This window comes from Doryrhamphus excisus, linkage group LG16 (genome assembly GCF_037039965.1).
Source record: "Doryrhamphus excisus strain RoL-2023G ecotype Guam linkage group LG16, RoL_Dexc_Guam_v1.1, whole genome shotgun sequence".
NCBI classification, from domain to species: Eukaryota; Metazoa; Chordata; class Actinopteri; order Syngnathiformes; family Syngnathidae; genus Doryrhamphus; species Doryrhamphus excisus.
The window spans coordinates 16,082,140-16,370,497 of NC_136372.1; the positions used below are offsets into that span (position 1 = coordinate 16,082,140).

The 288,358-nt window shown below is 39.1% G+C and overlaps 2 protein-coding genes and 1 long non-coding RNA gene across 4 annotated transcripts; all 3 read left to right on the forward strand.

The window, feature by feature from the left end:
* Window positions 1–518: 518 nt before the first annotated feature.
* On the forward strand, window positions 519–21,826 carry pdgfbb (platelet derived growth factor subunit Bb). Of its 2 annotated transcripts, XM_058050232.2 has the most exons (8): window positions 519–1,555; window positions 11,797–11,893; window positions 13,344–13,400; window positions 15,756–15,949; window positions 17,443–17,631; window positions 17,711–18,413; window positions 19,941–20,091; window positions 21,221–21,826. In XM_058050232.2, exons 1-7 carry the CDS (start codon window positions 1,490–1,492, stop codon window positions 20,072–20,074), a joined length of 1,440 nt encoding a protein of 479 aa, XP_057906215.2. In that variant the 5' UTR covers window positions 519–1,489; the 3' UTR covers window positions 20,075–20,091; window positions 21,221–21,826. The 2 variants fall into 2 exon arrangements, with proteins under 2 accessions (XP_057906215.2, XP_057906216.2); XM_058050233.2 differs by lacking the exon at window positions 519–1,555 and having other exon boundaries at window positions 11,847–11,889; window positions 21,221–21,825.
* Window positions 21,827–25,114: 3,288 nt separating this feature from the next.
* Window positions 25,115–33,883, forward strand: LOC144901887 (uncharacterized). Its single transcript, XR_013630025.1, has 3 exons — window positions 25,115–25,300; window positions 25,898–26,087; window positions 33,826–33,883. It is a non-coding gene; the product is annotated as an uncharacterized LOC144901887 (long non-coding RNA).
* A 2,805-nt stretch (window positions 33,884–36,688) lies between these two features.
* On the forward strand, window positions 36,689–201,377 carry grin2aa (glutamate receptor, ionotropic, N-methyl D-aspartate 2A, a). Its single transcript, XM_078797181.1, has 15 exons — window positions 36,689–36,798; window positions 49,586–50,095; window positions 136,140–136,306; window positions 142,244–142,672; window positions 156,343–156,457; window positions 169,560–169,762; window positions 174,147–174,318; window positions 175,471–175,624; window positions 177,469–177,594; window positions 178,604–178,833; window positions 184,479–184,639; window positions 190,145–190,234; window positions 192,746–192,843; window positions 195,680–195,918; window positions 199,104–201,377. Exons 2-15 carry the CDS (start codon window positions 49,607–49,609, stop codon window positions 201,087–201,089), a joined length of 4,659 nt encoding a protein of 1,552 aa, XP_078653307.1. The 5' UTR covers window positions 36,689–36,798; window positions 49,586–49,606; the 3' UTR covers window positions 201,090–201,377.
* Window positions 201,378–288,358: the final 86,981 nt, after the last annotated feature.

The window sequence follows — 288,358 nt, forward strand, 5'->3', positions numbered from 1 at the left end:
AGTCTGGTGCTTGTGTGTCTCCCTCAACATTAGTGTAACAATACTGACACCTAGTGATAATGAGCTAAAATACCTCAATAAAATACAAATATGCGGCATTCAGAAGACGCATTTAATTATATGTAGTATTATACAATGGTCACTAGATGTCAGTCATATTGGGTGAGACACACAAGCACCAGAATTGATCGCCCGAAATCGACTTTTATCGTAGGTTTGAATGATCTCACAACAGCAACAATAATCCCTACATAAGCGACTGTTTGCTGTAAACCAGGCCAATCTAAAACTCAACTCTTAACCCTCAATGTCACTTCCTGTATGCCCCACCCACTCTGCTCCCCTGACACCGGAACACATTTATATTACATTATATATGTCTTAAATGGCTTATTTTCTCTTATTATGTCAACTATGTTGGGTAATATGAGTGAAAATGTGAATATAGGGGTGTTATTTCATGCCAAGAGGGCTCTAATAATGTATTTGGGTGAGGTTTTCTGTTCTATAACTAAGAAAATAGTTATAGAATAGAATTTTGGGTAATTTGAGTGTAATTTGAGTGTAAAGGTAACTATAGGGGTGTTATTTCATGTCTAGAGAGCTCTAATAATCTTAAGTTTTAAACAGGTTTTCATTGCTCTAACTATGAAAATAATAATTTCTATGCATTTTCAAGCTAAGATGCGGCTGTTTTGTTTCACGGAGGTTCCACTTGCCACACTCAGGACTATAGAGACCCCTCTTTCAGATGGTCTAGGTCACCCCTTTTTGGTCCTGGGCTGCATTCAAAGTAAACAGACCCCATAATTATGATTATGTTGTTATGATATTGCTAAAACAGAAGTAATATTTTTGCAAGGTGAGCCCAGTAATGATTGAGGAAGTACTGCACCAAGTACTCATTGTCAGGTCTTTGTACTATTGTGCATTATGATGAGCCATTCCCCAGGCAGGGGGCGGGAGAGAACAACCAACAGTAGTCTTGGAAAGTCAGCAGCACCACCTCCTTCTCTGCTGCCTCCTTAGGACGCTCCTGAAGTGAGCCGCACTGCTTGGGAAGAACCAGGACCCAAAAGGAACCGGGGCGGGGGGAGATACTGGATAACTATTAGGACACATTTGGTGTTGATGTTTTTAGAAGTATTACTTGGATTTTAAATTGTTTGCGCACGTTGGACTGTTTGGGTGACTTTATTGGACACGGTTTTTGCGCACCATTGTGACGCACAGCGCAGATTGAAGCTCATAACTGTGGATTTTTATTTTTATTTTATTTTTTATGAAAAACATCCAAAAACAGTATCTACTGCCTGATCACTTCTTCTCCGTCATTTCCATCGAGGACCGGACCGCTTGAGACGCGCACCGCGCTCCGCAACACCGTCCCCCCCACCCCCCTCCCGAGCGCACACCGCCGAGGACCGCGGGCCTCCGGAGCCTCCATAAATGCTCGGCCCGTCGCAGAGGCTCCAGGCTGGGCGGCAAGATGAGCTCCACCGTGCAGCTGCTGCTCGCATTACTGGCGACGTGTGTGCCGTTTGGCGTGGCCGAGGTGAGTTGGCGTCACGCAACTTTTAGGGGGTCTGCTCGCTGGTCAATTCATTAGGTACACCTGCACCGTTAGACCTTATCATATCTTTATCTCCAATATAATATTACAACAGGGCGGCACCAAAGCTACATTTTTGCCATAATACACATATAATACTTGAAAAATACTCTTTTCCAGGAAGGGTGTTTTCCAATTTTTACTGTTTTTAAAAAAATAAATGTCAGAATATTTAAATTTTCTTCTTAAAGGGGCCCGAAAAAGCTAATTTTTTGGCCGTTTGTATTGAGTCGTGGACTCCTGTAGAGCAGCTACACACAATAACCAGCACAGAAAGCACTCTAGTTCTTCCAGAATCTGCACCTATTCAGCTGTATTTCTTTAGATTTCATGGTTCCAGTCCAGGGTGTACCCTGCCTCTCGCCCGAAGACAGCTGGGATAGGCTCCAGCATAAAATGTCAGATCAATGCTACTAAAATTATGTTCGTTTTTTTTTTTTTGGTTAGAACGTGACTTTTTTTCTCACAGTATTCTCGTAAAATAATTTTTAAGTTTCAGTTTTTTTCTCGTAATTGAGCTTTAATTCCTGCGATATTTTGATTCGATGCTTATAATATTGTAACTTTTTATGCAACGTTATGTTCCAATAATTACAACTTTTTTTTGTCTATTTTCTTGACTATTTCACCTTTACTTTTCCTCATAATCTTATTTTGGTAAAATTATTATTATTTAAAATTATTATTAAAATTATTACTGTTTTGTTACATAACTTTTTTTCTTTTAATATTTTGACTTTATTCTTCAAAAAAATTAGCTTATTGCTCATTTTTACTGTTGTTTTTTTTTTGTTAAATGATATGTGCTTTGGGGGCGACACAAGGGTTGAGTGGTTAGCGCGCAGACCTCACAGCTAGGAGACCAGGGTTCAATTCCACCCTCGGCCATCTCTGTGTGGAGTTTGCATGTTCTCCCCGTGCATGCGTGGGTTTTCTCCGGGTACTCCGGTTTCCTCCCACATTCCAAAAAAAAAAAAAACATGCTAGGTTAATTAGCGACTTCAAATTGTCCATAGGTATGAATGTGAGTGTGAATGGTTGTTTGTCTATATGTGCCCTGTGATTGGCTGGCGACCGGTCTAGGGTTTACGCCGCCTCTCGCCCAAAAACAGCTGGGATAGGCTCCAGCACCCCCGCGACCCTCGTAAGGATAAGCGGTAGAAAATTAATGAATGAATGAGTTCTCCTATTTTGTGTGGAAGTGGTAACTTTTTGGCTTCTTATTTTGTCTTTCCCCACCCTCGGTCATCTCTGTGTGGAGTTTGCATGTTCTCCCCGTGCATGCGTGGGTTTTCTCCGGGTACTCCGGCTTCCTCCCACATTCCAAAAAAAAAAAACATGCCCATACCCTAACTGTTATGGGCAGTAAAGCTATATTTAATACTTAATAGATCAGCAGTGAACTGTATCTATAAGAATATTGCTCAAGGGTACTTCCTCTCTATAAGGCTCCTTCATGCTTCCATTGTGCACCTTCCAGATGTTCAACAGACCGTAACTTCATAGCAAAGTGTTTGTTCTGCAGCAAGAGGAAGTACAATATATCACCCTTAAGAGTATAAAAACTATAAACGGTACAGCAGATGACAAAGTACTGACCTGTGACTGCTGTGTCACTTGACGCTAAACGGTACGCGTACGTAGAATATGTCGGCGTAACATCACAAGGATGTCGGATCATGCTAAAATAAAACAAGCAGGATGCGTTGCGCTGAGGTCACACAGGAAGTGCTTTAAAAAGTTGAATAGCATTGACCCTGGTGTGTACATTGGAGGAAACATTGTAAACGACAATGGCGCCGTGCTACCATGCATGGAGTCCATATAATAATAATCGATAAGCCCCACCAGCGGTCCCGTGAAGACGTTTCACATTAATATGGGGGTACTATGTTTTTCCAATTAATCTTTTGGTAGCTCTGGTTGAAATTTGGGGATTGAACCTGGGGATTGAACCTGAAAAAGTTCTGCAATGTCAAACGACAACGCTGCAACCATGCTGCAGCACATTACCTGCGACAAAATGACCAATTTTCACCCATTTTTATGTCATTTTTTTCAGTAGTAGACTGGATGAGTTCCTGGCACGGTGGTTGAGTGTGTAGGCTACACAGTCAAGAGATTGGGAACACATGGGTTTGAGTCTCCGCTTGGGCATATCGGGTTCTCCCCGTGCATGCGTTGGTTTGCTCCGTCCCAAAACATGCATTACGCCCAAAAACAGCTGGGATAGGCTCCAGCATACCCGTGACCTGAGTGAGGATAAGCGGCATTGAAAATGGACGGCACCAAACATGAATAAGGACACTAACAGACCTGCTATCCTTGATGTATAGTAAAGTTTATGGTGGTTAATAAAATAAAATAAAATAAAATAAAATAAACTAAAATAAACTAAAATAAACTAAAATAAAATAAAATAAAATAAAATAAAATAAAATAAAATAAAATAAAATAAAATAAAATAAAATAAAATAAAATAAAATAAAATAAAATAAATGGTTGTTTGTCTATATGTGCTCTGTGATTGGCTGGCCACCAGTCCAGGGTGTACCCCGCCCGAAGACAGCTGGGATAGGCTCCAGCACCCCCGCGACCCTTGTGAGAAAAAGCGGTAGAAAATGAATGAATGAATGAATGAAAATAAAATAAAATAAAATAAAATAAAATAAAATAAAATAAAATAAAATAAAATAAAATAAAATAAAATAAAATAAAATAAAATAAAATAAAATAAAATTCCTTAAAGATTCCTTAAATATTTTGTAGTAAACCTACACTTTGTAACATTATTATTGGCTCTCTAGACATAAAAATAGCACCCCTATATGCACCGTTACGCTTGCAATACCCAATAATGCAGACATAAAAAGACTCGTCCCTGTGTGTGTTGCTGTAAATGTGAAGCGGTGACGCTGACAGGAAGTGACATCAGGCGTTTAAGGAGTTGAGTTGTAGATTGGCGCGGGTTCCAGCTCCGATAGTAGCTCATGTTAACGATTATTGTGGCTGTTTTGAGATCATTCAAACCTGCTATACTCACCAAACATTATTGTTTATTGTATTACTGACACCTAGTGACCAGTGTAGAATACTACATATCATCACAGTGTTTTTGAATGCATCCTCTGAATGCCTTATATTTGTATTTTAGTTAATTTTGGAATATTAAATGTGGGCATTAAACATTTAAATACATCACACACCGGATATTATTAGCTGTCATTTTTATTAAGAACAGTCAAGCAAAAGGGGAAATACTATAACCTTGGGGGAGTCAAGCAAAAGGGGAAATACTGAAACCTCAGGGCTAAAAATGACTTTATGACAACACCCGTGAACAAATAGCTCAATTGGCTTCCAGACTGACATGAAAGTGAAACATAACATATACTGTATGATGTATGACGAGCAAGCCCTGACACCCATCTTTCATTTTTTTATGTCTTCTGTAGGCAGCACATTTAAAAGGAAAACTCTGCTTTTGACGGTGCAGGCTGAGTGAAAGTTTAAAAAGGACTTTGATGTATACAAGCGGGAAATCCCGGAGTTGAACTTTTTGGAAGTTGGAATGAGACATCAAACGCTTTTATTATCGTGAAAAAACGGCTTTGAGTCACACACGGTGTTTGACTGCTGAATCTGAGCTCAAGAATGGAACTTCAACAAGGGAGCGCCACAGAACGAAAAGCGTGTAATCGGAAAAATAAAAGTTATTAAGTTAGTTAGTGGCGGCACGGCGGTCTAGTGGTTAGCGCGCAGACCTCACAGCTAGGAGACCAGGGTTCAATTCCCACCCTCGGCCATCTCTGTGTGGAGTTTGCATGTTCTCCCCGTGCATGCGTGGGTTCTCTCCGGGTACTCCGGTTTCCTCCCACATTCCAAAAACATGCTAGGTTAATTAGCGACTCCAAATTGTCCATAGGTATGAATGTGAGTGTGAATGGTTGTTTGTCTATATGTGCCCTGTGATTGGCTGGCCCTGAAGACAGCTGGGATAGGCTCCAGCACCCCCCCGCTACCCTAGTGAGGAAAAGAAAAAAAATGAATGAATTAATTGTCATTGAGTGTGAATGGTTGTTTGTCTATATGTGCCCTGTGATTGGCTGGCCACCAGTCCAGGGTGTACCCCGCCTCTCGCCCGAAGACAGCTGGGATAGGCTCCAGCACCCCCGCGACCCTCGTGAGGAAAAGCGGTAGAAAATGAATGAATGAATGAACCTTCTAAATTTGTTTTTTTTAACATTATTAGAGCTCTCTAGACATGAAGTAGCACCCCTATAGTCACTTATACACTTCTGTAATTCATTATTTATGACATTACACAACTCTTTTGCTGGAGACCTGAGTTCAATTCCACCCTCGGCCATCTCTGTGTGGAGTTTGCATGTTCTCCCCGTGCATGCGTGTGTTTTTTCCGGGTACTCCGGTTTCCTCCCACATTCCAAAAACATGCTAGGTTAATTAGCGACTCCAAATTGTCCATAGGTATGAATGTGAGTGTGAATGGTTGTTTGTCTATATGTGCCCTGTGATTGGCTGGCCACCAGTCCAGGGTGTACCCCGCCTCTCACCCCGAAGACAGCTGGGATAGGCTCCAGCACCCCCGCGCGCCCCAAGTGAGGATAAGCGGGAGAAATTAATTAATTGAGGAATATGTGTATTATTGTAGTTTAGAGTAGTGTAGAACTGCACATAAATACTACGTAATATTTCTTCTGGGGACGTTTAGTGTTGTTATTAGTGTATGTCCGATTATTAGCAGTGTGATATTAGCATAAAAATTGGTCGACATTGGTTAAAATGAAATGTTGGTATCGGCTGGTATCGGTATCGGCATATCAGTTCTCAGCAAAAAAGCCAATATCAGACATCCCTAATTACTATATATTATTATTATTATATATAGTATATACGTATACATATCACACCTTTAGATTCAGTCTAATAATTTAGTCTAATAGCTTCTCATAGACGGGCTGCGCGGTGGTCATGTGGTTAGCGTGTAGACCTCACAGCTAGGAGACCCGGGTTCAATTCCACCCTCGGCATGTTCTCCCCGTGCATGCTAGGTTAATTGGCGACTCCAAATTGTCCATAGGTATGAATGTGAGTGTGAATGGTTGTTTGTCAAAATGTGCCATGTGATTGGCTGGACTCCTGTGATTGGCTGATTGGCAGGGTGTACCCCGCCTTTCGCCCCGAAGACTGCTGGGATAGACTCCAGCTCCCACCCCCGCGATCCCTCGTGAGGATAAGCGGTAGAAAATAATCGAATGAGCTTCTCATAGAAGGCCTTTTTAGCACACTCACATAGCACAATCGCAGTTGTGCAACACTTACATAAGACTGATGTGGACTGAAAAATACTGGGACAAGAGGCATATGCACAAAAGATGACATACGCATGAATCTCATTCACTCACACAAGCTTAACTTTCACTTTCACTTTCACCCCAAAAAAAATAACAAGTACTGTAGTCAAATATATTGATCATACTTTTTATGTGACGTATTCTACAAAGGCATAAAGTATTCCACTTATGAAAAATCACTCCTGTTTTCCGGTGTTTTCGCCCCCCCCCCCCCTAATTATATACGATTAGATGTTCCCACTCCTCCCCTGCAGACGTACCTGGCATTCCTCAATGTGTCCAGTAGACAGTCTGGGGCGGCACGCTTGTTTCGGATAAGCGGCTGCTGGATTCTGTCACATTTGGGAACCGTTTACATTAGCCGTTCTGAACTGGTTCAGAACCAACATTGCCCCTCAATGAATAACTTCTCAAATGTCTTATATTTAAAGGAAAACTGCACTTTTTTGAGGGGGAAAAACATGTTTTTCTATTTCCTGTGTGTTTTAAAGATACTAAAACAGCTAAAATGAGGCACCTACAAAATCTCCAACAAGGTTTTATGGTCTTGTTTACATGCTGTGACCAAGTAAAATTCATGATCTTTTTTATTACTGACAATATTTTGCAATATTTTGATCATTTTAAGCGTTATCGTAACTTCCTGCGGATGATGGGCAAGAAAAAATTAGTTTTCAACACAACACACGAGCTGCAACGCTCATTATTATTAATATTAATATAATAATAATAATATAATATTAATTATAATGACGCCGTCGCTGTCTAAATGGCATGCACTACTCCAGCAGATATCTGCTACTTTGTGTAGCATGCAATGTGTGTTCTTTCCCTTACCGCTTTGGGTCATTACATTTTTTTAGACCCACTGAGCACCCAAAAGTGAGAATGACTGGTTTAAGCAAACATTTGGAAACTGGTTCCATTTCTATGGTTATCATCACATGACAATACAATAACTATGCATGGTTTAGCATGATATTTCAGTTCATTCATTCATTCATTCATTCATTTTCTACCCCTTTTTCCTCACAGGGCACATATAGACAAACAACCATTCACACTCACATTCATACCTATGGACAATTTGGAGTCGCTAATTAACCTAGCATGTTTTTAGAATGTGGGAGGAAACCGGAGTACCCGGAGAAAACCCACGCATGCACCGGGAGAACATGCAAACTCCACACAGAGATGACCGAGGGTGGGGAAAGACAAAACAAGAAGCCAAAAATGTACCACTTCCACACAAAATAGGAGGAGAACTCATTCATTCATTCATTTTCTGCCGCTTATCCTCACGAGGGTCACGGGGGGGGGGTGTTGGAGCCTATCCCAGCTGTCTTCGGGGCGAAAGGCGGGGTACACCCTGGACCGGTGGCTAGCCAATCACAGGGCACATATAGACAAACAACCATTCACACTCACATTCATACCTATGGACAATTTGGAGTCGCTAATTAACCTAGCATGTTTTTGGAATGTGGGAGGAAACCGGAGTACCCGGAGAAAACCCACGCATGCACAGGGAGAATTGAACCCTGGTCTCCTAGCTGTGAGGTCTGCGCGCAAACCACTCGACCACCGTGCCACCGATGTTTAAGTTGAAGTAATTTATTGTAGCATTCCATTATAACATAAAGAATAACAAGAAACAACCCTGGTGTTCCACTCTTTGTTTAGTTGTCGTAATGAAGTATATTTTTCTTTTTAGAATCTACCCAAAGTGTTTATTCAATAGTTCCTGCTTCGGAATCATTTCATGACAGGAGGCAGGGTTGTGAAAAGTAGGGCCCGTGTCCTATAATTAACATCACACACAATTATCCAAGCAGGCAGGTTTGCTCCGTTGGCAAGGAAAGGAAATAATGACCGCTCCTCAGGGGCATCTGCAGCTCCACAACACAGAGATGTGAGCGGAATTACAGCAGGCATTTCCCTTGCTGGACTGTTTGAGACTCGGAAAAGGCAAACAACAATGCAGGAAAAAGGCGTATAGTTTGTATGGGCTCGCTCGGAATACCTGCTCATGCATGCATGGATGGCTGCTTCCTTTGGCTGAAACCTCATTAAAGACGGCTGAATTTTGAATGGAGACATATACAGGATATTTAAAGTACACGTTCATACTCTAACCAAACCAACTTTGCCCCTAAGAAATAATCTATTAATCTAATTAATCCATTCCACAAAGCTCCTTTCATGTGCAGAAAAGACTACCGAACGCTAATGAATGATCAATGAAGGGGAGAAATGTACTTTTCATGTCACTTTTACTTTATTAAAGACTCGATTCTTGTAAAAAAAACAGCGACGTGGCAGCCAGGATCCACATGGACACCCCCTTCATGTTTTGCCATGAGTTAATTCTTGAATTCAGTAATGTTTCTCACTTTAAGTCTTTGCTTTTCTTTTGATCAAGGCTGCAAAATAACTCAAAATTGAGCCAAAATAAGTCGCAACACTATCAAATTCAAGAACTAACTCATGGCAAAACAGGAAGGTGGTGTCCGTGTTGATCTTGTTGCCACATGGTGTCTTTGTCAACAATCACATCTTCAATGAAGGTAAATCTAAACTCCTATTACGCTCATTTTTCCGCCGTTTGTATTGAGTTGTGGACTCCTATAGAGCAGCTACACACAATAACCACAAAGCAGTTCAGTGTGAAATGCCGTTGATAGTGGCATCGTCCAGAAAAGACTACCGAATGCATATGAATGATCACTGAAGGGCATAAATGTACTTTTCATTTCACTTTTACTTTATTGAAGACTCGATTCTTGTGGCAGTCACGATCCACATGGACACCCCCTTCATGTTTTGCCATGAGTTAATTCTTGAATTCAGTCATGTTTCCCACCTTAAGTCTTTGCTTTTTTTTGGTCAAAATAACCCACAATGGAGCCAAAATAAGCCACAACACTATCAAATTCAATTCAAGAAATAACTAATGGCAAAACAAGAAGGTGGTGTCCGTGTTTATCTTGTTGCCACATGGTGTCTTTGTCAACAATCACATCTTCAATGAAGGTAAATCTAAACTCCTATTATGCTCATTTTTCCGCCGTTTGTATTGAGTTGTGGACTCCTATAGAGCAGCTACACACAATAACCACGAAGCAGTCCAGTGTAAAAAAAAGACTACTGAATGCTAATGAATGATCACTGAAGGGGATAAATGTACTTTTCATGTCACTTTTACTTTATTGAAGACTCGATTCTTGTAAAAAACTGCAGTGTTGTCTACACGGACACCCCCTTCATGTTTTGCCATGAGTTAATTCTTGAATTCAGTAGTGTTTCTCACTTTAAGTCTTTGCTTTTCTTTTGATCAAGGCTGCAAAATAAACCAAACTGGAGCCAAAATAAGTTGCAAATGCGAGCATTTTGAATTCAAGAAATAACTCATGGCAAAACAGGAAGGTGGTGTCTGCGTTCTTGTCGCATTGTCGGCGTTGTCTTTGCTTTTCTTTTGATCAAGGCTGCAAAACAACCCAAAATGGAGCATTTTTCTGAAACATTGCACGTTTGCATTTGATTGTCTTCCAACTTAGTTCTTACTTTAACCAAACCAACTTTGCGAAATAATCTATTAATCTAATTAATCCATTCCACAAAGCTCATTTTATGTGCAGAAAAGACTACCAAACACTAATGAATGATCACTGAAGGGGATAAATGTACTTTTCATTTCACTTTTACTTTATTGAAGACTCGATTTTTGTAAAAAAACGGCAGTGTTGTCTACACGGACACCCCCTTCATGTTTTGCCATGAGTTAATTCTTGAATTCAGTAGTGTTTCTCACCTTAAGTCTTAAGGCTTTTCTTTTGATCAAGGCTGCAAAATAACCCACACTGGAGCCAAAATAAGTCGCAAATGCGAGCATTTTGAATTCAAGAAATAACTCATGGCAAAACAGGAAGGTGGTGTCTGCGTTCTTGTCGCATTGTCGGCGTTGTCTTTGCTTTTCTTTTGATCAAGGCTGCAAAATAACCCAAAATGGAGCATTTTTCTGAAACATTGCACGTTTGCATTTGATTGTCTTCCAACTTATCCACCCATCCATCGTCCCCCCCCACCCCCCCGAGATCATTTTCAAAGCGAATGAAGCGAATCCCTCGCATTTCAAGCAATGCGAGGAAGCGTCTCCACCCGTGTCTTATCCTTGTCCATTTGAACCCGTCTTTTATTCATCCATTATCCCTCCATTATTTGACATGTGCCTGCCTCCCTTCTCCTCTCCTTCTCCGTATCACTCCTTCCCCCACTTCCTGGCTCCTTCCTGACTCCTTTGACCCCTAAATGTTAGCAGATGAGAAGACACAACGCCAATAGTCATTCACCCCGCTCTTAGTGACCATTGTGTGTCCGCTTTGGTTAATACCCCCCCCCCCCCCCCTCCTCACCCGCCATCGCCACCCCTCTCGCCCATTAATGACTCCGGGGGGGTTAAACCCACAGTGGACCCGTCATTACAATGCGCAGAGTTTCTAACATTTTGTGGTTTAAGGATTAATTCAGTGTTGTTTTAACATTTACTCCGTAAAAACAAATCAGCAATCAATCAGCTCCTGCTGATTACTCCGTGCTAAAGGGCACGGAGTAAGAAGTTAAAGGAAAAATACACATTTATTTGAATATATTACAACTTTTTTTCCACTATGGACACTATTATGACATGTTTTGAAGTCTTGTGCAATGATTGTGTTGTGATCTGACAAATCTTAAGTAAGTTTGATCAAGTGTAATCTCACTCATGGGACTGTTTATAGATGCTTACATTTATCTGTATGTATTTTTCAGGGGGATCCGCTTCCTGCAGCCCTGGTGGAGCTGGTTAGAAACAGTCCCATCTCCTCCATTGAGGACCTTCAGCTGCTTCTACTCACTGATTCCGTAGGTAAAGAACGCCTCAGTTGAACTCCTCACGCACACATCTGAACTGAAGTTAAGTGGATTATTGTTGTCTTGACCGGCCCAAAATATTGGAATTTGGCGATTTATTTATTAGCATTTATGGGGTCTGCATGATGTCATGTGGATTTAAAAGGTACAGGGTGTCTAAAGTGGGACCCATGGCTCTTTTTTTATTGGCCCGCAGCACATTCTTAAAATAAAATTGAAGAAACTGAAGAAAAAGTTTTAAAAAAAAGAAATATAAAGTCAAAATATTAAGAGGAAAAAATCATGTAATTTTAGTAGCATAACATTTTTTTCAAAATGTTTTTATGTTATGTTAAGTTTTATGTTTTATGTTTATGTTAATTTGTGGGAAATTAGCTCCCCGTGAAAAGAAAATTGATAACGATTATTAATAAAAAAAAAAAGAAACTGAAGAAAAAGTAAAAAAAAAAGAAAAATAAAGTCCAAATATTAAGAGGAAAAATCATGTAATTTTAGTAGCATAACATTTTTTTCAAAATGTTTTTTTATGTTAATTTGTGGGAAATTAGCTCCCGGTGAAAAGAAAATTCATAACGATTATTAATAAATAAAAAAAAAGAAACTGAAGAAAAAGTAAAAAAAAAAGAAAAATAAAGTCCAAATATTAAGAGGAAAAATCATGTAATTTTAGTAGCATAACATTGAAATATTGAACAATATATATATTTTTAAAAATGTTTTTTATGTTAATTTGTGGAAAATTAGCTCACGGTAAAAAGAAAATTGATAATGATTATTAATAAGAAAATAAAAATATTTAAAAGGAAAACGCAAGCGGATTTAAAAGGTACATTCTTTTAAGCACATTCTTAAAATAAAATTGAAGAAATGAAACAAAAGAAAAAGTAAAAAAAAAGAAAAATAAAGTCAAAATATTAAGAGGAAAAATCATGTAATTTTAGTAGCATAACATTTTTTTCAAAAATGTTTTTATGTTAATTTGTGGGAAATTAGCCCCCGGTGAAAAGAAAATTGATAACAATTATTAATAATAATAAAAAAAAGAAACTGAAGAAAAAGTTTTAAAAAAAGAAAAATAAAGTCAAAATATTAAGAGGAAAAATCATGTAATTTTAGTAGTACAATATTGAAATATTGAATAAAATATATATTTTTCAAAATGTTTTTAAACTATTATTAATAAGAAAATAAAAAAAATTAAAAAGAAACCGCAAGTGGATTTAAAAGGCACATTCTTAAAATAAAATTGAAGAAATGAAAGAAAAGAAAAAGTAAAAAAAAAGCAAAATAAAGTCAAAATATTAAGAGAAAAAATCATGTAATTTTAGTAGCATAACATTGAAATATTGAATAAAATATATATTTTTAAAAATGTTTTTTATGTTAATTTTTGGAAAATTAGCTCACGATACAAGGAAAATGTATATGTTTATGCTTTGTCGCAGATGAGGAGGAGGGAAACTCGGCAACAAATGGGGGTCACAGACTACCAAGGAGCCTCGGTAAGCCCCCCCTCCCCAACACCCCTCCCCACCCCCGACCCCCACCCATTCTCATCCTTTTCAACATGTGTCACTTGCGTGAAAGATTATTGAGCTTTTGCCCCCCGCTATAGGAATATATTACACTGCTGAATTTTCTCATGTGCCGACCTGTCCCCCCCCCCTGAAAAAAAAGTAAGAAAATTCACAAGTGATAATGTGTGTACGTGCATGTCGTGATAAATATACACACGCATGATACTGCTACTAGGACGCCGGAGTGCTGGCATGGAGGATTCCTGATTTTCCTCATGAATGAAGACATCCTCCATCTTCATTAGGCCGCCTCTCCGGGTCTTGATTAATGTGACAAGTATGATCTTAGTGACATGCTGAAATCCTTCCCATTAACCCTTTTTTTTGGTTTGGCAATCAATAATAAAGCAGATGTCTGAAGGGGTCTCGGCATCGGTCTACAACAGCTGGAGCGACGTGAAGGATTCACACTAGCATAGGAATACAAACGGCCTCACATGAAACCACATGTTCAATACTAACGTCTTTTTAACACTTTGCAGTTTGAGATTTCATTCCCAATCAGTGCACCATCTTGTTATGTGTCCACAAGTACATGTTGCGCAACTCTGATTGTGCTACGTGAGTGTCAGGAAGGCTACCTTACAGTCTTTTTAACCCTTTTGCAGTTTGAGATTTCGTTCCCAGTCAATGCGCCATCTTGTTATGTGTCCACAAGTACATGTTGCGCAACTCTGATTATGCTACGTGAGTGTCAGGAAGACTAGCTTACAGTCTTTTTAACACTTTTGCAGTTTGAGATTTCGTTCCCAGTCAATGCGCCATCTTGTTATGTGTCCACAAGTACATGTTGCGCAACTCTGATTGTGCTACGTGAGTGTCAGGAAGACTAGCTTACAGTCTTTTTAACACTTTTGCAGTTTGAGATTTCATTCCCAATCAGTGCACCATCTTGTTATGTGTCCACAAGTACATGTTGCGCAACTCTGATTGTGCTACGTGAGTGTCAGGAAGACTAGCTTGCAGTCTTTTTAACACTTTTGCAGTTTGAGATTTCATTCCCAATCAGTGCACCATCTTGTTATGTGTCCACAAGTACATGTTGCGCAACTCTGATTGTGCTACGTGAGTGTCAGGAAGGCTACCTTACAGTCTTTTTAACCCTTTTGCAGTTTGAGATTTCGTTCCCAGTCAATGCGCCATCTTGTTATGTGTCCACAAGTACATGTTGCGCAACTCTGATTGTGCTACGTGAGTGTCAGGAAAGTTAGCTTACAGTCTTTTTAACACTTTTGCAGTTTGACATTTCATTCCCAGTCAGTGCACCATCTTGTTATGTGTCCACAAGTACATGTTGCGCAACTCTGATTGTGCTACGTGAGTGTCAGGAAGACTAGCTTACAGTCTTTTTAACACTTTTGCAGTTTGAGATTTCATTCCCAGGCAGTGCGCCATCTTGTTATGTGTCCGCAAGTACATGTTGCGCAACTCTGATTGTGCTACGTGAGTGTCAGGAAGACTAGCTTACAGTCTTTTTAACACTTTTGCAGTTTGACATTTCATTCCCAGTCAGTGCGCCATCTTGTTGTGTGTCCACAAGTACATGTTGCGCAACTCTGATTGTGCTACGTGAGTGTCAGGAAGACTAGCTTACAGTCTTTTTAACACTTTTGCAGTTTGAGATTTCATTCCCAGTCAGTGCGCCATCTTGTTATGTGTCCGCAAGTACATGTTGCGCAACTCTGATTGTGCTACGTGAGTGTCAGGAAAGTTAGCTTACAGTCTTTTTAACACTTTTGCAGTTTGACATTTCATTCCCAGTCAGTGCACCATCTTGTTATGTGTCCACAAGTACATGTTGCGCAACTCTGATTGTGCTACGTGAGTGTCAGGAAGACTAGCTTACAGTCTTTAACACTTTTGCAGTTTGAGATTTCATTCCCAGGCAGTGCGCCATCTTGTTATGTGTCCGCAAGTACATGTTGCGCAACTCTGATTGTGCTACGTGAGTGTCAGGAAGACTAGCTTACAGTCTTTTTAACACTTTTGCAGTTTGACATTTCATTCCCAGTCAGTGCGCCATCTTGTTGTGTGTCCACAAGTACATGTTGCGCAACTCTGATTGTGCTACGTGAGTGTCAGGAAGACTAGCTTACAGTCTTTTTAACACTTTTGCAGTTTGAGATTTCATTCCCAGTCAGTGCGCCATCTTGTTATGTGTCCGCAAGTACATGTTGCGCAACTCTGATTGTGCTACGTGAGTGTCAGGAAGACTAATAATGTGTAATAATAATAATAATAATATCTAACACTCACAATCTTGTCCCTGTCGTTTCTCAGTTGCCCAGCCAGCGCAGCAAGCTGTGTGTAAAGTTCGCACCGAGGTGGTGGAAGTCACCAGGGCCATGTTAGACCGGAGCAACGCTAACTTCCTGTTATGGCCGCCATGTGTTGAGGTGCAGCGCTGCTCTGGATGCTGCAACACCAAAAGCCTGCAGTGTGTCCCTGTTGTCACACACACACGATACCTGCAGGTGAGAAAGTACACACTACCAAGTACACATGGTAATGGTAATAGTTTAATTTCATTTGAACATGCATCAGATTACAATTGAATGCATCCCATAATAAGTTCACAGTTCCACATGTCCAAAAGGAGTAGGAAGAAGCAAAGCTTATTAAATCCTACCCCTCCATCTTGTACTTTTACAAAACTGTTAGATTTGTTCACTTCCTGCTTTCCTAGTATAATTTTGATTTAATTTAATTTAATTTAATTTAATTTAATTTAATTTAATTTAATTTAATTTAATTTAATTTAATTTAATTTAATTTATTTTTTTTATTTTTTGTCATGTACCTGTCTTTTTCATATAATTTAAATTATTATTTATAAATATTATATCATAAATTATAAATTGTATTTTTTTATTTATTTTTGTCATGTACCGAAGTACGAGGTGATATGACCATGCAATGACATAATGGGTGCCATAGTGCCATCATCTCCTAATATTTCATAAATGATCTCTTTAATTGTACAGTCAGTAACTGTTACATTTGTTCACCTCCTGCTTTCCTAATATAGTTTAAGTTTTTTTTTTTTTTTTTTTTTGTCATGTACCAAAGTACGAGGTGATATGACCGTACAATGACATAATGGGTACCATAGTAACTGAAATTAAAAAAAAATTAAAAAGTAACTAAAAATTAAAAAACTAAAATTGACTAAAAACTAAAAAAAATAAATGCTGATATTTTGCATTTTTCCTCAAAAGATTACAACAGTTTTTCCTCTTCATCTCCTAATATTTCATAAATGATCTTTTTTTGATTGTACAGTCAGTAACTGTTACATTTGTTCACTTCCTGCTTTCCTAATATAGTTTAAGTTTTTTTTTCTTTCTTTTTTTTCTTTTTTTGTCACGTACCAAAGTACGAAGTGATATGACCGTACAATGACATAATGGGTACCATAGTAACTGAAATTTAAAAAAAATTAAAAAGTAACTAAAAATTAAAAAACTAAAACTGACTAAAAACTACAAAAATAAATGCTTATATTTAGCATTTTTCCCTCAAAAGATTACAACTGTTTTTCCTCTTCATCTCCTAATATTTCCTAATATTATATAATATAAATGATCTCTTTTTGATTGTACAGTCAGTAACTGTTACATTTGTTCACTTCCTGCTTTCCTAATATACGTAGTTTAAGTTTTTTTTTTTTTTACATTTTTTGTCACGTATATATTTTGCATTTTCCTCAAGAGATTACAACTGTTTTTCCTCTTTGTCTTCTAATATTTCAAATATAAATAATATTTATAAATATATATAATATATTATATAATATATGTATATATATAATAATAATATTTATAAAAATATCAATAATATTTCTCTTTAATTGTATTCCAACATACAAAAGGCCAATAAATTAGCCCCGGGCCACACTTTGGACATCCCTGCCATATAGTGTATATACAACATTTCAACAATAGGATAACCGTGTTCGATCCCCTAGGTGATGAAGATCGAGTACATCAACAAAAGACCTATTTACGCCAAAGCGGTGGTGTCGGTTGTGGACCACGTTGAGTGTCGATGTCAGCCTGCTCCACGACCGCCGGTGCTGAAGAGAAAGTCCTCTCGCCGACATCACGGCCACAAGGACCAGCATCGAAACCAGACTCTAAGTCAAGGACAAGGACAGGTATGTTCCGCCATCGATTATTGTCCGTATTTGACGTCATCGAGTTCTCCACATCGTGATGTTGAATTCCACCATTCAGGTGAAGCTGCACTCCAAAGATGAGCTGCATCAGTGGGATGAGCTGAAGCAAAACCAGGGTTCTGTTCTGGTGGACCTCCTGGAGCAACACTGGAGCCCCAGAGGAGACACCTTCACTCAGCCTGGAGAAGGCTACAGCATCGCAGGAGGGGAAACATCTCCATCTGAAGAGGTTCTCTTTGCCCCGCGTTGGACGCATAACTCCACGGGGTTCATTGACACGAAGGAGACCAACGGAAGCAACAAGACTCTACCTTCTTCAGTGGATCACGTTGGTTTCAATAAAACATTAGACGGTGGTCATGGATTGGGGCTCAGCAGCAGCCATGATGGAACCGAGGGTGAAGGTACTCAAATCAAACACCCACACTCCAACCATGTTACTCAGAAACCTCAAGTTTCCAAGTGGAGTCCTCTTGAGGAAACCATCGCCAGGTTCGGGAGCAGGTCCGGACCCACCAAAGAACCCAACCCGGAGCCTCGGGAACAGGCCAGGCGAAGAAACAACAAGACACCGGAGGAGGTGAAAATATTGCAGATTGCGGAGAAAAGGTTAAAGGAGGAGAGAAAGGAGCTACTCCTCCTGCACAAGAGGTTGGACCAAGAGAAGGAGGTGCTGAAGCAACAGCAAAAGAAGCGAGAGGAGGAAGACGGGCACCTCCTCGGTAGGCATCGGCATCTGCCAACAACCCCCCCTCGGCCAGGTAAAATGCTGCATTATTTGTGTGAAAATTTATAATATTGGTAAATATGCATAGTGGACATGTTAGCATGTTAGCATGTTAGCATTGGGACAACTTTCCCAATGCTAACATCATTCATTCATTCTAGCGCTTATCCTCATGAGGGTGGCGGGGGTGCTGGAGCCTATCCCAGCTGTCTTCAGGGCAAGAGGCGGGGTACACCCTGGACTGGTGGCCAGCCAATCACAGGGCACAAAAAGACAAACAACCATTCACACTCACAATTTGGAGTGGCCAATTAAACCTGGGCTTAGCATAAACCTGGGTTAGAAATATGAGAATACATAGTCAGTGATTTTTATCCCTGACATAAGGATTTTATTTTTATATATTAATGTATATATATTAATATATATTTCATATATTAATTATATTAATTTTTATTATTTTATGTTTTTATTATTTTCTCACTTTTAATTTTTTATATATCTATTATATATATATATATATATTAATAAAAATAAAATTTATATATATATACATTTATTAAATTATTTAATTTATTTATTTTAAATTTTATATAAAACATTTTTTATGGGCCTGCAAGCAAAGCGCAGTTATTCCTCATACATTCATTTTCTACCGCTTATCCTCACGAGGGTCATGGGTATGCTGGAGCCTATCCCAGCTGTCTTCGGTGCGAGAGGCGGGGTACACCCTGGACTGGTGGCCAGCCAATCACAGGGCACAAAAAGACAAACAACCATTCACACTCACAATTTGGAGTGGCCAATTAAACCTGGGCTTAGCATAAACCTGGGTTAGAAATATGAGAATACATAGTCAGTGATTTTTATCCCTGACATAAGGATTTTATTTTTATATATTAATGTATATATATTAATATATATTTCATATATTAATTATATTAATTTTTATTATTTTATGTTTTTATTATTTTCTCACTTTTAGTTTTTTTATATATCTATTATATATATATATATTAATAAAAATAAAATTTATATATATATAAATTTATTAAATTATTGAATTTATTTATTTAATTTATTTATTTTAAATTTTATATAAAACATTTTTTATGGGCCTGCAAGCAAAGCGCAGTTATTCCTCATACATTCATTTTCTACCGCTTATCCTCACGAGGGTCCAATCACAGGGCACATATAGACAAACAACCATTCACACTCACATTCATACCTATGGACAATTTGGAGTCGCTAATTAACCTAGCATGTTTTTTGGAATGTGGGAGGAAACCGGAGTACCCGGAAGAACATGCAAACTCCACACAGAGATGACCGAGGGTGGAATTGAACTCGGTTCTCCTGCACGCTAACCACGCAGCCCCTATATTAGGTCTTAATTTCTCCCATTATGTTTACTACATTGTCTACTAACTGTACTGTAGGGGTGTTATTCCATGTCTTGAGGGCTCTAATAATGTTAAAACCCATATTTAGAAGGTCATGAAGAAGTAATAACGAATGGTCCGTCCCTCAGTAATCCATTATCCCTTCCATCCCACAGAGACAACACCGATGGCCATCAAACAGCATTCGCCGGCTCCAGCCGGGCCCAGACCTCCGGGGCATCCCAAGAAAAGGATGAGAAAGAATCGCAAACGGATAAGCAAGGCAGCTATGAGAGCGATGCTAATGTAACGGCTGGGAGGATCCAGGTGAGGGGACACCATTTTTTTTCAACTAACTACACATAAATAAGTCAAATATGTATGAGGAAAATGGCTGCACGGTGATCGAGTGGTTAGCGCGCAGACCTCACAGCGAGGATACCCGAGTTCAATTCCGGTTTCCTCCCACATTCCAAAAAACATGCTAGGTTAATTAGCGACTCCAAATTGTCCATAGGTATGAATGTGATGATGACTATATAGATGACTATAGGGGTGTTATGTCATGTCTAGAGGTCTTTAATAATGTTAAAACCGTATTTATAAGATTGTAAACGGGTTTTCTACGCTCTAACTATGAAAATATTTCATATATAATAAAGCAATCCTAATTCTGGAACCAATTAACCACCATAATTGAGGGATCAGTGCCCCGCCTCTTGCCCCCTGAAGACAGCTGGGATAGGCTCCAGCACCCCCTGCGACCCTCGTGAGGATAAGCGTACAAAATGAATGAATGAATGTCTACTATAGTGGGTAATAGGAGTGTAAAGATGACTATAGGGGTGTTATGTCATGTCGAGAGGTCTTTAATAATGTTAAAACCGTATTTATAAGGTTGTAAAATATTTAATATATAATAAAGGAATGCTAATTCTGGAACCGATTAACCGCCATAAATGAGGGATCAGTGCCCCGCCTCTTGCCCCTCGAAGACAGCTGGGATAGGCTCCAGCACCCCCTGCGACTCTTGTGAGGATAAGCGGTAGAAAATGAATGAATGAATGTCTACTATATTGGATACTAGTAGTGTAAAGGTGGCTATAGGGGTGTTATTTCATGTCTCGAGAGCTCTAATAATGTTTAAAAAAATTATTTATTTATTTTTTAGTTTTAATTAATTAATTTATGAATAAGGAATCCTACCTGATGGAAATTCACTTATCTTTTTTTATCTTTAAATTCACTTACCTTGTGAGGATAAGCGGTAGAAAATGAATGAATGAATGTATGTATGAGGAATAACTGTACTTTGCTTGCAGGCCCATAAAAAAAATTATATAAAAAAAAAACTAAAAGTGAGAAAATAATAAAAACATTAAAAAAAATAATAAAAGATGTCTTTTGTCAAGGATAAAAATCACTGACTATGTATTCTCATATTTTTCTAACCCAGGTTCCAATCTAAGTATTCATCCTCTGAGAAGCCATAACTACGCCAGGATGGAGTGAGAAGAAGGAAAAAAATGGAATATTAAGAAAAAGGACTACACTTCATTTTAGCAGAAGTTGCAAGCCGGCGCCCAAAGACTTTGGAAAGAATGTTTGCCGAACTTCCTGAAGTGGAGAAAACGGCGTAACTCCTCTCCACGGACCCTTGCAGACCTTGCACTTATACAGTATGTCCACACCCGTAAAGACTTGTAAATACTGCTGCATGGCGACGATACGAGAGAGGGGCCGAGCTAGCGTGTATATATTTAATTCCGTCTAACACTTTGCAAACACTGGAATTGAACCGACAAGTCAGAGCAAAGGTGAGCAGGTGACCGTGTCGGACCCCGTTTCTTATTTATTTACCTTTACTACGACTAAGCTCCCTTCATTGAAACCAATGTAACAACTGTTTTCTTTTGTTTATTGTTTATTTTTTCAATGTCGTGTCGTGTTGGGTTTGCATGTCAAGTGTGTGTTATATTGCAAACTGATGTCTTTTTGCTTGAACCAATCACATTCCTGATATAATATAAAAAAAAAAAAAACACCTGCCATTTTATGTTTTAAGTGTTGTTGATTAATTAGAAAATGAATCCGGATCAGCAACTTAAGTTATTGAAACGCATGTATGTCATTTTTAATGTCTCTTTATTATGAGTTTTAAGGTAAAAAAAGAGAATGATATTTTCTTAAGGTAAAAGAAAAAGGCTTACATGCTGAATATAGTGTTGTTTGTACTTTTTCACGACATAATCAATAATAATAGGACAACATTTATATCCACAAATCTCAATTTTGGGTCCTGAAAGTTTCATTGAAAAGCGTTTTAAAAATGCATTTTTACATTATTATTATTAACAGCCCTCTAAACATGAAATAACACTCATATAGTCATCAATTATCCTAAATTTATGACCTTTTAAAAATGCATTTTTACATTATTATTATTAACAGCCCTCTAAACATGAAATAACACTCATATAGTCATCAATTATCCTAAATTTATGACCTTTTAAAAATGCATTTTTACATTATTATTATTAACAGCCCTCTAAACATGAAATAACACCCATATAGTCATCAATTATCCTAAATTTATGACCTTTTAAAATGCATTTTTACATTATTATTATTAACAGCCCTCTAAACATGAAATAACACCCATATAGTCATCAATTATCCTAAATTTATGACCTTTTAAAAATGCATTTTTACATTATTATTATTAACAGCCCTCTAAACATGAAATAACACTCATATAGTCATCAATTATCCTAAGTTTATGACCTTTTAAAAATGCATTTTTACATTATTATTATTAACAGCCCTCTAAACATGAAATAACACTCATATAGTCATCAATTATCCTAAATTTATGACCTTTTAAAAATGCATTTTTACATTATTATTATTAACAGCCCTCTAAACATGAAATAACACCCATATAGTCATCAATTATCCTAAATTTATGACCTTTTAAAAATGCATTTTTACATTATTATTATTAACAGCCCTCTAAACATGAAATAACACTCATATAGTCATCAATTATCCTAAATTTATGACCTTTTAAAAATGCATTTTTACATTATTATTATTAACAGCCCTCTAAACATGAAATAACACCCATGTAGTTATTAATTATCCTAAATTTATGACCTTTTAAAAATGCATTTTTACATTATTATTATTAACAGCCCTCTAAACATGAAATAACATTCATATAGTCAGCAATTATCCTAAATTTATGACCTTTTAAAAATGCATTTTTACATTATTATTATTAACAGCCCTCTAAACATGAAATAACATTCATATAGTCATCAATTATCCTAAATTTATGACCTTTTAAAAATGCAGTTTTATATTATTATTATTATTATTATTATTATTATTATTATTAACAGCTCTCTAAACATGAAATAACACCCATGTAGTCATTAATTATCCTAAATTTATGACTTTTTAAAAATGCATTTTTACATTATTATTATTATTATTATTAACAGCCCTCTAAACATGAAATAACACCCATATAGTCAGCATTTATCCTAAATTTATAATGCATTTTTACATTATTATTATTATTACTATTATTATTATTATTAATATTACATATTTGAATGTGTCTGCTAAATGCCTTATAATTGTATTTTAGTTCATGTAGCCATTTTTATGCAGGAAAATGCTTAATTTAGGCCCAAAATACACGCAATTTGCTTAGGTATACTTATTTTTATGTACTAATTTTGAGTCAAATCGTGAAATTCAAGATGAGGGGGGGTCTGTATTATCATTCCCACACAAAATAATTATTGTTCGCCACTCATTAAAACCCACCCGTACACATGAAGCATATACGATTGCGCAATAAGTCAGCAGGTCAACGTGTAGGTGAACTCCGGCACACCCCCCCCGCCCCTTTCAGCTCCATTTTTCCCCACATTCCCCCCCCACTCAGCACCCACAAGCTATATCGTTTAACTGTCACCATTCGCTCCCATTTCGTTCAAAAACACATCATGCGTGGACCCGCTCACACGCGTGACCCTTTGACCTTCCCTTGTTGGTCCGTCCGTCCGTCCGTCCGTCTCACACGCACGCATCACTTCTAAACAGCACAACGTCTCCAAATTCATCACGGAGGTGGGATAAAGCGTGCACCCCCGCTAACTTCAAACAGGAGCAAGGGAGGAGGAGAATGGAGAGTCTCCTTGTTGACTGTGAGAAGATGTTCATGCAAGGGGGGGGGGGGGGTTCACGCTCTGTGACAATGTGGGCGTGTCCCCGAGGACTAACTGACCTGACTAACTGACCTGAAAGGATGATATGCTTTGTTAGGTCGCGACAACACTATTACCTAACCGCAGAACATCCGCTGGAAAAATATAATGAACCGTCATTATCGTCAACGTGGCTTAGCGGCCATCTTTATCACCGTGCTGTTGCTCGGGCCTGCGTTTCCCTTTACCATTCTCTACTTTGTGCACCACTGGTGCGTCTAATAACATTTCCGAGCTTCAACAGGCACACACTTGAAAGCAGAACCCCCAATTGCATATCTAAGAAGCATATTTCATGTATTTTTTTTGCCTCCATTAAGCATTTTCAAGCATAAAAATGACTAAATACAAATAAATAATACAAATAAAAATCATTTCGAATTTTCAATTCATTAATAAAAAATCCTTTAATAAAAATAATTAACAATAATTCCATTTTGGTGGTTAAACTATGGCTTACAAATACTAAAATTTAAGTTTAATATATTATTGTGGTCACGATGCATCAGCAATACCTTTTTCCGGCTTATTTCCGCTCTTTATTCCTCAGTTCCTGTTTACATGCTCTTATTTTGTAGCTGTTTCTTGTTTTGCCCTGTGGTTTGTTCCGTGTGCTTTACATTCATAGTTACACGCACCTGTCTCTAATTTCCCCTTACCTGAAATCGGTTTCTCTGAATCCTGTGGTCGAGCTACTACTCCAAAATGCCAAGACGTGACAGTTCCCTTATTGGTTCGTGTGGAAATGGTAAGTTTTTGTGTTTTTTGTACTTCTAAGTAAGTAACTAAGTAAGTAAATCGAATAGGCTAACGAGTTAGCTTGGTAGCTTGCTATGCTAGCGCCACCGTCCGTCTGTTATTGTCCCTGCAGTGTTTCCGTAGCCGGAACAATATGACGTAAACAAATAATTTGAGTGTTATTTTTATGTCTACATGGTTCTAATAATGTTAAAACCCGTGTTTATAAACGTTATAACCAAGTTTTGTGTACTTTAACAATGAAAATATTAAATTTATTGACTGGTATGTTGTGGTGATAAAGGTACTGTACGTCAGTACTGAGATGACACACTAAAATACATTCAAAACAAAAGTACATAAAAGGGATGCTCTTATTTTGTAGCTGTTTCCTGTTTTGCCCTGTGCTTTGTTCCGTTTCCGTTACAGTCATAGTTGCACGCACCTGTGTCTAATTTTCGGTCTCTCTGCATCCTGTGGTCGAGCTACAACTCCAACTATCGGTTCGTGTGAAAATGGTAAGTTTTTATATATTTTGAACTTCTTCCACACTATGTTGGAAACACTAGTAAGTAAATTGGAGAGGCTAACGAGTTAGCTTGGTAGCTTGCTATGCTAGCACTACCGGCCGTTTCTTTTTGTCCCTGCAGTGTTTCCGTAGCCTGAAAAATATGACGTAAACAAATAATTTGAGTATTATTTTTATGTATACAGGGTTCTCATAATGTTGAATCCCGTTTTTATAAACGTCATAATCAGGTTTTGTGTACTTTAACGATGAAAATATTCAATTTATTGACATTGACTTGTATGTTGTGGTGATAAATGAGGGATGACTCTACATCAGTACTGAGACACTCTAAAATAAATTCAAAACAAAAATACAAAATACATAAAATTGAACCGTTTTTTTTACAAAAAAATTACAAAAAATACAAAATGAAGCACTTTTTTTCCATTTAATATTTCCAATATTCCAATATATTATATTGGACGTATTTGGTGTGACAAAAACCCACCTTATCCCAAACTATTTGTGCATATATTATAGTAAAATTATTAATTTTCTTCTCTGATGCTTTCTTGTTTCCAAATATCCAAATAAACAACACCAGAATGGTATCGGAGACCCACAAGATCCATCTGGTCTATGAAGCCCCCTGATGTCGAGCAGGAAACGAGAGGCGTTTGCAACAGGACAAGCAACCATGTGACTCCACACGCTCCCTACACCTTGCGGTCTTTTATTTTCCTGTTGTTGTGTACCACGGCGGACGGGGACATGGTGTACACCTACGAGTGACGGTACGCAAAAACACACACACTCTCCTGAAGCACCCTCCTCTTCCCGGGAACAATAGCCTGCTGCTGCTGACTGGAAACTCAGGAATGTGGGGTGAAAAAGGATGGAATGCTTAAAAAAAAAAAAAAGAAAGCCCCTCATCAAATAAAAAAAGTTCCTTCTCTTCTATTATAATAGGCAAGGTCAAACGCGCCTTATTGTGCATGTGGTGTCAAACCACTACTCAACCTGACAGGAAGTGGTCTGGAAACACAGGAAGTTCAACATGCTGGGATATTTACTTAGAAATGTTGTATATAGTATTCTAAAATGGCCGCTAGGTGTCAGTAATGTTACTATAATATTCAGTGCATTCATTTTATTGCAGGGTTGAATTATCAGGCAGAATAATAATCCCAAATTACACCATCACTTCCTGTCCGCCCCCCCACAAGCATATTTACAGCAACACACACAAGCATCAGTGTTATTGATGTCTTAAATGTTTTTTATTTTGACCATATTGGCTAATATGAGTGGAACTATATGACTATAGGGGTGTTATTTCATGTCTGAAGGACTCTAATGTATTAGAATAGTTCTAAACAGGTTTTCTATGCTGAAAACAAAAAAAGTTTGGATGGAGGAGATTAAGACCGCAGTCAGGAATATTAGTAGCTTGTAAATAATTTTTATTATCCCTTGAGAAGATGTGAGGCCTTTTGTGGGTTCTTCACCTGGACACTGGATACACTGTGCATGTTTTCACACGGCGGACTGGTGCTGTTTCACACATCCGTTTGAGTATAATAATCATGATGTCGACAAGATATTTTATCTTCAGTCAGCGCCAGGTTTGGACAGTTTGACAACAAGCCCCCATAACACACACCTTAGTGCAAACATGGAAGTTGGCAAACATACATTTTTTTTTTTTACTCCCACCTTCTGCAGTAGACGCAAGTTGGGAAAAAAACAACTATAAGTTACTATTTTTTGGCATAAGTAGACACCTCAATAATGTGGCATTTGTACCAGACATGGGGGGGTCACAGCTGCATGGTACCCCCTTTACCACTTGTTGAAAATCAACACCTTGAAAAAGTAGATTTTTTTTTTGCCTTCTGTGTGCTCTGCTGGGACTCCCAATGGGGGGGGCTTGAAATCAAATAAAAAAATATAACAATAAATTGGCTTTTAAATTGACATTGACAGTAACAATATATTAAGCTGTACATTATAGTCGGCTAGCAGTGTAAACCGGTACAATTCCGCCACCTCGTGGACGCTTTGGTCATTGCTGAACTGGTAAGTTTATATCCTTAACCGCTAGATGGCGGCATTTGATCGTTAATTGAGGACCAAGTCTTTTATATAGTGTTTTGGTAAAAGTAGTCATGGAAAATCCTTTTTATTAACTTGTATTAAAATATGTATGTATTTATATTTTACTAAGGATGACATGACATATTTTATGAAATATATATATCGTCAGGATGCCCCCTTGGACGCCTCCTTGGGGTGGTGTTCAGGGCACCCAGGACATGTTGTAGAGATTATGGTGCTCATCTTGCATGGGAATGCCTCGGGATCCGCTGGGAAGAAGATAGTCCGGGCTTCCCTGCCTGGGCTCCTATCCCTAGATAAGTTTTTTTTAATGTATGTCCCAAAGTGCATGGATGCCGGCTGCCATTTTTGTTTTTATTAAGGTCACAATGAGAGAAATGTTGAGCTATAAATCTGCATACTACTCATTTTATCATATATTATACTTTAATTGCCATAGGCAAATATGACTCTCAATTCATAGTACACCGTGTATGTATATAGTAGTCTGGTCTTATTAAATGCAGCTCTTGTACACCAATGGTTGGCATTAGGCAGAGGCTGACATCAGCAGCGGCCATTAAAGAAGGCTCTCTCTTTTGGCTTAAGCTCTCTTTTGAAGTGTGACTTTAAAAAGATTGGCGCACACTCATCTCCATACCGCGCGTGTCCGCGTGCTTATCTAGTTCTCACACACGCCTTTCACCTCGTTCCGGCCTGCAGTCCAGTCCACCACCGTCGAGCAAAAAAAACTTGCATGACCTAATGGCATTCAAGGCAGGAGCTGTAATAAATGATACACGGCTTTGCAGGTGTTGTAACGCACTTTAGGTTGGCATTGGATTTACAGGATTGTGTTTATTATTATGACTGGAGTTTGCAGCTTCATCAAAGGCAAGATGTATTGATTTTTACTTTTTGCCGTGAGAGAGTAAACAGAGTCTTGGCTGAGCGTAAAACTCAAAATACGCTCAGACTAATTTGTTATTTAGGGAGGAGTGGATGCTGTGAGACTGTCTTGATTGACACGTCCCTTCAACATTGCGTGGAAGTCGTAGTCAGTATACGTCTGGATTGGTCCCACTTTTCAGGGAGGTAAACCAGAGTGTGATGCAACAGTAGTAAAGGACTTTTCCCAGCTGGTCCACATGTGGGATTTGACCGTGTCCCTCCAGGATTTGCGGCATGCTACTACAGTGGTATGAAAAAGTATCTGAACCTTTTGGAATTGCTCACATTTTTGCATAAAATCACCATCAAATGTGATCTGATCTTTGTCAAAATCACACAGATGAAAAAACAGTGTCTGCTTTAACTAAAACCGCCCAAACATTTATAGGTTTTCATATGTTAATGAGGATGGCATGCCAACAATGACAGAAGGGGGCAGAGGGTTCAGTTATTTATTCCAGCACCCCCCATGACCCTCGTGAGGATAAGCGGTAGAAAATGAATGAATGAATGTCTACTATATTGGCTGATAGTAGTGTAAAGCTGACTATAGGGGTGTTATGTCATGTCTAGAGGTCTTTAATAATGTTAAAACCATATTTATATGTTTGTAAAGTGGTTTTCTATGCTCCAACTATGAAAATATTTTATAATAAAGGAATCCTAATTCTGGAACCAATTAACCGCCATAAATGAGGGATTAGTGCCCCGCCAAATAAAACCGCCCAAACATTTATAGGTTTTCATATGTAAATGAGGATAGCATGCAAACAATGACAGAAAGGGGGCAGAGGGTTCAGTTATTTATTCCTCCCCCTTCTGTCATTGTTTGCATGCTATTCTCATTAAAAATATGAAAACCTAGAAATGTTTGGGCGGTTTTAGTTAAAGCAGACACTGTTTTGACAAAAGATCAGATCACATTTAAAATGTGAGAAATTCCAAAAGGTTCAAATACTTTTTCATACCACTGTATGTGCCATTCCGACCTTGTCCAACCAGAGTAGGACCCCGGTTCGCATTACCAGATGTAAGTCGAGCCTAACTTTTATGGACAGAATATCTAGGCCCATCCAAGGCATCGAGGGTGGCCGATTTCGGGACGACAACGTCTCTTCTATTTGTAGACGATGTCGTCCTGATGACCTTTTAGCGTTTACTGGGGCGGTTCGCAGCTGAGTGGGAAGCTTCTGGACTCGGCACTTCCAAATCCGAGGCCGTGGTTCTCAGTCAGAAAATCAGTCTTCCCCTAGGCGGAGGAGCGGTGAAGAGAGAACTGAGCTCAATTTACCGCTTGATCAATGTTACCACCCTCACCTATGGACATGAGCTTTGGGTCTCGACCAAAACAACAAGATCGCGGACACAAGGACCTGAAAGCTTGGTCGTAGATCCGCTGCTCCTTAGCTCGGGCATCTTGTCCGGATGCTGCCCGGACCCCTTCCTGGTTAGTTGTTCCCCGGACACTTTGGAGGGTTTATTGTATGTTTCACCTGAGACCACCTTGGTGTCTTCTCAGTGGAACTGGAAGAAACTGCTGCCCCAATGACTCAGACCTGGATAAATAGAATAAAATAGAATGGGAGTAGTGGCGACCATTGATATATTCCCTGAATGAAAAGCCGTGCCTGATAGCAAACCCCAAATGATTCATTAAAGGCAAATGAGAGCTGGAACTTTTCTTACTGTTCACTTGGGAAATCACAGATGAGGTCAAAGCAATGAATATACGTATATCATCACGTATCAAGCATATGTGCAGGAAACATCACACGCTTTGCTATCTAAGCTGCCGCTGTCATAGAATTAGAACAATGTATGTTTGGACCTGAATGCAACGTCAATTAATTACATCATTACTGAATTTGTGTGTATATATATATATCCAATCAAGTCAAATCAATCAATTATGTATTTAATAAAGGCTCCAGCATGCCCCTGTTGCCCGAGTAAGGATAAGCAGCATAGAGGATGGATGGATTTAATGTGTATTTATTTCATTTTATTAATTTTTTAGTAAATTAACTGTAATAGTATATGTGACTCGTAATTTTTTAATGTGTTTTTTATTAGGGTAAAAATTAAATAAATCATTTAATTTTAGATTTTTATATAAACACAAAAATAATATTTGTCAAAAAAAAATAGTGAAAATAAATAGTGGAAATTTCTGTTAACTTTGACACACACACACACACACATGTACAGTCATCGCCTGTTCCGGATACTAAAATTCCTCCTTTTATAAATTTGAATACTTTTGTGGTTAGAACATAGAAAACCTGTTTATGAGTGTCCAAATATTAATAATTAATAGAAATAAATAAATAGAAATTAAAATTAATAAAATAAGAATTATTAATAAAATTGATGAATAGAAATTTCTGTTTTGTGTTAACTTTGATGCAATAGAAATGAATAGAAATAAATAAATAGAAATAAAAATTAATAAAATAATAGTTATTAATAAATTAATAAATAGAAATTTCAGTTTTTGCGTTAACTTTGACACACACACACACACACACGTACAGTCATCGCTTGTTCCAGATACTAAAATTCTAAATTTAATTATTATTATTATTATTTAATTATAAAATTAATTAATAAATTTAAATACTTGTGGTTAGAGCATAGAAAACCTGTTTATAAGTATCTAAATATTTATTAGAGCTCTGTATACATGAAATAACACCCCTAGAGCCACCTTTAATCTTATATTACCTAATATATACGTGACTTACATACAACCACTAACCTGTGCGGACATTGCAACTTGCTCTGTGTCTTTTTTTTATTATCTTTTATTAATAGAAATAAATGGACGGGTATGAAGAAATGAATTGCCTAGAATGTGTACGACCTTTAAACCCAGGGACCACTAAACTTGTCGTGTGCCTGTTTTTTTTTTTTTTTTTCCCCTTGTGTCCCAAAGAGGGACATGAAATAGTAATTGATTTATCAGTTTAGTGCATTGGGAAACCCAGTGTGTGTGTGTGTGTTATTGTTTTACACCCCTTGCGGCCATTCTGTCTCGCAGACAGCTGTTTGGTGACCTGGTAACACCCACACTCTCACAGCCCCGGCATATTATAAACACACACATTTATGGACACTATGGACAGCTCCCAAGCATTGACACGCACACACTGGCGGACATTGAGGGACCCTTAGTGTGGTGCAATCCAGCTTTTACAAGCTAATCAGCTTATAAAAGTGCTCATAATGTTGACATAAAGCACGAGTAGTAGTAGAAGTAGTAGTAAATGTCCCAACATGGATTCCCATTGACTTTGTGTACACTCTGTCTTTTATATGGAGTATTGCACTTACTGCAATTATATTCATACAAGGCATGTAAGCGTGGAAAAATTTTGCCACTTGACTTGTATTCTTATTTCACCCGCTAGCTACATTCCAACTGTGTGTGTGTGTGTTTTTTTTTTTTATCGGCTATTTTAATAATCCATTTGCGATTGACTGACTGTACGCCGGCGGACCACTTATATTAAGATTATATGACCTTTTTTTATGGCACCTTCAACTGTGAACCTGTTTGCACGGGCGAGGCTTTAATATTAGCACGCTGACACGCTGTAATGTGTTTTGTGATCCTCCGTAATGAGCTCCCAGTGACCGGGTTGAACCGTGAGGTAATTTTAATGTCAGAATGCCGCTGTGACATTTTCAACACGGTGACGCTTTCACGCGTGCTTTTGTGTGTTTTTTTTTTGTTGGTTTGTGAGGTGAAAGTAACGACATGCAAAAATGCATCAGGTCCTGTTCGATATTTTTTTTTTTTCCACTTTTTTAGATTTACTCTATTAGCTCAGGGCATTTTCAGTCTTCTTATAGGCCTTATTGACACCTACACACTCACATAGCACAATCAGAGTTGAATTAACAGAGTATTGTATTATATTAACCAAAAGTGTTATGGTGTTGGTTTCCATGGCACGATGCTAAGTTTAGGGTGCACTGATGTAGTGTTCCCGGAGCACTAGAAAATTGTCCCGTGGAGAGACAAATCACACGTCTTTATCTGACAACTTGATGGACATGTCTGGGTCTCCGAAGAAATTGACCAAACCGACTGCACTTTGCCAGCCATTTGCAGGAAGAGGATGTACACACGGTCATTATCGTTGTGGAAGCGGCCCCCTATTATGTTTTTTTTAGAAGCTGCATTACTGGACGCTTTGGGCAATTTCATGCTGCTGATTTTGTTAGGTCTTGTTATAACTACAAAATCCCTGTCGGTAGGCCGATGCTATACTTTAGCACCAATAAGCGGCTCGTGGGCCACATCCAGCCTGTCAAACATCCGCCAAATACAGTCGTCCCTCATTTATTGTGGTTAATTGGCTCCAGGCCCACCCACTATAGGTGAGTATATTCATAGTTGGCTGCACGGTGGTCGAGTGGTCAGCGTGTAGACCTCATAGCTCGGAGAGTTCTAGGGTTCAATCCCACCCTCGGCCATCTCTGTCCCCCCGTGACCCTTGTGAGGATAAGCGCTAGAAAATGAATGAATGAATGAACCTTCTAAATGTGTGTTTTTTTTAAACATTATTAGAGCTCTCTAGACATGAAGTAGCACCCCTATAGTCACTTATACACTCCTATAATTCATTATTTATGACATTACACAACTCTTTTGCTGGAGACCCGAGTTCAATTCCACACTCAGCCATCTCTGTGTGGAGTTTGCATGTTCTTCCCGTGCATGTGTGGGTTTTCTCCGGGTACTCCGGTTTCCTCCCACATTCCGAAAACATGCTAGGTTCATTAGCAGACTCCAAATTGTCCATAGGTATGAATGTGAGTGTGAATGGTTGTTTGTCTATATGTGCCCTGTGATTGGCTGGCCACCAGTCCAGGGTGTGCCCCGCCTCTCACCCCGAAAACAGCTGGGATAGGCTCCAGCACCCCCGCGACCCTTGTGAGGATAAGTGGTAAAAAATGAATGAATATTCAAAACATGTTTTTTTTTTACTTGCATGAAGGCTATCCATTATTAACATTTCTTAAAGGGGAGACCTATTATGCTCCTATAGAGTAGCTACACACAATAACACAATAATAAGCTTTCGAGATCTTCCAGATTCTGCACCCCTTTCTGCAGTGTTTCCATGGACTTCCTGCTTGCGACCCACATGGTCTGTTTAATTTACTCCACCCCCGGGCCTCCTCTAGGTGCTGGAGCCTACCCCAGCTGTCTTCTGGGCAAGAGGCGGGGTCAACCCTGGACTGGTGGCCAGCCAATCACAGGGCACATATAGACAAACAACCATTCACACTCACATTCATACCTATGGACAATTAGGAGTCGCTAATTAACCTAGCATGTTTTTGGAATGTGGGAGGAAACTCCACACAGAGATGGCCGAGAATGGAATCGAACTGGGTCCCCAAACATCCCATAAAAATAATATTTGATAAAAAGTAGATATTACTATTTTAGTCCTCTCTTTTCTCCCACAGTGGATTATTATTGCACGCTACTGCACATGTGCAGAATGATTCAGGAAGACGCTAAACAAAGAAAATACGAAGCAGAATCGCCGTCGCAACAAACCGCTTGAGAGTGACTCTTTTCATCACAAAGACGTGAGTATTTAAACGGTAAACTGTACTCAATAATCCCCCCGCGGGGAGGATTTTAAGGACGCCCCCCTGACCCCATACCTCAATGGAACATGAGTGAAATGACACTGTCGACCTGAGCTGCTTGGTCGTTGTTTGTTCAGTCAGGTGTGAATTGGTGCCGTATATCCATTAACTTTATCTAGCAGCTCCCTCTGGTAGAAGTGAAAACCTATTTTATTCTTGGAGGCTCTCAGTCAGAGCTTATATCTGTTCCTTTTTGTTCCTGGAAAACCAATACGTGCTCATGTTGAGTAACCGCAGAGTAAAAATGTTCATATGGAGTGAGAGTGTGTGAACCGATGTTTGTTTTGTGATTGACAGGTGACCGGTCCAGGTTGGACTCCGCCTCTCGCCCATGCAGACTCCAGCTCACCCGAGATCCCGAAGAGGATAAGCAGCAAGTGGACTCATGGTAATGGTAATGGTTTAATTTCATTTGAACATGCATCAGATTACAATTGAGTGCCATCCCATAATCAGTTCACAGTTCCACATGTCCAAAAGGAGTAGGAAGAAGCAAAGCTTATTAAATCCTACCCCTCCATCTGGTACTTTTACAATCGGTAACTGTTACATTTGTTCACTTCCTGCTTTCCTAATAAATTTTGATTTATTTTAATTTTATTTAATTTTTAAAAAACTGAATTTAATGGTGGGCGGCACGGCGGTCTAGTGGTTAGCGCACAGACCTCACAGCTAGGAGGACCAGGGTTCAATTCCCACCCTCGGCCATCTCTGTGTAGAGTTTGCATGTTCTCCCTGTGCATGCGTGGGCTTTCTCCGGGTACTCCGGTTTCCTCCCACATTCCAAAAACATGTGCCCTGTGATTGGCTGGCGACCAGTGCAGGGTGTACCCCCCCTCTCGCCCGAAGACAGCTGGGATAGGCTCCAGCACCCCCGCGACCCTTGTGAGGAAAAAGCGGTAGAAAATGAATGAATGAATTTAATGGTTGAATTTCATTTACATTTGTTCACTTCCTGCTTTCCTAATATAATTTTGATTTATTTTAATTTTATTTAATTAAAAAAAAAAACTTAATTTAATGGTTGAATTTCATTTGAACATGCATCAGATTACAATTGAGTGCCATCCCATAATCAGTTCCCAGTTCCACATGTCCAAAAGGAGTAGGAAGAAGCAAAGCTTATTAAATCCTACCCCTCCATCTGGTACTTTCATAATCAGTGTTAACTGTTACATTTGTTCACTTCCTGCTTTCCTAATATAATTTTGATTTATTTTAATTTTATTTAATTTTTAAAAAACTTAATTTTATTTATTAATTTTTTTTGTCATGTACCAAAGTACGAGATGATATGCCCATACAATGGTATAATGGGTACCATAGTAACTGTCAATATAGTGACTAAAAAAAATGATATTTTGCAGTTTTCCTCAAAATATTTTTAAAAAAAATCTCTTTAATTGTATTCCAACGTACGAATGGCCAATAAATTAGCCCCGGGCCACACTTTGGACACCTCTGCCATATAGTGTATATACAACATTTCAACAATATGAGGCCATACGAGGATAACTGTGTCCGATCCCCTAGGTGATGAAGCTCAAGTACATAAATTCGAGTACATTGTGTTTTTTTTTTGGTTTTTTTTTGTCACGTACCGAAGTAGGAGGTGATATGAGTATCCAATGACATAATGGGTACCATAGTAAGTGTCAATATAGTGATATATATAGCACATCATGACTGGTTCAAGACTCTTCATCCTTGTATTTAGCAAACATCAACTGCTTGTATTGTTTCTTGAATTGGCTTTGATTTCCTTACTCGATCCGTTCCATAGTTTGATTCCACATACCAACCATCATTGGGTGGAGATGGTGGAGTTGACTTTCATCAAGCATTGATCCTTTTTTTTTTTTTCTTTGCACCATTGCTCGCTGCACCATTCATCAAGCGCTGCTGTTTTTCCACTTTTTCCAGGTGGGTTGACTCCACGCCGATTCCCCAAAGACACGTTAGGAGTAAAGCAGTCTCTTTCCTTCAACAAGATTGAGAGGGAAGGATGGAGGGGGGGCGAGGAGGAGAAGATTGTGTAAACGCTGTGTGATTTATCCCAACTCCTCTTCTCCTCCTCCTCCTGATGGAGCTTTAGCGCAGCGAGGAGAGACCCACCAAGAGTCCGTGCGTCCATCCATTCTTCTTTTCCTTCCTTCGTTCCAGCTGCCACCGTCTCTGCAGAGCGCGCGCATCACGGAGGAATAGACACACGCACACTCAGCGCACACTCAGTGCACAAACGTGCACGAGAGAGCGAGCGAGCGAGAGAGCGAGAGTGAGTGGGTCACATGCACTCTCTGCAGGATCTCGCTACCGGTCCATGAATGCGCGCGTCCATCCCGCCTCGTCCTTCTCCTAGCAGCCCCGGGACGGCGATGACGGGATACCGAGCGCCGTGATCTCACAGAGGCGGCTCGAGCCCCCCCCCCCCCCCCCCCCCCCCCAACCATGCGCGGCGGGGCCGGCGGAGATCGCAGTGCAGAATCAGCCGCAGGCGCACGCACAACGAAGACTGGATTACTATACAACATTGATGTTCTTTGCAGCCGCGCCGTCGCAAAGTGACACCAACGTGGGATTCCACTCAGTTTTTTTTTTTTTTTTTTTTGGGGGGGGAGAGAGGGGGGACACGGTGGAAAATTATCGCTGGTTTGTTTCTTCTCCTGCTGTGCAGTGTTTGAGAGTGAGCACCATCGGAGGCTGAATGGTTTCTCGGAGGGAAGAGGGGACTGTTGCAATGTCATCTCACGCCACTCTTTTGGAGCTCCGTGGAAGGGAGATGCTGTAAGTACATTTTTTTTTTTTTACCCCTCACTATTGTGCGTGGTGGTGGGGGGGGGATCCCACACCTATTTTTACCCCTCTTTTGCTGATGCTCTCTGCGGGTTCCCCACAGGCGTCCCCCAAACCAAAGTGCGGCACCCATGAAACACAAGAAATCTCACTCATAATAATAATAATAATAATAATAATAACAATAAAAACCAGCATGTCATCCCCTGCATGTTTTTTTTATCCGCTCTAATTAGCTTCTAATTCATCATCTTGGCGCAGTGAGAGCGCAGACTGGCTTTGAGGCGCATCAGCGTGTAGGTGTACCCCCTTTTTTTTTTTTTTGTCTACAAAACTGAAAAGATGACACAGTTAAGCAGACTCACCCCCCCCCTCTTACACATAATGTATCCAATTCCTTAAAATATGTTCAATTTCAGCAGTTACAATGTTACTCCTGGCACAACTTTTACTTTGGATCCATCCGTTGCCAGACGCGTCGTCAGGATATATATGTATTTTTTTTGCTTAGTTTCTGAACTAAAATCATATTTTTGGTCAAACCCCCGTTGGAACGTGATGTAACGCTGGCTTTGGGCTTGGTTTAAAAAAAAAAAAAAAAAAAAAAAAAAAAAAAGCGTCTTCAGAAAAAGAGTTGGCCGCGGGAGTCAGGTGCCACTCCCCCTCTTCACCGGTAGGGGTCGCGCTTGTATTGTCTTGTCTTCATTGAACCGGAGTGAACCTCCCTCCCTCCTCTCCTCCCCTGTTCTCAGGCGCCAGTCACGTTGTCGAAGCGCAGTTCTCTCCTCTTCTCCTCCTCCTCCACTCTGTAAAGGCGTCAGCTGCAGCCCAATGGAGGGGCCAATCCATATTTCTTTGACAGAAAAAGGAAATAAAGTATTAACCCACCTCCCTCCCATCCCTCCATTTAGATTGAGGCCAACTCCAAAGCCTCTTTAGCTGCCGGTTTTGCTGCTTACCTGTGAGCTTGAAAGGAATATGTCATGGAATGTCATCAAATCTTTATTTTCATATATCCCGCGGAGGCAAAATATTACTTTCATGTAAGCAAAATTCCAAGCCGAAAGAAACAACAGTTTAGGTTCCATGGTCATCAGTGTTATTGTTAAAAGCCGACTCAGAGCCTCCTGGCCCTCAGACAGCACTTTTAGAGAAACAATTGCTTTTTTTCTTTTGGCAAAGGAGCACTGCAATCCCGTTTATTGCCCACTACCACAAAATGAGTCCGTATAGACGCCAACAAAACACCTTATGGAGGTTAAAATGCAAAACGGCAGAGTAGCTATGCAATCGCCAAACACGCACAAGAGCGGAAAGCGCTTGATATCACCATTGCATCATGATGATACTTCTATTAATATGCATCATTGTTGAAAGCTAAGAGGCATAAATGGGTCAAAGTCTGACTGATGTGCTGAATACACCAGGGGTGTCCAAACTGTGCCACGTCGGTGTTTCCGAAAACAACACATACAGACATGCTTTGCGATATCAGTGGAAAAGCCCATTTTCTGTATGTTTGCTATTTTTTATGTTCAAATTATTTTAATTTATTCTTAAATAATCTTAAAATTTTCTTCTTCTAATATTATTAGACTTCAACAATAATAATAATATTATGACTTTAATTTTTTTAGAATTTTTTTTTTTTTACCTTAATATTTTGACTTTATTCCTCTAAAATTACAACTTTAAGCTTTAAGGCTGGCCCTTTAAGGCTGGCCCTTTAAGGTTCTATTTTTGCTTTTTTATTTTCCAATTTTTTCAAAATGTCATCTTGTCAAATATTATTCTTATTATTTCTTTATTCCCGTTATATTTTGACTTGAATTTTTTCCGCAACCTAATTTTGATATAGCATAATTTTTAAAATGTTTTTTTTTAATAATATTATGACAAACAAATTTTTTCTACAGTTGTTTAACTTTATGCTACCAAAATAGAATATTTTCTAAATTTTTTTCAAAAATTTTCTCTCAAATTTTTGCTATTATTTTAGTTTTTTATTAAATTATAATTCTATAATGGCCCCCCGGGCCGCACTTTGGACACCTCTGAGAATACCTCAAAGTCCAACAACACGTATGTTGGGTTAATTGATGACCTTAACCGGCTGGGTACACGCACCAGGACTTTCCCACCCGGCAAAGGCTGCACGTTAAGTACAAAATAATGCAACACACAGCTGCTCAAACGTTGGCTTTTAATGAAAATTTCAGCTCGCAATTAAAACAGCGAGGTGCTAAGTGACTGATTCAGCTGGAAAGGGTATACAGACGACTGCGCTCATTATTCCTGTGGTCCACAAATGCCACATTGTGTTAATTGTGTTAAACTAATAAGTTTTTAGTGGCTAATTAATCACTTGAAAACACCAACTGAAAACCATTTAGGAGGCAGTAACAACAGCTTCCTTTTAGCCATTTTTAATTGAACTACAGTCTCAAAACGGACGGATTGAAGTTTCTTCTGAAACTTGTCCGACCACATTTGATGATGGAACATTGGAATATTCACGAAAAAAACCGCTGTTGCAAAGTTTGATGTTCTACTGATTCAATGTCAATGGAGAATTCCATTCAGCAACTCAGCATTTATTTTAATGACACCAAACTGTACAGTCCCTCGTTTATCACGGTTAATTACTACCAGACCCGATAGTGATAAGTGAATTTCCATGAAGTAGGATTCTTATTTATAAATGGAACGCTTTTGTAGTTTGAGCACAGAAGACCTGTTTATGACCGAAATATTCTTGATTTAAAAACATTATTAGAGATCTCTAAACATGAAATAACACCCCTATAGTCACCTTTACACTCCCGTTATCCAATATAGTAGACATAATAAGACGGAACAGAGGTTTTGTTTAGTTTGATACGCTTAATACACACTAACATAGTAATAATACTGATGTACTTGTACATTTTAATTACAAGCACTAACCTGTGAAAATAGTTCAACTTGTTTGATGATGCTACTACGTACTAGATACCCGTACCTGTGCCTTTGTATTTGAATGGGTGAATATTTCGATTTTAGTTCATGCCGCCATTGTAAAATTGTAAATTCAGGCCATAAATTACATAAAATTTTCTTAAATATGCATAATTTTTTTACCGTTAAGTGGCAAGCGACCGAGCCCCTTACTGCCTCTCCTTTCCGCCATCTGCTCCGTGCGCGGTGCATTAGCGCTCCATGAGAAGCCCCAGTGGAAGTAATTGTATGTTACCGCTCAGCCTTCAACATATTGCCTGTGTAGAGATCTCTAAACATGAAATAGCACCCCTATAGTAACCTTTACACTCCTGTTATCCAATATAGTAGACATAATAAGCCGGAACGGACAGAGGTTTTGTTTAATTTGATACGCTTAATACACGCTAACATAGTAATAAGGCTAGTATATGGCTAGTTAGCCTCTTTGAATCGGACCTTTATTGCGATTGGAGCCGATATAGCGCTCCAACCACATCGAGATCATGTTCAAACCTACTGGAGAAAGCTTATCCCAGCTTGACAAGACCCCCCCTTCCCCCACCCCGATTATCGAACTGATTCACAAGGATCAGCTCTTGTCCGTTTTTGAGTGTACGCGTGTTAGACCACAGGAAGCTGAGTGCCGTACGATGGATTCCGTGGGACTAACACAGATTTGGAGTCCATCATTTGGGTGTTTCGAGGATCATATCGAGATAACCGATGGATTTATTTTACTGATACGGTGGCTTTACCGGTCCGTTACCGAGTCTGAAAAGACCGAGATCCTTCATCAGCTTTGAGGTCGTTAGGGCATCTGTTTTGGGTGAAGTCCTTGGGGCGCTTCCCGTTGGAGGCGTTCCAGAGACACATCCAGCTGGCGCTGACCCAGAGCAAGATGGACAAATTACCTCTGATATGACCTGAGAGAGTCTTCTTGGGGGGGTGGGGGCGCCCAGGAGAGAGAATATAGGGTTAAATCGGTCAACCCAACAAAAGAGTTCCAGATGAATAAATTGCACTGAAGATGGCCGATACCGTTTTTACAGAGGCATAATAATCCTCTGGGTGGTGGTAATGTGAGCAAAAATATTGCCCCCCAACACCCCCCCACCCCCACTAGGATGAACTGCAGCCCTCAACATCTTAACCAATTTCCTCAGGGTGAACATGAACTCAATTTATGAACTCAATTCAAGAAACAAGGGACATTTTTGTTACTTTTGGGGGTTTTGGGACCCCCAAATGCGTGTGGAATTATATTATAGAACGTGAACTCCATTTGTCCGAAAGACGTCAACTGAACCCGTGGGTTGGTAAATCCCTTCCAAAAGCCACACGATAAGTAACTTATGCTAATGCTAAACATCATTATTGTTATTGTTTAGCGCTCTGTTTAGCTGTTATCAGATAAACCAGTGGAACCTTCTTCGACCTTAAACTGCAGATGTCTTGCTGGGCGATTTCTCAATTCTCGACTGGAAGAAAAAAAAAATAATGCTAACTGTTTGTGTTTGGGTCATATTGATTTGGTCAGTGTAGGGCAGGGGTCGGCAACCTTTAGCATCAAAAGAGCCATCTGGGCCTGTTTTGCTCTAAATGAAAACCCACTTGGCGACCACTAAACTGAAGGTAATGCTCCATATGTGTGTGTGTATATACACACACACACTACCGTTCAAAAGTTTGGGATCACTTGGGAATTTTTTTGGCCAGTCTGAGATTTTTCTTGGCATTCCTGCCATGAAGTCCAGCATCCCGAAGTCTCCGCTTCTCTGTTGATAGTGAAACTGGTGTTTGACGGGTACTATTTAGTGGGTGATGACCTTAAACTACACACCTTCATATATTTGTCTTCTTGTACAGTTGTGCTGTTTTTATGTCCTTGTTAGACCCAGTTTGTGCTGCTCTCTGAAGGGAGTAGATTTTCACAGTTTAACAGTTTTAGATGGGATACCTTTTTCGTCTTTCTGTTGCCACCTGGTAATTAGTCCTTAGTCGTTATAATTTCCTAAGCCTTCTCAAATGATTTTGGCTCAACATTTCCAATAAAAATGTGGCGACACATCCGCTTGTTCTAGCTTTAGTTGCCATTGTTCATTCACGACAAAAAATGCTAACAAGCCGAATAGTGACCAGCGTCATCACGGTTTCTCCGCGTGTTGACTAACGGGAAAACACTACCCCTAAAACTTCGATGTAGTATCACACTGCACACGCTCAGTGTAGAGCAGGGGTCTCAAACTCAATTTACTTTGGGACCACTGGAGCCCGGGTCTGGGTGAGACTGGGCCGCATCACGAAAAACTTTTTTTTTTTAAAAAACTTCGCTTTGGTTCCAATTTTCTACAATAAAAGCTCTGATAAAACATTCCACTGTTCTCAAATATCTTACTTTTTATTTTTCTACACAAAATAAGATGAAAAATAAATAAACAAATCAAGTATAAAGAAAATCAATCAGTAATAAATAAATAAATATAATAATAATAATAATAAAAACTTAAGAAACCACATATAGTTGGTGGGTAGACAAATTATTTTTTTCCGATTAAAATGAACAAAGCATTATTAGAGCCCTGTAGACATGACAAAACACGACTATAGTCACATTTATGCTCTTTTTATTTACAACATATTGCGCAACTGCAGGGTCTTGAGACACATGCTAACTCGCAAACTAGAGAGCTAGTGACCTAAACGGTAGCCTTCAAGTTATTTCCTTGAAACTTAAATAGCCAAAAAATTACCACTTCCACACGTATAGGGAGGATAATTATTAACAGTTATGAACATTAATCAAACGTAATATTTTTTTCTGGGTACATACCACCATACAGCATCCATATCAAACTTTTCGCGGGTCGCACTAACATTTAAACTTTCATATCAAGGCGGGGGGCCTCAAACTAGTGTCCTGCGTGTTTGAGACCCCTGGTGTAGAGACTACACAGAAGCATAAAAATTCTCCATCAAAGCGTTTTGTTATTGTCTTGTTGAATAGACACGTACATAGTACAGTAATAAAATGCAAGGTTAGCGCTAGTTGAGGGGAAAGAACAGATCTAAGTAAACGGAATGCATTTGCTCGATAGAAGAAAAAGCCATAGAATATTAAACACAATCCTCCTCAAAGCAGAAAATATCTTTTTATTCTTGCACACGCGTACATCCGCTGGGTCAGAGCACAATAAAAAAAAAAAAAACACCACACACTTATCATAATACGTATCAAGCATTCCGGTTCCAGACTTTGTAAATAAATCATACACATAGAACATATACAGTATGTTAATGTAATTTTAATGCCATTTAGGAAGATAGAAAGGGAGAACTACCATGACTGCGGCGGTAAATGCAGTCCTATTAATCATCATATGAAGATAATGCAAGCTGAATTATTGATGCGTATAAAAGCTAGTTATGCGTGAACCGGAAAACATAGCCTCATGTGTGAATAGCGCCAATAGGAGCATATAGAAGATGTAAATATGATTTTTTTTTTTTTAAATAGTGTACATATAAACAAAGCTAGTGTGTCTTGTTTTTTGGTGGAAGAAGTATATGTGTGGATCCGTGAGTGCGTGACTGGTATCCATGATTACGGCTGTGCCTGCCAAACATCGTTCACTGTTGTGGTGCCAAAAGAGGGGTAGCCTTTGTGTGACGCCATACTGCTTCCATTCCATTTGGCATCGGGGGATGATTGCATGCTCACTCGACATTTTTTTTTTTTTTTTTCTCCTCTCTGAGCATCTCTTTTGCTTTAATGCATTGACTCAACTTCCTTCATGTGCCGTTTTTTTTTTTTTTTTTTTCCACCGACTCTTTTTCACTTTGGCTCCCTGGAATTCGGATGTAATGCCGCAGACTCGTTCCGCGCCAAATGCTGACACTCTTTATTGGAGTTTGATCCCCACACACATTTGAATGGGTCTGTGGACGGTGTTTTGAGCACCTCAGCCGACTGGCATTGCTGAGGAAGTTTCATTCATGGTCGCTTAAAGTGCAGCATTTCACTCCTAAAATAGGCAGCAGTCAGGAATACACTAGAACCTTGGTTAGTGTCGTTAAACCGTTACAGAAGGTCGGACTATAACCGAAACATACTGTAACGCTGGGGTGTCCAAACTTTTTCCACTAAAGGCCACATACTGAAAACTCAAAAACTCAAGCTTTAATATTTATATACTATATATTTTAATATAGTTAAAATATTTTAGTCAGAATTTTGTATTTAAAAAAATAAATACAAAAAATATTTAAAATGTATTTAAAAAAAACTTTTTGTAATTAAAAATGTAAAAAAGGTAGTTATTTTTTGGTAAAAATGTCATACGGAAGTACAGGAAGTAAAAAAAAAAAACATGTGTGAGTCGATGTTATGTTTTAATTTTTATTACTATCCCTATATTGGATAATATGAGTGTAAAGGTGACTATAGGGGTGTTATTTCATGTCAAGAGGGCTCTAATGTTGAACACATTTACAAGTTTGTAAACAGGTGTTTTATGCGGTAACTACAAAAATGTGAAAAAGTGTAAATGTGACTATAGGGGTGTTATTTCATGTCTGGAGGGCTCTAGTATTAAGCACATTATGTGTACATGTGACTATAGGGGTGTTATTTAATGTCTAGAGGGCTCTAATGTTAAACACATTACGTGTAAATGTGACTATAGGGGTGTTATTTCATGTCTAGAGGGCTCTAATGTTACACACATTATGTGTAAATGTGACCATAGGGGTGTTATTTCATGTCAAGAGGGCTCTAATGTTAAACACATTATGTGTAAATGTGACTATAGGGTTGTTATGTCATGTCTAGAGGGCTCTAATGTTGAGCATATTTACAAGTTTGTAAACAGGTGTTTTATGCTGCAACTACGAAAATGTGTAAATGTGACTATAGGGGTGTTATTTCATGTCGAGAGGGCTCTAATGTTAAACACATTATGTGTAAATGTGACTGTAGGGGTGTTATTTCATATCAAAAGGGCTCTAATGTTGAACATATTTACAAGTTTGTAAACAGGTGTTTTATGCTGCAACTACGAAAATGTGTAAATGTGACTATAGGGGTGTTATTTCATGTCGAGAGGGCTCTAATGTTAAACACATTATGTGTAAATGTGACTATAGGGGTGTTATTTCATGTCGAAAGGGCTCTAATGTTGAACATATTTACAAGTTTGTAAACAGGTGTTTTATGCTGCAACTACGAAAATGTGTAAATGTGACTATAGGGGTGTTATTTCATGTCTAGAGGGCTCTAATGTTAAACACATTATGTGTAAACGTGACTATAGGGTTGTTATTTAATGTCTAGAGGGCTCTAATGTTAAACACATTATGTGTAAATGTGACTATAGGGGTGCTGTTTCAGGTCTAGAAGGCTCTAATGTTAAACACATTATGTGTAAATGTGACTATAGGGTTGTTATTTCATGTCTAGAGGTGTCTAATGTTAAAACATATTTACAAGTTTGTAAACAGGTTTTTGTGCTGTAACTACAAAAATATTTCATTTGTAAATAAGGAATTGGACTTCCGGAAATACATTTATCACAGTCGGGTCTGGAAGTGATAAACGAGGGATGATTGTACGTATATGTTTTCATGGAATCAGCATTATATGACCATTGTCTCACGTGTGCACCAATATTTTATTTTATTATTATATTTAATTTTAAGTAGGTGATCCCGGGTTACCATGGCAATACTTGAATTTGAAATGTGGTGTTTCAAAAAAACAAGTAACAATTCCAGAGACCGGAATGACGAATCCAACAACTTTTAAAGTGGAAAAAGAACAACTTTTTTTTGAGTGATGTTCGGACTCCATTGGGCATCACGGCTCCCCCTCCAACAGAGAACGGGGGGGCCTAGATTTGGGTGATTCATGCTCAAGTCTTCTCTAACAATGTTTACGCTTTGCTCGGCACACGGGACAAGCTGTCTTTTTGCTTGTTTTATGAAACCCCCAATTACACCAAAAGCCGTAAAAGATGCAAAAGAAAACGACGGAGATTTGCTGACATGAGTTTTAAAATCCACCTCAAAAAAAAAAACATCTATTCTAACAATGTAAATAACAGCGGTTTATTATGAGCCCTTGAGCTCACCATCATCTTCTTCTCCAAATCTGCACCGATTCAACTCGGTCTCACCCAGAAAGTCTCAGCAGTGACACAACATGCGGGCCTGTCATCTGTCACCGCATCTATAAATGCTCAGCAGTGCACAACATATCATCCAGCCATATGTTTCATGTCTTTCTGACTTCTCCGTCTCTTTCTCTCTCTCGCTTTCCCACTCACACACACACTCAATCTTTCATGCTCTCTGAGCACTGGGTGTCCAGCGAGCCTCTCGAGGGAGATGAAGGTGTAAATTGTAGGGCATGTGAAGCAATGATGATGTCGCTGTACTTTTTTTCTGCCGCGGTTTGATACAAAGAAGCTGATATCAGCCTTCGTGTCTACGTGCCCTAAAATTAGAATTAAACAAGAAAATCATGTCCTGCAGGGGCGGCACGGCGGTCTAGTGGTTAGCGCGCAGACCTCACAGCTAGGAGACCAGGGTTCAATTCCACCCTCGGTTTTCTCCGGGTACTTCGGTTTCCTCCCACATTCCAAAAAAAAAACATGCTAGGTTAATTAGCGACTCCAAATTGTCCATAGGTATGAATGTGAGTGTGAATGGTTGTTTGTCTATATGTGCCCTGTGATTGGCTGGCCACCAGTCCAGGGTGTACCCCGCCTCTCGCCTTAAGAAGACAGCTGGGATAGGCTCCAGCACCCCCCGCGACCCTCGTAAGGATAAGCGGCAGAAAAAGAATGAATGAATGAGTTCTCCTATTTTGTGTGGAAGTGGTAACTTTTTGGCTTCTTATTTTGTCTTTCCCCACCCTCGGCCATCTCTGTGTGGAGTTTGCATGTTCTCCCCGTGCATGCGTGGGTTTTCTCCAGGTACTCCGGTTTCCTCCCACATTCCAAAAAAAGAAAACATGCTAGGTTAATTAGCGACTCCAAATTGTCCATAGGTATGAATGTTAGTGTGAATGGTTGTTTGTCTATATGTGCCCTGTGATTGGCTGGCCACCAGTCCAGGGTGTACCCCGCCTCTCGCCTTAAGAAGACAGCTGGGATAGGCTCCAGCACCCCCCGCGACCCTCGTAAGGATAAGTGGCAGAAAAAGAATGAATGAATGAGTTCTCCTCCTATTTTGTGTGGAAGTGGTAACTTTTTGGCTTCTTATTTTGTCTTTCCCCACCCTCGGCCATCTCTGTGTGGAGTTTGCATGTTCTCCCCGTGCATGCGTGGGTTTTCTCCGGGTACTCCGGTTTCCTCCCACATTCCAAAAAAAAAAAAACATGCTAGGTTAATTAGCGACTCCAAATTGTCCATAGGTATGAATGTGAGTGTGAATGGTTGTTTGTCTATATGTGCCCTGTGATTGGCTGGCCACCAGTCCAGGGTGTACCCCGCCTCTCGCCCGAAGACAGCTGGGATAGGCTCCAGCACCCCCGCGACCCTCATGAGGATAAGCGGTAGAAAATGAATGAATGAATGAACCTTCTAAATGTGTTTTTTTTTTTACATTATTAGAGCTCTCTAGACATGAAGTAGCACCCCTATAGTCACTTATACACTCCTAGAATTCATTATTTATGACATTACACAACTGTTTTGCAGGAGACCCGAGTTCAATTCCACCCTCGGCCATCTCTGTGTGGAGTTTGCATGTTCTCCCCGTGCATGCGTGGGTTTTCTCCAGGTACTGCGGTTTCCTCCCACATTCGGAAAACATGCTAGGTTAATTGGCGACTTCAAATTGTCCATAGGCCACCAGTCCAGGGTGTACCCCGCCTCTCGCCCAAAGACAGCTGGGAGGAAAAAGCGGTAGAAAATGAATGAATGAATGAATAATGTCCTGCAGTGGGTGGGGCTGCTTGTGTGTTTTTTTCCAGAGTGGAGACATCCCAGGTGGAGGTGATAAGCAATCAGGTGGAGGTGGAGGCAAACAGTTGCCACTCTTACCTCCATTATTGCTTTGTGCTCAGCCATTTTGGTTCATAATTGTGTTTTTTTTTTTTGGCCTGGGGTGCCGTGTTTGGTTTCGTAGAGCGGCGTATCATCCTGAGTGTTTTCTGGTGAGTTTTTTGTATTCTTGAGTATTTTTGCTTCATTGCCAGTTTTTGTCAAGTCAAGTCAATTTTATTTGTATAGCCCTTAATCATAAAAGAGCCTCAAAGGGCTTACCAAGCAAGCAACAGTAGATACAGTAGATGATAGACAATAGGCGACATCCCTGATCTGGACCCCCATCATTCATACCTATGGACAATTTGGAGTCGCCAATTAACCTAGCATGTTTTTGGAATGTGGGAGGAAACCCACGCATGCACGGGGAGAACATGCAAACTCCACACAGAGATGGCCGAGGGTGGAATTGAACTCAGGTCTCCTAGCTGTGAGGCCTGCGCGTTATCCACTGGGCCATGCAGCCTATTGTATCTTTCCACAAAATAAATTTGTGAAACTTTTTTTAGTTGGGAACTGATATTTTCCTCAAACTTACTTATGTTGTACTGCTGATTATTCAAGGACAGGAAAGCTAGGGTCTCGTAACTGTGTGGCCTGTGCGCTAACCACTCGGCCATGCAGCGTACTGAATTTTTCCACAAAATAAATGTGAAACTTTTTTAGTCGGGAACTGATATTTTCCTCAAACTTACTTATGTTGTGCTGCTGATTATTAAAGAACAGTAAAGCTAAGGTCTCTAGCTGTGAGGCCTGTGCGCTATCCACTCGGCCATGCAGCGTACTGAATTTTTCCACAAAATAAATTTGTGAAACTTTTTTAGTCGGGAACTGATATTTTCCTCAAACTTATGTTGTACTGCTGATTATTAAAGAACAGGAAAGCTAGGGTCTCTAGCTGTGAGGTGTGCGCGCTATCCACTCGGCCATGCAGCGTACTGAATTTTTCCACAAAATAAATTTGTGAAACGTTTTTTAGTCGGGAACTGATATTTTCCTCAAACTTACTTATGTTGTACTGCTGATTATTAAAGAACAGGAAAGCTAGGGTCTCTAGCTGTGAGGTGTGCGCGCTATCCACTCGGCCATGCAGCGTACTGAATTTTTTCACAAAATTGTGAAACTTTTTTAGTCGGGAACTGATATTTTCCTCAAACTTACTTATGTTGTACTGCTGATTACTAAAGAACAGGAAAGCTAGGGTCTCTAGCTGTGAGGTGTGCGCGCTATCCACTCGGCCATGCAGCGTACTGAATTTTTTTCACAAAATTGTGAAACTTTTTTAGTTGGGAACTGATATTTTCCTCAAACTTACTTATGTTGTACTGCTGATTACTAAAGAACAGGAAAGCTAGGGTCTCCTAGCTGTGATGCCTGCGTGCTAACCACTCGGCCATGCAGCCTACTGTTTTGTTCCACAAAATAAATTTGTGAAACTTTTTTTTTTTAGTCGGGAACTGATATTTTCCATTCCTTTGCAATGCCTCTTGACGCTCATTTTGCCTGTAAATAATTCTGGTTTGAGCGTTGCTTTCATACTTAAAGGCAGTTCAGACCTTCCACCTTTTAAAGCTTTATATATGTTGCAAAGAAGCCCGCGTTTGAGTCATCAAATCTGAATAGTCGTGACTAAAATTTGTTGTTAGTCATCTTGGATCTCTCACACTTCCTCTCAAGGGCATCTCCGTCTCGATTAGAACCTGCGAGCCTAACACCATTTGCTCTGACCGTGTCCTTTTTTTTTCTCCGTGCAGGGGCTGAAGCGGTTCGGAAGAATGTCCCTCAGCAGCAAAAGAATCAAGAGGAGGAGCAGAAGGTGCGGCGGCGGCGGCGGCGGCGGCGGTCACCACCACGCCGTGCTGTTTTCCTTAGCTCTATCGTTAGCGGTGGTGGTGACCTTCTTCACCGATCCAGTGGCGGCCCAAAAGCAGCGTGGAGGTGGCTCGGAAAAAGTCCCGGTGCTAAATATCGCCGTGATTCTGGGCCGCACGCGTTACATCTCCGACCGGGACATCCGGGCGCTGTGGAGCAAGGAGGAACCCGTCGATGTCAACGTGGTGTCGTTGCTCGTTAACGAGACGGACCCAAAGAGCATCATCACTAACATGTGCGACCTGATGTCCGGGACGAAGATCCACGGTGTGGTTTTTGGGGATGGCACGGACCAGGAGGCCATTGCCCAGATTTTGGATTTTATTTCCTCGCAGACGCTCATCCCCATCCTGGGCATCCATGGAGGCTCGTCCATGATCATGGCGGATAAGGTATGTTCATAGTTTTCTTCTGAAAGACCAGCTATTTAGAACATTGAATGCATCATTTCCATGTTTTTCTCCCTGCACCAAAATCGAGATCCAGTACACCAGAGAAAAAAGACAAGCCAATGCTCTCTTGTTAGTTTTTGCACGCTTAGCTGTTGGCGCTGCTGCCGGAATCTGAAAGTATATTGTAATAAGTTATTTTCCGGAGGGAAAGCAATGTCAGCTGCACTTTTCCAAAACAGCGGTGCATTTGCTGTCTTGTCTCTGTGCACCGCAGAGAACGTAGACAAAGAGAAGGGCGAGCGGGGAAAGGTAAGTAACTGTAGAGGAATCCGCTTCCCCCGGTTCAATGGCCATGAATTGCAGATGAGAAAATGTTATTTTTTTGTGTCATTTGAATGAATACACACACACACACACACACGGATTTCGGCGTTCCGGAATGGAATTTTAAGGTCCGGGGAACAATTTAGGTGACAATGTCACACTAACACCAACACCTGCTTCTGTTTGTTGTAAAAATCAGATGTCAGTTGGGTCTCCAAACTGAGGTACCGGTGTGCTATACTCCGTGCCTGTGAACATACCCGTTCATCTGGGTCGCTGTATTATCAGGGAATTGAACCCATCGCAACTGCGCTGTCCAGTTTATCCTGCAAGACATTTTGCCTCCCGTCATCAGTTCCTACTCAATGACCACTCGTAAGACGACTGTGCTTTTTGTGCTTTCACTCTTTCACTCGGTAGGACAGCCCTCGTCACACAGACTAGGGTTGTCCTACCTAGTCATTGCGTATCAGTTGCGTAACTGATAAAGTCTGACTATGTGGGACTCGCTAGGTCCAGTCCTACATAGTCAGACTTTATCATTTCATGCTCAATGACTAGGTAGGACAGTCACATAGACTTGGGGTACTAATAGGCAATGTGGTAGGTAGGACAGCTCCTGGTGTTACTGGATAAGATTAGGTGACTGTCTGTGTGACTAGGGCTGTCCTACCCAGTCATTGAGCATGGACTGATATAGTCTGACGAGACTCTCGTCCTGAGTCCCACATAGTCAGACTTTATCAGTTCATGCTCAATGACTCGGTGGGACACAAACCTGACTAGGTAGGACAGTCACATAGACTGGGGTACTAATAGGCAATGTGGTAGGTAAGGCAGCTCCTGGTGTTACTGGATAAGATTAGGTGACTGGGTAGGATAACCCTAGTCTGTGTGACTGGGGCTGTCCTACCTAGTCATTGAGCATGGACTGATAAAGTCTGACTAGACTCTCCTCCCGAGTCCCACATAGTCAGACTTTATCAGTTCATGCTCAATGGTTCGGTGGGACACAAACACAAGCCCGACTAGGTAGGACAGCTCTAGTCACACAGACTAGGGTTGTCTTACCCAGACTGGGGTACTAATCTGCAATTTGGTAGGTAGGGCAGCTCCTTACTGGGTAAGATTAGGTGACTAGGTGGACATCCCTAGTCTGTGTCCTATAAGTACCTACCTAGGACAGCCATAGGTGTGACAAGAACTGTCCTACCTAGTCACACAGACTAGGGACCTAATAGGGGAATGTTGTTGGTAGGACATCACCAGACTCGGCGGGACAAACACCGAGTCTATCGACAGAGCGCTGTCCTACCATGTTCCCTATTAGATCCCTAGTCTGTGTGACTAGGTAGGACAGCCCTTGGTGTTACATGTCCCAAAGAGTGTGTAACTCATGCTTTCCTATCTAGTCAGACTAGTGTCTCACCTGTCTACCTAGGACTGTACCACCGACAACATTGACCATCTATGGCTGTCCTATTAGTCTGCTTACCTACTACCTAGGACTAGACTACGAATGTCTACCATGTTCTCTGTTAGTATCCTTGTCTGTGTGACTGTCCTACCTAGTCATTGAGCATGAACTGCTGGTGTGCCTATGTTGGACTCGGTAGGACAGCTCTAGCCTGTTTGACTGGTGCTGTCCTACATAGTCAGAATTTAGCATCTCAGTCATTTGAACACAAGCCTTATGAGTGGTAATGATAGCAATATTCACTCATCACGCGTTGATTGGCAGCCGAAACGTATCGGTTCCAGTGCAAGCTAACAAATCCTGAGCCCGCCGGATCACCGATCACATCCTCCTCTCCGTTCCGCGCCATAAAACAACCTCCTGAGCTGATTTCCCCACAAAAGTCCGACCCCGGGTGGCCCACAATAAAACACGCAGTATAAGAAGGCTGTCAGGTCTGTAAGAACCTCTGGGCAATGACCTCGTTTGTTTACAGTAAATATACAAATGTCTTAAAGTTACCGTGCGCTAATGGGTTTATTGATTCTTCTGCGTTAAATATGTCACCTTTTAAAGATGGCTGAGAGGAGGAGGAGGAGGAGGAGGAGGAATGAGTTGGGGTGACGAAGCCAAGAAATAAGGGACTGAGGGGGATAATCCCTCCGTTTGACCAGAGGCGAGTCTGAAAGGAAGGGAATTACACAATGTTTTGATTGGCACCTGCCATACAGAACACCTATTTCATCCTCGCCGTTACAGATACGTCGGCTTTGAACAGCAATTCAGCTCCCGGACATTGCAGAGTGTTTTCTCCGCAGGCGCAGACGGGGGGAGGGAAATAATCCACTTTCATGCGCCTCGGTCCACTTTCTTGTCTGCTTTTACTTTTCCAATATGTCTTCTTCTTTGCTTCATAGCTCATCAATGAGCTTCAAATCCAAATGTCATGCTGTGTGGATGTTGTCGCTGCCATTTGGCCACGCACACACACACACACACACACACACACACACACACACACTTGTGCCTCCAGGTTGCACTTCCATTTATGTTCCCTGTATTATCTTATGAAAACCTTGTGAGTCACATCTGTGTTTCTGATGATTTCATCAGATGTGAGGCATCAACTTTTCAATGACCTTCTGAGACACATATAAGAAGTGTCGTGACGGCTTCCTGGCTTAAAAAAACAACTTCAGGAACTTTTAGTGATATAATCTCAACTGCATGTATTTGAAACATAATAATAATAATAATAACAATAATAGTAATAATAATAATAGGCTGCACGGCGGGCAAGTGGTTAGCTCGCAGGCCCTAGCTTTCCTGTTCTTTAGTAATCAGCAGTACAACATAGGTAAGTTTGAGGAAAATATCAGCTCCCGACTAAAAAGGTTTCACAAATTTTTGTGGAAAGATACAGAAGGCTGCATGGCCGAGTGGTTAGCCCACAGGCCTCACAGCTCAGAGACTGTAGCTTTCCTGTTCTTTAGTAATCAACATTACAACATAGGTAAGTTTGATGAAAATATCAGTTCCCGACTAAAAATGTTTCACAAATTTATTTTGTGGAAAAATTCAGTAGGCTGCATGGCCAAGTGGTTATGAGACCCTAGCTTTCCTGGTCTTTCATAATCAGCAGTACAACCTAGTAGGTAAGTTTGAGGAAAATATCAGTTCCCGACTAAAAAAAAGTTTCACAAATTTATTTTGTGGAAAAATTCAGTAGGCTGCATGGCCAAGTGGTTATGAGACCCTAGCTTTCCTGGTCTTTCATAATCAGCAGTACAACCTAGTAGGTAAGTTTGAGGAAAATATCAGTTCCCGACTAAAAAAAAGTTTCACAAATTTATTTTGTGGAAAAATTCAGTAGGCTGCATGGCCAAGTGGTTAGCGCACAGGCCACACAGCTAGGAGACCCTAGCTTTCCTGTTGTTTAGTAATCAACATTACAACGTAGGTAAGTTTGATGAAAATATCAGTTCCCGACTAAAAATGTTTCACAAATTTATTTTGTGGAAAAATTCAGTACGCTGCATGGCCAAGTGGTTAGCGCACAGGCCTCACAGTTAGGAGACCCTAGCTTTCCTGTTCTTTAGTAATCAACATTACAACGTAGGTAAGTTTGATGAAAATATCAGTTCCCGACTAAAAATGTTTCACAAATTTATTTTGTGGAAAAATTCAGTAGGCTGCATGGCCAAGTGGTTAGCGCACAGGCCACACAGCTAGGAGACCCTAGCTTTCCTGTTCTTTAGTAATCAACATTACAACGTAGGTAAGTTTGATGAAAATATCAGTTCCCGACTAAAAATGTTTCACAGATTTATTTTGTGGAAAAATTCAGTAAGCTGCATGGCCAAGTGGTTAGCGCACAGGCCTCACAGTTACGAGACCCTAGCTTTCCTGTTCTTTAGTAATCAGCAGTACAACATAGGTAAGTTTGAGGAAAATACCAGTTCACAACTAAAAAAGTTTCACATTTATTTTGTGGAAAAATTCAGTAGGCTGCATGGACGAGTGGTTAGCGCGTAGGGGAGATGCTAGCTTTCCTGTTCTTTAGTAATCAGCAGTACAACATAGGTAAGTTTGAGGAAAATATCAGTTCCCAACTAAAAAAAAAAAAGTTTCACAAATTTATTTTACAGTAGGCTGCATAGCCGAGTGGTTAGCGCACAGGCTACACAGCTCGGAGACCCGAGTTCGATTCCACCCTCGGGCTACTTTAGTTGGCTACTTTGCAGATTTCACTTATTGCGGGCTATTTTGGGAACCTATTCCCGTGATAAATGAAGGGAACGCTATCAACATTAACTGGAAAAAGGAATGTACCAACTCCCCAAAGATGATTGGGATTTGGTACAACCTTTTTGGGAGGTGTAATTGTAATTCGTTTAGCTTTTTGTTAACATGTTTGGCACTTCTCGGCCACCGTACTTTTGGACCAGATACTTGGAGGATGCATGCGGTCCATGTTGAGTGGATCAAGTATTTTGGATCCGCGGGATGAATCCCAGCTTCTCCAGTCCTCTGGCCTCCTTTTGAAACTTTATTTAACTTGTGTGCCGTAGGTGAAGGTTTATTCTTTTTTTCCTCTATGAAGTCTAAGTAGCCGAGTCTTTCTGCTGCCTTGTTCCATCCAGATTTTCGCTAATCCTCATGTGAAATACGGGGAGAGGCTCGCCTCCAATGATTACGCCTTGTAAGACCCCTCTGTGTGTTTGTCTATTCGTGATTACGCCTTCATGCTGCGTGTGTGAAATTTCCCCGTGTATGTGCTTTTTAATCTATTTCCCCGCACTACACTTCCGCGTTTCCCTTTTGCCCGTCACTTGGAGGATAAATCTCTCGGCGGTGATGACTCCCAGTCAAAACCATGGGAACCTCTAGAGAAAGAGAGTTCGATCCTCGGAATGTACCTCGTAAAGAAAAACAACATGTCATTCCCATCCCGACTGCTCCGTTTACCTTTCCTTCACATGTTCATCATGTCGACTCTCGCTTGTTCATGAGATAAACGGATCAGCATCTCTTTTGTGTTAGTACTTTCCCATGCATCTCTCACCCTTCTGTTGAATAATGCAGCATTTCCCTGTATTGAAAGGAATACATAATTGATTAAGGAAATATATGTGTCTTCCTTTGCAGTATTTTCAGTTCATCCGGCATAACGACTCGGGAAGAAAACACCAGTATTAGCATTTTAGCATTTTATTTCTAAAATCACAAATACTTAAACTTGCTGATTATAGTTCATCTTCAAACAGCTAAAATAATGCATAAGGCTAAAAATAACCAATTACCTAAAAATGTCATATTTTTGTCACCTCGTACTTTGGTTCATGACAAAAAATTAATAGAAATAAAAAATAAATCAATAAGTAAAATTAAGTAAAAAAAAAAAAAAAATTAAAATTATATTAAGAAAGCAGGAAGTGAACAAATGTAACAGAGGGGAGGGGTAGGAGGGGTAGGATTTAATAAGCTTTGCTTCTTCCTGCTCCTTTTGGACATGTGGAACTGTGAACTAATTATGGGATGGCACTCAATTGTAATCTAATGCATGTTCAAAATGAAATAAACCATTACGCTCAGAAATACACAGTGCGCTTGAACACCTAACCAGCGCATGGTACATTGCTTGACAGGACAAAAAATACATAAAATAAATTAATAAAAAAATTATAAAATTAAGTTTTAAAAAAAATTAAATAAAATTAAAATAAATGAAAATTATATTTGGAAAGCAGGAAGTGAACAAATATAACAGTTACTGATTGTAAAAGTACCAGTGGAGGGGTAGGATTTAATAAGCTTTGCTTCTTCCTACTCCTTTTGGACATGTGGAACTGTGAACTTATTATGGGATGGCACTCAATTGTAATCTGATGCATGTTCAAATTAAATGAAACCATTACCATTTTCATGCCATTGCTTTATTATTATTATTATTATTTTTTAGGGATTCTAGTAAAATTCTTCCCTGCATAAACCTTTTCATTCTTGCGCGCCTTTATCCCCTTCAGTGCTTTAATTTTGTGGGTAGATGTCTGGGCCGACTTGGTCATGGGCTTCATGCAATTCTCGCACTAAATGGTTATCGACTCACTGCGAGGTCAGTAATGCAGACTGGATCACGTTAGTCACGAACGCTCTTCATTCCGCATTTTATACGGCTTGGTGCCATGACTCCTAGCGATACCTACAGCCGCTTGTCCCTTCGCATTCTCAGTTGATGTCTTTTGTTGCTGTGGACACCGTCCTCAGAGCTGCGCAACGCTTGGGATAAGACTCGGGTAAAATGAGTGGTTAGTGCGCAAGCCTCACAGCTAGGAGACCCGAGTTTGATTCCACTCTGCAGTTTGCATGTTCTTTCCGTGCATGTGTGGGTTTTCATAGTCATCAGCAGTACAACATAGGTAAGTTTGAGGAAAATATCAGTTCCCGACTAAAAAAAAAAGTTTCACAAATTTATTATGTGGAAAGATACAGTAGGCTGCATGGAAGAGTGGTTAACGCACAGGCCACACAGCGAGGAGACCCGAGTTCGATTCCGCTCTGTGTGGAGTTTGCATGTTTTCCCCGGGTACTCTGGTTTCTTCCCACATTCCAAAAACATGCTAGGTTAATTAGCGACTCCAAATTGTCCATAGGTATGAATGTGAGTGTGAATGGTTGTTTGTCGATATGTGCCCTGTGATTGGCTGGCCACCAGTCCAGGGTGTACCCCGCCTCACGCCCGAAGACAGCTGGGATAGGCTCCAGCAACCCCCGCGACCCTCGTGAGGAAAAAGCGGTAGAAAATGAATGAATGAATGTCTACTATATTGGGTGATAGGAGTGTAAAGATGACTATAGGGGTGTTATGTCATGTCTAGAGGTCTTTAATAATGTTAAAACCGTATTTATGAGGTTGTAATCGGGTTTTCTAGGCTCTAACTATGAAAATATTTAATATATAATAAAGGAATCCTACTTCTGGAACCAATTAACCGCCATAAATGAGGGCAAAAATGCTTCGTAACTAACGGGTTAGTGGTTAGCATGTAGATATTTGCCATTAAACTACCAAACATGACGTTTGGTCATCAGTCTCTTTAATTGGAATGATTCCAGCCTCATAAGACAAACGACTCGACGTACGTTTCAGAACAGTCAGAAATCAAGACATTAAACCAGAAATAAATCACATTTTAAGGCAATAAATGTACGTCATGTGTGTTATATTTGCTGAATAAACTGCAAAAATAAAATAAAAAGAAATCCGCCCAATGCTAGTTTGCAGTTTTACTCGACAACATAAACCAAATGACCCGATAAGTTTAAAATATGCTAATTCCGCCACAACAAAATAAAAAAAGATGGAAAAACACTGTATATATATGTATATATCTTTTTAATCGTTCCTGCTTTTGCAAATTTAAAATGTTATTATAGACGCCCACAGAACTGCCTGCAACATTTTTGTTTTTATCTGCAATTTGTCTGCTTTTTTTGTATTTTCTCCGTGAATTACGGAACTAAAATGCGACTAATAAAGCATCGCATGACGCCGCTTGTGTGCTAAGAGAGCCCTTGCTTTGGAAGCGTATGTGTTTTAAGCCCTTTTATTATGATTAAGCACTTGCGACATTGATTATAACAGCAATAGTTGACAAGTTATCAACATTAATCCACAGTAGAGCAGATTTATTTGGCCATGAAGTGTGCAGAAATGCAAACACAACGAAGTAACGATCTCGGGGAAATAATAATTCTCTTTCCCGTTCTAATGATTGTGATGTATATTTATTCATATACTCATTGATGCCAGGATGATGCAGTGTTTTTCATCGGTCTTACGGTGGTTAACGTCATTAATGTGCTCCAAACATAAAAACGTATGGAAACTGAATACAATTTTCCCATAAGGAATAATACAAATCTAATGTATCAAATCTATTGATCTGCACAATAAAATGTGACTGGTTGAATATGTTTTTACCATTATTAGAGCCCTCTACACCAGAAATAACACCCCTATAGTTGCATGTGCAGGGTAGGGCTTCACTGTAGGGACACCGCTAGCATAGCAAGCTACCTAGCTCGATTTACTTCTAAATTCATTCATTCAGTTTCTTCCGCTTTTCCTCACGAGGACTGCGGGGGGTGCTGGAGCCTATCCCAGCTGTCTTCTTCGGGCAAGAGGCGGGGTATATACATATAGACAAACAACCATTCACCTCACATTCATACCTATGGACAATTTGGAGTCGCTAATCAACCTAGCATGTTTTCGGAATGCGTGAGGAAACCGGAGTACCCGGAGAAAACCCACGCATGCACGGGGAGAACGTGCAAACTCCACACAGAGATAGCCGAGGGTGGAATTGAACTCGGGTCTCCTCACTGTGATCTGCACATTAACGTTTATGACCTTCCAAATAGACTTTTTAACATTAGAGCCCTCTCAACATGAAATAGCATCCCTATAGTCGCCTTTGCGCTCCTATGCGCTCCACGCATGCACGGGGAGAACATGCAAACTCAACACAGACATAGCCGAGGGTGGAATTGAACCCTGGTCTCCCAGCTGTGAGGTCTGCTGGTTGAATATTTTTTTTTTACCATTATTAGAGCCCTCTACACCAGAAATAACACCCCTATAGTTGCATTGATATATATTCTTTCTTTGCAATATAAATATAATATATAAACTATAATGTGCAGGGTCGGGCTAGCATAGCAAGCTAACTAGCCCGATGTACTTGATTGTTTTTTTAAATTTACTTCTTAGTTCGAAAGAAATATTCAATGACATCACATTTTAGTGTATACTGTATAAAGTATAGTGCTGTACATTGCTGGTGCTAAAGGCTAAAATATTCTACGTTATACAGACGTTGTACGCAAACTGAGGCTACATTTTTGTGACAAGTTTATGACCTTCCAAATAGACTTTTTAACATTAGAGCCCTCTAGACATGAAATAGCATCCCTATAGTCGCCTTTTCGCTCCCACGCATGCACAGGGAGAACATGCAAACTCCACGCAGAGATAGCCGATGGTGGAATTGAACCCTGGTCTCCCAGCTGTGAGGTCTGCTGGTTGAATATTTTTTTTAACCATTATTAGAGCCCTCTACACCAGAAATAACACCCCTATAGTTGCATTGATATATATATATATATATATATATATATATATATATTCTTTGTTTGCAATGTAACGCTGAACTATAATGTGCAGGGTGGGGCTAGCATAACAAGCTAACTAGCCCGATGTACTTTATTATTTTTTGTAAATTTACTTCTTAATTCGAAAGAAATATTCAATGACATGACATTTTAGTGTATACTGTATAAAGTATAGTGCTGTACATTGCTGATGCTAAAGGCTAAAATATTCTACGCTATCCAGATGTTGTACGCAAACTGAGGCTACATTTTTGTGACAAGTGGCTGAAAAATTTGGTTTTGTTGGAGGTGGAAAAAAATACACAAGATGGAGTTCTCATATGAACGTATTATTTACGTCCAATTACTGTTTGTTTTCGTTCGCCTCAGCCCCCCCCCCCCCCCCCCATGCCGCCATGTTGCTAAAACATCCATGCCATGCAAATCGACAGCCCCCACTGTGCAGATGCTAATCAAGACGCCGTGTGTCCATGTGTGCATCAATATCTATGCGGTTGTAATTGGCTGCGTGTGTGTCGTCGTTTGCCATCATGACATCATGGAAGGAGGGGGGGGGGGGGCGGTTGACACGTCGCCTATTACCTTGCCGAGGCTCCTCGGAGTGAGCACTTCTCTTAATGGCTTCTTTTTGTATTCCGTGTTTGCGTGTGCGTTGCTGTAGGTTTTTGAAGGCCGGATGCTAGCATGTGTGCTCATGCATCTACTTTATGTCAGGATACAGTAGATGTCTGCAATTGAAAATAGGTTGCATTTACCCAATAGCAAATAAACACAAGTAATTGAATCAGCCATAAAAATGTACATGTCTAATGTATTGTTGTTGCCACTGTAATGGCTACTAGCCTTCCTTCCTGGTTCTTTGGACTTGGCTGCTGAGGCAGAAGCAGGGGAATGATCACACAATTTAAACTTAATCTTTAGGGCTGCACGGTGGTTTAGTGGTTAGCGCATATACCTCACAGCTAGGAGACCAAGGTTCAATTCCACCATCTCTGTGTGGAGTTTGCATGCGTGGGTTTTCTCCGGGTACTCCGGTTTCCTCCCACATTCCAAAAACATGCTAGGTTAATTAGCGACTCCAAATTGTCCATAGGTATGAATGTGAGTGTGAATGGTTGTTTGTCTATATGTGCTCTGTGATTGGCTGGCAACCAGTCCAGGGGTGTACCCCGCCTCTCGCCTGAAGACAGCTGGGATAGGCTCCAGCACCCCCCGCAGACCCTCGTAAGGATAAGCGGTAGAAAATGAATGAATTAATGAGTTCTCCTATTTTGTGTGGAAGTGGTAACTTTTTAGCTTCTTATTTTGTCTTTTCCCCACCCTCGGTCATATCTGTGTGGAGTTTGCATGTTCTCCCCGTGTATGCGTGTGTTTTTTTTTCCCCGGGTACTCCGGTTTCCTCCCACATTCCTCCCACAAACATGCTATCTTAATTAGCGACTCCAAATTGTCCATAGGTATGAATGTGAGTGTGAATGGTTGTTTGTCTATATGTGCCCTGTGATTGGCTGGCCACCAGTCCAGGGTGTACCCCGCCTCTCGCCTGAAGACAGCTGGGATAGGCTCCAGCACCCCAGCATTTTAGCATTTTAGCTAATTTACTCATGTCTAAAGGCAAATACACACATGGTGTGATGTGGGGACACTATGGGACTGCCTCAAACTGTTTGGGACCTGAGGCACTCTTTCTAGGTGCTAGCATGGTAGCCGTTAGCCTGTTAGCATTTAAGCTAATTTACTCACATCTAAAGGATAATACACACATGGCATGATGTAGGGAGGTTACAGTACAACCAAAGCACTTTCTAAACTTGAGGCTCTCTTGCTAGGTGTTAGCATGATGACTGTTAGCATGTTAGCATTGAGGTAATTTACTCATGTCTAAAGGCAAACACACACATGGCATGATGTTGGGATGTTATATGACTACTTTGGCACTTTCTAAACTTGCTAGCATGATGACTGTTAGCATGTTAGCATTATAGCTAATTTACTCATGTCTAGAGGCAAATACACACATGGTATGATGTGGGGACACTATGGGACTGCCTCAAACTTGTCTTGCTAGGTGCTAGCATGGTAGCCGTTAGCATGTTAGAATTTTGGCTAATATATTCTAATTTACTCAGAGTGTGAATGGTTGTTTGTCTATATGTGCCTTGTGATTGGCTGACCACCAGTCCAGGGTGTACCCCGCCTCTCGCACCGAAGACAGCTGGGATAGGCTCCAGCATTTCGGCATCAGGCTATTTCAACGTCCCCTATGGAACGCGTTAATAACAGCAGACACAGATAACGCTGTACTTCAAATCAAATGAAAAGGAATAGGTAGATGAAAAACCAACATGGAAGCTAATGTTCCCATCACACTACCGTATGTTAGCCGTTCCATCGCACTTCAAATACTACACAACGATTCTAGATTAAGATGGATTTGATGGAAATTGGTCATAACTTTTAATTCTTACCGTGTCGGGTCAAACCATTCAGTTGATTTCATTACAGGAGAAAGGCCTTTTATGGCTGCAGACCTGATGGGGACTATAGAACTTAGACAGGAAGATGGTGGAAAACGGACAGAGGCACTATTGAGTAACGGTCTGGTCTCCCGGCTGTGAGGCCCACACGCTAACCACTCGTCCACCGTGCAGCCATAGTTTGTATTTTAGGTGCAAAATTATTTGGAATCTATGGATATTTTATTGCAAGTTCATCGATTTTTGCATTTTTCCATCCATCCATCCAAACGACGAGTTGGCCGTGCAACCGGGTTTACGAGCTTGTATGCATTACGAGAATAAACAAACAGCAGTGAAGCTAACATGGCTCTAATCCTCTTGTCTGTTTGTCGGGTGTGATGTTTGACAAATGTTTACGTGTGTGTGTGTGTGTGTGTGTGTGTGTGCGTATATATGTGTGTGTGTGTGTATTATGAAGTCCTTGTTGATGAACCTCGACTTTCCCACCGCAGTAAATTGAATTCCTGATCTGCTTGACTGGACTCTTGTCAGTTGCCCGCAAAGCTTCCGATAAATATAAAGTCAGCTCAGCCGCAGAGAGACTGAAGATACGCCCCGAGGGGGGTGGTGGGGGGGGGTAATATTTTGACAACATGCACGCAGTTGTCGGGCCGTGAAAGCTGTTTTTATTTCGGCTTTTATCACCCGTGACTACTTTCGTTTGTACAGTGGAACCTTTGGTTAGCGTCATTTATCCGTTGACTTGTGGCATAACTGTGTTAGCAAGCAAAGAACTACATAGTCAACCGCTCATGATGTCATAACAGGGCGACAAGGCTGTTTTAGCAAGCTAATATGTTGCTAACAAGGATGTTTTGTGCTAAAACGCACCAAAAACACAGTTGTAGAAAATGAATGAATGTGCACTTGAGGGGGGGGGGGCACAACAATGAATTCCGCACACAATAAAACTAAAATAAAGTAAAATCATTCCAACAACATGCATGCTAGGTTAATTGGCGACTCCAAATTGTCCATAGGTATGAATGTGAGTGTGAATGGTTGTTTGTCTATATGTGCCCTGTGATTGGCTTGGCCACCAGTCCACGGTTTACCCCGCCTCTCGCCCAAAGACACCTGGGATAGGCTCCAGCACCCCGGCATTTTAGCATTTTAGCTAATTTACTCATGTCTAAAGGCAAAATACACATTGTATGATGTGGGGACACTATGGGACTGCCTCAAACTGTTCAGGACCTGAGACCCTCTTGCTAGGTGCTAGCATGATGACTGTTAGCATGTAAGCATTTAGGTAATTTACTCATGTCTAAAGGCAAAGACACATATGTCATGGAGTTGGGATGTTATATGACTACTTTGGCACTTTGTAAACGTGAGGCTTTTTTGCTAGGTGCTAGCATGATGACTGTTAGCATGTTAGCATTTTGGTAATTTACTCATGTCTAAAGGCAAATACACACATGGCATGATGTTGGGATGTTACATGACTACTTTGGCACTTTCTAAACTTGCTAGCATGATGACTGTTAGCATGTTAGCATTTTGGTAATTTACTCATGTCTAAAGGCAAATACACACATGGCATGATGTTGGGATGTTACATGACTACTTTGGCACTTTCTAAACTTGCTAGCATGATGACTGTTAGCATGTTAGCATTATAGCTAATTTGCTCATGTCTAAAGGCAAATACACATATTGTATGATGTGGGGACACTATGGGACTGCCTCACACTGTTCGGGACCTGAGACCCTCTTGCTAGGTGCTAGCATTGTAGCCGTTAGCATTTAAGCTAATTTACTCACGTCTAAAGGACAATACACACATGGCATGATGTAGGGAGGTTACAGTACAACCTAAGCACTTTCTAAACTTGAGGCTCTCTTGCTAGGTGCTAGCATGATGACTGTTAGCATGTTAGCATTTAGGTAATTTACTCATGTCTAAAGGCAAATACACACATGGCGTGATGTTGGTATGTTATATGACTACTTTGTAAACTTGAGGCTCTCTTGCTAGGTGCTAACAAGGATGTTTTGTGGTAAAATGCATCAAAAACACAGTTGCAGCCACAATATAGTATATAGTAAGCTAACCGGAAAATGTACGCAAACAGGCAAAATTTTGGTGAAAATTTTTTTTGCATCTGACGTTCTAACATGCATTAGTTCAACCCTGCAGGATGTTATTCCGATAGCCTGTCAACCCTTTCATCTGTATCGCGTTCAACTCTGCCTGATTGACGTTTCAGAGCGGATAGTTGACAAAGATTTTCCTGCTTGTGTAAACCCTGTACTTGCTAGCCTAACAGGCCTGCAGCGCTACCATTGATTCGTGACATCATGGGCTGTGTTGCACCATATTTACTGTTGTTGTGCAAACAATTTGAGATGCAAGCCCCCCACACATGAGTGTCTGGAATTACAACTATGCAATATACACGGATCCTTGGCTCGATTCCCCCTTCATCCTGCCTGCCTGAGCTGAAAGGTGCTTGTCATTGCCATCCTTCTATAGAGAGGAAAAGTTCAAATTCATTCATTTCATTCATTTTCTACCGCTTATCCTCACGCGAGGGTTGCTGGAGCCTATCCCAGCTGTCTTCGGACTGGTGGCCAGCCAATCACAGGGCACATATAGACAAACAACCATTCACACTCACATTCATACCTATGGACAATTTGGAGTTGCTAATTAACCTAGCATGTTTTTGGAATGTTGGAAGAAACCGGAGTACCCGGAGAAAACTCCTAGTGGTTAGCTTACATGCTAACCACTAATCCGTTAGTTATTTTGTGTTTTTGACGACACTGATCCCTCATTTATGGCGGTTAATTGGTTCCAGAAGTAGGATTCCTTTATTATATATTAAATATTTTCATAGTTTGAGCGTAGAAAACATGTTTACAACCTTATAAATATGGTTTTAACATTATTAAAGACCTCTAGACATGACATAACACCCCTATAGTCATCTTTACACTCCTATCACCCGATATAGTAGACATTCATTCATTCATTTTCTGCCGCTTATCCTCACGAGTCTCGGGGGGTGGTGCTGGAGCCTATCCCAGCTGTCTTTGGGGGCGAGAGGCGGGGTACACCCTTGGACTGATGGCCAGCCAATCACAGGGCACATATAGACAAACAACCATTCACACTCACATTCATACCTATGGACAATTTGGAGTCGCTAATTAACCTAGCATGTTTTTGGAATGTGGGAGGAAACCCGGAATACCCGGAAAAAAACCCACGCATGCACGGGGAGAACGTGCAAACGCAACACAGAGATGGCCGCGGGTGGAATTGAACTGTGAGGCCTGGACGTTAACGTTTATGACCTTCCAAATAGACTTTTTAACATTAGAGCCCTCTAGACATGAAATAGCATCCCTATAGTCGCCTTTGCGCTCCTATGACCAAATATAGTAACATTACCGACATCTTTACATTACCGAGAAAACCCACGCATGCACCGTGAGAACATGCAAACTCCACACAAAGACGGGCGAAGGTGGAATTGAACTCGGGTCTCCCAGCTGTGAGGCCTGTGCGCTAACCGCTCGTCCACCGTGCAGCCGGAAAAAGTTGAAACGTACAGTAAAAAGTGTCTTATGTAAACGCATGCATGCATTTTTTTTTTAAAGCCCTAACCACGCAAGCTGTAAATGAGAATGTATGATAAAGGAGGAGGTCTCCATGGAAACAACCACATCTTTATGACTTTTTACTCATTAATCACCACAGATGATGTCAGCAAGACTTCATAATATCGAACTGACATTTTTTTTTTTTTTTTTTTTGCTCTACCTAGCTTTGGAGTAGTGCAGACGCAGGCACTTTCATCCTCTCGGCTTTCTCCTTTCACTTGGTATTTCCTCGCCTCTTCATTCGTCATTTCTGCTCCAAAAGGCGCCGTTATGGATTCCTTCTTCTGCAACTATCGATGCAGTAAATTCTCCAGGCTTGTTAGTTACTTTTATAACGATGCAACATCTTACCGGTTCGGACGCTTTGGGATTTAAATACAAATCCGCCGTGCTCAGAGGTCAGGCAACACTCACTTGCTCCGAGTTTGATCTAATTAGACGAGCCGCAAGGAAGCAAATGGACCTACTGGCCCTCGGACTCTTACATGAAGGCTAGATGATGAAAGGATATGGGGGCCATTTTGTACATTAATAACAGCAACACAAAGGCTACTAGGCTATAAGGGCTATGTTAAGGTATCACCATAGAAGAAGAATAGGATGCTTGTCCAATCCGCTGTCATTGTAATCATTTAAGTCTCTTCATTGATCCTTCGCCCCTTTGCTTTATTGTTTCAAGATCGGAATGGGAGATTGGCCCTGGAATCAAAGCCGCGTCCAAAGGAGTTGGCAAACGCTACACATTCCCATCACACACACACTCTTATTTTTTTTTTTATCAACGACTACAGTACAGACACATTTTTCACATCACTTTGGCAGTTACAGCAATGCATTCATGATTAATCGCTTATCAAATTAATCTGCAACTATTTTGGTATTTGATTAATTACTTTTATTATTTTTTTCAGCCTCTAAAATGTGAATATGAATGAATTTCCTCATTCATGAAAGCATTTATTAACAATTATTCTCCTAGTCGATTAATCTCAAGCTTGGTTTGATTAATCGGGTTTTGTAGCATGCTAATTTTAGCATGTTTGTCCCACTCATTTTTCTTCAAGTCATATCCAAGTGACACATTTTTCACATAACTTTGGCAGTTACAGCAACGCATTCATGATTAATCGCTTATCAAATTAATCTGCAACTATTTTGGTATTTGATTAATTACTTTTATTATTTTTTTCAGCCTCTAAAATGTGAATATGAATGAATTTCCTCATTCACGAAAGCATTTATTAACAATTATTCTCTTAGTCGATTAATCTCAAGCTTGGTTTGATTAATCGGGTTTTGTAGCATGCTAATTTTAGCATGTTTGTCCCACTCATTTTTCTTCAAGTGACACATTTTTCACATAGCTTTGGCAGTTATAGCAATGCATTCATGATTAATCGCTTATCAAATTAATCTACAACTATTTCGGTATTTGATTAATTACTTTTATTTTTTTCAGCCTAACAAAAGTGAACATTATTGAATTTCCTCATTCATGAAAGCAATTATTAACAATTATTCTCTTAGTCGATTAATCTCAAGCTTGGTTTGATTAATTGGGTTTTATAAAAGGTCTGCTTTCACGAATGACTGACGGAAGTGAAAAATATTTTGTGAGGCAATATTTTGTGAACATTTGTGAGGCTAAAAATGATGAAATATGACAAAGATATTCACACACATCGGCTTGGACTCATATTGACCATATTAACTCATGATTCAATTAATCGAAACGGCAAGCTTCAGATTAATCGACTAGCAAAAATAATGAAATAGTTGAAGCCCTAATAACTTGCCTGCATCAAGTCGGGCTTGCTTATGTAAAGTTTACCGCGACACAATTCCATTAAAATTGTAAATGGTCTCCGACTGAAGCTTGGCTTTGCCCCCCCCCCCCCCCCAACCCCCCACGTGGAGGGGCAGTGAGCTGTGCTAAAAGACAGGACGGAGAGACGCGGGCAGCGAGAGCGACATGAATTAAATATCGCTAAGATGAGCCTCTTCCTTGTTTCACTCGCCTCTCCGTTATGATGGAAAGCTCCGTGGGGCGTGAAGTCAATCTTAATTGTTGTGATAGAGCGAGCCCGGACGGGGCGGCACGAACAAACCGGCGCCTGGGACAGACTTTTGTGAGAGCAATCCCCGTGTGACGAGCTGCGAACAAGCTGTGAGCGCAAGGAGGGCGGGCTCTCAGGAAAATGTTATTATTCATGTTTTATTGGATACACAATTTATTCAAGTCTCTCGGCCTCGGCTTTCTGTACTCGGGCAACGCGCATCCAGCAAAAAAAGAATGATGCACTATATCCATTAACATGAAAGACAACTTAAGAGGTCCTGTCGAGCCGAACAGGAAACTAGCGTCTGTGTGTCATGCGCTGAAAGCTACATGGACAAACTTAAAGTGGACGAATATGAATACATTTCCTTGTCTCTTGTCTTTTGTCGTCTTGTGTGTTTGATGAATTTACGTTGACATTTTATGTGTTCAACTATGAAGCATGTGGAAAATACCTGTTATTATAGTCAGTTTGACAGAGGCGCTGTTTGCGCTGTACCCGCTAGCACACTTGGCTATTCTTTCCCTGAGTTACTGATCACACAATTTGAAATATTATTCCAAACTCCAAGAGAAATTGCGTGAGCTGACGCCGGACTGAAATGCTTTAGTTAGCATGCCAAAAGTTCACATGCTAACACCTAGATGATTACAACGTGTCTATATAACTTTATACCTATAAAAATGGTTTAAAATGCTAACTTTAGCATACTAAAAATTGTATAAAATGCAAACTTTAGCATACTAATAATGCTAAAGCCTTGTCATGTAATCTCTGAAAAATGTAGCATGCTAATTTTAGCACGTTTGTCCCACAATTTTTTCCATGAGTCATATCCAAGTGTTGCAAAAGTCTGATTGTGCTACGTGAGTGTGTGTAACTTTAGCATAGTAATAATGCTAAAGCCTAAAATTAAAACACTGGCTATGTAAGTTTACATCTCTGAAAATTGACACAAAAATGTAGCATGCTAATTTTAGCACGTTTGTCCCACTAATTTTTCCATGAGTCATATCCAAGTGTTGCAAAAGTCTGATTGTGCTACGTGAGTGTGTGTGTAACTTTATCATAATAATAATGCTAAAGCCTAAAATTAAAACACTGGCTATGTAAGTTTACATCTCTGAATATTGCCACAAAAAAATGTAGCATGCTAATTTTAGCATGCTTGTCCCACTAATTTTTCTTCAAGTCATATCCAAGTGTTGCAAAAGTCTGATTGTGCTACGCGAGTGTGTGTGTGAGTGTAACTTTAGCATATTAATAATGCTAAAGCCTGAATTAAAACATTGGCTATGTAAGTTAACATCACTGAAAATTACCACAAAAAATGTAGCATGCTAATTTTAGCATATTTTTCCATGAGTCATATCCAAGTGTTGCCAAAGTCCGATTGTGCTATGCTAAAGCCTGAAATTAAAACACTGGCTATGTAAGTTCTCTGAAAATTGCCACAAAAAATGTAGCATGCTAATTTTAGCACACTTGTCCCACTAATTTTCCATGAGTCATATCCAAGTGTTGCAAAAGTCTGATTGTACTGTGTGAGTGTGTGTAACTTTAGCATACTAATCATGCTAAAACCTTAATTAAAACATTGGCTATGTAAGTTCGCATCTTTGAAAATTGCCACAAAAAAATGTAGCATGCTAATTTTAGCACGCTTGTCCCACTAATTTTGAGTCATATCCAAGTGTTGCAAAAGTCTGATTGTGCTACTTGAGTGTGTGTGTAACTTTAGCATACTAATCATGCTACAACAAATGTAGCATGCTAATTTTAGCATGCTTGTCCGACTAATTTTTCCATGAGTCATATCCAAGTGTTGCCAAAGTCCGATTGTGCTATGCTAAAGCCTGAAATTAAAACACTGTCTATGTAAGTTCTCTGAAAATTGCCACAAAAAATGTAGCATGCTAATTTTAGCACACTTGTCCCACTAATTTTTCCATGAGTCATATCCAAGTGTTGCAAAAGTCTGATTGTACTGTGTGAGTGTGTGTAACTTTAGCATACTAATCATGCTAAAACCTTAATTAAAACATTGGCTATGTAAGTTCACATCTTTGAAAATTGCCACAAAAAAATGTAGCATGCTAATTTTAGCACGCTTGTCCCACTAATTTTGAGTCATATCCAAGTGTTGCAAAAGTCTGATTGTGCTACTTGAGTGTGTGTGTGTGTAACTTTAGCATACTAATCATGCTACAACAAATGTAGCATGCTAATTTTAGCATGCTTGTCCGACTAATTTTTCCATGAGCCATATCCAAATGTTGCCAAAGTCTGATTGTGCTATGCTAAAGCCTGAAATTAAAACACTGTTTATGTAAGTTCTCTGAAAATTGCCACAAAAAATGTAGCATGCTAATTTTAGCACACTTGTCCCACTCATTTTTCATGAGTCATATCCAAGTGTTACAAAAGTCTGATTGTACTGTGTGAGTGTGTTTAACTTTAGCATACTAATAACGCTAAAACCTTAATTAAAACATTGGCTATGTAAGTTTACATCTTTGAAAATTGCCACAAAAAATGTAGCATGCTAATTTTAGCACACTTGTCCCACTAATAGTCATATCCAATTGTTGCAAAAGTCTGATTGTGCTACGTGAGTGTGTGTGTGTGTGTGTGTGTCAAGAAAGCCTTATATGAGGAAGCTATTGGACTCAATCTAAGTATAATATTAATATCCAACATTTGGTCTTCCCAGTTAAGCAAATGCTGCAGTGAACCACTTTTTCCCCAATGCAACTATTTTTAGTTATCAGGTCATTTGCAACTTGCCTCAGCACTCTTGCTTCCTTCAACTGCAGAGTCCTTTAGCATGTCGTCCTTCAAAGAGTCACATCATGTAAACTGACGCAGTTTGGTGAGCTTTTAGACTTCAGACTTCACACACATATCAAAAAGGAAGTACCAGAATGACCACAAGCGAGATGGCATGAGCGAGTCCTTCGGCGAGAGGAGCTAAGGAGCTTTAAACGGAAGCACTCATTTAATTAAGTCGATAGTGAATGGTTATTAGCGATAAGGTTTGTTGCTGTCCACAACCTTCTTCACTCTCCAACCTTGCATACCGTAAATTACCGTATGACCCTCACCTGACCTAAAGTGTTTATATGATTAATACGCTGAAATATTAAATGGCGGTAAACAACTTGTCCAAAGTCAAGTCCAACAAAACACATGCACTAATCCCTTGCCGTTTTTATGCCTATTTTTAGTCTATTTGTGTATATTATTATAAATATATTATGTATATTATATATGTATAAATATATATATATATGTATATTATAAATTAAGCATTTTCACGCATAAAAAGGCTAAATATACAACGTCTTTGATCTATCGTATCCTTTTGATCACTTCTGTCCTTTTGCCTTTGTTTCTTGCTTCAGCAAGCCTTTTGTTTTATTTATTTCCATATTTCTTAGTTTTTGTAGAGTTTTTGTGTTGGGGGGGTGTCGAAATCCTCCCCCCTGAGGGACTATAAGTGGGTTTCGAATAGAGGATAAGGGAATCTAGAATGAGAACCAGATTTTTTATTCCACAATACCTAATACAGACGTCCGGGCTTATCTGCAGTCCCTGTATACCTACAAGTAAGCGGGTCTTATTACAGCGCAGCTGCAAAAAAGCACCTTTTCTTTCCCTGCCCGGCCGTGTATTTTTATACACTCAAGATTGTGTAAGAGGCTGCAGTCCTGGACCAATCAGCTTTCACCACTACCCTTACTTGAACCGCTTCTTTCATTGTGGTTTTGCTTTCGTTTGTTAGCAGGGGCATCAAGGCGTCTGGAACGTTCTGCTTTTCCTTTGTTGCCGTCATATGCGGACCTGATGTTTCCACATTAGCTGTCAGTTGTCATGTTAGTTTTTTTTTTGTGTGGGTGCGTGTATAAGTATCTTTTGTCTGTATTTGTGAAACCGCGTGTTTGTTTTTAGCTAGCAAAATTGAGCAAATACCTTCAGGGGGAGGGTTTTAAAAATAGCCAGAGTACCAGAGTAGGTAGAATCAGACACAAGAGGAGACTTGTAGGGGTGCAGGGCGTGGAAAAGAACGGGGGTCAACGTTGACAAATGGGTCTGCAGAGTTAGCATGGGACTCCGGGGACCACATACAGTCAGGTCAATGAGGAAATGGGGAGGTTTTTACCTGCGGAATCAAACCGAGCACCGTGGACACTCAGTCGCTGTTGTTCAAAGATGTAAGGGCGGGGGCTGCAGACACTATGTTTTGTATATGTATGCTATGTTTTTGTATATATTCCTATTCAGAACCTTTTCCTTCCAGACTTTGCTGGCATGTTGTCAGATGAAAACACCGGTTGAATGGGCTTAAACACATCCAGTAGTTTTTCAAGGTTCTTTCACACTTACACAAGGTGTTTGTGTAAGCTGTCAGGCAGACCGGCGGTGAATCATCTTGTCTGCTTTGGAGGGGTCTCGGGCAGGTGCTTTCTTAGCAGGCTTTCCCCCTCCGGATACCTGTGTCCTTGTCTCACCGTGAAAGGAGACACATTTTCTTCTCAAAAACCCCATTACACCTTTTTGAGGTGAAATAAAATAATCTTGTATTATGACAAAAGAGAATATGTTATAGTTATAGAAGTTTTTTTGCTTAATGTTCAATAAGGTTTGCCTTTTTGTTGCGTTGTGAGTCCAACTGTGTTCATAATTTATTTTATTACCTAACATCCTTGTTAGCATCCCATTAGCTTGCCACTGCATGGAAACGGTTGTTTATGATGTTAACACTGTAGTTCTTTGCTAACAGTTAGTCTCAAAAATGTTAACAGAACACATTTTATACTTCATTCATTCATCCATTTTCTACCCTTTTCTACCACAACCTTATAAATACAGTTTTAACATTATTAAAGACCTCTAGACATGACATAACACCCCTATAGTCATCTTTACACTCCTATCACCCAATATAGTAGACATTCATTCATTCATTTTCTACCTTTTTCTACCACAACCTTATAAATACAGTTTTAACATAATATTAAAGACCTCTAGACATGACATAACACCCCTATAGTCATCTTTACACTCCTATCACCCAATATAGTAGACATTCATTCATTCATTTTCTACCTTTTTCTACCACAACCTTATAAATACAGTTTTAACATAATATTAAAGACCTCTAGACATGACATAACACCCCTATAGTCATCTTTACACTCCTATCACCCAATATAGTAGACATTCATTCATTCATTTTCTACCTTTTTCTACCACAACCTTATAAATACGGTTTTAACATTATTAAAGACCTCTAGACATGACATAACACCCCTATAGTCATCTTTACACTCCTATCACCCAATATAGTAGACATTCATTCATTCATTTTCTACCTTTTTCTACCACAACCTTATAAATACAGTTTTAACATAATATTAAAGACCTCTAGACATGACATAACACCCCTATAGTCATCTTTACACTCCTATCACCCAATATAGTAGACATTCATTCATTCATTTTCTACCTTTTTCTACCACAACCTTATAAATACAGTTTTAACATAATATTAAAGACCTCTAGACATGACATAACACCCCTATAGTCATCTTTACACTCCTATCACCCAATATAGTAGACATTCATTCATTCATTTTCTACCGCTTATCCTCACGAGGGTCGCAGGGGTTGCTGGAGCCTATCCCAGCTGTCTTCGGGCGAGAGGCGGGGTACACTGATTGACTACACTGATCCCTCATTTATGGCGGTTAATTGGTTCCAGAAGTAGAATTAATTTACTATATATTAAATATTTTCAGAGAGCGTAGAAAACCTGTCCACAACCTTATAAATACAGTTTTAACATTATTAAAGACCTTTAGACATGACATAACACCCCTATAGTCATCTTTACACTCCTATCACCCAATATAGTAGACATTCATTCATTCATTTTCTACCGCTTATCCTCACGAGGGTCGTGGCGGGGGGTGCTGGAGCCTATCCCCAGCTGTCTTCGGGGCGAGAGGCGGGATACACCCTGGACTGGTGGCCAGCCAATCACAGGGCACATATAGACAAACAACCATTCACACTCACATTCATACCTATGGACAATTTGGAGTCGCCAATTAACCTAGCATGTTTTTGGAATGTGGGAGGAAACCGGACTTCACGGGGAGTATGGAATTGAACTCGGGGCACCCAGCTGTGTGGCCTGCGTGCTAACCACTTGTCCACCGTGCAGGCTAATTTTTATAGTTTTACAATTAGAAACGCACTTAATCCATGTACAGTAATTTACTGTTACCTTCATGGAAAACCTGATTGTTGCGAGACACCCCCTTCATGTTTTGTCATGAGTTATTTCTTGAACTCAGTCGTGTTTCTCACCTCCTGTATCAAAATGCTAACACTTGCAACTTTCGTTGGCTCTGTTTTGGATTATTTTGCAGCCGTGATCAAAAGAAAAGTAGAGACTTGAGGTGAGAAACACTAGTTCAGAGTTCAGGAAATAACTCATGGCAAAACAGGAAGGTGGTGTCTGTGCCGTGTCTTCGGCAACAGTCACGTCTTTAATGACGGTAAAGTAACCCTAAATACTATGTTATGTCTTTCGTTAATAATTTAAATGTATTTAGAATTGTTGTCTGTAAAAGCGTGTTTTGTGTTTACATTCTTAGCTTTTATTAGTTCTTACGGGAAAAAATGGATTTGGTTAGAGTATGTTTTGGTTAAAGTCGGACCTTCTGGAATGAATTAATGACGCTAACCAAGGTTCCACAGTAGTTTTAAGCATTTGTGGAGTCAATCAATTATTCAGATTAGTACAGTATCTGGCCGCCATTGCTACAGCAATGCTAAAATGTTAACCAATAGCACAAAGACCTAGCCAAACGGATAACAGAATTAAAAAAAAAAAATGTGCAAAAGGTCAGTTAATTAGCTGAAATCCAAACTTTTAAACGTAACAAGTGAATTAAGACATTTCTCGTGACTGGCCGGCTGTACGGTGTCTCATCATTCTATGCTCCGCATCCCATACGCGCCAACACCGGCCCTGCTGACCGGCGGTTTGTAATTTCGTATTGTATAACAGTACCGCCGGGACAGGGATCAATTCCGCAGCATTGCTGGCAGAGAGGATAATGAGGCTTTTCCATTGATTAGAATTTAATTGAGAGGCAGTGATGGGCTGAAGGATGGCAGAAAGGCTATGGAAGTCTCTCTGTGCTATGACGCTCACGCTCGCCTTGTTCCTTTTTTTTTTTTTTTTTATTCCGTTTCTGACTCGCCATGGTCCCCGGCTACTGTCCCCGGGCCACCTCGCAAATCCTGCGCACTCGCTGGTATCGATGGCGTACGGACACAATAGAATAAGCCTCTGAGAATTGTGGCACTCGGGCCGCTGAGCTGATAATGCAGATGAATGATAAAGCGAGTCTCAGAGCGCCAGGTACAATTAGACTGGTACAATTTACAGCTTCATTCACCACACTCATCGCCACACAATGCTAGACTACCATCACAAACCTTTTGTAGTTTACATCTACATAATGCATGTTTATTATAATTAATCATTTAAACCAGGGGTCTCAAACTCAATTTACCCTGGGGGCCACTGGAGCTAGGGCAGGGGTGGGCAAACTACGGCCCGGGGGCCACATCCGGCCCGCCCAATCTTTCCAAAGTATTTCATTTAAACTCAACATACAACCTGGCATCATGGCCTGAGCCAACCTTTTGATGGTTTTATCAATTTCGTTTTTTCACATGGTCTGTTGTTTACAAAGTGTTCCTGAAAAAAGGGACACAAGCACATGATAATAATAATAATAATTATTAGATTGTTATAATTATTATTAGAACTACTATTATTATTATAATTATCATATTAATGCTAATTATTATATTAATTATATATAATATTATTGTTATATTTGCATATTTTACATAATAATAATATAATAATTATTTTTTTAATTTTATTGTAATTATTATAATTTATTATTTTTAAAATATTTAAATATAAATATAAAATAATAAATAATAATAGCAGATTGCATGACAATTTTACAGATACAATAATACCAGGTGGACGTGTAAAATATATAGTCTGCCCCCCCTGTAAATTTTGTCATATCAATGCGGCCCGCGAGTCAAAAAGTTTGCCCACCCCTGAGCTAGGGTCTCGGCAGGACTGGGCCGCATCAGGCTTTCCCCAAAAAAAAAACAAAAAAAAAAAAACGCATTTATTAAAAACATAAAAATATACAAACTTTTTCAGTGCTTTGGTTCTGATTTTCTACAATAAAAGCTCTGATAAAACATTCCACTGTTCTCAGATATCTTAATTTTTTATTTTTCTGCACAAAATAAGATGAAAAATAAATAAATCAAGAATAAAGAAAATCAATCAGTAATAAATAAATATAATAATAATAATAATAAAACAGCAAATAATAAAAAATGAAGAAACCACATATAGTTGGTGGGTAGACAAATTATTTTTTTCCGATTAAAATTAAAGCATTATTAGAGCCCTGTAGACATGACAAAACACGACTATAGTCACGTTTATACTTTTTTTTTTAAATTTACAACATATTGCGCAACTGCAGGGTCTTGAGACACATGCTAACTCGCAAACTAGAGAGCTAGCGACCTAAACGGTAGCCTTCAAGTTGTTTCCTTTAAACATAAAATAACAAAAAACTTACCACTTCCACACGGATAGGGAGGATAACTATTAAGTTATTTAACATTTAACATGAACATTAATCAAACGTGATATTTTTTTTCTGGGTACATGATACCATACAGCATCCATATCAAACTTGCGCGGGGCCGGCACTAACATTAAACTTTCATATCAAGGCGGGGGGGCCTCAAACTAGTGTCCTGCGGGCCACATTTGGCCCGCGGGCCGCGTGTTTGAGACCCCTGATTTAAACATTGTTATTGAGAGGCTGACCATGTTGGAATTAATGCAATACTGTGGGACATATTTTTGTGTACAGTAATGTTAGCATGATATCAGGGGGTAGATACGGTCACAACCAATATTTTAGTAGCGATTACATGGCGTTAGCATAGCGGTTTGTGCAGTCTTTCATTGAATTCCTGCCAGTCTGATAATTCTACTCGGGGATACTGCCTCTTCTTCCCAGCTTCCCAGTAACTTGTACTTCTTGTATGTAGGTTTATACATACATACAGCGTTTTATACAGTAACGTGTGATGGTGCTGAACAGGTAATTTGCCTCAAGTGGACAACGAGCGACTGAAATGTTCTCAAGGACAGATGTAATTGCATTTCATGTCCTGTAGTGGTGTGGACGCACACCCACACACACCCACACACACCCACACACACCCACACACACAGTGTCATTGCTGTTCATGCGTGTTTGCAGTTGCATGCGCACAAAAGGTCACTTTCACTTTAAATTAGGTAAAGGACAACTGAAGAGGCAAAGACGAGAGAAGGTGGGTAGCCAGGAGAAAAAGAGAGAGAGAGGGAGGATGGGGTGCATATTGTGTGTGTGTGTGGGGTGTGGGGGGGGGGACGCAATGTTAGGATTGAGGAGAATGTAAGCTAAGAAAGGCGTGTTTAGTTTACTTGTTTTTGTTGATTTCATTAGCCTGTAAACAAACACAACATATGTCCAGTCATATGAAGTTAATTTTGAGGTTCAGTTTTTAATAATAATAATAATACATTTTATTTGTATAGCACTTTTCACAGTACTCAAAGACGCTTTACAGTGGAGAAAAATAAATAAAAATCAAGTTTTTAAGGACCAGGGGTAATTGGATTGTAATTTTGGATGTAGTACCGTAAAGAATACTGTTGAAGTAGTCGATTCTGGATGTGATAAATTTGCAAATCAGGGATTCAGCGGCAGAGAAGAAGTGATGGACGGAGTCAGGCTACGTATGTTCTTAAGATGGAAAAAATGCTGTCCTGGTTAATTGTTTGACGTGGGGTTCGAACGAAAGGGTAGGGTCCAGGAGGTTGTGGATGAGCGGGGTTGGAATGAGGGTGGCACTTGGGAGTTTGAGACAGAAGTTATGGGTGGATGTTGTGATGTTTTTGGGACCAATGAATGTTTTGTGACTGTTAAGTTTGAGGAAATTGTGTTCCATCCAGGTGATGTCATTGATGTCAGTTAAGCAGTTGATGATGGTGGAGTAGATGTTGGAGTTGATGGAGGTGCAGGAGATGTAAATATGAATATCATCGTGGAAATTGAGGCCATGACGACGCATGATATTACCAAGTGGGAGGATATAGAGGATAAAGAGGAGAGGACCAAGCACCGAACCTTGCGGGACACCTTGAGGTAAAGGGGCTATTAAGGAGGAGCTGCTGATGATGTGCCCGAACTGTTGACGATCGGTGAGGTATGACTCTTTTTGGAAATGGTAATAGTTTAATTTAATTTAAACATGCATCAGATTACAATTGAGTGCCATCCCATAATCAGTTCCCAGTTCCACATGTCCAAAAGGAGTAGGAAGAAGCAAAGCTTATTAAATCCTACCCCTCCATCTGGTACTTTTACAATCAGTAACTGTTACATTTGTTCACTTCCTGCTTTCCCAATATAATTTTAATTTATTTTATTTTTATTTAATTTAAATTTATTTAAATTTTATTTAATTTTAATTTATTTTAATTTTATTAATTTTTTTTTTACTTAATTTTATACATTTTTATTATTTTTAAAATTTTTATTTGTCACGTACCAAAGTGCGAGGTGATATGACCATCCAATGCCATAATGGGTACCATAGTAAGTGTCAATATAGTGATATATATAGCACATCATGACTGGTTCAAGACTCTTCATCCTTGTATTTAGCAAACATCAACTGTTGTATTGTTTCTTGAATTGGCGTTTGTGGATTTGTGACATTCTTTTTTTGAACCAAATCATCTGGCTCGTCGGGTTACAATCAGTAACTGTTACTTTTGTTCACTTCCTGCTTTCTAAAATAATTTTAATTTATTTTAATTTTATTTAATTTTAATTTATTAATTTCTTAATTTTTTACATTTTAATTTTTTGTCACGTACCGAAGTACAAGGTGATATGAGTATCCAATGACATAATGTGTACCACAGTAAGTGTCAATATAGTGATATATATAGCACATCATGACTGGTTCAAGACTCTTCATCCTTGTATTTAGCAAACAAAAACTGCTTGTATTGTTTCTTGATTTGGCGTTTGTGGATTTGTGACATTCTTTTTTTTGAAACAAATCATCTGGCTCGTCGGGTTACAATCAGTAACTGTTACTTTTGTTCACTTCCTGCTTTCCTAATATAATTTTAATTTATTTTATTTTTATTTAATTTAAATGTATTTTAATTTTATTTAATTTTAATTTATTTTAATTTATTTTAAGTTTATTAAAAATTTTTTTACTTAATTTTATACATTTTTATTATTTTTTACATTTTTATTTTTTGTCACATACCGAAGTACAAGGTGATATGAGTATCCAATGACATAATGGGTACCATAGTAAGTGTCAATATAGTGATATATATAGCACATCATGACTGGTTCAAGACTCTTCATCCTTGTATTTAGCAAACAAAAACTGCTTGTATTGTTTCTTGAATTGGTATTTGTGGATTTGTGACAAATCATCTTGCTTGTCGGGTTATATCTCATCTTCCAGATCTTGTCTTTTTTTTTTTTTTTTAACAGTGATAAATGGCGCTACATTGAAAAGCACTTTACCAGCCTGTCAACCACGGCGTATTTATTCATGTTCACCGATATACACACACACACACACACACACGCACATGCATGTGCCGTTAAGAGTGACATTAAAAATTAAGTCTCCGCAGTTTCCTGCTCGATAACACCTCGGCACTACACGGCGAGAGGCATCAAACCGCAAAGTGTTGAACGTCTTGACGAACGCCTGCTACCTTCTTCAGCCAAAACACTCCCAAACGAAGCAGGCACATTGTGTGACACGACGAGACGGAGACGAAGATTAAAAGGGGTGAAGCGGCAGCGGGCCTTATTAATTTATCATCGCCAATTACATCACGCTGACCTGTGCATGTGTGCCACTCAAGAACGACTCGAGCATTTTGCCGTATTAGCGTCATTAACCCTCCTGAACCTGTTCTCGTTATCGTTATCGTTCCCACCTCCTTTGCGTATTCTCCCAGCCAGGAGTCAGTCGGTGTGTGTGTGTGTGTGTGTTGCGTGTCCATTTTTTTGACGGGTATTTATCTTAGTGGATCAACACTTTGAGTCAATTTAAAGAGATTGGTTCGAGACTTATAGCCGCATCTCCTGGACCTTTTTAATTGCATCTGGTGCCGCTTTTGCAACACCGCACATCGGGGGAAAAAAAAAAGGATGCTAACTCGCAAACTAGAGAGCTAGCGACCTAAACGGTAGCCTTCAAGTTATTTCCTTTAAACATAAAATAACCAAAAACTTACCACTTCCACACGGATAGTGAGGATAACTATTAACAGTTATTATAAAAACTAGTGGGAAAAAAAAAGGATGAAACAACACCATGGTTTCACTTTAACATGTTTCCGGTTTTGATGATGATTCCGGTGTTTCGTTGACGTTCCGTATGGCCTAGTTCTATTCCACGTTGCTCCCACATTAAACGCAACCGTTTGCCCAGCGGCAACAATCTCGCCTCTAAACAAATTAAACCGATTTGCCTGAAATGTAAGAAGATACTCCCGTCGTCTCCTTCATGAACAATACGCCGTGCTGCATTCAATGAAAGATTACAGATACATTTTGAAATGTAAATCGATTTTTTATTTATTTTTTTTCCGCAAGGATAATAATGCATCATGTTGGATGTTCCGATTTATGCTTCAAGTCTCACAAGTACATCTCCATTTTCTCTTAGAACTGGGTCACGCTTATCATGTCTATTTAAAAATAAACGATACGCTGTATGAATTGTTTAGGCGTCCACGGGGGGGGTACGACATCGCCGCGGCCCTCGCTCACAGTCTGGGGAATATGAATTACTCGGAGAAAATGAGGAGGCTGAGGCTGTAGTAACGACTCCTGAGTGTTAATATTTTTGGTGTCTGCCGCCTCATAACCTCACATGCCGGCTTAGACCGTTTTTGCTGACTCGACTTGCGCAATATAATAACTTGAAGAGGCTGGAAGTGTGCAATGTTGTCAGTGCCAGTGGGAATTAATACAACTTGGTGTATATGCAGTATGCGTATGTATACAGTCTTTTCCCCCATTGTCAATACCAGTGAGAATTAACAGAACTTGGGGTTCTTATGTGTTTATTTTTACTGTGTATGATGTATATGCAGTATGCGTATATATACAGTCTTTTCCCCCATTGTCAGTTCCAGTGGGAATTAATAGAACTTGGGGTTCTTATGTGTTTATTTTTACTGTGTATGATGTACATGCAGTATGCGTATATATAGTCTTTTCCCCCATTGTCAGTGCCAGTGGGAGTTAATACAACTTGGGGTTCTTATGTGTTTATTTTTACTGTGTGTATGATGTACATGCAGTATGCGTATATATACAGTCTTTTCCCCCATTGTCAGTGCCAGTGAGAGTTAATACAACTTGGGGTTCTTATGTGTTTATTTTTACTGTGTGTATGATGTACATGCAGTATACGTATATATACAGTCTTTTCCCCCATTGTCAGTGCCAGTGGGAGTTAATACAACTTGGGGTTCTTATGTGTTTATTTTTACTGTGTATGATGTATATGCAGTATGCGTATATATACAGTCTTTTCCCCCATTGTCAATACCAGTGGGAATTAATAGAACTTGGGGTTCTTATGTGTTTATTTTTACTGTGTGTACGGTGTATATGCAGTATGCGTATATATACAGTCTTTTCCCCCATTGTCAATACCAGTGGGAATTAATACAACTTGAGGTTCTTATGTGTTTATTTTTACTGTGTGTACGGTGTATATGCAGTATGTGTATATATACAGTCTTTTTCCCCCCATTGTCAGTACCAGTGGGAATTAATACAACTTGGGGTTCTTATGTGTTTATTTTTACTGTGTATGACGTATATGCAGTATGCGTATATATACAGTCTTTTCCCCCATTGTCAATACCAGTGGGAATTAATAGAACTTGGGGTTCTTATGTGTTTATTTTTACTCTGTATGATGTATATGCAGTATGCGTATATATACAGTCTTTTCCCCCATTGTCAGTGCCAGTGGGAATTAATAGAACTTGGGGTTCTTATGTGTTTATTTTTACTGTGTATGATGTACGTATATGCAGTATGCGTATATATACAGTCTTTTCCCCCATTGTCAATACCAGTGGGAATTAACAGAACTTGGGGTTCTTATGTGTTTATTTTTACTGTGTATGATGTATATGCAGTATGCGTATATATACAGTCTTTTCCCCCATTGTCAATACCAGTGGGAATTAATAGAACTTGGGGTTCTTATGTGTTTATTTTTACTGTGTATGATGTATATGCAGTATGCGTATATATACAGTCTTTTCCCCCATTGTCAGTGCCAGTGGGAATTAATACAACTTGGGGTTCTTATATGTTTATTTTTACTGTGTATGATGTATATGCAGTATGCGTATATATACAGTCTTTTCCCCCATTGTCAATACCAGTGGGAATTAATAGAACTTGGGGTTCTTATGTGTTTATTTTTACTGTGTGTACGGTGTATATGCAGTATGCGTATATATACAGTCTTTTCCCCCATTGTCAATACCAGTGGGAATTAATACAACTTGGGGTTCTTACGTTTATTTTTACTGTGTATGATGTATATGCAGTATGCGTATATATACAGTCTTTTCACCCATTGATTGCCCGAGTGCCCGAGTTCAATTCCACCCTCGGTCATCTCTGTGTGGAGTTTGCATGTTCTCCCCGTGCATGCGTGGGTTTTCCCAAGAGTGACTTGGGAGTTAATTTAGGTTCAGTTTAGGTATAAACAATCGAGGAATCGAACTCGTATGTTACCTGAGTACCATCCATGTGTATCCCCGTGTTATTAATCTGTTATACATGTTTCTCTTTAACTATTTTCAGCTCAGAAAAATCCCCCGGCAACATATGAACAAAATGATACTGTATGATGACGTGATAGCATGCTATATATATATATATATATTTTTTATTTTTTTTATCACACTGTGATTCAGAAACATAGGAAAGAAGTCACACTCACACCCCTTACAGTAGTCATCAGTTTGAGTCATCACGGTGACACATTAATCACTACTTTACCTCAGAGGCTGTATTATACACAGTGCAAGCATCCAAATGTAGGTTGCGTTACATCATCCCACCACCACAGCAGTGTATGCGCTATGACGAGAGAGAGCGAGCGAGCGAAACCCAAAACGGCAAATTGGTATTTCATTGTCGTTCTCCAAGCATCCTGCAACGGCGACACCAGGATCATGAACGAGTATTCTTGATGTTACATTTGCAGATGGATTAGTAAGAATTTGTGTTAATGGTAATGGTTTAATTTCATTTGAACATGCATCAGATTACAATTGAGTGCCATCCCATAATCAGTTCCCAGTTCCACATGTCCAAAAGGAGTAGGAAGAAGCAAAGCTTATTAAATCCTACCCCTCCATCTGGTACTTTTACAATCAGTAACTGTTACATTTGTTCACTTCCTGCTTTCCTAATATAATTTTGATTTATTTTAATTTTATTTAATAAAAAAATTATTTTACTTAATTTTTTAAATTTTTGTATTTTTTCATTTTTTGTCACGTCCATTCCATAGTTTGATTCCACATACTGAAATGCTATGGCTTTTTAACGTAGTCCTAGCATATAAGTGTTTCAAATGTACTTCTTCCCTGAGATCATATTTCAAGTATTGGATGACATTTTTTTGGTAATTGGTTATTTTTAGCATTATGCATTATTTTAACTGTTTGAAGATGAACTATATCAGCAAGTTGAAGTATTTGTGATTTTAGAAATAAGGAGTTAGTATGTTCTCTGTAGGCGCCATTATGAATTATCCTTACTGGCCTTTTTTGCAGTACATTTAGCGAGTGAAGGTTGCTTTTATAGTTATTAGCCCATATTTTTAGACACAATAAGTAAGATATGGTAGAACCAGAGAGCAATAAAGAGTGTGGAGTCATTTCTGATTGAGAACAAATTTTGCTTTGTTCAATACTGAAATATTTCTGTAAATAAATGCAATGCAGCCCGATGGTGGCACTGACTTTAACTATCTTTCACAAATTACGGAGACAAAGTATTACGTAAAACACTAGAAAGAGATCCATTTTATGTCTCGATTGTGTCGTCTTCCTGCACTCAAAACAATACAAATGAAACTCAGACACATCCGGTGGCGTCTCGGAGGTGGATTCTATTTTTAGAACTGTTTTTTAAGGCTCATTGTGCGCACATGAAAAGTGAGCCAAACCAAGCGAATACGGAAGGGATTCGCACATCTCCAAATCTCCGTCGGGCAAAATGCGACACACTTTACAGGAGCTGCCCCGTTTGTAGGTTCGGGCCAACGCGTCTCGGGGACCAATAAACAAGCAATCTGTCAGCGAACCCCCGCGGGAAGGATCGAAGGTGACGGATGACACTTTCAAACGTGTTGTCTCCCGAAGCTCTTCTTTCACTCGCAGTTCAGAGGTCACCGCTTTAACGACTTCAAGCTTCTGAGAGCAGCAAAGTATTTTCAAAAAGGTGATTTTATTAGGTCTGACCTCATTTCAAACACTTTTTACTGCTTTGCTTTTATTGCACCAAAACCAGGCTGCACGGTGGACGAGTGGTTAGAGCACAGGCCTCACAGCTTGGAGACCCAAGTTCAATTCCACCCTCGGCCATCTCTGTGTGGAGTTTGCATGTTCTCCCCGTTTTCTCCGGGTACTCCAGTTTCCTCCCACATTCCAAAAAACATGCTCAGACTCCAAATTGTCCCATAGGTAAAGATCGTATCCTTGAACATGTAAAAGGATCTGCTCCTTTAAAAGCGACAGTGATAACTAAGCAAAGTAGTCTTTGCATTATAGAGATTGAAAGGTTGCGGGCTGCACGGTGGTCGAGTGGTTAGCACACAGGCCTCACAGCTAAGAGACCCGAGTTCAAGTCAGCCATGGCATGTTCAACAGGATAGAGAAAAAAATTAAAAAAATCTCCTCCTATTAAGTGTGGAAGTGGTTAATTTTTTAACTTCTGAGAGCAGCAAAGTATTTTCAAAAAGGTGATTTTATTTAGGTCTGACCTCATTTCAAACACTTTTTACTGCTTTGCTTTTTATTTATGTTTTAAACTCGAGTGGTTAGCGCACAGACCTCACAGCTCGGAGACCAGGGTTCAATTCTCTGTGTGGAGTATCTGGTTTCCTCCCACATTCCAAAAAACATGCTCAGACTCCAAATTGTCCATAGGTAAAGATCGTATCCTTGAACATGTAAAAGGATCTGCTCCTATGAAAGCGACAGTGATAACTAAGCAAAGTAGTGTTTGCATTATAGAGATTGAAAGGTTGCGGGCTGCACGGTGGTCGAGTGGTTAGCACACAGTTCCGAGTTCAAGTCAGCCATGGCATGTTCGACAGGATAGAGACAAAAAAAAGCTCCTCCTATTAAGTGTGGAAGTGGTTAATTTTAGCTTCTAAAGTTTCAAAGAAATAAATTCAAGGCTAACTGCTTGGCTCGCTAGCTTGCTAGATAGGCACTGTTTCGAGTGCCGAGTTCAATTCCACCCTCGGCTATCTCTGTGTGGAGTTTGCACGTTTTCTCTCCGGGTACTCCGGTTTCCTCCCATATTCCAAAAACATGCTAGGTTAATTAGCGACTCCAAAATTGTCCATAGTTATGAATGTGAGTGTGAATGGTTGTTTGTCTATATGTGCCCTGTGATTGGCTGGCCACCAGTCCAGGGTGTACCCCGCCTCTCGCCCCAAAGACGGCTGGGATAGGCTCCAGCATACCGGCGACCCTCATGAGGTAAAGCAGTAGAAAATGAATGAATGAATGAACACAAAAACCACACCAGCTAACAGAAGCTATCGACGGTTAGCAGTAATGGCTGACCTGGACGAGGGTGGGATATACACGGTACACGGCGTCAAATACTATCAAATACTGCGTACCTCTAACCTGACCAAAGTACACGCACCCCCAATTAGGCCGCCATTCCGTGTCCTCCACACAAGAACACAAACGTGTTTATCGATGTACAGATGAGGGGCGCTTAATTTATTCATCAGCGCAGTCCAGCTAGAGGTCCTGGTGTCTTCCCATTTATTGGCATTAGGTGGATTTAAAGTACATTGGAGTCAGCACTCTTGGATTTATGCATGAACTTGCATAATGCTAAATCAACAGCTCTCTGCGAGGTCATTAACCTTGTGTCCGGACCCTGTTGGACGCCGTTTTCACTCACACGTACGAACGGGGCTCCATTTTGGCGTACAGTAATCCCTCGTTTACCGCGGTTAATTGATTCAAGACCCCACCACGACAAGTGAATTTCTTAAGTATATTTTCACAAGTTGAGTAAATATGTTTAACATAATTAAAGCTGGGCTGCACGGTGGACGAGTGGTTAGCTCGCAGACCTCACAGCTAGGAGATCCGAGTTCAATTCCACCCTCGGCCATCTCTGTGTGGAGTTTGCATGTTCATGCTCCCCGTTCATGCGTGGGGGGAATAAATGAAAACGGATTGTTTTGACAGGAAGTAAAGGCAATCAAAGGAATAGGTGCAGATTCTCGAAGATCTATATTTGGTTATTGTGTTTAGCTGCTCTATAGGAGACAACAACACCACAAAATTGGAACAGAGACGACTGTAAACGACTTTTGACATTTTTAATTTTTAAAAAATATAAATAATAGTAATGGTTTAATTTCATTTGAACATGCATCAGATTACAATTGAGTGCCATCCCATAATCAGTTCCCAGTTCCACATGTCCAAAAGGAGTAGGAAGAAGCAAAGCTTATTAAATCCTACCCCTCCATCTGGTACTTTTACAATCAGTAACTGTTACATTTGTTCACTTTCTACTTTCCTAATATAATTTTGATTTATTTTAATTTTATTTAATTTAAATTTTTTTGTACTTAATTTTTTAAATTTTTGTATTTTTGTATTTTTTTGTCACGTACCGAAGTACGAGGTGATATGACCATACAATGACATAATGGGTACCATAGTAACCGTTCATTTGTTCACTTCCTTCTTTCCTAATATAATTTTAATGTATTTTAATTTTATTTAATTGTATTTAATTTTATTTAATTTTATTTTTTTACTTAATTTTATTAATTTTTATTTTATTTTTAAAATTTTTAATTTTTTAATTTTTTGTCACGTACCGAAGTACGAGGTGATATGACCATCCAATGACATAATGGGTACCATAGTAACCGATCATTTGTTCACTTCCTGCTTTCCTAATATAATTTTAATTTATTTTAATTTTATTTGATTTAATTTTATTTAATTGTATTTAATTTTATTTTTTTTACTTAATTTTATTAATTTGTAATTAATTAATTTTATTTAATTGTATTTAAATTTTTTTTTACTTAATTTTATTAATTTGTATTTTATTTTTTAAAAAAATATATATTTTTTGTCACGTACCGAAGTACGAGGTGATATGACCATCCAATGACATAATGGGTACCATAATAACTGTCAATATAGTGATATATATATGTATATATATATATAGCACATCATGACATCAGTTTATTTGCCAAGCTTATGTTTTTACACTCACAAACACATGCACATAGAATTATGCAACATATTATCTATAGTAATGATGTCTCCGCTTCTTCTGATTCCAGCATAAATCCCAGACTGAATTGTCTTTCAGATGCATTATTGATACTCAAATCCAGACATCAAAGTTGAAAAACTGAAGCCTGCAAAAAAAAAAAAAAAAAAAAAAAAAAGTTTCCGAGCTCGTTTGATGCTTGACATTTAAGAATTAGTGAATAAGAAGACTCTTAAGTCCCACGAGTGCCACACTGACGCGATGCCTTTGGTCTAGACACTGGGTATGGTCCCTTTTGCCCCCAATAAAACAATAAAAGACATACGGCAATATAAGTATAAGATATTAAGGAAAACACTCAGGGGGGAGGATAAGATTCTTTATTTTTGGACAAGTGTTAGTTAGGGATGTTCCTAGGAAGTGGAGTGCTTTTTTTTTCTTTTTTTTTTCCCTTCGCTAATCCCTCTTTTTCTTCCCTCTGCCCCTCGTTGTTCACTTTTATCCCTTTTTAAAATTAGAGCAGGGAGAGCGAAGCCTCAGAGGCATGTCATGGTGCAGGGGCCTAATGGCTAATCATCACAGGATAAAACAATGATGGCCGAAGACTGTTTTGGGACCCGACTCGGCTTTCTGCTGGAATTTTCTTCAGGCAAACGGGGCGTACCATTATTGGGTAGGAAAACAGACAACAGTGACCGTTTCAATAAAGGCTACATATCTAGGAATCTCTATACTAATACTAATACTACTATACTAATCTATATTCTATGGACTATAATGTAAGTGGCATGTAATTACATCTGAAAAACGCCCCATTAATTCAAAACGCGGTACCCCCCCCCCCCCTTCTGCCATTTTGCTACGTTCATGTAAAATTAACTATTATGTTTTCACACGTAAGTATTCATAATTGCAGATTTTGCTGAAAGTACTGTTAGATGAGTCTAATAGCTCAGTGGAATGTCATTTTAATAACCTCAGCACACACACTCACATAGCACAATCGGAGTTGAGCAACACTGAGATAGGACTGTGACACAATACACAATACAGTTGTCCCTCGTTTATCGCTGCTAATTCCAACCCTGACCGCGATAAATTAATTTCCGTAATATAAGATTCAATTCAAAATTTCAGTTATATATATATATTTACATTAGAGACCTTTAGACAGTAAATAGCACCCCTATAGTCACCTTTACACTCCATTCATTCATTTTTTTTACAGCTTATCCTCACGACGGTTTCAAGGGGGTGCTGGAGCCAATCCCAGCTGTCTTAGGGCGAGACTGGTGGCCAGCCAATCACAGGGCACATATAGACAAACAACCATTCACACTCACATTCATACCTATGGACAATTCAGAGTTGCTAATTAACCTAGCATGTTTTTTGGAATGTGGGAGGAACCCGGAGAAAACTCCACACAGAGATGACCGAGGGTGGAATTGAACTCAGGCACTCGAAACGGCTGCTATCTAGCAAGCTAGCAAGCCAACCAGTTAGCCTTGAATTTATCTCTTCTAAAATTAACCACTTCCACACTTAATAGGAGGGGAATGATCTTTTTTTTTGTCTCTATCCTGTCAAACATGCCCATGGCTGACTCGAACTCGAGTCTCCTAGCTGTGAGGCCTGCGTGCTAACCACTCGAGCACCGTGCAGCCTGAAAGACTTTAGCCATAGTCAAAATGAAACCGATTGCGCATGTTTTGTCCCATCATGTGTGGCTAACCACTCGAAACGGCCGCTATCCAGCAAGCTAGCAAGCCTTGAATTTATTTCTTCGAAACTTAAGAAGCTAAAATTAACCACTTCCACACTTAACAGGAGGATAATGTTTTTTTTTCTCCACTCTATCCTGTCGAACACGCCATGGCTGACTCGAACTTGGGTCTCCTAGCTGTGAGGCCTGTGTGCTAACCACTTGAGTGCCGTGCAGCCCGATAGACTTTAGTCATAGTCAAAATGAAACCGATTGCACTCATGTTTGGCTAACCACTCGAAACGGCCGCTATCAAGCAAGCTAGCAAGCCAACCAAGTTAGCCTTGAATTTATTACTTCGAAACTTAAGAAGCTAAAATTAACCACTTCCACACTTAATAGGAGTGGAATGTTTTTTTTTTGTCTCAATCCTGTCGAGCATGTTATGGCTGACTCGAACTCGGGTCTCCTAGCTGTGAGGCCTGTGTGCTAACCACTTGAGTCCCGTGCAGCCCGATAGACTTTAGTCATAGTCAAAATGAAACCGATTGCACACATTTTGTCCCATCATGTTTGGCTAACCACTCGAAACGGCCGCTATCTAGCAAGCTAGCAAGCCAACCAAGTTAGCCTTGAATTTATTTCTTCGAAACTTAAGAAGCTAAAATTAACCACTTCCACACTTAATAGGAGTGGAATGTTTTTTTTTTGGTCTCAATCCTGTCGAGCATGTTATGGCTGACTCGAACTCGGGTCTCCTAGCCGTGAGGCCTGTGTGCTAACCATTTGAGTCCCGTGCAGCCCGATAGACTTTAGTCATAGTCAAAATGAAACCGATTGCACACATTTTGTCCCATCATGTTTGGCTAACCACTCGAAACGGCCGCTATCTAGCAAGCTAGCAAGCCAACCAAGTTAGCCTTGAATTTATTTCTTCGAAACTTAAGAAGCTAAAATTAACCACTTCCACACTTAATAGGAGTGGAATGTTTTTTTTTTTGTCTCAATCCTGTCGAGCATGTTATGGCTGACTCGAACTCGGGTCTCCTAGCTGTGAGGCCTGTGTGCTAACCACTTGAGTGCCGTGCAAGCTAGCAAGCCAACCAGTTAGCCTTGAATTTATTTATTGACGTTGATAAATCATATGGGATCATCTCGTCCCAATTGCAGCATCCAAATAAAGTATTCCATTGAATGCACAATGTTACCAGGAAGTAGTATTAGTGGGAATGGGTTCAAATCCGAGTCGCTTTGTGTAACGCAAACGACCGTGCGTCGCTACGGTCGTGAGTCTATTATTCATAGACGTATGCACTCTTCCCTTTTTGAAATATATCCATAATTGATAGTACCAATCCCAACCGTAGCGCTGGTTAGCGCTGGACTCCGGCTCTCCATGGCTACCGACTGAGCATGTGCGAGAGTCTGGGTGTGTAGCATGGTGCAGTGCAGTGTAAAGTGCACACTCTCTCTCGCTCTCTTTCTCTTTTTTTGGGGGGGCCAAATTCCTCCCTGATGGTTTTTCTGTGAGAAAACAAAGGAGCTTTATTCACCTCTCTGGCTAGCTCTCCTGTTTTTTCTTCTTTTTTTGCCGTCCTTTTTGTTTCTCCTCCCTTTTCTTCTGGGTCCTCGGTCCGTTTCTTTGGAGGCATCAAGCTGTTGCCAATGCCGCCGCACTCGTTTAATTTGATTCTTGTTCTTTATGCTTGATTACACAGCGCGAGAGGCTGCACAGAGCTGCTGTATAACGCCGTGGTGCATTTAGTGACTGGGCTTGCTAATGCCGCCGTGATGCAATATGTTATGCACACTGCACACTTTATTGGCCATGGAATGTGTTGGAGTGGGGAGTTATACCAGATAGAAGGTTAGGCTTTTAAAACTATTGGCAGTGGTGTCATTAGGCCTATTGAATAATTCGATATTTTTTATAGATTTTTTAAAATGAATTTAGAAAAAAATTTTACAAAAAAAATATCTGACAAATTTCATATAATAGGGTAAAATAAAATGTTCTTAAGTCCCCCTGAATTATTTGATATTTTTTATAGATTTGTTAAAATTTTTTTATTGTTTTTTTTACAAAAAAAATCTCTGACAAATTTCATATAATAGGGTAAAATTAAATGTTTTTAAGCCCCCCTAAATAATTTGATAGTTTTTATTGGTTTGTTTAAATTTTTTTATTGATTTTTAAAAATATTTTTACAAAAAAAATATCTGACAAATTTCATTTAATAGGGTAAAATAAATGTTCTTAAGCCTCCTTAAATAATTTGATATTTTTTTATTAGTTTGTTTAAATTTTTTTTAATTGATTTCTTAAAATATTTTTACAAAAAAATCTGGCAAATTTCATATAATAGGGTAAAATAAAATGTTCTTAAGCCCCCCTAAATAATTTGATATTTTTTATTGGTTTGTTTAAAATTTTTTATTGATTTTTAAAAATATTTTTACAAAAAAAATATCTGACAAATTTCATTTAATAGGGTAAAATAAATGTTCTTAAGCCTCCTTAAATAATTTGATATTTTTTTATTGGTTTGTTTAAATTTTTTTTAATTGATTTCTTAAAATATTTTTACAAAAAAATCTGACGAATTTCATATAATAGGGTAAAATGAAATGTTAAGTCCCCCTAAATAATTTGATATTTTTTATTGATTTCTTTAAAATTGTTATAGATTTTTAAAATATTTTTGACAAATTTCATATAATAGGGTAAAATTTTCAAATTTTAAAATGTTCTTAAGTCCCCCTAAATAATTAGATATTTTTTTATTGATTTCTTAAAATTTTTTAAATGATTTTTTTTATATCTCAGACAAATTTCATATAATAGGGTAAAATAAAATGTTCTTAAGTCCCCCTAAATAATTTGATATTTTTTATAGATTTGTTTACATTTTTTTATTGCTTTTTAAAAATGATCTCTGACAAATTTCATATATTAGGGTAAAATAAAATGTTCTTACGTTCCCTTAAATAATTTGATATTTTTTATAGATTTTTTTTGTAATATATTTTTTTACCAAAAAAAATCTGTTATGTTTTTTGGATTTTTTTTGAATGTTGTCTACTACTATATGTTGTCTATAATTGTCTACTACATCCATTCATATCCTGTGCATCTCCAGGGTGCTAAGCCCCCCCCCCCCATCCTCAGAACCTAGTGACACCCCTGACTATTACTTACTAACCATTCCTTCCTGGGTGCATGGAAAGGAACGCACCACCTAGCGTCGGTACCAACCCCATTATAACAAACATGTGTTGAAACGAGCCCCTAGCCGACGGTCCCTTAAGGTAACCCCAGAGAGGTCATGTGATGAGTCAAGGTCAATGAAAAGGTAACATCGGGGTGAGTTTTGAGTGTACATCACAGGCCATGTATGATTGAGAAGGATAGCGAAACTGGGCCGGTGGCCCGGGAATCTAACGACTCCATCTGCTGCACTCACACACACACACGCTCATTAAAAGCACAGCTGGAGACGTACCTATTGCCTGTCTGCGTTACGGTTGCGTTACTCCAAAGTGTCCACGATACGTAGCGTTCGATACCGCATCTTATCATTCGTAAATACAAACAACAATCTGTTTTTTTTTTCCGTAAATCTGTCTCTTCCACCGAACATCTCGTCGTCGTTGTCTATTTCTCCGGTACTCCATAAGCGTCGTTGAAGCCACTGCAAGGCGCTGAACGTGTTCCAAATGAAATTGCTACAGCAGCCGCGTAAAATATCTATCAAGGCGCACAAAGGGGCGACGGCTGCAGTAAAGAGCGCTTCTTATTAAATCACATTAGGCCCATCCATTGCCATGTTGGCTCGCTCGGGTTTTTGTCTCTTTCACCGGATGAGCTTTTAACTCCTGACTTGCCTGCTGACACCTTTTTCATCAGGCTTTTAACTCATATGTTTTCAACTTTTCTTATGTTTTTATCGTTTTTAGTCCTATTTTATCAGCTCTTAGTCTTCAGCTTTTAACTCCGGTTGTTATGTTTTTATCTTTTTAGTCCTAAGCTTTTAACTCCAGCGTTATGTTTTTATCTTTTTAGTCCTATTTTATGCTCTTAGTCTTCAGCTTTTAACTCCAGTGTTATGTTTTTATCTTTTTAGTCCGAAGCTTTTAACTCCAGTGTTTTTTTTTATCTTTTTAGTCCTATTTTATGCTCTTAGTCTTCAGCTTTTAACTCCGGTTGTTATGTTTTTATCTTTTTAGTCCTAAGCTTTTAACTCCAGCGTTATGTTTTTATCTTTTTAGTCCTATTTTATGCTCTTAGTCTTCAGCTTTTAACTCCAGTGTTATGTTTTATCTTTTTAGTCCTAAGCTTTTAACTCCAGTGTTTTTTTTTTATCTTTTTAGTCCTATTTTATGCTCTTAGTCTTCAGCTTTTAACTCTGGTTGTTATGTTTTTATCTTTTTAGTCCTAAGCTTTTAACTCCAGTGTTAGGTTTTTATCTTTTTAGTCCTAAGCTTTTAACTCCAGTGTTAGGTTTTTATCTTTTTAGTCCTAAGCTTTTAACTCCAGTGTTAGGTTTTTATCTTTTTAGTCCTAAGCTTTTAACTCCAGTGTTACGTTTTTATCTTTTTAGTCCTATTTTATGCTCTTTGTCTTCAGCTTTTAACTCCAGTGTTATGTTTTTATCTTTTTAGTCCTATTTTATGCTCTTAGTCTTCAGCTTTTAACTCCAGTGTTATGTTTTTATCTTTTTAGTCCTAAGCTTTTAACTCCAGTGTTATGTTTTTATCTTTTTAGTCCTAAACTTTTAACTCCAGCGTTATGTTTTTATCTTTTTAGTCCTAAGTTTTTAACTCCAGCGTTATGTTTTTATCTTTTTAGTCCTAAACTTTTAACTCCAGTGTTATGTTTTTATCTTTTTAGTCCTAAGCTTTTAACTCCAGTGTTATGTTTTTATCTTTTTAGTCCTAAGCTTTTAACTCCAGTGTTATGTTTTTATCTTTTTAGTCCTAAGCTTTTAACTCCAGCGTTATGTTTTTATCTTTTTAGTCCTAAACTTTTAACTCCAGTGTTATGTTTTTATCTTTTTAGTCCTAAGCTTTTAACTCCTGTGTTATGTTTTTATCTTTTTAGTCCTAAGCTTTTAACTCCAGTGTTATGTTTTTATCTTTTTAGTCCTAAGCTTTTAACTCCAGTGTTATGTTTTTATCTTTTTAGTCCTAAATTTTTAACTCCAGCGTTATGTTTTTATCTTTTTAGTCCTAAGCTTTTAACTCCAGTGTTATGTTTTTATCTTTTTAGTCCTAAGCTTTTAACTCCAGTGTTAGGTTTTTATCTTTTTAGTCCTAAGCTTTTAACTCCAGCGTTGTTTTTATCTTTTTAGTCCTAAGCTTTTAACTCCAGCGTTATGTTTTTATCTTTTTAGTCCTAAGCTTTTAACTCCAGCGTTATGTTTTTATCTTTTTAGTCCTAAACTTTTAACTCCAGCGTTATGTTTTTATCTTTTTAGTCTTAAGCTTTTAACTCCAGTGTTATGTTTTTCTTATTAGTCCTATTTTATGCTCTGTCTTCAGCTTTTAACTCCAGTGTTATGTTTTTATCTTTTTAGTCCTAAGCTTTTAACTCCAGTGTTATGTTTTTTATCTTTTTAGTCCTATTTTATGTTCTTAGTCTTCAGCTTTTAACTCCAGTGTTATGTTTTTATCTTATTAGTCCTATTTTATGCTCTAAGTCTTCAGCTTTTAACTCCAGTGTTATGTTTTTATCTTTTTAGTCCTAAGCTTTTAACTCCAGTGTTATGTTTTTTATCTTTTTAGTCCTATTTTATGCTCTTAGTGTTCAGCTTTTAACTCCAGCGTTTTGTTTTTATCTTTTTTAGTCCTATTTTATGCTCTTAGTCTTCAGCTTTTAACTCCAGTGTTATGTTTTTATCTTTTTAAGTCGGAGTAGGGATCGGGAATCTTCATCATTTGTATGTTTTTTTTTTTTTATTATTCTCTCTTATTTGAGAGTCTTTTAAACCTGAGTTTTACAATGTGGTTATGTCGAGATGATTTCATGGTGCTTTTATTGAACGCATCACATAAAATCTTATTTACAGTAACCCCCGTTCGCATCTAATCAAATACACACAAGTTGCCATGTGTTGTGTTTTTATTACGGGTAAAGCTCGTATGCATGGATGTTTTTAAACGCATCACGGAATGACAGATGTCCGATTCTTGTTGTATTGTCAAGTGCATCACCGAGCAAACCTGTGTGCACCACTCTCGATGATGAGGAAATCAATGGCAGTGTAATCAATAGGCGCTCTATATTGACGAACGAGCCTGGCCAGCAGCGTTCGGCCGATCCTTTGACCTTTGATCCTTTGAGACGGAATATTCACATGTGAATGCGGCTCTTATTAACAATGCAAGGCGGGAAATAAAAGGGACTACCATGCCAAGCACCAGTTTCAGTGGTAATGGTTTAAATGGTAAACTAAGACTGATATTATCGGTTTATATCGGTGTAAACGTTGGTATGATAGCGTAGTACGGAATTGTTTGCAAAAGTTCTACAGCTTGTGTGATGTCTTGAATAATTTTAATTTTGTGGTTGTTTCCCAGCTCGATGGTTGCTGGTTCTGTCCCGTCGTAATTATTCATACATGTCAACATTCAGTTTCTGCATTTTTTAAAAATCTATACAACATTTTAGATTTCACCTTTTTCAGTCTGCTCATTTATCTAGCTATTTCCATCGTTATTTTTTTATTTAATTTTTAAGTTGATTTTTAAAAATGTGTTTTAAAAAGTTATATTTATTATGATTAAAAATGTATTTTTATTATTTATACTATATTTATATTTACTGCTATTGGTGAAAATTATTTTTTTTAAAAGTTATGCAATTTATTATTATAAAAAATATATTAGGATTATTTATATTATACATATTTATTCCTATTATAATCCTACTATAATTTATTTTAATTTAAAGTATTTTTTTATTTTTACGTTAATTTTAAAAAATATTTGAAAAAAGTTATGCAATTTATTATTATAAAAATAAATATTTGTATTATGTATATTATATATATTTATTCCTATTGGTGAACATTAATTTACCATTTAATGTTGTGGTTGTTTCCCAACTCAATGGTTGCTGGTTCTGTCCCGTCGTAATTATTTATACACGTCAACATTCAGTGTCTGCATTTTTTTTAATCGATACATTTCAGATTTCACCTTTTTTTAGGTGATATATATGGCTATTTCATAATTATTTTTTAATTACAATTTTAAGTTCATTTTTTAAAATTATTTTTAAAAAGTTATCATTATTATTATAAAAATATATTTGGATTATTTATATTATATATATTTATTCCTATTATAATCCTATTATAATTTCCATCATTAGTATTTTTTTATTTTTACGTTAATTTTAAAAAATTACTTGAAAAAGCAATGCAATTTATTATTATAAAAAATTATTTGCATTATTTATTTTATATATATTTATTCCTATTGGAGAGAATTAATTTACCATTTAATGTTGTGTTGATGTCTCCCAACTCAATGGTTGCTGGTTCTGTCCCGTCTTATTTATATACATCAACATTCAGTGTCTGCATTTTATAAAATCTATACAACATTTCAGATTTCACTTTTTTAGGTGATCTATCTAGCTTTTTCCATAATTATATATATTTTAATTTTTACGTTAATTTAAAAAAAAAATTGAAAAAATTATGCAATTTATTATTATAAAAATATATTTGTATTATTTATATTATATATATTTATTCCTATTGGTCAAAATTTATTTACCATTTAATGTTGTGGTTGTTTCCCCACCTGACTGGTTGCTGGTTCGATCCTCGGTGGGTGAATATATTTCAAGGCGTTTCTAAGCTATTTCACCATTCATTCTAAATCTCCATTAGCATTAGCATTCACATACATACATTTCCCCTGTTGCCACAGTCCGAGCATCCTGATAGGGTACATTATTTATCCTCGCCATACACTTAATTTAAGATGACTTGATTCTTCTCTCCCTTTGCATCTCAGCTTGTCGTAGCCTTGGTGTCATGTGATAAACGTAGGAGAGTGACGGGGAAAGTACTTGCACCCGTGACTCATTGTTTCTTTTTATTGCTAGGAAAACAAATCATTGTAGTCTGGGTTTGATTTAATAGGTTATGACAAAAGGAAACCATAAAATCGGCTCTTACACAAATGAGCAGTGAGAAGGAGTACGAAAGCTGGCAAAAGAATCCGTGCAAAAGCTACGGCGTCGCGTTCATGCGATCCCTTTTCTGTACTCATTCCCGATTCGTTAACTCCGAGTCTCACCTTACTGGACCTGACCCGCCATCTGTTTCTCGCTGTGGGAGCCAGGCAATGTGAATGGGTGGTTGGGTGAGGGGGGGGCAGGTTTAAAAGAAAGTAGCGGAGGAAGAAAATGTAGGTCTCAGCATATGTCCTCATTAATTATGCTCTCGTCATACAATGTCAAGGGGGAGTGAACCAGAATTTTTTTTTTTTTTTTGCTGATGGTTGGCCGCTTTGTTTCTAATTGTGTGCTTCTCGGCGTTCATTTTGTTTATATCGGAAAAAAAACTCGGCAAAAATGTATCAAGTGTCTGACAGAACAGGGTCGAATTCTGTTAGAAGAAGCGCTTTTTGTTAAGCCGTACTTCTTTAAGAAAAAAATAAAAAATAATAATTAAAATAATAATTAAAACACTCAATACATCATCAGAAACGCAAGTTCCTGTGAGTCATCTGAAAATATTCCTGGAAAAAATTCTAGGAAAATCATATTCTTATCATAAGGTGCCAAAATGACTTAAAAGGATGAAAAAACAGTGTCTGCTTTAATTAAAACCGCCCAAACATTTGTAGGTTTTCATATTTTTAACGAAGATACCATCATAAGGTGCCAAAATGACTTAAAAGAACTGTTTGCACCCACCCAAAAAAATCCAAGAAACAATGTTAGATCTTAAAAAGGTTCTACAGTAGTATGAAAAAGTATCTGAACCTGTCGGAATTTCTCACATTTCTGCATAAAATCAGTATCAACCATCACAATGATGAAAAAAACAGTGTCTGCTTTAATTAAAACCGCCCAAACATTTGTAGGTTTTCATATTTTTAACGAGGATACCATCATAAGGTGCCAAAATGACTTAAAAGGACTGTTTGCACCCACACAAAAAAATCCAAGAAGCAATGTTAGATCTTAAAAAGGTTCTACAGTGGTATGAAAAAGTATCTGAACCTGTTGGAATTTCTCACATTTCTGCATAAAATCACCATCAACCGTCACAATGATGAAAAAAACAGTGTGCTTTAATTAAAACCGCCCAAACATTTGTAGGTTTTCATATTTTTAACGAAGATACCATCATAAGGCGCCAAAATGACTTAAAAGGACTGTTTGCACCCACCCAAAAAAATCCAAGAAGCAATGTTAGATCTTAAAAAAGTTCTACAGTAGTATGAAAAAGTATTTGAACCTTTCGGAATTTCTCACATTTCTGCATAAAATCACCATCAACCATCACAATGATGAAAAAAACAGTGTCTGCTTTAACTAAAACCGCCCAAACATTTGTAGGTTTTCATATTTTTAACGAGGATACTATTCAAACAATGACAGAAGCGGGAGGAATACATTAGTATCGACTCTGTACTTCTTTTCTAACTCACGGCTGCAATATCGACTTAAAGTTCCGCTCATAGCATTAGCATTAGCATATGTAACTGTACACAATGCATAAAAACAAAACACACAAAAAAAGCTTTGAGTGAATTTGAGTGACAGATTGTAAAGAACTTGCATGATTATGAGTCTTATTACGAACTGACACGGTTATGCAGATTGACAAGCTAATCAACTGTACCAACCCCCCCTCCCCCCCCCCCCCCCCTTGACTCGTATAATGATGATGTACAGCTGTGCAAAGCTATTATGCGTATGATATTTTAGCATCGTTTTTTTTTTTTCTCAGCCGAATACTTTTTAGATCCCTGATGTATTTTCAGGTGTGGAGTAATTAAAGAGAAAGAGGTGACCTAGTTAGTTCGTCGTTCTCTCTAGAACAGTAACACCCCACCCACAGCACTTCTGCTCCAATTTAGACTTTATTCACTTTAACACACACACACATTGTGTACATTTTCTATTGTAGTGGAACTCATCGGGAAAAAAAAGCTATTCCTGGGCAGCACCTTTTTTCCGTTTTATTTGTGGACAGGAAAACTAGATGGAACCTTCTGCGCCACTTCAAAGCTTATTGTTTTTGAAAGAGCCCACTTTGGGTGGCACGGCCATCAGTGTGAAAAATGGCCTCGCGCCTTCCATGCTACAAGTTGGACAGAACGGATTGATTGGGGCAATGTCTGTGGGGGGAAGTCCATGTCTGTCACTGTCTGCAACCGGGGTTTCCGCCGAGTGTGGCTGCTGTGGATGTGTGGAAGTCCTGGAGAAATAATAGATCTCAGCCAAGAACGTGGAAATTTGTCATTTTTGGGTGTTGAATGGGACTGAATTTGGATTACAGTGAAACCTTGGTTAGCATACGCCATGTTTTTTTGGTTTACATTGAAAACTTATGCCATAATTTTGCCTCTGTTCACGTACATTCTTTGGTTAGTGTAAATTATGGTGCACGTCTTCGTTTTTTTAAATTAATGTATTTATTTCTTTTTTTAATGAATTTTTTAATTAATAACCGTGTGATGTAAGTTTGTTCTTAATATATTTTTTTCTGACAAAACATCCTTGTCAGCAGCCAATTAGCTTGTTTTTTGGGGGTGGGGGTTGACGTCTTGGTTAGCATATGCCTCGGTTAGCATGTTTTTTTGGTTAACATTGAAAATTTGTGCCAAAATTTTGCCTCTGTTTATGTACATTCTTTGGTTAGTGTAAATTATGGTGCACGTCTTTGTTATTTATTTATTGATTATTATTTTCTTTATTATTTTTTTTATTCATAACCGTGTGATGTAAGTTTGTTCTTAATATATTTTTTTCTCACAAAACATCCTTGTCAGCAGCCAATTAGCTTGTTTTTTGGGGGTGGGGGTTGACGCCGGTTAGCATATGCCTCGGTTAGCATGTTTTTTGGTTAACATTGAAAATTTGTGCCAAAATTTTGCCTCTGTTTATGTACATTCTTTGGTTAGTGTAAATTATGCCACACGTCTTGTTTTGTTATTAATAACCGTGTGACGGAAGTTTGTTCTTAATATATTTTTTTCTCACAAAACATCCTTGTCAGCAGCCAATTAGCTTGTTTTTTTTGGGGTGGGGTTACGCCACTGGCAATAGTTTAAAAGCATAACCTTCTATCTGGTGTAACTTCACACGACACACGTTACGGTTAGCTTGCTAACAAAATCAGCTCCATTGGCCATCTGTGATGTCATCAGCGGTTGACCAGTCTAATGTCATCTAAATGATGAATGACTGAATTCAATCGCTTGTGTATTAAAATATACTGGCACTCGCAACTTTTATTGGCCAAATTCAAAAGATAACTCATGGCAAAACAAGAAGGTGGCATACGTGTTAATTGTGTCTTTGGCTTTTTACAATGGATTAATTGAATTTACATTATCTCATAGGAAATATTTATTTGGTTAGAGTCCGTTTTGATTAAAGTCGGACCTTCTGGAAGGGGCTAAGGATGCTAAGCAAGGCTCCATTGTATTCATGTAACCTCATTTCCTTCCTATGCCAAATATATACCAACATATACCAACATCTACAGAGTCTGCTTGTCTGGTTTCCTGGCGTGGAGCAAATGGAGCTCTAAAATGAATGTGCGGTGACCTTTGACTCCACCTGTCTGGCTCTTAAAAGGAGAGTGGCTACTCATGTGGATGCAGTCACCTGAGCATCACTTTTGTTTGCTGACCCTTTTTTTTTTTTTTTATCCGAACTGGTGGCCAGCCAATCACAGAGCACATATAGACAAACAACCATTCACACTCACATTCATACCTATGGACAATTTGGAGTCGCTAATTAACCTAGCATGTTTTTGGAATGTGGGACTCCACTCAGAGATGACCGAGGGTGGAATTGAACTCTGCACTCGAAAACAGCCGCTATCTAGCAAGCTAGCGAGCCAAGCGATTAGCCTTGAATTTATTTCTTTGAAACTTTTAGGAGCTAAAATTAACCACTTCCACACTTAATAGGAGGAGAATGTTCTTTTTTTTTTGTCTCTATCCTGCGTGCTAACCACATGAGGGTTATTTGGTTAGAGTCCGGCTGTGGAGATAATGCACTCCACACTTGAAGGTTTGTGTGAGCGTGTTTTTTTTTTTTTTACGAGCTAAAATATTTGATGCTTATGTATGTGTGTGTGTGTGTGTGTGTGTGTGTGAGTGTGTGAGTATGCGTGGCTGTGGAAATGTGTTTAGTGTGTGTGCGCGAGCGAGAGCAAGAGATTGCGGTTGTGCTGCGTTTGTTGCGCTGCTTTCCGCCACTGTGTTCGGAATGCTGATGTGTCACACTGCAGCACTGCTCCACTTAGCCAGCTAACCTCTCTCTCTCGCTCTCTTTTTCTCTCGCTCTCGCTCTCGATCCTTCCCCGGTAGTGCTTTGCTTTCCCTCATCATTTCTTCTTTCATCTACTCTCCCCTTCTTCTCGTTCACAATCAACTTCCTGTGCATCACTCGTGCACAAATGTGGCAATGACTGATGTCAACGTTCTATAGAGCGATTGACGGACAGCTTGCAGGTAGGCAAACAGGCCTCTCAGACAGATGGATAAACAGGCAGGCAGTCAAGCAAACAGACCTGCAACCGTAGCCCACCGACAGGCAGACAGACAGGTCCTCAGACGTACGGGTAGGTCCTCAAAGCAGATAGACAGATACAGGAAGACACACACACACACATACACACATACACACACACACACCAAAACCAAAGCGTTGCGTTCTTATCAACCAATCACATTGACCCCCATCCGCTCGCATCAGCTAACTCGGTGAAGAGCTACAGCCTGTGACAGCCGCAGCCCCCCCCCCGGCAACCCACATATGTCCATGCCAGAAAGTGGAGGCTAGCGCTGCAAAGCTGTCTCCGTGTTGGCAGCAGCTGTCCCTCCGCTGAGCTTAGAAGCAGGTCCCGAATAATGCAATCCGACCACTGTACCGCCGTGGAAACATCCACAAAATAACATATTGATGGAGCGTTTGCCCCCCCTCCCCTCGCAATAACGGAGTGGTGGCGAGATGGTTTCAGACGCCCGGTCATGCGGAGTCACGGTTTTGCTAATATGAATTTGTTGATGATGATCGTAGGATCTTACGTGTGATATTCCTCGGCCAACTTGATTGGTTAGGATCTAAAAAGATTAAGCGAGAAATTAGTACAAATGATGAAATGAAATGATCTTAAATAAAACTACAGAAACCAAAAGTATTATTTTTCGAAAGGTACATATAATTCCATTCTATTTCATTCATTCATTCATTCATTTTCTACCGCTTTTCCTCACAAGGGTCGCAGGGGGTGCTGGAGCCTATCCCAGCTGTCTTCGGTGCGAGAGGCGGGGGTACACCCTGGACTGGTGGCCAGCCAATCACAGGGCACATATAGACAAACAACCATTCACACTCACATTCATACCTATGGACAATTTGGAGTCGCTAATTAGCCTAGCATGCATGTTGTTGGAATAATTTTACTTTATTTTAGTTTTATTGTGTGTGAGATTCATTGTTGTACGCCCCCCCCCAAGTGCACATTCATTCATTCATTTTCTAGCGCTTATCCTCACGAGGGTCATGGGTATGCTGGAACCTATCCCAGCTGTCTACGGTACACCCTGGACTGGTGGCCAGCCAATCACAGGGCACATATAGGCAAACAACCATTCACACTCACATTCATACCTATGGACAATTTGGAGTTGCCAATTAACCTAGCATGTTGTTGGAATAATTTTACTTTATTTTAGTTTTATTGTGTGCGAGATTCATTGTTGTACACCCCCCCCCAAGTGCACATTCATTCATTCATTTTCTACTGCTTTTCCTCACGAGGGTCGCGGGGGGGGCTGGAGCCTATCCCAGCTGTCTTCGGTGCGAGAGGCGGGGGTACACCCTGGACTGGTGGCCAGCCAATCACAGGGCACATATAGACAAACAACCATTCACACTCACATTCATACCTATGGACAATTTGGAGTCGCTAATTAACCTAGCATGGATGTTGTTGGAATAATTTTACTTTATTTTAGTTTTATTGTGTGCGAGACTCATTGTTGTACTTTGTATAGAAAATGTTGAAATAGAATATTTCTGTTTTGCCCCCCCCCCTCTCCCTTTATCCCAGCTGTCTTCTAAGGGCGAGAGGCGGGGTACACCCTGGACTGGTGGTCCAGCCAATCACAGGGCACATATAGACAAACAACCATTCACACTCACATTCATATCTATGGACAATTTGGAGTCGCCAATTAACCTAGCATGCATGTTGTTGGAATAATTTTACTTTATTTTAGTTTTATCGAAAAGTTTTATATGAAAAAAAGTGCGACTCATAACTCTTCTCTGTGAAAAACAAACTCCAGAACTCCAGGCTTGTACTGGTGGATGAGGGTTCTGTATTCATTTTAGTCTTTGCAATATATGTTGTTTCAGTCATACGTAGTACATAATACTTTGAAAATCCGCTTGAGATTTTGGGTCCAAAAAGGTTTTCTGAAATCCAGAGTCCTCCCCCATCAGATCAGCGAGTGTCAATACAAGGTGTGAAATATCATTTTTATGGAGCATCTGACCCCCCCCCCCCCCTTTTACTTGTCGGAGTGTGCTTATCTATGTTGGACAACAGACCATGTAATGCCCTGATTTTAGCTGTGACGACACTGTGGTGCTGCGGGGTGTTTTTTTTTATTTTTTATTTTTTATTTTTTTTTAAAGATTTTCAAGCAGAAGTTCATACAATGTGAAATTTCATATTTAGTCACTATGTGCTCCTCAGCTTTTAGTTATAGTGTTATAGGAAGTGTAGTGCGAGTAGGAATAAGCACAGCGTGGTCTATAAATGATAAACAATTATGAAAAATGTATGAATTATACTCCGGAAAATACGCTATCTCGTCACTTCACTGCTGGATTAAAAGACTATCTTCAAGGTCGGTTGTTCAGATGTTCCTCAACACCCTTTTTCCATTCCATTCATGCAGGATGATGCATGTGGTCTGTCATATAACAAAGTATGTTTTATCTCAAAAAAAAAAAAAAGCATTTCCACGAGGCTGCTACAAGAGTCCAAATGTTCCCCCTGCATGCTACGAGGCTGCATTACTTAGCACTGGAGATAAGTGTGTTAGATACGCCTGAGAGTGTACGTGACTTCAAAGCACGCGTCCGCGTGTGTGTGGTACATCCCGAGTTGAAAGAAGGAAAGCTTCTTCCATCGTTGGTCCGCACGCACTCGCACTGTTTCTCGCTTGTGTTGCTTTCAGGTTGGGGGGGGGGGGGGGGGTCGTGACGTCATTGGAGATGACCTCAGAGAAGTGACATCCATTCCTTGCAAGCGTGTATTAATCCTGGATACATGTACTGTGCAGTATATAGCTTTGTATATAACATTGGTTTGCCACAATGTATTATTATTGGATTATATAACATGCAATAGATTACAATTGAGTGCCATCCCATAATCAGTTCACAGTTCCACATGTCCAAAAGGAGTAGGAAGAAGCAAAGCTTATTAAATCCTACTCCTCCCTCTGGTACTTTTACAATCAGTAACTGTTACATTTGTTCACTTCCTGCTTTCCTAATATAATTTTTTCATTTATTTTAATTTTATTTAATTTTTAAAAAACTTTATTTAATGGTTGAATTTCATTTGAACATGCATCAGATTACAATTGAGTGCCATCCCATAATCAGTTCACAGTTCCACATGTCCAAAAGGAGTAGGAAGAAGCAAAGCTTATTAAATCCGACCCCTCCATCTGGTACTTTTACAATCAGTAACTGTTACATTTGTTCACTTCCTGCTTTCCTAATATAATTTTAATTTATTTTAATTTATTTTAATTTATTTTAATTTATTTTAATTTTATTACATTTTATTACATTTTAATTTAATTTCATTTTTTTAAACTTAATTTTATAAATATTTATTAATTTTTATTTTTGTCATATACCGAAGTACAAGGTGATACAATATACAATATAGTGATATATAAGTATTGGATGACATTTTTAGGTAATTGGTTATTTTTAGCCTTATGCATTATTTTAGCTGTTTGAAGATTAACTACTATATCAGCAAGTTGAAGTATTTGTGATTTTAGAAATAAGGAGTTAGTATGTTCTCTGTAGGCGGCATTATTAATTATCCTTACTGGCCTTTTTTTGCAGTACATTTAGCGAGTGAAGATTGCTTTTATAGTTATTGCAAATGAGTGCAAATACTTGAAATGAGGTAGTTCAACTTCAGGTACTTCAAGTACTCTTATTAATGCTCAAAAGTTCTCACATGCAAGAGGGGGGGGGGTGGTAAGGAGTCCTCCCTCCCTCTGCTGTGAATTTGCATGATAACACACAGCGCCCTGGTTTATGCAGGTGATGATAGCGACTGATAACCAAAACAATGAGACCCGGACGTTCCCGGCTGAGATAGAAGAGGAAAGGGAAATTGATCTCCTAAGCAGCAAATGTTTCATCTCATCTTTGGAATTTTTTTTTTGTATGTATTTATTTATGCAGCATAAATAGAGTGCCTCAGGACACTTGAACGCTGCATCAAAACGGCCACACAGAGCTTGCATCCCTTGCACAAGCACTCGCTGATGCAACAGTAATCTCTCAAAAATTCCAAAATATATTAGTGAATATGAAAAATCATGCTGTTTTCACGATTGAATGAAACATTTTCAAGCATGAAGACCGGTCGCTAGGTGTCGTAATGTTACTGTAATGTTGGGTAAGACACAAGCTTGACAGCAGACTTGGTCCCTTGTGGTAGGTTGGTATGCTCTCACAACATGGCTACTGTTACGGCCGTAACCCACGTCAACCTAAAACGTCACTTCCTGTCCACCCCCCACTCAGCTCCCCTAGCAATGAAACACATTTATATCAACACAAGTCTTATTTATGTCCTATTTTATCTTATGTCGACTTTATTGGGTAATAGGAATGTAAAGGTGACTACTATGGGGGTGTTATTTCATTTCTAGAGGGCTCTAATTTAAAAACAATGATTTAGAAGCTTGTTAAATGGTTTTCTGTGCTCGAGGACAGAGATCCCCAAGGTGTGGGCTGCGGCCCCCTGGTGGGCCGTGGTGGTCATTAAAAATATGATTCATTTTTGCAAATATTATTTTTTAAATATTGTAAAACATTTATTGCATGATTAAAAAAATATTTCTAGGCCTAAGTAATTACTTATTGAGTGTTATTGATCTGTCATAATAATAATAATTATTAATTAATATTATTATTTATATAATTATATTATATATTATATAATAATAATTACAATTAATAATTAATAATATTATATTGATATTATTAATATTAATAATATTATTATATTATTATATAATATATTATTATTATATTATTAATAATATTATTAATATTAATAAATAATAATAATTATAATTAATTAAATAATAATAATTCTAATTAATTTAATAAATAATAATTTATTTAATTATTAATATATAATAATAATAATTATTATTATTATTATTGTTATTGTTAATTATTGGATTTAAATTACTCCGGTTTCGATTCCCGATTCTATTCTCTTGTTGCACGGTGGTGGAGTGGTTCCATCTAACACCTTCTAAATATGGGTTTTAACATTATTAGAAACCTCTCCATATCAACTAACACCCCTACAGTCACCTTTACACTTCTATAGTTGACATAATACGACTAAGACATGAATATAACTTGTGTGAAGGCCCGTCAGGATAATCAATCAATCAATTACCACGTGCATGCATTGTTGGTTTCATGTCCCTTATTTCCACTTCCTTTGGTTTTAACATCGTCTTTTTAAGAGTAGACCAGAACTGCAACAAAAGGCAAAGAGTGTTTAGGGAGGGGGAAGGCCATAGCAGCAGCAAGTGGGAGTAACTCATTAGTGGAAGAGTTTAAGTGGAATGACGAGAAGAAGCTGGGGGGGGGGGGGGACGGAATGTGATAAGACGGGATTTAGGGTGGGAGAGCGAGCGAGAGACAACGACGGAGGGATTTTGAAAAAGGGGAGACGTATCACTTTAAACTTTCTTCACGTCAGATAGGAATATCATCCCGGCTTTAATCCTGGTTATATATAGAAAAATGGAATGGCGAGTGTCTTGTGTGCGGTGGAGTTTTGTAACGGAACGCTTTGGAACCAAGATGGTTCTTTGCAAACTGGGTGGTCTGAATCTCCGTGCATGCGTGGGTTTTCTCCGGCACATTAAAAAAAACATGCTAGGTTAATTGGCGACTCCAAATTGTCCATATTGTGATTGGCTGGCTCGCATGTTTGACAGGATAGAGAACATTCTCCTCCTATTAAGTGTGGAAGTGGTTAATTTTAGCTCCTAAAGTTTCAAAGAAATAAATTCAAGGCTAATTGCTTGGCTTGCTAGCTTGCTAGATAGCGGCTGTTTCCGAGTGCCGAGTTCAATTCCACCCTCGGTCATCTCTGAGTGGAGTCCCACATTCCAAAAACATGCTAGGTTAATTAGCGACTCCAAATTGTCCATAGGTATGAATGTGAGTGTGAATGGTTGTTTGTCTATATGTGCCCTGTGATTGGCTGACCACCAGTCCATGGTCAGCCTCTTGCTTGAAGACAGCTGGGATAGGCTCCAGCACCCCCCTTGTGTGTGGGTTATTATGTGTAGTTTTATGTGAGTGTGAATGGTTGTTTGTCTATATGTGCCCTGTGATTGGCTGGCCACCAGTCAAGGGTGTGCCCCGCCTCTCGGCTGAAGACAGCTGGGATAGGCTCCAGCATACCCCCCGTGACCCTAGTGAGGATAAGCGGTTGTCTATACATATCTTCCCTGTGATTGGCTGGCCACCAGTCAAGGGTGTGGCCCGCCTCTCACCCCAAAGACAGCTGGGATAGGCTCCAGCACCCCCGTGTGGGGGTTATTGTGTGTAGTGTTATGTGAGTGAGAATGCTTATTTGTCTATATGTGTCCTGTGATTGGCTGGCCACCAGTCCAGTGTGTACAATGCCTCTAGCCCGAAGACAGCTGGGATAGGCTCCAGCATACCCCCTGTGACCCTAGTGAGGATAAGCGGTTGTCTATACATATCTGCCCTGTGATTGGCTGGCCACCAGTCCAGTGTGTACAATGCCTCTAGCCCGAAGACAGCTGGGATAGGCTCCAGCATCCCGTGTGTGGGTTATTGTGTGCAGTGTCATGTGAACGCTTATTTGTTTATATGTGCCCTGTGATTGGCTGGCCACCAGTCCAGGGTGTACCCCGCCTCTCGCCTGAAGACAGCTGGGATAGGCTCCAGCACCCCCTGCGACCCTAGTGAGAATAAGCGGTAGAAAATGAATGAATGAATGTATAATTAACATCTACTTACTACACTAATCCCTCATTTATTGCGCTTAATTTTCTCCAGACTCGACTAATTGGAATATTTTCACATGTTTTTTTTAACATTAGAGCCCTCTCGTCACAAAATAACACCCCTATAGTCACCAATACATTCATATTCCTCAATATAGTAGACAGGATAAGAGGAAATAATGTATAAATAATAAGGGCAAGATGTAAAATAAAGTGGCTAAATCGTCTTAAGGTGTCAAACGTGGTGCGTTTGAGTGTCTGCCATGTTCCTGGTACGCCGTTTTCTCTCAGACCAAAAATAATTGATATCACACAACGCAATGTCAATCTCTGGAGCTTACCTGTTAAGTTAGCTAAAGACTACAACGCATTCACATTCCCACGTCTCACTCAGAGCTTCCTTTACCCTTCCGGCATCAGCTCGACAACTGATGTATGTTTTCCATCTGAAAAGGCTCCCCCTCCTCCTCGGAAAAAACATTGTTTGAGATTAACAGCAGTCATATCATTGCTAGGCTACGCCTAGGGGGTTTGTTTGTCAAGTAGCAATGTAATCAAAACCTGACTTTCCTGAACACACACACACACACACACACACACACACACTCTCTCCCACACACACAATGCTCTCACTTGCCGAGGAATTCATTTACGACTTGATGGGTTAACTTGATAGAGCACCGAGTCGCTATTGTTTTTATTGGTTGGAAGCCTATCAAAAAAACCCAAAACTTTAGAGCTCTTCAGACATGAAATAACACCCCTAGTAGTAATATTTACGGTCATATTACCCAATATAGTAGTATATATATATGTATATATAAGACAAAATAAGGCATAGAAGACTCGCGTTGCTATAAATGTGTTCCGGTGCGGACAGGAAGTGACGTTGAGTGTTAGGGATTACCTGAATCTGGTGCTTGTGTATCTCATGGACAGTAATATTGCTGACACCTAGCTAACACAAAGTTCTTAAATGTGTTTTACGAATGCCTTATATTGTTATTATTTATTTATTAATTGATTTATTATTATTATTTTTTTATTATTATTATTTTTATTATTATGATGCTCAATTTGGGCAAAAACATACCAATTTGCATCATACATTCTTAAATGCCTTATATTGTTATTGTTGTTATTATTATTATTATTATTCATTTATTCATTTTCTACCGCTTCTTCCTCACGAGGGTCGCGGGGGTTGCTGGAGCCTATCCCAGCTGTCTTCGGGCAAGAGGCGGTGTACACCCTGGACTGGTGGCCAGCCAATCACAGGGCACATATAGACAAACAACCATTCACACTCACATTCGTACCTATGGACAATTTGGAGTCGCTAATTAACCTAGCATGTTTTTGGAACGTGGGAGGAAACCGGAGAGAAACCCGGGGAGAAAGCGTGCAAACTCCACTCAGAGATGACCGAGGGTGGATTTTAACTCTGCACTCGAAAACAGCCGCTATCTAGCAAGCTAGCGAGCCAAGCAATTAGCCTTGAATTTATTTCTTTGGAACTTTAGGAGCTAAAATTAACCACTTCCACGCTTAATAGGAGGAGAATGTTTTTTTTTTTTTGGAGTGGCCAATTAACCTAGCATGTTTTTGGAATGTGGGAGGAAACCGGAGTACCCGGAGAAAACCCACGCATGCACGGGGAGAACATGCAAACTCCACACAGAGATGGCCGAGGGTGGGAATTGAACCCTGGTCTCCTAGCTGTGAGGTCTGCGCGCTAACCACTAGACCGCCGTGCCGCCCTATTATTATTATTATTATTATTATTATTATTATTATTATTATTATTATTATTATTATTATTATTATTATTATTATTATTATTATTATTATTATTATTATTATTATGCTCAGTTTGGGCAAAAGCATACATGCAATTTGCTATATATATGCATTTTTGTATTTTTCACAAACAATAGGGTACATTTATCCATGAAGCAGCAATTATTTATTAATTATGATATTTCGTAATTAATATATTCTCCAACCATGAAAGCGAGAGCATCAATAAGGTGTTGAGTCATAATGGACTATAAGTAGCATCGCATTTATTTAGAAATTTATTTCACAAAATTCAAGGCTAAGACCAGACATTTAATCTGGTTATTGAACTACTAATTATTCAACTACTAATTATTCAACTACTAATTATTCAACTACTAATTATTCAACTACACAATAGCATAAAGAGCATACCTGGGAGGCTAAATTAAGGCTGTGAGTCCAACAAGCAAGTTCACCAAGTTCTCGATCTCATCACTGAATCCACTCAATCAATATATATATATATATATATATATATATATATATATAATAACATTCTGGACTTTCTAGAAGAGCACATTTTGTTCAGAGTCAGACCTTCTGGAATAGATTCATGACGGCTCACCAAGGTTCCACTTCTATGTTTTAAATACCCTTATGTTTTTTTTTTTATCTTATCCATGAAAATGTAGCGATACAAGGAAGTCTGCTGGCTTTATTGATGCCACGCGTCAACTTTTTTGCTGTTCTAAGCTTTAGATGTTGTGGTTTCAAGATGCAGCCCAGCCTCCGTGCGAAGAACTGTCATCCATATTATTTATTATCTGCCAACTCCAAGAGAGCAAGAGAGAAGAATAGCTGGCTGCGGCGGGAAAGAAAAAAAAAAAAAATGAGAGTGACCATTGGCAGGCAGCACTAACACACACACACACACACACACACACACACACACACACACAAATCCAGACACGCAGTATCCCAGCCAGGGTGATTCCGTGTAATTATTTTGAGCCGTTGCCCAAATACGTATTGATTGCCACTGAGCCTAACTGGCCATCACATACACACACTCACTCCCGTGTACTGCTGAGTGGAGAAGGGGAACAAGTGGGTATTGTGAGCATCATGGAGGACAGGAGATGGAGAAGCCAGGAGGTAGGGCGGGGGGTCGGTGAAGAGATACTTGAATTCAAAGAAACATCATGAAATGGTGTTTTATAGTATATTTTTGGAGTTGGAGCCTAGAAATCCTGTACATTAGAGCTCTCCAGACATGAAATAACAACCCTAGTAGTCACCTTTACGGTCATATTATAGTGGCCAATATAGTGGTATACATAAGACAAAATATGGCATAGAAGACTCGTGTTGCTATAAATGTGTTCCGGTGCTGAGTGGGGGGGGGGCGGACAGGAAGTGACGTTGAGTGTTAGGGATGACCTAAATCTGGTGCTTGTGTATCTCATGGAACATTAAAGTAACATTGCTGACACCTAGCTGACACAAAGTTCTTAAATGCCTTTTATTATTATTATTATTATTATTATTATTATTATTATTATTATTATTATTATTATTATTATTATTATTATTATTATTATTATTATTTATTATTATTATTTATTATGATGATCAATTTGGGCAAAAACATACCTGCATTTTGCTATTTGCTAAAGTTCTTAAATGTGTTTTTCGAATGCCTTATATTATTATTATTATTATTATTAATATAATTATTAATATTATTATTATTATTATTAATAATAATATTTATTTTTATTTATGGTTTATTTATTATTATTATTATTACTATTGTTTATTTATTATGTCTTATTTCTTTATTATTTATTATTAATAACAATATTATTTATTTATTTATATATGGTTTATTATTATTATTACACGTATTTATTTATGATGTATGATTTTATTATTATTATTCATTATTATTATTTGTATTATTATTATTATTATTATTATTTATTATAATGCTCAATTTGGGCAAAAACATACCTGCAATTTGCTATTTGCTAATGTTCTTAAATGTGTTTTCCGAATGCCTTTTATTATTATTGTTATTATTAATATTATTAATTTATTCATGATTTATTATTATTTTTATTATTTTTAATATTCATTTATGATTTGTGGTTTATTTTTTTTATTATGATCATTTTTTATGTATTATTATTATTATTTATTATTATGCTCAATTTGGGCAGTTAACAGTTACTGATTATAAAAGTACCAGATGGAGGGGTAAGATTTAATAAGCTTTGCTTCTTCCTACTCCTTTTTGGACATGTGGAACTGTGAACTTATTATGGGATGGCACTTAATTGTAATGTGATGCATGTTCAAATGAAATTAAACCATTACCATTACCAAATAAACTCACTATGGATGGGGAAGCCGGCAAAAAACAAAAGGCAAAAAAACAAAAAAAAAAAAACAAACCAAGAGCGAGGGGAAGCAAGGGTGGGAGGTAGAACCCGAGCGGAATGTGCCAAGTAATGTATCCTGCCAGTTTTCATTGTGTCGACAAGCAAAAGTGCTCCACAGAAGCAAGGAGGCTGTAATAGGATAAAGACTGTACCGCAGTGGGAGGATGAGGAAGGGAGGAAGGAAGGTGGAAAAGTGTCGGAAGCAAAACCAGGAAGAGAGAGAGCGAGCGAGAGAGAGAGAGAGAGAGAGAGAGAGAGAGAGAGAGAGAGAGAGAACAAACTGGGACTGACACACATGTTGTCGGCACCGTCACTGTTTTTAATCGCTAAATGTCAGGTTAGCCAGTTTAGCTTTGCCGTATCCAAGCTGCCCGGTCTGATTTCCAGTGACGGGTACGAACCCGGATTAGGTGTTCGAGTCTCAGTGCCGTCCGGAAGTAACGGAAAAGAGTCGATTGGATGGTTCTTAACCAGCTGGAATTTTTTTTTCCAGCTCTCAATTTATCGGTTAAGCTACGTTTCTACGTTCCTTACCTCTGATTAACCGATTAACTCTGATTAATTCAAATTAATTTTCCCGACCTCGGGGAAGATGGGAAGACCCAGTACACAATGGAGAAATCTTAAGATATTAAGATCTAAATAGGTGTATAAAGTGACTATAGGGGTGCTATTTCATGCCTACAGGACTCTAATTGTGTTAAAACCTGTATATGTTAACTCAAACATATTTTCTACGGGGACGACTGCATACATGATACAAACAAGACCGAGTACACATCGGAGAAACTATCTTAAGATCGGAACATATAAAGTGACTATAGGGGTGTTATTTCATGCCTACAGGACTCTAATTGTGTTAAAACCTGTATATGTTAACTCATAAACAGGTTTTCTATGGGAACGAGTGCATACATGATACAAACAATCACTAAAAGAGAAGACCCAGTACTATCTTGGGATTGGAATAGATGTATAAAGTGACTATAGGGGTGTTATTTCATGCCTACAGGACTCTAATTGTGTTAAAACCTGTATCTGTTAACTCATAAACGGGTTTTCTATGGGAACGACTGCATAGAGAGAAGACCCAGTACTATCTTGGGATCGGAATAGATGTGTAAAGTGACTATAGGGGTGTTATTTCATGCCTACAGGACTCTAATTGCGTTAACACCTGTATCTGTTAACTCATAAACGGGTTTTCTATGGGGACGACTGCATAGAGAGAAGACCCAGTACTATCTTGGGATCGGAATAGATGTGTAAAGTGACTATAGGGGTGCTATTTCATGCCTACAGGACTCTAATTGTGTTAAAACCTGTATCTGTTAACTCATAAACGGGTTTTCTATGGGGACGACTGCATAGAGAGAAGACGCAGTACTATCTTGGGATCGGAATAGATGTGTAAAGTGACTATAGGGGTGTTATTTCATGCCTACAGGACTCTAATTGCGTTAACACCTGTATCTGTTAACTCATAAACAGGTTTTCTATGGGGACGACTGCATAGAGAGAAGACCCAGTACTATCTTGGGATCGGAATAGATGTGTAAAGTGACTATAGGGGTGTTATTTCATGCCTACAGGACTCTAATTGTGTTAAAACCTGTATCTGTTAACTCATAAACAGGTTTTCTATGGGAACGACTGCATAGAGAGAAGACCCAGTACTATCTTGGGATGGGAATAGATGTGTAAAGTGACTATAGGGGTGTTATTTCATGCCTACAGGACTCTAATTGTGTTAAAACCTGTATCTGTTAACTCATAAACAGGTTTTTATGGGAACGACTGCATACGTGATGCAAACATAATTACTAAAAGAGAAGACCCAGTACACATCGGGAAAACTATCTTGGGATCGGAATAGATGTATAAAGTGACTATAGGGGTGTTATTTCATGCCTACAGGACTCTAATTGTGTTAAAACCTGTATCTGTTAACGCAAACATATTTTTCTATGGGGATCACTAAAAGAGAAGACCCAGTACACATCGGAGAAACTCTCTATAGTGACTATAGGGGTGTTATTTCATGCCTACAGGACTCTAATTGTGTTAAAACCTGTATCTGTTAACTCAAACATATTTTCTATGGGAACGACTGCATACATGATACAAAATTAATCACTAAAATAGAATAAAGTGAATATTATCAGCGGGAACAGATGTCAGACATATCCATGTTGATAAAACTTCAATACGCATGATCGATATTGGGGACACAGTTAATCGCACAGTTTTAGCTGAAACGCCCAAAGCTGACTCGGATTCCGAGAATCCATCATAACAAGATGATATCCCAGCAGGGATCCACGGAGTCCAGGCCTTTTCTTTTTTTCTCGCACACAAACATGGAAAAAGTCACTTCAAAGCAGGATAATAATCATAATCGGCGGAGTATAATTGACGATGCATGACAATATTTTGTGGTTTTTTTTTTTTTTTTTTTGCAGTGTTGTCTCTAGCATGTGAGAATCATTTCTCTCGTTGCATGCTGGGATGTGATTGCGTGTGTGGTGTTTTCAGCCTGAGGACATAGTGATGGTGGTGGTGGGGGGGTGGATGTTGCTCTCGGTTCTGGTGTAGTCATGTTAAAATTGAGATATTAACTTTTGCTTTCATAATTGGCAGGAATGTGCAACGTAACGCGTTGTTTTTGTTTGTGTAGCGTAGTGAAGACGCAAGCTGTTTACTTCCTTTTCACCTGCGCTTTACCCCGACTTCACCCCCCCCCCCATTTTTATTGTCAAGATAACTATAAACATGCCTGTATAATCCTTCCCATGTTTGTTTTTGCCCCTCTTTGATTTCAAGCAGCTCCACTACAAAGAAGAAAATTCATATTTTTATATTTTACATAACAGTTTAATTTCTTTTCACATTAGTCAATAAATGGAGCATACATGGTACAAAAACAGTCAAAATATTAAGAAAAAAAAGTAATCTCAGAATAATTTTTAAAATTAATTTTATTATTTATTTTATTTTATATTTTATTAATTTAAAATTTTTAATTTTTACAAGAATAAATTCTCAATATTATGATGAATTATATATAATAATGTCAGTCATACTTTTTGGGAAGTAAGGTTGGGAAAAACTTCCACAAAAAAGTCAAAAAATCATGAGCGAATAATTGCAGTGAGATCTTTCAAATCTGCAAACAAACCTGTTGTTCTGGTGCTTGTGTGTCACTGAACATCTTCTTGTTTCATATTAGTTCACAGAGCCAATTTTAGCCTTGAAAATCCTTCATTTAAGTAAAAAAATAGGTCAAACCTGCTTATATTTATGCATATTTTTATGTATATGCCGTATTCAACCAGAATAATTTATTAATTAGCAGACTTATTTTGAAAAAAAAAAACATTTTTTGTAAGATAAAATCTGCTGAAATATGCATATTTTTATGTATGTGCCATATTCAACCAGAATAATTTATTAATTAGTAGACTTATTTTGAAAAAAAAATTTTTTTGTAAGATAAAATCTGCTGAAATATGCATATTTTTATGTATATGCCATATTCAACCAGAATAATTTATTAATTAGCAGACTTATTTTGAAAAAAAAAACATTTTTTTGTAATATAAAATCTGCTGAAATATGCATATTTTTATGTATGTGCCATATTCAACCAGAATAATTTATTTAGTAGACTTATTTTGAAAAAAAAATTAATTATCAAATCTGCTTAAATATGCATATTTTAATGTATATGGTGTATTCAACCAGAAGAATTTATTAATTAGTAGACTTATTTTGAAAAATTTTTTAATTATCAAATCTGCTTAAATATGCATATTTTAATGTATATGGTGTATTCAACCAGAAGAATGTATTAATTAGCAGACTTATTTTGAAAAAAAAAACATTTTTTGTAATATAAAATCTGCTGAAATATGCATATTTTTATGTATGTGCCATATTCAACCAGAATAATTTGATAATTAGTAGACTTATTTTGAAGAAAAAAAATTAATTATCAAATCTGCTTAAATATGCATATTTTAATGTATATGGTGTATTCAACCAGAAGAATTTATTAATTAGTAAACTTATTTTGGAGAAAAAAAAAATCAAATTCAACCAGAATAATTTATTAATTCGTAGACTTATTTCGAAAAATAAATATTTTTAAATTTTAAGAAATAAAATTAAAATTAAAATAAAATTCCACAGCTTGCAAAAAAGCTCCAAATGCCTCGGTTTACATATTTAATGTTACCAAACAATAGAATTCAAACTAGTCCAAGGTTGGCGTCAGAAGTAGTGCACACTACCCGTGCTTGTGGAGGTGCCCTGCATGTCTGACAGCAAATACTTCTCTTTTTGGACTATTTTATATATTATGCATGACGTAAGAAACACCTCCTGTTTTTCCACTTCTTAATACATGTACCGCTTGGGAATTCGAACCGCCACCTAGTAGGGACTAACACTGTATTTGTGGCGGTCCCATTTTCCAGAGTATGGGAGACGCTGTTCCCAAGTGTGGGAAGGAAGCAACGCACATTAAAAGACGGATGTTGTTTCATTTTAAGAACAAGCAAGGTGACGCAGATGCGTACTTAACAAAAAGCTGGAAAATGAAATGCGGAATATGGAATATGGAATATGGAATATGGAATGTGGAGGCAAGGATGTGCGATTCCCCCTTTGGCTTATTGGCCTATAAATTTATGACTCATAATCTCTTTGATTTGCTTTTTCATTGTCTCTCTCCCATTTGTTTTTTCCGTCTATATGTGTGCTTGCATATTAATATATAATATATAATATATAATATGAATATTACAGCCCGTCCACAAGGGGTTTGGGGAATGAGAAAGCTACCCAAACACATCACACTTCTTATCTCATATCTGGCCCAGCCAATTGAGCTGATCACATCAACAAAAGGAGAAGCGCCGCACCAGAGGAACAGGGAGAGGGTGGAATCAAAGTCAGAGACAATGGAAGCGAGGAAGAGGCTTTCGCACGACCAAAAATAGACCAAAACAAAACGAGAAAACTAACAAACCGTGTCGAGCGAGACCACGAGTGTGTGTGTTTTTTTTTAGGATGGGTCAGCGCTGCCATCATTAGGTGATGTAAATGACTTCATTATTGGTGCCTTAGCCTTGGCTCTCTTTTTCGCTTTAAAGACCATTTGAAACTACAGAGGAGACACAAAATGGCCGATAAAGCCGCCCACAACCCAGGAAATAGTCTAGTCCATTTCGTCGTAAAATTTTTTAGACAAATTAGAAATATGTTTCATTTGTAACTGGGCTGTTTTTATGAACGGGTTTTATTGCACGATTATTTTCTTAGTCGATTAATCCGAAGCTTGTTTTGATCGAGTGAGCGATTAGGTGACCAAAGTGCCACCCGGGGGCCATTTTCTGCCCGCGACATATTCTAAAATGATCATTCAAAACAGCAACAAGAAAATTTGAAAAAATCAGCAATAATTTTTTTTTTCAAGAAAAAAGTCAAAATATTAAGAAAAAAAGTAATCAAAGTAGAAAAAAAGACAATATTATGATGAATTAGAAATAATGTCGTACTTTTTGGAAAGTAAGGTTGAGGAAAAACTAAAATTCCAAACTTATTATGATTATGAAAATCAGCAATCATTTTCCAAGAACAAAGTCAAAATATTAAGAAAAAAAAGTCATCTACAGACAAAAAAAGACGTCATTTTACATGAATAAATTCTGAACATGTTGATGAATTATAAATTAAAAAACTAAAATTCCAAAAGTCAAAAAAATTGGGAATGAAAATAAAAAAATAAAAATAACAACATAATTGCATGAGGAAATTCATATTTTTATGACATAACTGTTTAATTACATAATACAACATTTGCATTTCAAAATGTAACCCTGACTGTTGAGTCAATAAATGGAGCGTACGTGGTACAAAAACAGTCAAAATATTAAGAAAAAGAATTCTAAGGAGGAAAAAAAAGACGTAATTTTACATGAATAAATTCTGAATATTATGATGAATTATAGATAATAATGTCATACTTTTTGGAAAGTAAGTTTGGAAAAAAATTATGGGCATAAAGTCCACAAATCGGGAGTGAAAATTAAACAAACAGTAGAAATGTAAAAAAAAAAAAAAAACATAATTGCATGACAAAATTAAAATAATAATAATAATTTTAATTTTATGACAATTGGTAATATCATGATGAAAAATTACATTCCAGCGGCATAATGTTGAAATGTTAAAGACATTATTTTTGTAAAGTTGTATTATTATGAGAACCAAAACAAAATAAAGTTGAATTAGTAAAGTTATGAAAATAAGCAATAATTTTCCAAAAACAAAGTCAAAATATTAAGAAAAAAAGTAATCTAAGGAGAAAAAAGATGTTATTTTACATGAATAAATTCTGAATATTATGATGAATTATAGATAATAATATCATACATTTTGGAAAGTAAGGTTGGGAAAAAACTTATGAGAATAAAGTCCAAATAATAAGGGGAAAAAGTTGCAATCTCAGTTGTAAAAAAAGTTGTAATTTTACAAGACTAAATTGGTAGTAAAAATTAATTAAAATAAAAATAAAATATCAAATAAAATATAGAATAAAAATGTTAAAGACAAAAGACATTATTTTTGTCAAAGGAGTGAAAATTAAACAGTAGAAATGTAAAAAAAAATAAAGAAAGAATAAAAGAATAAAATCCAAATAATAAGGGGAAAAAGTTGCAATTTGAGTAAAAATAATTTTAATTTTATGACACTTAATTGGTAATATCATGAGGAAAAATGTTAACATTAACGTAACATTATTGTTGTAAAATTGTAATATTATGAGAACCAAAATAAAGTTGAGTTGGTGAAGTTATGAGTATGAAAATCAGCAATAATTTTCCAAGAACAAAGTCAAAATATTAAGAAAAAAAGGTAATCTAAGGAGATCATTTTACATGAATAAATTCTGATTATTATGATGAAGTTTAGTATTTAATTTTAGCATTTAGTATTTAATAAGCTTAATAACCATAATATTATGATAATGAAGTGAAAATATTATTAGTAGTAATAAGATAATAATAGTAATAAGAATTTACAAGAGGAAAATTGAAATGATTGGTTAAAAAAACAGCAAAAATTAGGATTTTTTTTTTTAATTTGTGATAAAAAAATCCGTTACCACACACAGTGTATTAATCACACAAGAAATGTTTTGAAATAGTTGCAGCTTTAATAAAATAATTGTGACTTATTGTGTGTAAAATATGACAAATAGTCAGAGGTTTCAAGCCCCGGACGTTCCAGCGCCCCCCCCCCCCCTTTTCACTGTCAGAAGTGAAATTGCGGGGACCGGTTGTTGACTTAGCGTCTCCATTGCACATAGATTGTGGTCTGCGGGCCACCATGCGATCCGTGTTGATCATACTTGGCCGTACCGACGTGTTTGTGACCCAGTTGAGTCGCTGAAAGAGCAAAGAGCCACAGATGCTCGTGTCCGCTCACGACTCAAGTCAGATAGCATTACCGTCCGCCGTCCTCCAGCGAGGCTGCGTGAGGACGACCCCCGATCCTCCAAGATGTTTGTTTGCCTCCGACCGCCGTCATCGCTGACTCATTTTTGGTTTCCGTCACAGTCGCTCGTCGACTCCGTGACCGTTTGCACTTTGGCTATGTTCTCTGCAGTCACTCGTGTCCTTGTACGGGCGGGCCGCGTTCATGCTCGGGAAAAAAGGACTTCATATCATGACCAAATATGACATTCCAGTAGCGGAATGTTGGAATATTAAAGATAAATGACATTATTTTTGGAAAGTTGGAATATTATGAAAACCAAATTATGAAAATCAGCAATAATTTTCCAAAAATTTTCCGAGTAAAAGTTGTAATTTTATGAGACTAAATTGGGAATATCATGAGTAAAAATGAATAAAAATTAAAATTAAATACAAAATAAAAAATATTTAAATATAAAAACTAAAATAAAATATAGAATAAAAATGTTAAAGACAAAAAAAAAGTTGTAATATTATGGGAACCAAAACAAAATAAAGTTGAGTTGGGAAACTTATTATGATTATGAAAATCAGCAATCATTTTCCAATAATTTTCTGAGTAAAAGTTGTAATTTTATGAGACTAAATTGGGAATATCATGAGTAAAAATGAATAAAAATAAAAATAAAATAAAATATAGAATAAAAATGTTAAAGACAAAAAAAAGTTGTAATATTATGGGAACCAAAACAAAATAAAGTTGAGTTGGGAAACTTATTATGATTATGAAAATCAGCAATCATTTTCCAAGAACAAAGTCAAAATATTAAGAAAAAAAAGTCATCTACAAACAAAAAAAAGACGTAATTTTACATGAATAAATTCTGAACATGTTGATGAATTATAAATAATAAATAAAAGTTGTAATTTTACGAGACTAAATTGGTAAGATCATGAATAAAAATGAATAAAAATAAAATATACAAACAATGAATCTCGCACACAATAAAACTAAAATAAAGTAAAATTATTCCAACAACATGCATGCTAGGTTAATTAGCGACTCCAAATTGTCCATAGGTATGAATGTGAGTGTGAATGGTTGTTTGTCTATATGTGCCCTGTGATTGGCTGGCCACCAGTCCAGGGTGTACCCCGCCTCTCGCTGGGATAGGCTCCAGCAGGATAAGGTTAGAAAATGAATTGATGAACTTTTGCGGCTCCTGCCATTCAGTTATTTGGAATTAGATTGGGAGTTCGGTGAACTCAAGTTGCTTGTTGGACTAGTCAACATTTATTTCCAGCCAATTAACAGAATCCATTTGGGTGTATGGCATGGGTATGCTAGAGCCTACTACAGGGCACATATAGACAAACAACCATTCACACTCACATTCATACCTATGGACAATTTGGAGTCTCCAATTAAAAACAAGCTGAACCAGTTTGTTGCAGTCTGAGTTCTTTGTACCCAATACCGCCGCATGGTACGGGTGCACCAAATAAAGTGGTCCAGGAAGTGTGTGAAACAAACCAAATAGACAGAGTTAGTTCCCTCCACGTTGAACTATCCCCGTTTTAGTCCCCAAGGCAACACTCGCTGACACTGCTCTTTGCTCTTCTCCGCATCCATCTTCCTGCCACTTGTTTCATACATCCCCATTTCACCCCCCCCCCCCCCCCCACCACCCTCATTCTACGTCTGCGTCCCCTTTCGGTGGCGGCGCTCATGATTCACTGATACTGTCGGCGTAGTTAGCGACGGCCATAACAGCTGACTGATGCATCCGTGCTATCAGCAAATGATGCCTTATTGATTTAACCCCACGTGGTCGTCTGTCAAAAGTGGGAGAAGTGGGCTGGCGTGATGGGGGGTGGCGTGTCCTTTATCGTGGATATACTGCACACACTGATATCATATTAGGAAATCCATATTATTACCATATCATTTGACCTTTTGCTGGAATGTGTGGCATCCCTCGTGGCTGCTGCGTTTCGATGACGCACACACGGTGCATAAATCCCTTTTAGTGCGAGCGGAGACTGCAGGTTTTGGAGTGTGACCGTGTAAACATGCTTTTAGCTTTGTGACGTTTGTTTATATATATATGTGTGTGTTTTTTTTTGTGTGTGTGTGTGACTGCACCGTGACTCATTGAAATGCCGAGTTTAGTGTGATTATCACCTGACTCTGACGCTGTTATTCATTCGTTTTCTACCGCTTATCCTCAAGAGGGTCGCGGAAGGTGCTGGAGCCTATCCCAGCTATCACCAGTCCAGGGTGTACCCCGCCTCTCGCCCGGTAAGCGGTAGAAAATGAATGAATGAGTGAATATTTTTGTCCTTGTAAAACTATAACCATAACGGCGTAACTGTGTTAGTAAAAAAATAACTACAGAGTCAACAGCTGATGACATCATAGACAGGAGACAGAGTGGTTTCTGTTTCCATGTACTGTATTAGCTACATATATTGTCTATATATATATACAGCTATATATAGCTGTATTGTCTGCACATACTGTTGACTAGTTCGACAAGCAAGTTCACCGAACTCCCGATCTAATTCCAAATAACTGAATGGCAGGAGCAGCTAAAGTTCATTCATTCATTCATTTTCTACCCTTATCCTGCTGGAGCCTATCTCAGCTGTCTTCAGGGCGAGAGGCGGGGTACACCCTGGACTGGTGGCCAGCCAATCACAGGGCACATATAGACAAACAACCATTCACACTCACATTCATACCTATGGACAATTTGGAGTCGCTAATTAACCTAGCATGTTTTGGGGAGGAAACTGGAGTTCACAGGGAGAACATGCAAACTCCACACAGAGACGGCTGAGAGTGGAATTGAACCCGGGTCTCCTAACTGTGAGGCCTGCACGTTAACGTTTATGACCTTCCAAATATACTTTTTAACATTAGAGCCCTCTAGACATGAAATAGCATCCCTATAGTCACTATTATTATTATTATTATTATTATTATTATTCACACTTCACACAGAGATGGCCGAGGGTGGAATTGAACCCAGGTCTCCTAGCTGTGAGGCCTGCACGTTAATGTTTATGACCTCCCAAATGGACTTTTTAACATTAGAGCCCTTTAGACATGAAATAGCATCCCTATAGTCACCTTTATTATTATTATTATTATTATTATTATTATTCACACTTCACACAGAGATGGCCGAGGGTGGAATTGAACCCAGATCTCCTAGCTGTGAGGCCTGCACGTTAATGTTTATGACCTCCCAAATGGACTTTTTAACATTAGAGCCCTCTAGACATGAAATAGCATCCCTATAGTCACCTTTATTATTATTATTATTATTATTATTATTATTATTATTATTATTATTATTATTATTATTATTATTATTCACACTTCACACAGAGATGGCCGAGGGTGGAATTGAACCCAGGTCTCCTAGCTGTGAGGCCTGCATGTTAATGTTTATGACCTCCCAAATGGACTTTTTGACATTAGAGCCCTCTAGACATGAAATAGCATCCCTATAGTCACCTTTATTATTATTATTATTATTATTATTATTATTATTCACACTCCACACAGAGATGGCCGAGGGTGGAATTTAACTCGGGTCTCCTAGCTGTGAGGCCTGCACGCTAACCACTTGACCACCGCGCAGCCCGACTCGCCGTTAATTGAAGTGATTTATTTCTCTTTCTATCCTTTAAATGCATACCAAAGTTATATGGGAGAGACACGTACATTTACACAAGTAGAAGATGCTAAGTCGCAAGCAAGGAATTGATAATTGGGTACAAAGCAAAAAGTAGGACGTGAAACCTTCAAAAAAAAAAAAAAAAGTCAGTGCAGGAATAAGATGCAAGCAAAAAGGAGGCCATGCTGGAGGATGAGATTAGGAGAGCTAAGACAGCCGAGATGAAGACAATAATTATGATGGTTGGGGCTTCTGCTGCTAGCAACTTGACAACTTTTGGAATCAATGACCCTGGAATCATCATAACAAGGCCTCACAGCATGGATTCCACCGGAAATGCAACAAAACGGGAATTCCGTCACATTGTCCGTGCATGCTGGGAAAAGGTTAATTATTTTGGCGTGTGTAAAACATACAATTCACTCCGATTTGTGGTGTTCTAAAGTCTGGAATCAAAAACTCACCATTCACTTAAACTGCTCATATTTCTGCAATTATTTTATTATTATTATTTTATTATTATCCCAAGATTATTCGTATATTTGGGTGTGAATTTGGTGTTATTGCTATCACACTTTCCCATATTGGTCACTGGGAGTTCAACATGGCACCTCAGGAACTCTCGAAGGACCTGCTCTACATAAAGAGTCCTTTTTTTGGGTGGCCCGCAGCTTATTCTAAAAATAGAATTTCACAAAAAAAAAAATAGAAAATATGAAAATATTTTGAGAAAAAAGCTATCATGAGAATGTCATAACATTATAAAAAAGGTGCAAATCAGCATTAATTTTACAAGAAAAATATGAAAATATTTTGAGAAAAAAGCTATAATGAGAATGTCATAATATTATACCAAAAAAGGTGCAAATCAGCATTGATTTTACAAGAAAAATATAAAAATATTTTGGAAAAAAGCTATGAGAATGTCATAATATTATATTTTTAAAAAGGTGCAAATCTGCATTGATTTTACAAGAAAAATATGAAAATATTTTGAGGAAAAAAAGCTGTAATAAGAATGTCATAATATTATACAAAAAAGGTGAAAATCTGCATTGATTTTGCAAGAAAAATATGAAAATATTTTTTGGAAAAAAGCTATCATGAGAATGTCATAATAGTATCCAAAAAAAGGTGCAGATCAGCATTGATTTTACAAGAAAAATATGAGAATATTTTGAGAAAAAAGCTGTAATAAGAATGTCATAATATTATACAAAAAGGTGCAAATCAGCATCAATTTTCCAAGAAAAATATGAAAATATTTTGAGAAAAAAGCTATGAGAATGTCATGTTATACAAAAAAAGGTGCAAATCAGCATTCATCTTACAAGAAAAATATAAAAATATTTTGAGAAAAAAGCTATGAGAATGTCATAATATTATATTTAAAAAAAGGTGCAAATCTGCATTGATTTTACAAAAAAATATGAAAATATTTTGAGAAAAAAGCTGTAATAAGAATGTCATAATATTATACAAAAAAGGTGCAAATGTGCATCAATTTTCCAAGAAAAATATAAAAATATTTTGAGAAAAAAGCTATGAGAATGTCATAATATTATATTTTAAAAAAAAGGTGCAAATCTGCATTGATTTTACAAGAAAAATATGAAAATATTTTGAGGAAAAAAAGCTGTAATAAGAATGTCATAATATTATACAAAAAAGGTGAAAATCTGCATTGATTTTGCAAGAAACATATGAAAATATTTTTTGGAAAAAAGCTATAATGAGAATGTCATAATAGTATCCAAAAAAAGGTGCAGATCAGCATTTATTTTACAAGAAAAATATGAGAATATTTTGAGAAAAAAGCTGTAATAAGAATGTCATAATATTATACAAAAAAGGTGCAAATCAGCATCAATTTTCCAAGAAAAATATGAAAATATTTTGAGAAAAAAGCTATGAGAATGTCATGTTATACAAAAAAAGGTGCAAATCAGCATTCATCTTACAAGAAAAATATAAAAATATTTTGAGAAAAAAGCTATGAGAATGTCATAATATTATATTTAAAAAAAGGTGCAAATCTGCATTGATTTTACAAAAAAATATGAAAATATTTTGAGAAAAAAGCTGTAATAAGAATGTCATAATATTATACAAAAAAGGTGCAAATGTGCATCAATTTTCCAAGAAAAATATAAAAATATTTTGAGAAAAAAGCTATGAGAATGTCATAATATTATATTTTTAAAAAGGTGCAAATCTGCATTGATTTTACAAGAAAAATATGAAAATATTTTGAGGAAAAAAAGCTGTAATAAGAATGTCATAATATTATACAAAAAAGGTGAAAATCTGCATTGATTTTGCAAGAAAAATATGAAAATACTTTTTGGAAAAAAGCTATCATGAGAATGTCATAATAGTATCCCAAAAAAAGGTGCAAATCAGCATTAATTTTACAAGAAAAATATGAGAATATTTTGAGAAAAAAGCTGTAATAAGAATGTCATAACATTATAAAAAAGGTGCAAATCAGCATCAATTTTCCAAGAAAAATATGAAAATATTTTGAGAAAAAAGCTATGAGAATGTCATGTTATACAAAAAAAGGTGCAAATCAGCATTCATCTTACAAGAAAAATATAAAAATATTTTGAGAAAAAAGCTATGAGAATGTCATAATATTATATTTAAAAAAAGGTGCAAATCTGCATTGATTTTACAAAAAATATGAAAATATTTTGAGAAAAAAGCTGTAATAAGAATGTCATAATATTATACAAAAAAGGTGCAAATGTGCATCAATTTTCCAAGAAAAATATAAAAATATTTTGAGAAAAAAGCTATGAGAATGTCATAATATTATATTTAAAAAAAAAAGGTGCAAATCTGCATTGATTTTACAAGAAAAATATGAAAATATTTTGAGGAAAAAAAGCTGTAATAAGAATGTCATAATATTATACAAAAAAGGTGAAAATCTGCATTGATTTTGCAAGAAACATATGAAAATATTTTTTGGAAAAAAGCTATAATGAGAATGTCATAATAGTATCCAAAAAAAGGTGCAGATCAGCATTTATTTTACAAGAAAAATATGAGAATATTTTGAGAAAAAAGCTGTAATAAGAATGTCATAATATTATACAAAAAAGGTGCAAATCAGCATCAATTTTCCAAGAAAAATATGAAAATATTTTGAGAAAAAAGCTATGAGAATGTCATGTTATACAAAAAAAGGTGCAAATCAGCATTCATCTTACAAGAAAAATATAAAAATATTTTGAGAAAAAAGCTATGAGAATGTCATAATATTATATTTAAAAAAAGGTGCAAATCTGCATTGATTTTACAAAAAAATATGAAAATATTTTGAGAAAAAAGCTGTAATAAGAATGTCATAATATTATACAAAAAAGGTGCAAATGTGCATCAATTTTCCAAGAAAAATATAAAAATATTTTGAGAAAAAAGCTATGAGAATGTCATAATATTATATTTAAAAAAAGGTGCAAATCTGCATTGATTTTACAAGAAAAATATGAAAATATTTTGAGGAAAAAAAGCTGTAATAAGAATGTCATAATATTATACAAAAAAGGTGAAAATCTGCATTGATTTTGCAAGAAAAATATGAAAATATTTTTTGGAAAAAAGCCATAATGAGAATGTCATAATAGTATCCAAAAAAAGGTGCAGATCAGCATTAATTTTACAAGAAAAATATGAGAATATTTTGAGAAAAAAGCTGTAATAAGAATGTCATAATATTATACAAAAAAGGTGCAAATCAGCATCAATTTTCCAAGAAAAATATGAAAATATTTTGAGAAAAAAGCAATGAGAATGTCATGTTATACAAAAAAAGTTGCAAATCAGCATTAATTTTACAAGAAAATATAAAAATATTTTGAGAAAAAAACACTATAATGAGAATGTCATAATATTATACAAAAAAGTTACATTTAACTCCCATAATGTTGAAATATTAAAGAATAATAAAAAAAATTAAAAAGTCAAAATTTGACAAATAAACAATAATGCGAACATTGTGGAAAAAGTTTTTTTTAGGACAGTAAAGTCAATAAAGTATTTTATTGTAGTTACATAATAAGGAGAACAACTGCAGATATTACCTTAATAAAGTCAAAATATAAAAGAAATAAAGTCATACTTAAACAAGAAAAAAGTCACAATGCTACAAGGATAAATTTGTAATATTATGAGAATAATAATGTCATAAAATCATAAAAATTCATATTAAAAAAAATTGCAAATTTATGAAAATTACATTGATAAAAAGTTAATATATGGGAATAAGTTCAAAATATACCAGTCATAATATTGTGCAAAAATTAAGACAAAAGTTGAAATAAACAGCAAAAATTAGATGAAAAAAAGAAAAATGAATGTCGATACTAATAATAGTCTTTTTCACCGACTAACAAATCTGATATGCAGTTGAAATATTGACATGAATATGTCATTTCTCACCATATCCATCATCCCCTTGGCTATAAATAGATTGTCCTTATTCCAAACTCTTGAAACCAAGCCACCAATGAAACGTCTTTGACCCTCTAATCCCACTCTGAACGTGTGAAAAGGTGTTGCTTTCCCCAAAGGAGAGTGCGGCAGAGTCGAAAAGATTGGGAGTGGGCGGGCGGGCGAGGGCGGCATGGGGGGGGCGGAGAAGACAGACCTCCTGGTAGTGAGTTAACCAAAGCAAAGGAAGACACTGAGAGGAAGCTATTGTACTTATTAGAGTGGGAGAGCAAGACAAACATGGAGACTAGCATGGAGGCTGGGAGCGAGCGAGCGAGCGAGCGAGCGAGAAAGAGAGATGATGTTATTTTGTCAGTGTATCCCCCGTGGGGGGGCTCCTTCGCTTGTTAAAAAGTCCTGACAGAAAAACCACAGTAATAGCATACACACACTATATATAGATATATATATATATATATACAGTATATACTTACAGTCTCTTCCTACTAAAATACTAGTTTGTACCAACATGCGTGTTAATAACTGGGTTCTTGAAGGCAACACTTGCCACAACATGAACACGGAAAGCCGAGATAATGAGATCTGATTACTCCTCCGCTGATTTTTGCCGTCCACGACATTCCAAAAACATTTTATATTCACGGGATGTGCTTGTTGCGTCGACGGTTGTTAACTCAAGCGCTAACCCGATGCCAAACGCGGAGAACGTGTGACACATTGAGTCGTGAAGCGCTCGTTTTTCCTGTCAGCCGCTATGCACGCCACTTACCGATTTAAAGGAAACCTCGCGAAGTTTGCCGTGTTTTTCGGTTAACGTCGGAAATTTACGGCAAAATGTTGCGTCTGTTTGCGTATGTTTTCTGGTTAGTGTACGGTATGATGCGCGTCTTGTTGTGTTATTAGCATTAAAAAAATGTTAGCATCCTATTAGCATGTGGCTAATAGCGGTACACTTTTGGCTTCTTACCACATCCGCTGTTTCAAGTCATTTCTCGCTGTTAAAAAACATAAATTGGAGGCTAACTAGTTAGCTTTGTAACTTGACAATGCTTTTTTGTGTACATGTTGCGATCCCGCAGCCTTCGCATAAAAGTTGCGAAATTTGGTGTAAACAAAGATATCCATAGTAAGTACCTTTCCCAATGCTAGCGTGTATGCCTGATCACTTATCATGTCTGCTATATTGAGTAATATGACTATAAAGGTAACTATAGGGGTGTTATATCTTGTCTACAGGGCTCTAATCATGTCTAAAAATGTTTTTTGGTCTTTGTTTTATGTAGTATATTCTATATTGTCTGGAACACTGCATGAAGTCATTAAGTCATGTACGAGATGATAGAGTAAAAAAAAGTGATCCTCACATTTTGTGTGGAAGTGGTAAGATGTTTGCTTTAGTTTAAAAGAAATATTGTATTTTTTGGATTATAAGTCGCTCCGGAGTATAAGTCGCAATGCTAGCGTGTATACCTGATCACTTATCATGTCTGCTATATTAGGCAATAGGACTATAAAGGTAACTATAGGGGTGTTATGTCTTGTCTACAGGGCTCTACAGGGCTCTAATCATGTCTAAAAGTGTAGTATATTATGTAGTATATTCTATATTGTCTGGAACACTGCATTAAGTAATGTACGAGATGATAGAGTAAAAAAAAGTGATCCTCACATTTTGTGTGGAAGTGGTAAGATGATTATAAGTCGCTCCGGAGTATACGTCGCAATTCTAGCGTGTATACCTGATCACTTATCATGATACTAGGTACTAGGTATACTCGGTAATAGGACTATGAAGGTAACTATAGGGGTGTTATGTCTTGTCTACAGGGCTCTAATCATGTCTAAAAGTGTAGTATATTATGTAGTATATTCTATATTGTCTGGAACACTGCATTAAGTAATGTACGAGATGATAGAGTAAAAAAAAGTGATCCTCACATTTTGTGTGGAAGTGGTAAGATGATTATAAGTCGCTCCGGAGTATACGTCGCAATGCTAGCGTGTATACCTGATCACTTATCATGATACTAGGTACTAGGTATACTAGGTAATAGGACTATGAAGGTAACTATAGGGGTGTTATGTCTTGTCTACAGGGCTCTAATCATGTCTAAAAAATGTTTCGGTCTTAAACCTGTTCTATATCGTCGGGAACACTGCATGAAGTCATCAGGTCATGTACGATATTGATGGAGTAAAAAAAAAAAAAGTGATCCTCACATTTCGTGTGGAAGTGGTAAGATGTTTGCTTTAGTTTAAAAGAAATATTGTGTTTTCTGGATTATAAGTCGCTCCGGAGTATAAGTCGTAATGCTAGCGTGTATACCTGATCACTTATCATGTCTGCTATATTAGGAAATAGGACTATGAAGGTAACTATAGGGGTGTTATGTCTTGTCTACAGGGCTCTAATCATGTCTAAAAAATGTTTTTCGGTCTTAAACCTGTTCTATATCGTCGGGAACACTGCATGAAGTCATCAGGTCATGTACGATATTGATAGAGTAAAAAAAAAAAGTGATCCTCACATTTCATGTGGAAGTGGTAAGATGTTTGCTTTAGTTTAAAAGAAATACCGTATTTTTGTAAGTCACAGGAACAGCCAACTTATGAAAAAAAGTGGGACTTATAGTCCGGAAAATACGGTAATTTCAAGGCTAACTAGCTTGCTAGCTAGCTAGCAACCGTCTCGAGTCCCTGCAGCATAAGAGTTGTGATGTAAACAATGAATAATACAAGCATAAAAGTGTATTTATAAAGTTTTCTATGCTCTAACTACAAAAATATTTCCTTGAAAACCGTCACAGTTGGGTGTGAGAACGCTATAAACGAGCTAAATAGGAGGAGCTACGTCCACGACCCACCGAGACCCCCCCCCCCCATATTACTGTAGCGGTGCTGACTATGAGCATTGTCCGCTTGGCATTTTAACTCCCCCTGCAACCCCCTCACTGAAATTTCCATTCCTTTTGTTTTGCTGCAGCTATTCCTATTCGGGCTATTTTTAGTAACTTGCCACAGAGGATTTGTTGTTGTTGTTGTTGTTGTTGTTGTCATATCAGTGAGTCTGAATCAGTGATTTTTTTTAAAAGTAAATTTTTATGAATAAATTTTTTTATATTTATATTTTTTATATTTAAATTATGCTGAAAATGTCATTTAATTAACATTCATAACAAATACATATGTATTTGTGAATTTTCAAACATTGGATTAATTTTCCCAGGATTGTTTTTTTGCATTGAATTTTAAAAAAGTATATTTTTATGAACAATTTTTTTATATTTATATTTTCATATTTAAATTATGCTGAAAATGCAATTTAATTAACATTTATAACAAATATATACATTTAAAAATGTTGTCTCTCAAAATATTGTGTCTTTTTGCTTTAAATTTTTAAAAAGTACATTTTTATGAAATTGTTTTTATATTTATATTTTTCATATTTAAATTATGCTGAAAATGCCATTTAATTGACATTCATAACAAATATTGCATTTAAAAATGCTGTCTCTCAAAATATGATGTTTTAAAAATCAGTTTAGAAAAATTCAGTATAAAAAAAACATTCAGTGCAAAAAATATTGATGTTTCAAAAGCCACATTTTTGGTTTAGTTTGGTTTACTACACTCTATCCTTGATTGGCTGGCTCTGGGACGGTATTAATTGATTCATTATTAATTTCAATTGAAATGTGTTTTTTTTGCACTGAACTTTTTTTTGCACTGAACTTTTTTTGCACTGAACTTAATTTTTTAAATTAAAAAATACAGTTAAAAAAATTCTAATGCAAAACAAAATGTACACATTTTCCTATTAACCTTCACTTTTTTTGCACTGAACTTAAATTTTTTTTAATTAATACATATATAAAATAAAAAAGTATATATATTTAGGGTCAAGTTTCCCCAAAAACCAGAAATCATTTAGTAAATTGCTGGTAAAATGAGGTTATTATAAAATGTTTATTCTCCCTTAGACGCCTTCAAACCCCCACATATTACGTATGCGTTATATAATTACCATGACTTAATCCTCTTGTTAGCCCTGCTGGTCACACTTGGCTCTACATTGCAGCAAAGTGTGAGACTGTCGACTGGCGCGGTGACGAAGACAGGGAGTGACGTGTCTTACAGCGTGACCTCCTTGCTATCCCACCATGCTCCGGCAATGCTTCACTTTCTACCCCATTAGAACACATAAACACACACGCACGCACACACATGCACGCACACATGCGTAACACCCAGGGAGGAAGGCACGAGTCTTGCCACGGAGCCGACTGAGAAAGATGTGCAATGGTATATACTGGTATGCAATGGAATTGAACTTTTTGCCCTCCAAACTCCAAACCAGCACCTACCCTGAACGTAGCCTTGGGCAGACTGTCGCTCACTGGAAGTAGGTAAAGTGTGGCAAATGGGTCGTCGCCTGGAGGGCTTTTTACCGCAGCTTGGACACACACGTAGTACAAAATATGAACAGTACATGGTTTTACCCACACCGTCTGTGGTAAATGATGATAGGCCATTTAAACCATGAACGTGTCAATTATTCAATACCAAAGACGCCAATAAACCTCGCATGTTTTTGGAATGTGGGAGGAAACCGGAGTACCAGGAGAAAACCCACTCATGCACGGGGAAAATGTGCAAAATCTACACAGAGATGGCCGAGGGTGGAATCGAACTTGGGTCTCCTAGCTATGTGGCCTGTGCGCTAACCACTCATCTATGCAGCCTACTGTATGTTTCCACAAAATAAATTTGTGAAACTTTTTTTTTAGTCGGGAACTGATATTTTCCTCAAACTTATCTATGTTTTTTTTTTTGCTTTGAATTTTAAAAAAAGTAAATTTTTATGAACAATTTTTTAAAATATTTTTCATATTTAAATTGTGCTGAAAATGCCATTTAATTAACATTCATGACAAATATATGCGTTTAAAAATGTTGTCTCTCAAAATATGGTGTTTTAAAAATCAGTTTAGAAAAATTTAGTATAAAAAAACATTCAGTGCAAAAAAATATTGATGTTTCAAAACTCACATTTTTGGTTTAGTTTGGTTTACTACACTCTATCCTTGATTGGCTGGCTCTGAGACGGTATTAATTGATTCAATATTAATTTCAATTGAAATTTACTTTTTTTGCACTGAACTTAATTTTTTTCATTAAAATAAATACAGTTGACAAAATTCTCCTGCAAAATAAAATAGACACATTTTCCTATTGACCTTCATGTACTAAAAAAAATTACTTTTTTTGCACTGAACTTAATTTTTTTAAATTAAAAAATGCATTTCAAAAAATTCTAACGCAAAATAAAATGTACACATTTTCCTATTAACCTTCATGTACTAAAAAAATATTTACTTTTTTTGCACTGAACTTATTTTTTTTATTAAAAAATGCAGTTCAAAAAATTCTAATGCAAAATACAATGTACACATTTTCCTATTAACCTTCATGTACTAAAAAAATCTTTACTTTTTTTGCACTGAACTTAATTTTTTTTAATTGAATAAATGCAGTTAAAAAAATTCTAATGCAAAATAAAATGTACACATTTTCTTATTAACCTTCATGTACTAAAAAAATATTAACTTTTTTTGCACTGAACGTAATTTTTTTTAAATTGAAAAAATGCAGTTCAAAAAATTCTAATGCAAAATACAATGTACATATTTTCCTATTAACCTTCATGTACTAAAACAATATTTGGCATCAAGTTTCCCCAAAAACATGTTGTTCTGCTGATTATTAAAAAACAGGAAAGACAAAAACAATTTTTTTTCTGGTGAAAGCCACTTCTAATCTCTCCTTTGATAGTTTCCATGTTCCGATAGCCATAGAACACAGTATTGAGTGTCCCTAACAAGATGACTCCAAATCACCCAAAATGGCCACGACTGAAGGGGTCGCTGGCTATTTGTTGTGTGCCTTATTAGGACGGTACACAAGCAGACAGTAAATCAGACATTTAACAACCAAAGCTAGGCTAACACTTTGTCCGCCCACGTGCTCCTTTCTCATTACTTTTGTCCCATTTCACCTCATGTAATCGCCCTCACGCAAATGAGTCATTTGGAATGGATCCGCCAACATGAATGGAGTTAATTTGTTCACCTGCAGTCGTGCTTGTCAGCTCCGTCCAATCAAATGTTTGAATAAATTAAGTAGGGGAAACAATCCCCGGTTGGGTGTAATGGAGTGGATTTGAGCAAGTCAGCGTGAACGTAACCCTCGTTCCCCGTCAACCCCTGCAGTCCGCCTGCACTGCATCAATCCAATTTGGGCTTAATTGAATTATTCAGCGTCCCTCACCCATAGGGTATATGGACCTGCACACTGTACAGTATATGGTCTTTATGTGTGTGTGTTTATGAGGTATATTATGGTAATGCCACAGGAGTGTTAAATAATTCTAATGATAAAAACCCTAAGCAAAACGCATGTGTTTCTGGTGTTAGTGTTGTGGTGTTTTTTTTTTTTTTTGACAAATTCAGTGTCAAAAAAATTCAGTGCAAAAAAAGTTGATGTTTCAAAACTCACAAATACATTTTCTGTTTTTATAAGACAACACACAATCCTTTGATTCAGTCTTCATTTCTCGGAAGTGTATTTGTGAATTTTCAAACATTGGATTAATTTGCACTGAATTTTTTTTTTGCTTTGAATTTTTAAAGTAAATTTTTATGAACAATTTTTTTACATTTATATATTTTATATTTAAATTATGCTGAAAATGCCATTTAATTAACATTCGTAACAAATACATGCATATTTGTGAATTTTCAAACATTGGATTAATTTGCCCAGAATTGTTTTTTTTGCTTTGAATTTTAAAATTAAATTTTTATGAACAAATTTTTGCTGAAAATGCCATTTAATTAACATTCATATTCATATTAACATTTCCTGTTTTTATAAGACCCAATCACATACAATCCATTGATTCAGTCTGTATTTGTGTATTTGTATTTTCAAACATTGGATTAATTTGCACAGAATTTTTTTTTTGCTTTGAATTTAAAAATTTTTTTTTTTTTAATATTTATGTTTTTATATTTAAATTATGCTGAAAATGCAATTTAATTAACATTCATAACAAATATATGCGTTTAAAAATGTTGTGTCTCAAAATATGGTGTTTTAAAAATCAGTTTAGAAGAATTCAGTATAAAAAAAAATGTTCGGTGCAAAAAATATTGATGTTTCAAAACTCACACTTTTGGTTTAGTTTGGTTTACTACACTCTATCCTTGATTGGCTGGCTCTGAGATGGCATTAAATAAGTCATTATTAATTCCAATTGAATTTTTTTTTGCACTGAACTTTTTTTGCGCTGAACTTAATTTTTTTAAATTAAAAAATACAGTTAAAAAAATAAACATGGTATATTATGGTATATTATGGTATTGCCAAGCTAGATTTCTTCTTGATTGATATTTTGAAACGCTAAATCTTCTCCTTTATTTTCTTCCTGTTTTCCCCAGGACGTAAAATCCACATTCTTCCAGTTTGGTGCGTCCATCCAGCAGGAGGCTCTGCTGATGCTGAACATCATGGAGGAATACGACTGGCACATTTTCTCCATCGTGACGTCAAAGTTCCCCGGCTACCAGGAGTTTATCAACATTCTGAAAACCACGGTAGACAACAGGTACGATATCCACTTCCACTTGGGTTCTGTCTATATTTTATAAAATAAAATATTTATATTTTAATATTAATATTAAAATATTAATATTGTAAAATATTAATATTACAAAATATTAATATATTTGAAAATGTATAATAATAATTTAAATAATATTAAATATGAAATATTTACAATTTAATTTAATATTTTATTATATACGCCGGACCACATTTTGGACACCCCGATTTGTTTCACAGTTTGCGAATGTGTTTTCTGAAATGTTAATTATTTTTTCCTTTTGTTAATGTCTTTTCTGAAATGCTAATTTATTTAGCGTTTGGTTCATTTGTATTCTGAAATGTTAATTTGACTAAGTTACTGTTTGAATGTAAAATTTATTTTGCCTTTTGTTAATATGTTTTCTGAAATGTTAATGTGTTTCTTGTTTTGTTAATATGTCTTCTGTTTGTTTGTTTGTTTGTGACACTACACATTATATATATTTTTTGTACCATATATATTACTATTCAAATAATCAGTGTATGTTTCACGAACTCCTACACGAGATCAGTAAGAGTATGTATTTCCAGTGATATTACCCCCCCCCCCCACACCCCCCACACCCTGGTGTTGTACCTCATGTCGGCGTATACCAAAAAACATCCGCGGCCAGCTCAGCCTTGACTCACTGAGCTGACTGGCCTATTTTATTTCCACTTCACATGATAGAAACCCTTTTGCTATTAAAGCCGTCTGCCCATGACCGAGTCCCGGTGAGGAGGTTGAACAGCGACACAGGAAATCGACACATAATTAAAAGCTACTCAAGCTAATTATTCCGTCTTTATGAAATGATCCGCTTTAATTAGGATATAAATATTGACATTTTTTAGGCTAAATTTAATTACATGTGAACTCTCAGCTGAAAATAGTTCAATGTATGAACAGAACTGTGAGTATCGTTTACAGTTAGCCTTAAGGCACTAACTGAATTACTTTTTTACTTTATTATTATGAATAGTATTACTAGGTACTGTAGAGTAGTACCTGAAATATTGCGGAATTTAATAATTATTATGTCTCATACATTTTTTTCTTAGTCAATTAATCTGAAGCTTGTTGTTTTGATTAATGTACTAATCACTATACCATAGACCAGGGGTCTCCAAAGTGTGGCCCAGGGGTCATTTGCGGCCGACGACTGTTATGTTATTGGCCTGCATCATGTTCTAAAAAATATTCATTCATTCATTTTCTACCGCTTTTTCCTCACAAGGGTCATGGGTATGCTGGAGCCTATCCCAGCTGTCTTCTTCGGGCAAGAGGCGGGGTACACCCCTGGACTGGTCGCCAGCCAATCACAAGGCACATATAGACAAACAACCATTCACACTCACAGTTCTAAAAATATTATTTAACAAAAAAAATTAAAAATCCCAGCAATAAAATTTTAGAAAAAAAATATGCAGTAATTTAACATAAATCAAAATATTCAGGAAATTCAAATCTAACGAGAAAACTGCATTATTTTAGGAGAACAATTAAATATTATGCTAATTTTCCCTAATTGTATTGAGTTGTGGTCTCCTACAGAGCATCTACACACAATAACCAGCACGGAAAACGTTTTAGATCTTCCAGAATCTACACCTATTCCAGCTGTATTTCCTTTCATATGTGCTTCCTGTCAAAATGCTCTGTTTTCATTTATTTCATGTGTGGGTTTTCTCCGGGTACTCCGGTTTCCTCCCACATTCCAAAAACATGCTAGGTTAATTAGCGACTCCAAATTGTCCATAGGTATGAATGTGAGTGTGAATGGTTGTTTGTCTATATGTGCCCTGTGATTGGCTGGCGACCTGAAGACAGCTGGGATAGGCTCCAGCATACCCATGACCCTCGTGAGGATAAGCGGTAGAAAATGAATGAATGAATGTGCACTTGGGGGGGGGGGGCGTACAACAATGAATCTCACACACAATAAAACTAAAATAAAGTAAAATTATTCCAACAACATGCATGCTAGGTTAATTAGCGACTCCAAATTGTCCATAGGTATGAATGTGAGTGTGAATGGTTGTTTGTCTATATGTGCCCTGTGATTGGCTGGCCACCAGTCCAGGGTGTAACCCCGCCTCTCGCCCAAAGACAGCTGGGATAGGCTCCAGCATACCCATGACCGTCATGAGGATAAGCATTAGAAAATGAATGAATTAATTAAAAGTGTAAAGACAGCTATAGGGGTGCTATTTTATGTCGAGGAAGCTCTAATAATGTTAAAAAACTCAAAAAAGGAATCCAACTTTTGGGTCTGAGATCAAAGTAATAAACACAAAATAGACAAAATAACACCAAAGAGAGCTTTTTTTTAATCCATAGACCACCCACTCATTCATTTGACTTTTGGCTAAATATTATGGGCTGCTGAGCGGTTAAGCGTTTGACGACAGCATCAGTCAAAATGACCTCGAGGTGTACGAAGAAGACGGCAAAAAACTGCAGTACTACTAAAGCAAACTGTCATCCGCATTCATTTCAAGACTGCCGCCTAAATCCTTAAGGGCTGCTGTGTTTGAAAGCAATACGGGTGTTGGATTGGGGGGGTAAACACATTCAAGGCTAAACACTGAGAGCAGTAAGTCGGCAAGACTGTAAACAACCTCATTCACCAGGGACATCGGCTGTGATGATGGATGAAATTAGAAAAATGGAGGATTATATAAAAAAAAAAAATAAGATACTACCGAAAAAAAAGTTTTTTCGGGTAGTGAAGTGAGTAATTTGAGGAACACCTAATAGGGAGTCCTATTCACGTGTCCTCCTCACCATATAGGTGCCGCATGAGCGAGGATGCAGCGGTGATGGTGACGGATGTCAATGCAGCACTTAGACATTCCTATGCATAGAAAGCCCCCCCCCCCCCCCCGTGTTGCTGCAGGCACAAAAGCCGGCGTCAAGGACTTGATGCCGCTTTCCTCGGGCGCTTGTCTAATTTGCTCTTCCTCCATGCCGTAATTTTCCTGCCTTGCACGTGATTTTGAGCAAATGTGATGCAGGAGAGGGAATGTTTATGCTGATGAGGTGGAAAAAAGATGAATTTTGGTGTTCAAACCTGCTCTGGGGATTATTTTTACGGTCGTGTGAATAAACCATAACGACTTGTGTTTAGTGATTTTTGTGAATTATATGCTTATTAAAAGGAATTCAGTTCAAATTAACAAACGAGTTAATTGATCTCAGACCCAAAAGTTGGATTCCTTTTTTGAGGTTTTAATATTATTAGAGCTCCCTTGACAATAAATAGCACCCCTATAGTCGCCTTTACACTTTCATTCATTCATTTACTACTGCTTTTTCCTCACAAAGGGTGACATGGGTGCTGGAGCCTATCCCAGCTGTCTTCTTTCGGGCGAGAGGCGGGGTCCAAAAAGCAAGTTCAACGAACTCCCAATCTAATTCCAAATAACTGAATGGCAGAGCAGATAAAGTTCATTACCCATATCCTGCTGGAGCCTATCCCAGCTGTCTTCTGGACGAGAGGCGGGGTACACCCTGGACTGGTGGCCAGCCAATCACAGGGCACATATAGACAAACAACCATTCACACTCACATTCATACCTATGGACAATTTGGAGTCGCCGATTAACCTAGCATGTTTTTGGAATGTGGGAGGAAACCGGAGTACCCGGAGAAAACCCACGCATGCACGGGGGGGTGGGGGGGGGACATGCAAACTCCACACAGAGATAGCCGAAGGTGGAATTGAACTCGGGTCTCCAGCAAAAGAGTTGTGTAATGTTATAAACAATGAATTATAGGAGTGTATAAGTGACTATAGGGGTGCTACTCCATGTCTAGAGCTCTAATAATGATAAAAAAACATATTTAGAAGCTTCATTGATTCATTCATTCACTTTTAGCGTTTATCCTCTTGAGGGTCGAGGGCGTGCTGGAGCCTATCCCAGCTGTCTTGGGGCGAGAGACGGGGTACACCCTGGACTGGTGGCCAGCCAATCACAGGGCACATATACCAAACAACCATTCACACTCACATTCATACCTTCAAACTCCACATGGAGATGGCCGAGGGTGGGATTGAACTCGTTTTTTCTAGTGTTCAGTGTGAGGTCTGCGCGCTAACCACTCGTCCACCGTGCAGCCCCGTAACAAAAAGATAAAATATATTGACAGGATAAAGACACAAGTTAGAAAACAAGGCAGATGAAAATGAGGACTTGCATTGGTGGTGCTATCCATGGTGCTGAAACCTCAAGTTCCCATCTAATAAAATAGGGAATCTTCTTTTTTAATGTTTTTTTTTCATAGAAAATATATAAAATAGGAAATCTTTTTTTATAGATATTGTTGCCAAAAAAGTAGCACCCTTTTCTTACTTTTATCTCACATCTTCTCGTCTGTAGGCTAAAATGTGTCCCTGTAATTCCACGGTTTGCCACTCATTTGTTACACTTTGTGTTCTTTAATTAGAAAAATAATACTCATTTTCCTCCAATTTGCTTTTGGTGAATATTATCAGCCTGGACATTTTTTTTTTAAGAGCCCAACGATGAGATAAGAAAGATAAATGATAGTATCGCTCTTATCTAGCGGAACTTTTAATGAACACTTGTTAACCTCTCGCTTGAACTAAGTTGCTGGAGAGATGGATTTAAAAAGTGATTTTCCGTGATACGAGCTGATGCCGTGTCCTTGTTTTGAAGGAATGGCGTTGAGGAACAAAGCAGACCTCATTTAAACCCGATTCGGTTGGAACCTGGTCAGCCTCATTCAGGACGGATCTCATTCAGGATCTTAGATTTATTTATTATTAGGATATTACTTATTAATACTAGAAAATTCCCACGGGAATTTTGATGGGCTTGCCACCTGTGCTGTGAACCTCGGGCCCATTGTGCCAATGGCTACCATGCTAGCACCTAGCAAGAAAGCCTCAAGTACCGAAAAGGTTGATGCAGTCCCATAGTGTCCCCACATCTTGGCATGTGTCTATTTGCATTTAGACATGAGTAAATTAGCTTAAATGCTAACATGCTAACGGCTACCATGCTAGCACCTTGCAAGACAGCCTCAGGTCCCGAAAAGTTTGGGGCAGTCTCACAGTGTCCCCACATCATGCCATGTGTGTATTTTGCCTTTAGACATGAGTAAATTAGCTAAAATGCTAACATGCTAACAATCACCATGCTAACACCTTGCAAGACAGCCTCAAGTCCAAAAAGTGTCCAGGCAGTCCGATAGTGTCCCCACATCATACCATGTGTGTATTTGCCTTTATATATGAGTAAATTAGCTAAAATGCTAACATGCTAACAGTTATCATGCTCGCACCTAGCAAGAGGGCCTCAAGTTTAGAAAGTGCCAAGGTTGTCCTATAACCTCCCCACATCTTGGCATGTGTCTATTTGCATTTAGACATTAGTAAATTAGCTTAAATGCTAACGGCTACCATGCTAGCACCTTGCAAGGCAGCCTCAGGTCCCGAAAAGTTTGGGGCAGTCTCACAGTGTCCCCACATCATGCCATGTGTGTATTTTGCCTTTAGACATGAGTAAATTAGCTAAAATGCTAACATGCTAACAATCACCATGCTAACACCTTGCAAGACAGCCTCAAGTCCAAAAAGTGTCCAGGCAGTCCGATAGTGTCCCCACATCATACCATGTGTGTATTTGCCTTTATATATGAGTAAATTAGCTAAAATGCTAACATGCTAACAGTCATCATGCTCGCACCTAGCAAGAGGGCCTCATGTTTAGAAAGTGCCAAGGTTGTCCTATAACCTCCCTACATCATGCCATGTGTGTATTTGCCTTTAGACATGAGTAAGTTAGCTTAAATGCTAACATGCTAGCAATTAGCATTTAGCCACAGAGAGAGTTGAGAAGTTTATCAGCTGTCTATGGGGAAATAACATTTCAATGTCGTCCTCTTTTCAGTTTTGTGGGCTGGGACCTGCAGAATATCATCACTCTGGATGCCGTGGAGGAAGACAGCAGGTCCCAGATCATGCTGAAGAAGGTCCAGTCACCCGTGGTGGTGCTCTACTGCTCCAAGGACGAGGCCGTCTACATCCTGGAGGAGGCTCGATCCCTGGGTCTCACCGGTTTCGGTTACATCTGGATCGTACCGTCTCTGACCACGGGCAACCCGGAAATAACACCCGAAGAGTTCCCGTCAGGAATGATATCGGTGTCGTATGATGACTGGGATTATCCGTTGGAAGCGCGCGTGCGCGACGGTCTGGGGATCATCACGTCGGCGGCCGCCGCCATGTTGGATGAGTACGGCGACATCCCCGAAGCCAGGACGTCTTGTTACGGTCAGATGGAAAAGACCAGCAAGCTGCCACCCAGTGCGCTACATAAGTAAGTGAAGGCCTAATAAGTCTGAATTCGGTTTTTTGTATTGTCTGTTCTCGTTTGTGGGTTTCATTGTTTGTCTTCCAACCTGATAGTTGCTGGTTCGATCCTCAGTCCTCGTGTAAATTACTCCACTTATTTATTAGTACATTTCCACAATCACTCTCCATTTTTATAGGCTTCCTACTCTCACATCTATCCATATGTAGGCCATCTGGACTTTTGTAACATTTTCCATAATTTAATTTCTCATAATTTATTTTTTTCTGCCAAATTTGTCTTATTAAAAATAAATAGAAATGGGTGAAAATTAGTTTTATATTTATGTAATATTTTTATTGCGGGCACGGTGACACGGCCCAGATCATAGAGCAGTCATCACCCAAAACGGTCATTGCTGGTTCGATCCTCAGTCCTTATGTAAATCACTTATACAGTACATTTCAATAATCATCAAACCATTTTTGTAGGCTAAGTACTCCCACATTTATCCATATGTAGGCCATCTGGACTTTTGTAACATTTTCCAGAATTTAATTTCCCATAATTTAATATTTTCTGCCAAATTTGTCGTATTAAAAATAAACAAAAATTGGTGGAAATTAGTTTTATATTTATGTAATATTTTTATTGCGGGCACGGTGACACGGCCCAGATCATAGAGCGGTCATCACCCAAAATGGTCGTTGCTGGTTCGATCCTCAGTCCTTGTGTAAATCATTTATACAGTACATTTCAATAATCTGGACATTTTACATAATTTAATTTCCAATGATTCAATATTTTTGCCAAATTTGTCCTATTAAAAATAGATAAAAATTGGTGGAAATTCATTTAATATTTATGTAATATTTTTATTGCGGGCACGGTGACACGGCCCAAGTCATAGAGCAGTCATCACCCAAAACGGTCCTTGCTGGTTCGATCCTCAGTCCAAATAGAAATTGGTGGAAATTCATTTAATATTTGTGTAATATTCTTATTGCGGGCACAGTGACATGGCCCAGGTCATAGAGCGTTCATCACCCAACACGGTTGTTGCTGGTTCTATTCTCAGTCCTTGTAAATCACTTATACAGTTCATTTCAATAATCAACTACTACCACATTTATCCAAATGCTGATCTGGACATTTTCCATAATTTAATTTCCCATAATTTAATATTTTCTGCCAAATTTGTCCTATTAAAAATGAATAGAAATTGGTGGAAATTAATTTTATATTTAGGTAATATTTTTATTGCGTCATAGAGCGGTCATCCCCCAACATGGTCCTTGCTGGTTCGATCCTCAGTCCTTGCGTAAATCACTTATACAGTACATTTCAATAATCATCAATCCATTTTCGTAGGCTAACTACTCCCACATTTATCCAAATGTAGCCCATCTGGACATTTTCCATAATTTAATTTCCCATAATTCAATATTTTCTGCCACATTTTCCTATTAAAAATTCATAGAAGTTGGCGTGAATTAATATTTATATATATTTTATATTGAGCCACGACGGCAGGGCTCGGGTCTTAGAGCGGTCGTCACCTAAGCTGCTGGTTGCTGGTTCGATCCTCAGTGTTTGTGAAATCGCTCCATATATTTGAAGAATTGACCTGATTGACACGATGTCATACCTTGTGGTGCCCCTAGAGGGCATATTTGCTATAAGTTACAATAATGTACATGCAGTAGATTAGTACTATGTAGTGTGTAGTACTTTTTTTTTTTTTTCATTAAGTTGTTAGGTCCGCCTTACTCCCACAACAGTGTACTTCTTTTTACCTTTGACCTCTTTGCTAATTATAGAAGTTTTTACCGAGTTGAAATGGCATGCAGGAAGACGCAATAAGAGGACAGAGGAGCAAGAACCGGAGCTTAGAGCGAAGGAGGGAGAGTGGGAGTCGTAGACAGAAAAGAGGCCAATGAAAGAGGTGAATGAAAGTTGAGGAGGGAGTTTTTGTTTTTCAGCATTGGAGGCAAGGGAAAGCGGAGAAATGGAGACGGAAATGGGGGGGGGAGGGGGGTTATGGGGAGTTGCAGTGGGATGCTGCGCTCCAAAAGTGAAGAGCTCCTTGATGAGTCCTTCTGTTCCTCCTCTCGTCTCACATCCACATTCGTCTGTGCCTCCTTCTCACCTTGTTCTCGCTCTGCAGCAGCCAGTGGGGGGGGGGGGGGGGGGGGATATTGTAGGTCTATTGCCAGCTCTGTCTGGCTTGCAATCTGGCATGGTACACATAAACACACACACATATACACACACACATATACACACACCTGGGACACCTCCTAATATTGCATTTTAAAGAGTCACACTTTTTTATTGCGGATAAATGGGAGAACATTCAAACTCAATCACAACACAAGCCGGTATTGTAAATGACTTTATTCCCAGCATGCTTTGCTGCCTCGGCTCGTGTGTCCCAGGTGATGGGGGGGCCACAGATGGCTTCGTCTGGGTGAGAGAACTCAACCAATGAGCCTTCACGGTCTGGACTTGAGAGACATGATTGGTCGAACCGAGGTCAGCATCGCCCACCATTAAAGGTTGTTAGACCTTCAATGGCTTGTGGGAGAAATATGCAAACATTACCAGTATTACCAGTATTACCAGTATTACCTTACACTACTGCAATAGTCCGAAATAATCATACTGATAAACATACTAACCACATTTAACCTTAATTTAAGAATGTAATGATCATATAAGTATTGAATATTTAATGCATTGTCCTATTACAGATGGTTGCTGGTTCGATCCATAAGAAAAAAATTCATTGTTTCCCCCAGTTGGTGGAAATGTAATTTTACATTTAATGCTATATCTAATATTCTGTCTCCCAACCTGATGGTTGCTGGTTCGATCCATAAGAAAAAAAAATCATTGTTGCCCCCTATTGGTGGAGAAGTAGTTTAACATTTAACGTTGTTTCTAATATTCTGTCTCCCAACCTGATGGTTGCTGGTTCGATCCATAAGAAAAAAATTCATTGTTGCCCCCTATTGGTGGAGAAGTAGTTTAACATTTAACATTGTTTCTAATATTCTGTCTCCCAACCTGATGGTTGCTGGTTCGATCCATAAAAAAATTTAATTGTTTCCCCCAGTTGGTGGAAATGTAATTTTACATTTAATGCTATATCTAATATTCTGTCTCCCAACCTGATGGTTGCTGGTTCGATCCATTAAAAAAATTTCATTGTTTCCCCCAGTTGGTGGAAATGTAATTTTACATTTAATGCTATATCTAATATTCTGTCTCCCAACCTGATGGTTGCTGGTTCGATCCATAAGGAAAAAATTTAATTGTTGCCCCCTATTGGTGGAAAAGTAGTTTAACATTTAACATTGTTTCTAATATTCTGTCTCCCAACCTGATGGTTGCTGGTTCGATCCATAAGAAAAAATTTCACTGTTGCCCCCTATTGGTGGAAAAGTAGTTTAACATTTAACATTGTTTCTAATATTCTGTCTCCCAACCTGATGGTTGCTGGTTCGATCCATAAAAAAATTTCATTGTTTCCCCCAGTTGGTGGAAATGTAATTTTACATTTAATGCTATATCTAATATTCTGTCTCCCAACCTGATGGTTGCTGGTTCGATCCATAAGAAAAAAAAATCATTGTTGCCCCCTATTGGTGGAAAAGTAGTTTAACATTTAACATTGTTTCTAATATTCTGTCTCCCAACCTGATGGTTGCTGGTTCGATCCATAAAAAAAATTTCACTGTTGCCCCCTATTGGTGGAAAAGTAGTTTAACATTTAACATTATATCTAATATTCTGTCTCCCAATGGTGATGGTTGGTTATATTTGAGTAGAACCTTGGTTTGCCTCGTTAATTTGTTCTAAAAGATCCCAAAATTACTCCAATCAAATTATATAATCACTCAAATAATTCAAATCTAATTAATGCGTTCCAGGAAACACGAAACAAACCCATTTTTATAGTTTTGCATGCATAAAACAATACAAAATTGAAGCAGGATCAACACGGACACCACCTTCTTGTTTTGCCATGAGTTACTTCTTGAATTCAGTAGTGTTTCTCAACTCAAATCTGTGCTTTTCTTTTAATCACGGCTGCAAAATAAACCAAAACGTAGCCAAATAAACGCTCCAGCATTTTGATAAAGAAAGTGAGAAACACGATGAAATTCAGGAAATAACTCATGGCAAAACTGGAAGGTGGTGTCTGTGTTAATCTTGCTGCCACAATCACATTTCCAGTGAAGGTAAAATGGTTAAATGTTCATTTATTTCTGATTTAAAATAGTTTCATGACTATATACTATAATAATATATAATAATAATTATAATAAATAAATTACTATAATAATAATAATTATTATTAATAATTCATTTATTCATTATCTACCGCTTATCCTATTTTCTATGACATATATTTATGTTTATGATGTATATTGTGCACGGTTGGACAGTGGTCGTCTGGTCGTCTGATGGTTGCTGGTTCGATCCTCAGTCTTAGATTTCAACATGGCTTTCAGCATCCACATACAATTTCTATGCTTGATCTAAATATAGACGTCATTATTGCTTATTGCTTTCTTGAAAAAAGTTTTTTTTGGAGGGGGGGGGGGGGGCAGCAGCCCTAATTTAACTTCCACTTCCAATCATACTACCCCCCCCCCCCCCCCCCCGAAGTGAAAATTACACTTCAGTTAATACTTGAAGACAAATGTCCATGCAGCAAAGAGCGAATGGTCACTGAAGCAATCATAGCGAATGACAAGTAGCGCTCGGGATAAAATATTCCGTGTGCATGGAAGAGGAGGGGGGGGGGGGGGGGGCGCTGTGTGCTTGCATGCTTAAAAACAAGAGAAATGTCCCCTACCCCCTGAAGAGAATGTGCTGTCATGACAGATTTACAGTGGTCGGCTCACCTTGCTGGGGAGAACAATCTGCTTTCAAATACTTCAACACTTACTTGTCAGTGTGTGCACGTGATTGGGGGTGGGGGGGTGGGAGGGGGGGGGGGGGGGGGTTAGGTGTGGTGCCGGCTGCGTTCTGACAGGTAATTTCAGTCTGTAGCCCTGATCTATGAGGGTCCGACCTCACAGAGCGTACACACACACACACACACTGACAGTTATGTTTGACGTAGTGTAGCATAATCATACACACTCGACTTTTGGGGGGGGGGTAAAAAAATATGCTATCAAATTTGATCAGGTAACATCAAGGTTGAAGAGGCTTTGTCAGCAGAAGTAGTAATTGCACTAAAACTATACAAAATATATATTTTTACTGAGTAGCTTGTATTATTGAATCTAACACTAGCATCGTTTTTATGTCCTTGTTAGACCCAGTTTGCAAAAATGTAGATCCTTTCTTGAAAATCATGTGATTCATTACACAAAAATGTGTTTTTCTTTCCAGGCTTTAGTTGTACGATATACACTACCGCTCAAAAATTTGGGATCACTTCGGAATTTTTTTTTTTTAGCTAGTCTGAGATATGGCTTTTTCTTGGCAGTCCAACATCCCGAAGTCGCCGCTTCACTGTTGATACCGACACTGGCGTTTGACGGGTACTATTTAGTGCAGTTGCCAGGTAGCGGACCTTAAAGTACACACTCGCAGATATTTGTCTTCTTGCACAGTTGTACCGTTTTTATGTCCTTGTTAGACCCAGTTTGTGCTGCTCTCTGAAGTGAGTGGTTAACAGCATGGTATTATTTTTAGTTTTAGTTTAGACTTTTAGATTGGTTTTTGATTAATCTATATTAGCCTTATAAAATGATTAGCTTGGATTAGCAGCCATACCAGGAGATTGATGCCGAGGACTGACAGTTGTTGATAGTAGGCCTCTATGCAAAAATGTTAATCGTTCTTTGAAAATTCAATCATTCATTCATTTTGTACCGCTTATCCTCCTCGCTGGAGCCTATCCCAGCTGTCTTCTGGCGAGAGGCAGAGTACACCCTGGACTGGTCCATAGGTATGAATGTGAGTGTGAATGGTTGTTTGTCTATATGTGCGCTGCGATTGGCTGGCCACCAGTCCAGGGTGTACCCCCCCCCCGCCTCTCACCCCGAAGACAGCTGGGATAGGCTCCAGCACCCCCTGCAACTCTGGTGTGGATATGGGTTAGAAAATGAATGAATGAAAAGTGTAAAGGCGGCTATAGGGGTGCTATTTCACGTCTAGGGGGCTCTAACAATCCATATATGAATAAGGAATCCAACTTTGGGTCTGAGATCAATTAACTAATTTGTTAATTTGAACCAAATTCATTTTAATAGAGGAAATATTAAATAGGAAATACACCTACAAATCAATCTTTGTCAGTTTCTCAAAAATAGAGCTTTCTCTCCCCTTTATTGTGTGTGACTGTGACTTATTTTATTGCTGCTTAACTTGCCTTGCAGGTAACAGAGTCTGAGAGAAAGGAAGAGAGGGGGGGGTACTGAATCCGTCTTAAATCAATAAATCATGAACAGCACGCCTGCGACCGTGTGCGAGTACGCAAAGGCTCATTATGGAGGAAAAGCAGACACTTCTGTTTTCACTTGAAAGTAATGAGCTTGTTCTTAAGGGAATGAAGCATTGTGGTGATTTCGTTTTTTTTTTTTTTTACGAAAAAAAAATGTTGTTTAATTCACGTTGAGCGGTAAGCTTCATTTTTGTTATTCATGCCAAAATATTGTGTTTTTTTTTTCCACACGCGGCGTGTGGACGTGCAAGACAGCGTACGGTGGCTGCGCACGGCAATTAATTCATGCAGTTACTTGTCCCCGTGCATAACCTGAAGTGTCCTTGCCGGGTTGTTGGGTGCGCATCGCAATACGACGCAGCGGCGCGGTTGTAGGCTAAGCTGGAGGATGGAGCTTATTTATGGAAAAACATAAGACCGCATCCAAGACCGCCGGGCTGTCCGCAGCAGCCATCAGCTTATAGGATTAATAAGAACTGTTGTGTTGTTTAACTCTCTGGTATATTTGAGTGGAACCTTGGTTTGCCTCGTTAATTTGTTCTAAAAGGTCCCAAAATTACTCCAAATTTATAAGAAATAATTCAAATCCAATTAATCAGTTCCAGAAATCCCCCCCAAAACACCAAACAAAACCCATTTCTATAGTTTTGCGTGCATAAAACAATACAAAATTAACATTTTTGACACAATATTGAAGCAAGATCAACACGGACACCACCTTCCTGTTTTGCCATGAGTTATTTCTCGAATTCAATAGTGTTTCTCAACTCGAATCTGTGCTTTTCTTTTAATCACGGCTGCAAAATAAACCAAAACGGAGCCAAAGAAAGCTCCAGCATTTTGATAAAGAAAGTGAGGAACTGTATGAAATTCAGGAAATAACTCATGGCAAAACCGGAAGGTGGTGTCTGTGTTAATCTTGCTGCCACAATCACATATCCAGTGAAGGTAAAATGGTTAAATGTTCATTTATTTCTGATTTAAAATAGTTTTATGACTATATACTATAATAATATATAATAATTATTATAATAAATAAATAATAATAATAATAATAATTCATTCATTCATTATCTACGGCTTATCCTCACAAGGGGCGGGGGTGCTGGATCCTATCCCAGCTGTTTGGGCAAGAGGCGGGGTACACCCTGGACTGGTAATAATAATAATAATAATAATAATAATAATAATAATAATAATAATAATAATAATAATAATAATAATTAATAAATTATTATTGTTATTATTACAATACAACAATATTACAATATAATCATAATTATATTATTATAATAATATAATAATAATTCATAATAATAACAATAACAATTATTATTAATAATAAAATTAATAATCATAATAATGATTATGACTATTATGATGATGGTGATTATGATTATGATTATGACAATTATTATTATTTTGATGATAATAATAATAGTATTAATAATAATAATAATTATTATTATTATTAATACTATTAATAATAATAATTATTACTATTATAATAATACTAATAATAATAATAATAATAATAATAATTATTATTATTATTATTAATACTATTATTAATAATAATAATAATAATAATTATTATTATTAATATTATTATTATTATTATTATTTGCTCGTGTCCCTTTTATCAGGGGCACTTTGTAAACAACAACAACAAATGACGAAATTGCAGCTAACCATTAAACCATAAAAAATGTTGGCTCAGTTCAAATGAAATACTTGGCGGGCCGGATGTGGCCCCCGGGCCGTAGTTTGCCCACCCCTGCTGTACGCTGACAATGGTATCTAACTGGCAGCTGTGAAGCTTTCTTCCAGATAAAAGACCCGTCGGGTTAGCGAAGACGAAATAACGTCTGACATATTTTTTGGAGTTCAATCATCAGAAAAATGAGAACGACCGCAATTCCCTACGTACGCCACGTTAAATAATCCCTCATTAAACGAAGTGTATTTAACAAAGGTGCTCCGGTGTCCTTAAAAAAAAAAAAAAAATCATTTCCATCCCGGAGAATGACATTGACTCTCAGCTGCAGTGACACGAACACGCCAGGGACAGCGGGGAGGTGCGACCCCGCTACGCTTTCAATGTCTTCACCTTGTGCAGTCGCTTCCTGTCACATTCGCCGCATGCCACCTGCAGCGCCACTCGTGTCAAATGACTCTCCCCCCTCAGGGTCCTTTTTTAAAGGACCTCAATCGGTTGTGATTGCGGAGCTGTCATTGTTAGGACCATGCAACCATCTTGTCTGTGGAGCCTTGCTAAGCCATGCACCATAATAAGGAGTATTATGGAGAGTTTTATGCATGTTCTTCTATGTGCTGCAGTGCAATCGTGACGTTGGATAAGTGTGTAGCACCCCGACCCCTTTTAAAAAAAAGAGGACACAACAAAACAGAGGATATTTTTATCCTAACTCAGCCAAGTTGTCATACTTTTGCTTCCTCCCGTTCCGTCTTCCTGACTTAATTTGTCCTCTCAATTCTTAGGGAGCCCATTCCCTACCTCTACCCCCCCCCCCTCCCCCTCCCTCGTCTTCATTACCGTCTAATGAATACAGAGTTGATGGTGCTAATGGAGACCAGAAAGTGGTAAAAAAAAAAATGTGAAGAAACGTTGCATTGCAAATTGATGAGGTGGGCAAAGTTCATTTATGTCTGTATGCGTAGGGGTCTACAGTTCACTTTAAGGTCATTTTCAGGCCTCCACGTGTCCGTATCCTAGCAACACCCAGGAACGGGTCCACCTGTTCAATGGGCGGTCGACCAAACTGCACCGACAAGCTGCCACAAAAACACACTGACACCAAATTCACTGTGATGGATGTACAGTAGATGTAGCTACTTTTATGTTTGTTTGGATTTTAATGAGGGGCAGCACGGTGGTCGAGTGGTTAGCACACGGACCTCACAGCTAGGGTCGCGGGGGGGGTGCTGGTGCTGGAGCCTATCCCAGCTGTCTTCAGGCGGGAGGCGGGGTACACCCTGGACTGGTGGCCAGCCAATCACAGGGCACATATAGACAAACAACCATTCACACTCACATTCATACCTATGGATAATTTGCAGTCGCTAATTAACCTAGCATGTTTTTGGAATGTGGGAAGAAACCGGAGTACCCGGAGAAAACCCACGCATGCACGGGGAGAATGTGCAAACTCCACATAGAGACGGCCGAGGGTGGAATTGAACTTGGGTCTTCTAGCTGTGAGGCGTTTATGAGCTTCCAAATAGACTTTTTAACATTAGAGCCCTCTAGACATGAAATAGCATCCCTATAGTCACCTTTACACTCCTATGACCAAATATAGTAAGATTACCGACACCTTTACATTACCGAGAAAACCCACGCAAACTCCACACAGAGATGGCCGAGGGTGGAATTGAACTCAGGTCTCTTAGCTGTGAGCTCTGCGTGCTAACCACTTCTCCACCGTGCAGCCCGCAACCTTTCAATCTCTATAATGCATATAGAGCTCTATAATACTTTGCTTAGTTATCACTGTCGCTTTCATAGGAGCAGATCCTTTTACATGTTCAAGGATACGATCTTTACCTATGGACAATTTGGAGTCGCTAATTAACCTAGCATGTTTTTGGAATGTGGGAAGAAACCGGAGTACCCGGAGAAAACCCACGCATGCACGGGGAGAACATGCATGCAAACTCCGCCGACAGTGGCATCGAACTCGGGTCTCCTAGCTGTGAGGTCTGCGCGCTAACCACTCGACCACCGTGCAGCTTTGTTTTTAATATAAAAATGAAAAATTCTTGTCGAAGATTACACGAGCGACCGACTATCGAACCAGCAGCCATCAGATTGGGAGACAATCTGGCACCTGAGCCAGATCATCCTTCAGAATGATTTTCCACCAATGGTTGAGGGGCACGATTTAGCTCGTTCTTAGCAGACAAACAATGTGAAATGTTGGAAAGCAAACATTCAGACTGTTAAACTACAGCGGGATTGAGACTCGAACATAACAGTATGTACAGTTTTTGACAGTGGAGTTTGCTGATGTTGTTGATGGACCGCCTACTGGAAGTTCCTAGAACTTACTATATGTGACATGTGAACTCAAAACCCTTTTGGGTAGTCCTGAACCATGAATACAAAGGACTGATTTAATCATCTACCCAGCAGCATATATTGTAAATATGGAGAAATGACAGGACAGGGACTATGTGTGTGTGTGTGTGTGTTTACATGTGATTGATGGTGCCGCTGCTGATAAGTGCAGAACAGGCTGTCACCTGAAAGAGCGTCCCGGGTGCTGATATTGATTTCGGCAGCGCTCTTTCTGCTTCTGTCGCACATCATTTGATTCTACGCGTCTGGAGTCCAATCAGACAGCTTAATGATGCTCGCAAGGGTTGCTGGAATTATTTTATTTTCATCCGGAACCCTTCCCTTAACCCCTTCAATCTCCTTTGAGCCAGTTGGCACATGCATTAAGATGTTTTTTTGGTTTTTATTGAATCCAGGTGCACCGTAATGGCAAGATTTACACGCTTTTGTTTTGAATATGCATCACAGTACCCTGCCTAAACAGAAAGTCGTCCTTATTTAATAAAATACATTCAGCAGTCCGCTGTGACTTTCCAAAGACTGTTCACATGTCCTGAACAGGCGCACCGTAATGGCAAGATTTACACGCTTTTGTTAGAATATGCATCACGGCACCCTTCATAACGACAGAAAGTCGTCTTTATTTAATAAAATGCTTTCAGCAGTCCTCTGTGACTTTCCAAAGACTGTTTACATGTCCTGAAGAGGCGCACCGTAATGGCAAGATTTTCACGCTTTTGTTAGAATATACATCACGGAACCCTTCCTAAACAGAAAGTTGTCCTTATTTAATCAAATGCATTCAGCTTTCCTCTGTGACTTTCCAAAGACTGTTTACATGTCCTGAACTGGCGCACCGTAATAGCAAGATTTCCACGCTTTTGTTAGAATATGCATCACGGCACCCTTCCTAATGACAGAAAGTCGTCTTTATTTAATAAAATGCATTCAGCAGTCCTCTGTGACTTTCCAAAGACTGTTTACATGTCCTGAACAGGCGCACCATAATGGCAAGATTTACACGCTTTTGTTAGAATATGCATCACAGAACCCTTCCTAAACAGAAAGTTGTCCTTATTTAATAAAATGCATTCAGCAGTCCTCTGTGACTTTCCAAAGACTGTTTATATGTCCTGAACAGGCGCACCGTAATGGCAAGATTTCCACGCTTTTGTTAGAATATGCATCACGGCACCCTTCCTAATGACAGAAAGTCGTCTTTATTTAATAAAATGCATTCAGCAGTCCTCTGTGACTTTCCAAAGACTGTTTACATGTCCTGAACAGGCGCACCATAATGGCAAGATTTACACGCTTTTGTTAGAATATGCATCACAGAACCCTTCCTAAACAGAAAGTTGTCCTTATTTAATAAAATGCATTCAGCAGTCCTCTGTGACTTTCCAAAGACTGTTTATATGTCCTGAACAGGCGCACCGTAATGGCAAGATTTCCACGCTTTTGTTAGAATATGCATCACGGCACCCTTCATAACGACAGAAAGTTGTCTTTATTTAATAAAATGCATTCAGCAGTCCTCTGTGACTTTCCAAAAACTGTTTACATGTCCTGAACAGGCGCACCGTAATGGCAAGATTTCCATGCTTTTGTTAGAAAATACATCACGGCACCCTTCCTAATGACAGAAAGTCGTCTTTATTTAATGAAATGCATTCAGCAGTTTTCTGTGACTTTCCAAAGACTGGTTACATGTCCTGAACAGGCGCACCGTAATGGCAAGATTTACACGCTTTTGTTAGAAAATACATCACGGCACCCTTCCTAATGACAGAAAGTCGTCTTTATTTAATAAAATGCATTCAGCAGTTTTCTGTGACTTTCCAAAGACTGGTTACATGTCCTGAACAGGCGCACCGTAATGGCAAGATTTCCACACTTTTGTTAGAATATGCATCACGGCACCCTTCATAACGACAGAAAGTCGTCTTTATTTAATAAAATACATTCAGCAGTCCTCTGTGACTTTCCAAAGACTGTTTACATGTCCTGAACAGGCGCACCGTAATGGCAAGATTTCCACGCTTTTGTTAGAATATGCATCACGGCACCCTTCCCAAACAGAAAGTCGTTCTTATTTAATAAAATACATCCATTCAGCACTTCTCTGTGACTTTCCAAAGACTGTTTACATGTCCTGAACAGAAGCAGGAGAACAGGGGGGGTTGGGGGGGCAGGGTGTCTCTTTGCCATGGTACATGACCACGGACAGATGAGACCAAGTGAGGAAGGACTAGCGTGATTAATGTGGAGGCTATGTACGTCCAAGAATATCTTCCCATCGCCTTCCGTCTTAGCTAATGTAACCTGCCATGTGGGTCACTCATTAACAGCCGCTGTGGGTTTGTGTGGTGTCGCGGTGCCACATCACTTCTGCCTCGCGTAGAAATTTCCGTACATTTTTTTTTAAAACCTCCAACATGGAAGCTGGAGCCAGGAATAGGATTTGTATTGCTATTTTTAAAATGGCCGTAAGTCATGGGCTATCAAAATTACTCGAATGGTTTCTAGTGATAGCTAGGAGACCCGGGTTCGATTCCCCGCTCGGGCATCTCTGTGTGGAGTTTGCATGTTCTCCCTGTGCATGCGTGGGTTTTCTCCGGTTTCCTCCCACATTCCAAAAACATGCTAGGTTAATTGGCGACTCCATATTGTCCATAGGTATGAATGTGAGTGTGAATGGTTGTTTGTCTATATGTGCCTTGTGATTGGCTGGCCACCAGTCCAGGGTGTACCCCGCCTCTCGCCCCGAAGAAGACAGCTGGGATAGGCTCCAGCAACCCCCACAACCCTGGTGAGAATAAGGGGTAGAAAATGAATGAATAAAAAGTGTAAAGACGGCTATAGGGGTGCTATTTCATGTCTAGGGGGCTCTAACAATGTTATATAGGAATAAGGAATCCAAAACGAAACACAAGTCGTTATCGTATCGGAGAGAACATGCAAACTCCACACAGATAGCCGAGGGTGGGATTGAACTCGGGTCTCCTAGCTGTGAGGCCTGCGCGCTAACCACTCGACCACCGTGCAGCCTTGTTTTGAATATAAAAATGAAAAATTCTTGTAATTTCATTTTAAACATGAGCTTTACCTCCATTATTTGCTAAAGTATGCTAACATCTGTCGTAGGTACATGATGAATGTGACATGGGAAGGCAGAGACTTGTCCTTCACAGAAGATGGATACCAAGAGCATCCCAAGCTGGTGGTGATTGTTCTCAACAAGGAGAGAGAGTGGGAGAAGGTAGGACTTGAATTTTATTTATGTAATACCACTAATATTCGTAGTTATCAGATTTTTTTTTTCCCTCGATTTCCTCGATTTCTCGTCATGTTTCACTTGTCATTGTTTCTCTTCATCATTGCTGTGTTTCTTGTATAAGCAGATACCATCTCCTTCTATCAGCCACCTTCAGAAAGCGCATGGAAAAAGGCAACGCATCGGCCATGTTTGATTGACAAGTAATCTCAAAGCGATTGCAGGAGAAAAGAAACGCAACAAAAACGCCAAAAGCGTTCACAATTGAAAGGGCTACCATTGTTATTTAGCCGCAGTTAGCCGGTCAAAGAGCTAGTTTGCCATCAAGCCTATGGATTTTGTTTAACTCGTTAAGGTGAGAGAGACGCCCCAATCAATGGCCGCTGAGTATTCCCGACTTTGACTTCCATGTATCTTCATACCTTTCTTGCATGTCTTAGATGCTTCATATTTAAAGAATACTCTCGAGAGATGTGGCCTCCGGAAAATTGGGATCAATCCAAATCGGGAATCGATAGTTGTGTCTTGTTGAACTTGATTGGCTTTACATTTTCTTCTTTTCCGTTCTTCTTTCCTCCTTTCTGGACGGTAACCTTCTGGTTCATTCGTTTTTTTTTTTTCAGCTGTCCGTCTTATGCCGTCCATTGTAGCCTTCCGTCGTCTTTAATGATGTTTTACTTCCTGCAGCTTTCCTTCCCTTCCTCGGACAGATAACGTGTCCCATGTCAGTCTTTAGCTGTGATTGGAGTTGTGACGCTTTAATTAGGTCCGCAAGGGTTGACTGCTCATACATGTGTGGATGGATATTCACCCCCCCGGCCCCCCTCCCCCACTTGCCCCCGCATCCTTTTTAGCGCTTTAATCAGGTCGAATCTGTACTATACGTCTCTGTGTTCGGACTCTCTGCTCAGTCTCTAAACCAAAACTGGACTTTTTTCCCAATCATCCATGATCCTTATGTTGGATAAGAACGTTTATTTAGTTTAAGGTCACCTTATTGGCCAATAAAGCCCTTTAAACATGCTATTATTATGCTAATGTGGAAGCTAACACAGAGGACTATGTTTTTGACTACAAGTCCGACGGTATTTGTTCGGACTTTTTTTGGACATAATAGCTGGACTGGATGAAGGTTTATTTCGGTGAACCAAACAGAAAAGCTCTCAATTTACCGCTCGATCAACCCTCAACCTACGGTCATGGCCTTTGGGTTGTGACCGAAAGGACAAGATTGCGGGTACGGTTTTCTCGGTAGAAGGGGTTGGCTTTCCCTTAGAGATAAGGTGAGAAGCTCGGTCATCCGGGAGAAGCTCCTCCACATTCATGAGGAGCCACATTGAGGTGGTGAGGATGCCTCCCTGGGGGAGGGCACGTTCAGGGCACGTTCGACCGGTAGGAGGCCTCGGGGGTCGTTGAGGAACTGGAGGAAGTAGTCGGAAAGTGGGAAGTGGATGGATACCAACAAATAATTCATTCTATAATTTAGAGTTTGGAACATTTTCAACCCTGGGCGGCACGGCGGACGAGTGGTTAGCGCGCAGACCTCACAGCTAGGAGACCAGGGTTCAATTCCACCCTCGGCCATCTCTGTGTGGAGTTTGCATGTTCTCCCCGTGGTTTTCTCCGGGTACTCCGGTTTCTTCCCACATTCCAAAAACATGCTAGGTTAATTAGCGACTCCAAATCGTCCATAGGTATGAATGTGAGTGTGAATGGTTGTTTGTCTATATGTGCCCTGTGATTGGCTGGCTGGCCACCAGTCCGCCTCTCGCCCTAAGACAGCTGGGATAGGCTCCAGCACCACCCGCAACCCACATAAGGATAAGCGGTAGAAAATGAATGAATGTGCCCTATGGGGCGGGGGCCGTACAACAATGAATCTTGCACACAATAAAACTAAAATAAAGTAAAATTATTCCAACAACATGCATGCTAGGTTAATTAGCGGCTCCAAATTGTCCATAGGTATGAATGTGAGTGTGAATGCTAGCTAACCCTAACCCTAACCCAGGGTGCACCCCGCCTCTCGCCAAGAGACAGCTGGGATAGGCTCCAGCATATCCACGACCACAGCTGGGATAGGCTCCAGCATACCCACAACCCTTGTGAGGATAATTGGTAGAAAATTAATGAACGTGCACTTGGGAGGACGTACAATAACAATGAATCTCACACACAATAAAACTAAAATAAAGTAAAATTATTCCAACAACATGCATGCTAGGTTAATTAGCGACTCCAAATTGTCCATAGGTATGAATGTGAGTGTGAATGCTAGTTTGTCTATATGTGCCCTGTGATTGGCTGGCCACCAGTCCAGGGTGTACCCCGCCTAAAAGACAGCTGGGATAGGCTCCAGCACCCCCCCCCCCACTTGTGAGGAAAAAGCGGTAGAAAATGAATGAACATTTTCAACCCTGGATAAGCTTCTGGATTCTCATGTGTCCCAAACCGACTTTGTTGACGGAGGTAGCATTAGCATTAGCGTTAGCGTTGCTATGAAATCAATAAAGCTGAAGAACCTGAAGATGTCATGTGACTACATGGTTACAGCCAGTATATAAAACACTGTTAAAGGTTTTTAAATGTTGTTTAGAAAGCTTTAGAGGGCTTTAGACTCGGAAAAGGTGAATCATTACCTGCACTGTTAGTCAAAAACTGCCAGCAGTAGTTTTTTTTTCATGTTCTTGTTTCGCATAGAGATTGTGGATGATGAAAATTCCCCCCTAAAAATGCAGTTTTCCTTTCATATTTCATATGGACACGCTTCCACACTCCAAGAATTCTCTGCTTCTGCTGCTGTGCTGGGAGGAGACGCGTTGTGTTGCTGGCCTGTGAAATTGATCAGCACCACTCCATCGTGTTGCAGAGAGAAGAGGCGACCGAAACAAGAGGCTCAAAGAGGAAACATAATTGGGTGCTGATTTCGCTCTTTTCCGCGCCTCCGTCCCACCCCGTGCATCGGGGGAGTCAGCGGCACACGGAACGAGCAGATTTTTTTTTTTTTTTTTTATGATGATCAAGACATAGAAATTCATAAAGTGCACCAAAATATGGTTCTGCACTAAAAATATCACAGGTGTTCCCCTCGGGCCACAGGCAGAACAGGCAGGGAGAGAAGAGTAATGAGGGATGAGCGAGTGATGGAGGCAGATGGGCAAGGGTAGAAAATGGCTTGGAGAGGAAGAAGTGAAAGAGTGATAATGGGAAGAAATGAAGGAAGTGGAAGATGGAGCCTAGCCCAGTCTAAGATGCGGCAGGTGTGCCCCTTGATTGGCTGCCCACCAGTCCAGGGTGTACCCCGCCTCTCGGCCCGAAGACAGCTGGGATAGGCTCCAGCATACCCATGACCCTCATGAGGATAAGCGGTAGAAAATGAACGAATGAATGTGCACTTGGGGGGGCCGTACAACAATGAATCTCGCACACAATAAAACTAAAATAAAGTAAAATTATTCCAACAACATGCATGCTAGGTTAATTAGCGACTCCAAATTGTCCATAGGTATGAATGTGAGTGTGAATGGTTGTTTGTCTATATGTGCCCTGTGATTGGCTGGCCACCAGTTCATGGTGTACCCCGCCTCTCGGCCCGAAGACAGCTGGGATAGGCTCCAGCATACCCATGACCCTTGTGGGGATAAGCGGTAGAAAATGAATGAATGAATGTGCACTTGGTGGGGGACGTACAACAATGAATATTGCACACAATAAAACTAAAATAAAGTAAAATTATTCCAACAACATGCATGCTAGGTTAATTAGCGACTCCAAATTGTCCATAGGTATGAATGTGAGTGTGAATGGTTGTTTGCTCGCACACAATAAAACTAAAATAAAGTAAAATTATTCCAACAACATGCATGCTAGGTTAATTAGCGACTCCAAATTGTCCATAGGTATGAATGTGAGTGTGAATGGTTGTTTGTCTATATGTGCCCTGTGATTGGCTGGCCACCAGTCCAGGGTGTACCCCGCCTCACACACCGAAGACAGCTGGGATAGGCTCCAGCACCCCCCCGCAACCATTGTGAGGATAAGCGGTAGAAAATGAATGAATGAATGTTATTAGCGGCTGCACAGCGGACAAGTGGTTAGCACACAAGCGTCACAGCTCGGAGACCCGAGTTCAATTCCACCCTCGGCCATCTCTGTGTGGAGTTTACATGTTCTCCCCGTGCATGCGTGTTTTTTTTTTTTGGGGTACTCCGGTTTCCTCCCACATTCCAAAAACATGCTAGGTTAATTGGCGACTCCAAATAGAATAGAATTCTGTTTAAAATATTTGCACATTACTTACAGACACATCGTTGTATTAGAAGGTATTCCGTCAAAAGGACCATTCGATTATTGTGCCAAAAAGATGTCACAGATAAGCTAAACTATTTAAAAAATAGTCATAAAAATCCAGCATTGTGTCAGATTATATCCTACTGTATGCTTGTTAGCTTAGTATAGCATTCTTAGTACCATGCAATGCAAACCACCGCCACCGAATACCTCTCTTTATGCTAGCTTTTTTCTCCTTTAAACAGCATCATAAACAAAACGCAAGATGCCTGATGGGATGCAACGTGCGACCACGCGTTTCTACTGATTCCAGCTAATGCAACTTGACTAAGCTAACTATATTTACTGATTACAACCAGGACGTGATGCTTTATTCCTGCTGAGTAGATGGGAGTGTGGAAATTGCTTAAGGAAGTGCTGCAGTGTTCCGAGCCGGTTTGCGAAATAATTATTTCAGACAGCATGGGATTTGTGCTTGAAAAAAAAAAAAAAAAAATCACAGTGTAGCGATGCACACGCATGCAAGAACACACATGCGTGTGCACGGCATGAAGTGTTTATGCATTAGAGTATACAAAATAAAAATAAAAAAATCGATATTAACGGGTTGAATTTTCTCTTAGTGCTCTTTTTTGTCATTTGCATTTTTTTTTTTGGCTTCATTTTGACGTACGCTTTGCACACAGGCATGGATGCTTTCACTCACACACACACACATGCATATACACACATACACACACATACACACAAACAGAGCAAGTGCAGAAGAGAGAGAGAGCAAGCTCTATTTTCCCGACATAATTTTGTCTGACAGAAGTGACAGATACTGTTTTATGACTGAACGCTTTTCTCCACGCTATTAGGGACTCATTCTCCCATAATGCAAATTGCCACAGCGATAACTCTCCCAGTGAGAGCGCCGTACAGAAGGTGCACAGCTAAAAAAGCGGCCCTGACTTCCTGTTTTCTTTATTCTTATAATGTGTACGTATAGCTTAGATCAGGGGTGCGCAAACTTTTTGACTCGCGGGCCGCATTAATATGACAAAATTTACGGGGGGTGGGGGGGGCAGACTATATATTTTACACGTAACAGTCCACTTGGTATTATTGTATCTGTAAAATTGTCATGCAATCTGCTATTATTATTTATTATTTTATATTTAAATATTTTAAAAATAATAAAATATTATAATAATTACAATAAAATTAAAATAATAATTATTATATTATTATTATTTAAAATATGCAAATATAACAATAATATTATATATAATTAATATAATAATTAGCATTAATATAATAATTATAATAATCATAATAGTTTGAATAATAATTATAATAATCTAATAATAATAATAATTATTATTATTATTATTATTATGTGCTTGTGTCCCTTTTTTCAGGAGCACTTTGTAAACAACAGACCATGTCAAAAAACGGAATTGATAAAACCATCAAAAGGTTGGCTCAGGCCATGATGCCAGGTTGTATGTTGAGTTTAAATGAAATACTTTGGAAAGATTGGGTGGGCCGTATTCAAACACTTGGCGGGCCGGATGTGGCCCCCGGGCCGTAGTTTGCCCACCCCTGGCTTTGATCAATGTACCTTGAGAAACCGTCAGGTGTGCCGTGATTAATTATCCAATATCACTTTTTATGGTCGCCAGCCAATCACAGGGCACATATAGACAAACAACCATTCACACTCACATTCATACCTATGGACAATTTGGAGTCGCTAATTAACCTAGCATGTTTTTGGAATGTGGGAGGAAACCGGAGTACCCGGAGAAAACCCATGCATGCACAGGGAGAACATGCAAACTCCACACAGAGATGGCCGAGGGTGGAATTGAACCCTGGTCTCCTAGCTGTGAGGTCTGCGCGCTAACCACTAGACCGCCGTGCCGCCTCATTAATCATCATTTGAAAAAAAAATAATAATAAAAATAAAATGGCCGCACATGAAATAATGACTTTTGATGAGTCGTTCCGGGGGGCCAAGCGTGAAGTCATCGGGAAGAACCTTGGAATGATGATGCACTATGATATTATAATGCATGAATCCGTCGGGTCTCGTCATCATTACTTCCTGGTGGCGATGCTCTCGAAGAACACGCTGTTCGGAAAATATCCGGAGATTCAGCATTCCGTGGCGTACACGGTCAATTTATGCGACTCCTCCTCGTTAATTTATTACTCTCTTTGTCTAATTAGAGAGGAGTAGAGGAAGGCAGGGGAGCAGCGGGACAGGAAGCCGGAGAAGTTGCTGAATTCAGCGTCCCGTCACTCGTTTACACTTCCGAGTTTCTATCGCACAAGTACAACAATGAATCTTGCACACAATAAAACTAAAATAAAGTAAAATTATTCCAACAACATGCATGCTAGGTTCATTGGCGAATAGGTATGAATGTGAGTGTGAATGGTTGTTTGTCTATATGTGCCCTGTGATTGGCTGGCTGGCCACCAGTCCAGGGTGTACCCCGCCTCTCGCCCGAAGACAGCTGGGATAGGCTCCAGCATACCCATGAAGTAAGGATAAGCGGTAGAAAATGAATGAATGAATGAATGTCCACTTGGGGGGGGTGTACAACAATGAATCTCGGACACAATAAAACTAAAATAAAGTAAAATTATTCCAACAACATGCATGCTAGGTTAATTGCCGAATAGGTATGAATGTGAGTGTGAATGGTTGTTTGTCTATATGTGCCCTGTGATTGGCTGGCTGGCCACCAGTCAGCAGGGTGTACCCCGCCTCTCGCCCAAAGACAGCTGGGATAGGCTCCAGCACCCCCCCGCGACCCTTGTGAGGAAAAGCGGCAGAAAATGAATGAATGAAAATTAAATAAAATTAAAATAAATCAAAATTATATTCGGAAAGCAGGAAGTGAACAAATGTAACAGTTACTGATTGTAAAAGTACCAGATGGAGGGGTAGGATTTAATAAGCTTTGCTTCTTCCTACTCCTTTTGGACATGTGGAACTGTGAACTTATTATGGGATGGCACTCAATTGTAATCTGATGCATGTTCAAATGAAATTAAACCATTACCATGACTGCCATACTCCGCTTATCCAAGGCTGGGGTCACTGGGCAGCAGCCTCTCCCCTAGCTGCTTCTTAAGGTCTTCCAAAGGTCTTCCTAGGCCAATTGAGATACATACAGTAGACCCTACAATCTGTCCTGGGTCTTCTCCGAGGCCTCCTAATGATCGGACGTGCCCTGAACACATCCCCAGATGCTGCTTCATCTGGCTCCTTTCAATATGGAGGAGCAGAGGCGCCACTCCAAGTTCCTCCCAGTGCTTCTCACCTTATCTCTAAGGGAGCTTCCAGTCAGTCAGTTTTAGAGAATCATCAAAGATCCGCCTTGGGCCCCTTTATGTTTGCTATGGTGATGGACAAATTGGACAGTGATAGAATGAGGAAGATGGCGGGGTTGAAGTACTTATGGTCAAAAAGAAAACATGGAAGAGCGGTGAAGAAGGATTCAAGTATGCTGTAGGATTCAAGGAAGGTTTCTAAGGCGTGAAGGTGGTAGGAGGACTGGCACTGACTTTTGGAAGGCTAAGCAGCTGTAGTGAGACGGTTAGACAAATGTGGCCCCTTCCCTAGAGAGAGAAGGTGACGTACAAGAAACGGTACACATGCCACCTTGGTGTACTTTATCGGAACCACCCCCCCCCCCCCCCCCCCCACACACACACACTGAAGCACCGTCTACAACAGCTGACTGAAGCGTTGACAGTGTGTAGCAAAATGTCTCTAATCCCCGTCAAAGGATAGAAAAGCACTCAAAGCAAAACAATTAAAATGCTAATTTCACTTCCTACATCGGGCTTAGCAGGCAGGTGAAGCAACGACCTTCGTGCGTATGTGCAAGGACCACTCCAAGATGGCCGATACATATCGCTACTTCGCTCACTCTATCGCGTCATTAATAAATGATCCTGTTTTGTGGGTTGACTACAGCCTATTATTAGTCTAAATAAATACATATTAAAAATTATTTTAGGTATTTCAAATACACATATAAGGCATTCATATGACGCATTGACGGACGTAGCATTCTACACAAGGTGTCAGTAATGTTTCTATAATGTCCGGTGACATCGATGACACACAAGCACCAGACCTGTTCGCCGAAACCAGACTTTTTGTCGCAGCTTTGAATTATCTCACAGGCTACCGTAACCCACGGCAAGATGAAAATGTCTGCTATATTGGTTAATATGAATGTAAAAGTAAATATAGGGGTGTTATTTCATGACCCGAGAGCTCTAATAATTAAGCATAAATAAGCATATTTAGAAGGTTGTAAAATGGGGTTTGTCTGCTCTAACTATGAAAATGTTTCTATTTAGGTAATAAATAATCCTCCTTTACTGAAATTGACTCATCACAGTCGGTGTAAAAGTAACTATAGGGGTGTTATTTCATGACTTGAGAGCTCTAATAATTTTAAACATTTAGAAGGTTTTAAAATTGGGTTTTCTCTGCTGTAACTATGAAAATATTCCCATTTAGGGAATAAATAATCCTCCTTTACTGAAATTGACTTGTCACGGTTGGTGTAAAACTAACTATAGGGGTATTATTTCATGACCCAAGAGCTCTAATAATGTTAAACATATTTAGAAGGTTGTTAAAGGGGTTTTCTCTGCTCTAACTATGAAAATATTTATATTTAGATAATAAGAAATCTTCCTTTACTAAAATTGACTTGTCCCAGTCGATGTAAAAGTAACTATAGGGGTGTTATTTCATGACCCGAGAGCTCTAATAATGTTGAACTTATTTAGAAGATTGTAAAAGGGGTTTTCTGTGCTCTAATGATGAAAATATTCCCATTTATGAGTAAGGAATCCTCCTTTGCTGAAATGAACTTGTCATGGTTGGTGTAAAAGTAACTATAGGGGTGTTATTTCATGACCCGAGAGCTCTAATGATGTTAAACATATTTAGAAGGTTGTTAAAGGGGTTTTCTCTGCTCTAACTATGAAAATATTTATATTTAGATAATAAGAAATCTTCCTTTACTAAAATTGACTTGTCCCAGTCGATGTAAAAGTAACTATAGGGGTGTTATTTCATGACCCGAGAGCTCTAATAATGTTGAACTTATTTAGAAGATTGTAAAAGGGGTTTTCTGTGCTCTAATGATGAAAATATTCCCATTTATGAGTAAGGAATCCTCCTTTGCTGAAATGAACTTGTCATGGTTGGTGTAAAAGTAACTATAGGGGTGTTATTTCATGACCCGAGAGCTCTAATGATGTTAAACATATTTAGAAGGTTGTTAAAGGGGTTTTCTCTGCTCTAACTATGAAAATATTTATATTTAGATAATAAGAAATCTTCCTTTACTAAAATTGACTTGTCACGGTCGATGTAAAAGTAACTATAGGGGTGTTATTTCATGACCTGAGAGCTCTAATAATGTTAAACTTATTTAGAAGATTGTAAAAGGGGGTTTCTCTGCTCTAATGATGAAAATATTCCCATTTATGAGTAAGGAATCCTCCTTTGCTGAAATGAACTTGTCATGGTTGGTGTAAAAGTAACTATAGGGGTGTTATTTCATGACCCGAGAGCTCTAATGATGTTAAACATATTTAGAAGGTTGTAAAATTGTGTTTTCTCTGCTCTAATAATGAAAATATTCCCATTTATGAGTAAGGAATCCTCCTTTGCTGCAATTGACTTGTCACGGTCTGTCCTGGAACCAATTAACCGACATAAACAAGGGATTACTGTGTTTATTTTGGATGAGAATGCAAGCGGAGATAGATTTGCTTGAAATGTCTCAATCAAAACCAAAAGGAAAATGTTTACTAAGCTTTCACAGCCGTGCTAAAAACATTTACTGCCAAATCAGCATATTTATGCAACATTGTACACCAACGTGTACACACTAAAGAACTTCATACAGCAAATCAGCCCGTACATGTTAGACATGTCGACATGCAGAAGAGAGCGTTTGTAAATGGAAGGAACGGGGGGGGGGGAAGCAAGGTTTGCCTTTTTCTGCCTCCTGTTGTATTAATAATTAAGAGCGGAGCAACGACACAAACATAAACACCGCAGGCACACGCACACTCACTGCATATACTGTATAGAACAGGTGTGGATGGGGAGAGGGCATCCATAAGGGAATCTGTGACATCGCAGCTCTGAAAACTTTCTAAATTATTGACATGTCATGCAGTCACACATGCACGCTTTACATACCGCAAAAACAACATACACAATGCAGCTCTATTCATGTGGGGGAAACTATCTTTTTGCTTAAAAATAGAAACAAGAGAGTGGAGACCTCCGCTAAGCACTATAAAATAATAATCATAGTCTTTGATTTTTTTCAGAACCTATATATTTTTTCTTCACATGCTTTGACCTTTTTGGGGGTAATATATGTGTACAAAAGACTCCTTGTTATTCCCAGTTCTGTTCTGGTTTAATTAGGCTGACGTGTGCGGGTGTTACTCGAAAGTACTACGCTGCTCGGGTACCTGAACGCGCCGCGGTAGCCGCTAGCTTAGAGAGTTGATGTCACTCTAACTGTTAGCCCAGGGTGTCGATGTGTCCACACGGTGAATGCTATATAAATATATATATATATAGCTGTGTGCGTCTATAAACGTGAGTAACGTTTATTATCACTCATTTAATGTCAGACGCCGTCGATTTATATCCCTATTGTAGTGTTTTGTGCCGTTATTTACAGCCACCCGGCTGGTTGCTAACTGCCTGTTAGTTAGCCTCGTTAGCAATCGCTACTGTGTTGTGTTGTGTTCAGATGTGAACGCATTGCTAACTAGCATTGTTTTATGTGCTTGTTCCCACGCACACTACACTAACATGCCACTATGCGCACCCACATACCTTACAAATAAATAAAGCAGCCAGAATATGTGGCTTGTCTGGAATGACTGGTTGTCTTAAAGCAACAGAAGATGAATGGGGTGCAATACTTGGCTGCAACCAGCAGAGGCGCTCTTCATGATTAGAGTCTGTTTGCAGTCCAAAGAAAACCTCAGCAACGGGAAATTGATGCCACAACTCCTCCATGCCGCATTAAAACAATTTCCGCTGCAGATAACAGGGACGGTGAGAAAGCGTCTGCAAACGTTTGGCTGGTTCTGTACATCTGGAGGGGTACGGATCTGTTTTTTAGCAGGGTCATGTGACTTTCCTCACATAGGTTTAGGTGTGGATCCGGACGGAGGTGAGGTTACAGGAATTGTGTCAAATGGAAAAAACGGTCTTGTGAGAATGAAATTGACTTTTTCCTTGAATTCTCAGCGAGTCATGCATGCATCATTGTCACAATTCAGGTAAGTATGGATGAAGTAGGGGTGCAAAGATTGACAGAATTCATAATACCGTTTGACATTTTTACTCTTTTTAATTTTGTATTTTATTAAAATTAACTAAAGTTTTTAAAAGTAGTAATAGCAAGCTAAATAAATAGATACTTACACATATTTAGACTAAGTAGCGTTCATGACTTCCAAAGGCCATGGTTTGCTTTCACAATAATAAAATAAATAAAAACAATTATCAAAATAACAATACAGCTGAAGTCAAGACAACACATAAACAAACATAAGCCAAAGAAGATATTTCATTAATCATAAAAATAATTGCAATAGTAACCAAGCAAGTGTAAAAAAACAAATTTTTGCAATGGAGTTCTGTACATGCATGGCGCGATTGACTTTTTTGTAGGTTTTACATGAAACTAATTGGTGTAAATTAAATTAAACTTTTAAATTTTGTATTTTATTAAAATTAACTGAAGTTTTTAAAAGTCGTAATAGCAAGCTAAATAAATAGATACTTACACATATTTAGACTAAGTAGCATTCATAACTTCCAAAGGCCATGTGACTAAGGGACTAAAAATAATATAAAATAAATGAAAACAATTATCAAAATAACAGTACAGCCGAAGTCAAGACAACACGTAAACAAACATAAGCCAAAAAAGATATTTCATTAATCATAAAAATAATTGCAACAGTAACCAAGCAAGTGTAAAAAAACACATTTTTGCAATGGAGTTCTGCACATGCATGGCGCGATTGACTCTTTTGAAGGTTTTACATGAAACTAATTGGTGTAAATTAAACTTTTAAATTTTGTATTTTATTAAAATTAACTGAAGTTTTTAAAAGTAGTAATAGCAAGCTAAATAAATAGATACTTACACATATTTAGACTAAGTAGCATTCATAATTTCCAAAGGCCATGTGACTAAGTGACTAAAAATAATATAAAATAAATGAAAACAATTGTCAAAATAACAATACAGCCGAAGTCAAGACAACACGTAAACATAAGTTAAAGAAGATATTTCAATTAATCATAAAAATAATAGCAACAATAACCAAGCAAGTGTAAAAAACCCATTTTTGCAATGGAGTTCAGCGCATGCATTGCGCGATTGACTCTTTTGAAGGTTTTACATGAAACTAATTGGTGTAAATTAAATAAATCTTTTTAATTTTGTATTTTATAGCGTTTTTTTTAGCGTTGTTAGTCATGCGGCCACCCTTGTGTGCCTTTTATAGCGCATTTCTTCTCAAACAAGGGCGGCGACCCGTTGCCCTTCACAAACTGCCCTTGATGGCGAGACTGTAAAACACTAACTGACTTTAAACCTCACTTGACCGTGCTGAAAAGCGCCATCGGTAAAAAAAAAAACACCCACCATTCCAGTTCTCCAATGTCGGGTGACTAACGTTAACCCCGTTTCTGTGCTGCACTGCTTCGCCCCCGCAGATGGGGAGGCTGGACAACGGCAGCCTGACACTGAAGTACCCAGTGTGGCCGCGATTCAACTCTTTCGGCGACGCAGAGCTCGACGACAACCACCTGTCCATCGTCACGTTAGAGGAGAAGCCGTTTGTCATCGTGGAGGACGTGGAGAGACTGACCGGTACCTGCATGAGGAACTCTGTGCCCTGCAGGAAACATATCAAAGAGTATGTATGCCACTTCATATTAGACGTTCTTTAATTACCAGTATGCAGACACAAAAAAATCACCCATTTTTATCTATTGCTTTTGTCTGGAAGTGCATAGCAGCCGAAAATGGAGGCAGCTGCTGAACTCAGCAATTTACTTGCTTCTTTCCAATTTTCTTTGTCGCGCCCCGATATTGCCTGCGTCTTGCTATCCTCTCTGTTCTTGTCGCCGACACGCCGAGTGTGACGGCGAATGCGTGTAGCCCACAGTGGCAATCGGAAGATGCGTCATCAAAGCCTGTCTTTCATGGCACTGCGCTATTAATTCTTGCCATTTCAACACACACAAACACACACACACACATACACACACACCGAAACCTATCCATGTGTATACAACATCAGCGTCTCGATCTGCACACATGAATTCTCACACACACACACACACACAAACACAGCTGATTAAGTTGTAATGGGGACCCAGGGAAGAGACCGAGGGAGATTTTCATCCAGAATCACTGTGAACTAGGGCGGAGGATAATGCATCTCCAAGGATCTTCACACACATACACACACACAGTCACATACACACAAACACACACTCACACACACACAGGCCAGTGCAGTGGATTTGTCCTTCCCATAGCACAATTCCCACTCGAGCATCCACAGTGTCCATTTGTAGGAAGAAGGGATGGACGCAGGGAAGTACATCGTACAAGAGAGGGGTGTAGGACGGGATCTCAGGGGGGGGAGTGAGGGATGGTGGAGGGCATCATTCATGCATGCAGAACCACAAATTCACTCATCCAGGCCCGGGTCTATACACATAACTACACTGCCCTCCCCAGAGACCCCCCCACCCCTACCCCACCCCAAGGCCTTTAGTGGTTCTATATCAAGTTGGCCTGGCAACTTCACAGAGAGCCTCCATAGCGTCACATGCTCTCCACCGGCTCAAAGTGATCATGAGTGGAGCTCTTCTACCACTCTTCTCAACGATATGTATATCTTCTGTGCCTGGCCTTTTATTGGAGCCATCCTAAGACAAGGGGATGTGCTCACTAATGCAGATTTGTGACCAATATATGAGCGAGCTAGCCCGTTTTTATGAATAGAAATGTTTTTTTTCCTCCTAATGATGGTTCCTTCGCAAATCAAACGACTCTTTGACGTGAACGAGTCTTTTTTTTTTCCTCTCTCAGCACTCATGACTGTGTTGTCACTAAGCTAGCATTAGTGTTTTGTAGCATATGAATAAAACATTTTATATTATTGTTCTTAGATAATTAAAATATTATTAATATTCATATTAATATTATTATAAATAAAATATTATTCATTCATTCATTCATTTTTCTACCGCTTTTTCCTCACAAGGGTCGCGGAGGGTGCTGGAGCCTATCCCAGCTGTCTGCGGGCGAGAAGCGGGGTACACCCTGGACTGGTCGCCAGCCAATCACAGGGCACATATAGACAAACAACCATTCACACTCACATTCATACCTATGGACAATTTGGAGTCGCTAATTAACCTAGCATGTTTTTGGAACGTGGGAGGAAACCGGAGTACCCGGAGAAAACCCACGCATGCACGTGGAGAACATGCAAACTCCACACAGAGATGGCCGAGGGTGGAATTGAACCCTGGTCTCCTAGCTGTGAGGTCTGCGCGCTAACCACTAGACCACCGTGCCGCCCCATAAAATATTATTATTATATTTATTATTATTATTATTATTATACTCATTGATTCAAGTGCCTTGTCAGTCTAAACGCTTCTCAGAGCAGCCTTCACAATGCACACACTCACGTAGCACAATCAGAGTTGCACAAGATATAATACTTTGGATTGGCCTTTTATTGTAGCCATCCTAAGACAAGGGGAAGTGCTCACTAATTATTATACTTACTGATTCAAGTGCCTTGTCAGTCTAAACGCTTTTCATAGCAGCCTTCACAATGCACACACTCGCGTAGCACAATCAGAGTTGCACAAGACATATTACTTTGGATTGGCCTTTTATTGGAGCCATCCTAAGACAAGGGGAAGTGCTCACTAATTATTATACTCATTGATTCAAGTGCCTTGTCAGTCTAAACACTTTTCATAGCAGCCTTCACAATGCACACACTCACGTAGCACAATCAGAGTTGCACAAGACATATTACTTTGGATTGGCCTTTTATTGGAGCCATCCTAAGACAAGGGGAAGTGCTCACTAATGCAGATTTGTGACCAATAGAAATGTTTTTTTCTCGTATTGATGGGCCCATCGCAAATCAAACGACTCTTTGACGTGAACGAGTCGTCTTTTTTTTTTCTGAAACTACTCTGTGTGTGTCGACACTAAGCTAGTATTAGTGTTTTGTAGAACTCGATATCAATAAAACATTTTATATAGTAATTGTTCTTACATAATATTATTATTATACTTATTGCTTCAAGTGCCTTGTCAGTCTAAACGCTTCTCATAGCAGCCTTCACAATGCACACACTCACGTAGCACAATCAGAGTTGCACAAGACATAATACGACTGCTTTGTTCTTTACGTTTGTGTGACAGTGAGTGACAGTCAAGCTGGGTATGAATAACGCATCCATTGTGTGTCTGACACGAGTCTTATACGGTATATATAACTCTGATTGTGCTATGTGAGTGTGTGGCTACTAGAATGAAAAAGTGTAATAATAATAATATCCAGCAACTTATGCAATTAAAACATTCTGAGGAGACATTTGTTAGCCAAAGTCTGCACAAAGACTCAGAGGTAATTATTACTAAACCAAATATTAGTTCCAGTATTTGAAAAGGGCCCAGCTTTGTCTGGAAAAATAGTCCATTTTCCGACTACTTCTTGAAACATCATGACAAAAATAAGACCAGGCAAGAATTCAGTTGTGGTTGGGATTATTTATGACACATTGACAGCTAGTGATTGTAACAACTGAGTTTGCAGCCGAAGCAATGCTGGCTAGTGGTGTTTTCTCCCCCCCCCATTTTCCTCTCCAACACAACACAAATCCTCCAAAGTGACAGTGTTCCATTTCGGAAGGTAACTGCAGAGTCACGACTGAATGTGCAATGTGACTTTTTCCCCACCTCGCACTCCTTTAAGTTTTTGTTCAGGTTGCAAAACTTATCGACGGGGTTGTCTTGTCCTAATTAGCACACATCTAAAAGTGAAATGAGAGTCCCAGGTGGCTAACAGTTGATGTGCGGTGTGCAGATGGTACAAGGCTGGAGGATACAGTGCCATCCCAAAACTCTCCCTTTAGTGAGAACAGATTTCCATTAATATGACAAGTTGACGTTAAGGGGAGACGGCAACAGGAGGATTGGGTAGATTAGCATGCATGCATGGAAACTGAAACTCAACTAGAAAAGATGCTATGCTAGGCAGCGCAACTTGATTTGTTTCAGTAATATTGCATTAGCATGATTAATATTAAAATATGATTTAGCACTTCCAGTCGGACCAAATCAACACAAAACACGTTTTTATAGGTTTACAATTGCAATTTAAAAAACATAAAAATTTAATAAGCAACACCAATCCCGCCTTCTTGTTTTGGCATGAGTTATTTTTCAAAATTCAGTTGTTTTTCTCACATCAAAGGTCTGCTTTTCTTTTGATCGTGACTGCAAAATACGCTACAAAGGAGCCGAAGGAAGTTGCAAGCGCCAGCATTGTGATAAAGAAGGTGTGAATAAAGCACTGTTTGATTCAAGAAATAACTCATGGCAAAACAAGAAGGTGGTTTCTGTGTTCATCTCGCTGACACATTGTGTGAAAAATTAACCCTGGAGCCGAAGGAAGTTGCAAGCGCCAGCATTGTGATAAAGACGGTGTCAATAAAACACTGTTTAATTCAAGAAATGACTCATGACAAAACAGGAAGGTGGTTTCTGTGTTGATCTCCCTGCCACATTGTGTCAACAATTAACCTCGGAGCCGAAGGAAGTTGCAAGCGCCAGCATTGTGATAAAGAAGGTGTGAATAAAACACTGTTTGATTCAAGAAATGACTCATGGCAAAACAGGGAGGTGGTTTCTGTGTTGATCTCCCTGCCACATTGTGTCAACAATTAACCTCGGAGCCGAAGGAAGTTGCAAGCGCCAGCATTGTGATAAAGAAGGTGTGAATAAAACACTGTTTGATTCAAGAAATAACTCATGGCAAAACAAGAAGGTGGTTTTTGTGTTCATCTCGCCGCCACATTGTGTCAACAATTAAACTCAAATGCTCATTTTGTGCCTTCTATTCCTCATTGATGTGCATTTACTATGAAACTATGAAAGTGTTTTTTACTAATAAATGCATACTTCTGCAGGTACTCGGCTCAAAAGTGGTCGTGGTCATCACTAATGTCGTGTATTTGCATTTTGTGTTTCCATAGCAACACGACTGAGGCTGGTGGGACATACATCAAAAAGTGCTGTAAAGGCTTCTGCATTGACATTTTGAAGAAGATAGCCAAGTACGTCAAGTTCACCTATGACCTGTACCTAGTAACCAATGGCAAACACGGAAAGAAGATAAACAATGTCTGGAATGGGATGGTGGGAGAGGTAAGAGGCCGGACTTTGTATTATGGGAAGAACATGTACATTGAGAATGTTGTAAGAGTTGGAAAATATGGATAAAAACAGCTTTAACTTGACAAGAATAAAGTCAAAATATTACGCAAAAAATCTAGTAATCTCACAAGAATTTTTAGAATGTTGTAATACCAGGAAAAATTACATAGAATTAAAATATTAAGGGAAATTGGGATTTTTTTTTTCAAAAGTGGTAGTATTACAAAAGATTTTTGGAAAATTAGTTTGCTGCAAAAGTACATTGAGAATGTTGTAAGAGTTGGAAAATTTGGATAAAAACAACAGCAGAAAAAGAATAAAGAGCTTTAACTTGACAAGAATAAAGTCAAAATATTACGTAAAAAAATTGTAAGAATTTTTTAGAATGTTGTAATACCAGGAAACATTATATAGAATTGCATTAAGGGAAAAACTGGGATTTTTTTTTTCCAAAAGTCATAATATTACAAAACATTTTTGGGAAATTAGGTTTGGGCAAAGTCAAAATATTATAGGGCTCAAGTCCTAACAATAATGCTGAAGAAAATTAGATCATATAAGAAGAAAGTTGAGATTAAAAAAAAAACGTGAGGAAAAAAGCGCAAAGCTTATACTAATAGTACACTTTTTCAGTTCTTAGCATATCCATATGTGGTTTACAAATTATCACCATGTACTTTGCATGCCTTCATTTTTCAGTATGCGGCCTTGTAATTATCTTTAAAGAGCATTTTTAATCTGAAGGTGACGTCCCAGAGGTCGTTTTTATTGCCGTCTATATCTTTAATGGCAGACATTACTGAGTCATTTTGATGCTATCCAACGTTAATTGTATGTTCCGACTTGCTTAATGATTTTGTGCATGGTGAAGAACGTTCAGTTATTATTTTCTGAGTTGCTCCATTGATGAAATGTACATTTCTTCCTCTGCCTTTTTCATTTTCCTCCACATAACCCTTCCCCCGTCCCTTACATTCCACTTATCTCCTAAAATATCTGATTTCCCATCATCCCTTCTACCTTGCCCGCCTCGCTTTGCGCTCATCATTTGTCCCTTTCCTCTCGCCTTCTCTGGTCTTCTCCTCCCAATCATCCACCTCCTCCATCCATCCATCCATCCCGCCTCTCCTCCCCACCCCCAAGGTGGTCTATAAGAAAGCCGTCATGGCCGTCGGATCTCTGACGATCAATGAGGAGCGTTCTGAGGTCATCGATTTCTCCGTCCCGTTCGTGGAAACTGGTATCAGCGTCATGGTGTCCCGTAGTAACGGAACCGTGTCCCCGTCAGCCTTTCTCGGTAAGCGTCCTTATGTGTTGGTAGAATAGATGTCATGAATGGCTGTTTTTTTGGCTTCCTGGAGCTAGTATTTAGCCTTTTTTGATCCTTGAGCGCCACTGGAATTCTTGGCTTGGGTTTAGAAATGCTGAAGGAAGCCAAACTAGTCTAATTGCACATCATTGTTTCAGAGGGCATGTTAGCGTGGGAAACAGAAGACATGCAAGCGCCTTGAAGGCTCCTTGTCTTGCAGTTCTCTCCCAAAACGCTAGGGGCAGTGTTCTTCCCAGGAGTGAGCCGCCACAACTGTCCTTGTGGAGCTATTGAGCTTCCTGTGTGGCGGTACTAGTGAACAATGGTGACATTTATTGTACTTTTATGTTGATCCAAAACCACATCATGTTTCGTCCTTGAAACACGGAATAAACACATTAATTAAAATGTTAATTACCATTAAAAAATGTTTAAAAATGTTAATCTTAATTACAAAAAGTACATTTTTTTGGTTGAATATGATCTATTAGTCAAAAAATATATTCATATCCAAGCAAATAATATGTATAAATGCAGTATCCATGGCCTAAATTAAGCATTTCCAAGCATTAAAATGGCTTAATGGTGACTTTAGCTAGCAGCAGGTTTAGCAGTGTACAAAATGGCTGACAGCCATTAATTAAAACACATTAATTAAAATGTTAATTACTGTTTAAAAATGTTAATCTTAATTACAAAAATGTATTCTTTTGGTTGAATATGATCTATTAATAAAAAATATATTCATATCCAAGCAAATAATATGTATAAATGCAGTATCCATGGCCTAAATTAAGCATTTCCAAGCATTAAAATGGCTTAATGGTGACTTTAGCTAGCAGCAAGTTTAGCAGTGTACAAAATGGCCGACAGCAAATAATTAAAACACATTAATTAAAATGTTAATTACTGTTAAAAAATGTTTAAAAATGTTAAATATTTTTTTTTTGGTTGAATATGATCTATTAATACAAAATGTATTCATATCCAAGCAAATAATAGCTAACGTGTTGGTCCAGCTAGCTGTAGCATGTGCTTCCCATGTACTTAAGTGACATAACAATATATCCAATAATTGTCTTTATTTTTTTGCTAATTTTTGTAAGTAATCTTGCGCCTCTCGAACGCCACGGTCACAAGTTGTAGCGCCACCTGCCGTTTCGACACACGCTTGGCAGGTCGCGATAGCGTTAGTCATGTCAGCTCCGGGGGCAAGGCATGACACCACAGGCCCGGTACACGCTGCCAGCCGACTGGCATGGCGGAGGCTGGCGGAGGGCTCACGGCTGCTCACGCAAGCATGGAGACGGCGTACGCAGGGCGCTGCTGTGAAAGTGGCAATTAGAAGGGCTTTGCTGGAACGCCCCATCATGGCTCCTCGCCAACGCGCTCTTGCGCACAAGCGCCGCGCCCCCCCCCCTCTCTCTCTCTCTCCGCCATACGTTACAGGCTTTAATCTCTGCAGTGGTGTTGTTGGCTCAGAGGGAGGACAGGACTGCTGACACCGGAGCTTCCTACGCCTCTTCACACTGTCAAACCGGAGCTCGGAGAGTGTGCACACATTCACAAGTTCAGGGTTTAGATGTGGGGGGGGGGTGTTGCGAACATGCATGAATCTGCTTCTTTAATGCAGCACTTTGCTGAACGCGTCCCCGCGTGTGCGTGTGCGTAATTGATTTCCTCATTCGGTTCAAGGAAGGGCAGAGCGAGACGGATCATGAATCACGAGAAGTGACGTGTAATGTTTGAAATTGTGACTCAGCATGTCTTATTAATACTAAATTCCTGTCATCTTATGTCTTTTTTTTTTTTTCTTCTTCCTCCTCTCGCAGAGCCATTCAGTGCATCAGTGTGGGTGATGATGTTTGTGATGCTCCTACTGGTGACTGCAATGGCTGTTTTCATGTTCGAATACATCAGTCCTCTTGGCTTCAACAGAAACCTGGCACAGGGAAAAGGTAGGCATGCACTTTAATGTATAGAATACATGTATATGTTGCAGTGCACATACACTACGTACCAGAGCGAGAGCAAGGGTTCCCAAACTTTACCAACTCAGGGCCCACTTGAAAATCTAAAAAATGTCCACGGCCCACCTTTATTCTATAAACAGTACATAGACGAAATGCTGCGTTCTCAGAGCACTTAATATTATTATTATTACTATTTTTTAAATTTATTATTATTAATAATAGTATTATTAGAATGTTTGCAATTATTTTTAAAATTATTTTTATTGTAAAATATTTATTCCACGATTAAAAAATATTTATAGGCCAAAGTAATAACCTATTGAGAATATTATTATTATTATTGCTATTTTTTGTTTGAATTTCATTTATTATTATTAATAATATTACGATGATATTTTTTTCAATTATTTGTACAATTATTTTTATTGTAAAATATTTATTCCACGTAAAAAAAAATTATAGGCCAAAGTAATAACCTATTGAGAATATTATTATTATTACATTTTTTTTATTTATTACATTTTATTTATTATTATTAATAATTTTATTATTATAATTTTTGCAATTATTTTTACAATTATTTTTATTGTAAAATATTTATTCCACAATATTTATAGGCCAAAATAATAAACTATTGAGAATATTATTATTAGTAGTAGTAGTATTATTAATAAATTAATATATTATTATATTAGTATTATTAATAAAAATAAAACAAATTAAAAAAATTAATAATAATATTAATGATGATGACGACGATAATATTCTCAATAGGTTTTTACTTCGCCTATAAATATATTTTTTTATTGTGCAATAAATATATTACAATAAAAATAATTGCAAAAATGAATCATATTTTGAATGACCTCTCATGGCCCACCCTGCAGTACCACCAGGCCACCATAGAAATACGCTAAGCTTTCACCACACTGCGTTTAGAATCAATTATTTATTACATAGCATGTTTTCTAAATCCACCCCTCCTCTCCCTCAGACCCTCACGGTCCCTCCTTCACCATGGGCAAGGCTGTTTGGCTGCTCTGGGGTCTGGTTTTCAACAACTCCGTTCCGGTCCAAAACCCAAAGGGAACCACCAGCAAGTTCATCGTGTCCGTGTGGGCCTTCTTCGCCGTCATCTTCCTGGCTTCCTACACTGCCAACCTGGCCGCTTTCATGATCCAGGAAGAGTTTGTTGACCAAGTCACTGGACTTTCTGACAATAAGGTAAATGGTGATGGGATGGGAGTATTGTTTATTGTACTATAAAGTAGATGCTGTGGGCGGAGCCATACAGTGAAATCACATTGACAGTTTTTACCTAGAAGCTTCGAACAGTTATAGCCTGTTATATTCATTTAACTCATTCATCCTAATTAAACTACATTTGAGTCAAAAATAGCACTGGTGTCATAACATTATAGTTTGCACATTACTTACAGACACAGAAGCTTTTAAGAACTTTGTCAATTGTGTCAAAATATTAACACATAAAGTAGGAGTAAAAGTGGAAAATGAGACTTGTAGACGCAAACTAAGAGCGTTGGAAGCTGTAGACGTCATTCAAGGAAGAAGTGCGGCATGGGGGTTGGGGGGGGTGGCAGAGACTGGCAGGTAGGCGACTGAGGAATTGTCAAAGGCCGAGACACACAAGAGGGTACAAGACAACAGGCGGACAGATATGGGCCATGTTGACGGCTGAGGTAAGGAGAAAGGAAAGGCATATGGAGGAAGAAAGTAAACAAGATGGAGACCGACAGAGGGTCAACCAAAGAGGCAGCCAAAATAAAAAAAACGTCCGTTTAAGACACATTTGCGGAGTAGACTGGACAAGAAACTATTTGACCTGCAATATGACGATGAAAATTCACCTTGGAGATGCTGCTTCGTGTTTTTTTTTTTGTTTTTTTTCTCTTAAAACTGCTTTAAGCGTCAACCACAGGGGGGGATGAAAGGTCACAAATCCACTCACCGGAGAAGAAGCCTTACAAAGGGCACACCTGAATGGAGTCATGTCTCCTATCGTCTTTAACCTCCGTCTGTGCAGCCGAGCAAAACAGTTCCGACCACTGAAGGAAGCAAAGGATGCAAGGGCGCCACACGAACGCCACACATGGAGATGTGCTATGAAGTTTGTTTTAGTTTTCCAAATATTTCAACTTCTAAGATAATATTTGCAAATATACTTCTTGTAGTATCGTGACTTTATTCCCATATTTTGACTTTAATCCCAGATTATAATTTTTTACACAACCTAATTTTCCCATACAATTTTTTTTTCCTTTTTTAAATTTAGGGAAAAAAATACATTTTTTCCCCCCATTTCTGCTTTAAAATAAAAAACAATTTATTTCATACTACTTCTGTAGATGTTTTTTCATTTAGTCCCATAATATTTTGCCTTTATTCTTCTAAAATAATTTTTTCCACACCCTAATTATCCAAAAGTCACATTTATTTATTGTTTACTTTTCACATTATTAAATCTAAATAAAACAAGTTTCTTTAATATGTCAACTTTATGCTACTAAAATTACGGTATTTTTTTCTTATAATATTATAATATTTTTCTTGTAAAATTACAACTTTTTTTCTTTTTTTAAAAATATTTTTACTTTCTTTTTTTTCAGTTTTCCTGTTAAATTCTATTCTATATATGGCCGACAAATAAAAAGCAACGAGCCGCCAATGGCCCCCGGGCTGCACTTTGGACACCCTAGTTTAGCCCGTCATGCACATATGTTTACAAACCCAACACACACAATTACGTTATTTTGTCTTATAATATTATAATATTTTTCTTGTAAAATTATGACTTTTTTCTCTTAATATTTTGACTTTATTTTTTCAGTTTTCATGTTAAATTATATTCTTAGAAGGCCTCGGCCACCAAATAAAAAGCCACGGGCCGCCAATGGCCCCCAGGCTGCACTTTGGACACCCTAGTTTAGCCCGTCATGCACATATGTTTACAAACCTAACACACACAATTACGTTATTTTGTCTTATAATATTATAATATTTTTCTTGTAAAATTATGACTTTTTTCTCGTAATATTTTGACTTTATTTTTTCAGTTTTCATGTTAAATTCTATTCTTAGAAGGCCTCGGCCACCAAATAAAAAGCCACGGGCCGCCAATGGCCCCCGGGCTGCACTTTGGACACCCTAGTTTAGCCCGTCATGCACATATGTTTACAAACTGAACACACACAATTACGTTATTTTGTCTTATAATATTATAATACTTTTCTTGTAAAATTATGACTTTTTTCTCTTAATATTTTGACTTTATTTTTTCAGTTTTCATGCTAAATTCTATTCTTAGAAGGCCTCGGCCACCAAATAAAAAGCCACGGGCCGCCAATGGCCCCCGGGCTGCACTTTGGACACCCTAGTTTAGCCCGTCATGCACATATGTTTACAAACTGAACACACACAATTACGTTATTTTGTCTTATAATATTATAATACTTTTCTTGTAAAATTATGACTTTTTTCTCTTAATATTTTGACTTTATTTTTTCAGTTTTCATGCTAAATTCTATTCTTAGAAGGCCTCGGCCACCAAATAAAAAGCCACGGGCCGCCAATGGCCCCCGGGCTGCACTTTGGACACCCTAGTTTAGCCCATCATGCACATATGTTTACAAACTGAACACACACTAATGTTATTTTAATGTCTTCCATAGCTGCATTACAACATTTGAACTAATTATTATCCACAATATAAATCAATAATGAAATATTTCTGCCAAATGCACATCTGGAAAATATTTGACAATGTTGTTTTACTTATGATATTTGCTTCCCCAGACTGTAGGATTTTGCAGAGGGAGGAATTGGTGTTTACTTTGCCGCTGGTGTCGTCTGTCGTACGCATGCGTCCCCTCCAGAAATGCTAAAAGTGATCTGATGATGTTCCCTCCATGCTGCATGCACCCAGGGATCATGAAAGCTAACTAGAGCATCGCTTTCTTTGCTAATGTAGCTTTTCCCCACACACGCTTCCTGTAAATAACAACCAATCTGGCTGCATGAATATCCACAAAGTAGGATTCATTATTTATAAATGGAATATTTTCACATTGAGAGCATAGAAACCTGATTACGAACTAAAAACATTTAACATTATTAGAGCCCTCTCGGCATGAATTAACACCCCTATAGTCGCTTTTACACTCCAATTCCCCAATATAGTAGACATAATAAGAGAAAATAAGCTTTAGGTGTTTTGCTGTAGCTGTGTGGTGGTGCGAGGGAAGGTTAACGGAAAGGAAGTGAGGTCAGGGTTTTAAAGTTAAGTGCTAGCTTGCCGTTGGTTTACGGCAATGTTAATGGAATGTTCCTTGAGACCTGGTCTTCCGCCTGAACATATTGCTGGCTTTAATTATCTCACAAGATACACAGAACAGGCAAAAACTCAACTCTGAACCCCCTACGTCACTTCCTGTCCACCCCCCTACTCAATTCCCCTGGCACCACAAACAAGCATGAGTCTAATTTACATGAGTCTAATATAAATATCTAATTTTATTGCACACTACAAATGTAAATGTGACTATAGGGGTGCTATTTCATGTCTGCAGGGCTCTAATAGATTTTTATTCTTTCGTAATCTGAAGATAAAAGATTTGACATATTTAAGAAAAAATAAATTTCAGTCCTAATAATTTTCTGCAAATAAAGTCATAATATTCTAAGAAATATTTATAAAGATTGCGAATAAAGTTGAAATATTTGGGAAATTACAAAAAAAAATTAAAAAAAAAGCAACAACAAGAAAATAATGTACTTTTTCACCTATATCATCTGGAGGGCTCTAATAATGTTAAAACTGTATTTAGAAGGCAGCTTTTCTATGCTCAAATATGAAAATAGTTGATTTATAAATAAGGAATTCACTTATCACAGTGTATATAATAGATATATTCAGCCATAACAATTAATATAATGAAGTATTAACATTGTACAGTAATAAAGAAGTCCAAGATATATATATGATAAACAATACTGTACCTTAAAATAATAAAAATGATATAGAAGGAGGAGTAAAACGGACAAACATTATACACTGAATAGACACATTGATAGCGTATTTTGGACTGGAATCCAAAGTACTGTAAAAGTACATAGGTATGCAGTACAAGACATGGCCTGAACATCGACAAAGGCGCTGTCGACACCCCGACTGGGAGTTGCGTGCTTATATAACAGCTCAACTTGCATAATAAGGTGGCAGGAGGAGAGTGGAGCGAGACAAAATGAAAAAGCCATTAAAGAAATGTTGTGTAAAATGAGAGCGAAGAGGCAATATCCATTACAATAGCAAAATGGTCATGTCTGATTTCCTTAATTGTCAGGGCAGGATTACTTTTGGATCCTTTGACAAATAGAAAGGCGGGACTATAAAAACCCTCTTATCACATCCTGGCCGAAAGATGAACCTACTTCTGCTGCTGCTTCTTTCCCATCATCTTCTCATCCAGCTTCCATTAGCCGTGGAAGCTACAGGTTCCTTAGGTGAGCCCTAAATCTGATGCTGATGCCCTTTGACCCCAGAGATTCCACAAAGACGCACAAGATGAGGCGGGCTAGGGAAACGCGTGAGACCACGGCGTCTCTTGAGGGTTGTTGACGCACACGATGCCGTGACATCACCATTAACACACACACACACAAGCAAGTAGAGGTGACAACACATGCTCGCTTGGACCTGATTACGCAATTTATACAGGCAGATACGGTGTATGAACAGCGTCATTATTCTGCCCTGGTTACTAGGGTCGGTAATGTTACATTGATGAGACACTAGCCACCTCAGGTAGTATGCTAATGTATTTATGATTGTATTTATGTCTAAGATGGCTTACTTTGCCTTATGTCCACTATATTGGACAAAATACAAGTGTAAAGCTGACTATAGGGGTGTTATTTCATGTCTGCAGGGCTCTAATAATGCCTTTTTTTGTAATCCGAAGATAAAATATTTGACATATTTAAGAAAAAATACATTTTAGTCATAATAATTGTCTACAAATAAAGTCATAATATTCTAAGAAATATTTATAAAGATTGTGAAAAAAGTTGAAATATTTGGGAAATTGCAAAAAAAATTAAAAAAGCAAATAATGCACTTTTTCACTTATATCATAATAGTTATAGTGAGTTATAATAATATAATTCACCTATACAACAGTTACTAAGGTCGGTAATGTTACATTGATGAGACACTAGCCACCTCAGGTAGTATGCTAATGTATTTATGATTGTATTTATGTCTAAGATGGCATACTTTGCCTTATGTCCACTGTCCACTATCTTGGGTAATACAAGTGTAAATGTGACTATAGGGGAGTTATTTCATGTCTGCAGAGCTCTAATAATGCCTTATTTTGTAATCCGAAGATAAAATATTTGACATATTTAAGAAAAAATACATTTCAGTCATAATAATTTTCTGCAAATAAAGTCATAATATTCTAAGAAATATTTATAAAGATTGTGAATAAAGTTGAAATATTTGGGAAATTACAAAAAAATTAAAAAAAGCAACAACAAGAAAATAATGCACATTTTCACTTATATCATAATAGTTATAGTGAGTTATAATAATATAATTCATCTATACAACAAAGCTGAGATGCCGTTTTTTCTTGAAATATCCAGTAGATAACTTCTTAGCATGTTTCGCTATGTGGCCCCTTGGTGGAAGAAGTATGGCCATCCCTGGTCTACATGACAAATAAAGGGATTGACCTCACCGTTCCGGTACTTCTGGAGGCCACTCTACCTTCTGTTGAACCGATTTCATAACCTCCACCTTTCCCCCTTCTACTGATGCAATCCTGTTGTCCTTCTCTCTTGTACAGTTTCAGAACCCGTACGCTTACTCGCCTCCTTTCCGCTTCGGCACCGTTCCAAATGGATCCACTGAAAGGAACATCAGGAAGAACTACCCGTCCATGCACCAGTACATGGTCAAGTATCACCAAACAGGAGTTCAGGATGCACTTGTCAGCCTCAAATCTGGGTATGGAGATGCGTGTGTGTGTGTGTGTGTGTGTGTGTGTGTATGCAAAGTGATCTCACATCTTCACATTTTCAAATTGTATTCTACGATAAAATGCGATACAGTAATCCCTCGACACGTCCCGCTTTTTGAATTTCTTCCTTCTATAAAGGTTTTTCCAAATTATATCACCATAATGAATAAACCATGCTGTTTTATGGTTGATTATGGCCTATTATTACTAAAAAAAATAATAATTCAAATCATTTTCAAGCATAAAAATGACTAAATTAACCAAAATACAAATACAAGGCATTCAGAAGATGCGTTCAAACACGCTGGCCTTCTACACCGGTCACTAGGTGTCAGTAATGTTACTGTAATGTTCCGTGAGACACACAAGCACCAGACTTGATAGCCGGAACTTATTTCAGGTCTGAACGATCTGGCTGGAATTCAACTCTGATGCCCTGACGCCACTTCCTGTCCACCCACCACTCAGCTCCCTGAGCACAGGAACACATTTATAGCAACACACACAAGTACAAGTCTTATTTATATGTCTACTATATTAGGTTATAGCAATGTAAAGCTGACTATAGGGGTGCTAGTTCACGTCTGGAGGGCTTTCATGCTATTTAAAAACCAAATTTAGAAAGTCATAAACAGGTTTTTTATGCTGTAGCTACGCAAATATTTGATTAATAAATAAGGAATTCACTTATCAATTAACAGTGATAAACGAGGGGTTACTGTTTTTTAGAATAACTATAAATAATTTTCATTTAGTTGTTGCCAATTCAGGAAAAAAAAATGTGTAGAAAGTGTGATTAAACGATTGGTTTGTGGGAGTAAACACACATCTCTCACAAATACAAAAGGTGTGTGTGTAATTGCATGTCTGATTGTGTGTGTGTGTGTGTGTGTGTGTGTGCGCCGTGACGTGTGTGACAGCTCCTGTGAGACTGGGGATGAATGAGACTCCTCACTGGGAACAGCAGCATCTATTTTTAGTGGCCGGTCTCTATAATGGGACTGGCTGGGGTGTGTGTGTGTGTGTGTGTGTGTGTGTGTGTGTGTGTGAGTGAGTCGGGGATGGGGGGTGTTTAAGGGATATAACACAGCGAACCAAGGACATATTGGAAAAGTGGAATTGTTGAATAGAAGTAAAGACGGTGAGAGCAGAAAAATGGAGGAGATGGAGCGGTGAACTCATCCCACCATCACATGGGAAAAGGAAGAAGATGTGTGTATGTGTGTGGGGGGGGGTTATTGGGGGGCAGTGTAGCCAAGGGCAAATGGTGTGATTGGAAGAATTGAAGGATCGGAGAAGAGCTGCAGGTTAAGGCCATTAAAGTGGAGAAAAAGAAAGCGGTAATGGATTGAGTAAAGAGTGCCAACAAAAGAAGAGGAGAAGGGGGAATTAAAAGTGAGAAGATTCGAGCTGTAGAAGGAAATTGCGGTCGCCATGATGTGGTTTCATCCTCCCATCATCCATGAGTCATAAAACATGAATCGCATCTCCGGTCATGTACACGATGTAAACATGCAAAGCTAGCAAGCCAAAGCCCGAACGGAGTAAACACGTACGCTGGTGTGTACATCTGCACTCCAAACAGCTAACTGGCGGCTCTCGCGCACGCAGTAATTCCCTCATTGATAATTCTATTTGGCGGCATTAGCAGATGAGCAATGCTGCGGCATTCAGCTGTTTAAGGCTCGATGGCTGGATTAGCTCTGATCACACATAATGCTGACAGGCTTTTACACGCGCAATCTGCTACAGCCACAAGAACCAAAACTATGCACGGGGCGGGGAAATCGTATCAGCACTTCTGAGACGGAAATCGGACAAGATTCAGGCTAGTTTGGGTTTTGGGGGGGGGGGGGGGGGGGGGCGTTCAAAGCAAAAACAGATGACATTCTTGTTTGATTTTAGAACTGCAACAGTTCATCCATGATTAATCCTTTTCATCAACTATTTTGGTATTCGATTAATCTTTTTTTTTTAATGCATGTGGTTCATTGATGACTCTGATGCAAACCAAACTACGAACTGTTTGTGTTTGGTTCAGAATGATTTAGTCCATTTAGCGGAAGGGTGTCCAAACTGCGGCCCGGTGGCCATTTATGTCTCCCCGTGCATGCGTGTTTTTTTTTTCCGGGTACTCCGGTTTCCTCCCACATTCCAAAAACATGCTAGGTTAATTAGCGACTCCAAATTGTCCATAGGTATGAATGTGAGTGTGAATGGTTGTTTGTCTAAATGTGCCCTGTGATTGGCTGGCAACCAACAGTCCAGGGTCTGGTCACCCCAAGTCAGCTGGGATAGGCTCCAGCCTGCCCATGCGACCCTCTTGAGGATAAGCGGCATAGAAAATGAATGAATGGAAGAAAGTCATAGTATAAAACGTGAAAAGCCATCATTTTCTAGCTAGCTAGCGACATACTGTACATAGTTACCATGTCCAAACTGTCGGAGCATCATTATTATCTAGCATGGAATTCACCACAGCTGCACGGGTTGTTACCGCAATCCTCTCCATCTCTCCGTGATGACATCACAGAACTGATGGACAGCCCCCCTGCATAGCCTAACTACTCTAAAAATATATCCACATATTGGCCCCAATGAGATGATATCCAAAAATAACCAAAATGGCTGCTCAAATGTCAAGAGGTGCGATCCGCCGTACGGATCTCTCACCAGAAATGACTAGAACCTGCAACCCCCCCCCCATCTGAGAAGAATGTACAATATGTGTTCTTTAACTATGCACGGGCGTCCTTGGAGTCGACATCCTCTTGATGGCGGCATATGTTGTTCCAAACGGCCGTGCATTAATTGCGGCGTCAACAGACGCGCTGCTTACCTTCCCCAAGGGCGCTGACACAATCTGAGTCCTCGACACCATCATAGCGGTCTGGATGGTCCGCGTGGTCTTGACCTGAGATTGTGACGGCTCTGAAGCACGGTGCCACGTAATTACGCTGCGTCCCTGATGCCTCTAAACCGAAACATATATAAGCGGTTATATCAGCAACATTATCTGTTATTTTTTAACAATATGGAACATAGAAAACCGATCTGTAGTTTTTGTAAATTCTTCATTTTCATGTCACTACTTCATTTCATGTCACTACCCATACTTTCCATTTTTTTTTTATTAATTTTCACATCTCAGATGTACTTATTTTTCTTCAAATCAAAGCAATCACATGCTAGCCGCCCCCGTTTTCATTTGGAGTTCCCCAGGGCTCTATCTTTAGCCCCCTCTTCTTCATCCCCTACCTCATTCCTCTCAATCAGATATTCCATAAATCAGTGGCGTGCAGTTATGAAATCAATATTTGTCCACTGAACCGTGTTATAAATGTCCTTCCTGTATGATTCAAATCAGTTTTAATATTTTCTTGAAGGAAAACTGCACTTTTTGGGGGAATTCACAACCACACGGGGGGCTGCACGGCGGTCGTGTGGTTAGCGCGCAGCTAGGAGACCAGAGTTCAATTCCACTCTCGGCCATCTCTGTGGAGTTTGCATGTTCTCCCCGTGTATGCGTGGGTTTTCTCCGGGTACTCCGGTTTCCTCCCGCATTCCAAAAACATGCTAGGTTAATTAGCGACTCCAAATTGTCCATAGGTATGAATGTGAGTGTGAATGGTTGTTTGTCTATGTGTGCCCTGTGATTGACTGGCCACCAGTCCAGGGTGTACCCCGCGCCTCTCGCCCGAAGACAGCTGGGATAGGCTCCAGCACCCCCGTGACCCTCATGAGGAAAAGTAGAAAATGAATGAATGAAGTAAATACACCAAAATGCTATGAAAATATTCCTCATAATATTACATTATACTTGTAAAATTATAACATTTCTATTAATATTTACTTTAATCTTGTTAAATTACGGCTGATTTTTCAATTGCCAGGACATAAATGGCCACTGGGCCGCAGTTTGGACACCCTTTTGCTAAATGGACCAAATCAATATGAACCAAACACAAACAGTTCCTAGTTTGGTGTGGATCAGAGTCGCCAATGAACCACATAAATTAAAAAAAAAAAGATTAATCGAATACCAAAATAGTTGGGATAGGCTCCAGCACTTTTGGGAAGTCGTCCGCGGGATTGACGTTGCTAAACGTGCTTTAAGTGTTGGCTAAATGAAATAAAATACAAACATAAGATGCATTCAAAGACATGCGATGATATGTAGTATTCTACACTGACCAGTAGGTGTCGGTAATGTCACTATATTTGGTCATAGGAGTGTAAAGGTGACTATAGGGATGCTATTTCATGTCTAGAGGGCTCTAATGTTAAAAAGCTTATTTGGAAGGTCATAAACGTTAATGTGCAGGCCTCACAGTTCAATTCAACCCGAGTTCAATTCCACCCTCGGCCATCTCTGTGTGAAGTATGCATGTTTTCCTTGTGCATGGGTTTTTTCCGGGTACTCCGGTTTCCTCACACATTCCAAAAACATGCTAGGTTAATTAGCGACTCCAAATTGTCCATAGGTATGAATGTGAGTGTGAATGGTTGTTTGTCTAGGGAGTTTTTTTTTATAGGCGAGTCCACATTACCTGCATTGGTAGGGAAGAACTGCCCGTACGAGGTGGCATTCACTGGCACTCGTACGCACAGAAAGTGGAAAGACATGGATTCCGGCGTCTCTTCACGGCTTCACACATGGACCCCCGCCTACAAACCGAGTTGGATCATTTCTTTCTGTCATATAGTTGTGACATCATACAGAGAAAAGTCGCTTGCAGTGCTCGCTTCATCCTGAAGGGGCGACGTTCTGCATGACCCGGAAGGTGCTTGTCACTGCTGTCCTTCCGCTATGAATCATGCCGCACGTCCCTGCCATAAATATGACATCCAATTCCACCGCTCTCAGCTTTACCCGCTTCGTAGCGCTCGGGTTTCTACTCGCCGACTCGATTCTGGATGCTTAAGCAAATGACCGAGTTAAACGATGGCCTGTGAGGCTTTTGTTAAAGGGCTAGATCTGACAATCAGTAAATGCCAGGCGGTCACCACTAGCAGAGCTCTGTGTGTGTGTGTGTCTTTGTTCATGACAGTATCAGTTACACCGAAAATGTCAAATCTGGAATGTGTGTGTGTGTGTGTGTGTGAGCAGTAGGTCAAAGGCAAAGAGAGAGAAAAAAGATGGCGTAAATGTTTGTGTTTGTCTAAACTTTGTTGTCCCGAGTGCCTCCGAGGCCCCTATTATCAGTGAAGTGTGAGTATTGAACCGCCGCCCCTCCCCCGTTGCGTCCTCCGTGTGTTGGCTAACGCTGGGATTGAAGTCCTATCGGAGATGATTTAACACGGAATCGAGCCCCACATAAACACAACACATTCCGGGGGGCATCGATGTGTCTTCTGCTCTCCCGCCTGCCTGGTCGGCAGACTTGTCATTCTCACGCTTTAAACGATTTGACTCACCCCAAATACCGTCTTTTATCCCCACCCCCTCCACTTCCCCCCACCCTGTTTTGTCTGATGCTCTTTTTTTGCAGTAAACTGGATGCCTTCATCTATGATGCGGCGGTGTTGAACTACATGGCCGGCAGGGATGAGGGATGTAAGCTGGTGACCATTGGCAGCGGGTAACTGTTTCTCCTCAGTCCTACGTTTACACATCACAGACACGCATCGCCAACTTTATTCGTTTATTTAAGCGTTGCCGTCATTCGTTTTGGACATTCAATAGTGGACCAACAAGCTCCCCTTTTTGCCTTTCTTGTTGTGGTTTTGGTTGGGGAATCCTGACGAGACCACACCCGTCTAAACACCACATACAGTACTCCATTTTTATAATGACGAATTGGTTCCAGATCCGACCGCCATAAGGGAATTTAGTCTTTGTTTTTTTTTATGAATGAAATATTTCCATAGTTGGAGCAACCTCTAAATAAGTGTCCTTATTGGAGAAGGCTGCACGGTGCACGAGTGGTTAGCGTGAAGACCTCACAGCTAGGAGACCCGAGTTCAATCCCAGCCTCGGCCATCTCTGTGTGGAGTTTGCATGTTCTCCCCGTGCATGTGTGGGTTTTCTCCGGGACTTTTGGGAAGTCATCCGCGGGATTGACGTTGCTAAACGTGCTTTAAGTGTTGGCTAAATGACATAAAATACAAACATAAGATGCATTCAAAGACATGCGATGATATGTAGTATTCTACACTGACCAGTAGGTGTCGGTAATGTCACTATATTTGGTCATAGGAGTGTAAAGGTGACTATAGGGATGCTATTTCACGTCTAGAGGGCTCTAATGTTAAAAAGCTTATTTAGAAGGTCATAAACGTTAACGTGCCGGCCTCACAGCTGGGAAACCCGAGTTCAATTCCACCCTCGGCCATCTCTGTGTGGAGTATGCATGTTCTCCCTGTGCATGTGTGGGTTTTCTCCGGGTACTCCGATTTTCCTCCCACATTCCAAAAACATGCTAGGTTAATTAGCGACTCCAAATTGTCCATAGGTATGAATGTGAGTGTGAATGGTTGTTTGTCTATATGTGCCCTGTGATTGGCTGGCCACCAGTCCAGGGTGTACCCTGCCTCCCGCCCGAAGAAGACAGCTGGGATAGGCTCCAGCAACCCCCCGCGGCCCTCGTGAGGATAAGCGGTCGAAAATGAATGAATGAATGAGTTCTCCTCATATTTTGTGTGGAAGTGGTAACTTTTTGGCTTCTTATTTTGTCTTTCCCCACCCTCGGTCATCTCTGTGTGGAGTTTGCATGTTCTCCCTGTGCATGCACGGGTTTTCTCCGGGTAGTCCGGTTTCCTCCCACATTGCAAAAACATGCTAGGTTAATTAGCGACTCCAAATTGTCCATAGGTATGAATGTGAGTGTGAATGGTTGTTTGTCTATATGTGCCCTGTGATTGGCTGGCCACCAGTCCAGGGTGTACCCCGCCTCCCGCCCGAAGAAGACAGCTGGGATAGGCTCCAGCATGACGATAAGCGGTAGAAAATGAATGAATCACCGTTACACTACTATTAGCCAATAAATAGCCATAAATAACACTTGTGCTTGTGTGTGTCGCTGTAAATACGTTTGGGGCTGGTGGGGGCCGGACAGGAAGTGACAAAAGTTGAGTTTTAGCTTTAACAGTAGCCTGTGTTTGAGATTATTGTGCCGGTTGTGAGCTCATTCAAGCCTGCAATAACGGCCTGTTGGTCTGGTGCTTGTGTATTTAGGCACAGGCACAATAATCTCAAACACAGGCTACTGTTAAAGCTAAAACTCAACTTTTGTCACTTCCTGTCTGGCCCCCACCGGACAGGAAGTGACTCCCTTAGCACCTGAACGTATTTACAGCGACACACACGAGCACAAGTGTTATTTATGTCTTATTATGTCTACCATATTGAGTAATAGGAGTGTAAAGGTGACTATAGGGGTGTTATTTCATGTCTGGAGAGCTCTCATCATGTCAAAACCTGTATTTAGGCACATGCACAATAATCTCAAACACAGGCTTTTGTTAAAGCTGAAACTAAACTTTAATTCAAAGATAAGTTCAGGTACTAGGGGAGTCACTTCCTGTCTGGTGGGGGCCAGACAGGAAGTGACTCCCCTGAACGTATTTACAGCGACACACACGAGTGTTATTTATGTCTTATTATGTCTACCATATTGAGTAATAGGAGTGTAAAGGTGACTATAGGGGTGTTATTTTATGTCTGGGGAGCTCTCATCATGTTAAAACCCATATTTAAGAGGTTTTAAACAGGTTTTCTATGCTGAAACTACGAAAATATTCCATTTATGAGAAAGCGAGCACTATTTGAGGGAAATTCACTTATCACGGTTGGCTTTGGAACAATCAATCAACAGTCTTTAAACTTTTCTGACACACCTTGTATAATAATCTGACCTATCGAGCTTAAGTTTTAGCACACACACATATATTCATTTTCATCACCGTGTCTCATAAATGTAAGTTCGGCTTCCCAACTGTAGGGGGAGCCCTGGAGCAAAGCAGTATTGGACCTTGAGTTTCCAACGCATGTCCATTCCCCGCTGTTGGAAACCATTGTTTCAAGGCTGAGGCGTTCCATTCCGGCGTACTTGCGAGTGTGTGTCTGTTTATGTGGACCTTGCTTCATTCAGGTACATCTTTGCCACCACCGGCTACGGCATCGCTCTGCAAAAAGGCTCCTACTGGAAGCGACAGGTGGACCTGGCCATCCTAGCCATCATTGGAGATGGTGAGAACCGCACACAGGCATTACGGTCTTAAGGAAGCGGATTGCGCTGTTCCTTTGCCGGCATTGTAATTCTTACACACACACACACACAGCGATGCCTAGTCTGCTGACGACACAAAAGCCAAACAGTGAAGTATAAATAGTTGTTTGATGTTATTCTGGACACAAAAGGCTTCTTTAAAGAGAGCAAAGTAGGCAATAGATTCATTCCTACACTGCAAATCTGCGTGTATGTTGCATTAGCAGAATGCCTTTCCTTTATTGCCTTGGCCTTTAACCCGCATTGTCAACATTTTTCTCCGACAAAGCAAAGAATAGTCAGATTCATGGCTTCAGTGTTTCATTCACATTCATACATAAAGCACATTGTTGTGTACATAAGCACGCAAACCTTACCCGAGCTGTACTTCACGGGTGTGAATCAAAATAGTGTTTCATCTCGCAGGGTTCACACGCGTCATGGAAATCCGGGAAAATTAATTTTAAATTTTCCAGTCATGGAAAATATATGGAAAATTAAATTTAATAGTAATGGTAATGGTTTAATTTCATTTGAACATGCATCAGATTACAATTGAGTGCCATCCCATAATCAGTTCCCAGTTCCACATGTCCAAAAAGGAGTAGGAAGAAGCAAAGCTAATTAAATCTTACCCCTCCATCTGGTACTTTTACAATCAGTAACTGTTACATTTGTTCACTTCCTGCTTTCCTAATATAATTTTGATTTTATTTTTGTGTGTCACTGCTTTCTATAATACAGTTTAGGGTATTTTTATTTTTTTTAATAATGCACCTCGTACCGAAGTACAAGGTGATATGACCATCCAATGACATAATGTGTACCATAGTAACTATCAATATAGTGATATATATAGCACATCATGACTGGTTCAAGACTCTTCATCCTTGTATTTAGCAAACATCAACTGCTTGTATTGTTTCTTGAATTGGCTCATCGTTGTGCATTGTTTGATTTCCTTACTCAATCCATCCCATAGTTTGATTCCACATACTGAAATGCTATGGCTTTTTAACGTAGTCCTAGAATATAAGTGTTTCAAATGTAGTTCTTCCCTGAGATCATATTTCTCCTCTCTTGTATAGAAGTATTGGATGACATTTTTAGGTAATTGGTTATTTTTAGCCTCATGCATTATTTTAGCTGTTTGAAGATGAACTATATCAGCAAGTTTTTAGAAATAAGGAAATTAGTATGTTCTCTGTTTGCATTATGAATTATCATTAAGACTTATGATTTCTTTGTCTTACTTTGTTACAAAACAATTCATTCCTCTCTGATAAGATGAACAATAAAATGCAAGACATAAAACGAGTGGGACACCACTTTGAAAAATGTTTGATGCAAGTTTGAAGACTCGAGGATTTTGGGGAGGGGGAAAAAAAAAAAAGACAACAACAGGGAATCATTTAATCAAAGAAAGTGCTTTTATGATTGCATTATGATAAAAGGGCTAGGACATTTATTTAATGCTTGCCTGGGATGCCGAGCCGCTTGGCTTGCTTCTCAAAAGGAGCAGAGGCAGTTGATGTGATTTATAGGCATTTACTTCGCTTCTCTTTACTTTGTAGCTTTGATGAATGGCTGAAAGTATTACAAGGTAGCGCATAAAGTGCAGGATGCAATCATTGTTTAGCCAGAAAATATGAAGTACGTAATTATCATTTATATTATACAGTAAACCCCCACTTTGACAGGGGGTTCACTTCCAAGGGCCTGCCAACGACGGCTATAAAAATGTCTATTTTTGAAAATAAAATCCGACAAGCTTCACGTTTTCCGACAATTTGCCCAGAACAGTCCTGCTTCTCTCTTTAATTGCCATTGTTCACTCATGACGCAATCAATGTGTGAGCCTTAAAAATGCCTGACACACATTGTATAGATTAACCACTAATGGATGATAATGGATAATAAAGGCATACCTTTAGTCACCCCCCCCCCGGGACATTTAATCCAAAAGCATAAAAAAATGCCTCAAAATAATCCATAAAGGGTCATACTTGTTCAATTTGATACTAATAATTTGGATTAAATAGTTTCAAACTGCTTTTTCTGAGGAGTCCTTTATGTCGGTATGCAGACAGCAATGGTGCCCCCCCCCCCAACTCGGCAAAGGTCTGCACTCTGTAATCCAAACATTAAAAAAAGAGTCTCAGCGGGAAGCTTGACGCTGTTGTTGTTTTCCATGTAAGCCAGTTGTATGACAACAATGTACATTTAGCGCATCGCTACTCTGACCTACATATGTCAACGTTTAAACCCGCACATGTGCAGTTAAAAGGAATTAAAAATGAAAGCTGCTGGTGTATATCAGATCGCAATAGATGTACGGTAAATGCAGCGGTTTTTTTTTTCAGAATACTTTTAACCTGTTTGCATTCCTTCGGGTGTTTTTTTTTTTAAAACATGATGTATATATATCACTATATTGACACTTACTATGGTACTCATTATGTCATTGGATGCTCATATCACCTCGTACTTCGGTACATGACAAAAAATAAAAATTAATAAAATTACGTTTAAAAAATAAAATAAAATTAAAATAAATCAAAATGATATTGGGAAAGCAGGAAGTGAACAAATGTAACAGTTACTGATTGTAAAAGTACCAGATGGAGGGGTAGGATTTAATAAGCTTTGCTTCTTCCTACTCCTCTTGGACATGTGGAACTGTGAACTTATTATGGGATGCATTCAATTGTAATCTGATGCATGTTCAAATGAAATAAAACCATTACCATTACCAAATAGTTTGTACTGGTATTCCATTCCACTGGTCGAGAGTTGACATTCTGCTTCCCTTCTCAGGTGAAATGGAGGAATTAGAGGCTCAGTGGTTGACGGGTATTTGCCACAACGAGAAAAACGAAGTGATGTCCAGCCAGCTAGACGTGGACAACATGGCGGGGGTCTTCTACATGCTGGCCACCGCCATGGGACTCTCCCTCATCACCTTTGTCTCTGAGCATCTCTTCTACTGGAGGCTCAGATACTGCTTCACCGGGGTCTGCTCGGGCCGGCCCGGTCTTCTCTTCACCATCAGTCGGGTAAGGGCGGGTTGGGACTTCTATCCACGTAGCGGTACTGTTATAAGTCTGGCATTCCCATTCACTCATTCATTGGTGCAGTACTTCCTCTGCTCTGCAGGGGGCGACAAATATGTAATTTAATTATACAGTTTTGTGTTATTTTTTTTACTAAACAAGAATCCGACTTGCAAGTCATGTTGCCAGTTTGTATGTTAAAAGTTGAAATATTTAGTAAACAACTGGCGGGCCGGATTCAAACGCTTGGTGGGCCGCATTTGGCCCCCGGGCTGTAGTTTGCCCACCCCTGAGCAAATTGATAGCACGTCATGTTGCCAGTTTGTATGATAAAAGGTGAAATACTTAGAAAGCAACTGGTAGGCCGGATTCAAACGCTTGGTGGGCCGCATTTGGCCCCCGGGCTGTAGTTTGCCCACCCCTGAGCACATTGATAGCACGTCATGTTGCCAGTTTGTATGATAAAAGGTGAAATACTTAGAAAGCAACTGGTAGGCCGGATTCAAACGCTTGGTGGGCCGCATTTGGCCCCCGGGCCGCATTTGGCCCCCGGGCCGTAGTTTGCTCACCCCTGAGCTAGTTGCTACCAAGTCATGTTGCCAGTTTGTATGTTAAAAGTTGAAATACTTGGAAAGCAACTGGCGGGCCGGATTCAAACGCTTGGTGGGCCGCATTTGGCCCCCGGGTCGTAGTTTGATCACCCATGAGCTAGTTGATAGCAAGTCATGTTGCCATTTTGGATGTTAAAAGTTGAAATACTTGGAAAGCTACTGGCGGGCCGGATTCAAACGCTTTTTGGGCCGCATGTGGCCCTCGGACTGTAGTTTGCCCACCCCTGAGCTAGTCGATAGCACCGCCAGCGAGAGAGAAAGAACTCCTGCTGCTGCAGAGGATGTCGTCTTACAATAATTACAATCATTTTTGGGTCAAAAAAGGGCTCCTATATAAAAAAGGTAAAAAAATAAAAATATAAATAAATAAAAAGAAAAAAAAATAAAAATATAAATAAATAAAATATAAATAAATAAATAGAAATATAAATAAATAAAAATGTGAATAAATAATAAAAAAAAAAAAAAAATAAAATAAAAGAGGATTTTGGTCGGGCAATACAAGGAACAACAACCAAATGGTCAAACAGCAAACACAAAAAATCAACAATTAACAAGCTTTCAGTGACTGAGTAAGTCATACTGATAGATGCTGAATCCTTGTGTTCGCTCTCGTTTAGCAAAAAGGTCAGCGCTCCCCTTTCGTTGCGCCTGCGAGCAGAGGACGTGGACGTGCATCCATAAAAGCACTGCAGTGTCTGAACTCCAGTTCTGCCTGTCTGCGACTTATTATGGTTATTGGAAAAATAGACAAGATAAGACAAGTTCCTTGAGAATAATGAGGGGGTTACGTTTCATCAAACTTGCATGCCAGGAAAACAAATCAATACAACCTGAACAGACGACTGCTGGGGAAATGCTGGAATGTTAGTTCATATAAGAGGGAGACGATGAAGGTCAGACTCACATGCCGAGACACCCACAGACATTTGAATCAGGTGATTAGCATGTGTAGAACAACATGTATCTGCATAGAAATATCATACATCACAGGGAATTGATTCCAGATCCCGACTGTGATAAGTGAATTTTCGGGAAGTAAAGTTCCTTATTTAAAAATGGAGTATATTTGTCTTAGAGCATAGAAAACCTGCTTACTACCTTCCAAATATGTTTTTTTAACATTGTTAGAGCTCTCCGGACTTAAACTAACACCCCTATGGTCACCTTTACACTCTCACCCAATTCAGTAAACATTATACGAGTACTCTCAATAAGCCATATAGACATAAATAATATGATCAAGTCTGGTGCTTGTGTATTTCACTCATAAAACAGCCTGATTAATTTTTTTTTTAGTGTGAGTGAAATTCGAACCTTAAAGTGACGAGTGACTGCGTATGTTTGTGCATAGTTCTAACAAATACAGACATGGTGCGGATATCACTTCTTCACTTATAATAATAATTAATAAAAATAATTAACAATAATTACAAATACTTGAAAGTGTTTTAATCTGGCAAGAAGGACAAAGAAGTAGGAAAATTACCACTTCCAAACAGAATGAGAGGAGAACTTTTTTGCCATTTTTTATTATTAAATTATTAATAACAAAAATAAATTTAAATTAATTTTAATTATTATAATTTTTATTAATTAATTTAAAAATTAATTAAAAAATCGATTTTAATAACCAATTTAAATTTAAAATATTTTTTAATTAATAATTTAAAAATTTAAAAAAATGAAAAAAAGTTCTCCTCTCATTCTGTGTGGAAGTGGTAATTTTCCTATTTTGTTGTCCTTCTTGCCCGATTGAAAATTTATTCCAATTATGGAATAAATAAATCGGAGAGGCTAGCCAATTAGCTTGCTATGCTAGCAGTGGCTCTTTATGTCCTTGCATTGATTCCCAAGCCTCCACAATGTAATGTACACAAAGAATAATAAGAGGTTAAAGGGACTATAGGGGTGTTATTTCATGTCTAGAGGGCTCTAATGTTGAAACATGAATATAGAAAAGGCGAGCACAGGTTTTCTATGTTCTGATTATTAATGTTGAATTAAATTTGTGTCTGGAAGCAATTAACTGTGAAAAAAATATTACTATTATGATTGAAAATTAGCGTGTTAGTAAAAATCAAATGGAATAATTGGCACAAAACATCTTTTCTCGACAGATGGGATTTTTTTTATAAATCCTTTCACCAAAGTCCTAATGGACTGGATCATATTCGGTCTATGGAAATGGTCATTATGTTCATAACAGATCATTATCTCACGATGCAAGGTTGTGTTTTCCCGGCTGTTTAAGCATGATTTCCCATGAAAGACGAGCAAAGTAGTTAGACGGAAAGATGAAAGTCCTTTGTGAAGATCCGAAGTCTGCATCGGTTTAATACTCTCTGACTTGCCGAGTCACTGCCAGTTGAATGATTTGCACCCGCACATGTTTGGCACCCAGAAGATAAGTAATAATGTTTCTTCTCATCTCTCCTCATTTTTGTTTGAATCCTTTTTATGTTCGATTCATGCTTGTTTCATTTCATGTTATCTGTTGATCTCTTTTTTTTTTTTCCTTTTTCGCTCTGTACTCTACCATGCCTGCTACTTATTCATCAACGTGTCGCCATGCAGGGTATCTGGAGTTGCATCCACGGAGTCCACATTGACATGAAGAAAAAGACAGATCTGGATTTCAGTCCGCAAGACAAGATGCTGAAGCTCATCAAGTCGGCCAAGCACATGACAAACATGTCCAACCTGGGTGGCTCCCACATGAATTCGCCCAAACGTGAATTCATGCACTCAGCCGGGCCCATGATCATGGACATGATGGCGGAGAAGGGCAACTTCATTTACGCCGACAACCGAAGCTACGCTCCCAAAGATATGATGTACGGCGACACGGGCGACTTGCAGTCCTATCTAGCTAACCGCCATAAGGACCATCTGAATAACTACATCTTCCAGGGGGGCCAGCATCCTCTGACTTTGAACGATGCCAACCCTAATTCGGTTGAGGTCGCGGTTAGCGCAGATGCGGTGCAGACAAACGCTAAACCGACGAGAACCCTGTGGAAGAAGTCGATAGACACGCTTCGTTCCGCGCCACCCGGACCCTCGCCCATGCCTGACATGCTAATGCCGGACCCACGAATGTCAATGAAGACACAACGCTACCTCCCCGAAGATACGGCGCACTCGGATATCTCCGACTGTTCCAGCAGAGCGGCTTCGTACAAGGACCCGGAAAACAACAAGCACCTGAAAGGAAAGGACAACTTAAAAAAAAGACCCGTGACTTCAAAATACCCGAGAGACTGTAGCGAGGTTGAGCTGTCCTACTTAAAAACCAAACAGGTCAGCGGCGGAACCAACCAACTCGGTCGAGGAACCGGAGAGAAAATCTACACCATCGACTCGGATCGAGAAATGAGCTTGCACTCGGATCCCATCCACTACCGCGAGAGTCGCGGTCTCGCGGCCGATGATTTGGAATACCCGGAAATCTACTCGGACCACAGCGATAACTACCGAAAATGTGAGCAGCCAATTATTCATCTGAACTCGTCGCCGCTTCATCACACGGATTCGGATCTTCTACCGGACCCGACTTATGCGAAACACTACAACCTAAAAGAGAAAAACCTGTCCCCGCACGAGTCCATCGACCGCTACAAACAAACGCACTGCCGTTCCTGCTTGTCAAAAGTACCCGCTAGCTACCCTCCGACCGGGGCTTACACCCCGACGGGATCTGCATCGGCATCGGCGACGACCCGCTCACCTTATAATCGATGTGAAGCGTGTCTCCACACGGCAAACCTGTACGACATTAGCGAGGACCAGCTCCTCGCGGATCCGTTGGTGAGCCCCACAATGCTCCACCAGCAGCCGCAGCAACCAGACGACATGTTCGGTCTGTACTGGCCTCAAACAGACGGTCCGCACGTCCAGAAGAGGAACCGCTTGAGGCTGAACCGTCAGCACTCCTTTGACAACATATTACTAGAAAAACCCAAGGACTTGGACCTGGGTCGGCCGGCACGCAGCGTCAGCCTCAAGGAGAAAGACCGCTTTCTGGACTCTGCGTCCGACTCGCATTACGCAAACCTCTTCAACATGCGTCCGTACTCCGGAAAACTCTTCGGCACCACGTCCAAATCCATGATGTTTAACCACAACTTGGAAGAAAGCAAGAGGAGCAAGTCCCTGTACCCGGCCCATGGCTCGGAAAACCCTTTCCTGAGCCACTCGCTCAGAGACGACACCAGCAGCAGACTGGTCCACGGGCGGAGCTCCTCGGATATTTACAAACAGCTAGCGGCGGCTTCGCCGGCGGCGATCCTCGGAGCGGCACCCATCAAAACGCGCAACGATGCGAACAATCTCCGAGGCTCCTCGGTGAAATCCACCACATCGTACTGCTCACGGGACGGGCGCTTAGCGAACGACATGTACAATAAGGAGCATGTAATGCCTTACTCTGCCAATAAGACTTGTGCGTACCCAGCCTCGCGCGGCGGCGGCGGCGGCGGCACCGGCGTAAACGTAAACTCCGCCCAATTCAGCAATAGACGAGTGTATAAAAAAATCCCGAGTCTGGAGTCGGACGTTTAGTCATGTTTTCAGCTCTCTCTGGGTTTGTATTTATTCTCATTTGTTATCCACGAAGGGATGCCATAGCCACACTTTTCTTCTCTTGACATCGTCGTCGAAAAAGAACCTTCGCCGTTTCTTTGGTTTGAGACCGTCACCGCGGATGATGTCACATCTCCGCTATGGGACTCGTCACTTTAGGCTGCTTTAGATAGTACTTTGTCATTTTGTGTCTTGCCCGCACTCGGGAGATTAGTTATTGGCTCCCTCGGTTTTTTTTCGTAGGAGGCGCGGTTCCAGAAGAACATCTTGTTGAGTTGCGATCAGAATGAATGAAAAAAAAAAAACATGGCGGAGGTTGGCAAGTCATTAGAATCCATCGTCTTCATGCATATATTCCCAGTCTTTTTGTGTCCCACGTGGTTGAACAGGCGGACCAGATGGGCACACCGGGTTGCTTCGGGCCAAACGTAGGGCGACTTCTCCACGGGAGATGACTTCCTGGTCAAAGAGTCTACTGCTTGTTAGGCCCACGTCGGAAATGAAACATGAGATGGTTACACGGAACTGCTTCCGTAAAGTGGCTTCGGAGTAAAGTGGAGAAGATACGGCAAGTAGGTAATAATGTTTACAGACTGAAAAAAACTGAGGCAAAGTACTGCTTTTTTTTTTTTTTTTATTCTAGAAACTTTAAGATTTCTTCCTGATTCCGCCACCGGAATCACACCTACGTAGGCTTTGAGTGTTTGCTTAATAGTTAGCACAATAGCCATTAGTTTTTCAAACCTCTTTCCTACAATCGCTTTAAAAAAAAAAAAACAAAGACAAGGTTCTTTTTGCACGCGCGGATCTTTTTCCTGTTGTAGATTAGATAAAAAAAAAAAAAACACATATTCTGAAGTATATTTTCCATCTTTTTGAAAAAAAAGGGATGGACCTTTGTACAATCGAAACGTTGACCTTAGTAAATCAGTTCCAAGGTAAAGGTGGTGAACGGGAAGAGCCAAGAGTCGACTGGGAAAATGGGAAAAATAACCAAACATTTTCTTTTCTTTCTTGAACCACCTTGCCAATGATAAACAGGGTATTCGTTCATAAAAGAAATGACATGACACGTCACTGGGTGTAGCGTTGCATCCCTAATCTTGTTTTTTTTTTTGGTTTACATACAGTAACGTACACTATCCAAAGCCAGGGGTGTCCAAAGTCTAACCCAGGAGCCTTTTGAGGCCCAGTGTTGTTTTTTAATTGGTCAGAAGAACTTTCTAAACATAAAATATAACAAGAAAATGAAAAAAAAAAAAAAGTGGAAAGATCAGCAGTACTTTTTAAATTTTTTTGTTCAAGCAAAATCTAACAAAAAATGTATGAAAATTAGGTTGCGGTAATAATTCTAATCTGAGAACAATAAAGGGAAAACATGGGAATAAAGAAGAAAGGAAAATAAATAAACAGCTGCATGACAAAAATCTAATGTATTTTTACAATAACATAATATTATGAGGAAAAATGTAACAAAGATTATTCGATATAACACATTATTTAGTCATATAATAAAGTCATAACATAAAAACACAAAATGACGATTAAAGTTGTAATTTTCAAAGCGGCAATGTTACGAGAGTAAAGCCACAATATGGGAATTATTATAATAGTCATAATTATAAAAAATTTGCTGTTACAAAAATAAATAAATTAATTTTAAAAATGTTTAATGGTAAAAACAGCGTTTTTTTTTAGAATTAATTAATATAATTAAGAAAACAAGGTGTTCTAATGGGAAAAATTGTCACAATTTTTTGTGACATTAATTTTCAAACATAATATTATGAGGAAATGTGTCTTTTTTGTTGTTATATCAAAAAAAACTAACAAAACAAAATAAATGTATGCTTTTAAGTTGGGGAAAAGTCCTTTAAAAAATGTAAGAAAATTACTTAAAGGGCAACTGCACTTTTTTTTTTTTTAATTTTGCTCATCTTTCACAATCCTTATGTGAAACATGAACACATTTCTTTCCCTTTTCTGTGCCTTTGAGCGCGAGAAAACAAGTTAATATCATCTTGTTAGGGAACGGTCATGGGAAATACCTATTTTGACGCAAAAACCCTAAAAAAAAAAAAAAAAAAAATCCAAAAAACACCAACAGTGTTCCACTTACAGACCTGACTTGTACACTAACCAAGGTACAGCCGTATTATTATAATTATTGCAGCAGCTAACATGAAAACTATTTTTATCTCACGGACTCACACCACGCCTGCTAGTCGCTCGATGGAAGAGTGGATACCTAGCTTACCATTTGGCTGCAAAGACTCAATTTCAAGATGCCGTCAGCACTTTTTACCCGAGGACTGGAAGTCCTTGTGCTGGAAGATACAGCCATGGACATCTTAAGTGTTGTCGCTGCGGTTGTTGAAGGAACTAGCATAAATATTTTTCTCTGTCGTGTTTTAAATCATCAAAAATTAATGCAAAAAAAGTTAACCTAGGGCTTCATAGTCCAAACAGTTGTATCCCAATGACAGTATTGTAAGCTAGCTCCTATTAACTCGTTTTCCTGTGATGTTATTCACAGAAAAGGGACATTTTTGGGCAAAATTCCCCCAAAAACCGCAGTTCCCCTTTAAGACAAACAATATTTTTTCTTAAAATCTATGCTTTCACTACGTGGCCCTCTGCAGAAAAAGTTAGGACACCCCTGGCGTCACCTAGTAATAGAATCGCAAAAACTCCTGAGCATCCATTACTTTGCTTGCATTGGGATGCGAGCGAGGAATCCGAGGAAGTCTTGTGTGCGCATGGCAGCCCTTGGATACGCTTGAAGACAAAAACAACAAAAAAAAAAAAAACTTCCGCTTCTTGATGCGTTTTTTTTTTTTTTTTCGTTTGTTTGTGTTATTTTCCGAGGAAAAAAAAAAATTGCACACGCACATTCTTCCATGTCTGCTTCAAAATGTACAGTTTGGAAAAACAGAAGCATTTTATCTGTTGGACTGATTGGAATTTCACACGGACAAATTGTATCAAAATGAAATACCTCAGGATGATGAGTTTTCGGCGGGGAAGGGGCGGGGGGCTTCAACGTTAGCATCACAAAAAGACACTAAATATTTTGTAGAAAAGAACTTTAAAAAAAAAGCTGAAAAAATGTTTCTAGCGGCAGCAAACATAACCAAACCGATTTTTTTTTTTTTTTTTTTTGACATTTCAAGGTCTTCCAGTTGAGGAGGAAACGGGGGAGTTCAGTGTCACCCGTTACCAAAATGTGCACTTCAAAAGAATGGCGGATTTTACATAAATGTCCCAAAAAATTATTATATTTTTTTTCCCCGATGATGGCGTTTGACTCAACCATATCACTTTTTCATACTCTTGGAATATTTCCCTCCATTGCTTCAGCTTTCCCGACTGACTGATGAGCAATATGTCCTTATTTTTTTGCATCTTATCTGCATATTTATTAATATTATTATTATTATTATTATGACCATATATATCTCCACACACTGGTGTGAGCTGACGAGTGAACAATATTCACGTGTATAAAAAAAAAAAAAAAAAAGATATCAAGGCAGCACCCTGGCGTTTTATCATGGACTCATGACAGTTTGTTGTGTTCTTTCTACTTTTGCAGAACTGTCATGTAAACTGATGCTGTTTTACACACGCGCACCCAAACGCACCCCTGTGATGACAAACCCCCTGCTCTTTTTTAATGGCAAAAAATGTATTTTAATTCCATTTATTGATAAATAATGAGGTGATGGCATGCAACCCCAGATGTAACAATGTTTTTATGTTTCTGTTTGCTTTCATTTTGTCATGATGTTATTATGATCACTAACGCGTTGTAACCGGGTGTGAGTATATACATATTGGAGAGGGAAGGGGGTTATTTACTGTATGTTTTACACGCTGAAGATGCTGCTGCTGTGTCGGGGGGGTGGTGGTGGTGGTGTGGGGGTGTCTTGACTTCATTGACACACATTGGATTCATGCAGGGGTGTCCAAAGTGCGGCCCATGGGACCTTTTTTAGGATTTTGATGTTTTTTTTTTTTCGAAATACTTTTTAACAAAAACAGCAGAGATTTAATAATTGGCAGTGATTTTACAAAAACAAAGTGAAAATATTTCAAGAAAAAGGTTGGAATCAAATGAAGATTAAATTTTAAAGTAATAAGAATTTTTATAATTCATAATAAAGTCATAATACTTTGGAAAAAATTTACAGAGGAAGTTGTAATTTTTGGAGAATTAAATTACATAGAAAAAGATCAATTTTTTACTGCTTATCCTCACAAGATTTGCGGGTTTATGATGGAGCCTATCCCAGCTGACTTCAGGCGAGAGGCGGAGTACACCCTGGACTGGTGGGCCAGCCAATCACAGGGCACATATAGACAAACAACCATTCACACTCACATTCATACCTATTGACAATTTTTAGTCGCCAATTAACCTAGCATGCATGTTGTTGGAATAATTTTACTTTATTTTAGTTTTATTGTGCTAGGTTAACATGCTAGGTTAATTAGCGACTCCAAATTGTCCATAGGTATGAATGTGAGTGTGAATGGTTGTTTGTCTATATGTGCCCTGTGATTGGCTGGCCACCAGTCCAGGGTGTACCCCGCCTCTCGCCCTAAGACAGCTGGGATAGGCTCCAGCACCCCTCACCACCCTCGTGAGGATAAGCGTTAGAAAATGAATGAATGAATGAACCTTCTAAATTTGTTTTTTTTTTAACATTAGAGCTCTCTAGACATGAAGTAGCACCCCTATAGTCACTTATACACTCCTATAATTCATTATTTATGACATTACACAACTCTTTTGCTGGAGACCCGAGTTCAATTCCACCCTCGGTCATCTCTGTGTGAAGTTTGCATGTTCTCCCCGTGCATGTGTGGGGTTTTTTTTCCGGGTACTCCGGTTTCCTCCCACATTCCAAAAACATGCTAGGTTAATTAGCGACTCCAAATTGTCCATAGGTATGAATGTGAGTGTGAATGGTTGTTTGTCTATATGTGTCCTGTGATTGGCTGGCCACCAGTCCAGGGTCTGGTCACCCCAAGTCAGCTGGGATAGGCTCCAGCCTACCCCCACAACCCTTGTGGGGATAAGCGGCATAGAAAATGGATGGATGTAAGAAAGTCATAATATAATTCGAAACAAAAACTAAAAACTAAATTTCATAATTACGAAGGAAAAATGAAACTGTTGGAAAAATTGGCGATAAGAAAAAAAACAAGCAGAAATAGAATGTCGGAATATTACGGGAATAAATAAACTATAAGTTAATGCCATTTTACTAGCGTAATATTTATTTTATTTATTTTTTTGCGTAAAATTTAAATATTAAGTATTTTTTTAAATCATACAAACAAAATGAAATAATTTTTTGAAAATTAGGTTGCCGAAAAAAAGTGCTATTCTTACAAGAATAAAGACTTGATAATTATGAGAAGAAAATTTAAGAAATAGTTGAAAACAACAGAAAATTAATCCTTTTTTTCATGCATATGAAGTTAAAACATTAAAAAAAAATTCATAATATTACGAGAATGAATTTGGAATATTATAAGGAAAATTTTAGTTTTAGTAGCGTAAAGTTGTCGTATTAAAGAAAAGTGAAAATCAAAAGCTGATAAGAAACAAACAAGACAAAACAAGTTGTCATTTTTGGCAAATTAAGTTCGGAAAAAATTCAAAGATTATTTAAGAAATATGACAAAATATCAAACATAAAACAAAACAGCAGCAAAAAAAAAATTTCTTAGTAATAAAATATTTGTTCACTTTTTTCTTGAAATATATATCCAACCTCTAAGCATATCTCACAAAGTATCAAAGTTGCATCCTTATATTTCATAATGCGGGCCTCTTTGGAAAACCACTTGGACACCCCGCACCCCCTCTGTTTAACGGGTCCATCATCAGGTCCTGTTTTGCTTGCTGGAATTGCAGGCTGGGGGCGGAGGGGTTTTTGGTTCGGTTCGGCACGGCACGGCACGGCATCCTTGCTCTTCCTCTTCTTCTACGGCGGGTGAGAATTTGAAACGGCATCACCAGCTCCCCCTTCGTGTATAGTCAGGACTTCAGCTGTGACGAAGACAAAAAAAGTGGAAAAAAAAAAAACTGAGTCCGCTCTCCCTCCAAAGATACTCTTTCTTTATGCTTTGCTGTAAGAAAAGCTTTTTTTTTCCTTTTTTTTTTTTTTTTTTTTTTTTTTAAAAAAAAGCAAATTTGAGTAAACTACAAATTGAAAAGACATTTAAGGAACTATTTTGAATATATTTAGAAAGGACACCTGTAAACATGACTTGTAAATGACTACGGGAATACCACATCATGGAGAATTATACATGATAAAGAGGAAAACATATTTTTGGTGTGAATTTCACAGGAGCTCTTCTGTACAGTGGCACTCTCTCTCTCTCTCTTTTCTCTCTCTTTTCTCTCTCTTTCTCTCTCTCTCTGTAGAGCGACTAGAATAAAAGTTCACCATTCACAAGATTTTGCTGTCCTGTCAAAAACTCACTCTCTGTCTTTGTTACTTGATGCTAATGTATTCCTTTTTCCAGGAACGGAGGAAGTACTTCCTGTTTAGTTTTGCAAAACAAATGTAGTAGCGTTCAGATATGCACCGCTTTTTAACATGTTTACTGTCATCCATTTCCACTTGTGTCTATGGAAGGACGGCAGTGACAAGCACCTCCATGATGAGTACTGCAAGTGAGATTTCTTTGTATTGTGTTGCCTGATTAGCAAGAATAACGATGTAACGGGGAGTTTCTGAGTAGAAAACGAGCGTGAGACAACAATTTGGCTACCTGCAACATCTCCAAAGAACCAACTACCGTTTGACGCCCCTGCACAACTGGAAGCTCCCTTGTTCCATTGAGGTTAAAGGTCTTGGTGGCTTCCAAGGAGATCCCATCATGATATGGGGTGCTTTTCCTTCAATGGAACAACAGAGCTTCGGGTTGTGCAGGGGCGTCAAACGGCAGCTGTTGATGTGGAGATGTTGGAGCGGGCTAAATTGTTGTCTTGATTCCCGTTCCTTGTTTTCATATTCTCAGGCTCTATGCCGAACCTCCTTAAAATCCCTGCCTACTGGTCTAGAACAGGGGTGGGCAAACTACGGCCCGGGGGCCACATGCGGCCCGCCAAGCATTTGAATTTGGGCCCCCAGTTGCTTTCTAAGTTCCTTGTTTTCACATTCTCAGGCTCTATGTCGAACCTCCTTGAAACCTGTTTTTTTTTACTACTGGTCTAGAACAGGGGTGGGCAAACTACGGCCCGGGGGCCACATGTGGCCCACCAATTCATAAAGGAATTTAAGATGTGAATTTAAATGAAACTATAGGGGTGTTATTTCATGTCCAAAGAGCTCTAATGTTTAGTATAATCTAACTATAAAAATATTAAATGTATTAATATTGACTTATTATTATTATTATTATTGTCACTTATTATGTCTACAATATTAGGTAATGTGAATTTAAATGGAACTATAGGGGTGTTATTTCATGTCCAAAGATCTCTAATGTTTAGTATAAGCAAACTACGGAAATATTAAATGTATTAATATTGACTTATTATTATTATTGTCACTTATTATGGCTACAATATTAGGTCATGTGAATTTAAATGGAACTATAGGGGTGTTATTTCATGTCCAAAGATCTCTAATGTTTAGTATAATCTAACTACGGAAATATTAAATGTATTAATATTGACTTATTATTATTATTATTGTCACTTATTATGGCTACAATATTAGGTCATGTGAATTTAAATGGAACTATAGGGGTGTTATTTCATGTCCAAAGATCTCTAATGTTTAGTATAAGCAAACTACGGAAATATTAAATGTATTAATATTGACTTATTATTATTGTCACTTATTATGGCTACAATATTAGGTCATGTGAATTTAAATGGAACTATAGGGGTGTTATTTCATGTCCAAAGATCTCTAATGTTTAGTATAATCTAACTACGGAAATATTACATGTATTAATATTGACTTATTATTATTATTATTGTCACTTATTATGGCTACAATATTAGGTCATGTGAATTTAAATGGAACTATAGGGGTGTTATTTTATGTCCAAAGATCTCTAATGTTTAGTATAAGCAAACTACGGAAATGTTAAATGTATTAATATTGACTTATTATTATTATTGTCACTTATTATGGCTACAATATTAGGTAATGTGAATTTAAATGGAACTATAGGGGTGTTATTTCATGTCCAAAGATCTCTAATGTTTAGTATAATCTAACTACGGAAATATTACATGTATTAATATTGACTTATTATTATTATTATTGTCACTTATGGCTACAATATTAGGTAATGTGAATTTAAATGGAACTATAGGGGTGTTATTTCATGTCCAAAGATCTCTAATGTTTAGTATAATCTAACTACGGAAATATTACATGTATTAATATTGACTTATTATTATTATTGTCACTTATTATGGCTACAATATTAGGTAATGTGAATTTAAATGGAACTATAGGGGTGTTATTTCATGTCCAAAGATCTCTAATGTTTAGTATAATCTACCTACGGAAATATTACATGTATTAATATTGACTTATTATTATTATTGTCATTTATTATGGCTACAATATTAGGTAATGTCAATTTAAATGGAACTATAGGGGTGTTATTTCATCTCCAAAGATCTCTAATGTTTAGTATAATCTAACTACGGGAATATTAAATGTATTAATATTGACTCCGAGAGCCAATTAACCGCAATAAACGAGGGATGTGTACATGTAAATAGAATCCATGCTTCCCTCTGTGAACCGTAGTTCACCAGTAGCGGCAGCACTCGTGCAGCCCCAGATTGTGACGCTACCACCGTGCTTGACTAGGGGCAAAATGCAATCATCTTGGTACTTGGTTCCCAATTATTTCGACCAGAATGTCTGCGTGCTGTGTCATCATCAGCGAATCGTCGAGCTGTACACTGAGCACGCTCGGGGAGTTGCACTTGCATCCAGATGCTGACCAAAACATCTGTTGGTTAGCAGGAGCCATTCTCCTCCCAAAACAACAATAAAAAAAAAACCCAGAGTATACTTTTAAGAAGAATTTGGGGAGTGACTTCAATTTAGCGCTTCAATAACTCTACTGCTTGTGACTTTATATGAGCGTAAAAGGTTTTGATTGATGTGTTGTTCAAGTGCACTCATATCTGTGTTGTGTTTGTTTGTTTTTAATGTGCATCGCTTCAACTGAGCCTTATGTTGCCATTTGGGCTCTAGCTACATTTACCATCTGCCTCATTGGTTCCTTCTTTTTCCATGAGACTTGGACGTCTATCTCCCTCTCCATATAACCCTTATATCCATCTGTTCTCCTTATTCCATGCTGCATTTTTGCTCCTCTGTAATATTCTTTTATACCTCTTGGCTTCCTCTATTAAGATGACTCCCTGTACCAAAACATACACAACAATTTATCTCATAAATTGAGGGGCAGGTTTTGGTTTTAGTATTTTTTTTTTACTGAAATATTGATACTTCTGATACCAGCTTTTTATGATCTAAAACTGATTCTCAAATTAAAATATTGATGCTTCCGTCTGAAACATTTGTCTGTTGAAATGAGCCATTTGTTAATTATGGATAATAAAGTTTTCATTGTTATTTTAATGACATTATTTTACTTTTTTAATTAAAAATGTCGGAAATTGTTAATTGTTAAAAAATACCATTGTTACACATTATATATATATTTTTTTATATGTTTTCTGTGTTTTCTGTTGTTGTAAATTAGCATAGCCGGATTGAAAATGACTGCTACATCAATATATACTTTAGGGTTTCAATTAAGCAAGTGGTTATTAAATTATTTATTTAATGAATTACGTATTTAAATGTCTTGTGTTTTTTTATTTTATGATATTAAATAATCATTGGTGTCGAATCGGAAACGAAATCAGCGATATTGAACGTCACTTCCGTAAACAACACAACCCTGTATTAAACGTATACATGTCAAGCACTAGGACCAAGCGGAAAGAGCGCTCACAAGCTTACCGATTGGCTCAGCCAGTTTGTTTTGTGATTGGCTGTTCTCTCTGTCACTCTTTGAACACTTGGTCTAATTTGCAACACCTGTGTTTTCATCAATGGTCCATGGGAGTCCGTGTTCATCTGTCAATGTAAGTTGCTAACATGTTGTGTGTTTGTTCTGCTTGTGCCACGCAAGATAGACGAATTTTAATATCACATATGTTTCATTTTCTATAACATTTGAGTTTGTCTGCGTGCACGTGTGTACGTATATGTCCCTCCCCCTTTCTAGTAGTCCGGTAGTGGTAGCCTGTTAGCTAATAAACTTACGGAAGTCCATGCTAACCACTCACATTAGCACGCAGTAATAGTCATGTCCCGCTTATGAATATCATTTAAACTCCAATTGCAAAGCAAAAAAGCACCGCTGTAGTGTCACGGCAAGTTCTTGACTTCTCATTTACATTTTAGAGGAATTTAATGAGCCCGTAGACCTTGCCCAGGCTCCATAGTAATGCTGTCTTTAATTGCTATCTTAATGGCAGTGTGCGTTAGCCTCGTCGTCCATTTTGGCTCACCTGCCCAAGCAGAGTTATTTTAGGTTCTTATTGCACATCAAATGATTATTATTACAAGTCTCCTGAGTTAAAAGTACATAAAGGAAGTTAGCCTGATCTAAATTTGAATTTAAAATAACCTTCCCCCTTTCATTGCGTGCGTAAAGGAACATTAAAAGATATAATTGTGTGACTTATAGAAGCAGATACTTCATTCTTCTATATTGGGCAACATATAAGAACATAGAATAATCTTAATAATGGGTTTTCTTGATGTATACATGCAAACCACATACATACCACATAAATTCACATTGAATTTACCCACAAAGTTCTGTGTGTGACTCATATTTTTCTCTGAACATATTGTTTTTCCAAGCCAAAGCACAAAGTTGTTATACCCTTACAGTATTTTCATTTATCATATACAATTATTTTTGCATTATTTTCTGCAGGTAAATCTATATTATATGTTTTTTATTAATATTTTTTTTGCAGAAATCTGTAACGTCATCAGCGGTTAACTCTGTAACACAGTTACACTGCCAGTTTTAACACAATTGGATGAAGGTTACTTTTACCTTCACTGAAAACGAGATTAACAGAGACACCACCTTCCTGTTTTGCCATGAGGTATTTTTTGAATTGAATAGTTTTTCTCACCTTCTGTGTCAAAATGCTGCCACTTGTTATTTTGCAGGTGTTATCAAAAGAAAAGCAGAGATTTGGGTTGGAAAACGTTTATTGAATTCAAGAAATAACTCATAGCAAAACAGGATTTTTTTTTGGCAGAAATCTGTGACGTCATCAGCGGTTAACTCTGTAACACAGTTACACTGCCAGTTTTAACACAATTGGATGAAGGTTACTTTTACCTTCACTGAAAACGAGATTAACAGAGACACCACCTTCCTGTTTTGCCATGAGTTATTTCTTGAATTGAGTAGTTTTTCTCACCTTCTGTGTCAAAATGCTGCCACTTGTTATTTTGCAGATGTTATTAAAAGAAAAGCAGAGATTTGGGTTGGAAAACGTTTATTGAATTCAAGAAATAACTCATAGCAAAAGAGAATTTTTTTGGCAGAAATCTGTGACGTCATCAGCGGTTAACTCTGTAACACAGTTACACTGCCAGTTTTAACACAATTGGATGAAGGTTACTTTTACCTTCACTGAAAACGAGATTAACAGAGAAACCACCTTCCTGTTTTGCCATGAGGTATTTTTTGAATTGAATAGTTTTTCTCACCTACTGTGTCAAAATGCTGCCACTTGTTATTTTGCAGGTGTTATCAAAAGAAAAGCAGAGATTTGGGTTGGAAAACGTTTATTGAATTCAAGAAATAACTCATAGCAAAACAGGATTTTTTTGGGCAGAAATCTGTGACGTCATCAGCGGTTAACTCTGTAACACAGTTACGCTGCCAGTTTTAACACAATTGGATGAAGGTTACTTTTACCTTCACTGAAAACGAGATTAACAGAGAAACCACCTTCCTGTTTTGCCATGAGGTATTTTTTGAATTGAATAGTTTTTCTCACCTTCTGTGTCAAAATGCTGCCACTTGTTATTTTGCAGGTGTTATCAAAAGAAAAGCAGAGATTTGGGTTGGAAAACGTTTATTGAATTCAAGAAATAACTCATAGCAAAACAGGATTTTTTTGGCAGAAATCTGTGACGTCATCAGCGGTTAACTCTGTAACACAGTTACACTGCCAGTTTTAACACAATTGGATGAAGGTTACTTTCACCTTCACTGAAAACGAGATTAACAGAGACACCACCTTCCTGTTTTGCCATGAGTTATTTCTTGAATTGAATAGTTTTTCTCACCTTCTGTGTCAAAATGCTGCCACTTGTTATTTTGCAGATGTTATCAAAAGAAAAGCAGAGATTTGGGTTGGAAAACGTTTATTGAATTCAAGAAATAACTCATAGCAAAACAGGATTTTTTTTTTGGCAGAAATCTGTGACGTCATCAGCGGTTAACTCTGTAACACAGTTACACTGCCAGTTTTAACACAATTGGATGAAGGTTACTTTTACCTTCACTGAAAACGAGATTAACAGAGAAACCACCTTCCTGTTTTGCCATGAGGTATTTTTTGAATTGAATAGTTTTTCTCACCTACTGTGTCAAAATGCTGCCACTTGTTATTTTGCAGGTGTTATCAAAAGAAAAGCAGAGATTTGGGTTGGAAAACGTTTATTGAATTCAAGAAATAACTCATAGCAAAACAGGATTTTTTTTTTGGCAGAAATCTGTGACGTCATCAGCGGTTAACTCTGTAACACAGTTACACTGCCAGTTTTAACACAATTGGATGAAGGTTACTTTTACCTTCACTGAAAACGAGATTAACAGAGACACCACCTTCCTGTTTTGTCATGAGTTATTTCTTGAATTGAGTAGTTTTTCTCACCTTCTGTGTCAAAACGCTGCCACTTGTTATTTTGCAGGTGTTACCAAAAGAAAAGCAGAGATTTGGTTTGGAAAAGAAATAACTCATAACAAAACAGGAAGGTGGTATCTGTGTTGCGCTCGCTATCACAATCTCGTCTGATGAAAACACAGGTTACTGTTGCAGATGTAACCCACACTAAAATAAAACTAAACTCCGAGACACACCCTCTTCCTGTTTTGCCATGAGTTATTTCTTGAATTGAATTGTTTTTCCTCACCTTCTGTGTCAAAACGCTGCCCCTTGTTATTTTGCAGGTGTGGTGTTATCAAAAGAAAAGCAGAGATTTGGGTTGGATATTGAATTCAAGAAGTAACTCATAGCAAAACAGGAAGGTGCTATCTGTGTTGCTCTCGCTATCACAATCTCGTCTGATGAAAACACAGGCTACTGTTGCAGATGTAACCCACACTAAAATAAAACTAAACTCCGAGAGACACCCCCTTCCTGTTTTGCCATGAGTTATTTCTTGACTTGAATAGTTTTTGCCACTTTCTGTGTCAAAACGCTGCCACTTGTTATTTTGCAGGCGTGGTGTTATCAAAAGAAAAGCAGAGATTTGGGTTGGATATTGAATTCAAGAAGTAACTCATAGCAAAACAGGAAGGTGGTATCTGTGTTGCTCATGCTACCACAATCTTGTCTTCAATGAGGGTAGAAGTAACCTTTTTTGAAGTGTTTTTTGCATGTAAAACTCTAAAATGTGCTTTGTGTTAACATTGTTAGCTTTCTGGAACGGATTACAATTTTATTTATATCATTTCTTGTTTTGGTTAGAGTCCGACTGTCTGAAATGGATTAATGACTCTAACTAAGGTTCCACCGTATATTGAAAATGTGTACAGCGTGATTGGTCGTGCAGGGTGAAAGCTGCCGCTGCTGGCTGAGAAGCGAAACAATAATTTCCCAGCTCCGTGTCACCTTTTCACCTTGTTCTCTTTCATAACCACGCAGTATTTTTCTCTGTCTGTGGCAGCAATGTACCGCCCTGCCCGGTGTAACGGACGGCTGGGTAATCAACACATAATTAACTTAGACAGTCGCATAATGAAAGCCTTTTGGCCTTGTGGTTCTTTTATGGTTGCACTAAAAATGAATAATTGTGTGTGTGTCACTGTTGCCACAGGTGTCACTGAGCGTATTTGGTTGTATTGATCTGCTCTGGTCATGCGGGTGTAACCTTCCGGCGAGTTGAAGCATGTTCAGTACAACAGTTTGGGCTTGGTTGTCTCATTTCATGACATTGTTTGCCGTCTGTTTCCTGTTTGGACGGAATACATAACCTGTGGTTAAAGCATGGGTGTCCAAAGTGTAACCTGGGGGACATTGACAGCACCCGTGACAGGGGTTGTTGGTTTAAAAAAAAAAATGGAAACATTAGAGGGAGCTGGGTTGCACACCTGCTTTTGATTTGGTTTTCCTTGTTTGAGACATTCCGTTGCAGCTCAGTTTGCTGTTTTCCCAGTTCTGCTACAAGTGGAACTAGCCTTGTTAGCATACATGCTATCGGGAAAAAAATTGAAAACTTTTTCATTACACATGACTTAAGTCGGAAGAATACAGTATGTGCTTAATATTAGCAACACTTCAATCTCACTAAAGATTGTATTATAAGAGCTAATCTAGGGGTGTGCAAACTGTGGCACATGGCCCTCGGCACATTTTAAAAATGCAATTAAACAAGAATCTTTTTTGGGGAACTATTAAAATAAACTAGTACTATTTTAGTTCAATGTAGTAATATTAGAAACAAAACAAATAATAAATCTGTAATTTTGGAATAATTAAGTTGTAATATAAAAAAAATAAAGTAAAAAATATTATAAGAAAAAAGAATGTAATTAAACAAAAATGCAATTAAACAAGAAAAGTAACAAAAACATTTTTTGGGGGAGTATTAAAATAAACTAGTACTATTTTTAGTTCAATGTTGTAATATTAGAAACAAAACAAATAATAAATCTGCAATTTTGGAATAATTAAGTTGTAATATAACAAAAATAAAGTCAAAAATATTATAGGAAAAAAGAATGCAATTAAACAAGAAAACTAACACATCTTTTTTGGGGAAATATTACAATAAACTAGTACTAGTTTAGTTAAATGTTGTAATATTAGAAACAAAACAAATAATAAATCTGCAATTTTGGAATAATTAAGTTGTAATATAACAAAATAAAGTCAAAAATATTATAGGAAAAAAGTAACAATGTCTGTAAAATTGAAAAACAACAGCAAAAACAAAAAATAACAATCAGCGGTGAAAAATTACTTACTTTATTTGAATAATTACTTTATTTGAATTGATTACATTATTTGGATTATTTGACAAATAAAAAAAAAGGCTTGGAAAACATGAAATGTCTTTATAACAGACCTGACATCCAGAGCTTAAGACATTAAATAACATAATAAATATAACTAATTAATTAATCAAAATTAAAGTATTAAGGCTTTAATTTGAACATGATTAAATTAACATTATTTAATAAAAAATAGTCCAAAAAATATTCCCATTTTAGAGGCAATTTTTTAATGAAAGAAAAATATTAATCGATTACCTAAAGCGTTGTTGATTAATTGAATGATCGATTAATTCTCAGTCTGTAAATTGTGGCAGTTCTAATGAGTTCAATTGCATTCTATTGACAAAATAAATTAAATTTTACTTTAATTATTCACATAATTACAATGCCAAGCTTAGGTATAAAGTAGAATCCAGTGTTATAAAACGCATAATTCAAGATCCTGTGCTTATGTAATTTGCTTACGTAAGCCCCCCCCCCCCACCCCGAATAGACGGCTCATAACTCGGGGATTGGCTTTGTTTAACTAAGTGCAAGCTATTACTTACAATGAAGAAATGGCGGCGTCCATGAATAGCAGCCATGACGTAAGCCATGTTGGGGACGCATGGACGTCCTGTTTAAAACATCCTTGGGCGACATGGCGCAGCGGCGGCGTTACCTGCTCCACTTTCTGTGCGCGCATAAAAAGACGGCGTCAGATAAATCACTAAACTTGTAAAAAAAAAAAAAAAAGCCATGCATATTTTTAAAATAACACAACTTTTTGTGAAATATTTCATGCAGACTTAATGGACACAGTAGGTTCTATTCAATTTAAGCATCATTTGTCTCCCTCTGTGTGTGTGTGTGTGTGTGTGTGTGTGTGTGTCTTCCCCTCACCCTCACCACTGGCGCTGTAGAGAACAGACGGACAAAAAAAAGCCCACGGGCACAGGCAACAAAAACACGCAACAAAACCCCAATGCAGATGAGCATCTGCGTGGAGACTGTCAATGCAGATTCCAGCAAGGCAAACTACATCTGTTTTTTTTTTTTTTTTTTTAGGGCTTTTTTCGCAGTTCAACCGGAGGCAGGAGGCAGTTTTTGACCTCATCTGTCTCATGTATTGAAAGCACATTTGACTTCAGTTGATCCTTTTGGATTCCAGGCCACATCACCGTGCATGGATGATATCTCCGTGTCTGGGCTCCTGAGGATAAGCGGCATAGAAAACTGATGGATGGATATCTCTGGATCAGGCTCTGGGCTTTGTGTTGCGGTGTTTTTGCTTGATAACATGTTATGACCTTCTAAATACATTTTAGAGTCCTCTAGACATGAAATAACACCCCTATAGTTAGCCGGATAAAGAATGTGATAGGAGAAAAGTAGATTTCTTTTTTTACAACCATTACATTTATTCATTTTCTACCGCTCATCCTCACAAGGGTGCTGGAGCCTATCCCAGCTGTCTTTGGGGGAGAGGCGGGGTACACCCTGGACTGGTGGCCAGCCAATCACAAGGCACATATAGACAAACAACCATTCTCACTCACATTCATACCTACGGACAATTTGGAGTCGCTAATTAAGCTAGCATGTTTTTAGAATGTGGGAGTACCCGGAGAAAACCCACGCGTGCATGGGGAGAACATGCAAATTCCACTCAGAGATGGCCGAGGGTGGAATTGAACTCGGGTCTCCAGCAAAAGAGTTATGTAATGTCATAAATAATGAATTATAGGAGTGTATGCGACTATAGGGGTGCTACTTCATGTCTAGAGAGCTCTAATAATGTTAAAAAAAAACATTTAGAAGGTTCATTCATTTTCTACCGCTTTTCCTCACGAGGATCGCGGGGGTGCTGGAGCCTATCCCAGCTGTCTTCGGGGCGAGAGGCGGGGTACACCCTGGACTGGTGGCCAGCCAATCACAGGGCACATATAGACAAACAACCATTCACACTCACATTCATACCTATGGACAATTTGGAGTCGCTAATTAACCTAGCATGTTTTTGGAATGTGGGAGGAAACCGGAGTACCCGGAGAAAACCCACGCATGTATTGGGAAAACACTGGGGGATCAGCTCCATATTGATTATTTGAGCCGCACGGTGGACGAGTGGTTAGAATGTAGGCCACACAGTCAGCTTCCATACATTCCAAAAACATGCATATCGGATTAATTTGCGGCCCTAAATGTTCCACAGGTATAAATGTGGGTTGCTGGGGTAGGCTCCAGCATACACCTATGAGCATAAAGGCCATATAAAAAAAGATGTCCCAATATATATGTATTTAACCACTTCCACACCTGTAGAGCTCCTGTGAAGTGGTTGGGGAACGGAGTCGACCAAAAAAGGTGGTCATACACATGCTTTGTGTTCCCTCTGTGTGTGTGTGTGTGTGTGTGTGTGTGTGTGTGTCATCCATGCTATGTTAAGCAAATGTGATGTGGAATTATGTGAGGAGACTTATTCGGGTATCTGGGACAGGCTTTCACATCTCTTGCCTGCTGGCTAACACACAACGCTCTTGCGCAACAAAGTCCACTACTTTTAACGTCGTCTTTATCTCGTACGTACCTTTTCAACCACCCACTCCACCCCACCCCACTCCACTCTGTGCCCTCTCTTCCGTTGGCCATGTAGATAAACGCGGGCCATCTGATACTACACCTGTCTCTTGTGCTTCTGGTAAGCATTAAATATTCATTTATTGACATAAAGTTGTACTGCAAGGCTGTGATGGCAACAAGACAAGGTCACTCACGGACCGCAAACAAACAGGAAGAACAATTGCTTGTTTCAATATGTGGCCATCGTTATTATTTATTCATTTTTTTCATGTTTTAGTTTCTATTTTTAACATCATAAATTTCCATGTGGACTGCTACAGCAACAAATTCTGACGAGATTTCTGTGAAAAGCCTTCATCTTGATGTATTTTTATTTGAATTGATTACATTATTTTGATTTGACCAAAAAAATGGCTTGAAAAACAATGTTTTTATAATACATAATAATTACATAATAAATGTGTTTTATATTTTCACATAATATATTTCCATGTGGACTACTATATCAACGAATGCTGACGAGATTTAAAATATTGAGATTAATTATGAACTGTGGTTAATTTGATCTAATTAATTTCTGTGAAATGCCCTCACCTTGAGGTATTTTTATTTGAATTCATTACATTAATTTGATTATTTGACCAAAAAATGGTTTGGAAAACAAATGTCTTTATAATACATAATAATTACATAATAAATATTTGAGTTTCTATTTTCACATAATATATTTCCATGTGGACTGCTACATCAACTAATGCTTATAAGATTAAAAATATTGAGAGTAATTATGAACTGCAATTAATTTGATCTAATTAATTTCTGTGAAAATCCCTCACCTTGAGGTATTTTTATTTGAATTAATTACATTATTTTGATTATTTGACAAATAAAAAATGGCTTGGAAAACATTAAATTATAACAGACTTGACATCCAGAGCTTAAGACATTAAATAACATAATAAATATAACTAATTAATTAATCACAATCAATGCTTTAATTTGAACATGAGTTAGATTAAATTAACATTATTTAATAAAAATAGTAGGTAGGACATTAAAAAATATTCCCATTTTAGAGGCAGAAATCAGCATTTAAATTTTTTAATGAAAGAAAAATATTAATCGAATACCTAAAGTGTTGTTGATTAATTAAATGATCGATTAATTCTCAGTCTGTAAATGGTTGCAGTTCTAATGAGTTCAATTGCATTCTATTGACAAACAGGTAGACGAAGGAAGTCGTGAATGACGTGATATACCGTGTCCCGTGCCGCATAAATGGAATAATCCTCACTGGTAATCAGCAAAGTCATTTTTTTTTACTCTGTGGTCTTCACAAGTGGAAGTTGAAAAATTGAGGACGCATATTTCGGGGTGTCGTTTGGTAGACACTGAGAAATAGTTACTGCAACATCAGACATGTAATGTGGATGTTCCTATATTATATACTGTATGGTATTGATTGCCGCCTGTGGTTGGATATCTGGGATGGGAATAGTCTAGTTCAGAAATGGAAGGTTGGGTTGAAAGCCTCAGTATGTTTCATTTTTGTCATAAGAAAAAAAAAAAAAAAGATTTTTCAAGGTCTGTTGGAAGATTTTTTTCCCACCCAGTGAACAAGTTTAATGCCACATGGGACAACTTTCATGAAGCCCTGGCTCTCTCAGCTGGGTTCTGTTCCACTTTAGCACATCGTTCCTTCCTTTCCCATAAGTGAGATTCTCCGGTGAAGACTTTTTTTTTTTTTTTTTTTGGGAGGAGAAAACGCCCCTCCGCTCCTCTGTGTGCCAGCAATTCGCTCAGTGGAGGGGAGCTGAGTAATTAGATGTGAATTGCCTCTCTCAGCTGGGACAGTCCTGCCGACGTCTTCTAATTTGGTCTCCTCAAAAAGTCTGGAGGAGAGCATAGAACATTAATGTTACTTCACACAACACTGCTGATATGAAACATGCTAAGTGATGGTGAGAAATAGTGGAAGCATTTATTAGCCTTTGTCGCTGTCCTTGGTGCTGATCAAGGTAGCTATCCACTGCTTAAGGGCTGAATATCTATCAGTCTACATGATGTATTTGTTTGTTTTAATTATGCGGATGATAAAACACACTCACTGGGGTCTCTACCATTGTCTAAATGACTTTACCAAGATAAAAATGTTTTTCATGTGACTATTGTACTGTGTCTGATATCTAATATTCCTTTGCTGTATGATCATCCTCAGGGCGACACAATGGAAAGAGGAGTTATTTTGGTAAGAAATGATCTCCCTGGTAATAATAGGCTAAAGACAGAAGAATGAGTTGATAGTCAGTCAGTCAGTCAGTCAGTCTGGTGATTAGACTCGGCACAGAACTTATTGCAAACTTGCAAAATTGCTTCCTGGTCCAATTTATTGCAATACGGGCTTGACAAGCTGCTGCTTGATTATTTCCATAGAATATCACATTTGTTGGCAGATTTAAGCAGGCAGACAATTTCTTATCAAATCGTGTGACGTCACCAGGAGTCATTAGTCTTTTTTTTTACTGAGAAGTGTTGGTGGACAGGTTACAGTACTATTAGTACTATTATTAGACTAAGTCATATTAGTACTGTAAGTACTAATATGACTTAGTCGTGTGTACCTCTGACTCTAATATGACTTAGTCGTGTGTACCTCCATGTACCGCCAACTCTAATATGACTTAGTCGTGTGTACCTCCATGTACCGCCAACTCTAATGACTTAGTCGTGTGTACTTCCATGTACCTCAGACTCTAATGACTTAGTCGTGTGTACCTCCGACTCTATTATGACTTAGTCGTGTGTACCTCTGACTCTAATATGACTTAGTCGTGTGTACCTCCGTGTACCGCCAACTCTAATGACTTAGTCGTGTGTACTTCCATGTACCTCAGACTCTAACGACTTAGTCGTGTGTACCTCTGACTCTAATATGACTTAGTTGTATGTACTACCGTGTACCTCTGACTCTAATATGACTTAGTCGTGTGTACCTCCGATTCTAATATGACTTAGTCGTGTGTACCTCTGTGTACCGCCGATTCTAATGACTTAGTCGTGTGTACCTCTGACTCTAATATGACTTAGTCGTGTGTACTACCGTGTACCTCTGACTCTAATATGACTTAGTCGTGTGTACCTCCGACTCTAATATGACTTAGTCGTGTGTACTTCCGTGTACCTCTGACTGTAATATGACTTAGTCGTGTGTACTTCCGTGTACCTCTGACTGTAATATGACTTAGTCGTGTGTACTTCCATGTAACTCCAACTCTAATGACTTAGTCGTGTGTACCTCCGACTCTAATATGACTTAGTCGCGTGTACCTCCGACTCTGACTTAGTCATGTGTACTTCCGTTCACCTCCGACTCTAATATGACTTAGTCGTGTTTACCTCTGTGTACCTCTGACTCTAATGACTTAGTCCTGTGTACCTCCGACTCTAATATGACTTAGTCGCGTGTACCTCCGACTCTAATATGACTTAGTCGTGTGTACCTCCGACTCTAATATGACTTAGTCGTGTGTATCTCCGACTCTAATATGACTTAGTCGTGTGTACCCCGAGATCGCCAGGAGTCATTAGTCTCATTTTTTTTTTTACTGAGAAGTGTTAGTGGACAGGTTACAGTACTTCCAAAATGCAGTTATACTACTCACTGTCATGTTGGTGGCACCCACAGCCTTAGTGGGCCAAATTTCCTGGGATATACTACACACTGTAGTGATGGGAAGTTGATGGAAGGGGACTGAAAAGGTCACCATGCGTTAATATTGGACTAATTATAACTCCTACATTTTACTAATAATGTTTCCTAAACATTTCTGGTCCAATTAATAAAGTTTTACTGTTCAAGACTTATTTTCTGTTGGAATCATGGAAATTTGGATTGTGTTCGACTTTAGGCTGTGATGTCATAATTAGCCTTCGCTCTCAGCTTGGTGTCACCTCTCATCATCTCCATGCTTTTTTCCAAGAAATGCTAACATGGTTATTTACATGTTACCCCCCCCCCCCCCCCAAAAAAATAATTCTTACACGGTAGCCATTTTGCCTTTTTCCCATTGCCCCGCAGCTCGGCTTATTAGTAATACATACACTTCATTGTACGGAAGAGACACCCCCCCTCGCGCCCCCCCGCCCCACCTACACAGCGCACAGCCAAAGGCTACAGTAAAGCAGACGTGGCGCTATAGATGCTGCCAGTAAACACTGTTAGGGTGTGCAACAATCGCTTATCAGACAGCGTTTGCCTTCAACCACGCTCACGGGACAGATATGTTTAATGTTGCTTCTTGCGTGCGCGTGTTTGCCAGCCTCGTCTGTGATCCGCCTTAACTTAGGAGTTAGAAAGAGGGCAGGGTAAGCATACAGCCGCCAGCCACACTATGTCAGCATTAATAAGACTGCAGAGGAAGAGAGAGGGGAGGAAAACATACATATACACAGACGTACACTGCAGGGCCCCCTCTCTCTCTCTGTGTGTGTGTGTGTGTGTGTGTGTGTGTGGTTAGGAGATAATCAAGCCTCATAAGAATCAGTATAGGATGAGTGCTGACCCGGTTTCACCTGGCCCTTTTTCTCTCCCTTCCTTTTTCGCTCGGCCCCAGAAGAGCTTACGCAGGTCTTTAGTAGCACTTGAGGGATTCTTGCTTCCACTCTATTTGGGTTTCACTGTCACTTAGCCAACGCTTTGCTCCTGCCTTGAATATTTGATCAGCGGCAAATGTTCAGAGTGAACACAAAATGCCGGATCACACTTGTCGTAGTGTTCGGTTCGGTTAAACCCGGACACGTGACCAATCAGATATCTGGGCTATTTTTCCAATAGATATACTGTAATATACTATACCGAACTGAACTGAATTGAACCATACCGCCATGTTTATACAATATGACTTAGTCGCATGTAACTCCATGTACCTCCGACTCTAATATGACTTAGTCGTGCGTACCTCCGTGTACCTCCAACTCTAATATGACTTAGTTGTGTGTACCTCCGACTCTAATGACTTAATTGTGTGTACCTCCGACTCTAATATGACTTAGTCGTGTGTACCTCCGTGTACCTCCAACTCTAATATGACTTAGTCGTGTGTACCTCCGTGTACCTCCAACTCTAATATGACTTAGTCATGTGTACCTCCGACTCTAATGACTTAATTGTGTGTACCTCCGACTCTAATATGACTTAGTCGTGTGTACCTCCGTGTACCTCCAACTCTAATATGACTTAGTCGTGTGTACCTCCGTGTACCTCCGACTCTAATATGACTTAGTCGTGTGTACCTCCGTGTACCTCCAACTCTAATATGACTTAGTCGTGTGTACCTCCGTGTACCTCCAACTCTAATATGACTTAGTCGTGTGTACCTCCGTGTACCTCCGACTCTAATATGACTTAGTCATGTGTACCTCCGACTCTAATATGACTTAGTCGTGTGCACCTCCGTGTACCTCCGACTCTAAAATGACTTAATTGTGTGTACCTCTGACTCTAATATGACTTAGTTGTGTGTACCTCTGTGTACCTCCGACTCTAATATGACTTAGTCGTGTGTACCTCTGTGTACCTCCGACTCTAATATGACTTAGTCGTGAGTATCTCCGTTTACCTCTGACTCTAATATGACTTAGTCGTGAGTACCTCCGTGTACCTCCGACTCTAATATGACTTAGTCGTGAGTACCTCCGTGTACCTCTGACTCTAATATGACTTAGTCGTGTGTACCTCCGTGTACCTCCGACTCTAATATGACTTAGTCGTGTGTACCTCTGTGTACCTCCGACTCTAATAGGACTTAGTCGTGTGTACCTCCGTGTACCTCCGACTCTAATATGACTTAGTCGTGTGTACCTCCGTGTACCTCTGACTCTAATATGACTTGTGTGTACCTCTGACTCTAATATGACGTAGTCGTGTGTACTTCCGTGTACCTCCGACTCTAATATGACGTAGTCGTGTGTACTTCCATGTACCTCCGACTCTAATGACCTAGTCGTGTGTACCTCCGACTCTAATATGACTTAATTGTGTGTACCTCTGACTCGAATATGACGTCGTGTGAACCTCTGACTCTAATATCACTTAGTCGTGTGTACTTCCGTGTACCTCCGACTCTAATATGACTTAGTCGTGTGTAACTCCGTTTACCGCCGACTCTAATATGACTTAGTCGTGTGTACCCCTGACGTCACCAGGAGTCATTGGTCATTTTTTTTACTGAGAAGTGTTGGACAGGTTTCAGTACTTCCAAAATGCAGTTATACTACTTACTGTCATGTCGGTGGTACCCACGGCCTTAGTGGGCCAAATTTACTGGGATATACTACACACTGTAGTGATGGGAAGTTGATGGAAGTCATTCGTGGGATATTTCAGCCTTCAGCATCCACAAGCAATTCCTACTGAAATCGCTTCACTTTGTTAGATGTTGTTTTATTTTTTATGTGGCGATGCTGTTGCTTTCCTTCAAAAAAACCTTGGACTTATTGCATGTGTCACGTTTCCAATGACATACAGACTGTGACGTGGTCCCGCTTGAACTTTATCGTAGGTCCGCTCTGAAGTTGAATGTGAGATTTCACGTTCTACTTCACCACGTCGTGCATATTCAGGTTCATGCACTATTTATATATCTCTTGTTTCCTAACTCGACAGGCTTCTCCTTTTTGTTTTCTTTGCTTTCTTTTTACATCTCTTTGGCCGTTTCGGTGGTTCCGTCCACGTCCGGCATCTTCTGTTCCTCTTTACGTCAGCCAACCATGCACCCCCCACCCCCCCCTCTCTCTCTTCGACTCCTTCCTCCGCCATCATTACACTTGCATCCATTTCATTCCTTCCCTTGTCTCCCCCCTTCCCTTTTCTTGTTCCCCCAGTTTTTTGTCAGATGTATGATTCATGGTTCCACCACTATGACTGTGACATGAATATTTTACAAGAACCAAATATAAATTTTCAGCAGAAAAGCGTGTGTGTGGGGTGGGTGGGTATGGGGGGGGGTAGAAGTTGAAAGGGAGGAATGGGAGCGGAAGAAGCCAGTTAAAAATGTGTGAAGGAGAGAAGGTTGTTGATGGTTGTTGGCTTTTAATGGTCCTTTTGTGGCACTGATGAACCAGACTGACTTGTATTAATATATATATATATATATATATTTCCCCACATATATAAGGCAGGTTAGGTGTTCAAAATTAATAAATGTAATTAATAAATATCATGTAAATGCATGTTCTTACACCGTATGAAGACAATATCTGAGTTGTTGGGCTCCAAGATGGGCTCCATGTTGATTTTTGATGATTTATAGAGTAGCATCTGCAGCAGCAGTGTGCTGATTTTCAATCCCCCTCGGCTCTTATACGGGGGGGTGGGGGTGGGGGTGTGGTTGTGTCTGCCGGTGTTCGCTATTTGGGTGTGTATAGGCATCATCGCATCAGCTATGTTCATCAGCTAATGGTAGCCATTTGATGTTCTTGTATATTTTTTCGAGGTGATTAAAAGGGGACAACATTTCTGGCAATAATTATGAGCTGCGATTAATTAATTAATTAATTTCTGTGAAAAGCCCTCACCTTGAGGTATTTTTATTTGAATTAATTATTTTGATTTATTTGACCAAAAATGGCTTGGAAAACAAATGTCTTTATAATACATAATAATTACATAATAAATATGTTTTAATTTCTATTTTCACATAATATATTTCCATGTGGATTGCTACATCAACGAATCCTGACGAGATTTAAAATATTGAGTAATTATGAGCTGCGATTAATTTAATTAATTTCTGTGAAAAGCCCTCACCTTGATGTATTTTTATTTGAATTGATTACATTATTTTGATTATTTGACCAAAAAAAATGGCTTGGAAAACATTAAATGTCTTTATAACAGACCTGACATCCAGAGCTTAAGACATTAAATCACATAATGAATATAACTAATTAATTAATCAAAATTAATGCTCTAATTTGACCATGAACTACTATTAAAAGCTAGTTGGATTAAATTAACAATATTTAATAAAAATAGTAAAAAAAAAAATTCCCATTTTGGAGGCAGAAATCATCACATTTTTTAATGAAAGAAAAAGATTAATTGAATACCTAAAGCGTTGTTGATTAATTCTCAGTTTGTAAATTGTTGCAGTTCTCATGAGTCCAACTGCATTCTATTGACAAACAGGAAGGAAGTAGTGAATGACAAGATTATCACACAATAAATGGAAATGAAGCACAATTCTTCCATAGAACAATGGCATGAACAGAGTGAGCCCTTTGACACAATCGTGTATCCTATCAACCGCTGGTGTGCAAATGCAATACTAACTAATAATCATAAAAAAAAAATAACCCTGTATCCTTTCAGCTTACCTCGGGATTCAAACATCTGCTTTCCACACAATATGGCAATAATCTGAATAAGTAGAGATGTTATTTCATGTTGTACACAGAGGGATTGCTAATGGGCTGATGTAGTCACTAAGCAACAGAGAGATGATACCAACGCTATCAAGGACACCTTGTGTTACTGGCAATGTGAGCGCACACACACACACACACACACACACACACACACACACAATAAGAATAACCAAAATAGACAATGCCGAGTCAGTCAAAGTGCCAATCCGGGTTTCCTAGCTTACATAAGTAAACTTGAACATGTGCTGCTGAACCTTGTGACTACAGTCTGCCATCTTTATTCATGTTCTTATCTGGCTATACGCCTCCTGTCGTTACATCACACATCCTAAACCTTCATCCTTAAAATATTCCACTTAAATATCAATTCATTTATTCAAGGACATGAAACATTGTTCACATTTGAGAGGCTGACATTTTATTTTTTTAATTAAAAATAACCAAACGGGAAAAAAAACCAACAAAAAACAAAATGGTTGACTGCATGGTCTAATTGATTAATCATCGATTAATTGTTGCAGTTCTGGTCAGGACGAAATTTGAAAAATGAGAACTCTTACAGCTGATCCAACTCTAATGTGACTTTGTCGTGTGTACCTCTGTGTACCTCCGACTCTGACTTAGTCGTGTGTACCTCAGTGTACCGCCGACTCTAATATGACTTAGTCATGTGTACGTCCTTGTACCGACGACTCTAATATGTAATATGACTTAGTCGTGTGTACCTCCGAATCTAATATGACTTAGTCGTGTGTACCGTCGACTCTAATATGACTTAGTCGTGTGTACCGCCGACTCTAATATGACTTAGTCGTGTGTAACTCCATGCACCTCCGACTCTAATATAACTTAGTCGTGTGTAACTCCAACTCTAATATGACTTAGTCGTGTGTACTTCTGTGTACCTCTGACTCTAATATGACTTAGTCGTGTGTACCTCCGTGTACCGCCGACTCTAATATGACTTAGTCATGTGTACCTCCGTGTACCGCCGACTCTAATATGTAATATGATCTAGTCGTGTGTACCTCCGACTCTAATATGACTTAGTCGTGTCTACCTTTGTGTACCTCCAACTTTAATGATTTAGTCGTGTGTACCTCCAACTCTAATATGACTTAGTCGTGTGTACTTCTGTGTACCTCTGACTCTAATATGACTTAGTCGTGTGTACCTCCGACTTTAATATTACTTAGTCGTGTGTACCTCCGTGTACCGCCAACTCTAATATGCCTTAGTCGTGTGTACCTCCGACTCTAATATGACTTACTCGTGTGTAACTCCATGCACCTCTGACTCTAATATGACTTAGTCGTGTGTAACTCCATGCACCTCCGACTCTAATATGACTTTGTCGTGTGTAACTCCATGCACCTCCGACTCTAATATGACTTAGTCGTATGTAACTCCATGTACCTCCGACTCTAATATGACTTTGTTGTGTGTACCTCTGACTCTAATATGACTTAGTCTTGTGTACTTCCGTGTACCTCTGACCCTAATATTACTTAGTTGTGTGCACTACCATGTACCTCCGACTGTAATGACTTAGTAGCGTGTAACTTCATGTACCTCTGACTCTAATATGACTTAGTCGTGTGTACCTCCGTGTACCCGTATGCACTCCCTCCAAAGTGTGAGTAATACACAAGTTGTTGGGTTCCACATGACACGTTGGACCATTAGTTTGTTTTCCCTCCCATCTGTCATTATTTCCTGTTCCTGTATGACACGGTGGGCTTTACCATTTACCTGGACTCTGGTGGGGGGGCGCTGGGGGGAGCACCCGCCTTTGATGAGCTAGTATGGATCTATTTCATTGGGGTATCAGCCAGATCCCCACTTGATTGACTTTGGGTAATTAAGTGTTGATTTTATTGCGCCCTGTTTGCATCTCTGTTGGCAGTTTCCTGTGTCCTGGAACAGTTCTCCATTTCCCTCCTTACCTCCCGTGTTGAGTTTTGTGTTTCGCCTCTTTCGCTTTTCTAATACCAAGCTATTTTGCGTTTTTTTTTTTTCTTTTTTTTTTTTTCTCGTGCCGCTCCATGTGAGCAGACCTTTTTGTTGATAAAAGACTTTATTGATTCAACCTCTATTGATTGCATCCTGAGGTGACGCCCATTCAAATAACAGCCAATCATAACAGCGACCTTTAGAAAGAGAGTTTATGATTTTTTTATATGTATTTTATTATGCAAATCAAGTAACCTGTCAATGGCGACCATTGTATGTGTTGAGTTCACGATACAACCGATTTAGATTGTGCGAATGTCGTCTGTCTTTTAATCTGCTGTTTCAGCACAATGTGTTAGAAATGTATAGGAGGTGCATAGAGTCCAAACAAGGGGGGGGGGGAATATGGACAAGCTAAACGGGGGAGAAGACATTAATTTTCTCTGACAGAGGTGACATTGTTTGGAGGACATTCACAAAGCGTCCTCGTTATCAATTCCTCTGTTTAGTTTGGGCAACTGACCTTCGTGAAATCAGACCCGGTTGACAGGGATTGTTAAAACGCTAAGGTTGCCAACAATATGACCTTTATACCTCAGACGTGTACAAGAATACTCCACTAGTGTATCATTCTCCCTGGGGGGGGGGGGTTACTTTTGTACCATTTTGCCCCCTTTTAGTAACTTTTTTTCATTTTCTTCCTGCTTGACAACATTCCATCAGTCACTTTATCCTTTGGTGGAAAAATGTAAAGCTATGGATTCTAAGGTCAAATTAGCTTGCGAGCTAACACTGTGAGTGATGGTAATATGATGGAGAGGTGACAGGTGATTAAAGGAAATAAAAGGGGGAGATGTGAAAGAAGGGAAGGAGTGATGGGACCACAAGGGATGAAGATGGAGAACAAAGAGGCAGGAAAAGTGCAGGCGTAGTATATGAAAACTACTTACTGTAGATGCAAAGAAACGTTCCGGGACTTTAAGATGCATTATAAATATATTTTAATATTTTATTTTAGGACAGGTAAATAATAATATAATAATAATGAACATTTTTCATTCATTCATTCATTTTCTACCGCTTATCCTCATGAGGGTCCCGAATTGAACTCGGGTCTCCAGCAAAAGAGTTGTGTAATGTCATAAATAATGAATTATATGAGTGTATAAGTGACTATAGGGGTGCTACCTCATGTCTAGAGAGCTCTAATATGTTAAAAAAAACACATTTAGAAGGTTCATTCATTCATTTTCTAGTGCTTATCCTCATGAGGGTTGCGGTGAGTGCTGGAGCCTATCCCAGCTGTCTTCGGGCGAGAGGGTGGGGTACACCCTGGACTGGTTGCCAGCCAATCACAGGGCACATATAGACAAACAACCATTCACACTCACATTCATACCTATGGACAATTTGGAGTCGCTAATTAACCTAGCATGCATGTTGTTGGAATAATTTTACTTTATTTTAGTTTTATTGTGTGAGAGACATTTTTGTACTTTGTATGGAAAATGTAAGAATTATTGCTGTTTTGTGCACCCCCACCCCCCCAAGTGCACATTCATTCATTTTCTACCACTTATCCTCACAAGGGTCGTGAGGGTGGGGTGCTGGAGCCTATCCCAGCTGTCTTCGGGCGAGAGGCGGGGTACACCCTGGACTGGTGGCCAGCCAATCACAGGACACATATAGACAAACAACCATTCACACTCACATTCATACCTATGGACAATTTGGAGTCGCTAATTAACCTAGCATGTTTTTGGAATGTGGGAGGAAACCGAACTACCCGGAGAAAACCCATGAATTAATGAATGTGAAACCCCTCCCAGTATGTTTCTGGTTCCATCAGTCGTATGCAAGTGTTGCACAACTCTGATTGTGCTATGTGAGTGTGTGTGTGTAAGAAGGCAAATTAGACTGAGCTACTGGAAAGCATCTAAAAGGGTAATAATAATAATATTTAACAATAACAATGTTTCGATTTTGGGGCCAGTAATGTTACTGTAATGTTCAGTGTGACACACAAGCACCAGACTTGATCATTTATCGCTGCTTTGAAGTATCTCAACACTCACATCATCAATGAAAACACATAGAAAAATGAAAGTTAAGCTTGTATCGATTGTGTCTCCCGGAATGTTTCCGGTTCCATCAGTCGTATGCAAGTGTTGCACAACTCTGATTGTGCTATGTGAGTGTGTAAGAAGGTAATTAGACGGTATATTATTGTGCTGGTATATTTTGGTTCCATTATTTGACGATACTAGAGCTAGCTTTAGCTGTGATTCGGTGAAGTTTCATCAGATATGAAATATCGATGGTGTCTCCCAGTATGTTTCCGGTTCCAACAATCGTATGTGTTGCACATCTCTGATTGTGCTATGTGAGTGTGTGTGTAAGAAGGCAAATTAGACTGAGCTACTGGAAAGCATCTAAAAGGGTAATAATAATAATATTTAACAATAACAATGTTTTGATTTTTGAGCCAGTAATGTTACTGTAATGTTTAGTGTGACACACAAGCACCAGACTTGATCATTTATCGCTGCTTTGAAGTATCTCAACACTAACATCATCAATGAGGAATATCGATGAGCGATCCTAGAATGAAAACACTGTCTGGTAGAGTTCCGGTTCCATCAGTCGTATGCAAGTGTTGCACAATTCTGATTGTGCTATGTGAGTGTGTGTGTAAGAAGGTAATTAGACTGTATATTATTGTGCTGGTATATTTTGGTTCCATTATTTGACAACACTAGAGTTAGCTTTAGCTGTGATTCGGTGCAGTTTCATCAGATATGAAAGTTTTAGCAGCAGATGCTCGGTGATTGTAGCGAATAGCAAAACATTTCCTCGGAGATCCTCGGTTTACTTAGGAATTCTGCAACAGAAGACAGAGAAGGTGGAAAATACTAATATATGGAAGGGAAAAATATATATCTAGCATGCATATACATGACTTGATCTCTGGTTTAATACACAGATCAGAAGGCGGCTTCTTTGCCCAATGGACTGCTAAGCCATGCTAACGCTAAACGCTAATGACAATTACAGCAGCTGTCTGCCCGAGTTACACTATGCATGGTTAAACTTCACGTCTCCGTGTACTCTCGGCTCTTTCATACCACCATTAGTTGAACTAATCTCCGCTAACTGCTGACGATGTGTACCACCGTCCCACTTCCCATCATCCATCACTCCGTCCCTTTTTTTTTTTTCCCCCGTTACCCCTCATTTCACCTTTCCGAGGGCCCTCGGCTTCTTTTTCGGACGTGAGAGGAAGCCAATATGTGCGATCCAAAGTGGGTCATGGCAGGAGATACAGACAAGTTGGGACAAGAGGCGAGGAACGTGCCGTGAAAACGTTGGCGAGAAGAGCAGTTGGAGAGCATCAGACAAGAGGGAACAAAAGCATCGAAAAGGGGAAGTGGAGGGTGAGGGCGGATGACAACAAAGGGAGATTAAGCCGAGGCGGGGAGGCCAGTGATGAGTGAAGTGGAACAAAGTTTCTCACCGGAGGAGGAAATGTGCTATCCAGGGCTAACAGAGGTGGCTAAAATATTTGTATTATCAGCTATTACCATTGTATTGTACCTAACTATATCACAGTGGTGTATGCAACGTTTATGTTTAATAGTTAGACATACATCATGTGGACTTGCATCCCATATATTTATGTATATAACCAGTGTTGGGCACATTACTTTAAAAAAGTAATTACATTTACTAGTTACTTCTCAAAAAAAGTAACTGAGTTACTCCACTACAAAAGTAACTAGTTACCAGTATAAGTGTATTCCCCCCAGTGCATCCCATATATGTATGTATAACCAGTGTTGGGCACATTACTTTAAAAAAAGTAATTATAGTTACTTGTTACTTCTCAAAAAAAGTTAGTTACTCCACTACAAAAGTAACTATTTACCAGTATAAGTACCCCCCCCCCCCCCAGTGCATCCCATATATGTACGTATAACCAGTGTTGGGCACATTACTTTACATTACTTAAAAAAAATAATAATTATAGTTACTAGTTACTTCTCAAAAAAAGTTCGTTACTCCGCTACAAAAGTAACTAGTTACCAGTATAAGTATACCCCCCCCCCAAGTACAGCCATATATGTATGTATAACCAATGTTGGGTACATTACTTAAAAAAAAAAAAAGTAATTATAGTTACTAGTTACTTCTCGAAAAAAGTTAGTTACTCCACGACAAAAGTAACTAGTTACCAGTATAAGTATACCCCCCCCCCAGTGCATCCCATATATGTATGTATAACCAGTGTTGGGCACATTACTTTACATTACTTTAAAAAAGTAATTATAGTTACTAGTTACTTCTCAACAAAAGTAACCGAGTTACTCCACTACAAAAGTAACTAGTTACCAGTATAAGTATACCCCCCCCAGTGCATCCCATATATGTATGTATAACTAGTGTTGGGCACATTACTTTACATTACAAAAAGTAATTATAGTTACTAGTTACTTCTCAACAAAAGTAACTAGTTACCAGTATAAGTGTATATATATATTATATATAAGTATATATATATTTTAGGCGGCTGCAGTAACGGGGGGTCGAAAATGTTAACGGCGTTATGCTGACAGTAAAAGTAACGCCGTTATTCCCATATACTATAGATGTACTATACAAGTATAATACATTTATTATATATTTTATTAATACTTAGAGAATATTTTTATATTATTTACATAATGATAAATGATTGTGTATATAAATATATTTGATTAAATATGAATCTATTTTATGTTCTATGAATATATTGCACGTCGGTGCATATACAGTGTGAGCACCGCCGTCATAGACCAAATAACAAATGAATCAATGCCATGTGAACGCAGACAAAAGCTCCGTCAAGGGAAACTCTGCCGCTCGCTCCAAAGTCGACAAGCGACAAGACGAGTCCTTTGAGAATAACGAGAGGTCCAATTTCACAAAACGCAAATCAATACAACCTGAAGAGACGACTTCTGGAGAAAAAAAAAAAATGTCTGACTATTCATGCCAATGTGTTTGTTAATAAATGGAACAGATTATGAGAGGGAAGAGCCGAATTGGAGAAGACTCGCATGCCCGTACCACTCAAGGCGGTCTGATTTAGGTCCCAGGAGGCCAACCTGTATAAACACTCAGGGTTCTTTTTTTTTTATGAAATGTAAACAAGAAAATCTCATTAGAATTAATGTCACGCATCCTCTTCCTTTGTCTGACGGGCAGGTTGAGATAAGAACAAACGCAAATGAAATATTAAACTTCATGTCAGCTTATGAAAAGAGAAACCCGAGTCCGTCCAACTTTGCGTGTCGGTCAAGTCGTGTCAAATCTAAATCTGGACTCTGTGGACAGGGTGGACATGACAAGGGGATTCGTGCTAATATATCACGGAGCTACTCCACATGAGTGAATGTCAAAGTGGCGGGTGCTGTTCAGAATAAATATAAATATACGTATGTACAGCAAAAACTATAACCTATACAGTAAACTGCAGTCAACAAAGGTAGTATTGCACATATTTAAAAGTAAAAGCACCGCATTAGATTCTCCCAGATACTGTTTGATTTAGCTTTAGCGTCCCAGGGGTTTATAAGGTAATGTTATTTTGTTTTTCTTTTATCTCATTAAGCTGAAAGTGCTGTTTGTATAGGAACAATAAAAAGAAGAAATCTAATGTAAAAAAAAAAAACTAATCACAGACATTTTATAAAGTCAATACTAGCTAATCGCTAATTAGATGTGAGGAAGTTTTTAAGTCTTTAAATGACTTTGGAAGGCCACTGTGGGTACAAATAAAATATTATCAATATTGTTAATACAATATTTTAATATTCATTCATTCATTTTCTACCGCTTTTCCTCTTAATATATTTTAATACAATATATTAATACAATATTTTTAATATAATAAACATTTAAAAGAGACAACAATCCAAGATATTTTGGATTAAAATGCTTTAATATTTTAATACAATATTAATATATTAATATAATATTTTAATGTAATATTTTAATACAATATTAATATAAATATTAATACAAGATTTTAATACAATATATTAATACAATATTTTTAATATAATAAACATTTAAGAGACAACAATCCAAGACATTTTGGATTAAAATGCTTTACTATTTTAATACAATATAAATATATTAATATAATATTTTAATGTAATATTTTAATACAATATTACTATATTAATATTAATACAAGATTTTAATACAATATAAATATTTTAATGTAATATTTTAATACAATATTAATATATTAATATTAATACAAGATTTTAATACAATATATTAATACAATATTTTTAATATAATAAACATTTAAGAGACAACAATCCAAGACATTTTGGATTAAAATGCTTTAATATTTTAATACAATATAAATATATTAATATAATATTTTAATGTAATATTTTAATACAATATTAATATATATTTTAATACAATATATTAATATTAATACAAGATTTTAATACAATATATTAATACAATATTTTTAATATAATAAACATTTAATACGTTTAAGGGCCTTGGTCTCAAAAGAGACAACAATCCAAGACATTTTGGAGAAAAAATACTTTAATATTTTAATACAATATTAAAATAAAATTTTAATATATTTAATATAATATTTTAATGCAATATCAATATAATATTTTAATATATTTTGATATAATATTTTGATATAATATTTTAGTATAATATTTTAATATAATATTTAATATTAATGCAATATTTTAATACAATATATGAAGACAATATTTTTTATATAATAAACATTTAATACGTTTAAGGGCCTTGGTCTCGAAAGAGATAGCAATCCAAGACATTTTGGAGAAAAATGCTTTAATATCTTAATACAATATTTTAATACAATATTAATATTATATTTTAATACAATATATTAATACAATATTTTAATATAATATATTAATACAATATTTTAATACAATATATTACTACAATATTTGTAATATAATAAGCATTTAATAGGTTTAAGGGCCTTGGTCTCAAAAGAGACAACAATCAAGACATTTTGGAGAAAAACTGCTTTAACGTGAGATCTTCATCATTCCTAAATCTCCCCCACACTCATCTCGGGCGTGGAGGACATGATGAAGCTCCCCACGCGGCTTGTGGAGGTCACGAGTGATGCATCGGGCGATGTCATGTAAAATTAAAATGTCACTGTTGTCTGCCGACGCACACTTTCCTCAATTCCTCACCCGGGAAACAGACAAAAGCCTCCCGCAGACTCACACATCTTCAAACCCTCCCGTTCCCGGTGACAGATTGTTGCAGGAGCGCGGCTGTCTAAATGCCCCTCAGGCTTGATGCGTCTTCACAAGCATTTAGATGGACTTCTTAGATGATTGCATGTATGCATCAAAACGCTGTGTGTGTGTGTGTGTGTGTGTGTGTGTGTGTGTGTGTGTGTATTGTATGTTCCGAACATGCAAAACCGCATGATTACACCATGCATGCACATGTGACCATGAGGCTTGGGAACACAGGTGCTCCACACATTCACACGCCTGTTACACACCCACGCCGTCTCAGGAGAGAAGCTTGTGTCGGCATCACAACATTGGGAACGCCATCGCCGTGACACATGTGGAGTGGACGAATACAACGTTTTTTTTTTTTTCCAGGGAGGGCCATTTTGATATATCGGAAAACACACATAGATATGCTTATTGCAAAAAATAACTGCATGTCAGCTTTGCGATAAAGGTGGAAAAAGGCAATTATTAATATCTTTACTCATTTTTTTTCCACTTTTGGTATCGTTTTTTTGATCTTTCCTCTGAAATAAAATGAGGAAATGTTCTTTTTGTATTATAAGATATGACTTTATCAGTCTCGCAAGGGGAATTTCTAATATTATGACTTCATTCCAATAATATTTTCCAACTTTATCCCCATTATATTATCATTTTTCATAATGTCTTTATTTCAATTATGCTACAAAAGCAACATTAGTTTTATTCTCATAGAATTGGGATTTTTTTTAAATGAGAAAAAAACACCGGGAATTGAACCACAACACAACTTTTGGAGACTTACGTACGTATGGTCCCTGCCATGGTCAACGTGCACATGACGGAAATACACTGCTTTTAAGTTACAATATTAATATATTTTAATATATTTTAATATTGTATTTTAATATATTTTAATATAGTATTTTATTACAATATTAATATAATATTTTAATATATTTTAATAGAATATTTTAATACAATATATGAATATTAATGCAATATTTTTTATATAATAAACATTTAACACGTTTAAGGGCCTTGGTCTCAAAAGAGACAACAATCCAAGACATTTTGGAGAAAAATGCTTTAATATCTTAACACAATATTTTAATACAATATTAATATATGGAAAAAGCCAATTTTTACTATCTTTACTCATAAAATTGTGATTTTTTTTTTTTTTTTAATGAGAAAAACGCTGGGAATTGAACCACAACACAACTTTTGGAGACTTACGTGCCATGGTCAATGTGCACACGACGGAAATACACAGCTTTAAGTTGCAGTCATGCAATGAATTATTATTATTATTATTATTATTATTATTATTATTATTATTAGAGCCCTGTAGACATGAAATAACACCCCTATAGTCACGTTTACACTATTACGACTCTGTTACATCACATTGTGCAGGCTACGGTATCACTGCAAGCTACCGAGCTAACTAGTTAGCCTTTCAAGTGTACTTACTCTAAACTCTAAAGCAGGGGTGGGCAAAACTACGGCCCGGGGGGCCACATTCGGCACGCCAGGTGTTTAAATACGGCCCGCCCGTTCTTTCCAAACCTACAACCTGGAATGGAATCATCAACCTTTTGATGGTTTAGGTAGATTTGGTTTTACAGATACAATAATTCCAGGTGGACTGTTTTAATTATATGTGTACAATATATAGCCCCCCATCCCCCCCCCCCCCGGCATTGTTTTGTTTTGTTTTTTTTTAAATCAATCCGGCCCGGGAGTCAAAACGCTTGCCTAGTTTGAGTGGGGGAAATAAGCCGCAAATGTACCACTTCCACACTTAATGAGAGAATTACCTTTTGTCTTCCACTGTGTCTCAGCCATGGCATGTAGCTCAGTAGCCAGTCTCCATGCAGTGTGAACGGTCATGTCATTTATACATGATATAACATTCATAAGTCATAACATTTTACTGGAAAACTTGTCTTTCCATATTTTTAGGATGATTGTAGTTCTGGTAGGAAAGTAGAGTCCAGTTTGTAATCATTTTATGGGTGTAGTTGTGTGTACAGGTGCGATACTGGACATGACATTGTCTGACTGCCACTTGTCACAGGTAGCTATGTCGTGTGTGTGTGTGTGTGTGTGTGTGTGTGTGTGTGTATGTGCATGTAAACGTGGTCATGGAGGCAACGGTCCTGTTGAGTGCTTTTCTTGGCCGTCTCCCAGAAACAAGATGACAGGTGATTGGATGAACCGCAACAAGAAGAGACACACACACACACACACACACACACAGATACACACACAGATGCAACATGACGTCACAATGCATTGTGTGTTGTCTCTGACCTCCATTTTATGCTTTCATTGGGATTGGATGCAGCTCTCATCACCTGCTTGTGATTGGCTCACGTCTAACATACTGGATTACTGTAGTACTGTATTACTGTAGTACTCTATTACTGTAGTACTGTATTACTGTATTACTCTATTACTGTAGTACTGTATTACTGTATTACTGTATTAGCAGCCACGTGTGTAGCTTTTCATAAGCATACATGGAAATATTGATACTGGATTTGGGATGCATGGATACTTTCTCTCTCCCCCCCTCTCTCTCTCCCTCTCTCTCCCTCTCTCTCTCCCCCTCTCCCTCTTTCTCTCTCCCTCTCCCTCTCTCTCCCCCTCCCTTTCTCTCTCCCCCCCTCTCTCTCTCTCTCTCTCTCTCTCTCTCCCCGCTCTCCCCCATTCTTTCTCCCCCCTCTCCCCCCCCTCTCCTGCTCTCTCTCCCCCTTTCTCTCCCCCTTTCTCTCCCCCTTTCTCTCCCCCCTCTCTCCCCCTCTCTCTCCCGCTCTCTCCCGCTCTCTCTCCCGCTCTCTCTCTCGCTCTCTCTCTCCCCCTCTCTCTCCCCCCTCTGTCTCCCCTTCTCTTGCTCTCTCGCTCCATCTCTCTCGCTCCATCTCTCTCTCTCCCCCTCTCTCTCTCCCCCTCTCTCTCTCCCCCTCTCTCTCTCCCCCTCTCTCTCCCCCCTCTGTCTCCCCCTCTCTTGCTCTCTCGCTTTATCTCTCTCTCCCCCTCTCTCTCTCCCCCTCTCTCTCTCGCTCTCTCTCTCCCCCTCTCTCTCCCCCCTCTGTCTCCCCCTCTTGCTCTCTCGCTCCATCTCTCTCTCCTCCTCTCTCTCTCCCCCTCTCTCACTCTCTCTCTCCCCCTCTCTCGCTCTCTCTCTCGCTCTCTCTGCCCCTCTCTCGCTCTCTCTCCCCCTCTCTCTCTTCCCCCTCTCCCCCCCTCTCTCTCTCCCCCCTCTCCCCCCGCTCTCTCTCGCCCCCTCCCTCTCTCTCGCCCTCTCGCTCTCTCTCTCCCCCTCTCTCTCTCTCTCTCTCTCCCCCTCTCTCTCTCCCCTTCTTTCTCCCCCACTCTCTCTCTCTCTCTCCCACTCTCTCTCTCCCCCCGCTCACCCCTCTCTCTCTCCCTCTCTCTCTCTCCCCCCTCCCGCTCTCTCTCTCCCTCTCTCTCTCTCTCCCCAATCCCCCTCTCTATCTCTCTCCCCCCCCTCTCTCTCCTTTCCTCCCCCCTCTCTCTCCTTTCCTCCCCTCTCTCTCTCCCTTCCTTCCCCTCTCTCTCTCTCTTTCCCTTCCCCCCCCCCCCTCTCTCTCTGTGAGTGTGTGTGTGTGTGTGTGATCAATAGCGGTTGAGGCCAAATGTCAGAGTGTGAGACAGTAATGAATGAGGTCTTAGCCTTGATCCATATCAGTCAGCAGATGCTCTGGACTCCTCCACACACACACACACACACACACACACATTTGATATACGCTAAGCTAATTGGAGTTGTATGTATTTACTAGAAATACACAAATATCATCACTACAATTTTTATATTTGGACATTCTTCACACTGACATCCTTGGCATCATTTCTTCTGTTTTAGTGTTTCACACTTTTTTTTTTCCTTGGCTCATGGAACATTCTGGAAATATCTTTTCACAAGAAAAATGGAGTAAAAGAAAAAAAATGTCATCTAATGACAAAAACTCTATTTTACAAAATAATACAATATGAGGAAAAGCACACTTAATAATAATAACATTAATAGGGCTGCACGGCTGTCAAGTGGTTAGTGCGCAGACCTCACAGCTAGGAGACCCGAGTTCAATTCCACCCTCGGCCATCACTGTGTGGAGTTTGCACGTTCTCCCCGTGCATGCGTGGGTTTTCCCGGTAATGTTACTATATTTGGTCATAGGAGTGTAAAAGTGACTATAGGGATGCTATTTCATATCTAGAGAGCTCTAATGTTAAAAAGTCTATTTGGAAGCTCATAAACGTTGATGTGCAGGCCTCACAGCGAGGAGACCCGAGTTCAATTCCACCCTAGGTCATCTCTGTAAGTGTAAGAGCAACTATAGGGATGCTATTTCATGTCTAGAGGGCTCCGAAGTTAAAGTCTATTTGGAAGCTCATAAACGTTGATGTGCAGGCCTCACAGCTAGGAGACCCGAGTTCAATTCCACCCTCGGCCATCTCTGTGTGGAGTTAGCGCGTTCTCCCCGTGCATGCGTGGGTTTTCTCCGTAATGTAAAGGTGTCTGTAATGTTACTATATTTGGTCATAGGAGTGTGAAGGTGACTATAGGGATGCTATTTCATGTCTAGAGGGCTCCAAAGTTAAAGTCTATTTGGAAGCTCATAAACGTTGATGTGCAGACCTAACAGCTAGGAGACCCGAGTTCAATTCCACCCTCGGCCATCACTGTGTGGAGTTTGCACGTTCTCCCCGTGCATGCGTGGGTTTTCCCGGTAATGTTACTATATTTGGTCATAGGAGTGTAAAAGTGACTATAGGGATGCTATTTCATGTCTAGAGAGCTCTAATGTTAAAAAGTCTATTTGGAAGCTCATAAACGTTGATGTGCAGGCCTCACAGCGAGGAGACCCGAGTTCAATTCCACCTTAGGTCATCTCTGTAAGTGTAAGAGCAACTATAGGGATGCTATTTCATGTCTAGAGGGCTCCAAAGTTAAAGTCTATTTGGAAGCTCATAAACGTTGATGTGCAGGCCTCACAGCTAGGAGACCCGAGTTCAATTCCACCCTCGGCCATCTCTGTGTGGAGTTAGCGCGTTCTCCCCGTGCATGCGTGGGTTTTCTCCGTAATGTAAAGGTGTCTGTAATGTTACTATATTTAGTCATAGAAGTGTGAAGGTGACTATAGGGATGCTATTTCATGTCTAGAGGGCTCTAATGTTAATTTTGAACACATAAGAGTGAAAGAAGGGATGGCAAGGTATTACTGTACATCATTCATTGACTTTATAATGGGAAGAGAAATACAATCCGCAGTAACCGGACAAGTAGTGCTGATGAAATACTTGGCGGGTACTACTCCCTTTGTTTGGGTTCTCAGATGAGAAATATGTTTGACTACCAGAACAAAACGTGATCGTCTCACGGCGACTCCTTGATGATGCTTTCATATCCACGCACGGCCGAGTAACACGGGCAACATGTTGGAACGGGAAACGTATGATGGCGGTCCAACAATGCTCAGCCCTACTTTTGTGTGCCAAGTACTTAGGAAAATATCTGGGTCTATTTAGCTGGCAAAGCGTTCCCACTTCCCTTCCCAGCCACTTGCTCACGTTGGCCCGCTGCCTCGTTGCTGGCCAGGTATCGGCACGACGGACTCCATGCTGTCCGCAAGTTTAGGATGAGCCGCTGTTTTCGTTTATGCGTTTGCTGCAGAAAACAATAAGGCGCCCCCCCACCCCAAGCTGTGCCGAGCCGCACATTGGCATGATGTTGCATAGCTGGCTCGTCAGCACTGGTGACTCCGGTTTGATGCCCACCATCGCGGACCCTGCCTAGATGCACAAATGCTTCCGTTTTATGACAGGTGCACAAATTGGACAATTTGGAGCTGGACCAAATGTTTAAGAAAAATAAAAAATATGTCCCCCAACAAAATGGGAACTAAATACAATTTTTGTATTTATTTTTATGATCAATTAATTGATTACAATTTGGAGCTGGACCAAATGTTTGAGAAAAATATGCCCCCCAACAAAATGACAACTAAATACAATTTTTGTATTTGTTTTTATGGTCAATTTGTTAATTAGCATTCTTTATTTAGTATATTGTTTGTTTAACTTAACACTAAATTTACTCTCATTATATTAATACATTTTTTCTTTTTCTTTCACCAATATAGCACAATTATGTGACTCTGTACTATTATCATATTATCGTATTACCATTTTTTTCCCTTTTTAAAAAATATTATATCTTTTTTTATTATTTTATACATTTTTATTTTATTTATATATTTTATTATTATTTTATTTTATATATATATTTGACCCATTTACTGTTGGTATACATTCCACCTCTAGCGATAAATCTGTGACAAATCTCCATTTTTGTTTGTAAATATCCACCTTATATGATTAACACAGTTGTAAATACTTAATGTATACACTTAAAATTTTTATTAAAATTGCAATTTTTAAATTAAATTAAATTAAATTAAATTAAATTAAATTAAATTAAATTAAATTAAATTAAATTAAATTAAATTACAAATAAAGATATGCCCCCCAAAAGTCAAACCATCATCATTCACAATGCCAGCAACATCAATGTTTCATAAAATAGTCATTATTATCATTACTGAGCATTTATAGTGCATTTAAATATTATGCAACAATAACTTTTACTTCTCTTATTCCGAGTGCGCTTTTCAGACGGTCATTTTTTTTCAAAATGCTGTAAGAAGTTTTAACTACACAGACAATCCATTTAGTAGCAGCCCCCCTGGCGCATCGAATATTCAGTAGACTCCATTTTTCTTTTAAGAACGCCATAGGATGGAATTCAATTATTAGAGAAGAAAGTTGACTTCCGGTGTAAAAAGCAGAACCACCGTGGGATTCCTTGATGGCGAGAAAAAAAAAAAACGCAGCAATGTCAACGTTGTGGTGCTGAAATGACTTTTAAAAAAAAAAAAAAAAAAAAAGGACGGCGATGGCGGCGTACACAAACAAACATCACCTGCGGTCCCACCTGTCCCTCGCAGGTGACAGCTCGAGGACACGGATCACAAGCAGCAGCTGAGCGACAGCAGCGGCCATCAGGCGAAGGTGACTTCTTGTCGGTTTGTCCGTAGCACTTAACAACACGCGGCGAGTAGAAGAGCTGCTGAAAAATCGCCACACAGAACCCGAGATGTCCTACAGAATGGAAAACACCAAGGATGGATTTACACCACGTAGCTCAAGCGACTACATTCACATTTTTTTGTTCTCCCATGTGGCCCATTTTGGTCCAAATGGTGTAGCATCCAGCGGAAAAACATACGGAATGGGATAACCTCAGATTCCAATAAGGCTTTTCCATATGTGGGTAGAATCTGCTATGAATTGGATGTAGGCTAAAGTGCTAAAGTGCAGGATCTACCATAGATCTAGCCTCACATCATCAACATAGATACAGTAGCTAGATGCTACATACGTGTGTCTACTAAAATCAACACTATATCAATAAAACAAGGTAGAAAAACATTTTGCATAGGCTCATATTATCATTCATTCATTCATTTTCTCGCTAATTAACCTAGCATGTTTTTGGAATGTGGGAGGAAACCGGAGTACCCGGAGAAAACCCACGCATGCACGGGGAGAACGTGCAAACTCCACACAGAGATGGCCGAGGGTGGAATCGAACTCGTGTCTCCCAGCTGTGAGGCATTTATGACCTTCCAAATAGACTTTTTAACATTAGAGCCCTCCAGAATATGAAATAGCATCCCTATAGTCACATTTGCACTCCTATGACCAAATATAGTAACAATACAGACACCTTTACATTACCGAGAAAACCCACGCATGCACGGGGAGAACGTGCAAACTCCACACAGAGTTCGCCGAGGGTGGAATTGAACTTGGGTCTTCTAGCTGTGAGGCGTTTATGACCTTCCAAATAGACTTTTTAACATTAGAGCCCTCTAGACATGAAATAGCATCCCTATAGTCACCTTTACACTGCTATAACCAAATATAGTAACATTACCGACACCTTTACATTACCGAGAAAACCCACGCATGCACGGGGAGAACGTGCAAACTCCACACAGAGATCGCCGAGGGTGGAATCGAACTCGGGTCTCCTAGCTAGACTTAATCAATAACAGGCAATCACAGTCTTATTTACTTTTATAATGCCAACTATAACGGGTTGTAGCAGTGTAAAGGTTGACTATAGGGGTGTTATAGAGGTTTTCCGGAGCTCTAATGTTGTTCATAAACTCTTTGTATTTTCTATGCTATGCGATCAACCAGGTGTTTTTGCAGGTAGTATTTTATTTTGATACAGCGAATGAATACTTTTATTAAAAGTATTAGCCATATATGAGTACAATTTCAGTATTATTTGTGTATTTCAGAACCAGGACTGAGTACTACTCAAAATCTACGGTAATTTATGGAAAAAAATAATCATGTGACACATGCAGTTCTTTCTGCATTGTGTGAGTATTTGAAACATGTGCATTGTAAAACATTAATGGGGGGTGCGTGAAAACAACCGCCCAAAGACCCCCGCCCCCCAACCCCCCCCCCGTCCCTGCGGCTTCCACTCCCTCAATCCTGGCTTCCTCTTTAACGGAGCTACTTAGCATGTGCGGCGTGTGAGCGGTGCGGAGAAGTGTTGATTCTGGATTCAATTAGCCATGTCTGCCTGTGCAACACCCCCAACGCCCCCACCCCCACCCCCGCCACCCATCACCCATCACCCCACCACAGCATCTTATCAGTCTTTCCGCCGCGAGAGAAGCTCAACAAGAAAACGTTGTATAAATGACCGAATCTTTGACGAGCAAATCGATTTTAGTGTCATCGTTTTTACGTCTTCATGGTCACACCTCCTTTGTCTGCGTGCCGTCGATACACACGCATCCACATTAGTCGTCTCTGTGGGCTTTTTTTCTTGTTGCAGGAGTGTGGATGCATCAGCGCGTGTGATGACAAAGGCCAGAGGGGGGGGGCTAATAACTAAATCTTTATTATTTGGCACTAATTGAGCCGTGTCGCTTATTCTTTACAGAAAACTCAACGCCACATCCATCTTCTTTTTGCACGCCTTTTCATCTATCTTCCTGTCCAGCAGGAAACTATTGTTTTTATTTTTAGTATTCTGTTACCAAAACTGCTTCATATATCCATAAACTTGTGTAGCATCACTTTTAGTTCTTGTGTCAACTCTGTTTCGTTATTTGGCGATTCATAGGTGCAGATGGCGTCCAGTCAAGCTATACACTTAGCACACGCCACCGCGTGGAGGGAGGAAACAGGAAGTGGCTACACCTGCTGCCCATTATCGCTGAGCACCTCCGAACACCTGGGTCTGACTTCCCATCATACCAGGTCAGAGATCTTCACTGTTGGGCTTGTGTGGAGCCCATAATTTCTCTCTGTGTATGATATTGATATATGATATGATAACCAATTAGCATGTCTTCAGGGGCAAGAGGCGGGGTACACCCTTGGATTGGTGGCCAGCCAATCACAGGGCACATATAGACAAACAACCATTCACACTCACATTCATACCTATGGACAATTTGGAGTCAACAATTAACCTAGCATGCATGTTGTTGGAATAATTTTACTTTATTTTAGTTTTATTGTGTGTGAGATTCATTGTTGTACGCCCCCCCCCCCAAGTTCACATTCCATTCATTCATTTTCTACCGTTTATCCTCACGAGGGTCATGGGTATGCTGGAGCCTATCCCAGCTGACTTAGGGCGAGAGGCGGGGTACACCCTTGGACTGGTGGCCAGCCAATCACAGGGCACATATAGACAAACAACCATTCACACTCACATTCATACCTATGGACAATTTGGAGTCGCTAATTAACCTAGCATGTTTTTTGGAATATGGGAGGAAACCGGAGTACCCGGAAAAAACCCACGCATGCACGGGGAGAACGTGCAAACTCCACACAGAGATGACCGAGGGTGGGGAAAGACAAAATAAGAATCCAAAAAGTTACCACTTCCACACAAAATAAGAGGAGAACTCATTCATGCATTCATTTTCTACCGCTTATCCTCTCGAGGGCTGCGGGGGGTGCTGGAGCCTATCCCAGCTGTCTTCTTCGGGGCGAGAGGCGGGGTACACCCTTGGACTGGTGGCCAGCCAATCACAGGGCACATATAGACAAACAACCATTCACACTCACATTCATACCTATGGACAATTTGGAGTCGCTAATTAACCTAGCATGTTTTTGGAATATGGGAGGAAACCGGAGTACCCGGGAAAAAAACCCACGCATGCACGGGGAGAACGTGCAAACTCCACACAGAGATGGCCGAGCGTGGAATTGAACATGGCTCTTCTAGCTGTGAGGCGTTTATGACCTTCTAAATAGACTTTTTAACATTAGAGCCCTCTTGACATGAAATAGCATCCCTATAGTCACCTTTACATTCCTATGACCAAATATAATAACATTACCGACACCTTTACATTACAGAGAAAACCCACGCATGCACGGGGAGAACGTGCAAACTCCACACAGAGATGGCCGAGGGTGGAATTGAACTCGGGTCTCCTGGCTGTGAGGCCTGTGTGGGTAATGTTACTACATTTGGTCATAGGAGTGCAAAGGTGACTATAGGGATGCTATTTCATGTCTAGAGCTCTAATGTTAAAAAGTCTATTTGGAAGGTCATAAACGTTAACATGCAGGCCTCACAGCAGTTCGATTCCACCCTCGGTCATCTCTGTGTGGAGTTTGCATGTTCTCCTGGTGCATGCGTGGGTTTTCTCCGGGTATTCCGGTTTCCTCCCACATTCCAAAAACATGCTAGGTTAATTAGCGACTCCAAATTGTCCATAGATATGAATGTGAGTGTGAATGGTTGTTTGTCTATATGTGCCCTGTGATTGGCTGGCCACCAGTCCTGGGTCGACCCTCGTGAGGATAAGCGGTAGAAAGGTAGAAAGCGGTGAGTTTCCCCATTGCAAGTGAATTGGCAGTTAATTTGCCCCCCCCCCCCCCCCTACTGGTGGTAAATATACGCACCCAGTCATTATTGAGCCACCAGAGGCAGGCTCAGGGTCATGGACACTGTCCATGGTGCTGAAATGACAACTCTTGTTCTCTTGTCTCACTGTTTCTATCTCATCTACATAATATGTGTGTGTGTGTGTGAATGGTTGTTTGTCTATATGTGCCCTGTGATTGGCTGGCCACCAGTCCAGGGTGTACCCCGCCTCTCGCCCCAAGACAGCTGGGATAGGCTCCAGCACCCCCACCACCCTTGTGAGGATAAGCGGTAGAAAATGAATGAAATATTTCAACCTTCTTGTGCAGTTTATTTTAATATGACTATATTATCTATACTATTTTAACTCTTTTTTTTTTTTAACTCTTAAAAAAAATTTCCAAACCTTTTCTTTGTTTCTCATATTTTCCCTTTAATTTTCCTCCTTTATTCTTAACATTTTGTCATAATTCTTATAAAAATACATGTTTTTCCATATTCCCTTGCAAACTACAACCCCAATAGCTCATACCAAATAAAAACCGTGTTCAAATTTCTTTTATATTTCCAATTACCTGTCAGTAAAAATAAGTTCTGCAAGTTTATCAATGCACCAATGAATAATGGACTTACGGTAAACAGACAAAAGGGGAATAAAGACAAAGTAACAGCCGTGTCAAAGGCATGCCCCCATGAGATCTATTCATGTTCAAACCCCGGGGAGACGTGTTCATTCACTGCAATGGACTTCGCCTTAAAATCGGTCCCACCTGGTCTTGTAAATTCCTTGCAAGCATAGCAAAGTGTTACTAGTCAGCGGCTCACCTCCCTTGGGAATAACTGTGGCCTGAACAATGGAGCACAGCTATTTAGGGAAATCACTTCAAATTCCATTCAACTGTACATGAAGGATTTTCGACCCTAATGTCATTTTGAGTATTTGATGTTATATACTGTAGATTTTCAAAGGCTATAAAAATAAATAAAAAAATAGGATAAAAAGCTGGATTTTTAATTCTTGTTTGTTATTGCTCTCGGGGAAAAAGCTGATAAGCGGGATGTGCACGAAAGAGGCCGCCGGTTGAAGCTCGGCGGGGGCATGTGCGTGCATCATAATGTGTGACATTGCTGTTTTGTCTCACCGTGATAAAAAAAAAAAAAAAAACACTTTCCCCCTCTGCGCCCGTATCTCCTAAATGCGTTCGCCTCAGTGCTTTTACTTTCTCCTCGATTGTTTCCAATTATCTTTCTTCACACACATTACTGACTTTTAAAAAAAAAAAAAAAAAAAAAAAAAAAAAAACATACGGGAGACTGCAGACGGGAACGCCGCAGTGTTTCGGAGTAAGCACTGCAGAGGTGTCGAGGGGGGAATAATGTAGCAGTTTCACAGTGTGGTCTATCCCAGCTGTCTTTTTTGGGCAAGAGGCGGGGTACACCCTGGACTGGTGGCCAGCCAATCACAGGGCACATATAGACAAACAACCATTCACACTCACATTCATACCTATGGACAATTTGGAGTCGCTAATTAACCTAGCATGTTTTTGGAATGTGGCAGGAAATCGAACTCAGGTCACCTAGCTGCGAGGTCTGCGCGCTAACCACTGAACCACCTTGCAACCCTTGAAATATTTGTAAAAAAAAAAAAGAAGACATTTGCACTAATGTGGTATAACATGGTTATATCAAGTATGGGGCAGCAGTAATGATATGCGGATCAATACTATAAATAATCCATACTACCAGTACCATACAGTGACACTGCTTGGGGGAGGGACTTGTTCTTCTTCTTCGTCTATAGACCACAAACTAGTTGAAACTTTGTCAACAGCGCCTCTGCTAGTAGCATCATGTATTACACTCTATTTTGCATGTCAGTTTCGGGCACTTCCCCAATTCGGCTGTCCATTGAGCGCGCTCAACTTGAGTAGATCGTGACCATTGAACGTGTGCGTGCTGATGTGAGCCCAGAAGAGCGGCTCGGCTGCATCTGCATCTCGGTTCATGTTTTCATTGAATAGTTATTGAAATCCAAAACATGAGTTTTGTATACCAGAATTTTCTTAATGTTCTGGTAGAACAAGCATAGAAAGAAACTATGGAAGATGAGTAGCCATTTTAATTTCTCTCAAAAGAAGTACATTTTAAACATGTGATCGGTATTGGTATCGACTGATTTCATTCATAGTATAGACCATAGTATTATTAGAAAGTATTAGAAAGAAACAGTAAACAATTACAACTACTGAACTTCACCAGGATCTAAATATAGAGCTTTACTGAGTGCTGCAGTTGCACATCTAAGCAGGTTATGATGACAACTCTGACGTGCGCGCTCGCGTGTGTGTGTGTGTGCGCACGTGCACGCCCATGTCTCTTTGCGTATCGGCGTTTGCGTGACGTACGTAATTGCCAACGACACATTAAGCTGTGGGGGAACGGGCCCGAGTGGTGATGCGTGACCTTATATGGTACGGAGCTGATGTGACAGATCTCAGGGCATACTGCCGCATACTGTACAGTACACACTGTACACACATACTGTACCGCCACACGCTGTAAACAACGCCATCATCATCGCACTCGTGCAAACCTCTCCGGCACACATGCGATCCACAACAAACATATATTTAGACACGCTCTGATGGCGTTGATTGTTGGAAGGTCGGTATTCCACACCAGTACATCGGACTTGCGGTGTTGGAGTCACGCTCCATGGACGAGTACACACTTGGACCATCAACAATGTATACGTTGAGTTTGAACCTCAAATGTAGTACAAATTCTATTCAAGCCTTCGTTACATTAATTATTATTTCAAGGGTCACTTTAATATTTTGTAAAGCAAACCATATGTACATTCATTCATTTTCTACCGCTTATCCTCACGAGGGTCGCGGCGGGTGCTGGAGCCTATCCCAGCTGTCTTCAGAACGAGAGGCAGCGGTACACCCTGGACTGGTCATCACAGGGCACATATAGACAAACAACCATTCACACTCACATTCATACCTATGGACAATTTAGAGTCGCTAATTAACCTAGCATGTTTTTTTTTGGAATGTGGGAGGAAACCGGAGTACCCGGAGAAAACCCACGCATGCACGGGGAGAACGTGCAAACTCCACACAGAGTTGGCCGAGGGTGGAATTGAACTCGGGTCTCCGAGCTGTGAGGCGTTTATGACCTTCCAAATAGACTTTTTAACATTAGAGCCCTCCAGACATGAAATAGCACCCCTATAGTCCCCTTTGCACACCTATGATCAAATATAGTAACATTACCGGCATCTTTACATTACCGAGAAAACCCACGCATGCACGGGGAGAATGTGCAAACTCCACACAGAGATGGCCGAGGGTGGAATTGAACCCTGGTCTCCTAGCTGTGAGGTCTGCGCGCTAACCACTCAACCGCCGTGCAGCCGTTTTTTAAAAGTTTTTTTTTTTTATAAAATGCTATTTTTCCTCATTTGCTTACACTTTATATTTTTACTTTTTCTCGTAATATCACAAAACTACTACATTTTCTTCTCATATTTATGACTTTATTTCCATAATATTTTGAATTCTAGTAGACAGTCAATAGAAACTTTGAGACTATTTTTTTCGACATCACTTTTATTTATTTCCGCATCGAATTAATAGTTTGTTTAGGGTTGATTGGCATACGGAAAATTTCAAGAATAATTTCAAAACAATCCTGGCTATTGTTTACATATCACTAAATGAATGGGAACAGCACATACGCCCGGCTATCGCACCGTAGCTCAAACCGGTTTTCAAATTTTAAGTAGTTGTTGACATCGTTGACGTGGCATGAAGCCGTTCACCGGACTAACAATACTGGCCTTTTTTTTCGGTCCTCTAAAACAAATACTCAAATGATGCAGTTTGTTTTGGCTGTTTGTGTATTTAAAAAAAAAAAAAAAAAAAAAAAAAAAAACAGCCGTGGGCCACAGTTTGTACACCACTGATCTAGGAGTTGGATAAATGTCACATTAGCTCAATCAGCTCCCCTCATTTAAACGTAAGCTATTAGCTATTATGCTTCACAATACAATTTTTAATGACTGCATTTTCATAATGCAGAATCTTATTTCCTTGCCGAGCACAATGTGGACTTTCCTCTCCGTCTAATTGGCTCAAATTGCTTCCCTATTTTCACTCCCCTTATTTAATTAAGGAAAATCAATTTTGCTCCTCTGCTAGAACCGAAATGGATGTTCGCTGAAATGATCTTCTAATGATGCTCTTGAATTTTGAATCCAAGTGTATCAATGGGTGCTAATGTTATCGCATTATCCTTTTTCTTTTTGTGGTTCTTGGTTTGATCAGGTTTGGTTTTCTAAGCCTACGTAGTACATACTGTGCAGGTAGTATGTACTTACTGGAGGTAAAGTCGCATGAAGTATCCCAAAAAAAAAAAGTACAGCTAATCCAATCTTTTATAAGAGCTCAGAACATGAACTGTTCTTCAAAATAATAGGCTTATCTTGCTTTCTCCATTCTTTTTACACAGCCTCCCAGCATGCCTTGTGGCAATTTTTTTTTTTGTTTGAAAAGTTTTGTGTAGTTAACTATATTTCTTGCTTATATGAGCGCTGTCCCATGATAATATGGAACCCATAAACCAATCAGACTATGCCATCGCGACTGTGAATACTAATACAGGAAGTGATAGTATTATAGTAACATTAAGTACTTTATGCCCGGGGGTGTCCCGATACAATTTTTTTTTTTCACTTTCTACTCAAGACTTATTTCCCCGGCACGATATCTTGACAGCAATATCGAATCTGTACACCCCAAATTTATGCACACTATAAACCTTGCAATTCAATCTATCTCGGTGTTCTCAGCATCACTTGCTCGTGATGTTTGGTTTTTTTTTTTTCTATCGGAGTTGAATTGCTGCCACCAAGTTAATGTCCGAGTCGTAATTTTACATTTGATCAAACTTACTTAGGATTTGTCAGATCGCAGATCGCTGCATAAAACTTCCATGAATGCATTATAATGATAATGGAGTCTAGCATTCCCTATATGTGTGTTCATATATCAATTTTTGCATGTGTATTTTTTATACTTGTAAGAAAAATGAAGGCCAGCTGAAAGACTTTGTGCAAACTAAACATTTTGTCACAATGGTTTCCGAGGTGAAAGTGTGCTGCCAGTGCATGAAACGCATCCCAAGGCCATGCTTTTCTTCTTCTTCTTCTTCTTCTTCTTCTTCTACTACTACTCCATCATCACTTCAAGCCTTTGTTCTCTGGAACCCGCCTTCAAAGGCATTTTAATCAACGCGCTTCAGACTTTGCATTAAGAACGCCAGTGATGAATGGAAGGGTCGTATGAGCCGTAAATCTAAACAACAATTAAAAAAAAAAAAAAAAGCTAAAGTATCCAGGAACGGTGCGCATCAAGTAGGCCACAGCAAAAATACGGTGAATTCGACACCTTTCACTCCCTTCCGTTCAGTGTCACACGTGTTGACAAATATAATAAAAATATATTAATAAATATATATATATATAATATAATAGTCTTCAATGCTTCTGATATACCCTCCACTTTTTCAGTGCTTCGGTTCTTTGCAAAAGCTCTGATAGAACATTAAATTATTATAAATTAATTGTTATTTATTAAATTATTAAATAAATGTTTTATTTTTTGACACAAAATAAGATGGAAAAATAAATAAGCAAATCAAAAAACAAATGAACAGACTAATTTTTATTTATTATTAAATTATTAAATAAATTTTAATGTTAATTTTTATTTTTCAACACAAAATAAGATGGAAAAATAAAGATGGAAATTATTAAATAAATGTTTTATTTTTTGACACAAAATAAGATGGAAAAATAAATAAACAAATCAAAAAAACAAATGAACAAATTAATTTGTATTTACTATAAATTATTAAATAAATGTTTAATTTGTATTTTTGACACAAAATAAGATGGGAAAATAAATAAGCAAATCAAAAAACAAATTAAACAAATGACACAAATTAATTTTTATTTATTATTAAATTATTAAATACATGTTTAATGTTAATATTTATTTTTCAACACAAATTAAGATGGAAAAATAAATAATCAAATCAAAAAAACAAATGAAACAAATGAACAAGTTAATTTGTATTTACTATTAAATTATTAAATGTTTAATTGTTATTTTTTGACACAAAATAAGATGGAAAAATAAATAAACAAATCAAAAAAACAAATGAACAAATTAATTTGTATTTACTATTAAATTATTAAATGTTTAATTTTTATTTTTTGACACAAAATAAGATGGAAAAATAAATAAACAAATCAAAAAAACAAATGAACAAATTAATTTGTATTTACTATTAAATTATTAAATGTTTAATTTTTATTTTTTGACACAAAATAAGATGGGAAAATAAATAAACAAATCAAAAAACAAATGAAACAAATGAACAAATTAATTTGTATTGATTATTAAATTATTGAATAAATGTTTAGTGTTAATTTTTTATTTTTCAACACAAAATAAGATGGAAAAGTAAATAAGCAAATCAAAAAACAAATGACACAAATTAATTTTTATTTATTATTAAATTATTAAATAAATGTTTAATGTTAATTTTTATTTTTCAACACAAATTAAGATAAAAAATAAAATAAATAAGCAAATCAAAAAACAAATGAAAGAAATTAAACTTTCATATCAAGGCGGGGGCCTCAAACTAGCGTCCGGCTCGCGGGCCTTGAGTTTGAGACCCCTGCCTTTCTCCACCTGTGTGTGTGTGTGTGTGTGTGTGTGTGTGCAACGCCTTCAAAAAAGCCAGAGTGACAGACACACAGCGGCTGCTGTCGGCTGCATCTTTTACCCCGGCTCCAAATCCAAAACACTTGTATTGTATCCCCTCAGGGGAGGACGACAGACAGCAGCAGACTGACAGCGGCGGAAAGAGGGAGAGAAATGGAGCGAGGGACAGAAAGAAGTAAAAAAAAATAAATAAAAATAAAAAAAAGAAACCAGTATACAGATGAACATGTCTAAAAAGGACGGGAAGTTTGCTAGCATTAGATTTATTTCATCTCATTACATTGCATACAGTAATACAGTATAGTCTAAGTGCTGACATAAGATATCTTCTGCTTCACTCTTCCTACCCTGGAGGCTTCAAGTTTTCCACATATTCTTGCGTGTACACTGAGAGCCGGAGCAGGACTTGAATGCTAACCATTCTATCGGTGACATCGAAATTCATGTTTGCGTCTGAACATCCACAGTCCACGGTACGTTTTTTTTTTTACGGGTACTCCAGTACCGCATACCCCACCGCTACCCCGGTGCGGACAATTCGGCATAAAAAAAAAAAAATATCAGCAACGACGCAGCTTCCTGTTCCTGTTTCCATGTATTTGCAAGCCGCTAACAAGGATATTTAGTGCTAAAAATACACAAAGAACACATGCGGTGTATTTATAACACGTCAATTTTGCTGTAAATGTTTAATGTTGGCCAAAAGCATGTATGCTAACAGAGGTTCTAGTATATATTAAGGTGCTTTCAAGGCCTCCTCTGTATGAAAAATAACTAGAAATGCACAGCTGGGTACGTGTTAAAATGAACAAGACGCAACCCCCTTTCCGTTTAAAAATTAATATGTCCTTTCATTTCATTTTATTTCTCCTCCCTCAGTCACCTAATTTCATATTTTCTAATTAATTCTCTTTTCATTTGGAATAAAAGAGTAAAAAAAAAAGGAACGGTGGGGGGGTGAAAAAAAAAGTGGAACATCTTGCCATCTGCATTTCTCCCCTGCAGGGCAAAACCATGAGCTTGTCTTTTTCCAAACTAAACCACATGAATGTATTTAGTGTGCTGGAATATATATATATATATATATATATATATATATATATATATATATATATATATATATATATATATATATATATAAAAACCCAAAGAGAGGAATTACAGTACATTGCTCAAAGGAGCCTGACCCTTTGAAACAATGGAGTATGCAAGTTGAAAAAAAAACAAAAAAATGACATACTAACCCCTTATCATTTTTGTCAAAAATCACCGCCCTCAAAAACAGCATTTCATGCCGTTTTTGGGTGTTTCTGGGGCCCCTGTTGAGCATGTGTGTGGTTTCCCTTGTTTTTTTGGACCAAAAAAGTGCATTAGAAGCAAGTTGAAAAGAACCAAAAAACGACATATTAATAACCCCTTGTGATTTTTGTCAAATATCACCGCCCTCAAAAACAGCATTTCATGCCGTTTTTGGGTGTGTTTCTGGGGCCCCTGTTGAGCATGTGTGTGGTTTCCCTTGTTTTTTTGGACCAGAAAAGTGCATTAGAAGCAAGTTGAAAAGAACCAAAAAATGACATATTAATAACCCCTTGTGATTTTTGTCAAAAATCGTCACCCTCAAAAACAGCATTTCATGCCGTTTTGGTGTGTTTCTGGGGCCCTTGTTGAGCATGTGTGTGGTTTCCCTTGTTTTTTTGGACCAAAAAAGTGCATTAGAAGCAAGTTGAAAAGAACCAAAAAACAACATATTAATAACCCCTTGTGATTTTTGTCAAAAATCACCGCCCTCAAAAACAGCATTTCATGCCGTTTTGGGGTGTTTCTGGGGCCCTTGTTGAGCATGTGTGTGGTTTCCCTTGTGTTTTTGGACCAAAAAAGTGTATTAGAAGCAAGTTGAAAAGAACTAAAAAACGACATATTAATAACCCCTTGTGATTTTTGTCAAAAATCACCGCCCTCAAAAACAGCATTTCATGCCGTTTTTGGGTGTGTTTCTGGGGCCCCTGTTGAGCATGTGTGTGGTTTCCCTTGTTTTTTTGGACCAAAAAAAGTACATTAGAAGCAAGTTGAAAAGAACCAAAAAACGACATATTAATAACCCCTTGTGATTTTTGTCAAAAATCACCGCCCTCAAAAACAGCATTTCATGCCGTTTTGGGGTGTTTCTGGGGCCCTTGTTGAGCATGTGTGTGGTTTCCCTTGTTTTTTTGGACCAAAAAAGTGCATTAGAAGCAAGTTGAAAAGAACTAAAAAACGACATATTAATAACCCCTTGTGATTTTTGTCAAAAATCACCGCCCTCAAAAACAGCATTTCATGCCGTTTTGGTGTGTTTCTGGGGCCCCTGTTGAGCATGTGTGTGGTTTCCCCTGTTTTTTTGGACCAGAAAATTGCATTAGAAGCAAGTTGAAAAAAACAAAAAAAACTGCATACTAATAATCTCTTATGATTTTTGTCAAAAATCACCACCCTCAAACACTGGCATTTTATGCCGTTTTTTTGGGTTGGACACGGACGCTATATGACTGACAAAAGGGCTCACTCCGTTCATGCCGTTGTTCTATGGAACAAACGCAACAAGGCGCTAAAACCAATACACGGAATGGTCGTTTGTAATCCAAAACTGACTTTTCATTAATTGTATGATTAATTACTTAATTAATTTATTATATTTCCAGAGACAAAACCTTGTGTATTGGTGCAGGCCATATAAGATGCGGGTCCTGTGCGGGTGTGCTGGCGCCCGCCTAAAAGTGGCATCACTAAAAAGGACAAAAAGGAGAAACAAATTTGGAGTGGCGACATTGGTATTCATTGTCCGATTGAGGTTCAATCAGTGTTGTCATAGCCTCCCTGGAAACACACACTCACACACACACACACACACACACACACACACAGACACCTCCAAAATGAGACTAATCTTTTTTTTATCATCTGTCTCTTTCTTGCCTGTTGAGCTGCTTTTTAAATCGTTATTGTTATTGTGTCCTAGCCAGATGCGTTAGATTTATGGTTCCTTATTCTCACTGTTGACAATTTTAGGGTGCATGATACAGCAACTTGAGTTACTCCAAAAATGGATTTTGCTTATTTAGTATAGATGCATATATTTATACTTTCATACTAGATGAGTAAACGCTATAATCCATTCCAGTTCGCGCCAATGCAAATTTCTGTGGCGCCTAGTGTCACCAATAAGGTGCCTAGTGGAATGCAGTGGCTCAAACTGGCTCCTGGTGGCCCCGTAATGGCGACAAAAATTGAGTTTGGCGGCAAGAAAATTTCAAAATGTTTAAAATCTTCGTTGTGCCACTTGCATCAAGTAATTGGCGCGAAGTGTCCACCAAGTGGAACCAAATGTCACAAAACAGCCGCCTATTGGAATCCACTGGAATGTAATGGCACAAGCCAAGTTGCGCCAATAATGCTAAGAGTCCACTGGGTCGGCGCCAGTTCGCGCCAATGCAAATTTCTGTGGCGCCTAGTGTCACCAATTAGGTGCCTAGTGGAATGCAGTGGCTCAAACTGGCTCCTGGTGGCCCCGTAATGGCGACAAAAATTGAGTTTGGCGGCAAGAAAATTTTAAAATGTTTAAAATCTTCGTTGTGCCACTTGCATCAAGTAATTGGCGCAAAGTGTCCACCAAGTGGAACCAAATGTCACAAACCATCCACTTATTGGAATCCACTGGAATGTAATGGCACAAGCCAAGTTGCGCCAATAATGCTAAGAGTCCACTGGGTCGGCGCCAGTTGGTGCCAGTCCGCGCCAATGCAAATTCCTGTGACGCCGAGTGTCACCAATAAGGTGCCTAGTGGCGTGCGGTGGCTCAAACTGCCTCCCAACTGGCTCATGGTGGCCCTTAATGGCGGTAAGAAAATTTCTAAATATTTGAAATCTTCATCGTGCCACTTGCATCAAGTAATTGGCGCAAAGTGTCCACCAAGTGGAACCAAATGTCACAAACCATCCACTTATTGGAATCTACTGGAATGTAATGGCGCGAGCCAAGTTGCGCCAATAATACTAAGAGTCCACTGGGCCGGTGCCTGTTGGTGCCAAGTCACACCAATGCTATTTGCTATGGTGCCCAGTGTCACCAATAAGGTGCCTAGTGGCATGCAGTGGCTCAAACTGCCTCCCAACTGGCTCATGGTGGCACTTAATGGTGGCAAATATTGAGTATTGTGGCAAGAAAATTTCAAAATGTTTAAAATCTTCATCGTGCCACTTGCATCAAGTAATTGCCGCACCACCAAGTGGAACCAAATGTCACAAACAATCCACCGATTGGAATCCACTGGAATGTAATGGCACGAGCCAAGTTTCGCCAATAATGCTAGGAGTCCACTGAGCCGGCGCCAGTTGGCGCGAGCCAAGTTGCGGCAATGATGCTAGGAGTCTACTGGGCCGGTGCCAGTTCACGCCAATGCAATTTGCTGTGGCGCATAGTGTCACCAATAAGGTGCCTAGTGGCGTGCAGTGGCTCAAACTGCCTCCCAACTGGCTCGTGGTGGCCCCATAACGGTGGCAAAAATTTTCTTTGTCGGCAAGAAAATGTTTAAAATCTTTGTCGCGCCGATTGCTTGATGCAAGCGTCCACCAAACAATCCGCCTATTGGAATCCACTGGAATATAATGGCGCGAGCCAAGTTGCGGCAGTGATGCTAGGAGTCCACTGGGGCGGCTGGGCCAGTCGGAGCCAGTTCGCGCCAAAGATTATGTGATCGCTTTGGCGTAGAATAACGTCAACATGCCGAGCGAACATTAATTCGGCGCCACAACGAGCCACTACACGCCAATCACATCTTTGGCGCGAACTGGCACCAACTGGCGCCGGCCCCAGTGGACTCCTAGCAGCATGGCCCTTCCATATTGTGGTTCTTCAGTCAAAAAATTCCAACGTATACGATGAGGATGAGGATCCAGTTGTGTTAATACTATCATTTTTTTTTTCCCGTCCTCAAAGTTCAATTTTCTGCATCTTTTCTTCCATAATTATGTATGCAAATTACAGCTTGTGTGAAAATGCCCCTCCCTCCCTTCTTCTTGGAAAATTTCAATATTAATGAAGTTATGCATATGTGTGTGTGTGTGTGATGAGCAGTGACCGCGGCGACAGCGTCTCCTAACATGATAATTGCCTGCTGCCCGAGCAGAGAGCAAAACCATCTGCAAGCTGGACTTAGCTCCCAAGTCTGGCCTGCTTAAGATGCAGAAAGCTTCGTCTTCAGCAAGGTCACCGCCGCTCACTTCGGAGCCGAGCAACTAGCTAATGTGACAAACTGCTCTTGATGCCTGGTGACGTACAACTTATTAGGAGCGGGGGGGGGGGGCTGTGAGAGTAGGAAGGAGATGAAGGATATAAGTATACAAATAAAGCTATAAAGGGGGCGGGAGAGAGAGAAAGAGGTCTGATCCGCACGCCGCCCAACCCGCCGCCATGACTTTTTTTTTTTTTTTTTTTTTTTTATACTTTCCTGCTCTGATCTTAACGCATGAACGTCTCTCGTCATGGATGCAAATGCACATGCTCACTGCGGACGATCCCTTCAGTGGTTGCTAGTGGAGACACTGACCTGGAAAAGAGATGATGACCAGGATCCAAGTCCCAACTGAGCATCCTGCTTATTTGCTTGTGTGTGTTTTTTTTTTTTTTCTCTTTTTCATCAGCCTCCTTTTCCTCTGTGTCTTCCTTTTGCGTAAAGATTCCAGCCAAATAGTTTTTTTTTTTTTTTTCACTTTCTTTGTGAATCCTAATTTCCCTGTGGAATTCCGCCACAAAGCTTTGACTGCCTTTTTCCGCAAAGTCACATGCAAATGATGCCCCTCATGCACTAATTTTTTTACACGCGTAGCTTTTTTAAGCTTTTATTAATGGCTTTTCAGCAAAAGTAGCATCCTTTTGATACAATTTGGAGCACACTTTCATTTCATGTTTCATATCAGGGAATGCTAATTCCATATTAACTATTTGTGTCTGATTATTACTCTGCAATTACAGCCATCACATCATATGAGAGATGGGGGTACAGGAACATTTAAGGATGTACATATGCTAGGACTACGTTAAAAAGCCATAGCATTTCAGTATGTGGAATCAAACTATGGAATGGATCGAGTAAGGAAATCAAACAATGCACAACGATGAGCCAATTGAAGAAACAATACAAGCAGTTGATGTTTGCTAAATACAAGGATGAAGAGTCTTGAACCAGTCATGATGTGCTATATATATCACTATATTGACACTTACTATGGTACACATTATGTCATTGGATGCTCATATCACCTTATCACCATACATCGGTACATGGCAAAAAATAAAAATAAATAAATAAAAATGTATAAAATTAAGTAAAAAAAAAAAATCAAAATTAAATAAAACTAAAATAAATTAAAATTATATTTAAAAAAAAAAACCCTTAAACTGTATTATGGAAAGCAGGAAGTGAACAAATGTAACTGAATCCTACGTTGGTACATGACAAAAATTTAAAAAAAAAAATAAAATTAAGTTTAAAAAATTAAAATTAAATAAAATTAAAATAAATTAAAATTATACTAGGAAAGCAGGAGGTGAACAAATGTAACAGTTACTGATTGTAAAAGTACCAGATGGAGGGGTAGGATTTAATAAGCTTTGCTTCTTCCTACTCCTTTTTGGACATGTGGAACTGTGAACTGATTATGGGATGGCACTTGATTGTAATCTGATGCATGTTCAAATGAAATAAAACCATTACCATTACATTAAAGATGTAAATAATCCAAGGTACAGTACTTTTAATTATTATTATAATGTACCCCTGAGGGTTGTCACGGGGTTCTGAGGACAGGGGGTGGGGGGGGGGGGTGATGCACAGTATTGCACAATTTGAAGCTTATTGTACGTAATCGTGAGGTATCGAGTGTGTTTTAGTGGTGCAAAAATAAGTAATATAAGTAAAAAATATGTTCAAAAAATGTTATATAAAAATATGTTCACTGCAGTGATGGTTTTGGGAAAGAAGCCAAGAAGCCATTTTGCCCCATTATATGAAATTTATCAGAGATTTTTTTTGTAAAAATAAAAAAATCAATAAAAAATATCAAATTATTTAGGGGGGCTCAAGAACATTTTAGGCGGGATGAAGCACCCCCTAAAATAATGACGCCTAAGGACGCCACCGATGCTAACCATGTTGCTAATGCCACGCCACGTCGTCAGCTAGTGGCCACATGTGTACCATCAGTTTAATGTCACAGTCAATCAACATGCGAATATCAATGACAACAGCAGATGTCCAGGGGCAAATTGGCTGTCTTGTATATTTAGCTAATTATAAAGGGGTCATTTGCCTTGAAGAGATCCGAGAGGACACCGCCCCCCCCCCCCCACCCACTCACCCCCCGTACACACAAGCAAGCATCCGAGACCTTTAACATGAATGTGATCAACTGAAAGGTTGGACTTGTTTTTGAGAGGTGTGTTTGTTTTGCTCGACAGGGTTAGAAATCGTTGGCCAAAATGTGATTCGTTTAAGACTAGACGGGAATTGAACACACCAATGGCGGTTTAAAATGTACAAAGACAGAACAAGACGCCAATTGTTGGCTGTGCGTGAATATGGGTCAATATGTGTGTGTGAATATTCATCTGTTTTATCTCTGTTTGCATGATGATGCTGTGTGTGTGTGTGTGTGTGTGTGTGTGTGTGTGTGTGTGTGTGTGTGTGCGCTAATGGCGCCGCACTGCTTGGTTGGAGCATCAAAGCTCCATTCACAGTCAAGTGCAGCCTCTCTCTGATGCCATCACCAATAATTAGTCATTCACACCCGTTATCATTAATATATCATCTTTTCAACAACTGTAACGCGCAGCCGATGGCCACAACATTAGGTACACCGGCTCCTGTTTTCATACAGCATGCTTATTATTGAAGACATGCATCTTATATTATTGTTTTTCATTATTTATAATAATAATCCGTCCTCAGAACCTAGCCTAGTGACGCCCTTGGTTAGCATTAATTTTGGAATGGCTATCTCAGTAAATGCTTTCAAGGCTCATATCACCTTGTACTTTGGTATTATTATTTTTAAAAAAAACAAAACAAAAAAAAAACCTTAAACTGTATTATGGAAAGCAGGAAGTGAACAAATGTAACTGAATCCTACTTTGGTACATGACAAAAAATTAAAAAAAAAATAAAATTAAGTTAAAAAAATTAAAATTAAATAAAACTAAAATAAATTAAAATTATATTAGGAAAGCAGGAGGTGAACAAATGTAACAGTTACTGATTGTAAAAGTACCAGATGGAGGGGTAGGATTTAATAAGCTTTGCTTCTTCCTACTCCTTTTGGACATGTGGAACTGTGAACTGATTATGGGATGGCACTCAATTGTAATCTGATGCATGTTCAAATGAAATAAAACCAAATAAATACTATATGGCAAAACATGCTACATTTTTCCTCTAAGATAAATCCAAATAATGTAAGAAACTATCCACATATTTCCAAATAGTGTATAGAAATTTCCAGAAGAAACATATTCCTCTCCCAGCCTTGGATGTCTTTGTGCTGCCTCAGTCACAGCGCAGCAAAAATCCAACTTTCAAACTGCTGTTGCTTGCTCCACTTTTGAGCGGCGCGACTGTGTGGCCCGTAGTGCCCCCTTTAGGCTACAGTGAGTATTGCAACACTCAGGGATGACGCAAAGGCTCTAAGTGGAGGGATTAAACAGGAGATCATGTGATGTTTCGTGATTCTGGTTGGATTTGTCTCAGAACTCGACCTAAATGGTGATAGGTGGTGTTATTAATCAAGTCATGAAGTATTCACATCATTAAAAAAAAAAATATATATATATATAGTATGTATATAAAATTATGTACAGCATGTGTCCAGCACCATGGACAGCTCCATGTGCATTCACAATGGAGACTATTTGATTAGTCAGGATCCACTATGAGCATGGAGTTTATCCAGTCACTTAGTCATTTCATTGCCCCCCCACACACCAAGCCCCCGCCACCAGCACCCTGGAATGAAATTACCCTCACAAGACTTCTTTCCAATCATTCTTTATCATCCCGGCTTTCATTCATTCACTCTTTGTGTGTGTGTGTGTGTGTGTGTGTGTGTGTGTGTGTGTGAGAGCGGATGTACGTGTTAATGTGATATGACTGGCCTGGCTTACCACAATGCAAACAGTCATGATCCATCAAAACACACACACACACACACACACAGGAAGTAGTTGGCATGAGCACGTTACTGAGCATGATCACTTTAAAGTTTTCAGGTCAAAGTTATTTGAGTGTATTTTTCATTTCCTATTTGTACCGTAGCTTCTAAAGCAAGGGTGGGCAAACTACGGCCCGGCGGCCACATGCGGCCCATCAAGTGTTTGAATCCGGCCCGTTAGTTGCTTTCTAAGTATTTCAACTTTTAACATACGGATGTCTTATTTAGTAAAAAAAAAAAAACTGTAAAATAAATAGTTTGACACAATAACCCGCAGACGGCTTTTGAGATCTTCCAGATTCTGCACCTCTTTCTTTTTTGGGTTTGCTAACTCCTCCCACATTTCCTCAATTGCCTTTCTGTGATTGCTTTTATGTTTGTTGTTGTTGTTGTTTTTTCTAAGAGGCACCTTTTAAAGAAGGTAAACTTAGCTTCCAGGCTTCATGGCGGAAAAAATGGTTAGCACGCAGGCCTCACAGCTAGGAGACCCGAGTTCGATTCCGGCCATTTCTGTGTGGAGTTTGCATGTTTTCTTCCGGGTACTCCGGTTTCCTCCCACATTCAAAAAACATGCTAGGTTAATTAGCGACTCCAAATTGTCCATAGATATGAATGTGAGTGTGAATGGTTGTTTGTCTATATGTGCCCTGTGATTGGCTGGCCACCAGTCCAGTGTGTACCCCGCCTCTCGCCCGAAGAAGACAGCTGGGATAGGCTCCAGCACCCCCCGCAACCCTCATGAGGATAAGCGGTAGAAAATGAATGAATGAATGAGTTCTCCTCCTATTTTGTGTGGAAGTGGTAACTTTTTGGCTTCTTATTTTGTCTTTCCCCACCCTCGGCCATCTCTGTGTGAAGTTTGCATGTTCTCCCCGTGCATGCGTGGGTTTTTCTCCGGGTACTCCGGTTTCCTCCCACATTCCAAAAACATGCTAGGTTAATTAGCGACTCCAAATTGTCCATAGGTATGAATGTGAGTGTGAATGGTACCGGAGTACCTGTAGAAAACCCACGCATGCACGGGAAGAACATGCAAACTCCACACAGAGATGGCCGAGGAGTGGAATTGAACCCTGGTCTGCGCGCTAACCACTCGACCACCGTGCCGCCCCTCACAATATTACAATATATATATATATATGATTATTTTGACTTTTCCGGTGTATCCCTTACACTTATATTAATATTTATTTCCAGTCTAAAACCGAGATGAATGCAGAGAAGGAGCAGAACAGAAGAGTCAACAGCGGAGAGGCCAGGAGGAACGACGTGTTGAGAGACGGGTGGCAAACATTTGCTGATTCACAGGAAAGAAGAAAGATTTGTCACTGGTATGACACACACACAAACACACGCACATGAGACGCAAAAGAAAAGAGAAAAAAGAGGGCGAGATGCGTGGAAAATACCAAGATAGATGCTCGAGATTGAGGGAGCTGTGCGTGTATGTTTGCTGAGTCCTCTTGTTTCAGAGTGATTAGTCAAAGCACCGAGTTTGACACAATGAGATCAACCCAGTGAGGAGAAGGCATACATTACTATTCTAGGCCATCACACACACACACACACACACACACATATTCGCTACAGTGATGCTGGAGCCTATGAGGTTATGCAGGTGTTTTGTCACACACACACACACACTGTTCCATCTCACACATTCATCCTTGTACTTCCTGTATTGGCCGCCGCCTCCAATCTCATGTCATTCGCTTGTTTCCATTTGGAAGCAACATTCATCCTTCTCACTTTTTCCCCCCATTCCCATCAACACGTTCCTCCTCTTCCCAAGCACTCACCCACACTCCTCTATCCTCCTCATCCTTAATAGCCGACTTTGTGGACCTGAGGGAATAATGTAGTGACATTTTTTTTTGTGGGTTTTTTTTGGGGGGATTTGCCGTCTTTGTCTGTTTTCAGGCTGCATCGCTTCAACTGGTTTCTCCCTCTCTTGTTTTGCTTACGTAAAGGTCACCGCAGTGTTTTTAGTTCGCATTAAGTTCAAAACCCCCGGAGGAGGGGGAAATATGTGTGACGTTTCACCGAAGTGGCATGCTTTCTCGTTTTTTGTGTGTGACTTGTAGCTCAGATGTCTAAATATGAAAATAATCCGCGGTTGAGATGAGGCGTCCGCACCGAAATGAAGCATCATTAACAAACTGATATCAAAGTCGATATATTTTATTCTTCCTGTTTGACCAATCTTTTGTTAATATGTACTCAAAAGTACTATATAAACTTCTTAAAGTAAGTAAAATTATCCTCTTCTTCAATCCTGCCTTCCTTTATCAGTTCTTCCCTCTTGGTCTTAAAGCATGTAGTATTATACTATTACAACTGGATGGGTATAGTACACCACAAAGGTTAGAATAATGTATTGTGTATATACCGTAACAAATCGTTGGCTACAGTGTTCTCACTCTTCCATTAGGTCACATGATGCTGAGTTCAAAGTCGCATCTTGATTTGGTGTGTGACTTGTAGCTCAAATGTCTAAATATGAAAATAATCCGCGGAAGGAAGGAAGCATCATTAACAAACTGATATCAAAGTCGATATGTTTCCTTCTTCCTGTTTGACCAATCTTTTGTTAATATGTACTCAAAGTCCTCTTCAAGGCCTCTTCAATCCTGCCTTCCTCTATCAGTTCTTCCCTCTTGGTCTTAAAGCATGTAGTATTATACTATTACAACTGGATGGGTATAGTACACCACAAAGGTTAGAATAATGTGTTGTGTATAGACCGTAACAAACCGTTGGCTACAGTGTTCTCACTCTTCCAATATAGTAGACATTCATTCATTCATTTCCCACCGCTTCATTCATTCCCAGCTGTCTTGGTGGTGGTGGTGGCCAGCCAATCACAGGGCACATATAGACAAACAACCATTCACACTCACATTCATACCTATGGACAATTTGGAGTCGCTAATTATAACCTAGCATGTTTTTGGAATGTGGGAGGAAACCGGAGTACCCGGAGAAAACCAAGAAGAACATGCAAACTCCACACAGAGATGGCCGAGAGTGGAATTGAACCCTGGTCTCCTAGCTGTGAGGTCTGTGTGCTAACCACTTGACCACCGTGCAGCCTCTAATCTTAATGTACATCATAATTATCCACGGTTGGAGTAGTTCAATACGGCGTCTTACTTGGGGGGGGGGGACTTGGGGTGGGGGGGGGGGTCAAACCAATCCTCGGAGGGTCAAGCTATCAGTCAGTGTGCGGTTTGATTAGACAAATGGATTTTATTGACGGGGGGCCGGGGTGAATATGCATATCTAAAAAAGATGTGTGAGCACTAATAGGTGTGTGTGTTCCTGATAGGCGTGAGCCTGTGAAATTTGTGTGCACATGCAGTTTGTGTATTTGTGTGTATGTGTGTGTGTGTGTGTGTGTCTCAGCGCCACAGAAGGATGTATGGATTTTAGCTGCCTCACTGCCCAAATGGGCCACTCAAAATAGCTCCTCAGGCCCCCACATCAAGGACACAGCCTACCGTAAACCACTATGTGTGTGTGTGTTTGTGTGTGTGTGTGTATCTGACCACGCCCATACATGAATGCGGGTGTGGTGCGTTCACAGTACGGTGTATATGGCAGCTTGTGAGCAGTAACGCTCGTGTCCCTGATGTTTAGTGTCAGGTGTTCTTCGCTAGTCCTCGTATCGGTGAAGGATAGCGGAAGTAATGCCCGGACGCTCAACAAGCAGAAGGTACAGCACTTGACATCCATCAAGCACGTAACAATAACAGAATGGCCTCATGGGAAGGAACAAAGGTAGAAAAGTAGGGCAAAAGTCATCTTTATTATTTCCATATGGTCATTTATGGGGGGTGGGGGTGGGGGGGCTTGTGTATGATAAATGGCGATGTTTCACCTTTGGATGTAGTTTAAGAACTGTAACAGAGGTGGGATGGAACCATTCCACAATGCTAGAATAAGTGTATTCTTAGGAATGGAATATGTTCCCCACTCTGTTTTGACTAGTGGTGTGTTGGTCATAAACAAATGGGTCAAAAGAACTAGTGCATAGACCTGGTCAGCCGTGTCGAGTCAGTTCGTTCACTCATGTTGACGTTCGTTCCGACTCAACATGTGATGACTAGTGGTGTGTGTCGGTTATGAACGAACGGGTCAAAAGAACTAGTGCATAGACCTGGTCAGCCGTGTCGAGTCAGTTCGTTCACTCATGTTGACGTTCGTTCCGACTCAACATGTGATGACTAGTGGTGTGTCGGTCATGAACGAACGGGTGAGCCGTGTCGAGTCAGTCTGTTCACTCATGTTGACGTTTGTTCCGACTCAACATGTGATGACTAGTGGTGTGTCGGTTATGAACGAACGGGTCAAAAGAACTCATGCATAGACCTGGTCAGCCATGTCGAATCAATTCGTTCACTCATGTTGACGTTCGTTCCGACTCAACATGTGATGACTAGTGGTGTGTCGGTCATGAACGAACGGGTGAGCCGTGTCGAGTCAGTCTGTTCACTCATGTTGACGTTTGTTCCGACTCAACATGTGATGACTAGTGGTGTGTCGGTTATGAACGAACGGGTCAAAAGAACTCATGCATAGACCTGGTCAGCCATGTCGAATCAATTCGTTCACTCATGTTGACGTTCGTTCCGACTCAACATGTGATGACTAGTGGTGTGTCGGTCATGAACGAACGGGTGAGCCGTGTCGAGTCAGTCTGTTCACTCATGTTGACGTTCGTTCCGACTCAACATGTGATGACTAGTGGTGTGTGTCGGTTATGAACGAACGGGTCAAAAGAACTAGTGCATAGACCTGGTCAGCCGTGTCGAGTCAGTTCGTTCACTCATGTTGACGTTCGTTCCGACTCAACATGTGATGACTAGTGGTGTGTCGGTCATGAACGAACGGGTCAGCCATGTCGAGTCAGTCCGTTCACTCATGTTGATGTTCGTTCCGACTCAACATGTGATGACTAGTGGTGTGTGTCGGTTATGAACGAACGGGTCAAAAGAACTAGTGCATAGACCTGGTCAGCCGTGTCGAGTCAGTTCGTTCACTCATGTTGACGTTCGTTCCGACTCAACATGTGATGACTAGTGGTGTGTCGGTCATGAACGAACGGGTCAGCCATGTCGAGTCAGTCCGTTCACTCATGTTGATGTTCGTTCCAACTCAACATGTGATGACTAGTGGTGTGTGTCGGTTATGAACGAACGGGTCAAAAGAACTCATGCATAGACCTGGTCAGCCATGTCGAATCAATCCGTTCACTCATGTTGACGTTCATTCCGACTCAACATGTGATGACTAGTGGTGTGTCGGTCATGAACGAATGGGTCAAAAGAACTAGTGCAGACGTTCGTTCCGACTCAACATGGGTGGGTGGGGTTAGCTGACTGAAAGACCGAGGCCGAGAGATTGAACTCGTTCATTCCGTTTACACAAAAGAACTAGTTCTTTTGACCCGTTCGTTCATGACTGACACACGTGAACATGAGTGAACGGATTGACTCGACACGGCTGATAAGGGTCTATGCACAGGGGGACCAATTGGGGGACTAACGACCAATTGACCGAAATGAACGGATCTTTTTACTGTAAGAACTGAATTGAACGGTTCTGCCCACCCACCACTAGTTTTGGCGTCGTACTACTTCGTATTTGTTCTGTGTCACAACAGAGAGATGACATGTGATCACATGGCCATTCCCTTGGAACACCCCTCCATTCTTTTCATCATACACACATACACGGTTTCATGACTGGCCAGGACTGGTTGAAACCAGATCAGAGCATCTAAGTGACCGCTTGGACTTTGTTGGCCTTTGGCTGGGTGGTTGATCTTTCTCTCCAGTGCTGACATTGCAATTCCTTGTATTCGCTCCAGATAGAACACATTGTTAAACTTTCTTTTTGACCGGGATTTGATTAAAAGCCCAAATCCAAAAATGGCAGCATGGCTAGTAAACAACATACGGTCAGTGACTGTACAGCTGTGTTGATGTTTGCTCTGTGAGCTGTGTCATATGTGAACCTTCCCAACAGGCCCTTTGCATCCTGGGACGTCGGCCATGGCAGTAATGTGACGATGAGTCGCGTCTGGTTTGACCAGGGCGCCGCTGCGTTGAACTCGAGCAAAAAAAAATAATAAAAATGAAAGCTTCATTGAGCCTCATTCACTGGAATGCGTCACATGTGAGAAGTTCTTAATTCTCGGTCATTTGAGAATATTTTGAGACATTTGAGATATGTCGAGTCAGTCCGTTTACTCATGTTGATGTTCGTTCAGACTCAACAGGGATAACTAGTGGTGTGTCGGTCATGAACGAACGGCTCAAAAGAACTAGTGCATAGACCTGGTCAGCTGTGACGAGTCAGTCGGTTCACTCATGTTGACGTTCGTTCCGACTCAACATGTGATGACTAGTGGTGTGTCGGTCATGAACGAACGGGTCAGCCGTGTCGAGTCAGTGCGTTCACTCATGTTGACGTTCGTTCCGACTCAACATGTGATGACTAGTGGTGTGTTGGTCATGAACGAACGGGTCAAAAGAACTAGTGCATAGACCTGGTCAGCCATGTCGAGTCAGTTCGTTCACTCATGTTGACGTTCGTTCTGACTCAACATGTGATGACTAGTGGTGTGTCGGTTATGAACGAACGGGTCAAAAGAACTACTACAGACGTTCGTTCCGACTCAACATGTGATGACTAGTGGTGTGTCGGTCATGAACGAACGGGTCAGCCGTGACGAGTCAGTGCGTTCACTCATGTTGACGTTCGTTACGACTCAACATGTGATGACTAGTGGTGTGTCGGTCATGAACGAACGGGTCAAAAGAACTAGTGCATAGACCCGGTCAGCCGTGTCGAGTCAGTTCGTTCACTCATGTTGACGTTCGTTCTGACTCAACATGTGATGACTAGTGGTGTGTCGGTCATGAACGAACGGGTGAGCCGTGTCAAGTCAGTCCGTTCACTCATGTTGAGGTTCGTTCCGACTCAACATGTGATGACTAGTGGTGTTTCGGTCATGAACGAACGGGTCAAAAGAACTAGTGCATAGACCTGGTCAGCCGTGTAGAGTCAGTCCGTTCACTCATGTTGACGTTCGTTCCGACTCAACATGTGATGACTAGTGGTGTGTCGGTTATGAACGAACGAGTCAAAAGAACTAGTGCAGACGTTCGTTCCGACTCAACATGTGATGACTAGTGGTGTGTCGGTCATGAACGAACGGGTCAAAAGAACTAGTGCAGACGTTCTTTCCGACTCAACATGTGATGACTAGTGGTGTGTCGGTCATGAACGAACGGGTTCGTTCCGACTCAACATGTGATGACTAGTGGTGTGTCGGTCATGAACGAACGGGTTCGTTCCGACTCAACATGTGATGACTAGTGGTGTGTCGGTTATGAACGAACGGGTCAAAAGAACTACTACAGACGTTCGTTCCGACTCAACATGTGATGACTAGTGGTGTGTCGTTCATGAACGAACGGGTCAAAAGAACTAGTGCAGACGTTCGTTCCAACTCAACATGTGATGACTCGTGGTGTGTCGTTCATGAACGAACGAGTCAAAAGAACTAGTACAGACGTTCGTTCCGACTCAACATGTGATGACTAGTGGTGTGTCGGTCATGAACGAACGGGTCAAAAGAACTAGTGCAGACGTTCTTTCCGACTCAACATGTGATGACTAGTGGTGTGTCGGTCATGAACGAACGGGTCAAAAGAACTAGTACAAACGTTCGTTCCGACTCAACATGTGATGACTAGTGGTGTGTTGGTCATGAACGAACGGGTCAAAAGAACTGGTGCATAGACCTGGTCAGCCGTGGCGAGTCAGTCCGTTCACTCATGTTGACGTTCGTTCCGACTCAACATGTGATGACTAGTGGTGTGTCGGTCATGAACGAACGGGTCAAAAGAACTAGTGCAGATGTTCTTTCCGACTCAACATGTGATGACTAGTGGTGTGTCGGTCATGAACGAACGGGTCAAAAGAACTAGTGCATAGACCTGGTCAGCCGTGTCGAGTCAGTCTGTTCACTCATGTTGACCTTCGTTCCGACTCAACATGTGATGACTAGTGGTGTGTGTCTGTTATGAACGAACGGGTCAAAAGAACTAGTGCATAGACCCGGTCAGCCGTGTTGAGTCAGTTTGTTCACTCATGTTGACGTTCGTTCTGACTCAACATGTGATGACTAGTGGTGTGTCGATCATGAACGAACGGGTGAGCCGTGTCAAGTCAGTCCGTTCACTCATGTTGACGTTCGTTCCGACTCAACATGTGATGACTAGTGGTGTGTCGGTTATGAACGAACGGGTCAAAAGAACTACTACAGACGTTCGTTCCGACTCAACATGTGATGACTAGTGGTGTGTCGGTCATGAACGAACGGGTCAAAAGAACTAGTGCAGACGTTCGTTCCGACTCAACATGTGATGACTAGTGGTGTGTCGTTCATGAACGAACGGGTCAAAAGAACTAGTGCAGATGTTCGTTCCGACTCAACATGTGATGACTAGTGGTGTGTCGGTCATGAACGAACGGGTCAAAAGAACTAGTGCAGACGTTCTTTCCGACTCAACATGTGATGACTAGTGGTGTGTCGTTCATGAACGAACGGGTTCGTTCCGACTCAACATGTGATGACTAGTGGTGTGTCGGTTATGAACGAACGGGTCAAAAGAACTACTACAGACGTTCGTTCCGACTCAACATGTGATGACTAGTGGTGTGTCGTTCATGAACGAACGGGTCAAAAGAACTAGTACAGACGTTCGTTCCGACTCAACATGTGATGACTAGTGGTGTGTCGGTTATGAACGAACGAGTCAAAAGAACTAGTGCAGACGTTCGTTCCGACTCAACATGTGATGACTAGTGGTGTGTCGGTCATGAACGAACGGGTCAAAAGAACTAGTGCATAGACCTGGTCAGCCGTGTCGAGTCAGTCCGTTCACACACGTTGACGTTCGTTCGTTCGACTCAACAGCAAATAAATAACCGCCTCAAGGGAGGATCCGAAGCCTGCACTTGAACTCAACTGCCTGAAATACCGTTTAATCTCATTTGAAAATATGGATGAAAGCCAATTGTTGAGTGTTGAAGCGAGTCGTAGTGATGAATCATCGCATCCAGTTATGGAATCTGCTCTCTCTTCCCATTCATCACCGTCCCCCGGAATACCGTTGCAGATGCTCATTTTTGCCCGAAGACACTCAAACTTTTAATAATGTCAAACCGGGGATTAACGCTCTGTCACTGCGAGCGCTACATTTTTAATCTCAGCGCCAGTTACGGCCGGCTTAGAATCCGGAGGTGGCGTGCGGAGAAACGTAAACACACACACATGCTAGGCTAGGCGTACACAAAGTAACACACTTTTTAGACGTACAAACAATATAGTAAGAAGAAAAAAAAAAAAAAGACGTGGTGATTTTAGACACGACGCAAGAGTCAGCAAAATCACTGAAGATGGGTGACTCATACACACACACACACACACACACACACACACACACATTAAAGATGACTCACAACATCCAAGCCCCTGCCGCTAACCAGAAGACATGCATCCTTACGTTTAATGCCGTTGATATATTTCATGGTTAGTTGGTCCAAGATCCGACCGAATTGTAGTTTTTGTAGCTCAGAACGCCATACGATTTTAACTTTATTAGAGCCCTCTAGACATGAAATAACACCCCTATAGTCTCTACCCGATATAGTAGAGACAATCATAGAAAATACTACACATTTGGGCTGCACGGCGGTCGAGTGGTTAGCGTGCAGACCTTGATATGTAGTATTCTACACTGACCAGTAGGTGTCGCTAATGTTACTACATGTGGTAGGAGTGTAAAGGTGGGCTGCACGGCGGACGAGTGGTTAGCGCGCAGACCTCACAGCTAGGAGACCAGGGTTCAATTCCACCCTCTGTGTGGAGTTCTCCCCGTGCATGCGTGCAGACCTCAATAGCATTTTTAAATATATGATGAATATGAATAGAATATTTTAATGTAATTATTTATGGTAATGGTTTAATTCCATTTGAACATGCATCAGATTACAATTGAATGCATCCCATAATCAGTTCACAGTTCCACATGTCCAAAAGGAGTAGGAAGAAGCAAAGCTTATTAAATCCTACCCCTCCATCTGGTACTTTTACAATCGGTAACTGTTACATTTGTTCACTTCCTGCTTTCATAATATAATTTTGATTTAATTTAATTAAATCCTACCCCTCCATCTTGTACTTTTACAATAAGTAACTGTTACATTTGTTCACTTCCTGCTTTCCATAATACAGTTTAAGGTTTTTTTAATAATGTAATAATGTACCTAATGTTTCTAATATAATTTAATGTATTTTAATTTTATTTTATTTTAATTTTTTTTACTTAATTTTATTAATTTTTTTATTTTATTTTTTTGTCCTGTACCGAAGTACAAGGTGATATGAGCATCCAATGACATAATGTGTACCATAGTAAGTGTCAATATAGTGATATATATAGCACATCATGACTGGTTCAAGACTCTTCATCCTTGTATTTAGCAAACATCAACTGCTTCACTTCCTGCTTTCCTAATATAATTTTAATTTATTTTTTGTTACTTTTTGTTACTAAGTAACTGTTACATTTGTTCACTTCCTGCTTTCCATAGTTTTTTTTTTGTTTTTTTTCACTTCCTGCTTTTCTATATAATTTTAATTTATTTTATTTAAATATTTTTTTAACTTAATTTTATTAAGTTTGATTAAAAATAATAAGTAACTAACTGTTACATTTGTTACTAAGTAACTGTTACATTTGTTCTTACTTACTTTAAACATACGAATCGCACGTTCTGGAAATGGCTTTCTATTTGGGCTAATGGTGCCTTAGACAGAAAGCTTCTGATTGGCTAAAATGATGTTATAGTTATTTATTTACAGTACTCTTGTTATGTATTATTTACCCTGTGTTATTCTTAGTTTCTCCCTCAGCCCCCCCCCCCTCTAATATCACATTGACCCATCATCTGTTTGTCATTCCTGATCTGCTCTCTCCTCCTCTACCTCTCAGCATTGTTCCCATCCTTTTGCCCTCTTCTCCCCGTCTCTTGTCTCATCCTCTCATCTCTGTTGGTCTCCCACCTCATCCATTGCCTCGTTTCCCGCCCCCCCCCCCCCCCCGATGGCCAACTGCTGCTCAAACAAAGTTTCCGCGCAAAGTTGAAGAGTTGAGCGAATCGGCGGGGCCTCATCACGAGGCTGCATGCACATACATATCAAGTACCCAAAGATACCGAGACCTCTGCTGCCTTCTGCTTCACTTCACCCCCCCCCCCCCAAAAAAAAACACTTAATTGTACCCGGAGGCTAGAAAATATGTCCGCTGTTATTATACCACAGTGGAAACACAAAAAAATAGGACGTTTCAGATGTTAAATACGTCCACAGCGGGAGTGAACGCAGGACACAAACACAACGCAAGTAGTACGTGGTTTCCTGGAGAGAAGAACACGAGCAGGTATGAAAATTACAAGATCTTTTTGGGCGACACAAAAATGGAAAACGTGGGAGGTGTGAGACCAAAAGGATGCTCCTGCAACACCTCCCTTTTTCATTTCCACCCCTACCTTCCTTCCCTTCCTTCCCTTTCACCCCATCCCTGATGAGATCCTTTCTGACACCGCCACTGGCTGCTGCTTCCTCAAGCCGTGTGCGGCAACACACACACACACACACACACACACACGCTTCCGACTAACACAAACTTCAACACCACAGAATGTGGAAAAAAACACTCAGCTGCATCACTAAGTCAGTTTGCATGCTTCAGCACTGCCGCTAAATATTCATTATATTTCATAATAATAAGCCATAGCATTTCAGTATGTGGAATCAAACTATGGAATGTTTGCTAAATACAAGCATGAAGAGTCTTGAACCAGTCATGATGTGCTATATATATCACTATATTGACACTTACTATGGTACCCATTATGGCATTGGATACTCATATCACCTTGTACTTCGGTACGGGACAAAAAATAAAATAAAAAAATTAATCAAATTAAGTAAAAAATAATAATAATTAAATTAAGTAAAATTAAAATTCTATTAGAAACATTAGGTACATTATTACATTATTTAAAAGAAAAACTTAAACTGTATTATGGAAAGCAGGAAGTGGACAAATGTAACAGTTACTTAGTAACAAATGTAACAGTTACAGTTACTTATTCTTTTTAATGAAATTTAATAAAATGAAGTTCAAAAAAATATTTAAATAAAATTTAAATTAAATTAAAGTAAAATACATTAAAATTATTCTAGGAAAGCAGGAAGTGGACAAATGTAACAGTTACAGTTACTTATTCTTTTTAATGAAATTTAATTTCATTCCTTTAATTTTCTTTTTAAATTAAATAAAATTAAAATAAATCAAAATGATATTAGGAAAACAGGAAGTGAACAAATGTAACATTTACTGATTGTAAAAGTACCAGATGGAGGGGTAGGATTTAATAAGCTTTGCTTCTTCCTACTCCTTTTGAACATGTGGACCTGTGAACTTATTATGGGATGGCACTCAATTGTAATCTGATGCATGTTCAAATGAAATTAAACCATTACTATTAATAATGTCATTAAAATATTCTACATTATTTTCAATTTGTTTAAAAATTCTATTGTATTTAAATATAATTATGTATGTTTACGGAATAGGGAATCGAACCAATAAAAAAAAAAAATTGAACTGAGGTAACAGTTTTATCCCGGCAACAATTGTCTTTGTTGATAAACAAAAAAATAATAAAAATTAATAAAATTAAGTAAAAAAAAAAATCTAAATTAAATAAAATTAAAATAAATCAAAATGATATTAGGAAAACAGGAAGTGAACAAATGTAACAGTTACTGATTGTAAAAGTACCAGATGGAGGGGTAGGATTTAATAAGCTTTGCTTCTTCCTACTCCTTTTTGGACATGTGGAACTGTGAACTGATTATGGGATGGCACTCCATTGGAATCTGATGCATGTTCTAATGAAATAAAACCATTACCATTACCATTACCATTACCATTACCATTACCATTAAAAAGTTCAATTAAATTGCATGGAAACGCAGGCCACAACATTCCCACCTCGCCATTCTCCTGTCCTCCAACCGTGCGTCCCATCATCGCTGACCCTCTTATCTTCTGAAGCATCACACTGAGGCTGAGGAGATCATCTCTGGTCCATCACTCCCTCTTTTTCTTCTCTTTTCAGCACACTTGTCTTTTCAAGTCTCTCTATACATCGTGCGGACGCTTCATTAAGCTAACTGCATAACGCACACAAGGGGATGGGCGTGATGAGCATGGAAAATGCGGCGTGATCTTTTATGGCGAGTTGACTGTTTGAAGACGCTAATCAATGAACGTGTGTTCACGCGGATAAAAAAGGACAAAAGCGGTGAGTAAAGAATACGTCGGTTTACTTCAAAGTGGAAAGAAGAGCAGCATCACTTGGAGGTTGCAACACCTGATGACTGAATAAGCAGGACGCGCTTCGGGAATACTCGGGTTCTCCGCTTGGGAATCTTTATATAGAGTTTGGGTTTCCTCCCACATTCCAAAAAACATGCTAGGTTAATTAGCTGACTCCAAATTGTCCATAGGTATGAATGTGAGTGTGAATGGTTGTTTGTCTATATGTGCCCTGTGATTGGCTGGCTGGCCACCAGTCCAGGGTGTACCCCGCCTCTCGCCCCAAGACAGCTGGGATAGGCTCCAGCATACCCATGACACTCGTGAGGATAAGCGGTAGAAAATGAAGGAATGAATGAATGTGCACTTGGGGGGGGGCATACAACAATGAATCTCGCACACAATAAAACTAAAATAAAGTAAAATTATTCCAACAATATGCATGCTAGGTTAATTGGCGACTCCAAATTGTCCATAGGTATGAATGTGAGTGTGAATGGTTGTTTGTATATATCTGCCCTGTGATTGGCTGGCAAGTGCCAAAGCCAGCTGGGATAGGCTCCAGCATACGCCTGCATCTAATGCAGGGGTATTTTTCCCAATTTTTGCTGCTTTTTAATTTTCGACTGTCTTCCTGTAGATATTCTTCTCATAATTCTGACTTTCTGCGCATAATATTTTGACTTTATTCCCATAATGTAATAACTTCTACTCTATTGTACTTTTATTTTGTTTGTTTCAAAGTTACATTTTTGTATTTAGTATTTCAACTCTGTGCTACTAGAATATTTTTTTCCCTCATAGTATTTTGTTTTTTCTTGTATTTTTTTTTCTTTTCATTGCAATTTTTTGTAATATTTTTTATTTAATATAATAAAATATTTTTATTTTATTTTTTATTTAAATTATAGCTGTTTTTTTCATTTTTATATTTTGTCCCAACTTTCTAATAATATTCTGACTTGATTCCCATATTCCCCTTTTTTTTGCAACCTAATTTTCCATGAATTGCAATTTGACTTTCGTTGTTCTTTTTTATATTAATAATAATAATTGTTATTATTGTTAATTTATTTAATAATTATTAATTAATAATAATATTTCACCTTCATGCTACTAAAATTACATCTTTTTTTTCTGGTAATATATTAACTTTAAAAATTACTGGGGATTTTTTCACTTTTAATGTTGTATTTTTTCGTTTTTTCTTGTCAAAGAATGTGCCGCGGGCCACACTTTGGACACCCGTGCCTTAATGACGGCTGTAGATTATTTGTGTGTGTTGAATCCGCGCCCGTGCACTGCGGGGCTTAATCACTTCTGCTTTCTGCTTTTGATTTATCGCCGTCATAACCGCGGGGATTTGTTTTTGAATTATAGATATTACCTTGACAAATATCTACGCGGTCAGAAAACGCTCCCCGCTTCATATTCTTTTCATTTTAGGACCTAGCATGCCAGTCTGGTGAGGCCATGAGTGTCAGTATGGATTTACGCTAGCGCATCTAAGACACACGAAATAAAAACGGCAGATTCGCGGTGTCGTTTGGCTTAATGAGACGCCGCGGCTTCGGTGTAATAATCATAAGCGGCTAACAGCAGAGATGGAACTCGCTAATTCATTCTCATTCAGCGACTTCTCGGGTAACGCACACACACACACACACACGCTAGCAAACGTGCACATGGTTGCCATATTGCCTCAATAGAAGATTACACCATAACGATAAAGTCATTTCTACAGACTCGGTATGTCTGTACACACCAGCTCCCGGGAGCCAAGAGTTGGCCACACAGTCAGCTGATCGGGAAGACACGGCTTCTCCGCTTGGGAATCTCTATATGGAGTTTGCGCTTTCCTCCCACATTCCAAAAACATGCTAGGTTAATTAGCGGACTCCAAATTATCCATAGGTATGAATGTGAGTGTGAATGGTTGTTTGTCTATATGTGCCCTGTGATTGGCTGGCCACCAATCCAGGGTGTACCCGGCCTCTCGCTTTAAGAAGACACCTGGGATAGGCTCCATCACGCACCCGCGCGACCCTCGTGAGGATAAGCGGTAGAAAATGAATGAATGAATGAGTTCTCCTCCTATTTTGTGTGGAAGTGGTAACTTTTTGGCTTCTTATTTTGTCTTTCCCCACCATTGGCCATCTCTGTGTGGAGTTTGCACATCCTCCCCGGGGTTTTCTCCGGGTACTCCGGTTTCCTGCCACATTCCAAAAACATGCTAGGTTAATTAGCGACTCCAAATTGTCCATAGGTATGAATGTGAGTGTGAATGGTTGTTTGTCTCTATGTGCCCTGTGATTGGCTGGCCACCAGTCCAGGGTGTACCCCGCCACTCGCCTTAAGAAGACAGCTGGGATAGGCTCCAGCACGCCCCCGCGTGACCCTCGTGAGGATAAGCGCTAGAAAATTAATGAATGAATGAATGAACCTTCTAAATGTGTTTTTTAAACATTAGAGCTCTCTAGACATGAGGTAGCACCCCTATAGTAACTTATACACTCCTATAATTCATTATTTATGACATTACACAACTCTTTTGCTGGAGACCCGAATTCAATTTGCATAATAACACGCATTGTATGCTAACCGCTAAATGTACACAAACCAAGGCATTTTTTTATGTTATCTAAAACAACACGGTAATATGAATAAACAAATATACTGTTGAAGTTGAATATAATTTTTTTTCTTGATTTTATTCCGATGCCAATCGCTTTCGAAAGAATGAGCCATGAATAATCTTTGTCAAGTTTCATAACAAAACTATCCATAACCTTTAGTTGAGTCAAATATGCAAACCAAAACCAATCATCTAACCTCCGTGCCAGATGAAGCTCCATGCTGTCTTAATGTCATTACCGGCAGCGCTCTTCATTTTATATTGGCAGCCGTAGAAGGAAGACGGGGGGGGGGGCGTGGAGGTCAAACACGAGAGGGAAGGGAAGACATTGTCTTGGAAAAAGCGGTCGTCTTTGGGGACCCTGGGGGAGGGGGCCAGGGGGGGCGTCGGGTTCAAAGGGATTTGCAGGTCATTTTCCATAGAAAGTGATTATATATTTGACGAGCGGTTGTGATTTGTGAGGTCATAAAGAGGAAATGTCAATTCCACGCTCCGCTCTACTTCAACACCTTCATGGGCTTAAGTGGATGTTTTTTGCCAAAAGCCTAATGGACGCCATGACACACACACACACACACACACATTAACACATGATGTTAAACACAGAACCTTCACACATCACTTAGAAACATAACGACACCATTAGACTTTAATTGCAGTTAGAGTAACAACCACAATACAGACGGAGTGGAAAGACTTGTTGAAGGCTACAAAAACAATATCGCATTTTAATTATTTATTCATTAATTCCTAGCTGTCTTCGGGGAAAAAGGCGGGGTACACCCTGGACTGGTGGCCAGCCAATCACAGGGCACATATAGACAAACAACCATTCACACTCACATTCATACCTATGGACAATTTGGAGTCGCTAATTAACCTAGCATGTTTTTGGAATGTGGGAGGAAACCGGTACCCGGAAAAAAAAACCACACATGCACAGGGAGAACATGTAAACTCCACACAGAGATGACCGAGGGTGGGGAAAGACAAAATAAGAAGCCAAAAAGTTACCACTTCCACACAAAATAGGAGGAGAACTCATTCATTCATTCATTTTCTACCGCTTATCCTCACGAGGGTCGCGCGGGGGCGTGCTGGAGCCTATCCCAGCTGTCTTCTTAAAGCGAGAGGCCGGGTACACCCTGGACTGGTGGCCAGCCAATCACAGGGCACATATAGACAAACAACCATTCACACTCACATTCATACCTATGGACAATTTGGAGTCGCTAATTAACCTAGCATGTTTTTGGAATGTGGGAGGAAACCGGAGTACCTGGAGAAAACCCACCGATGAATTACCCCTTAAGTTTTTTTTAACTGCAGTTTTTGTTTGTTTTCTTTTGGCTTTTTGCCTTACGAAGTCGCTACAGCAATTTTTTTTTCGATGAAATCTATGAATTACCCCTTAAGTTCTTTTTAACTGCAGTTTTTGTTTGTTTTCTTTCGTCTTTTTCCTTACGGAGTCGCCATAACAATTTTTTTTTCAATAAAATTGATGAATTACCCCTTAAGTTCTTTTTAACTGCAGTTTTTGTTTGTTTTCGATCGTCTTTTTCCTTAAGGAGTCGCCATAACAATTTTTTTTTGTGATAAAATCAATGAATTACCCCTTAAGTTCTTTTTAACTGTAGTTTTTGTTTGTTTTCTTTCGTCTTTTTCCTTAAGGAGTCGCCATAACAATTTTTTTTTTCGATAAGATTGATGAATTACCCCTTAAGTTCTTTTTAACTGCAGTTTTTGTTTGTTTTCTTTCGTCTTTTTCCTTACGGAGTCGCCATAACAATTTTTTTTTCAATAAAATTGATGAATTACCCCTTAAGTTCTTTTTAACTGCAGTTTTTGTTTGTTTTCGATCGTCTTTTTCCTTAAGGAGTCGCCATAACAATTTTTTTTTGTGATAAAATCAATGAATTACCCCTTAAGTTCTTTTTAACTGCAGTTTTTGTTTGTTTTCTATCGACTTTTTCCTTAAGGAGTCGCCATAAAAAATTTTTTTTTCAAAAAAAATCGTTGAATTACCCCTCAAGTTCTTTTTAACTGCAGTTTTTGTTTGTTTTCTATCGACTTTTTCCTTAAGGAGTCGCCATAAAAAATTTTTTTTTCAAAAAAAATCGTTGAATTACCCCTCAAGTTCTTTTTAACTGCAGTTTTTGTTTGTTTTCTTTTGGCTTTTTGCCTTACGGAGTCGCCACAGCGGATTTTTTTTCGATGAAATCAATGAATTACCCCTTAAGTTCTTTTTAACTGTAGTTTTTGTTTGTTTTTTTTCGGCTTTTTCCTTACGGAGTCGCTACAGCAATTTTTTTTCCGATAAAATCGATGAATTAACCCTTAAGTTCTTTTTAACTGCAGTTTTTGTTTGTTTTCTATCGACTTTTTCCTTACGGAGTCGCCACAGCGGATTTTTTTTTTCAATGAAATCTATGAATTACCCCTTAAGTTCTTTTAACTGCTGTTTTTGTTTGTTTTCTATCAGCTTTTTCCTTAAGGAGTCGCTACAGCAATTTTTTATTTTCGATGAAATCGATGAATTATCCCTTAAGTTCTTTTAACTGCAGTTTTTGTTTGTTTTCTATCGACTTTTTCCTTACGGAGTCACCACAGCGGATTTTTTTTCCGATAAAATCGATGAATTGCCCCTTAAGTTCTTTTTAACTGTAGTTTTTGTTTGTTTTCTTTCGGCTTTTTGCTTACGGAGTCGCCATAACATTTTTTTTTTTTCGATAAAATCGATGAATTACCCCTTAAGTTCTTTTAACTGCTGGTTTTGTTTGTTTTCGATTGTCTTTTTCCTGAAGGAGTCGCCATAAAAAAAAATTGTTTTTGATAAAATCGCTGAATTACCCCTTAAGTTTTTTTTAACTGCAGTTTTTGTTTGTTTTCTTTCGGCTTTTTCCTTATGGAGTCGCAGTTTTTTTTAATCTGCATACTGATTTTTGGCTTGAGCCCTTTTTGACGAATACCGATGGTGCTTCCTAGTGGAGATTCGAACCTCAGGCATCCGCCCCAAAGTCCGGAAGTCTAACCACTGGAGTTTGAATACAGCTTTTTCTGTTGTGGGGATGAAATGCTGCATTTTTACTGCACATCATCTGTCTTTAGAAAATGCTGCTTGAATGCCTTCACATTATCCCTAAAATTGCTTGCTCTGGTGTGTGTGTGTGTGTGTGTATATGTGTGTGTGTGTGTGTGGACTATAATGTCAAATGGTAAAACAAAGAAAAGAAATTGAAGGCAAACGACGGAGCGAAAGGAAGGAGCAGATGTCGGAAATCAAGTTGCGCAAGCATCAAGGTGGAAAGCTGTCCCGTGTTTTGGGGCAGATGTTGTCTTTAAAAAAAAAAAAAGACATGGTGGGGACACATCCAGCTGTGAAAGTGGGAATGAATGTTCACATCGAGAAGACGTGATCGCTCATTAATAATAAAACGGGACATTTTTAGTACTTGTTTAAAGCCACTTTTCTACACTTGTTTTCAATCCGGTCGGATTTTGTCAGGAGTCTTTGAACTAAACATTTGCTCTCGGTGCTTACTTTGGGGAAATGTGCGTGTTGGCACATATTTCACGTTCGTGTGTGCACGTAAACAGCATGTCTGAGGCGTGTAAATCAATAACGTCTTAGCGGAAGTGGTAGCACGCTTGTAAAAGTAGAGTGGAAAGCGTGTAAATAAATCATTTACATCATCGTGCGCTTCTAGGTTGTTTTTTTTTTTTAACAACGTAAACATTTTCATTTTAGTGTCTTATGTGTCAAGTATTTGATACAAGTATTTGATACAATGAATCAATAGGTAAACATAAGCGTCTCATAAGCTGTTTTTTCGGGTGTCCAACAGGGACAAACACAAAACTGACTGTTGTAAAACTTGTGAAATCGCGGGGGTGCTGGAGCCTATCCCAGCTGTCTTCTTCGAGGCGAGAAGCGGGGTACACCCTGGACTGGTGGCCAGCCAATCACAGGGCACATATAGACAAACAACCATTCACACTCACATTCATACTTATGGACAATTTGGAGTCGCTAATTAACCTAGCATGTTTTTGGAATGTGGGAGGAAACCGGAGTACCCGGAAAAAAAAACACACATGCACGGGGAGAACATGCAAACTCCACACAGATATGACCGAGGGTGGGGAAAGACAAAATAAGAAGCCAAAAAGTTACCACTTCCACACAAAGTAGGAGGAGAACTCATTCATTCATTCATTTTCTACCGCTTATCCTCACAAGGGTCATGGGTATGCTGGAGCCTATCCCAGCTGTCTTCTTCGAGGCGAGAGGCGGGGTACACCCTGGACTGGTGGCCAGCCAATCACAGGGCACATATAGACAAACAACCATTCACACTCACATTCATACCTATGGACAATTTGGAGTCGCTAATTAACCTAGCATGTTTTTGGAATGTGGGAGGAAACCGGAGTACCCGGAAAAAAAAACTACGCATGCACGGGGAGAACATGCAAACTCCACACAGATATGACCGAGGGTGGGGAAAGACAAAATAAGAATCCAAAAAGTTACCACTTCCACACAAAATAGGAGGAGAACTCATTAATTCATTCATTTTCTACCGCTTATCCTCACAAGGGTCATGGGTATGCTGGAGCCTATCCCAGCTGTCTTCTTCGAGGCGAGAGGCGGGGTACACCCTGGACTGGTGGCCAGCCAATCACAGGGCACATATAGACAAACAACCATTCACACTCACATTTATACCTATGGACAATTTGGAGTCGCTAATTAACCTAGCATGTTTTTGGAATGTGGGAGGAAACCGGAGTACCCGGAGAAAACCCACGCATGCACGGGGGAGATTGTGCAAACTCCACACAGAGATGGCCGAGGGTGGAATCGAACTCGGGTCTCTGAGGTGTGTGGCCAACAATTACCTCAGCAGTGTCTCTTATCTTGTTTTTTTTTTCTTGATTCACCCCCTCATCAGGAAAGGCCAAGTGAGGTTATTGGCCCTAAAAGCACCAAATCAAGTTGTCTTCCCAGTTTAACGCCGACTTCTTCCAATCACTGACCTGAAGATTCCGCGGCGCTCCATGATCGCCTCCATCCTTCAGGTCACATAAATGAGACATTAGATGGTTTTCTCGCTGCTCACTCTGGCGATGAAATCATCAGCGTGTGTTTGTGAGCGAGATGGAAAGAGACAGGCAAAGCAAAGAGGAAGGGGAATGGTAATTAACTCGTGCTGACATCTGCAAGCTTTTCCCATTAGGGTTTGATGAAAGGGGGGGGGGGTAGGAAGTACAGGTGTTGTGTGTGTGTGTGTGACAGAGATGGGATGGACCGTCGCAAATTTAGGGAGAGAACAGGAGGTGAACTGAGCAGAAGAGTTGGACTAAAAATGGGACGGAAAGTGAAGAACCCGGAACATTGTCCCGTCACGTGTGCAGGCTTAGAACAGAAGGAGCTCCCGTGGGGCCTGGCGACACGGCACTTGCCCTTCAGCGCACAGTCAAGGCAACTGTCAAAGTGGACCCTATTTATCTCTCTCTCTCTCACACACACACACACACACACACCACCCAGTGAATTTCCACCAAGTAGGATTCCTTACTACGACTCTAATGGAATATTTTCATGGTTGGAGCCTTCTAAATACATTTTTAACATCATTAGAGCCCTGTAGACATGAAATAGCATCCCTATAGTCACCTTTAGAGCTTTGTAGATGTGAAATAACAAGCCTATAGTCACCTTTAGAGCTTTGCAGACATGAAATAGCACCCCTATAGTCACCTTTGGAGCTTTGTAGACATGAAATAGCATCCTATAGTCACCTTTAGAGCTTTGTAGACATGAAATAGCATCCCTATAGTCGCATATAGAGCCCTGTAGACAAGAAATAGCAGCCCTATAGTCACCTTTAGAGATTTGTTGACATGAAATAGCAGCCCTAGAGTCACCTTTAGAGCTTTATAGACATGAAATAACAGCCCTAGAATCACATTTAGAGCTTTGCAGGCATGAATTAACAGCCCTACAGTCACCTTGAGAGCTTTGTAGACATGAAATAACAGCCCTATAGTCACCTTTAGAGCTTTGTAGACATGAAATAACAGCCCTATAGTCACCTTTGGAGCTTTGTAGACATGAAACAGCACCCCTATAGTCACCTTTAGAGCTTTGTAGACGTGAAATAGCACCCCTATAGTCACCTTTAAAGCTTTGTAGATGTGAAAAAGCACCCTTATAGTCACATTTAGAGCTTTGTAGACATGAAACCGCAGCCCTATAGTCACCTTTGGAGCTTTGTAGACATGAAATAGCACCCCTATAGTCACCTTTAGAGCTTTGTAGACATGAAACAGCAGCCCTATAGTCACCTTTGGAGCTTTGTAGACATGAAATAGCACCCCTATAGTCACCTTTAGAGCTTTGTAGACATGAAATAACATCCCTATCGTCACCTTTAGAGCTTTGTAGACGTGAAATAGCACCCCTATAGTCACCTTTAGAGCTTTGTAGACATGAAATAGCATCCCTATAGTCACCTTTAGAGCTTTGCAGACATGAAACAGCATCCCTATAGTCACCTTTGGAGCTTTGTAGACATGAAATAGCATCCCTATAGTCACCTTTAGAGCTTTGTAGACGTGAAATAGCACCCCTATAGTCACCTTTAGAGCTTTGCCGACATGAAATAGCAGCCCTATAGTCACCTTTAGAGCTTTGTAGACATGAAATAGCATCCCTATAGTCACCTTTAGAGCTTTGTAGACTTGAAATAGCATCCCTATAGTCACCTTTAGAGCTTTGTAGACATGAAATAGCATCCCTATAGTCACCTTTAGAGCTTTGTAGACATGAAATAGCACCCCGATAGTCACCCTTAGAGCTTTGCCGACGTGAAATAGCAGCCCTATAGTCACCTTTAGAGCTTTGTAGACGTGAAATAGCAGCCCTATAGTCACCTTTAGAGCTTTGTAGACTTGAAATAGCATCCCTATAGTCACCTTTAGAGCTTTGTAGACAGGAAATAGCATCCCTATAGTCACCTTTAGAGCTTTGTAGACGTGAAATAGCACCCCTATAGTCACCTTTAGAGCTTTGTAGACTTGAAATAGCATCCCTACAGTCACCTTTAGAGCATTGTAGACGTTAAATAACATCCCTATAGTCACATTTAGAGCTTTGTAGACGTGAAACAGCACCCCTATAGTCACCTTTAGAGCTTTGTAGACGTGAAATAGCACCCCTATAGTCACCTTTAGAGCTTTGTAGACGTGAAACAGCACCCCTATAGTCACCTTTAGAGCTTTGTAGACGTGAAATAGCAGCCCTACAGTCACCTTTAGAGCTTTGTAGACATGAAATAGCAGCCCTACAGTCACCTTTAGAGCTTTGTAGACATGAAATAGCAGCCCTATAGTCACCTTTAGAGCTTTGTAGACTTGAAATAGCATCCCTATAGTCACCTTTAGAGCATTGTAGACGTTAAATAACATCCCTATAGTCACATTTAGAGCTTTGTAGACGTGAAACAGCACCCCTATAGTCACCTTTAGAGCTTTGCAGACGTGAAATAGCACCCCTATAGTCACCTTTAGAGCTTTGTAGACATGAAATAGCAGCCCTATAGTCAACTTGAGAGCTTTGTAGACATAAAATAACGGTTTAACTAGTTTAACTGAAAAATGTACGCAAAATGTCCACAAACCAAGACCAGATTGTTGAAGTAAAGTTGAAAACAAGCTAAGCAGGGCATACACTAACCGAGGTACTACTTACTGTGTACTGTATCTCTTTTTATCACTTAATGGACTTTCCACTTTCCACTCCCAGTGGCTCATCACACATTACACTTTAATTCAATCAACAAATACACTAAGAGTACAGTATAAGTAGTGCTGGCTACTGGCTATCTGCGCCATCTGCGGGCTGCAATTAATTACCTCGTTTGGCCTGAGAGTAAAACGGGCTTGGTGCTTGTAATGTTGGCAAATGTGTGTTTATGAGAACGTATGCGGCGTCGTCTGTACAGTACGTGTGCGTCTGCAAATGTTGACATTGATAAATGAGCTCTACATCAAAGCAATCTTCCATCACGGCTCCATGAAATAAGCACCAATCACTGCGGGAAACATGTTTTGGAGTGGGGGGGGGGCTAATATTTCATGTGACAACTTCTGTGCATGAATCAGTGAAGATCAGTGGCATGTGTGTGTGTGTATGATTCTGATTGGATGCTGGGATTCTTTTATTCAGCAAGATATGGCATGAATTCATTATGATTCATGATTCATGTATTATTGCCAAAAGTGAAATGAAACATTTGCTCTGTTCCAGCGCTGCTGATAAAATGCCAGACATCAAGTCATTTAACCACATTTTAATATCATTTTCTTATTTTATAATAGTTACTACATAGTAGGATTCCTCATTTGGGATGGAAAATTATCATAGAGAACAAAAAGCCCTGTTTAGGACCTTTTTACCATATTAGAGCCCTCTAGACATGAAATAACACCCCTATAGTC

Bases quoted from the DNA above. Each gene is read 5' to 3' on its own strand.
- pdgfbb (XM_058050232.2), top strand. From the start codon at position 1,490: ATGAGCTCCACCGTGCAGCTGCTGCTCGCATTACTGGCGACGTGTGTG. The intron at 1,556-11,796 runs GTGAGTTGGCGT...TGTATTTTTCAG, and splicing joins TGCCGTTTGGCGTGGCCGAG to GGGGATCCGCTTCCTGCAGC. The intron at 11,894-13,343 runs GTAAAGAACGCC...GCTTTGTCGCAG, and splicing joins TCTACTCACTGATTCCGTAG to ATGAGGAGGAGGGAAACTCG.
- grin2aa (XM_078797181.1), top strand. From the start codon at position 49,607: ATGTCCCTCAGCAGCAAAAGAATCAAGAGGAGGAGCAGAAGGTGCGGC. The intron at 174,319-175,470 runs GTAAGAGGCCGG...CCCACCCCCAAG, and splicing joins GGAATGGGATGGTGGGAGAG to GTGGTCTATAAGAAAGCCGT. The intron at 178,834-184,478 runs GTAAATGGTGAT...TCTCTTGTACAG, and splicing joins CTGGACTTTCTGACAATAAG to TTTCAGAACCCGTACGCTTA.